The 288,358-nt window shown below is 48.0% G+C and overlaps 1 protein-coding gene across 1 annotated transcript; it reads right to left on the minus strand.

Moving 5' to 3' along the window:
- Positions 1 to 10,847: 10,847 nt before the first annotated feature.
- On the minus strand, positions 10,848 to 192,557 carry FAM219B (family with sequence similarity 219 member B). Its single transcript, XM_069624516.1, has 6 exons — positions 192,404 to 192,557; positions 150,887 to 150,986; positions 67,044 to 67,140; positions 66,178 to 66,255; positions 47,506 to 47,554; positions 10,848 to 16,330 (listed from the first exon to the last, which is right to left on the minus strand). Exons 1-6 carry the CDS (start codon positions 192,464 to 192,466, stop codon positions 16,172 to 16,174), a joined length of 546 nt encoding a protein of 181 aa, XP_069480617.1. The 5' UTR covers positions 192,467 to 192,557; the 3' UTR covers positions 10,848 to 16,171.
- Between the last annotated feature and the right edge of the window lie 95,801 nt (positions 192,558 to 288,358).

A 288,358-nucleotide genomic window follows, 5' to 3' on the forward strand; every position in this document is an offset into this window, starting at 1 on the left:
TAGTCGGAGCTGTACTCCTCCCCCTGCCTCCATACAACCCTTTCCTCCCCACTCTGCTAAACTTGGACCTCTTCCCCCAAACCCAACCCTGTCCACCCTCTCATCCTCTCCCCTTGGTCTCCCTCTCCTTCTTACCCCACACAGGCCCCCCAGCTGCACCTGCAGAATCTCCCTCCTTACCCCCACCCCCTGTTCAGGACATTGCTCGCTCATCCCCTCTCTTGCATCCTCATCCAACGCCAGTTCAGTCGCCAGAACAAGCACATGATTTTTGACTATCTCAGGCGAAAACCGTGGCATACTTTTCCATCACTGAAACCTGGTTCCTCGACAACTTCCTCCCCTCTGCACATGAGGCCTCCCCCCCAGGCTACTCCCTGATCACCCACAACAGAGCCAGCAGAGCAGGTGGTATAGCCATCCTCCACAAACTTCACCTCACACCCTTACAGGTCAAGAAATAACCCTGCAATGATGGCTGCAAATCCCTGCTAGTTAAATTCCAATCCGCTCATCTTTTCTCCCTCAGCTTCCTCCTCCTTTACAGATGCCCGGGATATAACAGAATCTTCGCAGGCTCCCTGAGTGACTCTGTAATGGCCATACTGCTCCCTCATCCGACTCTCACTGTTCTTGATCTAAACATCTGGTTCAACACCCCCTCCAGCCCCACGACCTGTCATCTCAATGATAACATGGATGCCCTCAATCTGACCCTAATATCAGGACAACCCAGATTGCAGTGTTCAGCTCGTCCAACCGGATATCCTCCCCACCTCACCCACACCCTCATCTGGACTGATCAGTCAGCTATCCTCTTGTCAGCCCTGGCTCCCACACCCCTTTCCCTCCCGGACCCCTCCCCCAGGATCCCACTTTGGAACAAGGTAACCTCTGCTCTGATCTTTCCTCTGCCCTACTCTCCTACCTTCCCAATCTCCCCCTCCAGGGAGGAACCCCCTCCCAGGATCTTTTTGACCAATGGCTCTCAGATGATCTGTGCCCCTTAACCCCCACAAAACCGCATCTCACCGCACAGGTAATTCCCACCGGTGGCTCAGCACTCACCTAAAATTCCTCAAAAACCTCAATCATCACCTGGAACGAAACTGGCGTACCAACCCATCCGCCCAAAACAAAGCCACTCTGGCTAGACAGACAAGAACATACAGATTCAAAACACGAAAAAGCCAAAACATGCTTTCTACACCTCCCACAATGCCAATGCAAACAACCCATGCAAAGAACTCCACAAGATCATCTCCGAGTTCAAGACTCTCCTCTGTTCTTCCTCTTGGCCACGGTCTCCCAAGTACTGAACGACACGCTTTCCAACCATTACTTCAACAAATCCACTGAAAGGCACCTCGCCATCCACGCTAAATTACCAACCTTTTCCGCCTCTATACAAAGAGCCCCCTTCCGCTGCCCCCACTTCATGCCTCAATCTCCCATCCCGAGTTCTCAAGACTTCTCTCCAATAACCGCCCTTCAGGTTCCCCGGGAGACCTCTGCCCTCAAAGCACTCCTCAAAAACATTCTCTCTTCCACCTATCCAGGCTCCCTCACCAGATCTATAATCAACCACTCATTAACAGGCATCTTCCCACCAGCTTACAAAACCTCTTACGTCACACCACTACTAAAAACGCTCTTTCTTGACCCCCTCCTTCTCTTCATTTACTGCCAAACCTCCAACAACCGCTTCATAGCCAAATTACTAGATTACACAGTATATTCCCAGCTCAGCCTCTTCATTCAAGCCCACAGCCTTCTTGACCCGGCCCTGTCCGAATCCGCAGCAACACAGGTTTGATCCCCGGGTCCGCACTTAGAAACCACTGGGTATTAAGCGCGTTATAAATAACCTATCATATCATAATCCCCCCCGAGCACTTCATCCCAGAACATCCAGACCTTCACACATCCCACCACATATGCCATTAGTCCACCCTGGCCACACACTCATGCCAGCAGAGAGGGCTCACCCCGGGAACATTTTAGAAAGTCTGACCGGATCGTACTGCCCCCTGTGGAACAGTTTTAAGGCATGCAATTTAAATTGAGCTGAAAAGGAAACCTTATATGCTTTACGACACATTTTCCCACACAGTTATTCATCCATCTCCGTCCCCAAATTCATTTGCCATTTCTTCTGGCAGCCCCTTCTGTGATCCCCTTTCCCTCCTCCACCAGCCCCCCATAGAGGGAGGAGATCAGCCCCTTCATTTCTACTTGTGAATCCAGAATGTTCTCCACTGGTGTGAGGGCCCTCTGTATTTTATCCTTCCAAACCTCCTGTGCAAGTACTCCCTTCAGTTGCAGGTAGGAGAACACTGATAGATCCCTCACCCCCAGTGCTTCCTCCAATTCCACAATTGTAATGAAGTCAGTGGGCCTGCCTTTACAGCTGCCCTATGCATGCTAGGCCTGCCTCAAACTAACTGTGGAACCTATCAAGGTTCAAAATGTGGTCCGTCCTCCCTGGGGCCAACAAGTGACTGAGCGGCGATGGCCACGCCGGTACCCCCCACCATTTCCGGGCAACCTCACAAAATCTGATACGACCCCTAGAATGGGATGTTCTCCAATCCTCCTCGGGATCTGGTTCCTCAAGAGCCCAGAGCCATTACCCCACTGATGTCAGTTGGAGATGGAAATGATCTAATACCACCCACTGGCGGCCCCCCTGCTCTCTGAGGTACGGGATTAAGATCCGGAGCTGAGCAGCTCGAAAGCAAAGTCGCAAGTCAGGGAAACCTACCCCTCCCCACCCCCCACACCCCTGTTCTCCTTAGGCAGCACCAGGACCTCATTTGCGATCCTGGTCTTCTTTCCCTGCCATAGAAACTTGAAAAGGCGCCCCTTTATTTCCCGAAAGGTTGACTCTGGGACTGATATAGGGAGCATCTGAAAGAGATACAACTTTCTCGGGAGAAAATTCATTTTGATAGCGTTAACTCGTCCAAATCATCGGATAGTCAGCTTCCCCCATTCTTCCATATCCAAGTAGAGTTTCCAGATCAGCGCTGGGACATTTGCCTCATAATTCCTTTAGGTCCCTGGGGATAGATATTCCCAGATATTGTAATTGGTCCTCCTTGATCACCATTCCAAGAGATGCATGCTGTTGCTGCCTCCGCTCCTCCATCGGTTGCAAAGGGAACAAACTGGACTTGGCCCCATTAATCTTGAAGCCCCAGAATGACCCATAATCCTCGATCAACTCCACCACCGCAGGTTGACGCCAAGGGTTGTGCAGGTGAAGCAGTATATCATCCACTTATAATCCTACCTTGTACTCTGTTTTACCCACTATGATTCCCGCCACCCACGGGTCATCCCTCAGCCTCTGGGCCCGGGGTTCCATGGATAGGGCGAACAGGGGTGGGGAGAGAGGGCACCCCTGTCCCTGTCCCAGCTTGAACCACTTAGATAGCCCACTGCCCACTGTTCCCATCACCTGTGCCTCTGGACCCGAATATAGAACCATGACCCCTCTCAAGAATCCATCCCCCAGTCCGAACTTGCGCAGAACCCCCCTCATGAAGGCCCAGTCCACCCTGTCGAATAGGATTCTCATCTTTTCCTCGGCCCTGATCAATGAGATGCAGGGTTTTCCCTCATCACATCTGCTCCCTGCCGTCCCCGTATAAATCCCACCTGGTCAGGTGGCCCAGTTGTGGCATGAATTCTTCCAGTCTTGTAGCCAGTACCCTGGTGAAGATTTTTGCATCCACATTGAGGAACAAGATTGGTCGATAGGATCCACAAGCTTGGGGGTCCTTACCCTCCTTCAGTATTACCGTTATAAGGGCCCTCCCAAACGAATCCGGCACCCCGCAGGTCTTGAAGATGTGGGTAAAAAAACTTCCCCTTGTGTGGATCCAGTAGATTTGCGAATGTTTTGTAAAATCCCGGTGTATACCCATCGTCCCCCAGGGCCTTACCAGTCCGCAACCTCCCGATTTCTTCTAGGATCTCCTCGTTGGTAATGGGAGCGTCCAAGCCTGCGGCCTCCTAAGTTGTCAACATCGTAAGGGGAGTTTCCCCCAAAGGCAAGCCCCCAATTCCTCCTCTCTGCGGGGCATCCCACGTTCATACAACTGTTCATAGAAGGAGGCAAAGGTCTTGACTATCCCCTCCACTGTTCCCTCCATTATCCCCTCCGGGGCCCTCACTTCCGTGATCCATCTTTCTGCTCGTTGTCCCCTAAAGCGGACGGCCAACCGTGCCTCTGCCTTGCCTTATGCCCTTTCTCATAATATTTAGTTTTAGAAACTGGAGCTTGTGAACTATCTTCCCCTCATCCAGGAGCCACAACTCCAGCCACTTCCCCGCACTTCCATTACCCATTCTTTCGCCCCACCCTACGAGTTGCGTATTTATCTTTCAAGAGTCCCTATCTCGGTTTGTAATTTATTCTCCAAGAGTATCTCTTCCTCCGAGCCCCTTTTCTAATTAGGAGTCCGTTCCACGCTGCCTTTGCTGCATCTCACACTGTGCCCTGGTCCACCTCCCCAGTATCATTCAGGGTGCAGTATTCCCCGATTGCCCCCTCAGTTTCTTCCCTGAACACCCTATCCCTCCATAAATACACATTGCACCTACATGTAGAGTTACCTGCCTGCAGACCCCACCATGATAGGTCCACAGAAACCAGTTTGTGATCTGACCAGCTAATAGGGTGAATCCTGGAGCCCCTGGTCGAATCGCAGAGATCCCTTGTTATGCACAGTCAATACAAGTGTATGTCCCGTGTGGTGGAGAATAGAAGGTAAAGTGGAAATCCAACACCTCCTGGAGCCCCTCGCCACTCTCTCCCGAGGCTTCCGCCCCCAACTGGTTCAGCCCCCCCCTCCACAATCATGCGCCCCGTGCCCTGCTTCAGCATTTTCGCTAGCATTGGGCACACAAATTTCAACTGTCCCTGGTTCGGGACATTGTTGCAAAGGAAATTTGCACCCCCTTGATAAACCATGATACAAGCAGCGCTCTCCCGTTCACACTCCTCCACACCTTCTCCTCAATCATCCCGAGTCATTGTGTATAAGGAATCCTACCCCACCTTTCCTAGTGTCTATAGAGGACCAATAGGTCAGTCCAAGAAGCCCACAGGGCATCATCCTTTCTTCCCATCAGGAGAACGTTGTCTCTTGTATGCAAAGCACATCCATTCCCCCTTCTATACTCTCTGGCCACCAGGAATCATTTTGTGGGCGAGTTGAGCCCCTTAATGTTAAGCGCGCAGACCCTCAGGTGACCTGCCTCCTCACTCCTACTCTGATCTGCCATTTCCATGATCTACTTTGCACCACCTGCACCAGTTCGCCATCATACCCATCCAACTGCACCTGGGTCTCTTCCTCAGACCTTGATTTGTTCCCTATGCCAGCTTCTCTCAACTCCCAACCTTCCTCATCCTCCCCCAACTGTACCCCTCCCCCCGCCATTTAATAAACCCCCTCACCTTGAAGCGTCCAGTCCCAGCCATTACTACAGTAGAGTACAGTACAGTACAGAACCAGCAGTAAGAACCGAACCCCTCGGGTTCCCACCAAACACCTCACTAGCTCAAGAGCCCCCTTTTAGCTCAAGATATCACCAAACTCCCTTTTCCTTCCCCTCTTCTTTCAATCTCCCCCGAGCACGGCTGAAACAAGACCAAAAAGAACAATACAGCCTCAAGCTTTTCCAACGGTTTGTCATGCCCAGGGTAGTGACAGGTGCCCTGTCAGTAATACACTTCTCAGCCCAGGGCTCCTCTCCGGTATCTCCCCCGGCGGGGTATTTAGTTTCATGAACTTTCAGAAGACAGGCACTTTATGTCTGGTGGGCCCCTTTAGGCGTCATCGCTTGTCCACCTTTGCAGCTTCGCCATCCTCCGGTGTGGCTCCGCCTCCGCAGTTAATTCTCCAGTTACTTTCCGGATATCCTCTTCGATGACTAGTCTGTAGTTATATCCGACTACTTCAAAGGCGATGGAAAAAAGGAATCCCCATCTGTACCCGATTCCTTTTTCGTTTCACCACCTTGTGAGGGGGCGCACAACCGCCTCTTCGCCAGGGTTAGGGTGGACAGGTCCTGGAAGACTGATTTTGGCATTACCCTCAGTCACTGTGCCCACTGATCTCGCCTGCTCTAGGATCTTCACCTTATCAGGGTAGTTGTGAAAGTGAGCCAACAAAGACCTCGGGCCCCCCGGATGCTCCTCCTGCTCTGTGCACCCTATCCACTTTCAGCTCGTCAATGGTCTCCACCCCAAAGGAGAGCTTCGCAACCCCATGGATGGCCCTCTGCAGGTCTCTTGGTTTCCCCCTCCTTCTCGGGCAGGCCAAAAATGTTTAGATTGTTCCTCCTTTCCAGATTTTCAAAATCGTCCATTTTGAGGGTGATTTCAGTTTCTCTCCTCTCCAGCTCTGCTTTCCAAATGTTCATGTGGGTTTCCATTGTGTCGAGGGAGATCTGGTTGTTCTCCACCGTCTGTAGCCTCTCGTCCATCTTATCCATTTTCACATTGATCTTGTCCAGCTTCCCCATGTCAGCTTTCATCCCCCATATCTCTTCAAGTATAGAGGGGATGACTTTTTTGATGGACCCTGGGTCCACCCTCCCCCGTGCCATATTTTGCGTGTGGGCCGGGCTCAGGTTCTCAGGTTCCTGGCTTTGTTGATATTCAAATTGCCCCAGTGTGGTTCTCCAATCCATTGGGGACAGCAGGGGGATCCCTTGCTGTCCAAATCAGGTGCCCCCCCTCTCGCTCAGTGTTGCAGTCCCTCTGGTAAGTCTACCACCACTATATCATCCCTCCGCAGTCTTCCAGGGGGAATCAAGGTCTACCCCCTGCCCCCCACTGTATTATCTCAGCTGGGATCCTGTCCCAGGGAGAGCCTTCAAGACTCTGGGGTGCTCACCTTTGGACCTCTGGTTGGGTCCCGACACTCTCTCCCATCTATTCCGACTGGCCACCTACATACAGGCCCAGCTCACCACCAGTTCACTAGCACACTGCAGCAGCGACTCCGAAGGGGGTCGATGGTCTTCTGCGTGTGGGTTCTGGGCCTCAGCGTTCCTCACCGGGTCCACTATATTGGGCAGGCACACGCCCCTAGCTGGTGCCAGGGGGCCCAACACCCCTGCTGTTGGTCCACTTCACCAGTCTCTGCGGTCCTCTGTTGGCATGAACTGCACTCTATTTCTCTGTAACCGGGTTAATTGGGGGCAGCACCGCGGCACTCAGAATCACCATCCCAATATCCACAGGGTCTGGCATTGCCCCCGGGGGTCTGGGCCTCAGCGCTCCTTTGGCTCAATCCCCACCAGGTCTGCTCCTCTGGGAAGGCACATGCCCCTAGCCGGTGCCAGGGGGGCCTCACACCCCTGCCATTGCTCTGCTTCTCCAGTCCCTGCAGTCCTCGAACACAAGTGTCCACTAGTCGAGTTCCTCAAGGTCCGGGGGTCCATCCCCACCCACCAGTCCGGCCTCAAGCCGGGGACGCCCCAGGGGAAGTCTACCCCCACTCTGTCTTCACTCAGCAATCCTCCAAATGTCAAGGGGGGGGGGGGTCCTGGCCCGAGACTCCACGGGCACAGTGTTATCACGGCCCAACCCTGTCCCAAGAACCTCCAAGCCACCATGTTCTGGGGTGCTCAAGATCAGGCCTCTGGTTAGGCCATAATGCTCTCCACCCATGAGTCCCGACTAACCTCCTTCGTCCGAGTTCTGTTCACCGCCAATTCTCAGGTACCCTACGCAGGCACTCCCAGGGAAGGCACTGTCCTTCTGCTTGTGGATTCTGGGCTTTAGCACTCTTCCAGCCCACTCCTCACATCCCTGCTGTTGGGCCGCAGGGGGGGGGGGTGTTGGGGGTGCTATGGTACCCAGCCCACTCTCCACCTTTTCAATCGTCACAGATTGCGTTGCTCTCCCTGCGGGGTCCGAGTCCTCATTGCAAGTTGTTCCCCTGTGCAGTGTGATAGGGGGAGGGAGGCGACTCACAGGCGCACAGCCACCGCTCCTGGATTCTCCTGGTCTGTACTCCGTGTGAGGCAGAGGGCCCCAGCTATCTCACCTTCTCGGCTCGGAGGCCATCCTTGCTGTGTGGGCTCTTTTTTTTATGCCTTGTCCAATTTTGGCTGTAGTGCGCCAATTTGGATTTCGTCCCAATATGCCCAGGGGGTTAGGGCCCCCTCCGATCTTTACTCCAACTGCCGGGGGGTTGGATTAGGTCAGAAGTGGGGGCTCAATCCACTTTGAGACCCCATGTCTCAGGAGCAGCGCATCTTGGCTTCAGACATCCGTCACCCCCTGGTGGCCTCTTCCACAACATGGTCAATAAAAATGTCCCCATTTTCCCTGTCTAAATCCTGAATGTAATCAATTTGATCATAAATACTACTTTCTATTTCATTAATTATTAAGTCATGCTCTCCAAATGTTATAACCATGTAACTCTTCTTCTACTCTACCAATTGTATCCCATTTAAACATTGGTACAAAGCCCTAATTAATTGGAAAGGCAGTGATGACGATAACAGATTCCATAATGTAGGTCCCATATTCAGACTAACCTCACTTATGTATTTCCCAAAACAAGTGGCGCTGGTCTATCACGGCCTCACACTTGAGTAAATGATGCAACGTTTCACTTTCTTTCAGACAGGATCTCCTCTTTCTGCTCTGACCGCTCCCAAATAATCTCTCACTTCATCCTTTATACTCGACCCCCCTGCCCAGTTTCCCGGGGAGCCTCCGTCTCCCCCTCCTCTTCAACCTCTACTTTTCACCCCTCCCCAAGCTTATCCGTTCCCACAATCTCACCTGTTACAGCTACGCTGATGACAACCAGATCATCCTCAAGATCTCCAACTCCCCCTCCTCACCCCACCCAGAACCGGCATCCTGTCTCTCAGATATACACCTCTGGATGACAAACTATCACCTGCTCTTCAAACCCGGAAACACTGAAATCCTAATCTGTAGCAAAACCGCTCTCCTTCCCCAAACTATACCTTGGCCGCATTCATTAGGAACCGTGCACACTGCATCCCCCTCGGTCAAAGACCTAGGATGTACTTTTAGCTCAGACCGAACCACCTCCCGTCACATCAATGCAGTCTCCAGATCGTGCACCTTCCACATCCGCATCCTCAAGCGGATCTTTCCCTATCTCGCCTAACCACATAGGAGTTTCCTCATTCATGGCCATCATCGTCTCACGCCTAAACTACTCTAACTCGCTCTACCTAGGCACGCCTACCCATCAACTGAGAAAGCTCCAATGGATTCAAAACTTCTCAGTAAGGCTCCTCCTCGCACTCTCACCCAGGGAACGCATCTTCCCTGCACTCAGGAGACTCAACTGGCTGTACATCAGCCGACAGGCCTCCCAAACCCATGTGCATTACCCATTGTTCAATTCACAAGAAAGGCCCTGAAATTCCTCCAAAACAAAAACACTAACTACCGCTTCACCAGAATCATCAGATCAGGCTCTGCACACCTCCCGGTAGTCCATCCCTTCAAGATCGCCAGACTAGGAGGTGCCCGTTTCTCTGTCCTCAACCACTTTCTGGAACTCACTCCCCCTCACGGCATGCCTTCGAGGATTACCTGGCCTTCAGGAAAACCCTCAAAACCATTCTGTCACCCCCCCAACCTCCTGATCCCCCGCCCACTCCTTGCCTTTCACACACAGATTTTATCCTGCAGTCCCCCCCAACACAAGCCCCCCACCTGCCCTTTGGTCAGTGACTAGCCTCTTCTATACTTTCAACCACTTTGCTCTGCCACCCAACCTTCCTTGTGGGATGCCAAGCACATATGGAGGCCACTGGTAGTGCCTCCAGCAACTTGCACCTGGAACGAATCTGACAGTGGGCCAGGCATCGCACTGATATGGGCTTGGAGAGTGGGCAATGCATCACACTTAAAATGCACCTTGGGAAAAAAAGAAATCACACTGATCATCCCATAGGAGGGCATTCAGGCACCTGATCCCATGCTTGTGGTTGGCACTGCATGTAAATCTAAAGCACAGGCGGGTGGGCCATGCCGCCGTATGTAATCATGAAATGGGGACCTTGTTTTCACACTAGAGGGAACCAGGGATGGCAATCTCTCACTCTGAGAACCTCTCAGAGGGTAATATCCATTAATCTAGTACTTAGACCGACTGTGAAACATACTGCTCCTGGTACATGGATGGAACCCAGGAAGTAGACAATGTTGTTTGCACAGCTAAACCATTTCTCCTCTTGCACACTGCGCCTTCAAAACTTAGCGGAAGGCACAGTCTCACTCCACACACCCTGCAATCACATATAACAAAAACTATTGCACATAACCTCTGCCATAAGGAAGAAGCTACTTTTAATGACAACATTCTGAACGGTAGCTTGCCACATCATATATATATATATATCGCCACAATCCCTCCCTCCTTTAGTACATAGCATACATCTGCTGCGGCCTTACAAACTCCATTTAGATATGGTGACTTGCAGGGTCTTGGCCATCCTGACAATTTCAATGGCTGAAATGCACACACGTATAACAGCACCTCCGAAATTCTCCCACATTTTTGGACTCCGATCCCTCCACGGGCGTTCAACCAAAAGCGCGTTGAGACCATAATTATGGTGAAAGGCGCTATAACAAAAGACAAAATGAATGAATGAATCAGGCGGTCCCTGAATTGGTTTTCTTTAGACCCTTCTTGTCTTTGAATAATGACCACAAAAAAGAGGATTATGGATTAAATTGACATTAAAGAAGGGCTGAAGACAGACGGATGAATGATACTCAAAAGACTGAAGGTTTTTGATAAAGAAACAAGCTGCACCCATTATTAGATTATATGTTTTTATTGAAAAACACGACACACTAACAGTTGTGTTCCCTATGCAAACTAGAAAAGATTTAATTGACAAGACCTATACATACAATTTTCAAAAACAACTTTACCATACATTTTAAATATTGTGATTGTTATCCGCAGAGTGCAATATGTCTGCTTGGCTTCCATCTGCCTATGATTATTCACACTGTAGGCATGTGCCACAGGCTACTGAAAGGGCACTGTAGGCCATCATGAAGACAATGAAGACAATGTTTAACAATCCCACAAAATACAACAGATATTAGCTAGCGAATTTACTCAGCCGATTACATTTAGCAGATACATCAAGGTATAGAGGCAACAACTTTTTGAAGGTTTCCGTATCAAAACAATACATAACAATCCATTAAGCAGCAACGTGTGCAGAAAGTTAAACCAACCAAGAGGACATCACAGTGCTATGTACTTGCTGCACTTGAATTCTTTATTCAAGTAAGGCGCACAAAGATTAAGCGACGTTACCAATGCACAGTACATGGAAAGAACGCACTACGTGGAGGTTGAACTCGCATCGACTGGTATCCCTGGAGCGGCAGAATGTGCCCCTTACATGTAGTTGTTTATCTGCCGATGGTAAACTGAACTATATTTTATCATCAGTGTCCTTGTCCTACATTAGGAAAGAATAGACAAGTTGCTTCATCTATTTTCCCTAATCTATTCAGCTTCATACACACACCAAACCTGCCTCCTTACGCTTTCAGCTTAGCTATCAATTTGTGAAGGTTTGTAATATAGAATTAAATGTTTATCATCTCTAAATATTATAGGGCAAAGTCCACAGTAATGTGAAACACAGAAAGTCTATGTTAATACTTAGTCCTCCATGTGTCCCTTTACTAAGTGGATTGGGTATGCAAGTTTCCATGTCCGGGTCCATATTTGTAAGCAGGCGCACAGGATGCAGGCGTAACATAACAGCACCACTTATAACGAGGTCTATATTCAGAAGAGCAGCACCATTTACAGAGACAGGCTGTGAACAAGGTCTTACACAAACGCCTCAACACACAGCAAAACAGGCATTGAGTTATGAAGAGAGCGCCAAGTAAGGTAACAGTCACTGTAAATGTAGGATCAAATAAAGCCCAAATAAAAGCAGTTTGCCGCCATATTTTATATCCAAATGGTACTCTTCTGAGAAAGCTTGGAATAAAGACTAGTATACACTTCCAGTAAGCAAGGCAGAAATTCCCATTTTGGATTGCCTGGAGTATTATGGTCTCTAGGAACACAGTTGACCTGTGGTTAAGACATCTCGTTTTGTCTAACCAAACAATGACCAACAGTACACTATACACATTTAACAGATCAATGAAAGCTAGTAGAATCTGAAGAGGAAACCCCTTAGAATGATCACAAAGTTGACACCCTTCCTTTGTAACATTGGAATGTAATAGATGCCCTGCGCATGAAGGAAGGAAACATTACCAACAGGACTATCTTTCCCAACCCTGCATTATCCCAGGCCTTTATAAACGTATCTAGTCACAATACAAAGTGCATGGATTGATCTGTTTCAATGGCAAAGTCAAGACGTCAATGTATCATGTCCAATATCGAGATCTGGAGTACTTGTAGAGAACAAACCTACAGTAAGGACTTTCTTAAATTCCAATTGTCAACCTACTTGGGATAAAGGAATGAAGTCCTTGCAGGATGCGCTCATGCTACTTAGCTGAACAATGTTTTCTGTGGGACTGTATGTAGAGTATACCATACACTTACTCAGCTTTACTAACTCATAATTTCTTCATTGCACTGGCTTACTCAGTCCAGGAACCAAAATAAACCAGAGGCTGAACTTGCCACTTAGTCATGGAACACAATGTTGAGACTCCTCCATAACTAGCCCATTGTCATTCCTCTTATTAGGAAAGGCAGTTAGGAATTATATGCATCACTCACCTCAGTCTACCGATTTCAACTAGCTTAGGCCTCTACAAATGCCCTCAGCCAGTATTGTTGGCCAGCTTGACTAAATCAAGAAGCTATGCATGTAAAAAGGTTCAAACAGAACCGACAACAACAACAAAAAGTGAATACCCAATGGTACCTTCCAGTGCATCACCCCTGCTATCCCTGCAAAGATGTCAGAGAAGCTTACAATGAAGAACAAGTGACCGTCTAGCTACGCACTACTCTCACACATAGGCTGGGCAGGCCCACTCCTGTACCTTCCATCTAAAATACAGTGTTTCAACAAGTGGACATTTCCAGAATATCGGGTTACAGCTTCTGTAAGCCACTCTAGAAGATCTACAGATGGACTGCTCTATGATGCAGTGCCCGATGAGCAGCAGACCTCAGATCAGGGATCAGACCCGTTTAATGAACTTGGCTCCAAGACACAATGGTCCTGGAAATTGTGGAGACCTGGTGTAGCAGATAAGTATTCATAAGGAGGGCAGTTGGGTGGGGATGGGTGGATGGCAGAAATCAGCAGCCGAGTAAGTGAAGCAGCACAAGTAAATATTGCCTGTACAGAAGATGATCACCATCAGTATCCAAAACACTACTTGAAATAGAAGGATAAGAGTGCAAGACCTTAGTAAACCAGAATACCTGCTTCCTTCTGAGAAGTTTCAGTACTCTCCCACTGAAAACATGTGACCGCTGCAGAGACATATTAGTGATCAACCTGTGGAATTAATGAAGTCAAGATACAGATTCCTTAAAGGGAGGGGCGGGGGTTTGTAATAAACTCTTACCACCTAAATCCAAATACATACAACCCAAAACAAGGTGAGTGTGGAAAGAGAGCCAAGCGGTTTTCAAAGCCAGTATTTATCCTTTTATCAGCATTAAGAGAATACATTGTTTTTGTACTGTGGGTTTGTTCTATTTTTGTGAGAGGCCCTCAATTGCACTGATGTGTGTATTGCTGGCCGTACCACCTACATGCACTTAATGTACAATGTTGGTTGTCCTTAATCTATGCATGCCCACTTGTCCCGGGTGACTATTCCATTTACTCCCCTTCACAACCTGCCTAGAATGTCCCTCAAACTCACAACATTGTATGAAGCTCACTGCTTCCTGTCAAATCTGATTTCTTATTTATTGTACGTTCTTTTATGATCAAAAGAGCATTGTTCCTCCTGCATGCAAATAAATAAACATTGTATTCTTCACATCAGCGGTTTAAGTCTAGCAAGCTCATCCTCTGGCCTCTTATAACCCACAACCCGGATTCCATCTGTGCCAAACACACTTTATTTTAGTAGGTGTTATTCTGGTGGTGTTCATGTGTTACATGTTAAGTTTAAGGGATCTCTACTTGGTCCATTTACTCACCTGCTGCCTAGGATGAGATTTAGCATAAATTGGGGGCAATTTGAGGTAATGAGGTCCAGTCTAGGAATTATGATAGGCCAGATGAGAAACCATTACACTACTATTTTTGAGAAAACATTTCACACAGTTGTGTGACCGATGGCCTCTCACAAGATTAGAACAATCCCAGAGTAAAATAATATTCTATTAATTCTTGCAGGCGATAAGGTCTCAATATAAGGCTACATACTTATTCTTTGAAAAGATTGTGGCTATTGCCCCACACAGAGTATGTTCTGTGTAAGATGCATACACAGTGGTTGTGTCCGTCTACTTCCAGCATGGATCCAAACATAAGCAGTGTACTAATTCCCAGTATACATCGGACCCAAGCCCACTCCCAAAAAATGCAAATTTATCACAGCTCCTTTTTTATGCACTCCAGCAAAATCCACTAACTTCTTTGTTACATGTAACAATAAAAAAAAAAAATCCTGCACACACACAAAAAAAAAGATTTCAGAAATGCGAGACATAATGACCAGTAGAGAGAGAAACCTGTAACACTTATGAAGAACAGTGGCTAGCACATTATTTCAGGTGCTGTAACGTGAACTTACTGCTGAGTAACACATTCTCCATGAGATGTGTGAAAATGTGACCCTTTTGTTGTGCATTTACAAATTAACAATATTCCAGATGCCACTACACAAAACAGCATTAGATGAAGCTGGGACACTGAAGTCTCCCAGTTGAAGGTGAAAGACAGGCTTGCTTTTCCCAAAGTTACACTGTTCACAGGATTTGGTCCAGTCGGTCTGATGACCGGTGGGGTTTCAGTGCCTCAGGGGCACGATACATGTATTGCTTTTCAACTTCTTTTGTCCAAAGTCCCCAATAACAAGGTCCTTGAAATAGTCACTTCCACATCTGAAAATAAGCGTCAAGCAGCATTATCTGCAGTGCAACATGAAAATGAACTGTTCATGCAGTAGTGGATGGGGTGATGCCCATGGAGGCACTTCAAGAATCCATTTGTGCAAATCTCCAAAACGAGTGCTGTGCCTTTTGATTTCAGCACAGCATAGCTTGTAGTGTGCAGGCATCCTCACGGTATGCAAGTAAAAAAGACTTGTGTGAATATTTCAGAAGCTGAACCTTTAGTATAACTTGCCTCCATGTCAAATTGTTAATTTATTTCATTCTTGCAGTAATGGAAACAACCTCCATTCATGATAAAATCCAAACAATTGCCAGTAAACAGAATATAGTATTCCCCATGTTAGGTATAGTAATAACTTCTTTGATGGGAGCAGTACACTCTGTCTTTTACATGCCACACCCTTTGGCCAGTGGTAGGGCACAATAGCCAACAATGGCGCGCACACACACACACGTCTGAAGGCACTTGCTGTTTTCTGCCCAGGGTGATTTACTACTTACTACTCCTTGGCAGACGTTACCGCCCAATCTTCTAATGTTTTTCTGATTCTTTATTAGTGCTTTTACTTACCCGTAAATCCATTGCATAAACAGAGACATTGGTCACTCTGTCAACAATGCTCCTTAAGCAGTCTGATATACCAAATCTTGTTGACTTCCAACACAGAGGCTCAAACTCACCAGCACAATACTTTTGAGGTGGTTCAATGCGTGGAGTTGTCCCGGTGCACTCAAATGAAACAACTCTGTTTTGGGGTCCTTCAGCAGCACCTCTACGAAAATAATATGAATTAAGAAACAGGAGCAAGGGCTAGTTCCAAAGTCTTGACCATTCTCTTGGCAAGTTTTAAAGTCGCAACTCAATCCTGGGGTCTTACTGCGTAACCTTTTCGGCATCGAAATTAAGATCTTACTCTTTGGTTTACAGCTTAGACCCCAACCTAGGAAAGCTTGGCCATTGCAGGGGTGTCTACTTGGTGAAACAAGCAGTCCCATCTGTTGAAGTTGCAAACACATAGCAGCCATGCCCTCAGAATTCAGCCACGTAGTCCCTACTGCAAAGTGCAAGAGCCGTTCTCCCCATAGCAACAAGAGCAAGATAGAGTGGATGCCGGTTTGGGAGGGATAAGATCAAGATCTTCATCATCTGGGATCTCGTCGAGGTGATACCCATCCTGCAGCAGCTGTCGATTCACATCCTGGCTCACCTGCTGTTAAGAGAGATTGTGACATCAGGCCAGATTGAAAGAAAGGCATGTCTTACAAGAAAAATAAACACAACGTGCTACATTGCTCAGATAAGAACAGGAAAGATCGTGGGTTAGGGGTGGTGGCCTCGTGGAACTCTGTACAAAGGTACTCGCATAAGGAAATAGGCATATTATCATGAGGGTGTGAGTGCTTACAGGTATTTACCATGGACACGTTGAAATAATATTATACTTGCTATTGAAATGCTTGTATACTTTTAAAACATTCACACCATTTATCTTTTAAAGGAGTGTACTCTAGGTACATGCAAAACAAATGCACATGTTTGGCCTAGGGCCACATGCCTCAGCTAACACAGGAAGTATGTGATCTATCGGCATGTCTTCTTGCTCCCCCTACAACTCCAAAGTCCTTGAACAGGTCATGTTTAACCCGATGATATGCATTACTCACCGTAATAGCATTTTTGATGATTGTATCTGCTTAGATTCACATGCTGTGCAAATAGTCCGACATCAAGTGGTAACCGCGGAGTATTGCATCTCGTCTTTCGAGAATCGAAAAGGGACGTCGACATGGGCGTGCCTGTAACACTATCTCTAACGTGACAGGTAGTGTACTCAAAATCCCTCATGCGTCGGGGTCCCTCCGATTGTATTTTCTCTGCCATGAGGGAGCCCAATGACTATCATGAGTGAGTACATAAAAGAGAGAAAGTAGTAAGACGTCTATGTTCCTTCCATCTGAGCGGGGAGGAAGGGTGGGCGCAAGTGAAGCCAAGCAGAAATAATCATCAGAAATGCTTTTACGGTGAGTAATGCTTGTTAATCTGGTTAGAATCAAATCCGAGTAATTTGCCCACGGCTGAAAGTACCGCAGGCAAATCGTTTGCATGAGAAAGGTGCGAACTACCAAAAGTTTGCACCTTTCTCATGCGAACACACATACATTCTCACACCCACAACACCCCCCCCACCCACACACCCCCCCACCCACACCATCAGCACACCCCCAACCCCAACATAAACAAACCCCACTTACCTTCATCTTCACGCTGGTTCCCTGCAGCGCCAGTTCCCTTTCACTTCTGTGATCGGGAACCGGCGCTGCAGGGTCCTTTTCTTTTTTTTGTAACGGAAGGCTGCGGGGTGTCCCCTGCAGACCCTGCTCACTATACCATAAAGTAGTGTCCCCCAGCAGCCCCCATTTTTTTTTCAATGCTACCACCAAAGGTTCGAACTTTTGGTGTTCGAACCTTTGGTGGTAGCATTTTCAGAACTTTTGGTCAATGTGACTTTTTTTTTTTAAGGTAATTTCGACCTAAACCCCTAGAATCACATGCTGTGCATAGACTAGCAAGCAGTACCCAGAGTTGGAGGCGAGTTGTGAGAAGGAAAAGTAGTGAAAAGATGCCTTAATACTACCTGTCCCACCTGAGAATCAGACCTAGAATGAGTCTCTAGGCAATAGTGTTTTGTAAAGGTGTATACAGAACTCCAGGTTGCCGCTTTGCAAATGGACTCTAAGGGAACATTTTGAATGAAAGGTATGGAAGCCCCAGTGCCCCAAGTAGAATGTGCTCTAGGCTTGAAGGCCAGTTCTCTCTTAGCAAGAGTCTAACAAAGTGTGATGCATTTGACAATCCACCTTGAGATGGCCGATTTAGATACAGGATCCCCTTCTCTACCAGCTGCCACTGAAACGAAAAATTGGTTTGTTTTTCTCAGTGGTTTAGTTCTTTCCAGGTAAAACCTGACTGCCCTGCGCACATCTAATGTGTGTAGGCTTCTTTCGGCCACTTTAGTTGGATTCTGGAAGAAAGTAGGCAGTTCTATTGATTGGTTCACATGGAACTTGGAAATAAATCTCTGTACTGTAACAAAGGGGTCTAGAACTGAAAGGGCATGTAGTTCATGAACTCTCCTTATAGAAGTGATAGCTACTACGAAGGCTGTCTTGTAGGTAAGATCTTTGACACTTGCCTTATGCATAGGCTCAAAAGGAGACCCCATAAGTCTAGTCAAAACCACATTTAGATCTCATCAGGGAACCAGGTTAGAAATGGGGGGATGAATCCTTTTAACCCCTTCCATGAAAGCCTTAAAAACTGGTATTTTCCACCACAACACCTTCTGTTGCGACGTAGTGTAGGCAGAGAAAGCAGCTAAGTGAACCTTCAGGGAATTAAAAACCAGGCCTGACTCTAGTAGGTGAGTCAGGTACAATACAATGCGAGTAGGAGAGCAGTCAATGAGATGGACGCCCTTGGAATTGCACCACATAACAAATCGCTTCCACTTATTGGAGTAGCACCATCTGGTGTTAGGTTTTCTCGCCTCCCTAAGTATGTCCATGCATCTCTAAGGGAGTCGTAGGTGCCCAAACTCTATGACCTCAGGAGCTAAGCCGCTAAGTTCAGGGTTTGCGGGCATGGGTGAAGAGTCTCCCCCCTGTCTTGAGATAACATGTTGTACGGGCAAGGGAGTTTCATTAAAGGAGATAGGGACATCTCCGTCAGAAGGGAGAACCAAGGTTGGCGGGCCCACATGGGGGCCACCAATATCATGGTGACTGGTTCCTGGTGCATCTTGTGCACTATCTTGTTGAGTAGGGGAGTCAGGGGAAAAGCGTAAACACATTTCCCTGACCATGTTATCCAGAGACTGTTCCCCTTTGATCGGTACTGGGGGTACCTGGAGGCGTAATCTTGGCATCGAGCCTTCTCCAGAGTTGCAAACAAGTCAATCTCTGGGAAACCCCATTGTGTGAAAACGTTGGAGACAATGTCTTCGTGTAGCCGCCATTCGTACTCTACGGGCAGTGGGAAGTCTCTGCTGAGCATGTCCGCTAGAAGATTGAGTTCCCCTGGAATGTGTTTAGATAACAGGAACCTCCTGCGTTTGAGAACCCATCTCCAAATGTTCCGGGACAGCTTGGATAGCCGTGGAGTGTGTGTGCCCCCTTGCTTGTTCAAGTAATACATGGCTGTGGTGCTGTATGTGAGAATCAGGACTGTCTTCTCCTGTAACTGTGTCTGAAAGGCTTTCAGTGCTTTGAATATGGCTAACAGCTCCAACAGATTTATGTGGTTGGATGCTACTTTTGGTGACCACACGCAGTGCGCCGTCTGCTGAAGCAGGCGAACCCCTCCATCACGCGAGAGATGAGTCTGTTGTGAGAGTGGCTTCTACTGCAGGGGTGGTGAAGGTTTTCCCCTTCAAGAGGTTTTCCCTCGACCACCACTGCAGAGAGAGAACAGGGCTGGCCAGACAACCACCAGATCTTCCCATTGTACGCTGGCCTGACACCACTGGCTGTTGAGCCACTCTTGCATAGGACGCATGCGCAGACGCGCGTGAGGAACTAAGTAAATGCAGAACGCCATAATTCCTAACAGTCGCATGGCTTTGCGTACAGTCACCTCTCGACCGGCTACATATGGAGTGATCTGAAACAGCATGTTTTGAACCCTCTCGTTGGAGGGGAAGATAAGGCTGTCTTCTGTTCAAATTAGAGCCCCTAGGAACTGTTTAACCTGACTGGGGTCTAGGTTGGACTTCTTCTCGTTGATGGAGAATCCCAGGCTGAAAAAGAGGTCTATCGTCTTTTGGGTGTTCAACAGGAATGTTCTGTAGAAATCCCCAGTTATGAGCTAGTCGTTGAGGGAGGGGTAAACCGGAACAGAATCTCTGCGCAGGTGCGCTGCTGCCACTGCCAGTACCTTCGTAAACACCCTTGGCGCTGAGGCAATGCCGAAGCAGAGTACTCTGAACTGATAGTGCTTGTCCTCTATCATGAACCTTACATTTTCTGTGTAACGGCAACATTGAAATATGAAAGTATGCTTCTGTCATATCCAGTGTTGCCATGTAATCCCCCTGTTTGTTTCAGCAGAGGGATATCCTCCAGCAACGTGACCATACAAAACTTTTGAGGTTTGACAAATGTGTTCACTGGACACAAGTCTAGCACAGGGCGCATGGTAAGATCCTTTTGGGGTACAAGGAAGTACACTGAATAAATACCCTTGTTTACCTGTAGAAGAGGGACGACTTCTATGGCGCCCTTTTCCTGCAGGATCTCAACGTCTTGCAGCAGGATACGTAGGTGTTCCGGTGTCAGGCGTCTTGATTTTGGTGGTCTGAATTGAGGAGGTCGGCAAAAACTCTATGCAGTCGACTTGGGCGACGGTCTTGAGCACCCACTGGTCTTTTGTTATCCCCTCCCATGGATGAAGGAATGTTGTTAGACGTCCCCCGAGCGGTGAGGCATGGAAGGGGACCTGGATCTGAGGGTCATTTCTGACCGGAGGCTGGGGAGCCTGTGGGAGTGGAATTCCAGTCTCTACCCTTTCCACATCGTTGTCCTCTAGGTGGATACGTGGTGGTGGTGTTGGATCCTTGTCCTGAAGACCTGTTTTCTGAACCATACTGGTTTTGAGGGGAGCGAGATTGCCCGCGAAAGGAACGACGAGAACCGCCCCCTCTTTGTTGTGAATGCCTTTGGGTAATTTGGTTTAAGGTTTTGAGAGTCTCATGCTCCTTAGCTGTTTCAAGCGCTTCGCCCATGGCCTTGCCAAACAAGTTGGTCTCCTCAACCGGCTTGTTTATCAAGGCTGCTTGGGTTTCAGGCTTAAAACCAGAGTTCCCCAACCAGGCGTGCCGTTTATGTAGTGTACCCTGGGCCAAGGTCCTTCCCGTTGTTTCAGCAGTGACCAAAGAGAATGTTGCGGTTGATTTGCTTGCCTTCCGATACAATCGCGAGCAGTTTAGCCCACATTGGTTCAGGGACCTCTTGAAGGCCCTCTTGCAACAAATTCCACTGAACATCTGAGTAGCTAGCCAACAGAGGGATGGTGTTGGCTATTTGGGTGGAGAATGCAGCAGAAGTCGTGATACTTTTTCCCAGTCCATACAACTTTTTGCCTTCTTTATAAGGTGGTGCCTCCCCTGTAGACAGGGGGACACTTGCCCTCTTTCTCGTAGTCGTAACTACCAGGGAATCTGGAGTGGCATGCCCTTTAATGTAAAGGGGGTCGGTAGGAGACGGGCGAAACAACTTCTCTACCCTGGGATTAACTGCCCTGGTCTGGGCTGGAGTTAACAATGAAGGCGCTAGGCGTCTCTTGATAGAGTTCAGTAAGGTAATGGCCTGACTGGCAGGAGGCTTTTCCTTCAGGATGTCCTCTACAAAATCCGAATCCTGCACAGCCTCCCGTGTGGCGATTTGAAAATGTTCAGCCGCCTTCTTTAAGATGGCATTTAACGCCATTTGATCATTCATAGGTGAGGCTTGACGGACTGGAGTGATAGGAGGGGAATCCATACACAGAGCGCCAGGGTCCGGGGTAGGAGTAGGGGATGCCCAAGGTTGATTATCAACTGGATGGCTGTCTTCCCAATTGTCCACAGGATCAACAGGTTCATCCATAGGGTCCCCAAAGGTATCATCATCCTGTATGTAGGTATTGATAGGCACCTCGTCATCTGTAATGTCAAAAACATTCTGTTCATGAGAATCCTCAAAGGTCCTCTGAAACTTAGCCATAGGCGTAAAAAAGGAAGTTCCTCAGAAGGCATCTTGGGAGCAAACCTCTCTGAAAATTCAACAAACTTCTCCAGTCTGTTCATGCACCCCTCAAACTTCTCCCTGGTCCATGATGATGAAGCAGAGGAGTCCAGGGGAGGAAAGGAATCTTCTTGACTAATTTCCTCTTCAGAAAGTCGAGATTTTCCTTCTAAAGTCTTGGATAAAGACAACGCTCTCCCCCCTTTTCGAGGCTCTGGGCATTGTGACGGGTCTTTAGACGAGTCTTTAGGCCATTCTTTCTGTTTCTACGTCTGTTTCAACAGTTCCTTTTGTTTAACCGCCGAAGCGATCCTCGCGATACTATCGCTGATGCTCTGGGCTTCAGGGAGGTGTGGCGGTTGAGCCGGTGGCTGCGCAGTGGATTTCAGTGCCATTGGGGCCTTAAGCGGTGTTAGAGCCTTCTTCTGAAGTTTCTCGACAGCTGTGTGTGATTTGGTGCTAGCACCCTTACTTTTCGATTGCCCGGACACATGCCACTGACGCGGTTACGGGGAGGGCTGCCGATCATGAGGTTCAGTGGGCACCGCCGAAGTGTCCGACGTGCCCGTTGGCGCTTTAGAGCGCTTCGACTGGACCGCTGAAGCAGAACCGTGGGTTGTATGCTTAGTGTGGGAATCGGATATGTCCCTGTCGCGAGGATGTATCGTCCCCATAGCAGGACTCACGTTGTGCCCATCGGGGACGGACGCTGCAGAATGAGAACTTTCCGGGGTAAGGTCAATGGCCTCCGAAGTGGAGCCTTGGTCATCGCTAATCCCTTTGTCACACACGGCGGCTGTGGCGGCAGGGGAGTTACTTACGGCCTGCGACATACCGTAGGCTGCCCACCACTTCACACGGCGCTCCTTAAGAGTTTTAGGCCATAGGAGTTTACAGGCCGTACAGGCCGCCTCATTGTGGTCGAGGGGAAGACAATTGTTGCACCGACAGTGCTCGTCTTTCTATGGGTATTTCGCCTTACAGCAAGACAAAATCTAAATGGAGTCCTGTCCATAGCACAGGATCGTGCTAGCAACGACAAACTCAAGGAGAGAAAAAGAGAGGGGAAAAGGAAAGGCATTCTTGAAAAGAATATGACCACCCTGACCCCACTCTCCCTACTGTAAAGGCCGGCCATAGGGATTTTGGGTACACTAAACATCAAGTTAGGGATAGTGTTACAGGCACACCCATGTCAATGTCCTCTATCGATTCTCGAAAGGCAAGATGTAATACTCTGCGGATACCACTGGATGTCGGACTATATGCACAGCATGCGATTCTAAGCAGATTAACAAGCATCAGCACACAAATTACTTGAAACCGGAAAAATCCATGGCCCCCTTTAGGCCAGCTTCCAAAGCCACCACTTCACGAACACAGCACAGACCCACTTTCGAACCACTTCAAACACTCCCCGGTCCAGATCCTTGTTGGCTTAGCAGCCTTAAATACTGCTGATCACTAAACCCTGCTTCATGCCCTTGCTCATCTTGGCGCCTTGGGTATCACACTTGCCTGAAAAGCCTCCTACCTTTGATCATTCTCCATCTTTTGAAACATGGACACTTCTGATCAGATCATCCTCCCTGTGGAAGTTCCTCAAGCTCTTTCCTGGACCCACAAATCCACACACTCTATTCAGTGGCGGTTCCTAAATTTGGGTGCCTGGGTGCAGCCCCGCCAAAAATAGAGGTGTGGAATTGATGCGAGACTCCCACATAAGTAGGGAGACTCTGTGTCCCAGGCCTGCAGCAAAAACGGAAATACTGAGGACTCAAGTCATTCAAAGTCATGATGATTTTACTTGTTCGTAAGTCGCATTGTACCGGTTGTCCGATTGAGGCAGAGCCATGTGTGTATGAGACAATGATTAACGCGCACAGTCAGTTGTTTATAGCATTGAGCAGAGGCAGACTTAGCACTCCGATGACGGACAAAAGGCGACCTGGCCCTGCTGTTTTCTGGTCCGACACCTTCCTATCTCATCACACAAGCCACAACACACACGCCCTGCTCTCTCATGGTTGTCAGTCAGGCACATTGGAATAATAAAGATCAGCTTTAGCACTCGCTCAAAGGGCCTGCCTAAACATTTGCCAGGGTGGGGTCCCCCCCGCCCCTTGCCTACAATTAGGAGTGGTGAGTCTGTGGCACCCTTGGGTTGCCTAAATAAGAATGGATAAAAAGGATGCCATTTAATCTCACAGCGCAGGCAGCCAGAGGCGAGCTGAAACACTAAACTGCTACTGAAGTTAGTAATTGCTCTGTCAGCAAGGTGGGAACACAGATGAAACCAGAGTAAAAGGCAACCTGTATTCTGCTGCAAAGCACACATTTACAGCCTTCAGGTAAGGCAGTGGTCTTCAAACTAGGGGGCCCGAACTATGTCCAGGGGGGGCCCCAGACTCATTAAACTAAGATTAAGAAGACTGCTTTTAATATAAAAAATGATTAAGGCGACTGCTTTGAATAGAAAATATAAGCAGTTGAAAATCTGCTTATATTTTAAAAGAGCCACCCTCCCATCCTTTGGGCCCTCCTTGGGGGGACCAATGCCTAGGTATGGGAGCTCAAACATTTTGTTTTTACATTTAATGTGATAGTTTTATGACAGATGCCAGAAAAATAACCCAATACATTTCGGACCATGATGATCCATCGTCAGTGCCCAAAGTCTATTCACAGTATACCAAACAACAGTAGTAATAAGAAATCCAAAGTCAAATATCAACATAATGGTAAAACATTGTATCGAAAAGAATCACCATGCATGCAATTGAGTTGTACGTGAGTAATACCACAACATAAATGGCATTCGAGTTTTGTAGAAATTGCATCATCGTACTTTATGGAAGGCATGGCATCAAAGTGAGAGAGACACAAGTGATCACAGTTCAAGGGTGTTTATTAAACTGTAAAGTGGGTGAGATAAACGCTTAATCTAAACCTAAATCTAAGATGGGAGCAAGCTACGACCATCAAATAATAATAATACAGTCTTAGGGGAGTCTAGTCAAATAAAAAGGTCCTAAACTAAAAAGAAACATTGCCAATCCTTACCACAATGCTACAAAAGGGTGTGGGATAATGTTCACATGAAAAGAAAGAAGTGTTCTCAAAATAAGTCAGGATGTTATGGCCGGGGTCTCCCTTCCCCACGTTTTCAGCACGGAACAAGGCGGGACTCTCGAGCACAGCGCACACACACCCCTGGGCTTCTCTGGCACCAGCTTACAGTTCCTTTTCTCTGTATCAGGGCCTTCTGTGCCCAAGTCTCTTCTCATGCAAAGTCTCCTGCTTCAGAGGGCCTGATGCTTCAAAACAAAAGTTTCTTCCATCATCTTTTGCGTCAGGTGATTACCCTTCACCCTTGGATCCCTCCTCAGCCAGGCTCCGATCCTTCTCTCAGAAGTTAGTCTCCCTCATTTGGACTCAGACCAAGCAGAGCACTTGCCAATCCAAACAGAGACTTCCGAAGGGCGATCTCGTCTTGCTGGATCACGGTTTGCTTACGTCAAGCGCGGTTTTGATACATTCACAGTTCGCACAACGTTTCCCTCAGCCAGGCGCAAACGCTTGTTTCACAATGTCAAAACTACAGCAATGGGTTAAGGACTTTCGATTGTACAAGGGATTTGGCTCGACCCTTGTATGACCAGCTTAACCATCTATACCAGCCATCCCTATAGCATCATGGTACATGTAGTTTTCTTCCTTCCCAATGTTCAGTCTCATTGTTCAAAAGAAGGGTATCAGCCAGAGACTTGACTGGGCACCCACGTGTCACCGGACCACTCTATCTCTGGTACCAATATCTCACAAAAGACCTTGTCTAAGGATCTTCTTTGTGTAAAACAACTTCAAGTCATCTCGAGTCACCTTAACAAACTACTACCTATTATTTCACAAGCAAAGATAATGGCGGTGCTGCAAATGACCCGTCATTCTTGGAAGTAGTAGGGAACACTTCTGTGGTCCAAAGTTCCCAAAAATGGCACTCTTAAAAACCCACTTCTGCATATGTGCAGATTGTAGTAGTGAAAACTGGCCACTCACTTCTAAAACTAAGCAATCATACTATGCCAAAGGCAATAAAGCGAACAAATACCTGGTGAGGAAATTGAAGGCGATAAGAAACAATTATAAAATAGGTGGACTGAAAGACCCAACAGGGACGATACAATATGCAGGAGAGACAAAAGTGCAGATTTTGGAGAAATATTTTGTGGAGACCATGACGGGCATAGACTGCATGCCCTTAGAACAAACACAATATATTAAAGAAGCTAGGTTCCCCCAGCTCTCAGAAGCCCACATAGCACATTTGGATCACCTCTTCAGTATGTAAGTAGAAGAGGTGATCAAACCCATGAAAGAGAGAACCCGGGTCCAGACGGATATACCCACTATTTTATATGAGATTTAGGGCCCAATTACTTAAACCCGTCACTAAACGCTAACTCCTCCCTCCAAGCAGAACGGGTGACCACCACAATGGAGGAATCGTCCACAGTGCTGATTCTCAAACAAGGAAAATACCCAGAGGATCGTGCCTCTTATAGGCCTCTCACTATTAAATATAGATCCCAATATTTACTCAAAAATCCTGGCGACTAGACTATCAAAGGTCATGCCAGCATTGGTGGAACCCTATCAAACTGGCTTTATCAGACGCAGGACTACCTTTGACAATATACGCCGTGCACTGGATCTAATGGAAATGGCTAAAGAGAAGAAACTGAAATTGGCCCCATTTGCCCTAGATGCCACTAAAGCGCTTGATGGGGTGGACGGCACCTTAATGCGCTCCGTTCTTTAAGCATTCAACGATGGCACTACATTTCACCAGATGATACTAGCGAACTATAAAACCCCAGTCACAAAGATATGGGTAAATCATAAGCAGACCAGCTCCATACCTATTACCTGAGGAACAAGACAGAGCTGACCCGCTTCCCCCATTAATCTATGCACTGATTATGGAACCTTTCACTAAACGAATTAGGGACAACCGCAGTACTGAGGGGATCAATGCGTGGGGCGTACAATATAAGGTTACGATTTATGCAGATGACGTCATGTTGACACGAACTAAACTGCACACTTCAATCAAAGAGACCATGACAGAATTTGAATTATTCCATAAGATAGTGGGATTTGACATCAATTATAAATCAAGAGCATTGGGAATTGCAACGATGGAACCCGACATATGCACTCTGCGCCAATTATGTTCACTGGCCTGGGGGGGTTGATGCAGTGGAATACTTGGGGGTTTGCATCCACTCATGTCACCGGAACATCTATCTGAAAAATGTTCCCAAGCCTTTTAAGATGTTGGAGGATGACTTGAAATGGTGGGGAAAACAGCAAACCTCCCTGATGTGCAGAATTATGGCAGTTAAAATGACCTGTTACCTATATTCCTCTACTGCTGTCCGGCACTCCCGGGCAAATCTCTTAAACGGCCCCACAGCGACTTCAGAAAGTGGTGTCCCAATTTATATGGAGGGGTAAAAGGCCTTGGATTTCCAGGTCAGTCATGATGGGAGATGCCTGCCTGGGAGGGATAGGAGTACTGGATTTGGCCAAAAACAATACAGCTGCAGGGATATCACATTTGGCTTAACTGAAAAATTCAGACCCCCCAAAACGTGTAGGCTTAGAACAGACCAGGACGAAATTGCCGCTAGGTGCCTTACCATATAGAACAACAGCGACTGTCAAATTGGTCCCCGCTATTGTAGGCCACCAACGTTACATTTGTACTACTGGGAAAGGGCATTGCATACCAAAGGAATCACACCGGGCTTAGGCCCATTGTCCCACGTATTTAACAATCCATACTTCACACGAGGGCTTAGACCAAGGGACTTTAATAACTGGATACAAGTGGGACTGCAATTGTATAAAGACTCATTGTCCCTAACCTTTCTAGAGCGTTGTTAGGCAAGATTGTATAGAGTAACCCTGTGGGAGACTACACCAGCCTTGTCCTCTTGGCAATAGGTAACCCAACCTTTGGTATAAGCCTGTACTACACAAGTGGGTAGAGGGACTGAGCAGCCAGGCTTATTTAAAGAGGGGTCAATCTGAGCTGTAGAGTTGTAACAGAGATTCATGACAGGTATTAAAAATAACACTTACACTGGAGGTTTCATGATTGAAATAATGATTTATTAATTTAACAGTCAGTTTTAAAATAAGCCTTCTTTAGAAGGGAGCAATATGCAACACTTAAATACACTTCAAAAATACACTCCTTCAGTTAAGTAAGTAGATACACTTTTGGGATGGCACACAGATATTCCTACACCCTAAGGGGCCTTCAAAAGTTAGGACACTGTGGACATTAATATATCACTTTTCACACTTAAAATGTAATACTGAAGTTACAGCTAAAAGGAAAAGGTTAGGCAAGGAAATGATGGTTAACACGTTTCTCAAACCGTTAAGCACTTTAGAATCCCCCAATGAAATCTAGGTGAACCCTTTCCCAGCTATACAAGTAAGGTATTTATGACTTTTTGGAGGGACAGTTAAACACAAAGTCAGAGGGCAAGAAGAGTCTGCAGAGAGCCAGGACAGCCAATGTCAATTGAGAAAAGTCTAGGGGAGCTGAGGCACTTCTTGAAGATAGCACAAACGTTTTGCGCAATGTTATGGAGAGTTTTGTTGTAAAAAGAATAACTGTTGGGCCACACGCTGGGAGGCTTGTGAAGGGCAAAGCTGCAAGCAACTCTGCAAAGGGCAGCAAATGCATGTCTCCAGTAAGAGCAAGCAAGCTACACACAAGAGGTAAGTACCCCTAGTTACACAGTACCTCGAGTCTGAAGAAAAGGTTCCAGCTGGCTTTTGTTCCTGTTGTAGTCCTGCAGATCCTGTTGTTCCTGGGCCTCAGTCGTGGGACCAAGAGGGAGGACGTCTGGGGACTCCTGCACTACGGTTTGAAGGTCGGCGGCAACAACTGGCACAATTCAGATCAGCGGCACTTTGCGGTTTCAGCTACTCGCAAATTGCAACACTGCGGTTCTTGGACACCTTGTGGACTTTCCCTGCTTCTGGGGTCCATCACTCTGTTGCGGTGGCTCAGGCTTGGTTAATCCTGCTTCGAGGGAGTCTCGAAGATCTTCCTGGAGCTCGGGTCCGGCTTAAAGGCGATGCACTAGATTCTGGTGTTCCAGTCCCCTGTCACTGGGTTCCTGCAGCAGCAAAGAAGTACAGCCAGCAGAGAGAGAGGTTCCAGTCGAGTTCGACTTGGGGCCGATTGGTGCCACCAACCTAAGGGGAGAAGTCGTCCTTTCCAAGCTTCTCTAGTCAATTAGAAATTCTGAGCTTCAGCACTGCAGCAGGGCTTCACTGGGCAAACCAACGGTCCAGCAGGGTGCAGCAAGCTTCTCTTCCAGTTTTCTTTTTCAGTTCCTTCGTCCAGTGATCGACTTTGCCTTCCTTGCAAAAGACCTCGCCTTTTATGCAAGTCTCTCCCATTAATTTGCAGCCTAGCTGTCACTCACACAGCAGGGTGGCTGTCCCTCAAGGACAGCCAGCCAGCCAATCACCTTTGGGTGCATTCCTGTAACCAAGGAGACTAAGCACAGGGAGTTTCGGGAACCTCCCTCGCTTCCTGCAAAGGACCAAACCTGGTTTGGCGCGCAGTGTAAATCTCAAGAATGACCTTTCCACCAACAAATGGCGAAAAAAGAAGACCGGGGCCATTTTGACAAAATGGACACCCATGGGTGCAATACTGCAGCTGCGAATGCTGCATGTGGTAAAAACGCACAATGGAATGAAAAAGTAAACCACTGCCACAAGCCATTAACTGTAGAAAGGGTAACAAAAAAATGTTACAAGAAAAGGTAGACAAAGGGGATACTAAGAAACCCCTCCAGCACTCTATGTAAGATAGCGTGTGCTGGGTCTACAAAGAGAAAAAGGTAAGTAAAGTCAATTTCACTTCACTGCTCTTGGAAAAAGTAGTTTATCCAAGAGAAGGTATTTAAACCTTAGAGCAATCCAAAGAACTTCTCTGTGACACTGCACTGAGGGTGCTCTGTGTCGTCACAATACAAGATGTATTAATTTATTTCGAAGCTTATATAGCACGCCAAGCCTGAAGGCATCAGGGCGCTTTCTTACAGGCTATGAATGTTACATTTGTTACACAGGCAGGTAAAAGACAGAAAGTAATCAAATGAAAGTACATATAGATAACAAGAGGAGGATATGGACATTACATTTGTTATACGAGTGGGCAAAAGACTGACAAAGTATTCAATGACAGTACATAAAGACAGTACATATAGAAAACGTTGAGATACCGCAAGTGCAGAAGCAAGGGCAGGTCAGATGGGAGAACTTTGTTAATAGGGCTTTGCGTGAAGAGATGCATTTTGAGCCGTTTCCAAAAGATCCAGAATGATTGGTGAGCTCTAAGCGGGAGCGGAAGTGAGTTCCATAGTCTACTGGCAATAGTGGGGAAGCTTCTGCCTCCTGCATTTTGTAGCTTGAACCTGGGAGTGGCGAGGCGGTGCTGATAAGCTGCTCTAGTTGGTCTAGAACGTTTTGTCAATGTGATGATGTTGGATAGGTAGGGGCGGGCCACCCGGTGAAGACATTTGTGGGTTAAAGTGAGTGATTTCATGTACTGAGCGCCAATGTAGTCGGAGTCTGAATGCTGTTTTGTGAGCCAATCTGGGGATGCTGAGGGCGGATCTGAGGGCATTGTTTTGGAGTACCTGTAGTTTCCAGATGTTCTGTTACTTGGTACCGGCATATAGAGCGTTGCAGTAGTCAAGGCGCCCGAGGACTAGGGCTCTGGCTAAAGTAAGACAGCTGTCCTGTGAAAGGAATTGTCTACATGCAGCAATGAGCTTGCATGTGTATGAGGTGGCGTTAACTTGTTTATTGAGAGTGAGGAGTTTTAAGCCTAGCGTTTTTACCTCTTTAGAAACTGTGATGGTGTGTCCATCTATGTTGAAGGACTTGAAAAGGTTGTTAAGTTTGGCGATTCTGTGTTGAGAGCCAACATTAAGCAACTCAGTTTTATCGTCATTTAAGCATAACCCATGCAGCGCCATCCAGTCTTGGATAGATAGGTATATAGCGTTGAGGGTTGTTGTGTCTGAATAGTGGTCTCCGGTTATAGGAATGAGGACCTGGGTGTCGTCTGCGTAGTTAGTATATGTGACACCCAGGCCGTTGAGGCGGTCGATGAGGGGCTTTGTGAAAATACTGTACAGAGTGGGGGCCACACAGGAGCCTTGAGGCACACTGCAGGCGACAGGGTTGGAGGGTGCTTCGGCTTTGGGGGAGAAGACTTTCATAGTTCTGTCACTAAGAAAGGATTTTATCCATAGTGAGGCGTTGGACGAGAAGTTTGCTGCTGATGTTAAATGTTTACACAAAATATTATGGTCCACCAGATCAAATGCAACAGAGGTCTAGAAGAAGCACAGCTAATTTCCCATTGTCCCTCAGGTTGTCCATTTGGATTTTTAAATCCAGTAGTGCTGTTTCCATCCCGTGTCTTTGGCGGATACCAGACTGGCATAGTCCTAGAAAGATATTGATTTCCAAGTATTTTTGTATTTGCAGGGAGAGTTAGGGTCAAGGGTGTTTTTTTGAAAAAATTTTTTTTTAAGAAGGCTAATTACCAGTTTTTAGGTCAGTTGGGACGCAGTTGTTTTTGAATGAGGCATTAATAAGATTGGTGATTAAAAGGGGTTTGTTGGGGAGCACAGTCTTTGAGAACTGTAGGTGGGCAGGGGTCACCTTGGCACCTTGAGGGTTTTAAACTAAGGATGATTTTCAGGACTTCTGGGATGGCGACTTCCGTGAATTCGAATATGGGGAGCTCCTTGAAATTGTTGGTGGTAGCGGGGGGGGTTGAGGTGGTTTATGAATTTTGGTGAGGCCAATCTTTTTGTCTTCAATAGCTACTTGGAGGAGACCAATATTGTTTTGAAGAGCATTTTGAATGTTCTCACACTAGTTGGCATCTTTGTTGCAGCTTTCAGGAGGGAAGAATGGGGGTTTCTAGCTCTCTGAGGATTTGGAATAGTTCCTTAGTATTGGAGCTAGCTTTGGATATGGCGTCATTGTATAATTTGCCTTTGGTGAGAAGTACTTTTTGTTTGTAATTCCCGGAGGCAATGCAAAATACATTTTTGTTGGTTGGTGTGGGACGTTTTCCCCCCAGAGTGATTCTGCTTTTCTTTTGGTCGCTCTTAGATCTTTTAATTCGGGGGTGAACCAGCCATTGAGATGGGCTGGTTGTTTGGCTTTGCGTTGTGCGAGAGGAGCCATTTTATTTATGGCTGCTAGAATAGTGTTGAAGTACAGACTGGTCATTGAGATGGGGTCGGCAGTGTCATCGGTAGGTGAAGCCAGGACAGGTTGCATAAGTGGGAGCAAGTTGTTGGCTGTAATATTCATTTTGTTTCTCGAGGGAGCCTCTGGGGCTACAATGGGATGGTTAGTTGAGCTGAGTCTGGTATTGATGTTGAACGTGTTAAGGTGGTGATCAGACAATGGACAGGGAGAGTTGGACAAGATGTTGGAGGTGCAGTTTATATCTTCAAGCCAGTCAACTATGCAACCTTTCACATGAGTGGGGTTCTGGATCTTGTGCTGACATGGTGTTAGCCAAGGAAAGGGCATTGATATTGAGTGGGTCATTCATGCCAAGGTTGAAATCACCCAAAATCATGGATTGGGATTTGGGCTTGGATGATGCCTATGGAGTTTGTCAGACTCCAAAGCCAAAAGAAACACAGGGTTCAAATCAAAGAAAAATACACGAGAGTGGGGAAAAAGGTCTCACTCTCTCCAGGCTAAAAATTAAAAAGTTCTTAAGTCCAGCAAAAAAGCTGGGGGTATCTTAGGCAAAAGGGAATTAACACAGAATTGAGAATTCTCCCCAACAAGCGCTAGCAGTAATTCGCAATTTCAGAGGCCGCATGATTTCACTTCTCACAAGTTAGACACTGGGTTGTCCATCCGCAGGTTAAACCAACAGTACTGTGAACCCCCAGTGCCCTGGAGCTTGCCATTGGGGAGGAACCTCCCGGAGATGTATTTCCAGATTGTACAAGATCCCGAGAACCGAGATGCTGGTGATTAAGCCAAACTATAGGAGTAATTGGCAAACTGATTTGAACCACCCAATTGAAAACAGATCTATGTGATCACTGCGCTGCCAGATATGCTGAATCCGAAAATTCTGAATTCCAAAACGGCAGCATGTAGTGATCCCATAGATCAAAGTTAGCACGTCTGCGTGGTCCTAAATCTTTTCTTGCCTGCAGATGCACCAAAGATGCCCTCAGCGAGACATCTGCTACCGCTCCCCCCCTCTATGTCTTACCTCGCAACCTCTTTGTAGGCTGACTGGCCGGCTTTGCTAAAGTTTCCTCATCCCTTACGGCATGTGTTTAAACTCCTGCGAGAGTCTTTTTTCCCCCTAACTTTATTGGTGTCTTCATGGACACCCCCTGCAACCCTCTGAACCTGTTGGCAGTGTGTACAATGCATTAAAGGAAGCGGGAGGACACCCCTGGAACGCCCGGACGCACTGTGCACAGTTTTGTACAACTATAACGAATCAAATACTGCAACATTTTCATTTATCTGTATTTTAATTGGAGATAATAAGTTTGGTTCACTGCTTTTGCATGTTAGAATCTTGATATTGAAGCCTTATACTGGTTTCCTCTTCTTGAATTCATTTTGGGCATTTTTGTATGTGTATTTTTTGTATTCGTGACCTTTTATCGCAATTTCTGAAATAAAGTTAATTTAAGACAGGGTATGTTGTATGGTTACACAGCTGACTGGTCTAAATACTGTGTGGCTGCCGGTTGAATGTGTATGAAAGCTTGTGTTCAAGTGCTCCAGGGAGTGGGTCTCTGATTTGGAGGATAGGAAGACAGTCTGGATATATTTTCCAACTGTGGCATGGCATTTATTTTTTGTAACTTACATTTTTTATTCGCATTTTACAATGAAACAAAAATTCTGAACAATCCCAAACCCCCGCCACCCCCCTAGCCCAACATAGATACCCACCCCCCCCAACCCTGTGTCCAGTCCAAATCTGTAGTCTCGGGAAACGTATAACTTTCTCTTCGTCTCCTGTGCGTAGGATGTGATGCGGCCAGTGGCCATGACTCCGGTAGGCTTGAAGCCGCCATGCCCCAAGTCGTGGGTCCCCTAGTCGGTTGCCACTCTTCTAGCCTGACCTGCCCCTCCCTGGACAGTGCCCCCCCCAGCATTCAATGAACCTCCCATCCCCAGGATTGTTGCACACCATACCAATTCGTGAGGAATGCGCCAGTATCATTGTTTACCATGGAAGGCAGTTTGTCCATCAGAAACATGTTTTTCACCTTCTTCATCCAATCTGTCTTGGAAGGGGGCTCCAGGCTTTTCCATTTCTGTGCGAGGGCTACTCTACCTGCCCGCAGCATTGTCTCCCACATCCTCGGGTATCGATGAACTTCCATTTCCTCTGGGGGTAGGCCCAGTAACATCGTCAAAGGGTTTAGAGGGATGAGTTCCTCTATCACTTCCGCCATCCAGCCCCTCACTGACTCCCAGAATTCTTGGGCTTTTGGGCAATGCCACCACATATGGCTCCGCGAACCGACCTGCCCACACCCCCTCGGGCACATAGGGGACACACCCAGGAACATCTTAGACAATTTGACCGGGTCTCTATGCCACCCCTGCAAGTTATGTTCCATGTCCGCGGTGAATAGGTTCCCGTGAAAGGCAATTTTGAATATTCTTGACCAGGAGTCTTCTGAAATCTCTCCCGCCAGAACGTTCCAGAACCCACGGAAGCTCCTCCTACCCTGGAGGTCATATGTGTTGAGGATGCTGTACATGCTGGAAACTGCTCCCTTCCTCGAGGTTGCCATGTCTATGAATTTCTCAAATGGAGTTAACTGTCTACTCGGATTAGAGCCCCATGATTGGTCGCATAAGATACCCTTTAGGCAGAGATATTAAAAAATGGATAGGGAGCCCTGGCCGAGAGCGTCCCTTAGTTCCTCATATGGTAGAAATTCGCCCTCCTTGAACATCTGCCCTGCCCAATCCAATCCCTTGTCGACCAGGTTTGGGAGTGCCGGAACCCTTTACTGCCCACATTAAGGGGATGGCCCCAGAGGGATGTCATCGGAGACGGCCATGTAGTGAGGTGCGCCGTCTAGGTCTCTTCTTTCCAAATATCCCAGAGGACCCCCAGTGTCGGGTGGGTTTTCAGATGACTCGGGATTACTTTACGTGGAGCCCACAGGAGGTTGCGGACCTTCAGAGAGTGAGCGTCCATATCCTCCAAGTACGACCAATACGTCCCTAGTCCTTCTTTCATGTGTTCCAGGAGGACACGTAGTTGGGCGGCGCAGAAATACAAGTGAAAGTCTGGCAACCCAAATCCTCCCATGGCAACGTCAGGGTGGCCCTCCCAGTCCTCGGGGTTTTCCCCTGCCATATAAAATCCCGAGTTGCGTTCCGTAGAACTCTGAAAGTCTGGTCCGGGATGCTGGTTGGGAGTGCCGTAAAAAGGTATAGAAGCCGGGGCAGAATGTTCATCTTAACCGCAGTCATCCTGCCATACCATGAAAGGATCATTTTACCCCACCTTCTCAAATCCGATGTAATCCCTGTCACCATGGGGTCATAGTTGGTGGTGGCCAGTTTTGTTATATCCCTTGTGAGGAGAACACCCAAATATCGTATTTCAACCTTACCTATTTCAATCCCATGAAATCTATCTAGGGGATCTAGTACCGGGTCACAGGACCTCATCGGGAGCAGGACTGACTTTGAAGCGTTGACTTTCAGGCCCGAAAAGCGCCCAAACTCAGCCATCAGGCCCAGCAAAGGGGGGAGTGAACTGCCAGGGTCTACCAGGTAGGCTAGGATGTCATCTGCAAATAGGGAGAGCTTAAACTCCACCTCCCCTCTTCTGATCCCCTTAATTTCAGGATTTGCTCTGATCGCTATGGCTAATGCCTCTATCGTGAGAACGTATATCAAAGGGGAGAGTGGGCACCCCTGCCTAGTCCCTCGGGAGAGGGGGAATGTGTCGGTCAGCTTCCCATTCACCTGTATCCTTGCCGTAGATGCTCTATAGAGGGCAGTTACCCAGCTCATAATATGGTCCCCAAAGCCCATCTTTTTGAGGAGGAGTACCATATATCTCCATTCAACCCAGTCGAAGGCTTTCTCCGAATCCAAGGAGAGGACACACGCGTCGCGCTCTGTCCGCTGAGCGAAGTGGAACAGGTCTATAGTTTTACGAATGTTATCCGACCCCTGCCTCCCCCTGATGAAGCCCACCTGGTCCACGTGGACTAGCTTCGGCATTATCCCCTCCATCTATTTCCCCACCACCTTGGCCAGGATCTTAACATCAATGTTTAGCAACGATATGGGGCGGTAGGAGGAACATTCCGAGGGATCTTTCCCTTCTTTAGGTAGCACTGCAATTATGGCCCCCATCATGGATTCAGGGAGAGTGCCCCCCTCCAACACGGAGTTGAAAACCCTCACTAGGTATGGGATTAGAGGGGAGCGGAATCTCTTACTCTTCTATCGGGGCATCTCCCCCTTCGTATTCGGACGAGTATAATGACTCGTAGTATTGGCGGAAAGCCTCCCCAATATGGGAGGAGTCATAGCCAAGGGCCCCCTGAGCGGCCCTCGGTTCCCTAACCATCCTTCTCCTCTGGAACTCCCTCAGCTTCCAGGCTAGTAACCCATCTTCTTTGTCCCCTTTATCATAATATTTTTGCTTGACCATCTGGAGATTCCTCTCCGTTTTGTGGAGGAGTAAATCTTTCATCTGGAGCCTGTAGTCCTCCAGGGCGGCCACCCGGTCCAAGGCCCTATCCGGAGAGCCCCCAGGCTGGAGACGGGCTATTTTGTCTCGCAGGGTTTTCTCCTGTGCCTCTCTCTCCCTTTTCTTCTGAGCCCCTTTTTGGATGAGGACTCCCCGCAAGGTTGCTTTAAAAGCATCCCAAAGCGTGTGTGTGCCACTTCCCCCATTGTCGTTAAGCTCAAAGAACTCTGTTATGGCGTCTACAACTTCTTGAGCGAGTACCTCATCCTTTAATAAGGCATCACTGCATTTCCAGCGGCCTCTCCGTTCTTTACACCATCCCCCGATATAGTGACCCCCACCATATCATGGTCCGGCCAGGGGACCGGATCAACTCTATAGCCTGAGACGTACGGGCAGAGGGCTTCGTCCACCAGAATGTAATCAATCCTCGAGTACGATGCGTGGATGGCCGAGTAGTATGAGAACGAGGGCCGAGTAGTATGAGAACAAGGGGACACCCACTCTGGAGGACGGGATTGTGTCCACCAGGCCCAGGTCGACATTCACCCTCTGGAAGGCTCCCGCCATAGCATCGTCTGCAGGTCTGGAGCTCTGGGGACCTGCCCACCTCCTGTCTACAGATGGGTCCAGTACCATGTTAAAATCTCCTCCTACCACCACCGTGCCTTGAACAAATAATTTGAGCCTCTCCCCCACCTCCTCCCAGAACTGGGCCTGGCCTTCATTCGGGCCGTACACTACTGCCAGGGTCAGGGGGGAGCCTTGTAAGGAGCCCCTCACTAACAAGTAACGGCCCTCGGGGTCCTGCAGAGTGGCTTCGCTATTGAAGCAGACGCCCCTTCCAACCAGGATAGCTACCCCTCTTTTCTTCGCCTTATGGGAGGCATGGAAAACCTCTCCAATTCCACCCGTTCTCATTTTGGGTTCCTTCCCCCTGCGCCCAGTGTGTCTCTTGCAAGAAAAGGAGATCCAGCTTCGCCCTCCTGAACTCCCTACAGACCAGGGACCTCTTGGTGGGCGTATTCAAACCCTGTACGTTCAGGGTCCCCACTCCCAAGGCCGGCTGGCAGTCAGCCATAATCTAGTTGACGCGTTCTATCGGTCACCAGTTTCGCCTCACTATTCCCATCTCGCTCCCCTTGTCTTACCGCCTGGACACATTTTAGACCATACCCCAACTTTGCCCCAAACCCCTTCCCCAACAAGAAACCCCCCCAACTAACTTGGAACCCCCCACCCCCGTACCCGGCGTCCAGCCAATTAGTTCCGCCATTCCTGGCCGGACCACCAGACTGCCCTCCTCAGCCGGGCAAACATTTCAAAGCTCGATGTTGTTAGCCCCCCCCCCCTCAGTCGCCCCACCGCACTTGCTGTTCAGAGGGAATCATTTTTCAGCAAAATCTTCCTTGCTGCAGGTCCCAACACGCAAGTGGTTGGAACACCCCGATCGTCAATCCTCCGAATCGTTGCACTCTCCTTCTCTCACAGACGGAGGGGTGTTCAACTTCCTGTATTTCCTCGAACTGGTTTTCCTTCTTCCGGCCCCTGGCAGGCCCGAGGTCCCCTCTCTGATCGCCGCCGGGCCCACTGGGCCTCTCCTGGGGGTTGGCTCTGACACATAGTCCTGAATGGCCCCCTTGATATCCTCTTCTGTAATAAGCATAGCCCGTCGCCCCATATATTCGAAAGACAAGGAGAATGGGTACCCCCCATCTGTAACGCACACCTTTCTCTTTCAGTAGTTGCGTCAAGGGGCGACACAATCTGCGTTTCGCCAAGGTGTAAGCGGAAAGATCTTGGAAGATTGAGATCTCCGCGTTATTATAAGTGATTACTCCCGCCTTCCTCGCCTCCTCCAGGACCTTTGCCTTTTCCGTGTAATAGTGAAATCGGGTGAGGACCAACCGGGGGCCCCCCACCCCCCCGACTTTCCACCCGCCCTGTGCACCCGATCAAATGTGAGCTCCGTGGTCATTTCTTTGGCGAACAGGAGGGTAATTATGTCTCTTACCACACGGATTAAGTCTCTCTCTGTTTCCCCCTCCACTTCAGGGATCCCGAAAATTCGAAGGTTGTTCCTTCTCTCCCTATTTTCATAGTAGTCCATCTGTCTGGCCCTCTCCTCTTCCCTCTTTTCCAGGGCAGCCAGACGCATATCTGTTTGTACCTCCTGGGTGGCAGAGGACGACTGATTGGCCTCCACTTGCAGAAGCCTGTCTTCCACCCTATCCACCCTGTGGTCAATTTTTTCAAGTTTCTGCGCTATATCAGATCGCATGTCCCGGATCTCCTGAAGGATGGAGGCAAAGCCCCTCTCCATTGCTGTTGTAGATTGTGTCGGAGTTTCAGGGTGGGCCATGGTCCCTGCGTGGTCAGATGCCTCTGTATTGCTTCCGGCCCCCTCGTAACGAAAGGCCTGCAGGGCCTCCCACCAGATCATTCAGGTGTGTCGTACCGCCTCCACACTGGCCACCTCTGGCCCAGGGCCCAAGGAATTGCCACCAGGGGTCAAGTGGCGGCGGTCGGGATGGGGATCCGCTGGTGAAACTACAGGCCAAAGGAGACCCCCAGGAGGGGGGGGACCCCCGGGCGGGCACACGCCCCACCAAGCCCAGGTGGGGGCCATGCACCCGGGACTGTCACCTTGGTCCGCCGAGCCCAGACTGGCTGTAGGCGGGCACACGCCCTGCGAGTTGTCACAGGGGCCTCCACCTACCACAATCGGGCAACTGTGTTGGCGGGGTGACGTGGCACCTCAGTTTGTTGGGAGGGGGTTCCGCGGGTACAGGTCCTGGTATGGAAGCCCACTGGATCCCTGTGGGGAGTAGCCGTTACCTGCCGCCCTACAGGCGGCGGGCCGCTGCAGTCCCGAAGGCCCCCCACAGGGATTGCTGCGTCGCGGGCCCGGCAGGGCTGAAAAGGCTCTGGACGAGCTCTCCATGGCGTTCGCTGGATCCACTCAGGACGTGGGGGCCGTGATCGTGGAGTCGTTGCCACCCTGGGCCCGCTGCCAGTGCTTGGCGTGGGAGGACTCCGCTCCAAACGTGCCCCGCCTCCGCCGAAGTCGACTCTCCAGGCCCCCTAGGGTGTGGGGAGCCAGTGCCCGTGTCTCCTCAATCCGGGAACCCGGGCCAAGCACTGCGCCAGGGTCCCGTCCTCCTGCACACCTCTGATGGGGGCGGGGCGGCCAGAGCCCGCGCCCCGCACCGAAGACAACGTTCCCCATACTCGTCCCCCGCCGCGGGGGTACATAAAGGACCTTCCGCGGGGACTCGACAATCCAGCGGGAGACCCCCCCACCACACCGGACGTCTCCTCCTCAGATGCCGCGGCCGAGGGATCTTCCCTCTAGGCCTCCTCCTCGCTCCGCTCCGCCTCCTCGGACCGCGAGGCCCGCACTCGGGCACTTCCCCGCCCCCGAAGTCCGCTCCTTCTGTCAAAGAAGGCACGGGGGGGGTCCGACAGCCAATCCTGCTCTGCGTAGTCGCCGGGGGAGCCCTGGGGGGGGGCTCATTCCCCTTCGGTGGCCCAGCTTTGGCAGGAGAGCTGCGTTCAGGCTGCCATAACCTGCACGCCCCCTGGTGGCCTCCATGGCATTTATTTTAATGGCATTAATGGTAAAGCCAGCACGAGGAGCATTATTGTGTGGCTAGACTGGCCTACATTGGTGCAGCTTGTCTGCTTAAATTATCTTACTGTGGCCTGGCATTTCTGACTAGCAAAGGCACCCTGAGTATGTCCTTGTATGGCAATAATGGCACATATTGGTGCAGTCTGCATGCACATGCATGGGCATAGATTGTGGGCAAAGGCATCATAAAAAATGAGTTGGAAAACACTCCTGCGCACGGTTTGTGACTTGCACCTACTGGATTTTTTCATGTGGTCCATACAAAAGTGACCAAACTGGTGGCTTTTTACCAATGTTTCTGTTTGCGGCCTATAAACGGCTAAGAGGATGCATGACGTACTAAAGCGGGCCGGAAAAAAGATAGACGCCAACAGTGCGATGAGCTTCCCTTAACTTTCTGCGACGGCATGCAGCGCTGAGGAGACAGGAGCAGGTCATTTCTGTCATGGGGGATTTGGAGGGGGGCAGGCAAACACCACCGAAGTAGACAGGAGGTGGAGCGGAAGAGGCAGGAAGGAACAAGTTACTTACCTGTAACTGTTGTGTTGTTCTCCAGCATGGGTCTGGCATGGATTCACATGCTCATGAATATTCCCAGTCGTCAGGCTGGGAATCCTCGGTAAAGAAAAAATCAGTATCAGTTTCGTTTCTGATCTGTCTTTCGTAGTAGTAACCAATCACTGATCTCTGCGTCATACTGACCACAGCCAATGACTGCCCTCTACCTCAGCCCCGCCTCTGGCAGCCATCTTCAGATTTGGTAGCACGTGAAGTGGCAGTATGACCAAGTGAAGAGCCGCAGAGGGGTAGGCGGGAGGGTTCGCATGTGAATCCATGCCAGACCCATGCTGGAGAACAACAGTTACAGGTAAGTAACTTGTTCCTTCTCCAGCATGGGGTCTGGCATGGATTCACATGGTCATGAATAAAGAATACATAGCAGTACACACATGCACAACCACGGGAGGTGGCAAAGGCTCAACATTAAGCATTATATCAAACTCAACATTAAGCAATTCTTACCTCCTCACCCGGCTCACCTTAGGCGAACAGATTGCGCAGCACTGCTTGGCCGACCCTGGACTCCTCCCTGGAATCCTGATCGACGCAGTAGAATTTCGTGAAGGTGTGCGTCGACCTCCACGTAGCAGCCCTGCAGATGTCCAGCAAGGGCACACCAGATAGGAACGCCGTGGTAGCTGCGATCGCTCTGGTGGAATGGGCTCTCGGACGGCCAGGCAGCGGTCGGTTTGCCAACCGATGACAGTACATGATACAGCCGGAGAGCCATCTGGAAATGGAGGCCTTTGAGAGAGCCTTCCCCTGAATGACAGGTCCAAAGTTCACAAAAAGTTGTGACGTCTTCCGAAAACACTTTGTGCGGTCCACGTAAAACTTCAGCGCTCTAGCCACATCCAGCGAGTGCAAAGTCCTTTCGGCCGGCGACGAAGGCGACGGGAAGAAAACGGGCAACACCAAGGGTTCGTTGAGGTGGAAGTCCGACGGCACCTTGGGCATGAAGGAGGGGTGCGTCCTGAGCACTACCCTTGTGTCGTGAAAAGTCAAGTACGGGGGCTTGCAGGAAAGGGCCTGGATCTCTCCCACTCTTCGTGCGGAGGTGATGGCCACAAGAAACGCTGTTTTCCACGACAAGAACTTCAACGGAGCCGAGTGCAGAGGCTCGAACGGAGGTCTCATGAGCTTGGTCAGCACCACGTTGAGCTCCCACGCCGGGGCCGGAGCCTTCACTGGCGGAAATGATCTGAACAGTCCCTTCATGAATTCTTTCACCAGACAATGAGACCACAAGGACATCCACCCCGTGGTTCTGGTGTATCGGGAGATCGCAGCAAGATGAATCTTGATGGACGCGTGCGCCAGGCCAGCGTCAGAAGGTACGGCAGTACCTGGGGAGCCGTAATCCGTAGAGGGTTAATCTTCTGTGCGTGGCACCAGACAGAGAACCTCTTCCATTTGTGTCCATAGCATTTAAGAGTTGAGGACGCCCTGGCCTTTGCAAGAACCTCTCTGCAGTCGGCCGGTATGTCGTATCCTCCAACCTCTAACGCTGCAGGAGCCAGGGCTGCAAGTTCAGCGACTTCGGGTCGTGATGGAGGATGGCGCCTCCTTCCCTGGAGAGAAGATCTGTGTCCACTGGCAGCTTGATTGACGGGGACGCTGACAAGTCCAGAAGGTCCGGGAACCATATCTGCCTCGGCCACGCAGGTGCGACGAGGATCATCCTGCACCGTGACCTCTTGAGCTGGTTGATGAGCCGGATCAGCAATGGCAATGGAGGGAACGCGTATAGAAACAGGCCCTCCCAGGGGAACGAGAAAGCATCGCCCATGCTCCTCGGCTGGGGAAACCTGCTGGCGAACCTCCGGCACTTGGAGTTCGTCGCTGTCGCGAACAGATCGATCTGGGGTGTGCCCCACCGTCAGAAGAGGCGGTCCACTAGATCCTGTCGTAGTTCCCACTCGTGGCACGAGCGCAGCTCTCTGCTGAGCGAGTCGGCAATGGTGTTTTTTATCCCTGCCAGATGAAACGGCACCAGAAACATCCCTTGAGCGACGGCCCAATGCCACAGATCCTGCGCCTCCTTGGACAGGGCTGGGGATCTGGTACCGCCCTGCTTCCTGATGTAGAACATGGTGGTGGTGTTGTCGGTGAAGATCCTCACCACCTTGCCCTTGAGGGACGGAAGAAAGGACCTGAGGTCCCAAAACACTGCACGGAGCTCTAGGACGTTGATATGGAGGGACTTCTCCGTCGAAAGCCAAAGGCCTCTCGCGTGCAGATTTTCGGTGTGCGCTCCCCACCCTTCCAGGGAGGCATCCGTGGTCACTGTCTCCTGGTGGCCGGGGGTCTGGAAGTCCATGCCCGCCGTCAGATGCGCGCGGGTGCCCCACTACCGGATCGCTCATGGGAAACTCTCGTCGAATGTGATCCTCTCCTCGAAGCTGCCCGTCGTCTGGATCCAGCGCGCGTCCAGGAACTCCTGCAACGGGCGCATCCGGAGCCTGCACAGGCGGATGAGATAAATGCAAGAAGACATCATTCCGAGGAGGGACTTGATGGACCTCACCCTGGCCGCGTCCGCAACCAGCATACGCTGCACCTTGCCCAAGATGGCCCTCGTCCTTTCCTCCGACGGAGAGGCCAGAAGCGACACTGTGTCGAGCTTCGCTCCCAGAAACAGTGCATCTTGCGCGGGCACCAGGTGGGACTTGGCGTAGTTTATGGAGAATCCCAGGTCCGTGAGTAGTTGGATGGTCCTTGCTGTGTGCTCCACGGCGAGCTCCTTCGTCTTTGCTCGGATGAGCCAGTCGTCCAGGTAGGGGTAGACGTGGATCCCCTCTCGGCGCAGCTGCGCCGCCACCGGTGCGAGGCACTTGGTGAACACCCTGGGTGCCGACCTCAATCCGAAGGGAAGGGCTTTGAACTGGTAGTGACGCCCTTGGACCACGAACCTGAGAAACTTTCGGTGTCCCTTTAGGATGGGAATATGGAAGTAGGCATCCTCCAAATCCAACGACGACAGGAAATCGCCCTCCTCCAGTTGACCCAGGACGTGTTGGAGGGTGACCATCCGGAACTTCTGTGCCTTGATGAATTTGTTCAGTCGTCGTAGGTCCAGGATGGGACGCCATCCTCCCGTCTTCTTCTTCACGAGGAAGTATCTTGAGTAAACTCCGGAGCCCCGAAGCCTCTTTGGGACGAGCTCGATGGCGCCCTTCTTGAGCATCGCCTTTACCTCCAAGAGAAGTTGAGGGACGTGATATTCTTTCCTGGCCACAGGGGGGACACGCGGGCACCTCTTTAGAAACTCGAGCGCGTGACCCTGAGCTAGGGCGTCCAGCACCCAACGGTTGGTGGAGATGGACTCCCACACGCTGACGAAGCTCGCCAGCCGGCCTCCCACCGGGGTGCTTCGGTGGTGGCCCGACCCCACGGCCGGTTCAGTCCTGCTTCGACGAGGCATTGCCGCCTTGTCCTCCTTGGCGACGACGGCGGGGTCCGCCTGACTTTCCTCGTCCCCTGTAAGCTTCCTGTGACGACGAACGGGCCGCTTGACGGTAGGTGGAAAATCTGCCGCTGGAACCTTTGGAGGCACCCTGTTTGCCTCCGTCGCTCCGAAAGGGCAGCCGCCGTTGCTGGAGAACCCCAAGAGCCCGGGCCGTCTCCGTGTCCGCCTTGATGGCTTGAAGGGAATCGTCCACCGTTTTCCCAAACAGGTTGTTTCCGTCGAACGGCATGTCCAAGACTCTGGTCTGCACGTCCTGACGGAAGTCAGTAGCCTTGAGCCATCCACGCCGCCTAAAGCACACGCCGTTGCCCAACTGGCGAAATCCAGTGTCAGCGATGTCCGCCGCGATCGTAATGGCGTGGTCCGACGCCACCTCTCCTTCCTGCAAGATCGCTAGGGCTTCCGCCCTCTTGTCGTCTGGTAGGAAGTCCAGCAGGGGGGCCAGTTTGTACCACAACTCCCTGTCGTAGCGGGCTACGATAGCCAAGGCGTTGGCCGCCTTAATCGTCGTCGCTGCCGACGAGATGACTCTGCGTCCCATCGTGTCTAATTGCTTTCCCTCGCCGTCCGGCGGGGAGGTCGACGTAGAGGCCGCGCCCCCCCCGCTTTCTTCCTGGCCACCGCGGAGACGACCGAGTCCGGGGTCGGCTGTGCCTGAAGGCACAAGGGGGCCGCGTCCGGGACCCGGTACTTCTTCTCGTACCGATCCCTTCTAGCCGGCGTCGTGGATGGGTTCTTTAGGAGGGCGAGGCCCTCATCCCAAATATCGTCTAGTAGAGGTATAGCGAAGACCGTCTTCCTCTTGGTCTCGCGCCGTTGATAAAGGAAACCTTCCTTCTTCTCTTCCGGGCAGAGCTGGAAAAGCTCGGATGCCCTGGCGATCATGGAGTGAAATGATCCAATCTCGTCGGGCGGGGTAGCCCGGGTGGGAGGCGACTACGGGAGATCCTTGTCGTAAACCTCGTCGTCTGTACCCGTCGCGGCCGTGTCAGTCCCCATATCATCCCCACGTGTCGTGGACGGGGAGGAGGGCTGAACAGGGCGCGATGGCTGAAAAGGAGGTGGAGGATGAATCCTTCTTCTCTTAGGGGGAGGGCTCCCAGAAGGGCCTGGCTCCGGGTCCCCAGTCGGGAGCGGTTCCTCCGTTGGTGGTAACGGCAGTCTCGTCCTTATCTCCGAGCATAAGGACTGTATAGCCAACAAAATGGCCGCCGAGTTGTCTTGCGGCACTGGTTGAGGGGAGTACGACGGGCGGTCAGGAGCCCCGTCGGCACCCTCGACGTTCTCGTCGTCTCCTACGTCGGGGTCCCTCCCGACGGGCTGGTCTTCTTCCACGCCAACGCCGTGGCTTAAGACTTCGATCAGCTCCTCCTCAGAGGTTGAGGCCGAATCCACGACGACCTCCTGCCCCCTTTTTCTTCTCCGTCGGAGGTTTCACGGGGGTCCTGTCGATGGGCATGAAAGAGGACTCCCTCCGCGGTGGCAGGGAGACTCTGGGCCCCGAGGTCGCCACCACTGGTGTAGCCTCCACAGGCTGAGCCAGGGCCGCCGCGACTGTCTCGATAGGATTAAGGCTTTCACCACCTTAGGTGCGCTCACTGCCTTCTCCTTGGGGGGAGGGTCACCGCCTCGCTCCCCCTCCGATGGGGCCTTCGAGCTCGACCGGGGTCTCTCCAGGAGCTTTGCCGGGTGCTCGGCCTTCCTCTTACCCGAGCCAGAGCGTTGGCTCGTGGTTGATGGCGCCGGGGAGGATGCGCCCTGCCTGGCGCCCGTAGAGCCCGACCGTTCGGCGCTCCCGGTGCCAGCGGACTCGCGGTGCTTGGCCTTCTGTTGGACCCCCGTCGCCGGGGCGCCCTCAAAGGTCTTAGAAGACCGCTCGGACTTCTTCTTCTTCTTCTCGCTTGACGGGCTCTTTCCTTCCAGCCAGTTGGCGAGACGTTGATGGCGGTCCTTCATGGTCCGCTCCGACATATTGCCGCAAAACGCACAGTCCTTCTCCACGTGCGTCTTGTCCTCATGTAGGCAGTAAAGGCAAAGGGAGTGTTCGTCCTCCTTAAAGACATTCTGAAGCTGGCATCCAGGGCAGACCCTGAACAGCTTTCCGGGCGTCGAGCTTCCCTTCTCCTGGGCCATGTCCGAGATGGGCCTGAGAAACTTCTGGAGTCCTCCAAAAGCGTGGCTCGACGAAATCTTCACCCTTGAGGGGCGTAGACGAATCCGACACGGGTCCCCGTTGATCGGATGAAGAAACGGTGGAGCTTGAGGCTCTTTTGACCAAAAAAAGAGAAATTTTTATGAGAAAAAACGTGAAAAAAGCACTAACGCTCGAGAGCAAAAGCACAAGGATCCCAACACTTGAACGTGCGGTAAAAATCTGAAGATGGCTGCCAGAGGCGGGGCTTAGGTAGAGGGCAGTCATTGGCTGTGGTCAGTATGACGCAGAGATCAGTGATTGGTTACTACTACGAAAGACAGATCAGAAACGAAACTGATACTGATTTTTTCTTTACCAAGGATTCCCAGCCTGACGACGGGGAATATTCATGAGCATGTGAATCCATGCCAGACCCCATGCTGGAGAAACAGCTTTACAGTGGGTGGCCTTCAGGAAGCAGCCCTCTGCAAAATAGGACTTTAGTGAGTGGCATATGGACATGGATCCAATTTGTCTCAGAAAGTGTGCTACAAATTGAACCACTTTAAAGCATTGTTTTTAACATATGTTCGGTCACTGCAGCATATTTGAAGGGAAAACATCTACTCTCCAGTTAAAAAAAAAAAAAAAAGAAAAAAAAAATCAACAGCCACCACACCACTGTGCAATGACTTAAACCTGAGGTTCATCAGCTAAAAAGTAAGTTTATTTTTTTTTTTTAAAATGAATGTAGGTTAGTGTGGGATGCTGTTCGGGAACTGTCACACAACACACAAAATGACCTTGGAATCCCAAAAGATGATCTAGGAGTTACTTAAATGAATACATCATTTAGTCAGTGTATGTATCAAAAGCGCAATGGCTGTTGTGCCACTGAATTTAAAAAGCAGTGTTGAAAACTAAACACAGAATCAGAGCAAGTTCTTGACTTACTTCAGCCGAAGAATAACCAGAGGAACATCTTGATTCCAGCTCTGCATCACTATAAAAAAGGAAAACAATGAAAAAAGTCAACATGTGCCTGGAAACACATCACAGGATGTAAGCGAGCCGGGCATACACAGTGGATGCACTGTACACAAAGGCGAAACAATATAATTGATGTGCTGTGCAATCGTATTAATATCTAGCAGCCTAATTAACCATGTGTAAGTGAGATAAGCATGGATGCGGACTACTGTCATTAAGACTTCCACCGTTCTCATATCATTATTTCCCAGGTTAAAATCAACCCATTTCCTCTGGATCAGATACGCCATCAAGGAAAAAAAAAACACAAAGAAGAAGTGTATTTGGCGGAGTTGTTTCCATTTCTAAAATGAAAGTTCAAAGACTGATGTACCTTAATAAAGTAAAAAAGATAGACTGCCTACGTTGTTTGATGTTTCTTAATTTTATTGGCATAACCTTGAAGTAGAAGCACTACATCCAGAAAATGGCAAATAATCAGCAAAGATATCTAATTACATTTGAACAAAATGTTAAATGTAATTTTCTTAAGTAAAGTTTCTTTAATCTTATTCTATATTCGACAAATGCCAACTTTAAATATTAGCCTTCGGCTAAAGAAACAAAGAAAGGCCCACAGAAGAATATCTGGATTTTGATTAAACTTAGTCTGAATATCAGTTCGAATCTGAACTTCAGTAAATCATAATTGCAAAGAGATGTCCTAGAAAAGAAGAAGCCAACACAAGAGTCAAATCAACCCCACAAACATGCAACACAACAGAAAACATCTCTGCATTTGATGCAAGTTCACTAAAGGATAATCTCTTGGCTGAATAGCAGAATAGAGTATAAACATGTGCAGTGGTAATGTGATACTAGATATTCATCCATCAGGTATGTCCGAGACAAGTGACGTTAGAGTGGTAGAGTTATGTTTTGCAGACCCCATTATGCCACAGTTAAGGGAGGGATGGAGAAAGCAGCTGAGAGAGCAGTAAGATTCTTTCAACCAATAAAAGAGCAGTATAAACACTCCTGAAAAGCTGCAGAGGAATTGTACAGTTGTGGTTTTGACCAAAAGGTAGCTCTAAAAGGAGGTTCTAGAAGAACTATAGGAAGAGCACTGAAACTATTTGGAGCTGTGGGCGGAGCAGGGTTTAACTTAGAAAGGCTGCTGTGAGAGCTGATGGTAGTTTAGATCGATGGTGCAGAGTCTGGCCAACAGGAGGGGAGATTAATGATTTAAATTACAGGTACTATCAGTTTACATGTAGTTTCATGGAGTCTCTGTACCAGAGTCGTTTTTAGTAGAAAAAATAAATAAATGTATGCCTATTAAAGTATTATGAGAATAAACCCTCAGGTTCTTGCTGCATGCACAGTTAACCATAGGAATACCCACCACAAAGGTTAAAAATGAATAGAGAATCTCTATGCGCTTTCTTGGTCAAAGTTACATTGTTCAATTACTCTCCAACCAAATCAAATTACATTAAAAACAACACTTTCGTTCAGCAATACAATCTTTCGTAAAACGTCATCCTTTCAGACGATAAACAATATCCCCCAGTTCCATCACTAGTAAATAATAAAAAGCAGAATGGCCTAATCAGGTTTCACAATACTTAAGATAAAATTAACTGGCTCAGGGTTCATGCTTCTTCGGGGCAGCAAAACCTTTAGAATAATTGTCTCTGGTAAACAGTGGGAAATAGCGGAAGAAAAATAAAAACCTACAACCAATGGTTACAATTGTGCCAGACAGCAATAGCAATAGATTTAATAAGAAACACATTATATTGTATTTCAGATTTATTAACAGGGTGACTTACATTTGGCGTCTTACTCCCTCATACTGTGGTGGTACCACCAGGAAGTTTTTAAGCCATACAATTAAAACTCTTTGGGCTCGAGTCACAAACATGTTCTATAATGGCACAATCCCATTGAAAAAGGATTTGTGATTCAGGTCCTCCATCACATTTCCTGGTCGCATCATATTCCTATGTTTTTACTCATATTTCTTGGGATATGCCTAGATCCTGATAGTAAATTGGAAACATACTTTGTTGCAGGTTCATTTCTATTATTTTCATTTTTAAATTGCTAAAACTATATCTGATCAGTCAGTTGGAGGAAGTCAAATGTGTAAGATGGAAACATAATTGGAATCCCTACTGAAAACAGATATAATCTATAGGAAAAACAAATATTGCATAATAAGTTCCATCCCAACAGAAGTTGAACTAGTAACTCCAAGCTTTTGTGGGCTATTTTGACTCAATTACGTTATGCTCATCAATAGCAGGTTACCACATGACGTTTGGCATTTATCTGCAAGTGGGCGCCATATTGGAATCTAATTTATAAACCAATCGGTGCTATGTCAAAGGTAAATGCGGACTAGCGTATACATTGGCGAGTACCTTATTGGAATAGTATCTTCAATCAAGATGAAGCATATTATATGCTTCTGTGAACATCAGATTGAGTTATGTGAAATACCTGGTCTTGGTCCAAATCTCGGTATCCAGTCATATATATTCACTAACTTAAATGGACAGAACCACAGATGTACTTGCCCAATTACCTTATATAATTTATTGATATTGCTGAAGGTCACACTTTTTTGTTTTTCTGTTTCTTCCATTTTTTACTGTTGAATTCACTTCAAACAGTTATCCAAAAATTGTCTAAGGCCTAAAGGGCGCAAATAATGTTGGCTTAAGCCTTGTCAAAAACATGCGTAGGCCATTCCCTTGTTTTATTATTTACTAGTAAAAGTAACCACAAGATACCTTTTATCCTAATGAAGGATAAGGTTTTATGAAAGACTATCACTCGACAACATTTTTTTAGTAGAAAATGATTTTACTTGAGAATAGTTCAAAACTTACATTTTGAGAAACAAAGAGCATAGGGTGTTACCAAAGGTTTGAGTTTCTCAACGGGAATCGGCATAGTAAACAGATACAGTGGGTGTGATATATGCGTTATGACAATAGAGGGAGCAACGCTTTAGGAAGGCAGCAGGAAGGGCAAAGGGGATTACTGTGCCCGTTAGAGGATCCGTTTTACTAGAAGATCTATAATAAACAAGGCAATTAACCAAATGCATTAATTGAAGCTTTCCAAACAGGAAGGCTTTATGTCTCCACGTGTCATAAAATGGCACACAAGTACTGCATCTCCCCAGAGAAAGCCAGAAAACGTCCTTTAGGATGAGGGATAGCCTAGTCCTCTCTGAACTTCAAAACAACTTGTAGGGATCTCAAGACCCAGTGTGGTCACATTGGTCCTTTTAAGTCTACACAAGCCCCCTTGTAAAATTCTGATGTTTGCAATGCCTTTCCAAATGGAAGAAGCTGCAACACACATGTTCTCCTTTGAAAAACACATTATTGCCCAATGGGACATCCCAGCATAGCTGGTAAAAAACTATATTAAGGAATATACTACACCCTTCACCAAACCCAGGCCTAAAGGTTCAACATCAAATTGGCCTCAATCATGTGGAAGTATCATCTAAAAACTTAAACACTTCTTCAGCTATCAAGTGAACTCGGTTGCAGAGCAGTCACCACAAGCTCCATCGACCCAAGATTTAAGGGCTCACATAGATTTGGTTGAATTCTAGTTTCAGACAACCACCACTGCGAAAGTATGTATTCTGGCCTCTGTGATGAATCCAATGGAGTCATCACAGATTCCCTGGCGGTAACCTCCTCCCATGTGGCCAGGGGACGGTAGCCGCTACCCGATCCCGACCCTTGGGGCAGCTACATGAAGGAGGATCACATGGGAGGAGATCGCCTCTGGGGAGATCTCACGACTTCATTGGATAAGGCATGGTATCCCTCATTTGCCCATGAAGAAGACCCCTTGATGCCCAATAACCTAATGGCCTATTGCCACGCATCTATACCTCCTTTTAGGAAAAATAGAGAAACCTTTTCCCAAAGCCCCTTAGGTCTAACTTCCATCTCTATACTAAAAGATAAAGATAAATGTTCTAGGACTATCTTTTGAAGTTCTAATTGTCATCCATGTAGAACTGGCTCATCATTTGAAATCATTGCAAGTCATTCCCCAAGTAATCTGCATCAGTTTACATCAGTGAACTACATCTCTCACAATTTCTTCAATACTGGGACGAGGAGGAAGGGAATGATACAGAGCGGATAAAGGCTCACGCTCAATTAACCTGCTAGTTGTTTTCTGTGTGCGTGACCTTTAAAAGAACTAAGAGTAAATGCAAGAGGCTGCTGCATGGGAGAAGACATTGCGCCTCTCCGCAAGAATTGGAAGCATGAACCAGTGTGGTGTAGCCTAGGGGCTTGCTGACAGGGGGACAGAGGAACGCTGCACAAGCAGGACATGCCGCAGACATACCAGGAGCCAAGGGAAACTCCTGTGGGCTCAGCAACAGGAGAAGGCAGAGTTTCACCTACTGGGACCTGAAGGAAGACAGGCATGCTGGAACAGAGCTGCGAGAGAAGCTGGAAAGAGGTGAAAGCAGTTGAGAGTGGAAACCAGGAGGCAAAACCTGGCCAGGTAAGCACGAAGAGGGCCGGAGACGCCACACAGAGCCGGTGAGTCAACCTGAGCAAATTAGGGAGCCTGTGCGTTTCGGCGACTGCGCCAAATACAAACTGAACATTGAAGCTACAAAGAAAGATGCATTAAAGAGAGTGATTGGAAATCAAAGAAACAGACTACAAATACAGTCCCCAGCCATAATGTATGGAATACAAATATGGTGGTAACCAAGAACGAGTGTTGAATCAATCAAATGTACAATATCCGAGAATATGATTGTGGAAGTGAAAGAGGAACATAAGAAGTGAATATAAGAAGTCGTGGCAGGGCAGTACACCAGGCAGTTGCAAACCTACAGGAAGTCCCAAGAACAGATATAAACTGTTTGCTGAATGAGAAGGAACTTTTGAAATGATAAGGAACTTTTGAAAGAAGGAACTAGAAAATATGGAGTATCTTTTCAACTAACAGGATTGTTGTGAATTACGACAAAGAACTGTTAGATCAAGAATTGTTGGAAGTTAAAAAGAATCCAGGGGGAAGAGAATCACCCTCTGGAACCAAGGAATGTTTTACCTTGGAGAACTTTTATGTTGGCGTTGTTCTATTTTTCTTTATGTACTATTTTGCAATCACCAGGTTAAAGACATTTCCCCTTTTCACCGTATAGTTTGATTTGTAGTGTGAGGGTCCGGTTAGAATGTTTGTAGACAAGGACGTTTTGATTTTGACATCCTGGCACAGATGGATCCTTAGCATTTGGTTTTAGGTAGGGAAATCCTCGCCAGACAGAGAGGCCTTTTCCAACCTTCTTTGTGTTAATAAAAGTCTTTAACCAAAAACATGACAGCTGTGAGTCCGACCTTCATTTCTGACCCTTCACACTTCCCAAAGAGATTAAGGAAACAACCACCGTCTGCACTAATCTTGCAGCATGGTTTTGTACCAATGACATCTAGACCCATGATGCCTCCTCTTATGCCCTGCCCTCATCTCATCTATGAACTTTTGTTACTGTGTGACTGTGCCTGTAAAGTTCCTCTGTACCGGTCTATACCTGTATGTAATGAATGTATATAATATATATCTATCGTATATAATGCATGTAACTAGCAAACTGTAACTAAGCAAACTGTAACCACGCTTTAAGTATTCTTGATATGTTGTGCACCCAGCTACCTAAGGGTTTCGAGCGCCTTATAAATAATAAACAAACAAAAAGACAAGATCTTACCACTCCAGCACTGGACCACTTTTCTTGACTTCCCACTGAAGAAAATGTTCTTTGTAATCCAAAAAGCCTACTGATTAACGGACCAAAAATACCCTCAACATTGTACCCACTCCAGAAATCAGAGTTTTTCAAACAAAAGAGGTTTATGATGGCCAATCCAAAAAAGAAAAGACACTGGCAAAAAGACCATGAGCTCCATCAACACAAAACTAGGAAACCCTCTGAAACTGGACCCAATAGCAAAAGCAATACCTAAAGTTAATTGAGACAGTGAAGACTACCTAATACTAACATTTATATATTACTTGGCCTGCGGTAGCGGCCATGTAGTTATGGTTAAGTTGCTAAACCCATAGGAAGAGCACTTTTTGGGCGTCTTATAACTTTGCTCTCCCTGCACGAATCCTCACCAGACTTTGCTAAAGAAGTATATGTCCCACTATGAATTTTATTGCAAAGTTTGGTGAGGTTTGGGGTCCCAAAATTTCTTTTTTTCCCCATAGACATAACGGGAAAAAACTTTGCTCACGCCTACAACCCAAACCGCTGGACGGATTTTCACCAAATTTGCGGCAGGAGCAGCGGCTTGGTCCCGAAAGCGTGCTTTTGTTAATTTGGTGTAAATCCGTCCAGTAGTTTTTTAAACGACCAAAACGTAAGGCAAAGATAATTAGTGATATCTGTGTCCGCTCAGCGTACAGGACACCGATTGGCTAATAGACTTGCGTCATGTCCGCCGACACATGTGTTCGCTGATTGGTTGGCTTGAAGCGTGAGGTGCGCCAGATTTTTGGAAATGCCTGACATCTTGGATTCGCAGACACCAGCCGATGTCCGCGGACATCGCGGTAAAAACAGATTAAAAAACACAACATTACACTTGTCAAACTTATCAAATCATTTCTGGAGGTGCGGGGTGATGAGGATAAGATGGAATATGGCTGCAAGAAGCAAAAAAAACAGGCTGTTTTTGCCACAAAAGTCAGCGAACAGTTCGGATGTTCGCAAACAGTCCTGAGAAGTTCGGGACACTTCAGATGTTTGGGATGTCATATAACTTGGCGCCACTCAATGAAACCGCATGCAATTTTGCAATTATATTCCCGTCCCGATTCCGAATGTGTTTGCAAAGTTTGGTGGGATGCTGTCAAGAGGGGGCAAAATTAGAGTGGGGTTCCAATATAATGTAAAGGTTTATAAATGAGGTGCAATTTGACGAATCTACACTTATTTTGGCAGACTGATAATAGATCTAGATATAAATGTTTTTGCGAAGTTTGGTGGGATTTTGTCAAGAGGGGGCAAAATTAGAGGATGGTCCCAAAATATTGTAAAGGCTTATAAATGTGGTGCCATTTGACAAATCTACACAAAAGGTTTGCAAAAAGATCATAGATCTAGATATAAATGTTTTCGTAAAGTCTGAATGGATTTTGTTTTTTTTACAAGTGTCATAATGTAGGTACAAAAAAAAAATAGTGATTTACCTTTGGTGACTGAGGTGTAGCCTGTGGCCATGGGCAGTGGCCAGATTGTCCGGGTCATGGAATAAGGTCATGATCCGGACAATCCGGCTACTGGCCATGACCACGAGGGACAACACACAGGGTTAAAGTGGCCATGTCCACCTGGGACTGGCTTTGAAGTAAAGTTCATCGAAATTGGGATAGGTTTGAAAATGAAGAAAAACATGCCCGTGGTAATATGGTTATAGGGTTCGCTTTTCGCCTTCTGCAGGCTGCCATGGAAAGCGAAGAGGGGCCCTGTACAGAACCAGTCTTCCCTTTCCATGGTGGCCATCTTTTCCTTACTACACCGGGACGCCGCAGGTGTCCCGGTGTAGAAAGAAAAATCCTTTTTTTTAGCACCCTGGGTTCCCACTTTGGGAACCTAGGATGCTAATGGCCTTCATCCCCCATTACAGGGGCTGGAATGGGGAGGTGATAATGGTCCGGAGACCTCTTTATCCACCCTCGCTTTGCTTGGGCTGATTAACTTGGGCTGCCAGGTCGATATCCACCGTTCCATCCCTGGAACGGGGGATAAACGCCACAATATCACCATTAGCATAACACAAAAAGCAAAAGGAAATGTTGGAAAATCTTATTGAGAAATATAAAAGTAGATGGAGTCTAAGTTTCTTTTTTAGTTCTATATTTTAACTGTGAAAGGTGGTTCCTAAAGGAATATTTCTTTTATTGTTTTTGAATGCATTTTTTTTTTTGGCAGGAGAGCTTAGAACGAAAGGTGGGGAGGGAAATGAGGGAAGAGGCACCAAACACTAATATGGAGGGGCAGGTGGACAGGGGAAAATGTTGCGCGTGTGCTATTTCTAAGCTTGGGGAGGAGGGATGGTATTAGCTGATACCATTTTAAGATAAATAGCAGTTTTGCTAAAAGTATGTACTGTGTACTAGATTGTTAATGGATGAGTAGGAATAGGTGTTGGAGCTGTGCAAGAGAAATTGAAGTTGAAAGTTCCTAGATCAGTAGAAAATGCAGTTCCGAACTGTCCGCGAAGCACGGATCTTATCGTGAAGTGCGGATGGGTTCTCGGACATGTCATCATGCCGCGTGCCAGCATATTGTCAAGTGGCACTGTCCGGAAGGTCCGCAACGAAGTCAGATGTTCACAGACGTTATGGTTAAGATGCACTAATAAAAACCTATGAAATTCAATGAAAAAAAACTTTGTTAAGGGGACGTTATGGTTACAAGTAAAACCGAAAAACCCCTGAAATTCACAAGTTATGCTAAGCTAAGCAACCATAACTTGCGCCACCACCGTGCACTGCTAAGAATAACACTTATGAAATCAAAGATGACATCACAAATATGGGGTGGGCGGCTTCGGAGGGGCCACCCTATTGTTGAACGTGGTTTTAACACTTAAGTATAGTCAAACTCTATCTAGGTAGTGTGGACTGAGCAGTAGGCCGACTTCAAATGCTATGTGGGTGGTGTAGTAGTACAGTTACTCAGCAAAAGCATTCAAATAACTCGGGCAACATACGAGTACAAACGTACTATTTGATTAGGCCTTTATATCTCAAAGTCTGTACAACTCAATCCCTAAATCACCATGTATGTACGTACGTACGTACGTACGTACGTACGTGTGTGTACACACACACACACACACACACACACCCCCCCCCCGGAATTGGTGATTTCAAAGTGAGTTCACCTGCACTTTACTTACTAACAAAAGTTCAAAGCATCATCTGAAACCAGTTGGCAATAAATGGAAGCTACTGCTGGAGAAGCTGGCCTTGCCCCAACTCAACTTGCACACCAAACATGTTGGTGGTCTCCACGACCCTCAATCTGGATTCCGAGCATCGGAAATTGCTCTTCTGAAGACCTGTGAGGAACTGCTCACATCTCTTGGCTCCAACTCCCCAGCTGTACTCATCCTACTCGATCTCTCCTATGCCTTTGACATGGTCCACCATTCCATCCTTATACAAAGGCACCACGATACCCTTGGTATCTCGGATCGGGCACTGGACTGGTTGACAGCCTTCCTAACTGACAGATTGTCCAACGTTATCCTGGGCTACTTCTCTCCTACTTCCTTCACCACCTGTGGTGTCCCCCAGGGCTCTATCCTCTCCCATTGGCTCTTTAACATCTACATTGCTCAGCTTGCACGCCTCATCTCTTCTCACCCCTCACCCACCTCCAGTGTTATGCTGATGACAAACAACTCTTTTTCAAACTTCCTGCTGACCCTCTTGCACCTTCCATCATCCCAGACTGCCTATCTGCCATCCAGTACTGGTGCACTTCCAATGATCTCTGCCTCAATGACTGTAAAACGGAGATCCTTCCCATTGGGGCCCCTGCTCCCTCCTTCCCCCTCACTCTGGCCTTCCTGCATGGGCTCTCTCCCTGCTCCTTCCTCTGAAACCAGAAACCTTGGAGTCATCTTCGACTCCTCTCTCTCTCTCTCTCTCTCTCTCTCTCTCTCTCTCCTTCCTCCCTCAAACTCAGGACATTGCCAAGCAGTCCCACTTTCAGCTCTGCCTTCTCAAAGGAATTCTCCCTTTTCTCACTTTTCCCCAGACGCTCAATGTTATCTGAGCCCTGGTTCTCTCTAGGCTTGACTATTGCAATAGCCTTCTTCTGAATCTACCTTGTTTCACTCTGCACCCCTCCAGCTAATCCAGAATAGGGGAACAAGACTTATCCTTGGCCTTAACCATAGGGACCACATTTCCCCTGCTCAAAAAAAGTCTTCACTGGCTACCAGTTGTTGCAGATTAAATTAAAATCCCTCTGCATCATCCACAAGGCTGTCTGGGCCAGGGGATCACACCATCTTCAACTCTTATCTTACTAAATACTCTCCCTCTAGACCTCTATGTTCCTCTGGCATCAACTCTGTGTGTAAAGCGTTTCGCTAAACAGAGGGTAGGTGGCCGATGGTTCTCCACCGCTGGCTCCCTCCTACCGAACAGCCCCTCCCCCCTCACTCCCTGCGCCTTCAGCAGAACTTTCTTAAATTCTGGAGGCTCCGCAAGACTTTCCTCGTTACCTCCTTCTTCCCTTCTTCTCTCCTCTGCTAATTTCACAGTTGCTGCGATTGATGTCTTGGGCCCTCATGCATCCTCAGGGCCCCTGACCTCGCACACCCAATCGTCCCAGCTCCTGTCTGCCCTCAGCACTTGCCCTGTCACTCCTTCCACCTTCGAGGTTCCCAATTATACCCATCGCTGTTTCCGGCTGTGTGGCACTCGCCACACCATGCACTTCTACCATGCATTGATCTGTGGGTCACCCAAGAGCGCGAACACTCCAGCACTCCTCCCTCTTCCCTATTCCTTGCTGCACTTGCATGTTCTGAATACACACAAGGCATAGCCCTACCATTGCCCCGTGGAGACACATTTTTATTAGCATTTCGTTAAACATGACAATTAGGTGACAAACAGTATCTTGAATGAAGCAAATCTTTGTTTCAACCCTGTGGACACTGATACTTGCTGTATAGGTGCCTAACAAGTGAACAATAAATAAATAAAATAAATAAACTGTACAAATACAATTAAAACATACCGTGCAATTAAAACATACCCTGCCTTATTATTAAAAGGCACCCATTACTTAAGAAGTATTTCATACTAGGTAGGTAAACCTAGTACCTCTGAAAGAATCAATGCCCCAGTAAAGTATCATTGTGGGTTGTTGGAACCTACAACAAGTAGTGGCAGGTGAGCAATAGTTCAAGAAGAAATGCACTTAAAATGAAAATAGGTACAACTAGGTAAGGGGTGCTTTCCCAACCTCATCACACTAGGGGTTGCAGTGGTGGGCGATTCTTGGCCAAAACTCTCCCAATCTCGACCACCAAAGGGAGAGTTAGGGAGTCTACTTTATGGTGGGTTGGTGGGTGTTAACGGGTATACAAGCTCCTGCCAGGATTCTGAATATTTGAGGGACTCCCCTGAGAAATGCTGAGCACACTTACTTCCGTCATTGGTCCAGTTGCAGGTTGTCCAGGGACCATGGGTGCAGTGGTCGCTTTGGCTGCGGGATTGGGTCCAGCTAGAGAGTGGTTTCGTGCTCCAGGCTCTAGAGGCCTTCAAGCAGGACAATATGCACCTCAGGAAAGAAGGTCCCATGACGGGAGGAGGGCCCGTCTGCCCAGGACATAACTGACAGGCAGCAGCGAAGATCACCCCGATCAGGGTGGGGCAGGCAACACTTATGGCAGTAAAGTAGACAGGTCCAGAAATGTCCATCTTCATAAAGTGTAGCAGCAGCTGTAGGAGGACTCGTTTTATGCCACAAGTCAACATGTGGAGTCCCAAGTTGCAACTCTGTATGGTGATCGATTTACAGGGATGCCTTGGACGAAGCGAGTTAGTCAACTTCCAAAGGCTTCTCGTGCATGTGTCTGGACTGGTTGGACCCACCAGCAAGGGTCTTCTGTGGATTGTTGCAGAGCCACAGGACATGGAACAAGTTACTTACCTGTAACTGTTGTTCTCCAGCATGGGTCTGGCATGGATTCACATGCTCATGAATATTACCCGTCGTCAGGCCGGGAATCCTCGGTATAGAAAAAAATCAGTATCAGTTTCGTTTCTGATCTGTCTTTCTTAGTAGTAACCAATCACTGGTCTCTGGGTCATACTGGTCTCTGGGTCATACTGCCCCCAGCCAATGTCTGCCCTCTCCCTAAGCCCCTCCTCTGGCAGCCATCCTCAGATTTGGTAGCAAGTAAAGTGGCAGTATGACCAAGTGAAGAGCCGCAGAGGGGTAGGCGGGAGGGTTCGCATCTGAATCCATGCCAGACCCATGCTGGAGAACAACAGTTACAGGTAAGTAACTTGTTCCTTCTCCAGCATGGGGTCTGGCATGGATTCACATGCTCATGAATAAGAGAATACATAGCAGTACACACATGCACAACCACAGGAGGTGGCAACAGGCTCAACATTAAGCAATACAACAACTCAACATTAAGCAACTCTTACCTCCTCACCAGGCTCACCTTAGGTGAACAGGTTGCGCAGCACTGCTTGGCCGACCCTGGACTCCTCCCTGGAGTCCCGATCGACACAGTAGAATCTTGTGAAGGTGTGCGTCGACCTCCACGTCGCAGCCCTACAGATGTCCAGCAGGGGCACACCAGACAGGAACGCCGTGGTAGCAGCGATCGCTCTGGTCGAATGGGCTCTCGGACGGCCGGGCAGCGGTCGGTGTGCCAACCGGTGACAGTGCATGATGCAGCCGGAGAGCCATCTGGAAATGGAAGTCTTCGAGAGAGCCTTCCCTTGATTCACAGTCCCAAAGTTCATAAACAGCTGTGACGTCTTCCGAAAACTCTTTGTGCGGTCCACGTAGAACTTCAGCGCTCTAGCTACATCCAGCGAGTGCAAAGTCCTCTCGGCCGGCGACGAAGACGATGGGAAGAAAACTGGCAACACCAAGGGCTCGTTGAGGTGGAAGTCCGACGGCACCTTGGGCATAAAGGAGGGGTGTGTCCTCAGCACCACCCTCGTGTCATGAAAAGTCAAGTATGGAGGCTTGCAAAATAGGGCCTGGATCTCTCTCACTCGTCGTGCGGAGGTGATGGCCACGAGGAAAGCTGTCTTCCATGACAGGAATTTCAAAGGCGCCGAATGCATAGGCTCGAATGGGGCCCCCATGAGCCTGGTCAGCACCACATTAAGCTCCCACGCCGGGGCAGGAGCCTTCATCGGCGGTAATGATTGGAATAGTCCCTTCATGAATTCTTTCACCAGGCGATGAGACCACAAGGACGCCCGTCCCGTAGTCCTGGTATATCGGGAGATTGCAGCCAGATGTATTTTGATGGAGGCGTGAGCCAGTCGAGCTTTGGCCAGCGACAGTAGGTACGGCAGTACTTGAGGGGCCGTAATCCGCAGAGGGTTAATCTTCTGTGCACGGCACCAGATAGAGCACCTCTTCCATTTATGTCCGTAGCACTTGAGAGTTGAGGACGCCCTGGCCTTTGCAAGAACCTCTCTGCAGTCGGCCAGGATGTCGTACCCTCCAAACTCTAGTGCTGCAGGAGCCAGGCCTGCAAGTTCAGCGACTCCGGGTTGTGGTGAAGAATGGCGCCCCCTTCTCTGGAGAGAAGGTCTGCGTCCGTCGGTAGCTTGACTGGTGGGGACGTTGACAAGTCCAGAAGGTCCGGGAACCGGATCATCCTGCACCGGGACCTCTTGAGCTGGTTGATGAGCCGGAGCAGCAACGGCAGCGGAGGGAACGCATAAAGAAATAGGCCGTCCCAGGGGAACGAGAAAGCATCGCCCATGCTCCTCGGCTGGGGGAACCTGCTGGCGAACCTCCGGCACTTGGAATTCGTCGCCGTCGCGAAGAGATCGATTTGGGGTTCGCCCCATCGTCAGAAGAGTCGATCCACTTGATCCTGGCATAGTTCCCACTCGTGGCACGAGCGCAGTTCCCTGCTGAGTGAGTCAGCGATCGTGTTTTTTATTCCTGCCAGATGAAGAGGCACCAGAAACATCCCCTGGGCGACGGCCCAATGCCACAGATCCTGGGCTTCCTTGGATAGGGCAGGGGACCTGGTTCCGCCCTGCTTCCGGATGTAGAACATCGTGGTGGTGTTGTCGGTGAAGATCCTCACCACCTTGCCCTTGAGGGACAGAAGAAAGGACCTGAGGGCCCAGAACACTGCGCAGAGCTCCAAGATGTTGATGTGGAGAGACTTCTCCTCCGGGAGCCAAAGGCCGCTCGCGTGAATATCTCCGGAGTGCGCTCCCCAACCTTCCAGGGAGGCGTCCGTCGTCACCGTCACCTGGTGAGCTAGGGTCTGATAGTCCGTGCCCGCTGACAGATGGGAGCGGGTACCCCACCACCGGATCGCCTGACGGAACGTCTCGTTGAGAGGGATCCTGTCCTCGAAGCTGCCCGTCGACTGGACCCAGCGGGCGTCGAGGAACTCTTGTAAGGGGCGCATCCAAAGCCTGCAAAGGCGCACCAGATAAATGCAGGAGGACATCATCCCGAGGAGGGATTTGATAGATCTTACCCTGGCCATGTCCGTGGCCAGCAGACGCTGCACCTTGCCCAGAATGGTCCTGGTCCTTTCCTCCGACGGCGAGGCCAGCCACACCACTGTGTCGAGCTTGGCTCCCAGAAACAGGGCGACTTGCGACGGAACCCGGTGGGATTTTGGAAAGTTGATGGAGAATCCCAGGTCCCTGAGCAGCTGGACGGTCTTCGCAGTGTGCTCCACGGTGAGCTCCCTTGTCCTTGCCCGGATGAGCCAGTCGTCCAGGTAGGGGTAGACGTGGATCCCCTGTAGGCGCAGCCGTGCCGCCACCGGTGCGAGGCACTTGGTGAACACCCTGGGTGCCGACTTCAATCCGAACGGGAGGGCTTTGAACTGCTAGTGCCGCCATTGGACCACGAACCTGAGGTACTTTTGGTGTCTTTTTAGAATTCGGATGTGGAAGTACGCATCCTCCAAGTCCAACGACGACAGGAAATCGCCCTCCTCCAGCTGTCCCAGCACGTGCTGGAGGGTGACCATACGGAACTTGTGTGCCTTGATGTACCTGTTCAGTCGTCGTAGGTCCAGGATGGGGCGACATCCTCCTGTCTTCTTTTTTACGAGGAAGTACCTTGAGTAAACTCCGGAGCCCCGAAGCCTCTTTGGGACGAGCTCGATGGCACGCTTCTTGAGCATCGCCCTTACTTCCAACAGTAGTTGAGGGACGGGATTTTCCTTCCTGGCCACGGGTGGAATGCGAGGGCACTTCTTCTGAAACTCGAGGGCGTACCCTTGGGCCAGGGCATCCAGCACCCAACGGTCGGTGGAGATGGACTCCCACACGCTGACGAACCTCGCCAGCCGGCCTCCCACCGGGGTGCTTCGGCGGGGGCCCGACCCCACGGTCGGTTCAATCTTGTTTGCAGGGCCGCCTTGCCTCCTTGACCTCCCTGTCGAAGCCGACGGGCACCACCTGATTTGCCGCGTCCCCTGTAGGCTTCCTGGGACGAAGATCTTGCCGCTTGGCGGTACGTGGAGGAGCCACTGCCGGATCCCTTGGAGGCACCTTGTCTGCCTCCGGAGCTCCGAAAGGACGGCCGTCGTTGTTGGAGCACTCCCAGTGCCCGGGCAGTCTCTGTGTCTGTCTTGATGGCCTGAAGGGACTCATCAACCGCCTTCCCAAACAGGTTGTTCCCGTCGAAGGGCATGTCCAAAACCTTGGTTTGTATGTCCTGGTGGAAATCCGTGGCCTTGAGCCATCCTCGTCGTCTCAAGCAAACGCTGTTGCCCAACTGACGGAAACCGGTGTCGGCGATGTCCGTTGCCACTGTGATGGCGTGGTCCGAAGCAATCTCACCCTCCTGTAGGATTTCAAGGGCCTCATCCCTTTTGGCGTCCGGAAGGAAGTCCAACAGAGGGGCGATTTTGAACCACAACTCCCTGTCATAGCGGGCTACGATAGCCAGGGCGTTGGCCGCCTTGATAGTCGTCGCTGCGGATGAGATGATCCGCCGTCCCATCGTGTCCAACTTCCTGCCCTCGCCGTCCGGCGGGGAAGTTGATGTCGAGGCCGATGCCCCCCAGCTTTCTTCTTTGCCGAGACGACCGAATCCGGGGTAGGTTGCGCCCGAAGGTACAAGGGGGCAGCGTCGGGTACCCGGTACTTCTTCTCGTACCGGTCCCTCTTTGCCGGCGCCGTGGCAGGGTTCTTGAGGAGGGCGAGCCCCTCATCCCAGATGTCATTAAGAAGTGGTACGGCGAGGACCGTCTTCCTTTTAGCCTTGCGCCGTTGGTAAAGGAACCCATCCTTCTTCTTCTCTTCTGGGCAGAGCTGGAATTGCTTGGATGCCCTGGAAATCATGGCATGAAAGGATCCAATTTCGTCGGGCGGGGACGCCCGAGCAGGGGGCGACAGGTCCCGTCGTCGCCTCCGTCGTCATCTGTACCTGTCGTAGCCGTGTCCGTGCCTGTATCATCCCCGTGGGTAGTAGACCGGGAGGAAGGCAGAGCAGGCCGCAGAGGTGGGAGAGGTGGCATAGGATGCGTCGTCCTCCTCTTATGCGGTGGACTTTCCGAAGGTCCTGGCTCCGGTTCCCCCTTCGGGTCTGGCTCAGGTACCTCCGTCGGGGGGAGGGGCAACCTTGTCCTTATCTCCGAACATAAGGACTGAATCGTTACAAAATGGCCGCCGAAGTGTCCTGCGGCTCCGGAAACGACAGGCGCGAGGGCTCTTGAGGAGCCTTGTCGGCGACCCCGTCGCTCTCGTCGTCGCCCTCGTCGGGATCCCTCCCGATGGGCTGGGCCTCTCCCACAACTTCGATGAGCTCTTCTTCAGAGGTCGTGTCCGTATCCACAATGGCCACCAGCCCCTACCCCACCTTTTCAAACGAGGACTTCGTGGGGGTCTTCTCAATGGGTCTGAAAGACTACTCCCTCTGCGGTGGCAGGGAGACTCTGGGTCCTGAGGGCGCCTCCACTGGTGTACCCTCCACAGGCTGAGCCAGGGCCGCAGCGACATCCTCAATCGAGGTCTTAGCAGGGTGAATTAAGGCCATCGTCACCTTCTGGACGCCTGGGGCCTTCACCTTGGGGGGAGGGTCCTCAGCCTCGCTCCCCCTCTGCCGGAATCTTCGAGATCGACTGGGGCCTCTCCAGAAGCTTCGCCGGGTTCTCGGACTTCCTCTTACCCGAGCCAGAGCGTTGGCTCGTGGTTGATGGTGCCGGGGAGGATGCGCCCTGCCTGGCAGCCAAGGAGCCCGACCGTTCGGCGCTCCCGGTGCCCGCGGACTCGCGCTGCTTAGCCTTTTGTTGGGCCCCCTGTCGCCGAGGCGCCCTCACAGGACTTAGAAGACCGCTCGGACTTCTTTTTCTTCTTCTCGCCTGACGGGGTCTTCCCTTCCAGCCAGTTGGCGAGACGGTGGTGGCGATCCTTTATGGTCCGCTCCGACATGTTCCCACAAAACGCGCAGTCCTTCTCCGTGTGCGTCTTGTCCTCATGGAGACAGTAGAGACATAACGAATGCTCGTCCTCCTTGAAAACATTCTGAAGCTGGCATCCAGGGCAGGGCCTGAACAGCTTCCCGGGCGTCAAGCTTCCTTTCTCCTGGGCCATGTCCGGGGTAGGCCTCGGAACTTCTGGAATCCTCCAAAAGCGTAACTCGACGAAATCTTCACCCTTGAGGGGCGTAGAAAACTCCGAAACGGATCCCCGTTGATCGGATGTAGAAACGGTGGAGCTTGAGACTCTATTTAACTGAAAAAAGAGAAAAATCTCCTGAAAAAAGCGCGAAAACGCAGCAAAAGCTCGAGAGCTGCAGCACGAGGACTCCCAACACTTGAACGTGCAATAAAAATCTGAGGATGGCTGCCAGAGGCGAGGCTTAGGGAGAGGGCAGTCATTGGCTGGGGGCAGTATGACCCAGAGACCAGTGATTGGTTACTACTAAGAAAGACAGATTAGAAATGAAACTGATACTGATTTTTTTCTATACCGAGGATTCCCGGCCTGACGACGGGGAATATTCATGAGCATGTGAATCCATGCCAGACCCCATGCTGGAGAACACCAGAATTTAGATAAAGCCAATGCTGGTCATCTTCAGCAGCAGAATTCGGCTCTTCATAATGTTGCTCTTCTTTTTCAGTGTCTTGGAACCAGTTGGCCATCTGGGAATACGGATGCAGAGCTACTCCTTTTATCCCATATTCAGACTGGGGGCTGCCCCAGCCCACCAATGGTATTATTAGCATTATTCAAAATGGAAAGTCTGTCCAATCAATGACATCCTCCTTCCCCACATTTGGCCAATGACAGATAACCCCTGGCTGGAGCGTGGATTGGGACAAGACAGGTTTAACCCCCATATCCATCCAGGATGCACACACCACAGCCTTGCCTACGAACTCTGAGTTGGAGTCTGGGAAAGGTCTTCCCATATCTGGAGCCCGGGAAAGGGCTTCCCATATCCGGAACTTCCTGAGCGGAGAAGGCAAGAAGAAGGTCAAAGGACAGGATGCAAATTGTGTGGCATGTCCATTTTGAGTGTACAGTACTGAAAACGGCATTATGCATTAAAGCATTAAAGTGCACCTGGGAAAAACAAAAAAGGTAGAATAGTCTCTGCTGCCACAGCCCACCCAGAACACATCTTAAAAGTAACCACAAATGTTAAAAGAAAAAAAGGGGATACTCAGTACTGCAGCTCAGGGCACATAAAAGAGAGTTGTGCAAGGAAAGGAAAGGAGAAACATTTTACTTGCCTAAAAAAATAAAAACAGAACCGGATTTAACCAATAGCAAGAGTTGTTCCGTAGAGGTTCATGGAGGGAAAGCTGCAAAAACAGTGACTTAAGGCAACACAAATACTGCCAAAAATGCAGTCCTCACCTGTCTGAATCGAGCGATACCAATGTTTCATCCACTGATTGACTCAGAGCCGCATAGCCTTTATTAAACTTCAAAGACCTAGAAGCAAGAAGCAAACATCAGGACCTCGCATATCTTATAGTTAGTTCAATGGCAAGAGCTTACTTAAGAGATTGCATATACTAAACAGCCCAACTGATGTGTCAGGGAAGAATAGCAAGAGGGCAGAGAGTAAAATACTCTCTCTGGTCAATGCACGCACGTATGCAACTCTGCCTGGTTTCTGGAAAGGACCCCTTTTGTTCCAGTTCAGTTCTGATGCAGGATAGTCAGCCAAGGTCTAATGATGCTCTCCAGAAGTCTTTTATTTTGCATGTGGACACTGCCCATGGTAATTGTTCTAATCTCAAATGTTGGTTACTGCCTGCAGAGTAGATGGCCACTGGCGGACTTCCAACAAATTGAGGCACACTTCTACTTCATTGTTACTCTCTTGCGATTCAGAGATCCGAAAAATATGCTTCTTGTGAAACTACTAACTTGTCCAGAAACCAAGGATCCTCACAGGAGGTCAACGCAGTACTGGCTAGAGAACAAACAAGTTACTAACTGTAATTTTATCAGACATCTATGTTTCTAAGGACAATAGCGGTGAACAAGAGCTCAAAGTCATGCATATTTTTATTTACTCATGAACCCTGGCTTAATTACTATCGTGCCTCTGTCACTTAACAGGACACCAAACCTTTATTTCAGTGCAATCGCCCAATTATGAGGTCTCTCACTAGGATTCCCTGGAGCGCTGAGTGGAGTTACAACTTGTGTGAGTGATGCAAATGCATAGAATTGGTTAAGAAGAAAGTGAGTGAAGCCATAGGAGGTAGAACCTTTTTGATGCTAGTTGTGGCTGTGGTTGATGCAGAACTGCTCCTCCCAGCATTCCCTTTTTCCTCAGTGCAGCTTTTGCCAAATCGCGGTGGCGTTCTGAAACAAACACAAGATCATATTATACCAGATCTGGTTAAAAAATTAAGCACAGGTTGTGACACCGATTTGATTTCTTGAAATCCAGGAAGCACGATTTGGCCACACCGCCATATCCAGTTCCTTTCTTTGCCCATACAAACCTCTCTCCCAGTCAGTGCCGAATTTTTATTTTTATTAGAGGGGCGTTAATGTTTCACACAAAAATGCAGAAGCGAGGGAGCTCAAACCAACCAAGAGGGGTTCGGGAGGAGGGAAGGGTTCTCCCCATGAGAACATTTTAAAAACAGGCCAACAGTTTGCATTTTACATCATACTTTCTGGAGAAAACAGTTTGCATTTGGTTTTGTAGGGTAACATGAAATAATCCCATAAACGCAGGTTACAAACAGTGCACAGAAGCATTTTCCAACTAATTTTCATAATAACTTTGCCCAAAATATATGCCAGTATAAAAAAAGATTTTCATGCTGCATGCCCATGCAGGCTACACCAATGCATGCTAGTATTACCACATAAGAAGATCCTTTTGGCTTTGCCAGTAAGGGAGTAGTTTCTTACCTGTAACTCCATTTTTCTAGCGCTGGTATCTTTCATGGATTCCCATGCTTAGAATATTCCCCGTCGTCAGGCTGGGAACCCTCGTTATATTTATAAAGACGTTTCCTATAGGAAAAATGTTGACACTTCTGTGTCCTATCTATGTCGTTTTCGGGCTGCGTACGCCTGACCCAATCGGACGTAGGGGTATAAATAGCCCCGCCCCCACGGCTCCCTTCATATTTTAATCCCCAAAGTTGAGGGGACATATAGAGTTTGCATTCAGGGGAGGCCGACGGGCGCATGTGAATCCATGAAAGATACCAACGCTGGAGAAATGGAGTTACAGGTAAGAAACTACTCCCTTCTCCAGCATTGGATCTTTCATGGATTCACATGCTTAGAATAGATTATACAGCAGTACCCATAACATGGAGGTGTGCAATGCAAACCAAGACTATCCAAGCCACATATGCATTTGGGTATACGAAAATAAAAAACATCACGGTACATTGACAACTAAACATATGGCATATTGAGAAGAGTATACACCCCTTTGTGGGGCTTACCTTACTGAAACAGATGCCGAAGGACCGCCAGTCCCATCTGCATGTCCGCCGCATGCTGTTGCTGTAGGCAATAATGCTGAGTAAATGTGTGCGGCACCGACCATGATGCCGCTTGACAGATGTCCAACAATGGAATTCCAGACCATAACGCCACTGATGACGAGGTGGATCTTTTTCAATGAGGTTTTGGGCGCCTTTCCAAAGGCTTTCCTGCTTTAGAGTGACAAAAAGCAATAGTCGACGACACCCAGCGGGCCAGTCCTTGTTTCGAGATCTGTTTTCCCTTCACCGAAGGTCTATAAACTACAAACAGTTGCCTTGAACGTCTAAAACCTCGAGTACGACTGAGATAGAACTTCAAAGCTCTTTTTACATCCAACGTGTGGAGAGTTTTCTCTGCTACAGAAGAAGCCGTTGCGAAGAATGTTGGTAGAACAATAGAAGAATGTTTGTGAAATGTCGTCGGGACTTTTGGAATGAAGTGACGATTGGTTGCTAATACTACCTTGTCTTTGAAAAACCGCAAGTATGGCGGATTAATGACCAATGCCTGTAAATCCGAAAGCCTTCTTGCTGATGTAATGGCTACTAAAAAGGCCATTTTCCATGACAAAAACTTCAACGACGACGATGCCATTGGCTCAAACAGAGCCTTCATTAGTGCCTAACAGTACTAGATTGAGCCACCTGTTTGGTGGAAACTTTTTAGCTGGCGGAAAAGTCCGAAACAGTCCTTTGAGGAAATGTTTTACCAGTCGATCGCTGAAAAGAGGCGTTGAATGTCTTTTTCGAGTAAATCTCGAGATGGCCACAAAATGGACTTTAATGGAGGAAAAAGCCAATCCTTGCTCCGCCAAGTGTAACAAATATGGAAGAATCTGTCCTGCTCCGACGTTTAAGGGGTCTATCCCCTGATGATCCCTGCACCACACACAGAGCCTTTTCCATTTACTTGCATGTGAAGCGTTCGAATTTTACAGGCGGCACAAGCTCTGTCCACGTCGACACTCTGAGGGAATGTTCAAATCCCCGAACTCAGAGAAGTCAGGAGCCAAGCAATCAGGTTGAGGGAGTCTGGATCGTGATGCCAAACTGCTCCTTTGTCTTGAGATAGAAGGTTCGGAATCTTCTGGAACCTCAGTGGCTCCGCTATCGACAGTTGTAGTAGGTCTGAGAACCACAACTGTCTCGCCCAGTAAGAAGCCACCACAATTACCCGACATGGGTACTTGTGAATCCATTGGAGTGTCCGCCGGATGAGTGGAAATGGCGGAAACGCGTAAGAGAACTAGTTCGTCCACGGGAAGGAGAATGCCTCCCCCATCGATATGGGCTGTGGCCACCTGCTCGCGAACCGTGCACACTTCTTGTTCTTTTGGGTTGCAAACAGATCCAGGGATGGATGACCCCATTTTCTGAAGACATTTGCTAGTTGACGATCATCCAGCTCCTATTCGTGCAGTTGATTCATTTCCCTGCTAAGTGAGTCTGCTTGTATATCCTTTACCCCTGGAAGATGGTAAGCCATTATGCTCACATTGTGTTCGAGGTCCCAATGCCATATTTCTTGAGCTTCGTTCGAGCGCACCCTGGAGCATGTGCCCCCTTGCTTTCTGAGATAGAACATTGTTGTTGTATTGTCTGTTAGTATTCTGACGACCGATGCTCGTATGCGCGGCAGAAAGGACTTCAGAGCCCAACGTACCGAACTTAACTCCAGCACGTTGATGTGAAGAGTAGACTCCAAAGGGGACCATTGACCTTGAACTTGCAGGGACCCTAGATGGGCTCCCCATCCTTTCAACGATGCATCCGTCACCACCGTCGCCTGAAAATTCAATTCCTGCAGGGGCGTTTCCCTCGTCAGATTGCCCGAGAGCTGCCACAGCTGAAGTGCCCGCAAAAGTTTGTTGTTGATGCTTAACTTGTCGGACCATAAACCTCGACTCTGGGACCATCGGTCTGCCAGAAACTCCTGTACCGGTCTCAAGAAGAGACGGCAATTGTTCACCAATGGAATACAGTACGCCAAGGCTCCTAGCAGTGACATGTTTTTTCTGACTGACACCCTGCCGCCCACTTTCAATTCTTTTGCCTTGTGAGTTAGTTACTGAATTCTTTCCACTGAGGGCTTCGCTAACCCTGATTGAGCTTGAAACTCCGCGCCCAGAAACACTAAGTTCCTTGAGGGCGATAACGAGGATTTCTCGAAGTTGATCGCAAACCCCAAGTGTTTCAAAAGTTGCATGGTGGCCTTTAGGCTTGCCTGTGTTATGCTCGGCGACGAGCCCCTTATCAGCCAATTGTCCAGGTAAGGGTAAACATGGTGACCTTTTCTTCGCAGCCACGCTTCCACTGGAGCCAAACACTTTGTGAACGTCCTGGGAGACGACTTTAGTCCGAAAGGAAGTACTTAGAACTGGTAATGGCTCCGACCAACTACGAACCTCAGAAACTTTGTGTCATCGATGCACCGGTATATGAAAATATGCGTCCTGTAGGTCTAACAACGCCAGAAAATCTCCCGGCTGTATGGATCGGATGACCTCCTGAAGCATAAGCATTTTGAACTTTTTAGGGTCTTGTTGAGAGCCCGAAGGTCCAGAATGGGTCACCACTTGCCGTTGGGTTTTTTGACCATGAAGTAACAAGAGTAAACTCCCTGGCTCTTCTCGGCCGCCGGGACGAATTCTATAGCCCCTTTTTGTAGCATAAGCTCCACCTCCTGTTGTAATATGCGAAGATGGGGATGTGCCGAGTACACAGGTGGAATTTGTGACAGCGTTTCCTTGAACTGCAGAGAGTGGCCTAGTTTTATTGTGTCCAATACCCATCGGTCTGTTATACTTTCCCACTCGTGGACGCGACGGGCCACCCTTCCTCCCAGGACGTCCTGAAACTTGTCATTGTTGCGACTTTGACTGCCTGTCTTTTGCTGACGAGGAATATCCCCTTCTCCTTGAAGCCTGGTAGTTTCGGCCTCTTCGCGTTGCCTGGACCGCACGCCTATAAATATGGGAGGATTATGAAGGCCTGCTGAACTTTTCGATCTCTAGATGCGGTAAAGCTGGAATTTCCTAATGCTCCACGGAAGGGACGAATGGATTGAAAAACTCTTCCAGTTTGCAGGGCTCCTAACGACCTGACCGTGTCCGTATCCTCTTTCATACCTTTCAAAGCCTCGTCCACCTTCTCTCCGAACAGGTGTTCTCCCTCACACGGCATATCGAGCACCTTATACTGGACCTCCGGTCTGAAGTTAGTACATTTCAGCCAGGCTTGCCTTCTTAAAACCACTCCGTTGTTAATTTGCTTGAACCCGGATTCCGCCAAGTCCACGGCGATGTTAATCGAGTGGTACGATGCCTCTTCTCCCTCACGGACCAGCAATATGGCCGACTTTCTATGCTACTCAAGAAGGTGTTCTAGGCTAGTGGCCAAACGATGCCACATCTCTGTCGTACCTTGCCATAATTGCCAGCAAGTTGGCTGCTTTAACCCTCGTCGCTCCTACGGATAGAACCTTCTTGCCAAACGCGTCCTGTCTTCTAGCCTCATTATCCGGAGGGGTAGAACACTTGTGTTGCGATCTGGACGTCCTAGTTGCTGCCGCCGACACTACCGACTCTGGAGACGGTTGAGAGGTCAAGCATTTAGGCGTAGAGTCTGGAGCTTTGAATTTCTTCTCCAACCTGCCCTTTATTGCTGGTTCTGAAAATGGATGGCGCATGGTCCTCAACCCTTCTTGCCAAACGTGGTCTAGAATGGGAACTGAAGAGACTGACCTTCTTTTCCCCATATGATTGAACAAGAAGCACTCCTTTTCTTCTTCAGGGCTGAGACCAAACCCAATCCAGACTTTGCCCATCATTGTGTGAAAAGCGCCAATGTCGTTCGGCGGTGACGGTTGAGCCGGGCTTCTAGGTGCTTCCATTTCCGCTTCTGACTCCCATGTTGGATCCCTTGAAGGGGATGAGGAAACCTCTGAAAAAGAGGCTGTAAGCTCTGACTCTGAATCTTGTAACTCTCCTTCCTCCGGGTATGAGCGTGGTGGTTCTTCACTCACCAGACGGGAGGTTGGATTCTCCGTGACCCACGTAGAAGGACCCGGTTCGTCCTCGGCAGGTCTCGCCGCGATCCCCAAAGGTGCGCCTAAGAGGGGTAACCTCTCATCCAACTGCTTCAGAAGAGACTGTAGCGTGGACAACACTTGCAAGGATAATACAGATTGAGGGTTCAATAACGACGATGATGAAACATGGATACTTTGCCCCCCCCCCCCGCAATCGTCGACGAACCAATCGCTTGCAATCCCAGATCTGCTGGACCCACAATCTGCTCTCGATCCTCCTCCATGGATGATAACGAGAAGGCCGTCTCCGGCTGTAAGGTCTTTGGCAGAACCGCATCGTACACCTCCGGCTGCCACGCCCTTGAAGGCTCCACTGTCGACGATGTCAATGTGGCGACGTCTATCTTCGCTGTCGTATTCACCGGGGGAACCGATCTCGTCAACGACTGAGTCTCAGTCGACGATGGTGTAGGCTGTGACGCAGCTTCCTTCGGCGATCCCGCCTTTTTTGAGCCAGATTTATGCCTCGTCGAGTCTTTACTCGAGGACGACCTGTGATGATCTCCTGAAGAGGAGGTCTTCAAAGGATCTTTTCCTTTTTTCGACGAAGATGAAGAAGAAGACTTTCCGTTGATGGCGATCCTGCCCATGGTTCGACAAGGACTTTCGCCTGGTGTTTTTCAGAGGGGCGTTTTTCCACAGATCGCTGTTTCTTCTGCGGAGGCTCTGCGGACACCGACCGGCGATGGGATTCTGCCTTGGATGATTTAGGCCTGGATGCTAGGCTGCACGCCGGTCCTACCTCCGATGAAGGATACCTTCCTTCATTTAGCCACGTCACCAGATGTATGTTCCAATCCTTTAGCATTTTCTGTGAGAAACCTTTGCAAATCTCACAACTGTTCGAGTGATGTGGGTGTAGACAGTACAAGAAATCCATGTGCCCATCTCCTTCATAGACTTTTTTCAGTCTGCACGTGGCACACGGGCGGAACAACGCCTTTCCAGACATTTTTACGAACAAACCTCTCAAAAGGTAGAATTCAACCTTGTACCGAAGTAGAAACAAACACGAGGTGCTCCCGCTACTTTGGAGACGGTTGAAATCTGAAGGGAGCCGCGGGGGCGTGGCTATTTATACCCTAACGCCCTATTGGGTCAGGCATACGCAGCCCGAAAATGACGTAGATAGGACACAGAAGTGTCAACATTTTTCCTATAGGAAACGTCTTTATAAATATACCGAGGGTTCCCAGCCTGACAACAGGGAATATTCTAAGCATGTGAATCCATGAAAGATCCAATGCTGGAGAAAAATAATTTCAGGGCGCATTTAGAAAATGTATCCATACTAGCTGCACCAAAGTAGGCCAGTCTAGCCACATAACACTCATGTTTGCTTTAACCTTGATGCCCAGTAGAAAAATGCCCCATCGCACACTCCAAATCAGTGCCCCCCAGCACACACAAACAATCATACGCTTTCATACACATTACCTCATGCACCCATGGTTAGGGAAATAATGTGTATGCTTCATCCCCTCTACTAGCGAGACCCCCAGAACTTTTTGTTGGACTTCTGAAACTTTCTTTAATCCTGAATCAGTGGAGCCTTTTTCCACTCATTCATGCTTATGGGCTCTGGCTTTTTGAACTATTTCCTTTGTATTTTACTGTTCTATGGGGTCTACTTTCTGCTGTATCTCGTTTAAGACATATGTATTTTTACTGTTGCAGCACAATGCTCCTTATGGGCAGTGTTGATGGGGACCCTTTGGGTCATCTTTGAGATTCTTTTCCATATCTTAGAGCAACTATCGTTCTTACTTACTATCTCTCCTAGAAATGTATAGCCTGAGAGATTGGCACACACCACCTTCTGTGGAGTGCCAAAGGGATACTTAGTATCCCCCTTCTCTCTGCTCCTGTGACTTTTATGTCACATAGACAATCTCCTAGTTATGACTGGTCGCACTGGACTTGTTCTACCAACTAATATGTGTATTTTCTAGTGCAGGCTATGTCCATAGCCTTGGTTATGTACAATAGGGTCACCCAAGTATTAACCTGGTGGGTCCTATTTCCCCCGCCATTACTAGTGTGGTTGTTCTTTGTCAGCCCTTCTAGCGTCCAGGGAGGGAGAGGACTGTGTGTGTGTGTGTGCCTAGGCTCCAGTGTGTCTGGGCAGGCAGGAAGTGGGGGAGGAGTTTTTCACTCCCCTGCGCCTTATCTGCCCGAGTGCCTGAATGGAATCGGCTCCCAATGGGGGTCTGGCTGTCCTGACTGGACCGCCACACTCCCCTTTCTGTAAATTGCTGAAAGTGATTGCAGAGGAGTGTGTGCTGGAACTGTATAAAAAGTGTATAAAAAGTGAGGCTCCTGAAGAGATAGGCAAGTCGACCACTCGAAACTGAAGTAAACGAAGAAGAAGCCGACCGACAGAGATGCCCGCGGACCTTTTGCAACGCTGAAGCGACCACTGCTGTCCTGATGCTGTTTTCTGTGCGACTGAGGAACTCTGAAGAGGACTCCTCCTTCCCTTTGACTGGTGGGAACAACAGTCCCAAGATGAACTTTGATTTAAGCCAACTCCCGAGGTCCTGTGAATTTCCAGAGCTGCAAAACCCCAATACCAGCACTGCCCATTTTGAGTGCACCAGAACAGAAATGTCGCTGAAAGCCGTGCCAGAGGTCCTCCCTCGAGACTGCTGCAGAGAGATCCATTGTCCTGCTTTTTGTCATCAGACCAAGGAATCCAGGTTGGGACCAGCACCGCCACATCGAGGAGAATCCAACCACAATCTTTTCTTCTAACTTGCGCTACTGTGAGGCGAAAGGTATTGCTTAGCCTGATCCGTGAAGTCGCTCCAGAGCGTTACAGTGCACATAGAAGTGTCCATGGTACCCCCCTCTTACCTCCAAGTCAAGCCGCTACTTGCATCCTAGAGACTAGAGACTGTAAAGTATCCACTGGAACTTTCGCATTCTGCTCCTTGTCAAGACTTTAAGCCCACTATGAACTGCTTTTAGCTCGGGTTGCGTTTTGGACCTTAAAAGACTTGCTGTGCAAAGAAACTGCCTCTATAACCTTAGGAACTGCCAGTGTTACGTAAACCAACGATTTTCCTTCCCAAAAGTCACTATCTTGTATGTGTAAGCAAAGTAAATGCCTTTACCGTATTTCTGCTCAGATTTGCAAGTGCGCGTTATTACCAATAATACAATAAACTGTCATTACTGTCAAAAGCTTAACAAATGTAATCACGAGCAACTACAAACTAATCAGGGGCATTTGAAAAGTATTTCTTAAGTATTCCTAAGTGTTTTAGTTTATTGTGCTAAGTATTGTAAAGTGATACTTGTGCAAGGATTATAAATCTATATTTTAATATACATTCATGTTTAAGTGTTTCTTTGATGTGCATTACTAAGTAGGTTCAGTGTACTTACCTATAATTCACATCTTTATGATAAGCCTGACTGCTCTGCCACTCTGCCAAGGTTCTAGCAGGCAGAGTGGCAGAGCAGTAGTACAGACTGATATTAAGAGTTGGGGATCTACAAACCACTGGGATAGCTTACTGAAGTATTACTCCCCTAAAACCCATACACATTCACAGCATTCATAACTCTTTCATAGGTGCACTCATAACATACACTCTCTCATTCGCGCGCGCACCCACACCCTCATTCCTACACACGCAGCCACAGACCCTCACTTTCCTCCCCCGCTTACCTGCAGCCCCAGTCCAGAATTTAACCTGCCGCCATCAGCACAGGCTCCCATACAATATTAAGAGGAAGCAGGTAGAATTCCTGGTTTCTGCACATGTGGGAGGAGCCAGAGCACTCCCTGCTCAACGCACCCAGGTGCTCAATGTGCAAGGAGACACAGGAGCACCCCATACGCACATTCAGAGCTGCAGCATCTGAGCCTGCACCCCCAATCCGCCATTCAATGCTGGGGAAGCAAAAAAGATACCTGGCCCTGCATGCCCAATTGAACATGCTCACTGGTGTACATGAACTGCAGTTTAAACAAACCCAGGAGCGCTGCTTCAGCTTCTTGCTGCAGCTGAAGAAGAGCTTGAAGTTTTCAAATGGGAATGGCTTAGCCGCTCGTCCAAAATGCATGGGTCGACACCTAATCAGCCATTTGGACTAGCTGCCCCTGCTCCCAGTCACTGGTCGACCTTCTAACACACTACTCAAATGCCACACCTGTAACCTAGCAAATTTTTTATATCCCTAAAACACCAATATCTTCTACACATCAATACACTATGGAACCGTGCATGGACAGACAATTCAATTGCACCTACAAAGGACATATCTCAAAATGCCTTTTCTTTCATTTAAGAAAGAGTTTGTTAATTAAATGAACGGTAACAGTGACAGGTCTCACCCTGAAAGTGATAGGGGACAGAGGGTAATTGCAATGATTTGTTTTAATTTTTCATAAACTTGCTTGCTATCACACTACTTTGAATCACTGTCAACAGAGGTTACGGTTTGCCAATTCAAGTTTACACAAATTATCAGTCAGAGTCAGACTTGCTGCAAATTGAATTACCTGAAGGTAGATGCAGGTGCCAGAATTGAACAACTCACACGGGTCATGGTCAACGATAAACAATATCAGAGTATGGACAATTCTGGTCTCATGTGGGGGTGAAGCACGACTCGGACTGGCAGGGAGGTGGGGATGTCATCTTTATGGGGAGATGGGTCAATTGGTGCTCACTAAATTGTATTTGATTTCTTTGAATAAATGCATTTTAATTTTTTTAAAAAACATTGAACCACTTACTGAGCTATCTTAGTTAGACTAGAGATTCATGGTTACAACAGCAATTCTATCTGCAGTCATTACTTCAGTCTCAAGCAACAGAGGCAACACCATCTACTACAGCAGAACTATACGATGGGATGGAGGGCCAAGAAGAGCTTCTAGAATGGTGACAGGTTGCACAAAGCCTTCTTGCTACACTGTGCTGCTAAAACAGAATTCTTGCTGCCAGGTGGATGCACAATAGGCTTTAGCAATTGTGTGCACAGAAGACCATATGTAGGAAAGGAACAAGTTACTTACCTGTAACTGTTGTTCTCCAGCATGGGTCTGGCATGGATTCACATGCTCATGAATATTCCCTGTCATCAGGCCGGGAATCCTCGGTATAGAAAAAAAATCAGTATCAGTTTCGTTTCTGATCTGTCTTTCTTAGTAGTAACCAATCACTGGTCTCTGGGTCATACTGCCCCCAGCCAATGACTGCCCTCTCCCTAAGCCCCGCCTCTGGCAGCCATCCTCAGATTTGGTAGCACGTAAAGTGGCAGTATGACCAAGTGAAAAGCCGCAGAGGGGTAGGCGGAGGGTTCGCATGTGAATCCATGCCAGACCCATGCTGGAGAACAACAGTTAGAAGTAAGTAACTTGTTCCTTCTCCAGCATGGGGTCTGGCATGGATTCACATGCTCATGAATATAAGAATACACAGCAGTATACACATGCACAACCACGGGAGGTGGCAACAGGCTCAACATTAAGCAATACAAAAAACTCAACATTAAGCATCTCTTACCTCCTCACCAGGCTCACCTTAAGCGAACAGGTTGCGCAGCACTGCTTGGCCGACCCTGGAATCCTCCCTGGAGTCCCGATCGACGCAGTAGAATCTCGTGATGGTGTGTGTCGACCTCCACGTAGCAGCCCTGCAGATGTCGAGCAGGGGCACACCAGACAGGAACGCCGTGGTAGCAGCGATCGCTCTGGTCGAGTGGGCTCTCGGACGGCCGGCCAGCGGTCGGTTTGCCAACCGGTGACAGTGCATGATGCAGCCGGAGAACCATCTGGAAATGGAAGCCTTCGAGAGAGCCTTCCCTTGATTCACAGGTCCAAAGTTTACAAACAGCTGTGATGTCTTCCGAAAACTCTTTGTGCGGTCCACGTAGAACTTCAGCACTCTAGCTACGTCCAGCGAGTGCAGAGTCCTCTCAGCCTGCGACGAAGGCGACGGGAAGAAAACTGGCAACACCAAGGGTTCGTTGAGGTGGAAGTCCGACAGCACCTTGGGCATGAAGGAGGGATGCGTCCTCAGCACCACCCTTGTGTCGTGAAAAGTCAAGTATGGTGGCTTGCAAGATAGGGCCTGGATCTCTCCCACTCGTTGTGCGGAGGTGATGGCCACGAGAAATGCTGTCTTCCACGACAGAAACTTCAACGGTGCCGAATGCATAGGCTCAAATGGGCCCCCCATGAGCCTGGTCAGCACCACGTTGAGCTCCCACGCCGGGGCAGGGGCCTTCACCGCCGGGAACGATCGGAACAATCCTTTCATAAATTCCTTCACCAGCCGATGAGACCACAAGGACGCCCGTCCTGTAGTTCTGGTGTATCGTGAGATGGCGGCCAGATGCATCTTGATGGAAGCGTGAGCTAGTCCAGCCTTGGCCAATGACAGTAGGTACGGCAATACTTGAGGGGCCGTAATCCGCAGAGGGTTAATTTTCTGTGCGCGGCACCAGATAGAGAACCTCTTCCATTTATGTCCGTAGCACTTGAGAGTTGAGGACGCCCTGGCCTTTACAAGAACCTCTCTGCAGTCGGCTGGGATGTCGTACCCTCCAAACTCTAGTGCTGCAGGAGCCAGGCCTGCAAGTTCAGCGACTCTGGGTTGTGATGAAGAATGGCTCCTCCTTCTTTGTAGAGAAGATCCTTGTCCGTCGGCAGCTTGACTGGTGTGGACGCTGACAAGTCCAGAAGGTCCGGGAACCAGATCTGTCTCGGCCACGCTGGTGCGACGAGGATCATCCTGCACCAGGACCTCTTGAGCTGGTTGATGAGCCGGAGCAGCAACGGCAACGGAGGGAATGCATAAAGAAATAGGCCGTCCCAGGGGAACGAGAAAGCATCGCCCATGCTCCTCGGCTGGGGGAACCTGCTGGCGAACCTCCGGCACTTGGAGTTTGTCGCCGTCGCGAAGAGATCGATCTGGGGTTCGCCCCATCGTCGGAAGAGTCGATCCACTTGATCCTGGCGTAGTTCCCACTCGTGGAACGAGCGCAGCTCTCTGCTGAGTGAGTCGGCGATGGTGTTTTTTATTCCTGCCAGATGAAAAAGGCACCAGAAACGTCCGTTGGGCGACGGCCCAATGCCACCGATCCTGGGCTTCCTTGGATAGGGCAGGGGATCTGGTTCCGCCCTGCTTCCGGATGTAGAACATCGTGGTGATGTTGTCAGTGAAGATCCTCACCACCTTGCCCTTGAGGGACGGAAGAAAAGACCTGAGGGCCCAGAACACTGCACAGAGCTCCACGATGTTGATGTGGAGTGGCTTCTCCTCTGGGAGCCAAAGGCCTCTCGCGTGAAGATCTCCGGAGTGCGCTCCCCAACCTTCCAGGGAGGCATCCGTCATCACCGTCACCTGGTGAGCTGGGGTCTGAAAGTCCGTGCCCGCCGACAGATGAGAGCGGGTACCCCACCACCGGATCGCCTGACGGAACGTCTCGTTGAGTGGGATCCTGTCCTCGAAGCTGCCCGTTGACTGGACCCAGCCGGCGTCGAGGAGCTCCTGTAAGGGGCGCATCCGAAGTCTGCAAAGGCGCACCAGATAAATGCAGGAGGACATCATCCCGTGGAGGGACTTGATAGATCTTACCCTGGCCATGTCCGTGGCCAGCAGACGCTGCACCTTGCCCAGGATGGTCCTGGTCCTTTCCTCCGACGGTGATGCCAGCCGCGTCACTGTGTCGAGCTTGGCTCACAGAAAAAGGGCGACTTGCGACGGGACCAGGTGGGATTTTGGAAAGTTGATGGAGAACCCCAGGTCTGTGAGCAGCTGGACGGTCTTCGCAGTGTGCTCCACGGCGAGCTCCCTTGTCCTTGCCCGGATGAGCCAGTCGTTCAGGTAGGGGTAGACGTGGATCCCCTGCAGGCGAAGCCGCGCTGCCACCGGTGCAAGGCACTTGGTGAACACCCTGGCTGCCGACTTCAATCCAAACGGGAGGGCCTTGAACTGGTAGTGCCGCCCTTGGACCACGAACCTGAGGAACTTCGGTGTCTTTTTAGAATGGGGATGGGGAAGTACGCATCCTCCAAGTCCAACTATGACAGGAAATCGCCCTCCTCCAGCTGTCCCAGCACGTGCTGGAGGGTGACCATCTGGAACTTCTGTGCCTTGATGTACTTGTTCAGTCGTCGCAGGTCCAGGATGGGACGCCATCCTCCTGTTTTCTTCTTTACGAGGAAGTACCTTGAGTAAACTCCGGAGCCCCGAAGCCTCTTTGGGACGAGCTCGATGGCACCTTTCTTGAGCATCGCCTTTACTTCCAACAGTAGTTGAGGGATGTGATTTTCCTTCCTGGCCACGGGTGGAACGCGATGGCACTTCTTCTGGAACTCGAGGGCGTGCCCTTGGGCCAGGGCGTCCAGCACCCAACGGTCGGTCGAGATGGACTCCCACACGCTGACGAACCTCGTCAGCCGGTCTCCCACCGGGGTGCTTCGGCGGGGGCCCGACCCCACGGTCGGTTCAATCTTGTTTGGAGGCCGCCTTGCCTCCTTGTCGACGACGACGGGCTCCACCTGACTTGCTGTGTCCCCTGTAGGCCTCCTGAGATGAAGATCTTGCCGCTTGGCGGTACCTCGAGGAGCCACTGCCGGATCCCTTGGAGGCACCTTGTCTGCCTCCAGAGCTCCGAAAGGACGGCCGTCATTGTTGGAGCACTCCCAGTGCCCGGGCAGTCGACGTGTCTGCTTGATAGCCTGAAGGGACTCATCAACCGCCTTCCCAAACAGGTTGTTCCCATCGAAAGGCATGAACTTTGGTTTGTACGCCCTGGCGGAAATTCGTCGCCTTGAGCCATCCTCGTCGTCTCAGGCAAACGCTGTTGCCCAACTGACGGAAACCGGTGTCGGCGATGTCCGTTGCCACCGTGATGGCGTGGTCCGAAGCAATCTCACCTTCCTGTAAGATTTCAAGGGCCTCAGCCCTTTTGGCGTCCGGAAGGAAGTCCAATAGAGGGGCGATTACGAACCACAACTCCCTGTCGTAGCGAGCTACGATAGCCAGGGCGTTGGCCGCCTTGATAGTCGTCGCTGCGGATGAGATGACCCGTCGTCCCATCGCGTCCAGCTTTCTGCCCTCGCCAACCGGCGGGGAAGTTGATGTCGAGGCCGATGCCCCCCCAGCTTTCTTCTTGGCCGCCGCGACGACCGAATCCGGGGTAGGTTGCGCCCAAAGGCACAAGGGGACAGCGTCGGGGACCCGGTGTTTCTTCTCGTACCAGTCCCTCTTTGCAGGTACCATGGGAGGGTTCTTGAGGAGGGAGAGCCCCTCATCCCAGATGTCGTCAAGAAGTGGTACGGCGAGGACCGTCTTCCTTTTAGCCTTGCGCCGTTGGTAAAGGAACCCTTCCTTCTTCTATTCGGGGCAGAGCTGCAAGAGCTTGGATGCCCTGGAAATCAGGGCATGGAAGGATCCGCTCTCGTCGGGCGGGGACGCCCGAGCAGGGGGCGACGGGGGAACCGTCCCGTCATCGCCTCCGTCGTCATCTGTACCTGTCGTAGCCGTGTCCGTGCCCGTATCATCCCCGTGGGTAGTTGACTGGGGGGGGGAAAGGCAGAGCAGGCCGCAGAGGTGGAAGAGGTGGCGGAGGATGCGTCGTCCTCTTCTTATGCGGTGGACTTTCCGAAGGTCCCGACTCCGGTTCCCCCGTCGGGTCTGGCTCAGGTACCTCCGTCGGGGGGAGGGGCAATCTTGTCCTTATCTCCGAGCATAAGGACTGAATCGCTGACAAAATGGCCGCCGAAGTGTCCTGCGGCACCGGAAACAACGGGCACGAGGGCTCTTCAGGAACCTCGTCGGCGCCACCGTCGCTCTCGTCGTCGACCTCGTCGGGATCCCTCCCGATGGGCTGGGCTTCCTCCACGACTTCGATGAGGTCTTCTTCAGAGGTCGTGTCCATATCCACGAAGGCCACCTGCCCCTCCCCCTCCTTTTCCAACGGGGACTTCGTGGGGGTCTTCTCGATGGGCCTGAAAGACGACTCCCTCCGTGGTGGCAGGGAGACTCTGGATCCTGGGGTCGCCTCCACTGGCGTAGCCTCCACAGGCTGAGCCAGGGCCACTGCAACATCCTCAATCGAGGTCTTAGCAGGGTGAATTAAGACTATCATCACCTTCTGTACGCCTGGGGCCTTCAACTTGGGGGGGAGGGTCCGAGCCTCGCTCCCCCTCTGCCGTAATCTTCAAGATCGACCGGGGCCTCTCCAGAAGCTTGGCTGGGTTCTCGGACTTCCTCTTACCCGAGCCAGAGCGTTGGCTCGTGGTTGATGGCGCCGGGGAGGATGCGCCCTGCCTGGCAGCCAAGGAGCCAGACCGTTCGGCGCTCCCAGTGCCCGCGGACTTGCGGTGCTTGGCCTTTTGTTGGGCCCCCGTCGCCGGGGTGCCCTCACAGGACTTAGAAGACCGCTCTGACTTCTTCTTCTTGCCTGACGGGCTCTTCCCTTCCAGCCAGTTGGCGAGACGGAGGTGGCAATCCTTCATGGTCCGCTCCGACATGTTCCCACAAAACGCACAATACTTCTCCATGTGCATCTTGTCCTCATGGAGACAGTAGAGACATAACGAATGCTCGTCCTCCTTGAACACATTCTGAAGCTGGCGTCCAGGGCAGGTCCTGAACAGCTTCCCGGGCGTCGAGCTTCCTTTCTCCAGGGCCATGTCCGGGGTAGGCCTCGGAACTTCTGGAATCCTCCAAAAGCGTAACTCGACGAAATCTTCACCCTTGAGGGGCGTAGAAAACTCCGAAACGGGTCCCCGTTGATCAGATGTAGAAACGGTGAAGCTTGAGGCTCTATTTACTGAAAAACGAGAGAAATCTCCTGAAAAAGCGCGAAAACGCAGCAAAAGCTCGAGAGCTACAGCACGAGGACTCCCAACACTTGAACGTGCGGTAAAAATCTGAGGATGGCTGCCAGAGGCGGGGCTTAGGGAGAGGGCAGTCATTGGCTGGGGGCAGTATGACCCAGAGACCAGTGACAGATCAGAAACGAAACTGATACTGATTTTTTCTATACCGAGGATTCCCGGCCTGACGATGGGGAATATTCATGAGCATGTGAATCCATGCCAGACCCCATGCTGGAGAAGTACATCCTCCAGAGAACAATTATACTAACAGAAGTTATATCATGTTCCCTGGTGCAGTCTGACTTATAGGTGTACACACACAATTCGATTTGCCAATGAGAAGGGATTTTTAGGCTTTTTGTAATCCATGTTGGGATGGATTACATCGCCATTGCCTTTACCATTAGCTTTTCGTATAAAAGATCTCAAACAACCTGTATAGATTGTAACCGGTTAAGTTCCCTCTAGATAGAAATACAGTATTCCTTGGACATGAAGTCTTCTCCAAAATCGGAGCCAGATGGTTTCAGATTACAGTACAACACAATTGTTGGTAAACTATGTGAATTCATTAATAAAACCCAACAATTCAAAAAAGAAACGGCGGTTCAAAGCAAAATGTGAAACCAGCATTATAGCTAATATGCACCAATTTCTGGACCCAACTGCTCCCCCACAGGACATTTTGCAATGGGGTCCTGGGGTGATGAGAAACTCCTAAGAAATTGAAATCGTACATGAAAGTGTTTGCATCTGAAAGTTGCTATTACTTGCAGCCCGGGTCCGTTTCTCTGGCAAAGACTACTTTCCAAACATGAAATATGTTTGTGAACAAGCTAAGAGGACTTCCTCTGTGCAGGAAATAGAGACTTGCTTTAGCGTCCATGCATTATAGGTCCTTAATTAGAGTAGTTCTAGTCTTTTTATAAATTGATTTTTTATATACAAGTAATAATAACTTTCTGCACATATACAAACTTTCTACAAATGTACAGAAAGAAAACAAGTCCACAAACATATACATCCCTTTAGGCAAAATTAATGAATATATACCAGTCACTACCTTAATTATTTCCTTCCAGAAATTCATAAATGCCACTGTAAGAAAGGGACTCTCCCCCACAGACAGCAAATCCAGAAAGCGTCTGATCTTATATGCTCACAGTGATGCATGAATGTATGTAGATACGGCAGTCTTCGCCCTTTAGAGCTTCACGTTCAACCAAAAGATGTATATCTCCAGCACCACAAGCTCTGTAATACCGTTCTTTTCTCTTCCATTTTTCATCTGGTGCCATTCACAGCAAGGCAAGGGAGTCGGTCCAATCTCAACAGCATAAATAACCTAGCAGATAAGGCGCTCTATAAAAAATAATAAAATACAAAACTTCCTGTTCCAAGGACAGGGAATTCCAATATATATATATTTTTTTTTTTTTTTTTATTGGTTTAAATTCAAACCTTTAAAATGTTTTGCAACACATATGAAATTTTTAAAAATTACATTGGGTATTTCAAGTCTCTCCCAAGTGACCTCTTCTTTATAGTCTCGTGTTCAAGCGTTACTCCGCTTTTCTTTAATGCCTGGTATACAGTGGGAATAGTGCCGACCTTTAATCACTCATTATTGTCTTTTAGTCTCTCTTCTATCACTGCCAGGAAGGAGGTCAAAGGTATAATTAATTTCATATCTTGCCCGTTCCACATGGTCTGCCACCACTCGTCCGCGCATGCTGATAAGTTATTATCATTCCATCGTCCCAGGTGAATTGATCTTACGTCTTTCAAGGCAGCGCAGAACAAGACTAGATGTTTAAGAGATTCTAGCTCGTTTTTGCACAACCGACAGGTTGGGGTCATATGTGTATTACACGCCCAATGACCAATTCTGTCTTTAGTTTTCATTGCATTTAATCTAAAGAGCATAAATGATCTTCTTGCTTTTGGATTAGGAAATCGGGTTAGATATTTTTGGAGGATGTCGTATCCTCTTGCTTCAGCGGGGCAATCTTTCATCGCTTTGACGTTGTTACGTTCGCTGCATGTATTTATCCATTCCCCACGCCATACTTTCTTTTTGGCTGCTGTGGGGTTTGTGAGTAAGTTTTCCAGGGTGATGTTATACATTGTTAACAACTCTTCGCAACGTCTTACCCATTGTGACAAAATACCTGGCCCTTCACGCGAGGCATGATGGAAAATTTGAAATTGGAGGATTCCTTCTTCTACTCTCGTTTTCCGAAACAATGAGAGTTGGTTCCAACATATCTTGGCGTGCAATGATGTTAAGGCTAATTCATAACGTAAGCAGACTGTAGCAATTCCCGGCGGAAGACTTAGTGCCTTGGTCCAGAACATGTGTTCTAACACGGCCCAGTGAGTTGACGGACAGCCAAATGCGTTTTCGGCTCCGTATGCCAGAATTGGAGACACTTTCTGTATATAGAAATTCCGCAGTGGTTGCAGTGAGAAGCGTCCATATTTTTTATGTATCACAAGGCCTTGGCAGGCCAACTGGCCACACTTTCGCTTGGAATCTGTTACCCATGGTTCATCGCAGATGCTGGAATTCAAGATCATGCCCAGATATTTCACGCTTTTAGACAGTTGCAGTGTCTCGTGATTTAGATGCCATATCTGTCTTGAGCCCTTTTGTTGCCAGCTTGTTTTTAGATTCTCAAAGATCAATATTTCAGTTTTTGTAGTATTGATCTTTAGCTTGTTCTGACATACATAGTTGTGAACTGCTTCCAACTTTCGTTGGAGCCCTATTGGGGTTAGATCTAATATTACCAAATCATCGGCGTATAGTAACCACTCTATCTTTGAAGAATTTAGTTTTGGTGAGAATGATCTCACAGATTGGATTGTAGCTCCTATATCGGAGATAAAGAGACTGAAGATAGCTGCTGCTAAGGGACATCCCTGCTTGACCCCTTTGTGCGTCATAATTTGGGTTGACAGGGTCCCAAGTCGGTCAAGTCTAATGGAAATTGAGGTATCCTTGTGGAGTTCTTTTATGGCAGCGAGTAAGCCTGGAGGACAGGCCCACATTTCTAGCTTTTGCCACAAGATTTCTCTGTCGACCATATCAAAGGCCGTAGAGAAGTCAACAAAAGCCAAATACACTTTCGTGTTTGTTCTAAGGGCCTCCATTTTCAACAGGTTTAGTACAAGCAGGTTCAGTGAACAGCCAACTGATTTTACAAACCCTGCCTGTCGTGAGTCCACTCTGTTTGTTGTTTTTGCCCAAGCAGTCAGTTTCTTGTGTAACAATGAAGAGAAAATCTTGCCCAAAACATCGAGTAAGGCCACTGGTCTGTAGTTCTTTGGTAATAATCTATTGCCTTTCTTAAATATTGGTATGATTATTCCAGTCTTCCACGAGGCTGGTACTTGCTTTTGAGTATTAATTCTCGCGAATAATTCGCAGCAAAAATCAGCCCACAAGTCCGGAAATTGTTTAATCATACTGTTCGACAGCCCGTCAGGGCCAGGTGCCCGGGAGTTTTTTGCTCTCACGATTGTCTCGTAGATATCATCTTTTGAGAACTGTAGGTTCCATGTTGTTGCATCAGAGGGAACATTATTTGGCTCAAGATCTTTATAGTACAAGGCTGTGAAGTGATTCACCCATTCTTTTTCTGACACTGGGCAAGCTTGCAAGATGAATTGTGGCGCTTCCAAGCTGTTGATTGTGCGCCAGAATTCTCCACTATCTTTTTTCCTTAGTGTCGTCATCATCGCTTCTGCGTCATTTTGATGTATAATCGCTCGATGGCTTTTAATCCAGTTCTTATAGGCTTGTCTCACTACTTTGTTTTTCTTCGATATTTCATCAGTTGGACCTTGGTTGTTTTTGCGAATTTCAGCTCTCATCCTTCTCTTGCGTTGTTTTATCATGATGTCAAAGGTGTGTTTATTTTGGAAGGACCAATTTTTCATTCCAATGTTTTTTGTCTTAAATTGTGACAACATTGGGACGTAGTCGATCTCCTTCCGTAATGACTTGTATTGGGTACATATCATAGATACTTCCTCTTCCTTCAACCTTAATCGCCGACGGTTTGGTTCCACCAAAATTTTTGTGCACCATGTTTCCCTCTCCATGCCGCCAGAGTCTTGGAATTTTAGTTCCAACATATCATGGTCACTATTGTCCATTGTTTGAATTTTCAATGATTTGGTTTTCTCGTGTATGGTATTCGACACAAATATGTAATCAATGATGGAACTTTGACCCTCTCGCTTCCACGTTGGCTTCGGCGGAATGTCCCCTTGTGTGCAGCCATTTAACATAGAGAGACCCCTCACTTCCAATTCGTCGTTCCATGATCTGGCCAGCTGACGTTTAAGGGAGCTCTGTGGGTTGAAGAAGTCGATGTTCAAGTCTCCACAAACAATAACATCACTTCCAGAGTTAAATTCTAGCAAATTATCAAGGATTGTGGTGACCTGATCTATAAATAGCTGGGTCCCAGTTCGTTTATGGTTCCAATATAGGTTAATGATATGGATCACATCACAAGCCTTTGTAGGAGCAACAGATTTTCCTATCTCACAGACCTGTATGTATGAGGTGTAATTAGTTGCTTTTAACAACCGGTATCCCGAGGACCGGTTAATCATTGTCAGTAGTCCCGCTAATGGACGGCCTTTTTCAGCTTTAATGGCTGGATTTAAGGCACATTCAAAGTCTGTGATGGTCGGTAATTCACACATCCAAGTTTCCTGCAGGCAGATCAGGTGTAAGTCGTTAATCCATTTGTTGTTTCGGAGATGTGTGAAACCTCGTGTGTTCCATGAAGCAAAACTACATTCCTTAATCACGTTAAGCATTGGGCGTTAACTGTTGGATTTCGTGTTTAAAGCAGATGCCATCCAATTCCAATCTTCTCCTTGACTGACCCCTGTTTGTGCGTTTAGTAATGGCAAGTTTAATTTTGCGGATGGTTTCTCGTTATCTATAGTGATTTTAATTTTTTCCATGGGCTCAGTTCTCATATTTAGATTCTGCTTTCCCATCACCAGTCTATGCAGGGTTACCCCTGTAAGGTTCGTCTTTCGTACCAATTCTCCCTTGTCGCAGTGTGGTTGCCGTCTTGGAGCCGTTTGATCACTGTTTCTCAGAGTCTCTGCTGTCATAGATAAGTTTTTGCCACAGCGCAGAGACTCCCCTTCTTGGTGTTCTTTCTCATCTTCTTTGTCACAACGTTCGGGGTCCAACACCCTGTAGGTGTCAAATCCCAATGACAACAGTTCTTCATCTGCATCAAGAATTACATTTGCAATTAGATTCGAGTTTAGATGGATTATGACCCTGTCAGTACACAATTCGTCTGGGAATTCAATAATTTTTATATCTTTTGATTCAAGCGCACGGAGTCGCGGGACATGATGTAATAGCCTTAGTACGTTCATTCGATTCAGTATGAGATTGTCGTCAGTACCCTCAAGCCGTTCTAGCATTAGTTTAACCGTATATGATGGTTTCACAGGACATGCTAGTGGACGTTGAGTCCTGCGTTTCTGACTTTCCTTTGATGATTCTGCACGGTTGCATTTAAGAGTCAAAAGTTTCGGTACTTTAGTTTTTTGCTGTGGACTTGCCTTCAACGCAATATTTTCCTCCGGATTTATCTCGTTTGGAGTGCAATTTTGTGAGCCAACAGCAAATGGGGAGTCTGCCAACTTTTTAATCAGTTGTCTTTCTCTTTTTTCTTGAAGTGTGATGAATTCAGGGCTCTTAGGTTCTCTCATCGCATCCAACGGCTTAACCTCACAGGAAATTATCTCGCACGTTCTCCCTTTGACTTCCTGTCTTTTGTTATCTGCTAAGGCTTGCTGCTTTTGGGCCTCGTCCGAGGTCTGGTTACATTGGCTGAGTTTTTGTTCCATTGGGGTTTTGTTGACGCTTTGAGTATCTCTTTGTTCGACGCTGGCTTTCACTGCTTCATCATCTTCCACAGCCGTGTCTTCGTAGACTGACAGTTCCATTAGATCGTCCTGTGTTGCCAGGTCTTCTGCGTTTTGCACATTCTCTTTAGGTTTTTTAGTTATCTTCTCTTGTTCAGGCTCGATAATTTCCGTCTCTTTGATTGTTTCAGCTAGTTTTAAGCTTGAAGAAATAGCTTTATCAACCAAATTAAACATATTCAAATTTCGCAGGAATTTTCGAGCCCCTTTTTGATTTGATTTTTTTCGGGCAGGCATATTTTTCAGTTTTTTTGTATGCACAAAATTTGACTTTGTGTGCGTCATTTTTATGGTTTGGATTTCTGCCTCCGAATTACCAAAGATCGGGAATAATCCTGCTGATTTCGGTATTATACGTGGTATAGTTTGTTGAGCATCAGCCAAGTCAACAGTCTTCTGTCTAGCAGAAGAGCTCGCTGGAGATTGTAAGTCCACCAAGGCTGGGTTTAATGCGTTTTGGGTCTGTAAGAAGGCCGAGTTAAACGAGATTTCAAGCAAATTAATTTGATTGTCGCTTTTCTCATTTAAGTTGTTAACCATCGTCGAGTTTCTCATCTCCGGCACTGTTCCTGTAGCCACTGAACTGGTTCCTTCGGTAACCAGATCAATCACTTCTGTTTGAGGAGTTTCCGATGGCGTGCTAACTTTGGCAGTAAGGTTGTTAGCTTGAGTCGTCTGTGTTTGAGAGTCGGACATCCTTGTCCCTTTTGCGGATTTTCCTGTGATTATAAGGTTTGAGCTCACTACTTTATTGCCTAAGTCTTTCTGCTTTCCATCAGGATTCCTCACTTCACAATTGTGCATTCCATATGATTTGTGAAACAAGGATAACGCTTCTTTGGCTACTTCTGCAAATAGTTTTTTATCAATCGTGTCATTCTGTTTATCCTCCCTCAGTGCTTGCATACCCAAAACTATTTGTTTATTCACTTCATTTTGTTTATGGCCATCCATCCCTTGGTTTGTCTCTAGGTGAACCAGTTTTGAGTTCATCAATGCTAATAGTGTTGTGACGTCCTTCAAATTATCATTCAGTGTTTCATATAATTTAGTAAATGGAGTGAGAGAAATTGCCATTGCAGAGGTTAATGCTGTTAGTAAATCGTTCGTGGGCACATGGACACATGGGGCAGTGTGTTTACTTTGCGTTAGCTGTTGTGTCTCATGTGTGTTTTGTCTGGCCTTTGCACCCCCTCTCCTTATTTTAGGGAATGGACGTTCACCAATTGAAGAGTCTGTTGAATCAGACTCTCTTGATGAATCATCACTGCGGGAGGTCAAACTTCTGCTTATCGACATCTTTTTGCGTTGAGGTGAACCAAAATGATGATAAATAGGTATCCTTTTTTGGGAATCAGCCACAAGTTCCCCCTGTGAGTGAACTGAACTGCCAGGGGATACATTCACTCTTGCTTTATGTCTTTTATAATTTGCAGAACCCCAAATATCTTGGTTGGTGTCTGTAACTTGTGCACAGGGTCTTTTCTGAGCATTTTTCCGAGTCAAAGCAGTTGTTGACGTAGAAACTACCGATTGATCAAAGGCTCTAGATTTATTCAGGGATATCAAGTTTTGTAACACAGCTGAAACCACTTCAAGTGAGTTTCTTTTATCAGTGGTCACGGAAGAGGATGACGTTTCCGTCTCATGCTGTGTGAATCGCAGCTGTCCTGTTTTATTTGGTTGAGAACAAGTTTTTAACGTATCTGGGCTGGGCGCCTTGTGGCTCTCGCTTACAACACAATTGGTATCAGATATAATGTCATGCAACTTATCATGTAAATTGTGTTTTGTGGCGGATTCCGCCAGAGTCGGTGAAACATAAAGTGCACTCACCCTTGGGACTGCATCACTCTCAAGCGTCCGAGTAGGAAAGGCACTGTAAGGCTCGACGCGAGGGGACACACCGGCGCCTCTGCTCACATCCAGAGCGGCTACCTGAAGCCGTACGACTTCATCACCACTCGCCGCGCTGTCTTGCGCGTCCTCCGGGCACTCCCCCCGCTCGCGCACGTCATCACCTGTTGCCGCGTCCAACACATCCTGTGCAGGCGCGACGTCCTCCACCGTCGCGTCGTCTCTCGCCGTGGCCGTGTCAGCGTCGTCCACCACGGCCACAAGTCTGCTGGATCCACGCGCGGCGCCGACATCCGGCAGGCCACCATCTCCACCACACGCCAAGGCAGACCCCCCCCCCCCCCTCAACGCACCCCGCAACGAGTGCGCCGGGAACAAGCTCCGGCCGCCTCCATCCGCTGTGTCAGACATGGTGTCGCAGCGACCTGAGAGGTGAATATTGCTTGTGTATGATTGGGAACAAGGAAGCGTTTCTTTACCGCTTCACACTCCTCTTCCTTTTCTAGGGGATCAAACACATCTTCCGAAAGTTCTATCATAGAGCGATCTATGAGCTGTGTTTTATCACTTGTTGAACCACATGAAAAATATTCGCTTTGTTGTTTGGTCTTTGCATGCGTAACGTCAACCTTCGCCGCCCTTTTCACTTGGGCTCTTGTCCTCGAGATTGATTGTTGACAAGAGGACCTTGGGATGAATGGGTCCATTTTTCTGCAAAGGAGCAGAGGGGTGATCTAATATGGCGCCTCCCGCCGCTCGCCAAACAGCAAACAGCAGTGTCCTCAGCCCTTTGCACTCAGGGCTTAGCGCCGCAAGGGTGGAAGAGGCGGCCTCAAGTACCCAATCGCCTGGGTCAGGTGACACCAGCAGGCAGGCAGTTAAAGGTACGGCACACGCACCTCTCCTTCCTTTCCTCTCCTTCTCCTTCCTTCAGTCAATATAGACGCTCGCCACAGCAAACAGCAGTGTCCTCAGCCCTTTGCACTCAGGGCTTAGCGCCGCAAGGGTGGAAGAGGCGGCCTCAAGTACCCAATCGCCTGGGTCAGGTGACACCAGCAGGCAGGCAGTTAAAGGTACGGCACACGCACCTCTCCTTCTTCCTTTCCTCTCCTTCTCCTTCCTTCAGTCAATATAGACGCTCGCCACAGCAAACAGCAGTGTCCTCAGCCCTTTGCACTCAGGGCTTAGTTTTATGTGGAAGATCCTTTGTGTATGCATATGTAACAGGCCTTTGGATGCTCTTATACTGCATCCACCCCAATGATAAGCTTTCACTTTCAGATGTTTCTTTAATGAACCAAAGTGCCAGGATCAGCCAGGCCTCCACTTTATCATGCTAGCAAAGTTTTTAAAGCATATCTCCAAACACGGCATCAATCAATTGTCATTCAAGTTCAATTCCTAGCTAATAAGGTTGCATATGCATTTCATTACACTTCCAGAGCTTTAGGTACAAAGTGCACCGTTTTATATTTAATATCGATTTAATGCCACTGTGCCTAGTTCTAATCGAAGATTACATAAAGGCACACAGTTGGGCAGCCGTGGATGCCCCTCAAGATCTTTGCATTAAGGAGGTCGAGTCATTTCATTTCAACAAAGTAAAGGCATTCAAGTCCGTATATAATACCAGGGACCAGACTTTGCTTATAAACCAGGTGAAGTCCTTGCAGGCTATATCCACTGCTATTTTTAATGAACGACATAATCACCCCTAGTTTCCTCATTGCTTTCTAGGTAAAAATTCCAGATATCACCTTCAGATTTGTTGCGTTATAAAAGCACCCAGATATACATAATCAGAGACTTTCTCCACAGGGATATTATAGGCCTTCCAATGTGCAACGGTCTGCTTTCTCTCATTAGTAAAGGTCATGGGTCAGACCATTAGCCTCCAACTAGTTAGCCACCTCGATTAGTACTCTTTGCAATGCTATTGGGGTGCGATCCATTCATATTATGTCATCTGCGCACGCTATTAAGCTTATACAATGCTTTCCCCATTTGAGGAAATAATCGAATTCGCATTAGTATCTAAAAGTAGTTCTCTAATTTGTGTAATTACGATATTTGGAAAAAGATTCTGTGGAGGCTGCAAAAGGTTAAGGAACCGATTGATAATGCTTAAAGGGTTAACATTTGAGGAGAGCTGGGAGCCATTTACCTCCTGCTTGTAGCCTAGAAGAGCCTGGTTAGCTTGACACCAACAGCTACCAGGAGCTACTTTTAGCTCCCCAGGCCAAATGACAGTGAACAAACCCACCAATGCAAATGTAACTTTGTGCGTTTGGGATAATCTATAACATTTAAAACATAAGCAGTCATAAATAATGGGCAAGATGATGTGTTTCCATCTTATGTGGTAGTTAGAGGTAGCTCCTGGTCACTAGTAGATGCTGCACACCCAGGAGCTGCTTTTAGCTCCCGTTTATTCAATCTTAATTGTTAACCCGTCCACCTTCTAATCACTGTACTTAACATTCTGAAGACGTCCCGTATTCTACTCAGCCTCTCCTTATTTCTCATCCTGATATTCCTTAGCCACCCTGTTTATTTGGGCATAAGGTGCTCCCAGAAAAACATCCTGTGCCATACCCACTATACACTGATCAATCCAGTATCTAGGAGATGGCCAGTAGGTGTTAGCACTGTGACAAGGAAAAGAAAGACATGGGGTAATGAAAATTACCACCAAGTAACATAAGCACACCCCCGCCCCTCTTCCTTTCTCCAGTATTTATCATACTGATGCATAACAAGGAAATGATCGATCCACCTACTCTTAAAACAGACACAGATTCATATGCAAACCAATGCTGTGTAATTTACCCGATACCAACAAATCCCTCAGCAGTCCGTGAACTGCCGTCAGCACTGCCAGTCCAAATGCCTGATCTGCATAACCAAGAAGATGTAGTCTGTAGTGAATAAAATGTTGAGGGGAACCCCCAGGTTTGCCGCTCTACAGATATCATGAACAGGGGCAATCTCTGTCTCAGTCTATTATGTAGCTAACTTGGAGCCATGAAGAACCCTCAAGACGATCTTACTGAACATAGTTCTCGTATGAGAAGGGAATTAAAGATGGAAGAGGGACTAACCATGGTGTCAGTCCCTCCCAGGAGGCACCATGAGTGAAGGTACCACAGGTGGAGAAGCTGATCCTGCAGTTGCTGATTGGGACATAGCCAGAGAAGTTGCGGCGTCCCTACCTGCTCCAGAGAAGACAAACGCCAAAGCCGGCAGAGGCTGAGGCTCCCGGCGCAGAAGAGCGTTGCGAGAGACGGTCAAGCAGGTATGCAAAGCCCAGTTCCCAGGAAGTGCTGGGGAGTCACGTATGGCAGCACGCAAACAAGAAACAATTTAGAAGAACCATCATAAGACACATAGAAGCCCACGGCCGAGGTGAGCAACCAGGAACCCATACAAAAAGTACACTGGTGGCCGGGAACCTCAAGGGGGCAAGAGAAGCCAATGTGAAGGGGTTTGGGATCCGAGAACGAAAAGCCATAGTGAATGGGTCAAGGACCATTAAGTGGAGAACCGGTACACCTGGCAGGGGAGTGTACCAGGGATACTGTAGGAAAACCAGTTGGACAAATACAGGGTCAAGGACCCGACTGTGACTAAGGAGGAGTTCCTCGGACATACATCTTCTTTGTGACAGTACCTGGCAGGAGAGTATACCAGGTCTGCCCAACTGAGACACTGGAGAGGCTCCTCAAGTGCCAGAGAAAACCCAGGGGAAGGGAGACAATCCCCCTACTTTGTGGAACTGTAAAAACCAGCCTGAGAAAAGCCAGGGGAAGGGAGATATGCACCCTACTTTGCGGAACTGTAAATACCAGCTTGAGCAAGGCCAGGGAAGGGAGACATTCCCCATATTTTGTGAACTATAGTCCAGAAGAAGGGAGTCATTCTTCAGCACCAGGGCAGATACAAATCTCGTACCTTCAGAGGTCAATAAAAAGGCATACCATTAAATTGCCTGATATGAACAGCTTTTAACACAGCAAACAGAAACTAAAGGAATCAGGAATTAAAGACTAAATAATACCCAGATATCAAAAAAGGGAAGGTTGACAGAAGGGGCTACGAGAGACATCTGCCACAAACGTGACTAATTAGATCATTGAGGATTACTGTGCCCAGTAATGTCCAATACCACAGATGATATTGTGCATTAGAGGCACAAGAACAGACAGACTGTGCCCCTCCCCCGCATATAACCAGATTCCTAGATCAGTACATGTTCATAAACTCACTTGTGTCAACTTATGCAAAACCTTCATCCAGCTTATTTAGAAGATGTAGACCTTGAATGTGGTTACTAGCCAACGATGCTCCACCAACTGTTCAGTTCATACGTCGCCAGTCGGTTTAACAACCTCAGTGGGATCCTTGTTCCCGCTTCTCCCCATCCACACCTGCTCACCTAGAGGCTCCCCTCCCGTCCCCATCCGCAGAGTGAAAGAACACTTTGGATCCCCACATCGCATTGCAGATTGGCAGCATGGAGAGCATAAAAGTTGTATAAGAATAGCATTAAAGTTCTTCAAATTGCTGACAGCATATATCTTAAGGCAGCAGCCACAGTAGAAACCGTTTGTTGTTATGGAAGAAATGGAGCTAGAATTTCTTTCCTATATGGCTGCATGTGTGCATAAATAAATGCATTTTTTATTAGAATAAATTCAGAAAAATACTTGTCGCGAAATATCTTTTTATATGACAAAAAATAAATGTGGATAAATACAGAAAAAAAATGCCAAAACATAAATATGGATAAATACAGACGGAAATGGTAGAAAGATTACCATAAAACCGGGAGCCTTAGTTAGAAGCATAAGGGATAGAAGTAGGGTTTTGAAATGGGGCTGTGGGCTTTAGTTACAGACATTCTGACATTTGCTTAGTATTTTGTTGGTGAGGAAACCCCTCGTACAGTTAGGTATAAGTAGGTTTTCCTTGCCCAAAAAGCATGCCACCTGTGCGGCAATCTCCTCCTTCCACACCCTTACAGTACATAAAAAAGGACATATGGTGCCGGCATATTGCAAAATATATGGAATCCTACAAACTTACGAACCTTAGCCTCAAAGCAAACAAACGTCAGTTACAAAGGAGCTTGATTGTCAACCCTATTAACTACTTTGCCAGTAGTGCACCACATAAATCCCCTCACTTGTTTGCCCAAACTAAAAGGTATGATGCCTTGATTAGAGAGACCCACGACTTTTGCCAGAAATAAAAAAACAGTAGCCCACAGTTCCCAAGTTCGGAGATGCTGCTCTAGGGCTAAAGTTCCCTTGCCTGCATTCGAAAAAGTCCACCTCTGAACTGTAGGATGTCTAGCTCACGGGTCCAGGCACGCAGCCAGCCTGCCCAAGATTGAATCCTCACAGGGCCAATCCAAATCTTGATCCTTCAGAGGTCGATAAAAGGGTTATATGTGATCTTGCCGACGGAAAAATCAGTCGTACGTTTCATCGTGATCATAATACAGAAAAACAGATTATTTTTTTTTAAAAATGTGCCCCCCAAACCTCCCGATTTCCTATCCTTATAACGCCACCCCAACCCATATACACACCACTCTGAATTGTTTTTGGTAAATTGACTGGATACCGATAAAAGGAGTACTATTAAATTGTGTAATATGAACATCTTTTAACACAGCAACTGAAACTAAAGGAATCGAGAATTGAAGGCTAAATAATATCCTGATTTTTAAAAAAGGGAAGGCCGACAGAAGGGGTTACGAGAGACATCTGTAGGTGATCCACAAACGTAACTAATTAGATCATGAAGGATTACTGTGCCCAGTAATCTGCAATAATCCAGACGATATTGTGCATTAGAGGCACAAGAACAGACAGACTGTGTGTGCCCCCCCACGTAAAACCAAAGATTCCTAAATAAATCCACTATCCAGTACATGCTCATGAACTCACTAGTGTCCACTTATGCAAGAACTTAAAACGCTTTCGTTCATGCAGCTTATTTAGAAGATGCAGACCTTGAATGCAGTCACTACCCAACGATGCTCCACCGACTGTTCAGTTCATACGTCCCAGTCGGTTTAACAACCTCGGTGGAATCCTTCTCCCCGCTACCCATCCACACCTGCTTACCTAGAGCCCCTCCCATCCACAGAGTGAAGCAGCAGCTTGGACCCCCAAATCATCCGATATATAAGGCTATTGTAGCAAAATAACAGTGTGAGATAACACAGTTGTGCCTAGAAGATCTATCTTGCCAATGGACGAGCAGCGCGTATCCACATACACAAGCTTCACAACAAACCACAACTACCACCTGTAAAATAGGTAAAATGGCTTTTCATTTGCAATTTCGCCCATTCTTTTTCTTAGCATTAAACTGCATTTCCTGCAATGCTTTTTTGAGAACCACTGAAGTCAGAATGGTTTACACAGAGGGAAAACAAGAGTATGACTTCTGTCACTGCTTTCTACACCTTATTACACGGTCAGCACCCACTATAGAGTCTTCATAGGACACAATAGGTTCTACCGACCACAGAGAAAGGAGCAGACTGGCCAGAAGCAGTCTCCTTCTGCTGAACACCCCAAATCATAAAATGATGGTAGTTGGGGCAGCCATAAATGGGGCCATGTACTTGAAGCCAAGAAAACCCTCCATAGGCTGCCCATGCCATTAAGGGTACGTAAATGCTTCGGTTCTGGTGTTTAAATGCTAAACATCGCCCAAGGATACAAGTCGGCCAAAGTGATGCTTTCTTTGCAGGCCACTTAAAAGTGCTCCTGGCAGTTTAGACCTGTCAGAGCAGACTTCACAGGGAGTAGAAGCTGGTCACTCCATATGGCTAAAAAGTAAAACGTGCTGCTCTTGGATATCTGAACCACCACTTCCTTCTAGCCCTTTAGATTCTGCTTTTTCTTTTAAGTGCAGCACCGGAATAACATCAGTGCTTAGGGCCCACTTACAAGTGTGCAACACAATGTAGGTTATATGAAAAAAGGTCACTTCCCCTCATTCCTTTTGTCCCTTCCTCACTATCCGAGGTGCAGATATACTGCCCTGCAGGAGCGCATCATGTTATATTCAAACAACAACAGAGTTCACCATGCCAGGCAAACAATTACCCGACTGCTCACAACGTGCCAGGTGACAGTAGTTTAGGTGCCAGGTTTAGAGTAACACTCCCCTGCCACAGTGTACTCTCCTAGGTGATGTGGTATTTTACTTCAAGACTCCAGCTTGCTACGTGCAGACAGTGAGCGACAAAAGAACCTGGGTACACCATGCTCAGCGCCGAGGGCTTCGGTTCTGCCAGACAGGGACAGACTAGGTGCAAAGGGTTTCAGACCTCCTCCAGAACAGCACGCGTTTGCTCCCTTAAAGATCTTGGGAGAATACATTCCTGTACTCGGATTCCAACATGAACCACACCCAGTCCCATCCCTATTGTTAAAGCAGGTACATGCCTGATGGGACCCACCCATCAAGTCTCGGAACAAGTTTGACAGGATCAACTGCTGAGGATGGAAGAGGAGAAAAGGGGGAATTATAGACAAACGCTTTCCTAATTTCTGGAAACATGGCTGATGGACAGCATAGAAGGAGGTAGATTTAGAGCAGACAAAATAAAATTTCAAAAAAATGGGATGTGATGTAATAACCAAGTTGAGCAATGTGGAACCAGTAGACTTGGGTTTTAAGCTGTGATATCTACTTAAACAAAAAGTGCAATCTTGGGCACATCCCTAACTCCGAGTTTGCAGACCATCGGTATGAAGCACTAAAACCATTTGTTTCGGTCTAGAGGCTCAGTTTGAAGCATGGTACTAAAAGTGTGACCACACACTAAGGGGCAAAATGTAGTGGGATAGGAGTGTGTCCGGTGCAAAGAGCGGAGGTCTATGGAACTCTGCTGAGCAGCCACAATGGAGGTTTGTGGCGGTCAGATTAGAACAACAACAATGGCTAAAATCAATACTTGAAATTACAGCATGCACACCTTATATTGTTATATGGGGTTTGCAAGACTTAATCAGGCAAACAAATCCAACAAGTACTGGCAAAGTCAACAGTTTGGGGTTGCTAAAGAAAAAAAATGATGCGCAGGTCGCCTTCCAAGTTCCAGGGAGAGCGCCACACGGCTGAATGAGCACTAACCTAGCAGAGGAGTGCAGCATCCCCACGCTCTAGAGGCCCTGCCCACCTGTCCATTCCTAAATCTATAACAAGCATTCCTTCTTCAGTTTGATGCTAAACCACCAGCCAGTAGCCAAACCAATGCAACTTAAGGCATATGCCCACCAAGTCTTCTCTCACCAGTTCCCAAAAGTACCCGGTACACATGGGGGGGCATATCACAGTCACACAACCTCATTCATCAAAGGCTTGCAGTTGAATTTTCTTTGACTAGATAAGCCCCCCCCTCCTTTTACAAATATTGGTCTCTACTTTGGACAGGGTTCTAAATTGAGGGGATCTGGGGGCTATTTATCTGTTGCTTCCATCCTAGGAGAGTCTGGTTATCTTGAAAAGAGGAGCTACTTTTGGCTCCCCAGGCCAATTTATGCCATACAAACATGCATATGTGAAATTAACTTAAGAGTATTTGAGAATGCTAATGAAGAATTAGGACACAGATTTAAACTAATCACACATAACGGACACAAAGTTCAAGCTAGATATTCAGTGTGCTGGGTACTCGCTCCTGGTTACCCAGCGGTAGCTCCTGCTTACTGGGTGATGCCCGACACCCAGCAGCTGGATTTAGCTGCTGCACATTGAATCTTAATTTAGAATCCCGTTGGACATTTAGATTCTAGGCTCTGGTCAGTACCAGCTTCTCTTTTTTTTTAATAAGTCCACATCTCTGGTCCTTCAAGATTTTGTAGGTCAGTAGCATAAAATGCAAAGGGTTCAGGAGTGTACATCGCAGTTTTCGCAGTAATGTGACTTGTCCTAGAAAATTGGTGTTGTGGGGGGTACTCACTCAGCCCTGCTCTGACCCGCAGCATATCCTCCACTTGTGCCATGGGCAACAGAGGTGTGCCCAGAGTTGCAATCAAGGTCCAAAATGACAGATTCTCTACCAGAGGTGCTCTCCAAGCCTACACCAGGATTAGGTTAGGCTTGACTAAAGAGCCTAGGGCTTACCTAGAGGTGCTGAAAAAGCCTGGTAAGGAGCATAACTCCTATAGACATGGAGTCATAAAAAGGGGAGTGCGAGTTACGCACAGCAGTGCATGGTTTAGTCTTCCAAGGTCAAGCACACCACTGTGTGCCCAAAATGTGGGATTTAAGATGACTGAGCCACTATAGCTGCCCACATTACCAGCAGCTCCTGTTGATACTAAAAAGTTGGTGGCTAAGAAAATAATCTCAAACCCCTTCATTCAGTCTACCATGGCCATGAACAGGGATAGGTGGATTGCCCCTGCCACACACTGTTGTAAAAGACCATGTATTCTACCCTGTCCAAGGAGGCGAGTGGAATTTGTGAACCATCATTTGACAGTTTTTTTGGCACTGGCATTCTCCGAGAATCAGTTTGATACTGCACTGCATGTCTCCCAATAGGGTTTTGCTCTATGAATCAGTAGACACTGGGGACTCTTGCCTTCCTGTTTGTTTCTGGGTGTCCAATATGTCATTGTAGGGCATTGCCCTCCTTGGTGCCCAAACCAATCACAGACTTTGAGACGGAGTGTGCATCTAAATTGTTTTTCCGAATATCTAAAGGTCATGAATGGATCCTGGGTATCACGGTCACCATCAGAGACCCAGACATTTAGGATAAGATATATTAGCTGCTTCAACAACAGCTGGTTAAAGGCCACCAATGGAAATTACAGAAACTGGCACAGGCATTGATCTGGACCCATAACTTGTGGTATTCCTGATGAACTAGGGAATGGCACTTCTTCCAACACTGCATTTGCACCTCGACAAGGATTATTCACCCAGTTGTCCCCTCTCTTGGTTCTGAGAGGACTCCTTCACCCCTCCACTTTGCAAATAGATGCAATGGCACAGGTAAAGGAGATTCTGATAAAACTGCATTTCTCCTCAGTCTGCAGGAAGAAAATGGGCTCTTCCACAGAAGACCTTTCGCAACTACTCATTGACTCCTGTGTATCCTTCATGGACCTCTCTGTTAAAAAAGCCAATTTTGACTCCCTCCCTCCCCCGAGTAATTTTCTGCCCATTTCCCATGCACCTTGGTTAGCAAGGAGGTGGAAAAATTGGTCACGATGCAACACCAAGATTTTGTGGAGCAAAATGGTATCCGGGATGTATGCAACGGTTACCAGTCAGTTGGTCGGAAAAAAAAGGTCGACAGGACAAATGGTCGATTTTTTTTTTTTGTATTTTCACTTTTTTTTGGGGTCACTTTTTTTTGGGGGAGGGTCCCACCCACCCAACCCCTTTTTTTCTCTAAAAAACCCTTTTTTCCCTAAACTAAAACCTAAAATATATATATATAAATAAAAAAAAAAATTCAACCATTTGGCTTTCGACCAAATTCCGTCGACCATTTGTCTTTCGACCAAATGTCTTTCGACCAAATGACTGGACAGCGTATGCAACTAGGCTTCTGCCCTGGACATGGCTCCGAGTTTGCATTGGTCAGTGTGGGATGACCTTGTAGGGTTCCATGTGATAATGTCGCCTGTAAAAAGTTGCCAGGTAGGTGACTTTTTTGTCCTGTCTCCTAAAATACGTTCCCCAAATATTCTAGGAGGGTTATCGTTTTATACTATAAACTTCCATCGTAGAATATTTGGGGAAAGTGTCTGATTTTAATGAGGGTGTATTTTTTTTGCGAAATGTCGCCCCCTGACTTAATATTCATCTACAACCGCTTAGGACATTGGCTAAATTGTCTGGGCAGGGTTTGTCAATGGATGAGCCTTAATGGCCTCCAATTGAACCCGGCTAAAACGTACACTATGTGGTTAGGCCCGTCACATCTGCTAAATGGCCAGACTCATGCCCAGCCCCCTTCCTATCTGTAGTTTATGGGCATCTTATGCAAAAAAGGTAAGAAACTTGAGGTTAAGTTAGGAAGCGGACCCGACTCTCACAGCTCAAATGAATGAGCTTGCTAGAGCCTCTTTTCTAAAACTTCATCTCCTCCGAGGTCTCTTCAGCTGATCCCCAGAGAATTCTATCTCATGATGGTTGGTGCCCTAATACAATTCTCAATTGGACTAGGCCAATGCCCTTTATGCAGGCATCTCTAACAACCTGCTCCATAAATTACAAATGATTCAAAAGGATGCCATTCGCCTTATTTTCAATCTCCCCAAATTATCATGTGTCCACAAACTGGCTTCACCTTATTTATGCTTGAAAATCTCCCATCATCCACCAACAAGATTAATGTGCTCTGTGGATAATTACTGGCGATTCCCCACTCAGCATTTTGTTCGCGAGGTGACAGCCGTTTCTATGTGTTGGGCTATACATTCTGGAACCAGATCTCACTTCACAGCCCTAATTCCAACTCCCTTTGGTTGTTCCGGAAAAATGCAAATTGGATAATTAGGGAATATTCCAGGAATCCTTATTAAAGAAATTAAACAAATTTTTCATTTCTGCACCATCACCAAACTGATGTGAAGGCCATCTTTACTGTCTGCCACCATAAGACAGGACTGGCTTTAAGAATTTTCTTAGAATCCGCAAGATGATAGAAGAGTGGAATTCCAAGCTAGCATCAAGGAGGGTAAACGTGCTGTCCTCCTCAGTACTGCCAGACTTGAATTTGGGAGGAGTTGTGGAGCACTGGAAAAAAGTACACAACCTAGTACTTACCGGGTAAGATGGCTGAGCGGGTTTAGCGCTTGCTGCTGCGATCTGCAGGTTCAAATCCCAGCAAGGCCAACTCAGCCTTTCATCCTTCCGAGGTAGATGAAGGAGAACCAACTTCGGTTGGGTGATATTGTACGCATATACGTTCTATGTAAGGCACTTAACACTAAGCGCTATATAAATAACACATTAGTTAATGGGTTTGGTTGAGTATTCATGGATAATCAGCTTGCGATGTTTTTAAGCAGAGGCGTAGACAAAAAAGTCCCTGCCCATAATTATCAACTCCATCAATGTTTTAGTCACAAAATTAAGAAATCTATTAGCAAACAAAATGATATTTCATCTTTGCAGACTCTTTAAAAACACATACGAATCACAGGACACACAAGTACATTCTTAAATGACTATCAGGCCGATTCATGGAATAATTAGCGCGGCGCAAGTGGCCAAAAACGTGCGAATCGCAGTGGAATAGCGAAAATCGCAGTGCAAGTGCGAAAATCGCACGAAAAGCAGCGCACATCGATTCATGGAAGGGCGTGCGCGAGAAAACCATCGGATGTGCGCTAAAAAAGTGCGCGGCGCACGTTGGCGCACAGGCCATCTAGCGACGTGCGCCAGGTCACAGCGAAAATCGCACAGGCCACAGCGAAAATCGCACATAGCGCGGCGCACACAACAAAAGTAGGCGGAACACGGGGCGTAACACTCGGAATGGGGAACAACTTGCCAAAATGTGGGCGTCACGGGGGAAGTACAGGGTGCAAGTGCGCGGAACGCCCACACGCTCGCCTACAACACGTATTCATGGAATCGAATAGGGGAAAAAAGCGCACGGTCAAACCAGCGCCTGTAATAAATGTGCGCCAAAAGGTGCGCCAACAAATAGCACCTATATACAGCTATGATGAATGTCCTATACTGTGGCCCTCCAGGACAAATGACGTGCAAAGGGGTACCCACAAACACGGACACCCGCTGACTGAAAAATAACGTGTGCGTGTATTGCGGGGTGCGCAGGAACTTTCACACGCGATTTGGCAGGGTACGTGGATTTCAGGGGTGCGCGGGAAGTTCCACACGCGATTTGGCCGTGTACGTGCACGGGAATTTCCACACGCGACTTGGCTGGGTACGTGGATCTCAGGGATGCGCGGGAAGTCTCACACGCAATTTGGCAGGGTACGTGGATTTCAGGGGTGTGCGGGAAGTTCCACACGCGATTTGGCCGTGTACGTGCGCGGGAATTTCCACACGCGACTTGGCTGGGTACGTGGATCTCAGGGGTGCGCGGGAAGTCTCACACGCGATTTGGCAGAGTACGTGGATTTCAGGGGTGCGCAGGAAGTTCCACACGCGATTTGGCTAGGTACGTGCGCGGGAATTTCCACATGCGATTTGGCTGGGTACGTGGATCTCAGGGGTGCGCGGGAAGTCCCACACGCGATTTGACAGGGTACGTGGATCTCAGGGGTGCGCGGGAAGTTCCACACGCGATTTGGCCTGGTACGTGCGCAGGAATTTCCACATGCGATTTGGCTGGGTACGTGTATTTCAGGGGTACGCGGGAAATTCTACACGCGATTTGGCTGTGTGCTCCCAGGTATTCCCTGTACACCCTCCACGGCCCCTGCAGGCAGCCGACACCGCAGGGGACTACCCTGCACAGCTGCTCATGTCACCCAGCACCCCCACCCCCCAGCAGTGTGGGGCACCCTCCACCAGGCCCCCACTCATGTCCCCTATCACCCCCACCCCCCAGCATCCAGGGGCACCCTCCACCAGGCCCCCACTCATGGCCCCCTGCACCCCCACCCCCCAGCAGTGCAGGGCACCCTCCACCAGGCCCCCACTCATGTCTCAAACCACCCCCACCCCCCAGCATCCAGGGGCACCCTCCACCAGGCCCCCACTCATGTCTCCCACCACCCCCACCCCCCGGCCACCATGGGCAGCCCCCACCAGGCTCCCACTCATGTCTCCCACCACCCCCACCCCCCAGCCACCATGGGCAGCCCCCACCAGGCTCCCACCCATGTCCCCTATCACCCCCACCCCCCAGCCACCATGGGCAGCCCCCACCAGGCCCCATTCATGTCTCCCACCCACCCCCACCCCCCAGCCACCATGGGCAGCCTCCACCAGGCCCCCACTCATGTCTCCCATCACCCCCACCCCAGCCACCATGGGCAGCCCCCACTCATGTCCCCTATCCCCCCCACCCCCCAGCCACCATGGGCAGCCCCCACCAGGCCCCCACTCATGTCTCCCACCCACCCCACCCCCCAGCCACCATGGGCAGCCTCCACCAGGCCCCCACTCATGTCTCCCACCACCCCCACCCCCCAGCAGTGTGGGGCACCCTCCACCAGGCCCCCACCCATGTCTCCCACCACCCCCAGCCACAATGGGCAGCCCCCACCAGGCCCCCACTCATGTCTCCCACCACCCCCACCCCCCAGCCACCATGGGCAGCCCCCACCAGGCCCCCACTCATGTCTCCCACCACCCCCACCCCCCAGCCACCATGGGCAGCCCCCACCAGGCCCCCACTCATGTCTCCCACCACCCCCACCCCCCCAGCAGTGTGGGGCACCCTCCACCAGGCCCCCACTCATGTCTCCCACCCACCCCCACGCCACCATGGGCAGCCTCCACCAGGCCCACACTCATGTCTCCCACCACCCCCACCCCCGCAGCAGTATGGGGCACCCTCCACCAGGCCCCCACCCATGTCTCCCACCACCCCCACCCCCCAGCCACCATGGGCAGCCCCCACCAGGCCACCACTCATGTCTCCCACCACCCCCACAGCAGTGTGGGGCACCCTCCACCAGGCCCCCACCCATGTCTCCCACCACCCCCACCCCCCAGCAGTGCAGGGCACCCTCCACCAGGCACCCACTCATGTCCAACTCATGTCTCCCACCACCCCCACCTCTCAGCAGTGCAGGGGCACCCTCCACCAGGCCCCCACCCATGTCTCCCACCACCCCCACCCCCCAGCCACCATGGGCAGCCTCCACCAGGCCCACACTCATGTCTCCCACCCACCCCCACCCCCAGCCCCCACCAGGCACCCACTCATGTCTCCCACCACCCCCAACCCCCAGCAGTGCAGGGCACCCTCCACCAGGCCCCCACTCATGTCCAACTCATGTCTCCCACCACCCCCACCCCTCAGCAGTGCAGGGGCACCCTCCACCAGGCCCCCACCCATGTCTCCCACCCACCCCCACCCCCCAGCCACCATGGGCAGCCTCCACCAGGCCCCCACTCATGTCTCCCACCACCCCCACGCCCCCAGCAGTGTGGGGCACCCTCCACCAGGCCCCCACCCATGTCTCCCACCGCCCCCACCCCCAGCCACCATGGGCAGCCCCCACCAGGCCCCCACTCATGTCTCCCACCACCCCCACCCCCCAGCCACCATGGGCAGCCCCCACCAGGCCCCCACTCATGTCTCCCACCACCCCCACCCCCCAGCCACCATGAGCAGCCCCCACCAGGCCCCCACTCATGTCTCCCACCCCCCCCACCCCCGCAGCAGTGTGGGGCACCCTCCACCAGGCCCCCACTCATGTCTCCCACCCACCCCCACCACCCAGCCACCATGGGCAGCCTCCACCAGGCCCCCACTCATGTCTCCCACCACCCCCACCCCCCAGCCACCATGGGCAGCCCCCACTCATGTCTCCCACCACCCCCACCCCCCAGCAGTGCAGGGCACCCTCCACCAGGCCCCCACTCATGTCCAACTCATGTCTCCCACCACCCCCACCCCTCAGCAGTGCAGGGGCACCCTCCACCAGGCCCCCACCCATGTCTCCCACCACCCCCACCCCCCAGCCACCATGGGCAGCCTCCACCAGGCCCCCACTCATGTCCGCTACCACCCCCACCCCCCAGCCACCATGGGCAGCCCTCACCAGGCCCCCACCCATGTCTCCCACCACCCCCACCCCCCCAGCAGTGCGGGGCACCCTCCACCGAGGCCCCCACTCATGTCTCCCACCACCCCCACCCCCCAGCAGTGCAGGGCACCCTCCACCAGGCCCCCACTCATGTCCAACTCATGTCTCCCACCGCCCCCACCCCTCAGCAGTGCAGGGGCACCCTCCACCAGGCCCCAACCCATGTCTACCACCATCCCCACCCCCCAGCCACCATGGGCAGCCTCCACCAGGCCCACACTCATGTCTCCCACCCACCCCCACCTCCCAGCCACCATGGGCAGCCCCCACCAGGCCCCCACTCATGTCTCCCACCACCCCCAACCCCCAGCCACCATGGGCAGCCCCCACCAGGCCCCCACTCATGTCTCCCACCACCCCCACCCCCCAGCCACCATGGGCAGCCCCCACTCATGTCTCCCACCCCCCCAGCAGTGTGGGGCACCCTCCACCAGGCCCCCACTCATGTCTCCCACCACCCCCACCCCCCCAGCAGTGTGGGGCACCCTCCACCAGGCCCCCACCCATGTCTCCCACCACCCCCACCCCCCAGCCACCATGGGCAGCCCCCACCAGGCCCCCACTCATGTCTCCCACCACCCCCACCCCCCAGCCACCATGGGCAGCCCCCACCAGGCCCCCACTCATGTCTCCCACCACCCCCACCCCCCAGCCAACATGGGCAGCCCCCACCAGGCCCCCACTCATGTCTCCCACCACCCCACCCCCACCCCCACCCCCCCAGCAGTGTGGGGCATCCTCCACCAGGCCCCCACTCATGTCTCCCGCCCACCCCCAAGCCACCATGGGCAGCCTCCACCAGGCCCCCACTCATGTCTCCTACCACCCCCACAGCAGTGTGGGGCACCCTCCACCAGGCCCCCACTCATGTCTCCCACCCACCCCCACCCCCCAGCCACCATGGGCAGCCTCCACCAGGCCCCCACTCATGTCTCCCACCACCCCCACCCCCCAGCAGTGTGGGGCACCCTCCACCAGGCCCCCACCCATGTCTCCCACCACCCCCACCCCCCAGCCACCATGGGCAGCCCCCACCAGGCCCCCACTCATGTCTCCCACCACCCCCACCCCGCAGCCACCATGGGCAGCCCCCACCAGGCCCCCACTCATGTCTCCCACCCACCCCCACCCCCCAGCCACCATGGGCAGCCTCCACCAGGCCCCCACTCATGTCTCCCACCACCCCCACCCCCCAGCCACCATGGGCAGCCTCCACCAGGCCCACACTCATGTCTCCCACCACCCCCACCCCCCAGCAGTGCAGGGCACCCTCCACCAGGCCCCCACTCATGTCTCCCACCACCCCCACCCCTCAGCAGTGCAGGGGCACCCTCCACCAGGCCCCCACTCATGTCCCCCTGCACTCCCACCCCCCAGCATCCAGGGGCACCCTCCACCAGGCCCCCACTCATGTCTCCCACCACCCCCACCCCCCAGCAGTGCAGGGCACCCTCCACCAGGCCCCCACTCATGTCCCCCTGCACCCAGGTCCTCACAATCCCCAATCATGTGCGTTATGGTCAGCCTCCACAGCCAAAAGGCCCTACCAAGTAACCCATTCACCCACATGGAAATGGAAATTACATGTTACACCCCCAATGTTCATAAAGCAAATGAACCCATGTCCGTCACACACAATGGTTGCAATTGAATGGGAAAACACCCAACATGACATGCATGAAACCAATGAGATGATACCACACAGTGAAGTATGAAAACAAAATTGTATTAAAAAAAATTTAATGCAAATGAAATGAAACAAACTACAATGGCAATGAAAAAAAGATAAGCTGCATGTCCGTCCAAAAAAATCAAAACTACAAATCCAAATCCAAAAAAATGTTGTCCAAAGTCAAATTAAAAATAAAATCAATCCGAGAGAGAAAAATAAATGCAAAGACCATTGCTCCATGGTGAATAAATAAAAAAAAATAAAAATAAAACAATCCAATGAAGAACTATGTACAAAACATCCAAGGGTCCATGAGCCCAACTGAACAAAGGAAACCTACAAAAAACCCTAACTAAAATGCAACTATATACAAAAAGTGGAGCAGTGTCCGTCGACTCCAAATCATAAGAAGAAACAAAGGAAACCTAAAACTAAAGAACTATATACAAAGGCGGCGGGCAAGTCCAGCGGTTCACTCCGTGGTGTTCCGGGCCAGGGCATCATCAAACTCCTCGTCTATGTCCCGGAGGCGGTCCTGTTCCATGGCCCTGAGGGTCCGCAGGGACGACGCCATCTGCTCCTCCAACCCCCTGCGGATTGCCTCTAGGCACTCGGCCCGCCTCAGGGCCCTCCGCATGGAGTTCTCCGCCCTGACCATCGTGAGCTGCGCCTCTTCTGCCCGCCGCCGCTCCGCACCTATCTGCTGGCCCAACCGCAGCCACACGGAAGACACTTCCCGTCCTGGGTCCTCCTGCCCTCCGGCCGATGCCTGCCCCTCCGATGTCGATGGCCCCGAGCCATGATGCCTCCCACTTTGACTCTGCTGCTGCCTCCGACGCAACTGCCTCTGCCAGCACGACGGCATCCAGGCTGATGTAATCCACCGACGCCGTCGTGCACGTGCTCCGCCTGATGATGCCGGCACATCCTCCATCTGCTGGGGTACAGTTGCTGTGGTGTCCACCCCTGCTGGACCTCCGACTCCCGACGGTGGCAGGGATGGGATCCCCACCAAGTTGGGTGCATTGGTCAGGGCAGGTCCACAGGGGGCCCTGGTGGCATCTGGGCCGGAAGACGGCAAGGAGAACGACCGGCTTATAGCCTCCACAGAGGAGGAGAGGGCCGCCAGATTGGCCGACACATGCAGGAAACCCCCGAACATGGAAGATCCCAATTGGGCCACGTCGGCACGGTGCTCTTCGTGATGACGTGCGTGCTCCTCCCGGGAAGCATGCACGTCATCACGAATTGCACCCACGCGCATCGCGACCCCAATCAGGACCTTCTCCATACGGCCACGGGTCCCCTCGTCCACAGGTGGAGGGGAGTCAGGTGACATGGACATCCCCTCTACCTGCGGACGGGCCTGGGACGGGGCATCCCTGCTGGTGCATGGTGGTGCACTCACAGGGTCAGGGACAGCGACATGCACAGGCCCCTCCACGGTGACCTGTGCTGCCTCCTGCCCCTGCCCCTGGACTGCACCACTTGCACCAGCAGGGATGCCCCCACCAGGCCCCATGTGTGCCTCAGTGGCAGCCTCCTCCTCCTCTGTGGAAACCACCAACCTGGATGGCCCCTCACCCTCTTCCGCCGTAGCAGGCCCCTGTGGGGGCTCACCCACCCCTTCCGCTGCAGCCGTGGGGGCATCCCCGCCGCCTTGCTCCACAGCGCCGTCTCCGCCCTCTTCTTCACTAGCCGCTGCGTAGAGGGAGAGATAGAACACAAGCATCAGGGTACTGTACAATGGTCCCCTAGACAGGAAGCAATAGCAGATGAGTACCACTGTCAAAGTACACTTCCATCATGTCCCTCCACAACACATGGGTCAGTCCAGGCAAAACACACACAGTAACAGGCATGGTGCATGCCATGGACATTTCCATACATGTCCAATGGACTCTTGAAACATACAATGATATGGAACTCACATGCATCATGGGTCATGCCTATCACATGCACACACTTCACCTCAGTCACATCCATCTGGCCTCATACACCCCAAACACAGCGGATACAAGGATAACTAGGCTGCATCAGTGAATCTGTGCATTGTCACACACATGTGGCATGCATCCATGGCATTCACAAGTCACAGACACGCAGGTCAGGCACACAGACATGGCTACCATATATGTACCTGGCATCAGCACCCATCCCTCACCCCCACTAATGTCCAGGAACAGAGACTGGCATGCTCTCATGTGTAAAATCTGCATAGGGCTCCCCATGTCGCATTTAAACACATGCAACAACCATGTGGTTCACACATCACTGGTCGCACATGCATTACCATGATGTCCCTGCACACATACATACATGCATACATGGCCTATGTCACACATACAGGCAAGTATCAGACAACCAGCACACCGCAACATGCCCTGTCTCACACAGCAATGCTTGGCCACTTACCGCTCAACTCCAGACGGGTCTCCCTCTCAAGGATCTGGGCGTGGAGCGCTGGGCGTACGCGTTCCAGGACCCTCATCTGGATGGAACTCATGCGGCCCCGGCCCCCCTCCACGAGGCGCCGGGCCTTCACGAGGGTCCTGGACCTCAAGTCCTCCCAGCGCTTCTTGATCTTCTGGACATCGCGGGTTGCCACCCCCTCCGCGTTGATGGCAACCACACAGTCGGCCCAGATCCTCTCCCGTCCTTCCTTGCTGGCGCGGGACGATCCAAAGAGGGCATCATACTGCCCCAGGACATGCTCCACCTTGACACCAACTTCGGTGGCAGTGAAGCTGGTGCCCCTCTGCCCCTCTGGCCTGGGGTTGCCACTGGTGCCAGATGTTGAAGTGCCCGACATGGCAACCCCAGAGGCAGGAGTGGGTGGGCAACTGGGTCCTGGGGCTGGGCTGTGGAGCGATGTTATCCCAGTCGGGAGTCTTCTGTTCCAGCAGGGGTGGACACAGCAACTGGACCCCTGCAGATGGCTGATGTGCAGCCACCAAATGGCAGGGCACGGTGGCAGCAGGCAGGCAGCAGCAGATGGCACGTGGGAGGCTGCTCGGGGTACTGGGGGGCAGTAATTCGGCCTTCTGGGCAGGAGCGTGGTCTTCCGTGTGTTTTCGCGTGGCCAGCTGGATACGGAGTGATTTGGCATGTGAAAATCCTGCACGTCAGCGTGAAATTCGAGGAAAGGCCCTTAGCGCGTAAGCGCGTCAGCACGCATACGCGATTCTATTGGACCAAAGGCCCCCAGCGCGTAAGCGCGTCAGCACGCATACGCGATTCTATTGGACCAAAGGCCCTCAGCGCGTAAGCGCGTCTGTGACGTGACCCGCACAGGTGTTTCCCTCATAGCACGTGATGCTGGAGCACACGTGGAAAGACTGCACGTCAGAGTGTCATCGCGTGTAATTGGACAAAAGTGCGCGTACACACGATTGGCCTATGTACGTGTATTTCAGGGGTGCGCGGGCACTTACACACGTGAGTACATCAGCGCACGTGTATTCCGGGGTGCGCGGAAATATCCACACGCTATTGGCCTGGGTACTGGATTTCAGGGGTGCGCGGGAAGTTTCACACACTCGCCTACAACACGCGCAAAGAAACACGTACGCCAGTAGGAAGCAGGCATACGTCGACCCGCGACGCATAAATTTGCGCGCAAAAAACTAACAAGCTCAGACGCCAGGATGAATATACCGTTCCTAGCAGCAGAGGCCGTGGGCTACCAAAGGAGGAGGATAGTCAGGGCCAGAATTTTCACACCCAGAACCAGCCTTTTCGGGATGCCTGATGACCAGGTGTATGGGAGGTACAGGTTTCCACCACACATAATACTGGACCTGGTGAGTGAGTGGGAGGATGACCTCACATCACCCACCCTGTGCTCCCAAGCACTCAGCCCCCTGGAGAAGGTCCTCAATGTACTGCACTTCTTAGCCACTGGATCATTTCAGCAGACAAGTGCCATAGTGGGTGGGGTGTCACAGGCCACGCAGTCACGCTGCCTACACCAGGTCTTGAACATCATCACTGCACGCCCATCAGTCCGCAGGCACATATACCTGCCCAGAACACCTGCAGAAAGGCATGCTGCCGCCCTGGATTTTTACGTTGTGGCACGATTCCCCAAAGTGCTAGGTGCCATCGACTGCACCCATGTGGCTCTACGTCCCCCCAGGGCATCAGAGCACATCTATAGGAACCGCAAGCACTGGCATTCCATCAACGTGCAGGTAGTATGTAATGCCAAGGGAATCATCACCTCAGTATATGCCAACTATCCCGGGTCCACCCACGACAGCTTCATTTACCGAATGTCCACCCTAAGCCGGGACCTAGAAGCTGGGCGGCATGGCGATACATGGCTGCTTGGTGAGTATAAATGCCACTGCACATGCATGCATGTCAGATACTGAGCAAGGTCACAACCCCACCAATGATACCCATCACCACCTCCACAGGGGACAGTGCCTACCCTCTCAGCCCCCACATGATGACGCCAATTCGGAACCCCACCACGCCACCCGAGGTAAGATATAACACAGCCCACATTGCAACCCGGGGCATAGTGGAGCGCACATCCGGAGTGCTTAAGTCACGCTTTCGCTCCCTTGACCGTTCTGGCGGGCAGCTGTTATACGCTCCCCCAGTAGTGTGCAGGATCATAGTGGCAGCATGTGTCCTGCACAACGTTGCAACACGCCGGGGCCTGGCCGTGGACATGGTGGTGCCCCCACATCCCCAACCACATGCACGCCCGCTGCGCATGGGAGGGGAAAGGGCACGGGGGAGGCAGCCCGTACACAGCTAGTGGCCAATTACTTCACATAGAAATCACACCCCTGTGGAGTGCACACTGCCCTGGCACATACCATCTTACAATCAATGATGACTCAACCTGACACTGATCCTGAATGTCTGGAGAATCAACCGTCAAAACCATATCAGCCTGAGATTGTTTACCTGGAAGTGTCACAATGTGTGCATCCCTACCTACACAGACACCACCAATGCAGTTTCATGAAAAAACACATTCATGCAGCTAAAATGAATACCCACTTGCGAAATGCAACATGAGGACAGTGCCATGTCACCCAACCCATCCCCAGCACCGCCACATCGTGCCATGTCATGTTAAGTGCAGGTAAACAAAGTAATCCCCACAACATGACACAAGTGTCACAAAGTACAGTGTCCCTAATTGAAACTCGCTACACCTGAAATGCTCACAGTAATGCAGGACCAACAACACACTTGAGCAGGTATTTAGCAATAACACTTATCAGCTACTGACCCTCAAAACTACCATTAACATGACATTACGAATGTAAGGAATCAGTAGTCTCAACACCTGGAAATGCCTGCACTCCCACCACTTCCAACTGTACAGTGTTGCCGCCATGTAGAGTTGTCGGTGCACTGCTGCCAACATGGACCCCATCTCCAAAGTAGAGGGCCTTGTGTAGACATGAGAAAAAGACCTGCAAATTAGGAGGTAGACATGGATGAGGAATTACACATCATGCATTAAGCCGGTCAGATAGCACAGCGAGTAGAGCGCTCGCTTTGACATCCGTGCAGAGCCTGCTCATGCAGGTTCGAATCCCGGCAGGGCCAAACTCAGCCTTTCATCCTTCCGAGGTCGATAAATGAGCACCACACACTGTGGGAAATAAGCAGCGCTCAGATACCTGAGGGTTCGTAGCGCTATATAAATAAACAAACAAACATCAATGCAACATGCAGTGTACAACACAACAGCAATATGCACTAGGAATGTATACACAGTATTGACTAGACTACCCACACATGTAGTGGGAGTCCAATGTCACCATGTACGTCAAGGTCACTTGGGCACACCCTTTGCAAGCCTATGGAAACGGGAAGCAGGAGGGGTGTGTGTGACAAAAACCCAAGCATCTGAACCAAATACATGACAAGCCTGCATGTGCCCAGCCACAATGCAGCGTATGGGGAGCTCATGGCCCACACGGCTACCCTATTGTGGGAGTATCACTGCTGTCGCTATTATCACCCTGTGCAGCTGCATCCGGAGGTGGTGGCACTATGGGAGGCAGCCCACGCAAGGCCCTAGTCTGTTCCTCCATGGCTGCAAGCATGCGGGTGTGATAGGTCTCGTTCTGGAGGATGAGTGTGCAGAGGTCCCCAAGGAACAACTCACGGGATGCCCGGACCTCCGCCCTAGTTGCCTGCATCTCAGCTGAGAGCGTACGGGTGAGACGCTCCAGCTGCTGTTCTGTCCTTCGGTTTGTTGAAGCCTCAAGCTCAACAAGAGTCGTCCTGAGGTGAAGGAGTTCCAGCCTCAGGGCTTCCCTGTGGCCCTGGGACTCTATGGAGATGGCTTCCTGCAGAGTCGCCAGTGCCGCCCGCCTGTCCCTGTTGGACGCCAACATGTCCTCCCTGTGTGACTGGCAGATGGAGTCGGTTGCCTGCTGTAGTCGCTCCATCAGCCTTTCGGGGGGGACAATGGAAGTGGCCACCCTATCCATGGCGTGAGCCATCATCTCTGATGATGCTGCCTGTTGGGTTGCCATACCGTAAATGGATTGCTCCCATGCGGTATTGCCAGGTGGCGTACGGCCACCACGTCGGCGGGCACCACACCTGTCTGGGGCAAGGCGAACTGCGCCTTGCTGTGCCGGCACTGCCTGAGGCTGCAGGACTGCATTCCCCCTCTGATCTGCTGGCCCAGGAACAGGATCAGATGTCGCGGAGTGTGACCCTGCATCCGTAACCACCAAAGGCGTAGCTGCCAACACTGACATCCCCATTGAGGGTTCTGACCCTGGTCCAGGTGGGTGGGACAGAACAGTATCCCTCCCAGGAACACTCACCTGCGACGGCACGTAGGTCTCATCATCCGAATCAACACCGGAGTACAGCTCGGGGGAGGTGCAGCCAGAGACACCCCTTGAGAGCACGACCTGCAGCAGTTGTGGGTTCTCACCCACCACCACACCACGTCCCTCACTGGTGGTCGGTCGGCCCTCAGACCCCTCCAGGGTCTGCACCATCTCCACAACCCCAGCAGTATCAGGTGCGTCTTCCCCTGCAAAGACATAAAAGCAAACAAATGGAAACAGGCATTCGCACCATGGCACACAATGAGGGCTGAGAAGCAACAGAACCAGTACTTGATTGACACATGTCCCACATGACTAAAACCCTCCCATGCATGCACCCTCACTGCGTATGAAGGGTAGGCAAATGGCACACACTGATGACACCAAGATGGAAGATGAACACATTTTCTGCATGCTGCCTGGCAGTGGCATCACACATTGGCCTGTGATTGCCAGGTGAAATACACATGCCATCACACAGATGGCATGTACCATTGCTATTGAGTGAAGATGGAGAGGAGGGCAGCACTTATTCATTCAGTCCAGTTCCCTCATGTAATAGCTTTTCTAATTCAAACAGGTCTGATTTTTCACCTGGAGCTGCCAGTCCTAAATGGTCCGATTGCACAGGGACATGTCTGAACAAATGATATCCAGGTAACAAAGTCACTCCACTTTACCATAGCCATGTCAGACATGTGACTAGAGGACTGAGAAATGCCTAGTAAAAGTGGTGGAATGCAAACAATCTGCCTGAATGAACAGAGAAAAATAAGCAACAATGTTGTGGCAAGGTGACACTTCAAGGGCAACTGGCGTGCTGTTGGGCTAGATGTCTACTGTTGGCAGATGGGATACTGCTATGGCCAAATGCTGCTGCGCAGAATGTATTGCATGAAGCACATGGGTGACCCAAACGACTCAGGCGCACACACCCTCACCTGGCACACAAACAGAAGCCCTCACACACACACCATGCACATGGGTGACACACATGCATGTGCACTCACCGGACAATGCCTCATAATCAGGCAGATCTCCCACGCCTTGGATCTGTTCCTCCGTGACGTAGGTCCCAGCGACTGACTCATGTGGAGTGAGTTCCATGTCTTCTACTGGAGACCCACCTCCAGTCACTAGAGTTGCGGCATGACTTGAGGCCAGCTTATTCTTTGCCCTGCGCTTTAGGTCATTCCAGCGCTTATAGCAATCATTGGCTGTGCGCCTCACGATTCCAAGGGCACTTACGATGTCCGCAACGGTCTGCCAGTGTGCCTGGCGGTGTGCAGGTGTGGTCTTGGATCCTGCAACAATGACCATTTCGTTATCATGTGCGGACACATACTCGACAAGCGCATTCAGTTCGGCATCCGCGAAGCTGGGCTTCCTCGACGGGCCGGACTGTGTATCCGTGTCTGGGGCATCAGCCTGTGCCGGACGAGCACTCTTCCTCTTCCGCTTGGAAGGTGGTGGTGATCCTGAGTGTCCTACGCCGCTCTGGACACTAGGGGCAGGAGCCCTGGTGGACTCTGTATCAGGAGTGTGGGATTGCACACTCAGCATGGGAGTTGGTGCAGGCATTGGCTCAAGTGTGATGGTGTCAGGGGGAATGTCAGCAGGATGGACTAGGACCGACACGGTCCTGGCTGGGTGTGTGAGAGCTGGGGTGGATGGAGCCGCAGCTGCCCCTGCAGCCTCTCCACCCTGCCTACTTGGGGCAGCAGATGACCTTGCAGATGACATCAACGTGCATCAGCGCACGTGTCATAGGCCTGCTGACCTGGAAGTCAGCCATGGAGTCAGCCAGGTCTGGTGCCATAATGGGCTGGTCCAACAAGGGCTGAGCATGGATGGTGTCAGCCACATCAGCCTCAACCAGGGGGGGTGGTGGGGATTATGGGTGCCCTTGACTGGTCCTCCACACATGGGGGGACAGGGTCACCCTGCAAGTAACGACCACGTCCCCTACCGGATCCACCACGGCCACCACTTGTGGCTCGTCCACCTTTGCCACCCTTACGGATTCCTCGCCTCCCAACCATGGCACTGATGTTAATGTGCGTATGGGAGTGTCTGTAAACTATTGTCCTGGACAATTGGGGGTCAAAGGGGTTGGGTACTAGATGGTAATTGTACCCTAGTGCTCTAGCAAGGCTGAATGTGACCCCTGGGGAAAGATGACGGGTCACGCAACGCACAGGAAGCCCAAAAAAGGGAGATGACGTGCACGCAACCCCTCCTAGACCACGTGTGCGGAAAAAAAAACCTGCACTACGCTGTGGCACCCAGTAACACAAGAATGAACGTATGCGTGTCACACGCAGCCTAGATTGACCTCTGAAGGGGTAGGCTACACACGGGGCAAGCACAGATGTTAGATATGTGCGTGACTCACCGTCTGCCAGGAAAAAGAGCGTGAAAAAGAAGCGCGTGTGCGCGTTGGCAACACCCCCGCCAAAAGAAGAATTGTACTCTGTCTGAGGAGACAGGACAACAGTAGAAGGGAACGCTGTTTGAGGGAACAGGGCCAGGAAAAACAGAAAAAGAGAAGAATGAGAAAAAGCTGTCAGAGGTAACAGGGAGTACGAACTTGAAACGCTGTGAAGTAAATCGCGTGTGAAACGACAATAAGTACGGATTTCACCCACTCGCTCTCCACGAAAAGCACGTACAAGGAAATGGTGTTCTACACGTACCTTTTATGCAGGCCCACACATCCAGCGTCACTTCCGCGTGTACGCGCTAGGGCCATTTCCACCAATTACACGCTTTGTCACTTCCGCGTGTACGCGCTATGGCCATTTCCACCAATAACACGCTTTGTCACTTCCGCGTGTACGCGCTAAAGGCCATTTCCACCAATTACACGCTTTGACACTCGGACGGGTCTTTCATTTTTTTTACACGCAACATTTCAAACGTGTGCCATATTCAACGTGCACGTGACTTCATAGACGCGCATACGCTGGTGGCCTTTGGGCCAATGAATGTACAGACGTGTGCTGATGCGCTTACGCGCTAAGGGCCTTTCCTCGATTTACACGCAGACGTGCTGGATTTTCACGTGCAAAATCACTCCGTATCAAGCTGGCCACGCGTTCACACACGGAAGACCACGCTCCTGCCCAGAAGGCCGACTTACTGCCCCCCAGAGCCCTGAACACGCTGCCACCTGCCATCAGCTGCTGCCTGACTGCCTGCTGCCCACGTGCCCTGCCATTTGCTGCCTGCACATCAGCCAGGGGTGCTGTTGCTGTGACCACCCCTGCTGGAACCGAAGACTCCCGACTGCTTTTCCATCGCCCCACAGCCCAGCCCCAGGACCCAGTTGCCCACCCACTCCTGCCTCTGGGGTTGCCATGTCGGGCACTGCAACATCTGGCACCAGTGGCAACCCCCGGCCAAGGAGGCAGAGGGGCACCAGCTTCACTGCCACCGAAGTTGGTGTCCTGGTGGAGCATGTCCTGGGGCAGTATGATGCCCTCTTCGGAAGGTTGCGCGCCGACAGGGAAGGACGGACTCAGATCTGGATGGACATCGTGACTGCCATCAACGCGGATGAGGTGGCAGTCCGCGACTACGAATGTGTCAGGAAGCGCTGGGAGGACTTCAGGTCCAGGACCCTCAACAAGTCCCGGCGCCTCCTGAAGGCAGCGGATGCTAAGGGGCGCCGGGGCCACTTGTCGGAAGATCAGATGAGGGTCCTGAAACGCATATCCCCAGCGCTCCACGTCCAGGTCCTTGAGAGGCAGACCCGTCTGGAGTCGAGCGGTAAGTGTACATGCATACTGATTGTAAGCTGTGCGTGTGGTGTGCCAGGAGTGTGCAGGTTGAACATGTATTTTTATGTGGGCAAGTAGGGGGGGTGTACAGGGCCGTGAGGGTGACACATGTGAGGGGTCTCATGTGTGACACATGGATGGTGCTTGTGTGTGTGGGCTTGCATGGCACAGGATGTGGAGGAATGATTGTCAGGTGTGACATGGATGTCGATCGGAACACTGCGATAGTTGGCGGAGGTGTACACATGCATGCAAGTTTGGTGGTGTGTGTGCATGTGTAGTGTACTCCCTATGTTGCATGTGATGTGTGGATGACCTTTGACTGCTCATGCTGTTGTATGTGAATGGATGGTGCTGGCTGTTGCAATATGGCTGTGGTATGGCTCATGTGTGCAAGTTGAAATGACGTGTGTTGGGGATTGTGATGCCATGTCTGAGGTTTACCAATGCCACTCATGTATGACTGTCATGTGTGTATGAGTCCATTGGACAGTGCCCTGATGCCTGTGTTTTCTTTCTCCCTGTCTGCAGCGTCAACTGATGAAGAGGGCGGAGAAGGTGCTGTGGAGCACAGCGGCAGGGGTCGCACCACCAGCCGGAGACGCAAGGCCCGGATCCCCTCCCAGGTTCTGATCTCGTCGGGGAGTGAGGAGTCTGGTGCCGTGTCCCAGGCCGCAGCTGCCGAGGGGAGGTCCAAGAGGCGGAGGTTGGAGTTGGACTCCTCGGCACCAGAAGGGGCAGCTGGGACCCCACAGGGCCCAACGGAGGAAGATGGCACGGAGTCATCCAGGTTGGTGGGGGGTTTGGAGGAGGAGGAGGCCGTGCAAGCGACAGAGGCGGGGTCTGGAGGTGGGGATTCCACTTATGCTAGTGGTACAGTGCAGGATCTGGGACAAGAGGCAGCACAGGCCGCCGCGGAGGTGCCGGTGTGCAATCCTGTCCCTGCTCCTGTCACTGCATCATCTTGCACCAGCGGGGATGCCTACCTCCAGACCCGTTCTCAGGGAGGGGATTGGCTTACAACACCTGGCCTTCCTCTCCCTGCGGATGTGGCTATCCTGCACCAGGTTGAGCCTGTCCAGGGTGGGGTGGCGTTGCGTCAACGGGCCATGCGAGCTGACCTGCAGTCTTTTCATGATGAGTCTGCACGTCTTCTCGCATGGCTCGTTGACTGCGTTGACCCACTGGGACAGCTCACCAGGGCTGGATTCCTCCGTTTCCTGGACCTTGTTCCGACCCCCTCCTCCACGGAACCCCCTATGCCCCAGTCGTCCTCCATGCCATCTTCCCACCCATGTGTCACCTGGGTGCCCTGTGGAGCTGTCTCTGACCGTGCGGCCAGGCTGGTGGACAACAGATCCCTGCCACAGTCGGGAGTCGGACGTCCAGCAGGGGTGGCCACATCAACGACTGCACCCCAGCTGGAGGAGGATGTGCAGGCACCATCGGACAGGGCACATGGACAGCAGCAGCTGCAGCAGCAGGAGGCTGTAGGTGGGAGCCACAATAGCTCGGGGCCTTCAACATCGGAGGGGCAGGCATCGGCCGGAGGGCAGGAGGACCCTGGACGGGAAGTGTCTTCCGTGTGGCAGCGGTTGGGCCGCGCCATAGATGCGGAGCGGCGGCGGGCGGAAGAGGCGCGGCTCACGATGGTCAGGGCGGAGAACTCCATGCGGCGGGCCCTGAGGCGGGCCGAGTGCCTCGAGGCAATCCGCAGGGAGTTGGAGGTGAACATGTCGGCGTCCCTGCGGAACCTCGGGGCCATGGAACAGGACCGCCTCCGAGACATAGACGAGGAGTTCGATGATGCCCTGGCCCGGAACACCACTAAGTGAGCCGCTGGACTGGCCCGCCGCCATTGTATATAGGTATTTAGTGATAGGTTTCCTTTATAGTTTATTTTTATTTGGAGTCGACAGACACTGCTCCACCTTTTGTATATAGTCCCATTTTAGATAGGTTTTTTGGTAGGTTTTTTGGTAGGTTTCATTTCTTCTGTTGGGATGATGGACCCTGAATATTTTGTACATAGTTGGACTTTGGATTTGGAATTGGAATTTTTTTTTACTATGAATATTTTTTCCCATGGAGCAAGGGTTTTCTATTTCTTTTTTCCCTTCATTTCCTTTTTGTGGAGTTGAACTTTGGAAGACATTTTTTTGGATTATCATTTATTGATTTTAATTTGAAAAGGGACAGCCAGCTTAATTTTTTTTTTTTTTTTACTTGTGTATTTTGTTTAATTTTGTTTGCCATTACTGTTGTTATTAATACATTATTTGGATTTTTTAATTCTTCGATGTGTGGTTTCATCTCATTGTTTTCATGCATGTCATGATATGGGTTTTCAGGTTCACTTGCAACCATTGTGTGTGTGTGACACATGTGTTGATTTACATTGCTTCCATTGGAGTAGTATCATGGGCGCATGTAATACTTGGTTGTGTCTTTGGGCTGTGGTGGCTGGCCATGAGGCCCATGCTTGAGGATTGTCAGGGCCTGTGGGCAGGGGGGACGTTATTGGGGGCATGGTGGAGGCTGCCCCTGCACTGCTGGGGGGTGGGGGTGGGTGGGAGACATGAGTGGGGGCCTGGTGGGGGCTGCCCATGGTGGCTGGGGGGTGGGTGTAACGCTCACCTGATTCCCACGGAGGCGCTGATCCCGGCTGGGCTGCTATCGTTTCTTCAATGGAGAAGCGGAGAGCTCGGACGACTCTCAGGACTGGGCTTCCTCTTATCGAATGTTTGACTTGCAGGGTAAGTTTTCTGCAGGTGGAAGAAAAAGGGTTAATCACCGTTTGATGGGATTCCTTCTCCCACCAATCGCCAGTTTCTCCCACAGCCTAGCTTTCTGCTTGTCTCGGCGAGCTCTCACCTTAGGCGTATAAATGCTGAGCTCTCCATCCTGCGTCTGGTGCAGGGGTGCGTGGATTCCAGTTACGTTACTGGATGAGTTCAGTGTTGAGGCTCAAGTCTTTTGCGGCCTTAGTTGTGGCACTGGTGCTGGGATGCCGAAGAGCGATGCCGCCGTTACTGCACGAGCGGATGCCTGTAAGTATACTGTAGTCTTTAGGCTTTAAAAGATGGGCACCTCAATAATGTCCCTTTTCCTTTGTTTCAGGCTTCGGGATGCTGCGGGCTTTATATCCGTTGCCACTGCACGTGCCGATGCACGTAAGTATAATGATCGTTGGCCGCTTTTAATGGCACCTCTAATAATGTCCTTTTTCTAGTTTTCAGGTGCCGGGATGCTGCGGTTGATGCGGCCGCTTCTGCGCGTGCAAAAACTGATAAGTTAAGATGAATGCGACTGCCTTCACCCAAACCCCTTTTTAATTATGTCCTTTGCCTTTCAGGTGCAGAGAAGCTGCCGAAGAGAAGGCCGCGGTTAGCTCCGTTGCAATCACGGATGGATCAGGTAAGCGGGCGCGGCTGCGAGCGAGTTGCACTTTTCTACCCTTATGTTTATTCTTTGCAGGTTTTGCCGGTGACTGGATTCCGGGATCTGGTAAGTATTGTTCTGTGTCTTTCTTCATCCACAGGTTGCTGCGCGGAAGCTGAAGATGACTCTGGACCTGGAATGCAGGAGCCGACTCGGTGAGCGTCCTGCTGCTGCTGCAGAATAACGCGAAGCACGTGTTTTCCATCGGGCGTGGTTTAAATAGCAGAGAAGTGCTTCCAGTGTGTGTTCTTCCACCGGTTCCACCCAGGTAAGAAAAGAGTTCCTGAATGGAGGGAATAGTTCCTCCCAGCCCTGATGGCTGGGGACTTCAACCAGACTGGATTGTTCTGGGTAAATATGCAGCATGGTCTGCCTCAGGTAAGTCCACCCAAGCATTATTACACTGTTTATCAATATGAGCCCGGCGCCTATGGCGCCGGGACTGAAACCCTTCATGAGCCTGGCGCCAAAGGCCCCAGGACACGGTCCAAAGGGCCCCTGTAGGGGTCTGCTGGGTTCGGAGGAGTGGAAGACGGGTCTGCTTCTGAGGGCGCTGGGCCAGTCCTGGCCCCTCGGGAGTAGCGCCCATGACAGCACCCCCCCTCAAGGCCCCTCCCAAACTTGTCCTCCCCGGGGGTTTTGGTTTATCGGGAAAGGTTCGGTGAAATTTCTGGACTAGACGAGGAGCATGGACGTGGTCATAGGGTTCCCATGACCTTTCCTGAGGTCCGTAGCCTTTCCAGTCGATTAGGTAGAATAGCTTCGATCTGATGATTTTAGAGTCCAAAATGTCTTTTACTTCAAATTCGGGCTCCCCATTCACTTGAATGGGCTCTGGAGGATTGGTCAATCTGGTTCCAGGTTGCATGGGTTTCAAAAGAGATACGTGAAATACAGGATGTATTCTCATATGGGTTGGCAATTCTAATTTAACGGCCACTGGATTAATTATGGCCGTAATTGGATATGGTCCCAGGTATTTGGGGTTGAAGGTGCGAGGCCCTTTAAGCGATAAATGTTTGGTGGACAGCCAGACTTGATCACCAACCTGGTATTGAGGGGCATTGCTTCGGTGTTGATCTGCTCCTTTTTTGTAACTCTCTTTAGCTTGTTGTAGATGTGCAGTCGCTTCCTAAAAAGCTTGGGTAATAACGGTGTGCAATTGATCCACGGCGGGTGTTCCAAGATCTTGAGGTGGATAAAGGTTGGAGGTTCGAGGATGAATCCCATACAAGATGTAGAAGGGACTCTTCCCGGTACCCGAATGAACTGAATTGTTGTAAGCATATTCAGCTATCCAAAGGATGTCCTTCCAGTTACTCTCCGACTGTTGTAGCATGCATCGTAAATATTGCTCGAGAGTCTGGTTTGTTCTCTCGGTTTGCCCGTCGGTCTGGGGATGATGGCTGGTCGAAAGTCTTACATCGATTTGAGCTAATTGACAACAGCTACGCCAAAAGTGGGAAATAAACTGGCTCCCCCTATCTGAGATTAGTACTGACGGGAAGCCGTGTAGCCGGACGATGTTTTCAAGAAATACTTTGGCTAGGACTGATGCTGAAGGTAAGCCTTTTAGCGGAATGAAGTGGGCCATTTTAGAAAACAGGTCCACAATAACAAGAATGGTGTTGTACCCGGAACAGGACGGTAAGTCTGTGATGAAGTCCATGGAAAGGGTATGCCAGGGACACGGTGGGATGTCTAATGGTTGTAGAAGACCAGCCGGCCTCTTCTTCTGACCCTTGTTTTGAGCGCACACACCGCAGGACATCACGAATTCCTTTATGTCTTTTCTCCACGAAGGCCACCAGAAGTGTCTCTTCACCTTTTCTGTGGTTTTGGCAATGCCAGGGTGACCCTCAATTAATGAATCATGATAGCAGGAGATTACCTGTCTTTGTAAATCGGCGTGTGGTAGGAACAATCGTCCTTGGAAATAAGGCAAGTCATTGCTTACGGTGAAATCTTTTCCTTTTTGTAACCAGTTCAGTAAGTCTGGTGAGGTTACAAGTTGTTTAGTTTTTTCTTCAATATCCTCAATGGATTGTGAAGAAATCAGACCCACGATCCTTTGTTCAGGAATTATTGGTACAGGTTCTGGATTGGCAACGTTATCTCCCATTCCAATTCGGGAAAGAGCATCCGCTTTGCCATTCTTGTTGCCGGGGCGATAAGTGATCACGAAGTCAAATTCAGCAAAGAATAGAGCCCAGCGAAGCTGTCTGGAGGATTGAGCCTTGGCGGTTTTCAGATACTGCAGATTTCGATGATCGGTGATCACTGTGACGGTGTGTCTGGCCCCGAGGAGATAATGCCGCCATGCCTTAAAGGCTGATTTAATCGCTAGAAGCTCTTTGTCTGTGATGGTGTAGTTGATCTCAGGCGCCGAGAACTTCCGAGACCAGAATGCCACAGGATGCAGTTGGTTAGTCTCCGGATCTCTTTGTGATAGGACTGCTCCCATTGCTAAGCTGGAGGCGTCGGTTTCAATGATGTAAGGGAGGTCCGGGCGTGGGTGTTTCAGTATTGGCGCCGAGGTGAATTTAGCCTTTAGCTCTTGGAAGGCTTGTTCTGCTTCTGCGGACCATTCAAAGCGTTTATTTTTTCTTAAGAGGGCGGTGATGGGTTGTACCACTCGTGAAAACTCTGGAATAAATCTACGGTAAAAATTGGCAAAGCCTAGCATGCTTTGAACGCCTTTCACGGAAGTAGGAGACGGCCATTTGAGGATAGCGTCTACTTTTCTCGAGTCCATGTGGACTCCTTTGGGTGTCAGAATAAATCCCAAAAATTCGACCTCAGTGACATGAAAAAAACATTTTTCAAGCTTGGCAAAAAGTTTATGTTGGCGAAGTTTTTCAAGGACCGCCCTAACATGATTTCGATGGTCAGCTTCTGAAGATGAGTACACAAGAATGTCATCTATGTAGACGACAACGCAGACATCAATGAGCTCTCTGAGGACATCATTCATAAAATATTGGAAGGCGGCCGGTGCATTGCATAGTCCAAAGGGCATCACTTGGTATTCAAATAGCCCATACTTAGTGCGAAAGGCCGTCTTCTATTCATCTCCTTCCTTGACCCGTACCAAGTGATAAGCTCCCCGGAGATCAAGCTTAGTATAAATACAGGCGTTTTTTACCTGGTCAAGGAGTTCCGGGATCAGAGGTAAGGGGTACCGGTTTTTTACTGTTATCTGGTTCAGAGCACGATAATCTATACAGGTTCTGAGGTCACCTTCTTTTTTTGGTACGAAGAACAGAGCCTAGGATGCAGGGGACTTCGACGGACGGATAAAGCCATTGGCCAGGTACTGGTCTAAATACTGTCGCAGATGAAGGTTCTCAGGCTCGGTAAGGGCGTAAATCCTACTGCAAGGGGGAGTTGCACCGGGTAGCAAATCTATCTGACAATCGTATGATCTGTGGGGTGGCAAGGTGTTAGCCTGTTCCTTTTGAATAACATCTTGGAACTCTCGATACTCTAGAGGTAATTGTGGACCGTCAGCCGTTACTGACGCTAGGCCAATGTTGGGTCGTGGATAACAAGTTGGTGTGCACTCTGGGAACTTTATCGTCTTTGCTCACCAATCAATCTGAGGATTGTTTTTCTCCAACCAAGGAATCCCTAGAATTACTTGGAATTGAGGAGCCTTGATCACGTCGAACACAATTACCTCCTGATGCCCGTCTTGGCCTAGTATCGTCACTTCAGTAGTGGTATGGGTCACTGGTCCGGAGGCGATTTCCGTCCCATCCACCGTGGTAATGACGTCTTTAACCACCTTTGGACAAAGAGGTAAGTTCATCCTGGAAGCCAATTCGCGGTCCACATAATTTCCAACTGCTCCGCTATCAATGTATGCCTTAATTGCATGCAAACGATCCGGTTGCTCTGGGTTTACGAGGACCATTGGCATTATGAAGTGCGAGGTCAAAGAACTGGTTTTTACGCTCGGCAAGCGGACCTCTACACTTGTCGGGCGAGGTCGTTTCCCGGCTCAGGCTTTTCAGAACTCTTATCAGAAGCTCCCACTGTCTTCTTAGGTGGTTTCACCAGGCAATCTCGAAGAAAATGTCCTGAATTTCCACAATAGAGACATAGTTGCATTTGTCATCTCCTGTCGCGTTCTATCTGGGTTAGGGGACCCTTTACAACCCCAATTTGCATAGGTTCGACGGCTTCAACTCCTTTGGTGTGACTTTGAGGCTTAGGGAACACTCGTGTTTCAAACCTGGATCGATCCGCCTTTCTGTTTTGTAGTCTGTGATCCAATTGGACCACCAAATCAATGTACTCTGAACAATCCTGAGGAGGATTCACTACCTGTGCAAGGACGTCTTTGAGTTCGCCACGCAAACCCCCGTGAAAAAGCGTGATTCTTTTGTCCTCAGGCCATCTGGTTTCCACGATTAGCCTATTAAATGATGCAATGTAGGCCAAAAGATCTTAATTGCCCTGTCGTAGGGAAAGGAGTTCGTTGTCCAGGGCCTGCCCCTGGGAATGCCTTGCAAAAAGTCTTTCCATATTTGCCTGGAAGGTCGGGAAATCACGAAGGATCGGGTCATCCTGTGTAACCAGAGGGATCGACCAATCAGCGGCACTGCCGCTAAGATACGAAAGCACAAAGGCTACCTTAGTCTGGTCAGTCGGAAAGGCTGTAGGTCTACAAAGAAAGTGCAATCGGCATTGATTTATAAACACTGCAAACCTTTTAGGGTCACCAGAGAAGCGTTCAGGCGGTGCCAATGGCACATTTCCGGGTAGGTTGATTTGAACAGGATTGGCTGAAGCCGCTGGGATAAAGCTCCCTCCTGAATTAGGCAGCGGGGTTTGCCCCGCTTGTGTCTGTAATAACTGTCTGGCGAGATCATCAGTTCGTTCTTTTGATATTATCAATTCCCTCCTAAGGGCATTCGTTTCCTGGCGGGCAGCATGAACTTCAGCTCTTAATTCCCCTAATAACTGGGCCAGTTGGTCTGTGTCGGAAATTTCCATAGCACCTGGGTAGGAGGTTATTGGTGGGCTTCGCGTTCTGTAACGCTCACCTGATTCCCACGGAGGCGCTGATCCCGGCTGGGCTGCTATCGTTTCTTCAATGGAGAAGCGTAGAGCTCGGACGACTCTCAGGACTGGGCTTCCTCTTATCGAATGTCTGACTTGCAGAGTAAGTTTTCTGCAGGTGGAAGAAAAAGGGTTAATCACTGTTTGATGGGATTCCTTCTCCCACCAATCGCCAGTTTCTCCCACAGCCTAGCTTTCTACTTGTCTCGGCGAGCTCTCACCTTAGGCGTATAAATGCTGAGCTCTCCATCCTGCGTCTGGTGCAGGGGTGCGTGGATTCCAGTTACGTCACTGGATGAGTTCAGTGTTGAGGCTCAAGTCTTTTGCGGCCTTAGTTGTGGCACTGGTGCTGGGATGCCGAAGAGCAATGCCGCCGTTACTGCACGAGCGGATGCCTGTAAATATACTGTAGTCTTTAGGCTTTAAAAGATGGGCACCTCAATAATGTCCCTTTTCCTTTGTTTCAGGCCTCGGGATGCTGTGGGCGTAGTTTTCCGTTGCCGCTGCACGTGCCGATGCACGTAAGTATAATGTTCGTTGGCCGCTTTTAATGGCACCTCTAATAATGTCCTTTTTCTAGTTTTCAGGTGCCGGGATGCTGCGGGCTTTATATCCGTTGCCACTGCACGTGCCGATGCACGTAAGTATAATGATCGTTGGCCGCTTTTAATGGCACCTCTAATAATGTCCTTTTTCTAGTTTTCAGGTGCCGGGATGCTGCGGTTGATGCGGCCGCTTCTGCGCGTGCAAAAACTGGCAAGTTAAGATGAATGCGACTGCCTTCACCCAAACCCCTTTTTAATTATGTCCTTTGCCTTTCAGGTGCAGAGAAGCTGCCGAAGAGAAGGCCGCGGTTAGCTCCGTTGCAATCACGGATGGATCAGGTAAGCGGGCGCGGCTGCGAGCGAGTTGCACTTTTCTAACCTTATTTTTATTCTTTGCAGGTTTTGCCGGGGACTGGATTCCGGGATCTGGTAAGTATTGTTCTGTGTCTTTCTTCATCCACAGGTTGCTGCGCGGAAGCTGAAGATGACTCTGGACCTGGAATGCAGGAGCCGACTCGGTGAGCGCCCTGCTGCTGCTGCAGAATAACGCGAAGCACGTGTTTTCCATCGGGCGTGGTTTAAATAGCAGAGAAGTGCTTCCAGTGTGTGTTCTTCCACCGGTTCCACCCAGGTAAGAAAAGAGTTCCTGAATGGAGGGAATAGTTCCTCCCAGCCCTGATGGCTGGGGACTTCAACCAGACTGGATTGTTCTGGGTAAATATGCAGCATGGTCTGCCTCAGGTAAGTCCACCCAAGCATTATTACACTGTTTATCAATATGAGCCCGGCGCCTATGGCGCCGGGACTGAAACCCTTCATGAGCCTGGCGCCAAAAGCGCCAGGACACGGTCCAAAGGGCCTGTGTAGGGGTCTGCTGGGTCCGGAGTACTGGAAGACGGGTCTGCTTCCGAGGGCGCTGGGCCAGTCCTGGCCCCTCGGGAGTAGCGCCCATGACAGTGGGGGTGATAGGGGACATGAGTGGGGGCCTGGTGGAGGCTGCCCCTGCACTGCTGGGGGGTGGGGGTGGGTGGGAGATATGAGTGGGGGCCTGGTGGGGGCTGCCCATGGTGGCTGGGGGGTGGGGATGGGTGGGAGACATGAGTGGGGGCCTGGTGGGGGCTGCCCATGGTGGCTGGGGGGTGGGGGTGATAGGGGACATGAGTGGGGGCCTGGTGGAGGCTGCCCATGGTGGCTGGGGGGTGGGGGTGGTGGGAGACATGAGTGGGGGCCTGGTGGAGGCTACCCCTGCACTGCTGGGGGGTGGGGGTGATAGGGGACATGGGTGGGGGCCTGCCCCTGCACTGCTGGGGGGTGGGGGTGATAGGGGACATGAGTGGGGGCCTGGTGGGGGCTGCCCATGGTGGCAGGGGGGTGGGGGTGGTGGGAGACATGGGTGGGGGCCTGGTGGAGGCTGCCCCTGCACTGCTGGGGGGTGGGGGTGGGTGGGAGACATGAGTGGGGGCCTGGTGGGGGCTGCCCATGGTGGCTGGGGGGTGGGGGTGATAGGGGACATGAGTGGGGGCCTGGTGGAGGCTGCCCATGGTGGCTGGGGGGGTGGGGGTGGTGGGAGACATGAGTGGGGGCCTGGTGGAGGCTGCCCCTGCACTGCTGGGGGGTGGGGGTGGGAGACATGAGTGGGGGCATGATGGGGGCTGCCCATGGTGGCTGGGGGGTGGGGGTGGTGGGAGACATGGGTGGGGGCCTGATGGAGGCTGCCCCTGAACTGCTGGGGGGTGGGGGTGGGTGGGAGACATGAGTGGGGGCCTGGTGGGGGCTGCCCCTGCACTGCTGGGGGGTGGGGGTGGGTGGGAGACATGAGTGGGGGCATGGTGGGGGCTGCCCATGGTGGCTGGGGGGTGGTGGGCGACATGGGTGGGGGCCTGGTGGGGGCTGCCCCTGCACTGCTTGTAGACATGAGTGGGGGCCTGGTGGGGGCTGCCCATGGTGGCTGGGGGTGATAGGGGACATGAGTGGGGGCCTGGTGGAGGCTGCTCATGGTGGCTGGGGGGTGGGGGTGGTGGGAGACATGAGTGGGGGCCTGGTGGAGGCTGCCCCTGCACTGCTGGGGGGTGGGGGTGGGTGGGAGACATGAGTGGGGGCCTGGTGGGGGCTGCCCATGGTGGCTGGGGGGTGGGGGTGGGTGGGAGACATGAGTGGGGGCCTGGTGGGGGCTGCCCATGGTGGCTGGGGGGGGTGGGGGTGGGAGACGAGTGGGGGCTGCCCATGGTGGCTGGGGGGTGGGGGTGATAGGGGACATAAGGGGAGGCCTGGTGGAGGCTGCCCATGGTGGCTGGGGGGTGGGGGTGATAGGGGACATGGGTGGGAGCCTGGTGGGGGCTGCCCATGGTGGCTGGGGGGTGGGGTGGGTGGGAGACATGAGTGGGGGCCTGGTGGAGGCTGCCCCTGCACTGCTGGGGGGTGGGGGTGATAGGGGACATGAGTGGGGGCCTGGTGGGGGCTGCCCCTGCACTGCTGGGGGGTGGGGTGATAGGGGACATGAGTGGGGGCCTGGTGGAGGCTGCCCATGGTGGCTGGGGAGTGGGGGTGGTGGGAGACATGAGTGGGGGCCTGGTGGAGGCTGCCCCTGCACTGCTGGGGGGTGGGGGTGATAGGGGACATGAGTGGGGGCCTGGTGGGGGCTGCCCCTGCACTGCTGGGGGGTGGGGGTGGGTGGGAAACATGAGTGGGGGCCTGGGGGGGGCTGCCCATGGTGGCTGGGGGGTGGGGGTGGGTGGGAGACATGAGTGGGGGCCTGGTGGGGGCTGCCCATGGTGGCGGGGGGGTGGGGGTGGGTGGGAGACATGGGTGGGGGCCTGGTGGAGGCTGCCCCTGCACTGCTGGGGGGTGGGGGTGGATGGGAGACATGAGTGGGGGCCTGGTGGGGGCTGCTCATGGTGGCTGGGGGGTGGGGGTGGTGGGAGACATGAGTGGAGGCCTGGTGGAGGCTGCCCCTGCACTGCTGGGGGGTGGGGGTGGGTGGGAAACATGAGTGGGGGCCTGGTGGGGGCTGCCCATGGTGGCTGGGGGGTGGGAGACATGAGTGGGGGCCTGGTGGGGGCTGCGGGGGTGGTGGGAGACATGGGTGGGGGCCTGGTGGAGGGTGCCCCACACTGCTGGGGGGGTGGGGGTGGGTGGGAGACATGAGTGGGGGCCTGGTGGGGGCTGCCCATGGTGGCTGGGGGGTGGGGGTGGTGGGAGACATGAGTGGGGGCCTGGTGGAGGCTGCCCCTGCACTGCTGGGGGGTGGGGGTGGTGGGAGACATGGGTGGGGGCCTGGTGGAGGGTGCCCCACACTGCTGGGGGGGTGGAGGGTGGGAGACATGAGCAGGTGTGCAGGGTAGTCCCCTGTTTTGTGGGCTGCCTGCAGGGGCTGTGGAGGGTGTACAGGGAACACCTGTGAGAACCCACCCAGCCTAATCGCGTGTGATTATTCCCGCGCACCCCTGTAATACACGTACCCTGGCTAATCGCGTGTAAAACTTCCCGCGTACCCCTGATATGTACGTTACCCGCTTTGCGTTCCTTGTTTGGCAGCCCTGTAAACTGGTCCAGGGTTAGAGCAGCCCTTTGCGATGATTTGGCGATGTTGATGGCTTTTCCTTGCGCGACGGCGTTCTTGGGGGCGTTACTGGCGCTGCTGCAGGGTCGCTGCGATACTCTGCGCCACGGCTGGTTTGGGAGCCTAAAATCCATGAATACGCTGTGCGCGGAAATCGGTTTTGGCGCACGCGCCTGGCGCAGACAATCGCACGCGGACACTCTGCGCCAGCCGCTTGCGACACTTTTCTGTGAAATTCTATGAATTACCCTGTAAATGTTGGAGTGCAGATTGTCTTATATAGTACTGCATTAGATACAGCAGCACTAACATAAGCAGCTAGGAAGAGCAAATGTGCAAAGTTCAGTACACCAAAAACCACTATTAATTACCAAACATATTTCTTGTCCAAAGTGTTTTTACATATTTTCCTAAAACCTCATAATCTACCCCAATCACTTCACCAGGCTGATGTAAACATTTTGACAAATACAATACCAAGATAGCAGGGTGCATTGCGCCTTCCTAAACAGTTCTATTCTTACATCAAGTCTCCTTAAATCCAGGTTATGCAGTCTCTTCAATCAAGGATGAATTACAGGTGACTTGTTCTATAAACCAGGCGTTTTGATCAAAGCTTCAAGTCCCGTGTAAGAAATGCTGCAAACCTACTAAGATCTTCCTAGGCCTCCAAGGTAAGCAGGTATCTTATAGTCTCCCTGGAGTTGACACATTCCCCTTAAGAGGGGAAGCCATCACCTCCTTTGATATAGCTAGAACAAGGAAGAAAAATAAATAAGAAATCAAAAAATGGCTGTTCGGTCCGGTTTAATCTCCAATCCACATTTACATGCACACTATCTTCTGTAGTCCTGAAGGCCCTATTAACCTAGAACTTTATCTAGTCCTAATGTGGTAAGGAGAAGTAAGAGTGTGAGTGCGTGTTTTAGATATAAAAGCTGAGAGTTCCAAGTGCTTATTTCTAGATATCAAATTGCTGAGACTTTAAGCTCAGCCCATATCTACTTTTCCTCACCTTTATCCTCTATTGCTTTTAGATATTGTTTTGGATCCATCTACTTCGAGTAGCGTGTTTTTTTGTGGGATATCCTGGTGGGGACCGGGTGAAGACCTATAAATGGCCGATTTGATTCAGAGACAGATTTCATAGCTTTATGGATTTTATTTTGACCGCCATAAAATGGTGGAGTTGTGTGAAGGGCTTCAACATTATTGCCAGGTGTGAAAGTAATCATTTCCCGCTTTCATTCACTTGGGGCAGGGGCAGACTGGATACGATTTGCCCTGGGGAGGTTTATGCCTAGCCCATGGCGAAAGCATCTCAAGGCCATGTTCTTCGTCTTTTTGTGGAAACAAACCCCTATACTGGGAATGCGCACGCCTTGTATATATTGAATCTAAAGTGCAAAGTAATTTGAGAAGGGCTGCAGCCGTGTGGTAAGTTTGGTGATCTTCCACTATCACCTATGATGCATACATAAACTGGGAGGTACTGACCTCACAGACTGCGCACAAACAAACTTCTAAAAACATTATTTCATCGTGCTGGTAATTAATAGATGTTTTATTCAGTAATTTAAGAAAAGAAAAAAGATCATAAGGAAACACAAATAGGTATATTCCTTTTTAGTAATCAAACAGATATGATTAGATACACATTTGAGGTTTTGTACCCACATATAATTCAATCATGAAACAAGAGAATAGTTCTAATCACATCCGTATACAACAGGCGTGTCGTTGCTACAAATAAAGACTCTTATTCACAAATTATACGAAGTATGAATTAACACTGTTGTATACGGATGTATGCAACAGATTTCTCCTATTTGAGGGTCCGGTTCAACTACAGACTGACGTGGAAGGGGATGTAGAAGTACAGAGGTCCAGGATGAACCAGGTCATTGGAGGGCTCTTTAGAGTTGCAAAAAATATGGGGCAACTTTCAGTAGAGAACCTGCTGGAGGTTTATAGAGGGAAAGCTCTGGCGACAGGGGCATATGGCAATGAACTCAGAGTGTGCAAATATGAAGTCTTTACAGAGTGCTGAGAACACTTTTTGTGCACTCCTCCTAGGGGTATCCGCTTCAAGGCCATCACACATTTTGCACTCAGCAATGGGTATGGAAAATTCGATGTACTTGCTCTCCGTGCGGTCAATCCTGTTTTGGCTTTCCGTGTGGGCAAACTAAGAAGGGTCATTAACTAGATTGCACCTTAGGAATGTTCTTACGCTGGGGAACTATCACAACATTGAATGGCTTGTCTAGATTAAAAATACCCTGAGTCTTTTGGGGCTTGGACGACTGCTTCAGGAATCCAGAGAGAATTGCTAGTTTTCCTACTAGGCTGATAAAGGAGAGATTTTAGGACATTAAGGCCTCCATGAAAGAGGATGCAAACTTGTGCAAGGCATCTGTTAGGTACTACCTTCCACTCTCTCCAGTAAGGGGCTCAGCTGACTATTTGGTTAAGGCTCCCATTACTTTTCACCGATTCTTGTTAACCAGTGCCCGGTTAAACGGTTTCCACCTAAAGTTAGTGGTCCAGAAAACACAATGGGGATGTGCAATGTTCTGGTTTTGCAGAGAGTGGCAATCGCTTGAACATTTTGTTCTCTTTTGCCCACTCTACATCCGCTAACTTATCTTAAAATTTCCTCCATGAATCTGGCTATTCTGAGGCCGTTGGCCCTTCCCGATGTTGGAATTGCCTTTGCCCTAGCGAGCTATTTGAAAGGAGCCTGGGCTCGCAGATCCAAGCTTCTTCGTTTATAGCCCTCTTATCCTTTATGTGCTGCTGATTAGTTGTGTTGTTATCATGATGATTTTAAATCTAGTGTATGTTACCTGTTTGTCTCAGCATTTATCCTATGAAATGGGCAAAGTTTTCAATTTTTTTTCTCTATATGGCCTGTTTTATTGTTTGTGTATTTTGACTAGTGGTGGTGCCTTATGTTTTTTACACACTATGGTTTTATATATTCCGACTGTTTTAAACTGTTCTTGATGAACATGCTTTTATAACTCACGATGTACTGGTGTTTGTATATTTGCGATTTAATGGATTGTTACAATCCAAATAAACTTTAACTTATTTATATCGAGTCTTCCACAATACATACAAAAATGGTGGGCTTGTACTTAAGCAAAGAGGGGCACTACCGGGCCAGCTAATCGCAAGGGCCTTCACAAAGCCCTGGTGCATTACAATGCCCGGTAATGGCGCCCCTTCCTGTGTAATATTGCTATTAGTACCCTGCCACAATATACCGGCATACTAATAGTATTTTTTCTCGAGTTGGGAAACCGTTTCACAACTCGAGAAAAGAAAGGAATACAATTTTATAAATGTTTTTAAATGTCCGATATGGACTGCAGAGAAGGGACAACACATAGTCCTTTCTCCTTTTACATGGCGGCCATGAAAAAGAAAGAAAACGAAAATAAACAATGAAAATGGCCACCAGGGAAAGGAGCGAAGACACTAAACGTAGTCTCTGCTCTCTTTCCATGGTGACCAGTCAGAGAAAACAAAGGAATTTCGCAGGACGCAGCGTACATCAGGTGCATGCAAGTCATTGTGGGGCTGGTAACGAAACGGCGAGCGCCAATGTGCTTGCTTGTTACAAGCTCATTGTCCTTTGCCGGGCACTAATAAGCTATACATCACTGGTGAGTTCTATCTGGTGCCTAATCTGGAGGAAACTTAACAAGAAGAATTAATTAAAAAAAAAAAGAAATAAAAAAATAAAAAAAAAAGGAGTGTCGACAGTCATGAAACGGGTCATCCATCCAAACAGTCAATGATTTAGTACTAGGAAGAAACGATCAACAATTTAAGTATGTATACACTGTAGAAAAGGAGGGACAGGGGCATGTACCCAAGACGCACTCCTGACGGGAACAATCAGTATGGAATGAAAACACTAGAAGCAAGAAGCTTTTATACGTTGGTTATCCATAATAGTCTTTTGCAGATTTTATCAGTTTTAGGGTCACATGTTAAACATTGTCCACCATCGAGTGGCTGGTCTCTAGTATTAATTTCACTAAACTGAACAATACCTGCTAGCCACAAGGCTTCTTCCAGTCAACTGCTTCAGCAGATTTCTTTTATTTTTTGCCTCTCTATACAATTCTGAGTTGTATAGTCTTCTTTTAATATCACTTTATTCTTTTATTAACAAACTAATTTAAGATCAGGATATTGGGTTTGTTTAAAAATAAAACAGGTACATAGGACAAAGGACACCAAAAACGCAACTATAATAGTGAAAGCCACACTCGGATACTTAGTTTCTGGTTGGATATGAAGCAAGGAAAAAAGACAGCTAGGCAACTGCGATTTTGGAAAGATAAAAAGTCAAGGAAGTAGAGGTCCTATAACCTTGCAAGCTGGTGTAATATACAGTAATCTGCACTGTAAGATCATAGCACAAGGGTAATCTGCCCACGCCTTTCTCAGTAGCTATACGTATCCCTAGATCTATCTATAAGACTATTTCTGGTCAGGAATGTTGATCCCTTTCAGCTTGTAAATCTGTTCTGGTGTTGCGTACTAGGCAGAGGTTAGCAAGCAGTATAACACTGATGTAGGGCATGTGGCATTTAGAGAGTTTAAAAGGTTTCTTAGTATTGCTTGGCCCACCTGCGAGCATGCCTTTTTTTGCGTTTTTATGCAGTAGTCTTTAACAGATATGATATTTGTACCAGACTCCAGACACGTGGTTTGGCCTAATTGTGCCTCCTCAGTGAGTTGGCCTTTTAAGTCGGGCCTTTGTAACTTTGTAAAACTTGGAGTTTCACCCTGGGTAACCCGTGGTAATCCAGACGTGAACCCCTTGCTCACTGCGTTTTAGAGAGGCTCAGCTTCACCTCACTGATGAGGCCAGAATAGGCCGAAACACGCGCCTGGGGTTGCTGATGGCACTCTTGTTCAGAGGAGATTTGCCTAGCATTTCAGTGCTGGACTGCCCTTGTGGGTGGGACAAAGACCGATATGGAAATGGATATTTCTCCTCTGTAAAGGGTGCATTGAGCTAAAACGTGGTCATAGACTCTCCCGAGTGGAAGAAATACCATAGAACAGGGTATTTGACCCACGTTCTTTCTCAGTAGAGGGGCTCCCACACTCCTTTGTAACTATTACTTGGGAGTCCAAATGCCTGCCGAACTTTGACGAATACCTGGATAAGATAGAACCTTTTACTATGAAGCAGTATACCTAATTTCAGTTTCATGCATGCTACCACTGTCAGCCGAAGCCTGCAAATGAAACATCTGATAATGCTCCCATTGCCTAACTTGGAAGGCAGATCAACATTTCCTCCTTTATCCATTATATTCCACCTTAAGAAGAGAATGGCTAAAAGGGTGCGGTTAGTATTTTTCCATTAGGCCTGCCAAAAAGTGCTTCATCTCTGTAGGTCCTGTGAGAAACCTGAAGGTGTCTCACTTACTAGTCCCCAGGGATTGGTCATCCAGGTGGCCAGGAGACGGCCATCGCTATTGGATCCAGTTCCTGGGGGTGGACCAGTGCAGGAGGATCACCTGGATGGGGGTCCTCATGGAGTGGGACACAGACGGTTGAGACGCGGTACCCCTTCCTTATAACACCTTTTCCCCATCCTACCCCGTAAAATATGTAAAAACTCGTACCCCCCCCTTTCCTACACAAACACTTTCTCACACCACGAAAGACAACGGAATAACACCAGAGCCCCTGACATGTCCCAACACAAGGGTCCGGCAGAGTCTGCCAATTGCCGATAAGGAACAAGTTACTTACCTGTAACTGTTGTTCTCCAGCATGGGTCTGGCATGGATTCACATGCTCATGAATATTCCCCGTCGTCAGGCTGGGAATCCTCGGTAAAGAAAAAACCAGTATCAGTTTCGTTTCTGATCTGTCTTTCGTAGTAATAACCAATCACTGGTCTCTGCGTCATACTGACCACAGCCAATGACTGCCCTCTACCTAAGCACCGCCTCTGGCAGCCATCTTCAGATTTGGAAGCACGTGAAGTGGCAGTATGACCAAGTGAAGAGCCGCAGAGGGGTAGGCGGGAGGGTTCGCATGTGAATCCATGCCAGACCCATGCTGGAGAACAACAGTTACAGGTAAGTAACTTGTTCCTTCTCCAGCATGGGGTCTGGCATGGATTCACATGCTCATGAATAAAGAATACATAGCAGTACACACATGCACAACCACGGGAGGTGGCAAAGGCTCAACATTAAGCATCACATCAACTCAACATTAAGCATCTTACCTCCTCACCAGGCTCACCTCAGGCGAACAGGTTGCGCAGCACTGCTTGGCCGACCCTGGACTCCTCCCTGGAATCCCGGTCGACGCAGTAGAATTTCGTGAAGGTGTGCGTCGACCTCCACGTAGCAGCCCTGCATATGTCCAGCAGGGGCACACCAGATAGGAACGCCGTGGTAGCTGCGATCGCTCTGGTGGAATGGGCTCTCGGACGGCCAGGCAGCGGTCGGTTTGCCAACCGGTGACAGTACATGATACAGCCGGAGAGCCATCTGGAGATGGAAGCCTTCGAGAGAGCCTTCCCCTGATTGACAGGTCCAAAGTTCACAAAGAGTTGTGACGTCTTCCGAAAACCTTTCGTGCGGTCCACGTAGAACTTCAGCGCTCTAGCCACATCCAGCGAGTGCAAAGTCCTCTCAGCCGGCGACGAAGGCGACGGGAAGAACACAGGTAACACCAAGGGTTCGTTGAGATGAAAGTCCGACGGTACCTTGGGCATGAAGGAGGGGTGCGTCCTGAGCACTACCCTCGTGTCGTGGAAAGTCAAGTACGGGGCCTTGCAGGAAAGGGCCTGGATCTCTCCCACTCGTCGTGCGGAGGTGATGGCCACGAGAAAAGCTGTTTTCCACGATAGAAACTTCAACGGGGCCGAGTGCAGAGGCTCGAACGGAGGTCCCATGAGTTTGGTCAGCACCACGTTGAGCTCCCACGCCGGGGCCGGAGCCTTCACCGGCGGGAACGATCTGAACAGTCCCTTCATGAACTCTTTCACCAGACGATGAGACCACAAGGACGTCCGGCCCGTGGTTCTGGTGTAACGGGAGATCGCAGCAAGATGAATCTTGATGGACGCGTGTGCCAGACCAGCTTTGGCCAGCGTCAGCAGGTACGGCAGCACTTGGGGAGCCGTAATCCGTAGAGGGTTAATCTTCTGTGCGTGGCACCAGACAGAGAACCTCTTCCATTTGTGTCCGTAGCATTTAAGAGTCGAGGACGCCCTGGCCTTTGCAAGAACCTCTCTGCAATCGGCCGGTATGTCGTATCCTCCAAACTCTAGCGCTGCAGGAGCCAGGCCTGCAAGTTCAGCGACTTCGGGTCGTGGTGGAGGATGGCGCCTCCTTCCCTGGAGAGTAGATCCGCGTCCGCCGGCAGCTTGATTGGCGGGGACGCCGACAAGTCCAGAAGGTCCGGGAACCATATCTGCCTCGGCCACGCAGGTGCGACGAGGATCATCCTGCACCGTGACCTCTTGAGCTGGTTGACGAGCCGGATTAGCAGAGGCAAGGGAGGGAACGCGTAGAGGAACAGGCCCTCCCAGGGGAACGAGAAAGCATCGCCCATGCTCCTCGTCTGGGGAAACCTGCTGGCGAACCTCCGGCACTTGGTGTTCGTCGCCGTCGCGAACAGGTCGATCTGGGGTGTGCCCCACCGTCGGAAGAGGCGATCCACCAGATCCTGCCGTAGTTCCCACTCGTGGCACGAGCGCAGCTCCCTGCTGAGTGAGTCGGCGATGGTGTTTTTTATCCCTGCCAGATGAAACGGCACCAGAAGAATCCCTTGGGCGACGGCCCAATGCCACAGGTCCTGCGCCTCCTTGGACAGCGCTGGGGACCTGGTTCCGCCCTGTTTCCTGATGTAAAACATGGTGGTGGTGTTGTCGGTGAAGATCCTCACCACCTTGCCCTTGAGGGACGGAAGGAAGGACCTGAGGGCCCAAAACACTGCACGGAGCTCCAGGACGTTGATATGCAGGGACTTCTCCGTCGGGAGCCAGAGTCCCCTTGCGTGCAGATTTTCGGTGTGCGCTCCCCACCCTTCTAGGGAGGCATCCGTGGTCACAGTCACCTGGTGGGCTGGGGTCTGGAAGCCCATGCCCGCCGTCAGATGCGCGCGGGTGCCCCACCACCGTATCGCTCGTCGGAAACTCTCGTCGAGCTTGATCCTTTCCTCGAAGCTGCCCGTCGTCTGGATCCAGCGCGCATCCAGGAACTCTTGCAACGGGCGCATCCGGAGCCTGCACATGGGAATGAGGTAGATGCAGGAAGACATCATCCCGAGGAGGGACTTGATGGACCTCACTTTGGCCGCGTCGGCCACCAACATCCGTTGCACCTTGCCCAAGATGGTCCTGGTCCTCTCCTCCGACGGAGAGGCCAGAAGGGACACTGTGTCGAGCCTCGCTCCCAGAAACAGTGCGACTTGCGCGGGCACCAGGTGGGATTTGGCGTAGTTCACGGAGAATCCCAGGTCCGTGAGGAGTTGGACGGTCCTTGCCGTGTGGACCACGGCGAGCTCCCTCGTCTTGGCGCGGATGAGCCAGTCGTCCAGGTAGGGGTAGACGTGAATCCCCTCGCGGCGCAGCTGCGCCGCCACCGGTGCGAGGCACTTGGTGAAAACCCTGGGTGCCGACCGTAGTCCGAAGGGAAGGGCTTTGAACTGGTAATGACGCCCTTGGACCACGAATCTGAGGAATTTTCGGTGCCCCTTTAGGATGGGAATGTGGAAGTAGGCATCCTCCAAATCCAACGACGATAGGAAGTCTCCTTCCTCCAGCTGACCCAGGACGTGCTGGAGGGTGACCATCCGGAACTTCTGCGCCTTGATGAACTTGTTCAGGCGTCGCAGGTCCAGGATGGGGCGCCATCCTCCCGTCTTCTTCTTCACGAGGAAGTAACGCGAGTAGACTCCGGAGCCCCGAAGCCTCTTTGGGACGAGTTCGATGGCGCCCTTTCTGAGCATCGCCTTTACCTCCAGGAGAAGTTGAGGGACGTGAAGTTCTTTCCTGGCCACGGGGGGGACGCGCGGGCACCTTCTTTGAAACTCGAGCGCGTGGCCCCGGGCCAGGGCGTCCAGCACCCAACGGTCGGTGGAGATGGACTCCCACACGCTGACGAAGCCCGCCAGCCGGCCTCCCACCGGGGTGCTTCGGTGGGGGCCCGACCCCACGGCCGGTTCAATCCTGCTTGGACGCGGCCTTGCCGCCTTGGCCTCCTTGGCGACGACGGCGGGGTCCGCCAGACTTGCCTCGTCCTCTGTAGGCCTCTTGCGACGACGAGCGGGCCGCTTGACGGTAGGAAGCGAAACCGCCGCCGGAACCTTTGGAGGCGCCCTTGCCTCCACCGCTCCGAAAGGGCGTCCGCCGTTGCTGCAGTACTCCAAGGGCCCGGGCCGTCTCAGTATCCGCCTTGATGGCCTGAAGGGAATCGTCCCTGTCTTCCCAAACAGGTTGTTCCCGTCGAAGGGCATGTCCAGGACCCTGGTCTGGACGTCCTGCCGAAAGTCCGTAGCCTTGAGCCATCCGCGACGTCGAAGGCAAACGCCGTTGCCCATCTGGCGGAACCCAGTGTCGGCGATGTCCGTCGCCACGGTGATGGCGTGGTCCGAGGCCACCTCACCTTCCTGCAGGATCTCAAGGGCCTCCGCCCTCTTGTCGTCCGGCAGAAAATCCAGCAGGGGAGCTATCTTGTACCAGAGTTCCCTGTCGTAGCGGGCCACGATAGCCAAGGCGTTGGCCGCTTTAATCGTCGTCGCCGCCGACGAGATGACTCTGCGTCCCATGGCATCCAATTTCTTTCCCTCGCCGTCCGGCGGGGAAGTCGACGTGGAGGCCGCACCCCCCCCCCGCTTTCTTCCTGGCTGCCGCGGAGACGACGGAGTCCGGGGTAGGCTGCGCCCGGAGGCATAGGGGGGCCGAGTCCGGGACCCGGTACTTTTTCTCGTACCGGTCTCTTTTCGCTGGCGTCGTGGAAGGGTTCTTGAGGAGGGAAAGGCCCTCATCCCAAATGTCGTCCAACAGAGGCACTGCGAGGACCGTCTTCCTCTTGGCCTCGCGCCGTTGGTAAAGGAAGCCTTCCTTTTTCTTCTCCTCAGGGCAGAGTTGGAAAAGCTCGGATGCCCTGGCGATCATTGAGTGGAACGACCCAATCTCGTCGGGCGGAGAAGCCCTGGTGGGAGGCGACGACGGAAAATCCTCGTCGTATGCCTCGTCGTCCGTACCCGTCGCTGCCGTGTCAGTCCCCGTATCATCCCCTCGGGTGGACGGGGAGGAGGGCTGGACGGGGCGCGACGGTTGAAAAGGAGGCGGTGGATGGATCCTTCTTTTCTTGGTAGGGGGAACACCAGAAGGTCCCGGTTCTGGATCCCCCGACGGGAGAGGTTCCTCCGTCGGTAACGGTAGTCTCGTCCTTATCTCGGAGCATAAGGACTGTATAGCCAACAAAATGGCCGCTGAGTTGTCTTGCGGCGCTGGCAGAGGGGAATCCGACGGGCGAGCAGGGGCCCCGTCGGTATCCTCGACGATGTCGTCGTCGTCACCTGCGTCGGGGCCCATTCCGACGGGCTGGTCTTGTTCCACGCCTAGGCCGTGGCTTAAGACCTCGATCAGTTCCTCTTCTGAGGTTGAGGCCGAATCTACGACGACGCCCTGCCCCCCCTTCTTCCCCACGGAGGGTTTCACGGGGGTCCTATCGATGGGCACGAAAGAAGACTCCCTCCGAGGAGGCAGGGAGATTCTGGGCCCCGAGGCCGCCACCACTGGTGCAGCCTCCACAGGCTGGGCCAGGGCCGCCGCGACCGTTTCGATAGAGGGCTTGGTCGAATGGATCAAGGCCTTCACCACCTTAGGTGCGTTCACCGCCTTATCCTTGAGGGAGGGGGCACTGCCACGCTCCTCCTCTGCCTTAGAGCTCGACCGGGGTCTCTCCAGGAGTTTCGCCGGGTGCTCGGCCTTCCTCTTACCCGACCCAGAGCGTTGGCTCGTGGTTGATGGTGCCGGGGAGGGTGCGCCCTGCCTGGCGCCCGTAGAGCCCGACCGTTCGGCGCTCCCGGTGCCAGCGGACTCGCGGTGCTTGGCCTTATGTTGGGCCCCCGTCGCCGGGGCGCCCTCAAAGGTCTTAGAAGACCGCTCAGATTTCTTCTTCTTCTCGCCAGACGGGCTCTTACCCTCCAGCCAGCTGGCGAGACGTTGATGGCGGTCCTTCATGGTCCGTTCCGACATGTTGCCGCAAAACGCACAGTCCTTCTCCACGTGCGTCTTGTCCCCATGAAGGCAGTAAAGGCAGAAAGAGTGTTCGTCCTCCTTGAAGACGTTCTGCAGCTGGCATCCAGGGCAGGCCCTGAACAGCTTTCCGGGCGTCGAGCTTCCCTTCTCCTGGGCCATCTCCGAGACCGGGCCTGAGAAGCTTCTGGAGTCCTCCGAAGTGTAGCTCGACGAAATCTTCACCCTTGAGGGGCACAGATGAATCCGACACGGGTCCCCGTTGATCGGATGTAGGATCGGTGGAGCTTGAGGCTCTTTTGACCGAAAGAATCGAAGTTTTTGTGAAAAAGCGCGAAAAAATAGCACTAACGCTCGAGAGCAATAGCACGAGGATCCCAACACATGAACGTGCGGTAAAAATCTGAAGATGGCTGCCAGAGGCGGTGCTTAGGTAGAGGGCAGTCATTGGCTGTGGTCAGTATGACGCAGAGACCAGTGATTGGTTATTACTACGAAAGACAGATCAGAAACGAAACTGATACTGGTTTTTTCTTTACCGAGGATTCCCAGCCTGACGACGGGGAATATTCATGAGCATGTGAATCCATGCCAGACCCCATGCTGGAGAACTATGCACACCCAACGGTCCTTTCCCTTCCCAACAGGGATAAAAGGCGGAGCACACTTTGAGCAAGGCTGAATGCACCAGTAAGCAGCGATTCTGAGACTGCAGTTTAAACGAAGGAGAAAGGCGGAGGAAACCGAAAGAACAAGGGGGAATTGTCCTTGCCCTTTTCAACCGTGACCCGCAATGCCTTCGAATACAGAACTATAAAACCGGGAAACGCAGCTGGCAATTGGTGTGACAGATGTCAACGGTACACAGGGCCTTCCCGCACTGATAGCCTGGGGAGGGGGGGGGGGCAGGGTTGGGGGGTGATATGTTGCCGCTGTGGTACCATCCTTGACTCCATCAGAAGAAAAGCCAACGAGTTCAACACAGCTGGTGAGTGGAAGGAAACGGATATGAAACCAGACTGCGTTAAACTCATGGTTGCAGTGGCAACATTTGCATGGATAAAAGAAGATAGACAAAAGGTCTTTTTGTGAACTAACGAGGTATCAGGGTTAGAGTGGTTCGGCGCCACGTGTGCGCTCATTCGAAAAACTCTAACAAAGGCCCGCTCCAAACCAAGGAGAATCTGATAAACTGGAAAAGTAGACCCCAAATAGTGTTTGTGCCCAGAAGAGGGGAACGCCATGTGATCGTATGAAACCAGCGAGATGTCAATTGACAAGTACTTTGAGAAACCGTAAAGAGGAAAGAATAAGCTGCCCAATTGTTTAACATTAAGATTCCTCAATACTACAAGATCCAAGAGGCCCAGGTACGGCCCGGGAGAAATGTCAAAGTGGTCATACAAGGGTCGAGTGAAACCCCTTGTACAGTAGAAAGTCTTTGACACGTTGTGAATTGAAACGCTAAAGGAAACTGCATTGTGGTAAAGAATGTGAACCCGACTGAGTGACATTGGTCTGAGCCTGGTTGAGGGAGGCTAACATTGTGAAAAGGATCGGAGCCTGGCTGAGGGGGGTCCCCAGGTGAAGAGTCACCCGATCTGAAGATCTACAGAAGGAACTGTTTGTTTGTTGTTCATCAGGCCATCTGAAGCAAGAGACTTGGGCCCAGAAGGTCCCGATATTGGAATAGGAACTGTAAACTCTGGCCGTAGAAGGCCCAGAAATGAGCTGTGCTTGAGAGTCCCGCCTTGTCCCTTGCTTCAAACGTGGGGAAGGAAGACCCCGGCTATAACACCCTGACTTATCCTTTTGAGAAAACCTTTTTCTTTCTTTGTGAACATTATCCCACACTATTTTGTATTTAGTGGTAAGAACTAGCAATAGGCTTTTCTTAGTATAGGCCCTTTTTTAAAATTGGACTAGACTCCACTAGGACTGTATTATTCATTATTATTATTATTATTAGATGGTCGTAGCTTGCTCCATCTTAGATTTAGATAAGGCGTTTATCTCACCCATTCTTACAGTTTAATAAACACCGGTGAACTGTGATCACGTGTGTGTCTTGTTTTGATACCATGTCTTCCTTACATATGGTGTCAGTGTTGGGATGTGATTCAACAATTGAAGGTGGTCTGAATTATGTTTATCTGAACATTAGCACTATTTTCTAGTTTTAAAGCGATGGATGCGACGTTTCAACTCATTATCTAAGATCATTGATCAGTGTCTTATCATGCCAGATTTTTAATATCCGAGTATGTTTACCACAAAAATGTTTATATTGTAAAGTAAAAAATATTGATCTGTAATGTATGCACTGAAATTATTTTTTGTATCCTAGTTCTTTAAGGAAGGAAGCCCAAATTAGACCAAATAAAAGAGGGAGTATGAAAAGTGTCACCAATTATTACAGTGCTCCAGACATGAACTGTAAATTATCATCATTAAGCAGGTGCCCGTTTGCTAGTGTAGCATTCATGGAGACTTTGAACCATTCATCATACAGTGACTATTTTACCGATTGGGTATCCTCTATGGATCAGTCCATAGGCTACAAAGAAAATAAAAAAAAGATTTTTCCTTATGAGATGGTTTCTCCCAACGTGGAACAATTAGGTCCTTTCTTCAAGATTGTGCGTTCTTGAAAACATGACTTGACATTTGGTGGCAATCTTGAATGTGTTCTAACCCCCACCTTGTCCTTGCCCTGGCAGAGCCTGCTAGCACTAAGATTTTCCTGATGGACATTATTGCTACTTGAAGAGCAACCTTCAATGTAAGAAGGTGCATGACAGTATATTTATCAATGGGGGTCAAAAGGCGGGCGCATTAGCCAATATAGAACCACATGTAAACTCCAACTATACACCAGTTTGAAGATTGGGGAATGTAGCCACTTGATCTCTTTTGTGAAGGTTCCAACTGCTGGCAACATGGACAATGTTACCTGGTTATCTTGAGTTGTGCATCCTGCGATGGGTGGCAAATTGATCTTTAGTGAATTGTCTGCTAGTCATGCTCTAAAAGATGTAGCAGTTCTGTAACTATGTCTTATTCTGTAGATCTAAAAATGGTGTATTGATTACCCTGTACACTAGAAAATGTATCTATCCCATCTGTTAGCAGCCTCTTTTAGCATGTTCATACATAGTTTTGCAGATAGAAGTATCCTAATCCTATTATCGGAGGAGCCAAGCCACTAAGTTTACATTTTGATGTGTATGCAGCATTATAGGGTTACGACAGGTCCCAGAAAGTCAGATGGCTGTTACGAATGTGCACTTTAAAATCCCATGCTGCTGGTGAATTCTGTGCATCCCATCCCAATTTTAATTCTCTGGGGCTGTGGAATGCTCCAAGGGGCAGGGGCTGGGGCCGGTTTCCTTTCCAATTCCAGGAGCTAGCGAGGACTTCAGCAGTTCTTCACAAGGGCCCCGAAAATCTTTTTATGGACACCCTTCTCTTTCTCCCATTTGTAATGGCCTCCTTACTCTGAGGTTAAGTTGGTCCATCTAGACCGGTTAGGATGCCATTTCAGCCTAACAAATGGGCACCTATTTATGTATTGAAAATCTCTTATTGATTATAATCAAAATAAAATACTGAGAATGACGAGCAATCCCTTTGAACTGCAGGAACTTCTTTCCTTCTGATGAGTTAACATATGGTAGTATGCATCTTTAATGTCTAGCGGGGTCATGAAATGTCCCTGTTGTAGGAATGTGATGCCTTCCTAAAGTACCATCATTTCAAATCTTTAAGCTCTGACCAACTTGTTGAGCAGTCTCAAATGTTTGGCCTTAATGTTCAGCCTTTCTTTGGAAAAAGGAAGTGCATGGAACAGATACCACAATTGCATTCCTTTCTTGCTAGTTCCTTTGTCATTCTTTGTAAAGGAGCCTTCAACGCAGCTAGTAGCACAGGTTGATTCTTTCTGCTTGCTGTCTGGCTCTGGTGGTCTGTTGCATGGCTTCCTTTTTCAACTATATGTATTAGCCCTGTAGGATAGTTTGTCTCACCCACTCGTGGGAGGGGATTAATTCCCATTTAGGTCAGTCTTCCCACAACAGGGGAAAGCACCTCAATGTTTCAAGTACTGCTTTGGACTGTCGTCTCCATCTACCCATTTCTCTGTTTTAATAGATCTAAAACAGAGAAATGTGTAGATGGAGACGACTGTGGGGGTGCTGCTGAGTTTGCCGGGCTGAGGCAGGAGTGTGGTCAAGTAGAAGATGCTTGCCCCTTAAAATGTTCTCTGCCCATCCTTTTTCTCTCTGCACTGGCGTATCCAAAATAGTTCTCAGGGGCACTGTGGTTTCATTTTCGTTTTTACACTTCCTAGCTGCCACGTTTAGTTGTGTTCCAAATAATTGTTCATTATCAAAGGGAATATTGATGCAACCGATTTGCATTTTGGGTTGAAATCCCGCAGCTCTGAACCACAAGTATCTCTAGATTATCAATGCTGTATATTATAATTTGCAGTGTTTCTGTGGCATGAAAAGGTTTTAAATAACGCAATGGTCCTCATCTGCTCCTCTTGCAGGATGGCCTGAGCTTGGGCTCTAGCTTATTCTAGCAGCATCCTGATGAATGGTACCATGTCATCCCATCAAAGCCCGACATTGCACGTTAAAGGTTGTGTCTAAAATGTGCATGCCACATGCTGGTATTGTGGGCATCTCTCACATAAGGCACGAATGCACCTACTCTCCCATATGTCAGTGCCTCCAATGTGGAGGCTGGAGTACCACACAATCTTCTGGCTGTATTAACTCTCATCGAATCATCTCTTGGGTGTACCTGAGAAAAACAGCAAGGCTCATGTTGCTTCCTTATATATTTTTGATTCGGAAACAGAGATGCCTTGCGAATGCTGGGGCTTGCAGCCAGTGATACAGTCGGTGTAAAGACTTGATGAACGTTCTTAAAATTATCGATTTAATTTCTCATTTGCCTCTTCACATGGTTTTTCTTTTTTTAATATCCTTATGTCCCTTTACAGCCACTTATACTGCAGGTTGCATTTCCCAATGAGTGGTAGATTACATTTTCATTTTTTGCAGGTATAGCGGATTCTTGAGCGAGCATGAAAGGAGCAGTGCACACAGTTGGCAGGGAACATGCCCAAACCTGCGCCTCCTTTAAATTTTATATTATGAGGAATTGGGCGATGTTGCCTGGCAATTTAATTTTCCAAGTTTGTTCTCCTTTCCTTGTGGGTACAAATATTTACAATACCCAACCATAGGGTATTATTTTCTATCCCTTTTGCTTCAGTAACAGTGGAGATGGTCAATACTGGCTTTCTACTTTAGCCCTTCCATCTTTACTCCATTTAGCTAGTTTTACTTCATTATAGCTAGATATCTACTAGAGGAAACTATTACTAGATTAGCTCTACAATCAAGCTATTGTTACCCACTATATTATTTCATAAATAGGGTTCCAATGTATGGTTACAAGTGGGATATTATATAAAGGGGGTCCTTTCCATGAAGACCCAACTCACTTCAAAAACTCAAAACTCAAAATCTAACATTTTCCAAAATGTATTCAATCATTTTCATAAGGCCTGCTACTGGCACCAGAAATCATTCTTCACAATCAGTGTGTCAAAGGCCTTGAATGCTAGTCTCCTTTCTCGACTCTCATGTCACCAGCGAACGAGTAGCAGAAAAACAAAATGTGGGGGCATCGACTTGAAGGATCATTGAAGGCAGCACCTGCATATCTTGGAACTCCCCAATCTCAGCCTTTTATGTTTTAGTAAATAAGCTGCAACCATCTGGATCAAACTGTACAGGTCAGGCTATACTTAGCATGTACTTTTGCAACAGATATGCAAGCTGAAAAATATGGTGCATCATGTGTTGATGTAAGTTTATTTTAATGTTTAGGCTGAGCTTACTTAGAGAATTAACATGGCATAAAGTCCAAAGCTAGGGCCAATGATGTATCCTACATAAAGCCAACCGTGTATTTGTCGCACAGGTCTTCTTGTTCTGCCCTGTACACTGGAACTGAAGAATAATAGATTTTAAGGGGTGTTAAAAGGAACAAGATGATCAATCTAGAATGGAGCTGTACTAGAACAGAGGAGAGATACAGATGTTCAGTAGTAGACAATGTCCTTTCTGAGGAGTTTTGTAAGTTTAAATTACACATTTCTTCGAATAGGACTGAAAGAACATCTTTGAAATGTACTTATATGTGGAGGCCAGAATATGTAGGTTTTTTTCTTTTATTCATTTGAAAGTATGCCTTTAATTAGCCTGAGGGGATTCAACTGAAGAAGTCATGATATGAGTTTTTGGGGTGTGGCAGCCTTAAGAGCCAACATTTATTTTCGTAGAAATGGTAGTGAACATACAATGGTAGTGAATGTACAGAACAACGTCTCTGTAAAAGTGGGCGAGTCAAAATGTGAAAACGGTCTGAAATTAAGATTCAATGAGCAGGAGCCTAAACCGGCTCCTGGGTGTCGGCATCACCACTGGGCACACAACAGGCAGAACGTTTAAGTGTGTCTCTCCTGCAGAAGTTATATTTGCGCTGTTTTGTGTACCTGCAAAACACTGCAAATATAACTTCAACGGGAGACACCTTAACTGTTTGCCCGTTATCTATGATCCATTATGTTTAAATGTGTCCCGATTCTTCTTTATTATCATTCTCAAATACTCAGTTAATTTGACATATGCATGTTTGTGAGGTATCAGTTGGCTTGGCAAGTCAAACATAGCTCTAGGTAGCTGCCACTTCAAGCTAACCAGGCTCTCCTAGGCTAGAAGTGGAAGCTAAATAACGTCCAGCAGTTTTGAACTATGGAAAATGAATCAAAGTGATTGGGTGGAAACAGGTGATCATTGGAAGGCAGAATAGCAAGGTAATGAACTGTCGAAGTCGATCGGTTCGTATTTTACATCAAATTATTGGTCTGTGTCTTATTACTCCATCCCTTTGTGGGTACAGTTGCTGTGCCGTGAAACAAAGGAAAGGGCAAGGAGAGGATATATGCAGCTCTGAAGGGGAAGCATTTCAGTGCATAGCGACAAGGAATAATTGTGGCGTTAAGCACCCATATGATACTCTCTAGAACTCCCCCCATCCTACCCCACTTGCTGCTAGATAAGAGACAACACAGACCTAGCCCCCCTTCCAGAGTGGGGGATGAGTGTGTGAGGAGGCGAGTGAGGGATGTTGTAAAACAGACCTCAAAATCAAAAGGACTCTCTGGCAACGAGGACTTCATCTTTTCTCCTTTGCGTTTCAGTTTATGCCTCTTAGCAAAACTGTACATCCGTTCGCACAGCAGAAGCCGGTACTAGAGTGGTTACAATTTCTTGGATTAGTAGGGTCGATGGTCAACAAACACCCTTTGAGTTTGCAGAATGAACAAATGTAAAATATCCTGCACTACCTTTGCCTGTTCAGAGTTTCACCACTGGTAAAATAGAAAAGATCAGTAGTCTGGCAGCGGGCACCTTCTACCTTCAGCACCAAGAAGAAGCTCCTATCAAAGCAGTCAGGTGCACCAAGAACACAATAAGAATTACTGTGCATCAAGTGCCTGAATGAGGGGTGTGGAGGGAGAGACAAAGAACAAAAACCACAAAGGGTGAGAACCAGCAGGAGAATAGCATGTGGGCTGCATTAAACAAGTGAGTTGTAGTGTGGTACTTGCATAGCCGCCATCCGTGATTCCTCCAAGCAATGAAAACAAGAGAATGTTTTGCTAGGTTGATGGAGGGCAACCAATCGAGGTGAGGAGAGGGGAATGGCAAGCAAGTACAAGGGCAGGTATGGGTGATGCAAGGGTGGAAACAGAGTCAGACTATGTGTACTATAGAGATCGTTCACTCACGTAGCTTGGCATGGATGGAAGGAGTTTTGGTCATGAGATAAGGCCCTCTTTTCTCCACTCGATCAAAAGAAAGCCCAAACTTCCTGGTGTCTCCAGCTGCCTGTTTAAGAAAATAAATAGATCATGGCGTGTGTGCACATAAAAGAACCTGTAACTGCAGCAGGACCCTGCAAATATTAACCAATAGACACAACTTGGAACTGTTAAGCAATGCCTGGAGATTAAACTTGCATAATATACAATATGGTAAGAATTGGCTCCAGGACACAAGATGGGTACAGTGTCAAATTGAAAGAAGCTTGTATTACGAACGTACTTTAAAGCACGGGTACACATAAGGGGCAAGTTGCACACTGCAGTAGGAATTGCAAACTACACAGAGAAATTATACATCAACATTGAACTCGTATGCTAAAATGTACAATAAAAGATGCATCAGCACAGCAAACAGATACCTTAGACATACAATAGCAGTAGTCTACACAGGCAAAACATGCCCAGCAGCACACAGAATCAAAGCAGTAGTATTGCATATTTGCCTAACACACAGGTCACCCCAAACCTTAACAACATAAGCGAAAAACAGCGCAGGTTGCCACTTCCTTTACATCACAAGCATATTCCCTACACTACCTCTATTCTGCCACTGGATAATTTTAGTTCAGGTACCTTGTCAATCCCCGAATAGTAGATAACTATAGTCGTCCCTCTTTATTAAGAGTATAATCAAAGTCTGGCTGTCCAGACATGATCTCCTCGCCATGCATAGGCAAACAAAACTGCCCTCCGACCTAACCCAGGAGAAGACCTCGACTGCTACAGAAACCTAGAGATCTTCAAGGTTCTCAAACTAAACAGATCGCAAATTAGGGCTAGGATTCTGGGTTTTAAGACCAAAGCAAATTCATGTAATTCCAGATTCAACCCCACCCCAAATAGTCAGTCTTTTGAATATTAAAGGTATTGGTCATGGAAGGAACATGGATACAGAAAAGCACACAAGAGCTATATCCACTGTCACCCAGAAGGAATGTCATTACTATTCTCATGGAGAAACCCTCAGGATCTGCATATTCAACTTTGAAGTCTTAGCTTGTTTAAGTCAAATCTGTACCAGAATAAACTCTTGTTATACTCATCTACCAACACCACTTTAGTAAGTATAAATGGAAATAGTTAGGTATTTAAATATGAACGTTGCCCCCTTGCCCTGTATCTGCTCATCTACTGGCCTTGAGAAGAACCAACACTTCCAAACACATTCGTTCTGCCTGAGACAGAGATTAAAGCAAAATATAGAATCTACAGAATGTATAGAATGAAATGGGGAATATTGCCACCGGATCATATTTGCTGACCAAGCCCAGAGGTGCGTTGTAAAGAATTTTAATCTCACGTTCAACTCATTTTAAGACTAAGAAAATACATGACACCAAAACACTTTGGGCCTCATTTCCGAAGTCCCCAGAGTGTAAACAGAAGTGTTCAAACTTGGCATATAAGCGTTTTAAATGCTTTTAGTCAAGCTCTGGGGAATTCATTTTTGGAGGGAAAGTGGGATCACAGAATAGAATTAACTAACCCGGTTGGCCTTAGTTAGTACAAACCACTTGGTTTAGACCAGCATTACATTTGAATGTTGGCATAAACTCCATGGATTCTTATGAAATTCATCTGTTTCTTGTACCTGCTAAAAGCAGACGGTTTCCTTAGGAATTCATTGTAAATGCCTCGCACAATCATTAATTAGCATTTACACTCCTTTCAAAATGTAGTAGGAAAGAAAAGGGGGATGTAAGGCACATTATCCCTGTTTTATCACCCCCCTGACCCCTCCCCCAGCTATGTGCTGTGAATGAGGAAAACTGCAAGGATGGGGAGCCAATTGTAAGTATGCATAAAGGTTGGCAGTCCCCTGTATGCAATGAAAACATTTTTTAAATTAAGACCCTTGCCATTCAACTTCCCTAACTGAATTAAGAGATCTGTCAATCGCTAGAATGCACCAAGATCTATGAAGGTGTGGTTTTGAAGGTAGTAATGAGGCTGCGAGTGTTCAGCTAGAACATTACTTGGAATTGTAGCCTTATCACAGCATTTGTGTAAGGGATCAAAGCAGGGCTTTTTTCAGCCCAACAATAACTGTAATTGTTTCACATGAGATCCCATCTCCTTGTTCATACCCCATGGTATATCTCTTCTTTTATACGTGTGATGAATGGTGACTTGTTGGGTTTTTCACACACATTCAACAGACTGCAAACTCACCAGGGAGCAATGACTCCCTGGATAGATTCTTTTAGTTAGCCAACCAACAAATGTTCTTAAAATGAATAAGGTCAGTTCTGGTGCGGGATGGTTGCTATACTGGTCCCTTTACCCTTAAGCACCCAACAGGTTTATTGTTGGCTTACTGCTGGAACATTCGAGAAACTAGCACTTTTTAAACTTGGCCTAAGGATATTAGATGTCAGCACACTTTTCTACACAGTTCTATCACTAAAATAACAAGCATTTACACCTGTAATGTAGGGCATCTTTACATTCATAAAATTATAAGAATACATTCAGAATGCGCTCACATGTCTTTAGTATTTCTGTATATTTATTTTCCCATGGTGAGAATAGGAGCTTTAAAAATAGTTTAGTCAAATAACTCCCAACACTAGCAATAATGTACTTTTAATACTAGCACCCCAATTGTCTCGTATTCACTTACAGGAATCTAAAGCAGACAGACAATGACCAATGTGTATAGCTATCTAAAATATGGCACAGTGAAACTAAAGATACACCAACAGTAGTGTTGCCATGATAGGCTGCAAGCAGGCATGTGATGTTATTTCAGTCACTACAAACCCCTCCAACCAGTGATCTTCAAACTGTGGGGCTTGCCCCATTAGGGGGGCCCAAAGCATGTCCAGGCGGGTGCCGTGGCTGGTAAAAAGGGATTCTAGTGACAGCTTTTAATAGAAAATGTAAACAGATATGCATCGGAGAGTGCCTGGCAACAATATTTGTACACAGGCAGTGGGGGAGTGGGGGGGGCATCCATTTAATGTTTTTACTTAATGGGTGGGGTCAGCACAAAAAACAGAAACCTGATCATCAAATTGCCATGGCTACTAAAAGGTGAAATCCTAAAAGCAGTCAAAAGCCAAAGACAGTTGAAAATCAATAACTCCCCCCATTGGATTCCCCTCTCCCATCCACCAATGCATGTATGAGATCACTTATCCTGGCCAGAACAAGTAAAAGGCAGAGCAAAGGTTTTGAAATTCACAATGCCCAAACTTGTATTTATTTATATACAGGAACAACAATGCTCTTTTGAACACAAAAGAAAATACAATAGATAAGAAACAATAGATAAGAAATCAGATTTGACTGTAAACAGTGAGCTTGAGGGACATTCTGACCAGGTTGTCGAGGGGAGTAAATGGAACAGTCACCGGGGGACAATACATAAGTGGACATATATAGATTAAGGACAACTAACATTGGACATTTTGAAGTGTAGGTAGGCGGTATGGCCAGCTGTGCTTGGGATATGACCATGATGGGTGAAGTGCTAGAGTGGAGGCAGAGAAAGTGAGCGACAGAGTCAGGTGACAGGCGAGGGATAAATGTTAGCTAGCAGGGAGATGAGAGAGAGGTTAAGAGGGTAACTCAGGCGAGCAGGTAGGCATTTAGTTTTGTTTTGAACAAATCCATGTGGACTGTTTCTCAGATGTCCATGGGAAGAGAATTATGTGCAAGTGGAGCAAAAAGAGAGAAAGAGGAAAAGCGAGACGAAGCACTGGGAGGGCGAGGAGCCACAAGGGTAGTTGAAGAGGCAGAGCAGGGATTACAAGAAGGCTTGTGGAGGAGGATAGATAAGTGGTGCCTTACCGTGGATAGTTTTGTGAACCAGGAGAAGAAATGTAGGCGTGAAGTGAGGGAGTTAAAGAGAGACCGAGTAGCAAAGTTAATGATCTTGTCGAGAGAACAGAAAGCATAATTGGGGAGACCAAAGAGGATACTCGGACAGTAGTCCAGTTTAGAGAAAACAAGTGAACAAGATATGCTTGGCAGTGTTGAAAGGAAGGAGGTGCCTGATATGCCTAACATTGAGGAGGTTGAGGCGAGCTTCTGTTCTAGTTTTGGAGATGAAAGTAGAGAAGGTGTGAGAAGGGTCATTGATGACGCTGAGGTTTCTAGCTGAAGAAGAGTAGGGGAGAGTTTCAGGTGGGAACTGGATAGGCACAGGAAGAGGAGATGAGAGGGAGCTTTTGGCCAGGAAGAAGAGCACCGCTGTTTTGGTAGAGTTTTACATCAGAGAGTGCGAAGCCATTCAATATTTAATGGCAGAGAAACAGTTGGACATTTTAATAGAGAGATCAGATGAGAGTTCAGGAAAAGAGAAGATTTGGGTGTCATCCGCAAAACAGTTGTTACAAGAACCCAAAGGAGGAGATTATTAGTGCCCCAAGAGCAAAGGTGTAGGGTGGAAAGGGCAGCGGACCCAAGACACAGTCTTGTGGAACACCCAACAGTTAAGAGGAGTGAGTTGAGAGGTGTTGCTGCTCCAGGAGACAGAATTGGTAAGGTAGGATTCAATCCAGGAAAGGGCAAGGGCTTGTCCGCGAATCCCAAAAATAAATGTCTGTCTTTTCTCCCCCCGCACCCCCACCGCCCTCCTTACCTTGCGTCAGTACTCTTTGCTGTGTCCCGCCGACTTGCTGTGTCCCTGCAACGCCTGTTCCCCTTCACTTACGTGATCAGGAACCGGCGCTGCAGGGTCCTTTCCTTTTTTAAAAAACTTTTTGGGGAATCGGCTGCGGGGGACACCCCCGCAATCCTGCTCACAATATAGTGCACAAGGGTGTGGGCGACACCCCCGCAGCCCTTGGCACCAAATGGTGGATTTGGTCAAACTTTTCAGCCGTTCGGAATTTTCGAACGGCCGAAATTCGGTCAAATCTCACATTCAGGCTTTTATTTACAGGCTTTTTTGACGTGTCCAAAATAAAGATACGTCCACTGTTGCATCAAAAAACCCAACCCTAGCCATCACACTGACAACTAACAACTCAATATAAAGTGCAGTGTTGGGAGCTCCGTTTTGCTGCCCGACTACCTCGTTGTGGAAGGAAGTTGCTTTTCCCTTCATAGACCCAGCACAGGTCGCGGAGCGACGCGGAGCGACGCTGAGTGTTGGCAGTGTTGGGAGCTCTGTTTTGCTGCCCGACTACCTCGTTGTGGAAGGAAGTTGCTTTTCCGTTCATAGACCCAGCACAAGTCGCGGAGCAACGCGGAGTGACGCTGAGTGTTGGGAGCTCTGTTTTGCTGCCCGACTACCTCGTTGTGGAAGGAAGTTGCTTTTCCCTTCATAGACCCAGCACAGGTCGCAGAGCGACGCGGAGTGACGCTGAGTGTTGGCAGTGTTGGGAGCTCTGTTTTGCTGCCCGACTACCTCGTTGTGGAAGGAAGTTGCTTTTCCCTTCATAGACCCAGCACAGGACGCTGAGTGTTGGCAGTGTTGGGAGCTCTGTTTTGCTGCCCGACTACCTCGTTGTGGAAGGAAGTTGCTTTTCCCCTTCATAGACCCAGCACAGGTCGCGGAGCGACGCGGAGTGACGCTGAGTGTTGGCAGTGTTGCCTGGGGTGCCTGGGGCGCCTGGGGAGCTGGGAGCCTCCACGGCCCCCGCCCTCGCATCTGTGCCGAACTCCGCTCGCTTCTCCTCGGATCAGCTCCAATCGTGTTTTACGCCTGAACGCGCCCCTCAGTGTATTTATTTTTAACTTTTTTTTTTCTCTCCGTGATCCCTATGACTTCTGTGGAGTACACCTTAGACCCTGGCCCCTCGGGGATCAACATGGAAGATGCTGTGGTGTATCAAGGAGAAGAAGGTGCCACTCACCCGCTCACACGGCGGCAACGACGCTTCCTGGTTGCAGGCGGCTGCGCTCCCACTGACCCGCGCTTGGACCTAACAGTAAGCCGTTTTAAGTTCCGTAAAAAGAATTGTGCTTCTTCTACTTCTATAGACTCTGAGAACTATTTTGATTGTCAGGACAGCACTTTAGCCACGTGCAGTACTGACTTATATCCACTAGCATCGCCAACTCCACCGCATCCGACTACATCAAAAACATTACAAACAGAGCCCAACATAACCTATGCGGCGAAGGAGGGAGAGTCCGCTGTGGTTGAAGATGCTCTTGCGGCATCTTTGGACTCTGCAATCGATAGTTGTGCATGTACAAACACCCGGTTGGATAACACAATAGTTAATGTCGAGAAAGGTAATGAATTGCTGATCACTAAGACTCTTTCATGCACGGCCGGAACGGTAATTGACCTTGACAAAGCCGCACAAGAGATGAGTATTGCTGTCGGCGATACCACTAGCGGAGACATGACCAACTGCATAGACCCTACAGACAGTGCTAGTGGTATGGCCAGTGATGTTTGTGAACCTAGCGATAAATGGCTTGTCGGATCTCAGCATAGCCCCAATAAAGTCCTCAAGTTTGCTGAACGAAAAACTGGCGAGATCGTGGCCCACAGTGAGCACTTTAGAAAAGCACCATTAATGGATGTTGCACTCGGGGAAATAGCTCTGATGACATGGCCTCGTCCTGGATCAGCTTCGGACCGCTCGCCCTGCGTCAGGATGAGTTGTGACCGACGCAGCCCGCTGGCCCTAGTAGACATGAGCCGCGTAGATCTCAGAACGGAAATATCATCGACTGGATCCCGCAACCCCTCGGAACAAGTGAAGCCGATGGAGGTATTCTCGCCCTGTGAGGAGAACGTCTGCAGTCTCCCAGCTGGCCCGCTAAGCCCAAATGAACTTCCTAAACCTTGGTTAAAACCAGTGACGAAAAGGAAACGTCTAGAATCCATCAATGATGATTATAGTGACCTACTTATTACATCACAAAAAAGGCTCGCCGAGGAAAAGGAGCTAGCTGGCTCTCTTTTCACTGGACTTGAAACCTATTGTCCATCATCTGTGGTAGATATACAGCCAGATGCTCCTTCCAAGAAAAGATCGAATTTACGTAAGAAAAAATCTAGATTCTCTCGAATAAGATCTCAGAAAAGTAACAAACAGAATAGCCAAACGCTAAACATGGCAGAACTTCTGGCTAAAGAAATCACGAGAGAACTAAACACACTCATAATGGCTGCTCATACAATTTCCATGTCGCCATATATCAAACTATACGAACAGCTGAATGAGAATATTAAAGATCAAACAACTCTCATAGCTCTGTTGAACTCGAAAATTATCAATGTGGATCAAGATTTAAATTGGATGAAACAAACTTGGACTGATGACCATCTAAGAGCTGATGCATATATTAAGACCATTGTGGAACAAACCAAAAATAGTGCGATGGACAAACGACTGTTCGCCGAAGTAGCTCGAGAAGCCATAACACTACTGCAACAACATAAATTAAATCCCACTCTTAAATCAATGATACCTAAAGAGATCATAGTGCAGAATGATGATAAAGCAAAGGAACCTGCTGTGATTAATACAATAGACTATGAGACCCAAATCATGGTCCCAGATACTAGTTTAAATGCAGAGATAATCACGCAAGAGACGAGGTGTGAAAAAAGAAGTGCTAATGTTCCCCCGAGGAAATGTACACAAAAATCAAAACGATCACGAGAAGCCGTCATCTGCATAAATGAGAGCAACAGAATCTGTAGTAGCGAAAAAACGATTACGCTCACCAGACAGCTAAAAGATGTTCCACAAAGGTGCGAAGTAAATAAGAAATCATACCTACGTCAAACGCAGGACACTCCCTCGGACAGAGATGAGGACTTAACGTCAGCAAATTCTGCAAGCAAGTGTATAATGGACGTTGCTGTTTCAGCTTCTCAATCAGAACAAGGCGTCAATGAGCCTGAGAACCAGGATCCCATGAACTCTATACTTGTGACTGAGGGACCTGGTGTGACAGTCTCTCCTGTCAAGCCAAATTCAATACAAAAAGAGATGTTCCCAATATTTGAATGAAAAAAAAAAATAGATGCAGCACTAAATAATAAAGTCAGAGACACGATGATTGAGAAAAAATCCAAAAATAAGAAAAAAAGAAAAAATCCATGTAGATCGAGTGTACAATCATTTTTAAGGAACATCAAAGGGCTTTGTTCTACTATAAACATCAAGCAAGTGGATGAAACTGGCGCTAAGGCTAATCTATGCACAGTGAAGAATTCCATACCAGCTGAGCAACTAAACCCAAAAGAAGCACCAAACGACCAACCTTTTGGAATTGTGAGCATTTCTGAAGAGCTTTTAGATCTCTCAACATATGAGCTTCGTGAAAGTGATCAAGATGATTGGATTGAGATTCCTGAATCGGCCATGTCTGAGGATCGGCTCCCCTCAGACGCCATAATCAACATTGACCTCAATATGGGAAAAAAAGATCAAGCACTCCCTAAATCGAAGATTCTTGCAAAGCAGCCAGCTAGTAGAACCATTCCATCCTCCAAACCTGGTTGCTCAGATCTTGAGACATATGCACATCAACAAAGAGACACTAACAGCGATTCTCCCAAACACTATGGCATAATCTTACCTGCCTTAGAGGATGTCTCCTCTGAATGTATGACAATTGAGGCTAAAAGAGCGCTAACTTTAGCCACCAAGAAACCCGCACAGTCTGAGGTAAACCATAACTCGAGTAACTCGGACTTGTGGAAATATGAGCGAAACCTTGAGATCTTGGAGGCCAAAATGGCGCTAATGGATAAAGGATTAACTGAACCTAATCCGATAAGAGAAGTTGATCCTAAAGTAGGATCTCCCCATAATCTTAAACTTCCTTTGGAACAGTCTTCAAAAGCCCCATCATCGTTACAAAAGAGTCAATGGATTCTGCAAAAACCGACATACCCGAAAGTACAGCATAATGCACGAGCAAGCGACGCTGATGGCTCTGAATATAGCCTACAAGCTCGAAGATCTAAGAAAATGGGGAAATATCTGTTGCGCCTAGAACGCATAGTGAGAGAAAAAGATGGCCTTCTCTTAAACAGGAATAATGTGATGAAGCTACTACATCATATTACACAACTAAGAACTGTGGCTTCTGATGACATCCTAATAGTAGAATTTGAGGACGAGAAAAATAATGACTGCGTGATCCTACATATAGCTTCTAAAATTATCTGTGATTCACTATTAGACACTGGAACCATTCTTAACTCTATGGGGTTTGATATACATGAAATACAAAATTCACAGAAGGCAGATCAACCGATGAACAAGGGACTGGTACTAGCTTATAATCCTGAAACTGACAATAAAAGTGTGCAATGTGTCGAAGAACAATACTCAAGAAACAAAAATGTCCCTTCAAAGAGCCACATCATTAACAAAACACACATTTCAGAAACAGAGCTAGCCGGAGTATCGACTGAGCAGATGTACTCCAAAATGAAGAAAACCATCAATCCACAAAGGGAAGACATGGATTGGTCATGGGTTGCTAAAACTATCAACAACACAAAACATAGCTAATGCCCAAAGATCAAGGAGACTGGCAATATATGCATCGCTTCATGGAACACACGTGGGCATTCACATCTCTTTGAAAATACATCCAATGAATTGATGGACATAGACTTGCTCTGTTTGTAAGAGACTTGGCTACTGGAACCACCAGTAGCAGACGGCTTTGAGATAGCCTTCAACAGAGCAATTAAAGGGAAAAAAGGCCGACCCATGTCAGGAATGGTAACGCTCGCAAAAGTAAAAAGTGGTATACGTATCTTATCTCATACTATTGTGTCACCATATATACAAGTGTGCAAAGTGAAACTTCCAGAGAGATACGTGAACATAGATAATTTACTAATACTGATTAATATATATTGGCAACATGCAGCAATATTATTAGACAACTTCATGGAAACCATTTCAGAACTAATTTGTAATATCAAAAAGAATGAAAAGGATACAAACATCTTAGTATGTGGAGACCTAAACATAAATTGTCTGTCTATTATAAATGACTCCCTTGAAGAAAAAATAACCAATGGTGAACAGGCAGCTAGGCGATGGATGCAAGAAATGAAAGTTTGGAACTTACAGTTGTTGAATGGTAACACGCCAGGGGACATTCCCGCCCATTCAACCTGGCGAAGACTTTGGCAAAGTTCGACAATTGACTACATGTTTGTAGACGGAATCCTAAGAAGCGAGGTCTTGTCTCTCAAAATCATTGAAATGAAGGTCAGCGATCACTGCTTAGTAAAACTGTATTTGAAATTAAACAAACCTAGAAGACCAGCTGTCAATGAAGCACCGACAATTGAAGTAGGTCCTGGTCGTAACAGGCTAAGATTGAGTGAGAATAATATCATCTCACTAAGGAAATACAACAGAAATGGAACAAATTGAGTGCACCACTCTATTAGAGATATATCGGGAGAAAAAACGTACTAAGGCAAGACCGGATTTCACACAGCTCCATGCATGGGATGCAGAAGTTAATGAAAAGAAAAGAAACCTGAAAAAAGCACTGAGAATACTCAAAAACAAGTCCAATACAAATAACCAAAGCATGATAAGACATCTGAAACAAACTTATAAGAACTGGCTAATTAGCCATAAACACATCATGTTACAAAGAGATGCTGAAATTATGATGGAAGTACTTGCTAAAAGAAAGACTAGAGATTTTTGGGCCTTGCTGAATAACATCTCAACACCCCAAGAAGCCATTATGAAATCTATGATTCCGGAAGTTCAATGGGTCAGACATTCCGCAGAAACATTCAACAACAATCAACCCAATATAAGAATTTTACCATCCTCAGAGCATGAGTGGTCAATTGAAATAAAAAAAGAGGACATCTACAGAAACATTCTAAAATTAAGTACATCTAGAGCACCGGGACCAGATGGTCTAACAAATCAACACCTAAAACAACACCCAGAATTATGGGCAGATTTCTGCTACTCATTATTTCGGACCATTCTCCAGATGAAACAGATACCATCTTCCTGGCGGTGTTCCATTGTAGTACCAATTTTTAAAAAAGGTGCTCGAACTGACCCCAAGAATTACCGGCCGATAGCTCTGCTCGATGTGGTCGGCAAAATTTTTGCCTCCCAGCTCCAAATCCAACTACTACAATGGATCCAAGATTCCAAAAGATACGACCTTCGACAAACTGGATTTGTGAAAGGGGTAGGTTGCGGGCTGAATTTAACAATTCTGAACTTTCTGAAAATGGAAGCAATCCGACAAAACAGAAAGATCTATGTAGCATTTGTTGATCTATCTAGCGCTTTTGATACCATCGACCGAGAGATGCTCTGGGAAAAGATGAAGAAATGGAAGTGCCCAGATAATCGGTTTATTTATGTCTGATATTGGCGATAGTCTCGCAGATGTAAATTCCTTCCCACCGAAAATAAATGGGCAGGCAATAAGTTGGATGCTATATGCAGATGACATTGTATTACTGGACCTAACACCGATTGGACTAACTCGAGAACTAGCGGCTCTAGAGAGATATGTAGAACAAAACAAACTAAAAATCAATCCTGCAAAATCTGAAATAATAATCCTGCAAGATTTAACACGAAATAACAAACGGAATACAAAAAGCATCCCAAAGTGGAGATTGAGAAATGACATCTTAAGATGTGTGAAAAAGACAAAGTACCTTGGTGTCTGGATCAACAGTAACATAAATGACGCACCCTGGACAGAGAATGCTAAACAAAAATGTAGACAACTAGCAAGTCAAGGAGTAGTAATAAATAAAAAGTTTGGGAAATTCTCGCTACAACCAGTAATAGCCCACTATAACCAAAAAGTGATCCCATCGCTGATCTATGGGGCAGAAAGTGCCTTGGGAGTGTCTGCCACTCTATGGCCAGAACTAGAAAATCAATATTGGAGGAGAGTCTTGCATTTACAGAAAGGAATCTCGAGTGCATGTGTGAGATATGAACTTAATTTAAAGGAGAGTTCCGGGACTTTTTTTTTATTGTCCCTACGGGTCGGCCATGTGTTTGTAAGCATAAATCGGTAGATCGTAGGAAACTTTCCTATGGACCTTACCCGACTTTTCGCCCCTTATCGCACTCGAAATCAGCCTCCATTTTGTGATAATCCTATCATTCCGCCGCATCGACCTGGCTCACCTGCCTTTGCGGCACTAAATCAAATCCCCCGCCCCTGAGCCTGACATCAGCAGACGCGTACTGCCCATTTCAAGCACGTCTCGTGTCAACAATCGCTGCGCCTCAGCTATTGACGTGTTGCCATGGAAATGGCAGGACGCCTCTTTCCCCAATAAGTATAAACAGACCGTTTCACAACATACAGCAGCAGATTTTCGATTCCATTCCTCTCTCTGTGTTACTTTGAGTATTCTGTGACTCGTTTCAGTGCTCTGGTCAGCTACCTTCGCCGCTTGTAGCCCGTGTGAACAGATACCAGTACCACCGCTATAAATTATTTTACTATCTTTACCGCACAATGGCCACAATAATGCCGTATATGTACGAGCCCGAGTACACCGAGGAAGAACTACTGGAAAGGCAAGCACGCGAAAACGATGGGGATTCGGACGGCAGTTGGGAGGACCAGTCAACGGATGAAGAGCCTGGACCATGTCGCATGGACGGCGTCTCCACCTGGTGCACGTGCAATCGGTGCGAGCTAATGCCAACTGAGGAGGAGAACTGCTGCTGCCGTGAAAATTCCGGGTGCTTGGCCTACATTTCGGAAAGCGAGCAAAGTCAGCAGGAAGGCGAGCAAAGTCCGCAATGCATCACCGAGCTGCCAGAGTTCAGGGAAGCCTGCCTCTCACGGACAGTGTTGAGGATGATGATGGTGCTTATGCACGAACTTCGTGGCACTGTTCGTCCGCGTAATCCGAGTAACGAGTAAGTATACTCTGTTTGTGATGTCAGTGATGCCACCACTATTTCATGGTCGTCTCCCACATATAAAATTACATTTACATATCATTGGAACGCATGTAAATTGGTTCCATATAGTGCATTTTCTAGATATAATTTTTTTCTAAGAAAAATGACATGTGTTACCTGAATCGACATTGATAAGAAAGTTTGGTCAGTTTAATACAGTTTGCATCTTTTTTTTTCACAGGTGGTACAGGCTGGTGGCCTATCGTTGCTTCACTTGGTGGCTTCACGGGAGGCTCGGACACCGCGTTCGGAGAGTAATACCTGCCTGTGCGGTACTTGCCATTAGACAACATTTCCCCAGTGACAGTGGACAATACCGCGGATTTTCCCTCGATGTGCTGCAACCTCAACTTTACAATGTGTAATGTTTATTATTTATGTTTAATTAAAATCTAAAATAAAGCCCAACATATATTTTAACAATGGTTGTTTTGATTTTTTAAATGAATCTAGTGTATATTCTCCTGGGAGGGTGAGGTATTTATAAACTCACCCCCCTGCCTTCCATGTAGTAGATCCTGCAGCCATCCTCTTACATTCAGTTAGATGGCCTCTCCTTGGTGAGGCCCTGCGGCAAACGGGTCTTGTCTGCACGACCACCGCCCCGATCCACCCCCCGCCCTATCAAAGGCAGTTCGCACCGGGGTACTTGAGCTGCTGGCAAGTGGAGCTGTCAGGGAGCGATAAAGGCCAAGAGGTGCCAAAGACCATGTACACTTCAAAGTGGTCTATAGAGCATGGGTTTGTTGTTCCCATGTCTACCTCCAGACCCCGTGTCTCCTGCCAAGCATCCCCCTCACGCTGGACGGCCCCCTGCAATCCACATAAGTGTGTCTCCATTCACGAGTCTTCCTGTGTCTTGTCTGCACGACCACCGCCCCGATCCACCCCCCGCCCTATCAAAGGCAGTTCGCACCGGGGTACTTGAGCTGCTGGCAAGTGGAGCTGTCAGGGAGCGATAAAGGCCAAGAGGTGCCAAAGACCATGTACACTTCAAAGTGGTCTATAGAGCATGGGTTTGTTGTTCCCATGTCTACCTCCAGACCCCGTGTCTCCTGCCAAGCATCCCCCTCACGCTGGACGGCCCCCTGCAATCCACATAAGTGTGTCTCCATTCACGAGTCTTCCTGTGTCTTGTCTGCACGACCACCGCCCCGATCCACCCCCCGCCCTATCAAAGGCAGTTCGCACCGGGGTACTTGAGCTGCTGGCAAGTGGAGCTGTCAGGGAGCGATAAAGGCCAAGAGGTGCCAAAGACCATGTACACTTCAAAGTGGTCTATAGAGCATGGGTTTGTTGTTCCCATGTCTACCTCCAGACCCCGTGTCTCCTGCCAAGCATCCCCCTCACGCTGGACGGCCCCCTGCAATCCACATAAGTGTGTCTCCATTCACGAGTCTTCCTGTGTCTTGTCTGCACGACCACCGCCCCGATCCACCCCCCGCCCTATCAAAGGCAGTTCGCACCGGGGTACTTGAGCTGCTGGCAAGTGGAGCTGTCAGGGAGCGATAAAGGCCAAGAGGTGCCAAAGACCATGTACACTTCAAAGTGGTCTATAGAGCATGGGTTTGTTGTTCCCATGTCTACCTCCAGACCCCGTGTCTCCTGCCAAGCATCCCCCTCACGCTGGACGGCCCCCTGCAATCCACATAATGCCACGACATATACACGTCATTCATTCACAAACACACCCCTGGTTCGAATTCTTTATAACCCACCTCATATTTCTAATGAGAACTTCTTTGCGCTTTGCTAGTCAACCCGTGAAGGTGCTGGTTATCTGCTCTTCGTCTCTGTGAACTTCCGTGACCACTTTGAGCAAACTCGTCAGTTTGCAACCTGTGAACTGCTCCCTGTTCTACGACAAGAAACTACTCTGATCCCTGCATCTAACTGTTTGTTCGTCAAGGTAAGTCCATGTACCATAATCATTTTGCGTCCAATTTTTTAATTTATATCTATTTGCTAGTAGTCATCAAATTGCATCCATGTTTTCTTTTCGTTCACGACAGTACATGCAAGGAACTAGTCACATGTTCTGAGTTTAGTCAAATTACTTTTTCTATTTTTTGAAAGTTATTGAAATACTTATCCGCATGTGAATAACGTGTATAGTTCCAAGAACCAAAACGGACCTTGCATTGAACCTTTTATGTGTCATTTACTGTTTTAACACATTGGTATTCATAGAGAATTGTTGATCTTTACTTTTCAGAACTTTCCATAATGCCTGCCTGTTCCATTGGCGGTTGCCCTTCGAAGACCCATAACAAATCTGAAGGTACTATAATGCATGTTTTCCCTAAGACAATAGATCAGATAAGAGGATGGGTCCGATATTGCGGATATCCAGCCTCTGAGCTAGAAAGTAGAGTCCTAGAAGTCTTTGCGGACAAGAGGGGTGATCGATACCGCATCTGCAGCAGGCACTTTAGCCCAGACATGTACTCCACATCATTGCTAATAAAGAAGAAAACACCGCGAGCGAGGCGAAAATTGCTCTCAACCGCTATTCCCACTCTATTCGTCCACATGCCTCCACTGGTGAGTCAAGTTTACGGATCTAGTTCTCGGCCTTGCGGTAGTGTGTAGCAGTAGCTAACAATAATTTCCCCATTTATGTATCCACTCAATATGAAGGCGGAAGATTCTCCATCCGTGTCGTTATTGCAGTCATCAGCCACTTCAAGCGCCTATCGGGTAATCTTACTTAGCTATTCTGACACTGACTTGTTTTAGGCATGTAAATCAATAGTTTTAATTGATCGTGTAATTATTTTACCTAATGGTACACCCTTGTACTCGTCCTCTAGTCTTTGTTTTCAGTTATAATTATTGTTATCCAAAATAATGCAAGTACTGTCTTTCAGGGAGATGCTGAGGAGTCCAACGCATTGACGACAACCGTAGATGTCACTCAGATGCTCGAGGTACGTTTCTTTCGTTTTTAGCCATTGATATGTCCTTCTGTCGTCGCCCTCCTATTTGTCTTCTTTTTTCAATATTGTGTTCATTACTAATGAAAGTCCTATGTTTCAGGGAGTCGATGGAGCATTAGTCCAAGTAGAAGGGGGAGCATGCAGTTACGGGTCGGCGCAACAGCTTGCAGAAGTGTGCACCGCAGTTACATCGTCCCTTGATGTTCTTATGCATTTCGAGGTATGGATACTGACAGTTCGATCAAGCGAAATCATATGACGTGATTACATCCGCTATACTTCCTTCTTTATTAACGCAAGTACTATGTTTCAGGGAGATGACGGAGCTTCTTCTACAAGAACATCACCCCTAGTAGTTGATGCAGATCTCTGGGTGGTGACACTTCCAACGATCGAGCAAATCGAATCATATTTACATATCCATTATTTATTTTAGACAACTGATCATTTGTGCAGGTCTATTTAGATGAGCCGTTGACGCCTGCTCAAAGTTTATGTTCTTTTTAACAAAATAGAAAAGCATACTAATGCAATTACTGTGTTTCAGGGAGTTGCTGAAGCGTCATCTTCAATAATATCATCAATGGAAGTCTATGCGGAGCCCGAGGTATGGATCTTGACAGTTCAATCTAACTAGATCAACAATGCGTGAACTATTGTCGTTTGAATGTTCTACACAATGCGTTCATTCGTGTTTTGCTATTGAGATGTACGTATGGGTATTGGTCCCCAAGTACATTTTGTGTTTTCAATATTATTATACATACTAATGAAAGTTCTATGTTTCAGGGAGTCGATGGAGCCTCAGTGAGTGATGGATGTGCTTATCATGAAAATATAGTCGTTGCAGCGCGAGAGGAAGTGGAGACATGCACACACGAGTCGGAGCAACAGCGTCCAGATGTTGAAGTTCGAGGCAAGAAAGTTTCAAAGAAAAGAAAGCAAAAGAAGGTTAGTGTCCTGTTCACTATATTATGTTGTCTTTCACTGTCAATAGTTCAATACTGTAAGTTGTGTTTAAACTGAACATCCCTTTTCTAATCTGTCCTCTAGTTGCGAGTGGGTGTAAGAACTAAATCTACACAGACAGTGAAGCGAACGAGAGATGTTGCTTGTCAAACCTTTTGGCAGGGACTTGAGACTGGAGATGCATCGTGCCAATGGGAAGAATATGAAGTGATTGACAACGGAGCTATACCACCACCAGCCATTGATAGTGAATGTCCTCCTGGTAGTTTGGATGCAGTCGGAGATCAATTCACAGAATCCACACCCGCAAAAAATAAGAGCGCGCGAAAGTTGAAGACATTGTTTTTTTCTCCCATCTCCGGACAAGGAACAGATGTTGCAATGGAAGAGAATGACGTGGACGACAATGAAACACCATCAATATCACTCAGCATAGCGGAAGACGATATCAGAGATTGTACCTTTCATGCGAGTGACATGTCCTCAACGTTACAGGCCGAACCAGCTGGGATGCAGAGTGAAAGTATAAGGAAAGAGGCCAAATTCATTGTATTCGATAGCTGTTTGATGGATATTATTATGATGATGAAATGTGGGCATTCGGTTGGTGGGGAAGTATGTGGGGAGCCATTGATTAATGTGACTCGTGCAATTCGAGGCACTAACCTTAAAATACATGCCACCTGTACACAATATCATCCGTTCGCATGGTCTGCACAACCCATGCTGGGGCAACTGCCAGCAGGCAATCTACTTTGTGCAGCGGCCGCACTTTTTAGTGGTTCAAGTTTTAAAAAGTTACAGTATTTCTTTCAGTTTGTGGGAATCCATTTCATTGCGAAAAGTCAGTTCTACAAATACCAAACCGATTATCTATTTCCAGCCATCAGCGAAGCTTGGAGAATGGAAAAAATGTCAATGGAAAGTACATTCGCGGGCAAACGCTTCAGGCTAGCCGGTGATGGACAGTGCGACAGCCCAGGATTTTCAGCCAAGTACTGCACCTACCACTTTCAGGACATGGAAAGTAAGAAAATTGTGAGTTCGGTGGTCGTGCAGGTGTCACAAAGTACATCCTCAGTGGCCATGGAGAAAGTTGGCTTTGTAGCATCATTGCAAGAACTACAATCGCGGGGAATGGTGATCGACCTGATAGCCACGGACAGACACGTTTCAATTGCCAAGACAATGAGAGAACAGTACAAAAATATAAATCACCAATTTGACGTTTGGCATCTTGCAAAATCAATCAATAAAAAATTGTCTGCTGCAGGTAAAAAAAAAGAATTGCAAGGTATTTCACAGTGGTCCAAGTCAATCAGCAACCATCTTTGGTGGAGCTCAAAAACATGTGAAGGGTCGTTGGAAATTCTACTGGAAAAATGGCGGTCAGTAATGTTGCACTGTAGCAACGTACATCGATGGTCGACAAATGAGCATTTCCACAAATGTGAACATGGCCATTTGTCCACAGAGGAGGCACGGAAGAAGAAGTGGTTGATTCCTTCATCACCCACTCACAAAGCCATTGAAAAGATTGTATTTGATAAAACTATAACAAAAGCTTTGAGGGGACTCACGGAATTCTGCCACACAGGAGATTTGGAGGTGTTCCACAATATGTGCCTCAAGTACAGGCCCAAAAGATTGCATTTTGGCATGGAAGGCATGATAAATCGGACTCTTTTAGCGGTCTTGGCACATAACCATAATGTTGGCCGTCAACAAAGTAGGACGACCGGAACTTTAGGGACGCTTCGCTACAATAAGGCCTTCACTAAAAGAAGTAAACAATGGGTGATCAAACCAGTGTTTGAGGATATGCAATATGAGTTTATTGAGAGACTTATCGTAGATGTCCTCGATAGGCACATACATGGAGTGGTGAACGAACCTATGCAGGGGACAACTGCATTGCCACCCAACATTGCCTCTGTTCCATGTCCACCTAAAGCAGAGCTCATTGAGAAATACACATCACGGTTTAAATGATTGTAATTTGATTGTCTGTTCTCTCGAGTCTCCTCATGTTGCAGGCCCATTGCAATTAAACCAAACAGTAATATAAATCATTTTTACAAAAATTATAGAATGTTTCCGTATTGCAAAAACATGGCCGACCCATAGGGACAATAAAAAAAAAAGGCACGCAGACAAGATGTCCCTAAAACTAACTGCAGCTAACTAGAAATGTGTGCTCGCTCAAAGTGAAGGTCAGCTGCTTTGATGTTTTGCTCGGGTGGCGGAACGGCCCACGACCCAATATAAGGTTCTATTGTGATTTGACCTTGACAGGCCGGGACCATCCTGAAAGACTAAGAAAAGATAATGAATAAAATTTCAGAAACGAAACGATGAGCCACGTTCATTAGAAGAAGTAACGTCGGCAAAGAAGGAGTGGTGTTTCGGGTCTGCCCTACACAGAGACACAATGGAAAATGCAAATATAATGTAAGTAACTTTTGATGAGTTTATACCGCAATTTCATTACTATACAGTGGCTTTAAAGACGGGTTCAGTTGTACTTGTTCGTTCTATGTGGCATATTGTTTTCTACCGCGCACTATCTTGAGGAGAAACATCTGCTTTTACTGAAGCACCTCAAAACCTTCCTCTTTGCTTCTGCTTTCTCTCTCCCTCTCCCCTGCTACAACTGGTCCACTGTCTGCGACCTCAGTCCTGGGCCCTTCCACTCTCCACCTGCACTCCCCCCCCCCTCCATGCCTCGCCACGCCTTTAAACACTTGTGTACACCCAGTAGCGCTGTCCTCGCTATGAAATGAATAATTTTAATAAGGATCTGATGGTGAGACTAATTTCATTTTTTATGTTTTTAGGTACATCATTCACTACTGTCTGTGTCACGAGTACCAGACACCGGCGGACGGCTTCTACAGCCGCCAGTTGCTTCTCCGCGTGAACAACGTTACCACCCTGACCATTTTATGGGACGATCGCCAAGTACAAGTATGCCCTTACGCGGTACTAACGGTTAGATGCAACATACCTACCATTGTGGTGGCCTAGCGCCTCGTTGTTGGAACAGCCATGCGATTATCAGTGCGACAGAAGAGCTTATTTTTATCGTAAACCAACACCCTGTGTACTGCACACGAACATCGCTTCCCTCAAGACGAACTAATTTGGATCGAGAGCAAAGAAAAATGCAAATCGCTGAATATTCTCTAAACATTTGATGTCCAATAAACGTACTTTGCCAAATGTACAATCTTGCCGTTTGCTTTTAAACCACGGTTTCACATTCCGAATTGTGGTGCTGTATTGTGAGATGCTCTAAGACCCTGTGTACAGCAAAGGACCATCGCGTTCCTCAATACGAACTTTTTGGAACATGAGCAAATAAAAATGCAAATCGCTGAATATTCTCTAAACATTTGATGTCAAATAAATGTACTTTACCACATTTACAATCTTGCGGTTTGATTTCAAAGTACAGTTTCATATTCCGAATTGTGGTGCGCTGTATTGTGAGCTGATCTGTGTTGATTTCCGGGGTCTGTGTGGAGTCGCGTAGAAGACGCCTGGGCGCGTTTGCCTACGCAGCACAGTCACGTCACGGATAGAGGCGGGGAATATGAATGTTTTGATAAAGTCTGTTTCAGGGGCGGGGGATTTGATTTAGTGCCGCAAAGGCAGGTGAGCCAGGTCGATGCGGCGGAATGATAGGATTATCACAAAATGGAGGCTGATTTCGAGTGCGATAAGGGGCGAAAAGTCGGGTAAGGTCCATAGGAAAGTTTCCTACGATCTACCGATTTATGCTTACAAACACATGGCCGACCCGTAGGGACAATAAAAAAAAAGTCCCGGAACTCTCCTTTAATATGCATGCATGCCCGAGTGTTATGGAACATGCTATCCATATATCGGAAAATCATCACAGAGAATGTCTTCCTCAGTTCAAGATCTTACAAAATGCCATGAAGGGCAACAAAGAAAACCTACTATGTAAATGGGCAGTCGGGTGTAAAAAGCAATTAGAGCTACTGGGAACTGATCAAGATACCCTGAGAAACAACCCGAATCATGTGAAGAAAAAGCTATGGGAACAGGATTGGTGCTCGACAGTTGATGATCGCAATCGCCACAAACTTATGGAAGATGCAGCTATTGAGGCAAAAATTCGAAAGAAACTGCCTCAATACTTGATGAGATCTGCTAATGCAAGACATCGAGCAATCTACATGAAATTTCGTATGAACTTAATAAACACCAGAGTAAGCCAAGCAATAAGAACGCGGAATTTGAAAGCATTACTCAGGTGTCGTCTTTGTAATAAACACCAAGAAACCCTTAAACATCTCACACTGTATTGTGAGGCCCTGAAAGACGAGAGATCTGTACATTTAGGACATCTAGTGCGGAAATACGCCACCTTAAGCGGAGAGGATCTATGGCGAAAATTTCATAACCCATGTGAAAAAGACATTTTCGGGTTGACATATTTCTTGGAAATACTCGAAAGTTTGCTAAAAGAGAACTAAATTGGAGAAAGAATCTAAAAAGTAATGGGTGCTTCAAAAATGTTGAGATGAGGTGAAGAGGTGAAGCAAAGCCAGACAAAGGATTGGTAATGGAGCAATGAATCATCTGTAGCGAACAGAGTTAATGAAAAGTGGGATCAACCGAGTCGGGGGGAAGCAATAAGGCATGGAATGCAACACTCTGTTATGAAATAATGCTCCGTAATGACTCATTTCTGAAGCACCCCATAGATAGATAGGGGAAGAATTGTGTGTGTAATTTTGTTTTTTCAAAAAGTTTGTGCAAACTAAATGAAAAATAAAAAAAATATATATAAAGTGCAAAGGGGTTGTCTTCTTAGCAGCTTCTCCATAGTTTTTTTCAAAGTTCAAAACACAAAGTTCCAAATTGTGCAAAAACAAGGTTCCACAGGGTTCAAGAGAATGTCTCCCTTCTCTTAACTTCTCACAGTGTTTACAAGTCCCAGGGGGAATGACTTCTTTCCCTTAGTTCCTTCGTCACTTCCTTGAAGAGCTAAGAGAATGTCTCCCCTCCTCTTAGCATTGCCACAATGTTCACAATCCCAGGAGCTGTCTCCCTTGCCGAGGTTTCTCTTCCTTTTGCACAGCGAACTGGGTTCACTCTTCTTCCCGGGACTTCGACTATTAACAACTGTCCTTTTCATGTGGTTCCGAGTCCCAGACTCACCTGGTTTCAACAATTTTCTTTCTAGGTAGACTTAGTGCACTCTCCTGCCAAGTACTACCTATTGCACAGCCAACCTGGTTCACCTTCCTCCCAGGTACGGAGACTATGAAGATGAGCAACTGATGTTTTTCTCGTATGAGTGCAAGTCCCAGACTTGCCCGTCTTCAGCACTTCTCTTACTTGGTAGCTTGGTTTGCTCCCTTGACAAGACCTACCATATATGATCATAGATGTAAAGGTTTCTTCAATATTACTTTCAGAGCCCCAGACCCTCAACTGTGAGTATTCCTCCCACTTCTCTTGGGAAGGCTTTGTTTGGTCTGCGCCGACTACGCAGCACCAACCGTCCTTCATGAAGCTCGTGTGCTTCCAAGCCCTCAGGACCGCCTGTCGCCTACGTCGGGCAGCCTGCCGTCTCTTCCTGCATCTCAGGACTGGCTCCAGAGCACTCCGCTTCTTCTTGTGCATACTGGCTTTCTCCCAGTGTACAGCAGACACGGTTCCTTTCCTTGCGGATTCTCCAGGGAGGACTGCTTTTCATCAGAAGTCCTTCTTTCCTTTTTATTCTATAGCTGGGTTCGGCTAGATTGAAGAGACAGATCTGCTCATTTTGGTGCCGCGGGGTGCTCTTCTGCACTCCGTGCATCATCTTCGTCTCAGTACATTTCTCTAAGCTGTCATGACTGTTCTATCTCAGTACTATTTAGGGGAGGACACACTTCTACTTTACCCACCTACAGAGAGGTATGAGGGATTCCAGTACTCTGCAGAGGATAAGAGGATGAAGGAGTTGGGACAGTGGTTTAAATATACCACATCTCTCCTAGGGTGTCATCCCTCATTCATGCAGGTTTTCCCTCCCCTGTGATCCACCCACAGTGCACCACCCCCATGGGGGATTACTGGACTGTGGCTGCACTGCCCTGGCCACAGGAGAAGGTTTCTCCCCTATGGGAGAAGGGACGACATCCAAGGATTCTTCACAACAGTCAAGAGCTAACCACACAAACCACATCATGACCCGTCTTGGTTTCAAAGACAAGTATATGAAAATGGTTGTAAGAGGTGAATTCAGACTCACAAATAATACAACAATACATTTATAAACCCAATAAATTAGAACCAAAGTGAAGATTTACTCTGCCCTGAAAATTCTATTTGGAAAGGGTGCAGATCCCATCTTACTCAAGTTAGTCCCATCAGCACTGCCCCGCGTGGAATCTGCTCACCATAAGTTCATAAAGCTCAGAGAAACCAGACCCCCTTCAGAGCATACTATATAAAAGTTCAATTAAGCCTGATGTAATCTACATGACCACTACCAGCAATCTTCGAAAGCAGTGTTATTGTAGAATGTTTCCATTGCATTCCTGGCTAGTATTTCCTTGGGAATTGGACGTATAGGGAGTAAAATACTCTCATATCTGGAGCAATGCCTAAACATGATCGAAAATGGATTCCTTTAAAAAAAGAAAAAAGAAGAAAAGTGTAGATCTCCCAAATAGTACGCCTACGGTGTTGATCCATGAGGAAACTGGTTTACCTTACATGACAAGTATTATTGCCCTTAGACTGTTACTTTACTGGATCAGATTATGGTCCAGACCAGAAATGCAAGAGTTCAGAGAAGCAATTAAAGATGTTTTTGGCCAAGAGTATAGGTTGTCCGTATATATCTCGACTTTATGAAACCCAGATTCCTGCGTACCTATACATTACATTTAGGTTTCATCTATTACCTGTTGCCCACAGAATGAATAATTGGGACACTAATACATGAAATATGTGTATGAACTGTATTAATAAGATTGAAACTGAATACTCCTTTGCCCATTATATAAGCATTTGAAAGTACCCAAGGCCAATGTTTCTGTCTGTTGGAATTACAACTATAAGGAAAGCAATGTGTCTTTGCAGAAGATCTAAAGATCTAATGATACAGCAAACATCTTTGCCGTATACACATTTGTATACAGACTGTGGCTGAAAAGGGCAGCACTATCGAAACTAGGAGAGATGTAATGCATACAACCCTTAACCCTGTATAGTTATGAGGTGTGTCTATACATATGCTCTTCTTGCTCCCAAGATCCTGGTATGCACTGGCATCTTACGCTCTCGAGCTTTTGTTGCTGTTGCCTGTACTAGTAGTAGCATGCTTGAAGGATGATGATGTTGTTCTTATCTTATTTTTATCTTACACTTTAAATGCATTTGTACTATTAATAATTATTATGGGTCTTGCACTTTACTCCAAGCCTATGTCACCACGGTACAAACGTTATTAATTTTGCATTAATATGTATTACTGGGAAATTGTTTTACGTTGTAAACTTTTATGGCGCAAAGCTGAAATAAAGTGTTTCCACGGACTGAAAATACATACACTGTATATTTTCAATCCTCTATGCCTAGTTTATTTTCAAAATGAGTTTATATGCACACTTTGGGGAGTAGAACATTAGAGGCATTAAGTTTGCTTTTGCATGTAGCAAATTAGCAGTATCAAAGACTTTTTGTTGGGCAGGAATAGTTGGAATTGTCGGTCCTTACTGATCACAGTATTACATTGTTTCTGTTAATAGCTTGTTTCTCTGGGACAGGCAGTTAAATGTTGTCAACAACATAGCCTTACAGGCCACCTAATTGTACGTCCAATAGGTGACCCAGCACATCTTCAATCCTTTTTTGCACTGGGCATTCCCAAAAGTGAGCAGTTAACTCATTTGGTAGGGTAGGGGACAAAGTTCACACTCGCCACTGGGTAGTGAGAACTGACTCTTGGCAAGTAAGAAATAGCGTACTGCCTCTATGTATGTATAGAACTGAGGTGGTGAGTGACTACACTGCTGGCTAGTTACTTGCAGTTTTTGCACCTTCGGTAGAGTGCCGGAGTTCCAACCTTAGGGTGGCAGGTCCAATTGCCAGGTCACTCTAATTTAGTGTGAACTAGGGAAAAAAGCTGCACTCTGGGCAAATGTAGTTGCTTGAAACAATGAGTGAGCTGCATTGTAAGAAGAAATAGTGAGATTTTTCTGACAATATGTTAGTTTTGCCACTGTTCCAGGTTATAACGTATATACATTATTGCCCACTTGTGCTTTCGTTGCAATGTACTGGTGGATTAAAAAAAAAATAGAACAGGTGAAAATAAGTACATAGAAGACTCCACTCTACTTCCTGGTTACTGATGTTATGAGCCTTGTGGGTAAAAATTATATTTGACTATTTGACTTTCCAATTGGTACCTTTGACTGGCAACTAGCCAAGCTGTTCACTCAAAGGCAGCATGCTTGTTTTGGGTATTGGACGAGGGTGCGTCATAGGTCCAATACCCTGTAGAGGTCGAAATTGAGATTTGATGAACAGGAGCTAAAAGCAGCTCCTGGGTATTGGGCATCACCAGTAGGCAGGAGGTACCTCGGTAGAACCAGGAGCTAGCAAACAGCGCACCACACAACTAACTTGCCTGTGAGATTACAACACTATATTTCTGTCCATGGTGTATGTTGCATTCTGCTTTAAATGTCCATTAGATGTGTCCTTTATTCAAATGACCAAACATGCAGAGTTAATATCACATATGTATGTTTATAAGGTGCCAGTGGCACGGCAGAGTCAAAAGTAGCTCTGGTAGCTGTTGGTTTCAAGCTAACCAGGCTCTCCTTGAGTAGAAGCTGGAACTAAATAGCTTCTAACTACTGGCAATTTCGATCTCTGTCCCTGGTCGTAATTATTATACTCCCCCTACACGTACCCAGGGCAGCAAGTTTGGGGTCAGCGTTCTTGCAGTATTGATGGGGGCGCAGAATGTTGCAGTACTTGGAGGATGGAGAGGTCTGGCATGGACCACTATCTCGCTCATGGCTTTGTGTGTTATTATCAATTGCAGAACTGTAAATGTGCAGCCACTAATTTTACAGACTGGAGGTCAGTTAGTGTGTTTTTCCATGTTTAACAAAAGGTAGTAGAACACATTCATGCTGCTGTACATATTGAGCAGAGTTCCCTGCCAGGGATGGGTTTCTGCCTAATGCATCTTAAATTACAAATCGCTTCCCTCTCCAGCCTATGCTCCCAGAGTTCTAAGAGTACGTTTGGGTATTGTCCAACGATGTTGCTGGTGATCTTGTAACATAATTCCCCACATTCGGTGGATACCTGTTTATGTTTAGGAGTGTGGTCAAAGGGATTTATTAAGGAGGACAAATTGGAGTAGCAATAAGTTGGTATATCATTTGACAACAGCATCTTACACAATGCCAATCCAAGCCCGAAGGTTCCCATCACCTATTGTTGTTGTTGGTGTCTAACAATTGTACCTTGGGGGTTCACAACCTGTAATGTTTTTATATGAAAGATGTATTATCCTCGTCTTCATTAAGGGGGATGATGGGTGCCAGTGAACATACCTGTCAATTGTGGGTTGTTGCTGCACAATCATACATTGGGGACTACTGAGTTGTGTTTGTAAGATGTGTATTTCAGACAATGTTCATTGCATTGGTTGATTTACTTGCATTAGGACAATTTCTGGTTTCTTAAAATGACAATGGCCTGCATGCTTTCACCAGCAACGGGCTGGCCTACAGTGGTCTGGCGATTTTCAGATGGGCCTGCTTTTCCAAATGGTCCCCTTTTCTGCTAACACTCTGAATTTTGTATATTGCTACATGGCGGACACACAACTAAGGTGCTATTTTTGCTTGCATGTTATGTTATGGGGCTCTTCTGGAAAATAAAAACCATGACCTCTTAGGTACTGGTTCACTCTTGCCTTTAATACACTTCTTTTGGATTTAGTCTTCATAAATTGCTCCCTGGTCCGATCAGGTCTATGTCCAATTGACAAGAATGCAAACTATGGCTGCAAGTTTAAGTAGGAAGGCATGCAATGACAGTAAAAGTAAGAGTTCTGCTAACGCTGGCGCAATTCTTTATTTCAATATACGTCTAGGAACTGTAATATACAGCCTAGGTGGATACTTCTCAATCGCAAGAGGAATTGACCTTGCAGGGTATAGCCATCTATCTGGTCTTGCATATGAATGTCATCGTAAAAGTTTTGGGGTTCTGACTGGTCCCATTATTACATGTTTCCTTGTAATTTGCCCCAAGTGCACCCAGATACCCCTCTAGTATCAGAAAGTTATATGATGTGACAACCATCCCTACCCCAACCACCAACACGTTTATGCAGTATATAGGAACTAAGATGCATGATAATCATATAACTCACTTTAATAATGGCCGACTCGGTTTCTGACCCACACTTTATTCAGTATTCATGGAAAACGTCAGAAAGGGCCTGCTAGAGGAACGTCATTGGAGGAATCAATCAGGAGAGTCTGAGCCAAGCCCGTGGAGTTCAAGTGCACTGCAGCACACAGAGGAGGTGTGGTCGGTAAGCGAGAGAGAGTCTGCGACGTAGGGTCTTGGCCGAGGCAGGCACCTGGAGGGTGCAACCCGGTCCCATGGACGAGCAGCCGTAACTGTCCAATGTTGGAATCCAAACCAGACCAAACTACTTCAGAGGCTCGAGGCCAAACCCCAAGGAGGAACCTCCAAGAGATCATCACACAGTGCGAGTGGGGTAAAGAGACGCCAGCCGACGCAGGGTCCAGTTGTTGAGCCTCATAAGCAGCTCTGCATGGAGAGAAGGGCAGGAAAAACTGAAGAACTCTCCCAGGGTGCTTCGCCAGACGGTTTGGGTATGTTTGACCTTGTGCAAATTGCCCTCTGCAATTTGACCTAAAAACATTTGACCTTTTGACCAAACTGACCTCCATTGCTAAGGATGCGGGAAACACCCCTGCAACCCTTTTTTGACCTACTTACATGAACATGAGGAGCAGGGGACACCCCTGCAAGCTCCCGAACCTCATGTTCAGGTAAGTAGGTATTAACCTATTTGACCGAAAACAAAAAGGTCAATTTGGACCGGATGCAAAAAAAAAATTTTTTTTTTAAAAAAAAAAGTCAATTTGGACCACTCAGAAAAGGTCAAATAGGCTAATACCCTGCCAGACACATGCAGGTAAGCACCAGAGGCAGGCGATGGGGCGAGAGAGACAGAAACAAGTCCTTGTGTGAGTGAAAGAGCAAAAAAAAAGACAGATTGGTGGGGCTTGTCTGTCTCTTTCCCCAGAGTAAAGTGACCCCACAAGCCCGGAGTGGGGGGGGCATAGGGGGGTGGGGAGAAAGAAGGACTGGAGCTCCAGAATGAGAGAGGAGTGAGAAGGAATGGAGCCCCAGAGAGGGGAAGAAGAGAATAAAAAGGACCCTGATTAGGGGAGCAAGAAAGATGAGAGAAATACTGGGACTTATAACTGGAATGAGAAGCAGCAGTATAAGAACTATGTATTTGGAACCGTCAACCTAGGCCAGGTCCTATGGTAAAGAGACAGGAGTGGGGGTCAAAAGCCAGCAATCACTGCTTTCATTGGGCAATTCCCCCAAAGTATGTCTTGGTTTTGTTTCTTTATTTATTTCTATAGCGCTTCAAATCCGCAGGTATCTGGGCGCATTATGCAGGTATTGTTTTGGCGTTTCTTTTTTGTAATAGGGAAAGAAGCTAGGTTAGAGTAGAACTACGGACAGAGGACTGCATTTATGTTGTCTAAGGTTTACGTAGGCAGCAAGATTATGCAGAGGAGTTGCTTCTTTGTTTGAAGTAACAACCAGTTGATTCAAAACCAATGTTCGAGAGGCTGGGAGCGGTGCGGGTGGACTGGCACAAGTAATATCCCCTTCAAAATGTCTATTCTGTCCATATAGGTTTTTTCCTACCTAGTCCGTGAGTGTTGGGCTGTTCTACTTTATCCCTAAAAAACACATCGTAAACGTTTTTCTTCAATGATTGAAATGACAGGCACTTCAAAAATCATACTCTGCACCCTCTGTGTGCACTTCCGCAAAGCGGCCTGGAAAGGGACGTAGGAGGCAGCAGGGGCAGGTACCTTTAAGTGGGTAGAGGTAAGGCGGTGCAGCGGAGCCCCCCCACCTCCTGAAATGGACAGGGAGAAGGGCATGGGGCATAAGACCTACCTTGCAGGAGTGCAACTTTCACAGGCTGCCTTCCGCAACGTTAGTTTACTATGCAGTCTTTGTACATACAACCATAAAACTAAGCACATTCTCCACAAAGGCATTTCACTCGACTCAACCACTGCTGGGGAGCACTACTTCAGCATCCAGAACCTCTGTATTGTTCCAATTCCATTTATCTGCCAAACTCAGTTTTCACTGATCGACACTACCAAAACTGCCACGCCTGAATATCTGCTGGAAGATTACTTATTTTATTGGCATTTTATAACGGGCTACATTGAAAGCAAGCTACTTCAAAGGGCAAGTGCAGTGGGGTTGAGAACAAGGGGTGCATAGAACCAATCATGGATCACTCAGAGGGGATCCGAGGGATATCACACACAGTAATGCCAGCAAAAACTATTCTGGTGAGGGGAATTCCTTAGTTGAGGCTATCCCGAGTGGATGTTTACCCAGGTAGGGAGCTTAATTTGGTTAGTTGCCAAAGCTTAAGGTCTTTCTTCGAACTTTCTACCTCTGAATCATTACTGTTCAGCTTCCCCACTTTTGACTTTTTGCAGTCACCACCTCTCTAAAACATGTCCACATTCTTGCGCATGGAGAGGCAGCTAACTCTTGTCCTACATTCCATGGGGCCTACACCCCTCACAAACGCTCCACTGAAGTACCCTAGCTCCCTCAATAAGCATCCTCACATTCAGCTGGTGTGCTTCTCCATCCTCGATGATCTTTTTGAGCTGCATCCTATTTGAATTTAACTAACTCAACATATCCACCTCCTGTACCTCGACAAACATTATGGACACACACTTGGCAACGATTTCTCATCACCAGACCATGAAAAAAAGTTTCGGTCAAATCCAGATAACCATTCTCATCAGACTCCAACATAGCCAGCTTCTGACTCTAACCCGCCTTAACTGTGGAACAACCTCAACCATATGCACCCAAAAAACAGTTCACCGCAGAGATCCTCAAATGCAAAGTGCAACTTTACTCTCTTGAATGAAACTGGCACCACTCTTACGATACAGCTGCCAACACCACATAGCTCTCCCATCACAGATGTCATAACAAAACGAATCAGGAACTCGAAAAGGTTCACTTCCCCTCAAAGATCTGAAAAGCCTATAACACATCCAAATAAACCTTTAAAGTTGTTGGTGAACTCTCCAACCCTCAGAAAATTGCATCTACGTATCCCAATTTCAAACCCATGTTAACAACACTCCACAAATTATTTATACACAAAGCTAACACCATTAGTGATTCCATTGCTTCTGATGATCCCCCACCACCTAGCAAGGACCCACTTGGGCAGCCTATGCTTCACTCCCGCCCCCTCTCCTTGCTTGCTAAAATCAGACACTTAGCTTCTCCTTTGGACTCTTTTGCCTGGTCTTTTCAAAGACCTGTGCCCCCTTTTTTTCAAGCACCTTTTCCATCTCAACATCCCAATCTGTCACTTCGGGAATTATACCACTAGATACCAAAAAGGTCTCCCTAACAACTAGATTTTATTGCTGCCCATCACTTTCACTCTAACTGAAACGCCATGGCCTAGAAGCCAGTGATCAGGCTTGCTGCACTCTACGCCCTAGACTGCACTGAATCTGTATTAAATTCATTTTTATAATATTTGCAAATGCTTGCAGACGATGGTGGAAGAGGTGCTGTGCATCTATCTGCTACGGCCAAGGCATCAAATAAACTGTATTGCATCACAATTTGCAATGCCATTAATTAAGTTTGCCAATTACTTTGACACGTGTAATACAGCTGGCGATTTAAATGACATTGTACAAGGAAAACACCCTGCATTCTTCGCTTTCCCTCAGGGCTCTCCCCACACTCCCTCCTTTGTTCATTACTATCACTACTATTTCACTAATAACACCTTGGCCTATAACACACACAGGCAACAATGGACCACCAACAGAATAGATAGCAAGGAGTGGGTGATTGCTAATTTACAGCACCAATACCTGAGTGGGAGACAAGACACGCCCCTACCTATTACACTAAGCTCAAAACACAGCTGGGAACGTGCCACCCCATCACTCATAAGAATTAGACGGACGGTAAAGGGAAAAGTGGAAAATATGCCTACCTATAGGACAACTGGATACATAGAACAAGAAATATAAGGACTAAGAGACATAACCCACTAACCCTATGCTCAAATCTCTGCATACCAAACTCGCATGAAAATCCACACAACCATCTTCTCGCTCAGCAAACTGCACACGCTTCACCACACCGCAAAAACCAAACAAACAAAAACCGCACCAATAGCACACGAGGTCTCGCATGGGTCCAATATTCACACCAAAGTTCAGCACACAATGAAACCTGAACTGAAGCTGTCAACAGCACACCACTTTTCTTACTTTCCTATTCCCTCTTCACCCTACTAACCCCTCCCCGCCTTCTTGTTTGCAGATCCGCCTGAGCACCTGGCAACCAATTCCGTTGGTGACGGTGCACGGTACAAATACCTTTAACATGAGCTACTAGTTCAAAGGGGGTAATGGAGTGCAACAGTAATTTCCTCCTCCACTATTAAAAGTGGCAAGGACCTGTGTGGGAGTGTTTGCCAGGAAAAGTTGTTCCTTTTTCAAAAAGTTGCAAACCAGCAGTTATCAGGATACTTTTATTTAACAATAGTCTGTTTTGCAAAGGTTATCCTAAATTTCATTCCTAAAAAGTTAGTTACCAAATGTATATCAACATTATGGCTATTATGAAACACTGCATTGTCCTCATGTTCAGTTTAGGTTAATGCATCTAAATCTCAGAGCGAACTATATTTAAATGTTTAGGGGAAATGGCATCATGTTGTCAAGTTCAAGAGAACATTTTTGAAAATGTCCATTACCACACAGCCAAATGCTTTTGATGGAAAACCGTCATCTGTGACCTACTGGTTACATACATCTGTGCAGCTGCTGCTTAACTCATCAGTGGATCCCAAACTCCTCCATATTTTATCTCATCAGCCTAGCACTTTAACCCAGCTACCCTGAAAAGGGACAGTCTGCAAACCATCAGTGCCAATTACCGGGAGGGAAAGGGGCAACTGACCCCTTATTTCTCTACCAAAGGGGCAGGAACCACACTTTGCCACCCCGGAGATGTTACTTTTCAGCTGCTGACCGTACTTCCCAAATGAGACTGCACACATTGTCAATGCTGCACGAGATGAAACAATTGGCTTTTAAGCCATATACAGTGACTGCAATATCATGGATCAACCTGCAATGCTGAATTCTTTAAAATTGTGCGACAGTCACCCAAAACAGAAAGCTGCATGGTAGCATATCAGTTAGGTCCTACAGGATTTCTACGAATTTCTTCTGTAAAATGTGCTCTAAAATGCACCCTTTCCACTAGGGAAGACTTTGAGCTTGGTGCTTGCTCATATTCACGGGGAGCCTGGAGGGAGCAGGGTGGGGATGTTTTGACACTGTAGTAAAAATTGAAAGTGGGCACTCATGCTGTGAACTACACTTTTTGACCTAGTTTGCCCAGTTCTGTGCCTACTACAATGCCATCCACTCTGCTTAATCTCTAACTTTGTCATTCCCCTTACATAATAACAACAACATTTTATCTACATGTTTACACAAAGAAATAGTTCCATCCAGTCTCTATAGCCACAGACCTACCATAACACAATACAATAAACGTAATCACCCTTTGCTTTTCGAATACGATTATATTATATATCAGCAATCAGGGGAGAAGAACAGGCCTTTCGGAAGGCTGGCACCTCCGGTGGAATCTGCAAGTAACCAATTGGGTTCTATGCCAGCGCCCTGCATCACACCACTGGCCGCTATCAGGGTACCAGTGCCCCAGGTGGCGTCTCCCCATCGCCCCCACTGGAGGCTTTAACCCTGAGCCTCCCTGCTCTCACCAGAGTCCCTGAGCACTGCTCCCTCTCCCCACTCACCTACAAATCTCCTGGGCCTCCTTGTGCTGGAAATTGTTATTTACAATCACAGACATATTTCTTTGTAATTTGTTTTTATGGGAAGCAGAGGCGTGTGAATCGAACAAACCCTGCTTCATATAAAAAAGAAAATACATGCATCAGCACCCATGATGGCAGCCCAGTACTAATAGCAATAAATACTGTGTTAAATGCAGGGTGGCAATACTTGACTCAAGCCTAATTGGCTCGGGCTGGTGTGCAAATACTGGTGCTGCACGCCCCCTAAAGTGACATTAATCGCTTTAAAAAAAAAAGAAAAAAGAAAATCCGTTTATAACAGGGAAGGGCCATCTTGTGCATCTGAAGTTGCCAATTACCGTGCCTGCTGTAACACCATACTCTGTACTTGGTGTCCAGCTATGACTTTCATCTAACACTGAACTTTCTGATGCATGAAATGTCTAAACTAACACATTAGGAGGCGGGCATAGCTTATACAGACATACGTATAACAAATACTACTTAACAGCAATGAGGACACCAGATCACTCCCCCTTCCCTCCTCCCTTCCCCTCCCCCTATCTCAAATTCTACACCGTAAATCCCTTCACCTACCCCCTCCTCTACCCTTCCCCCATCCCCCCCCTTGTAAATAGTTCAACTTATTGTTCAAATGACCTGTTCATGTTTGTAAATATGCTTCTCTCACTTTTGTACCTGCTGTTATATTGTAAAGCGCTTTGGCATAAAGCTCTATATAAATTTAATAAATATAACCATACATTTAATAAACATACAACATGTACTGCTCCAAACTGCACAGAGCTTTGCACCAAAAACAGTTTTCAGTAATCATATTTTGTATATTTCGTGTCCTTTGATGAGGCTAAACGTTACATTTGGTAGCAATCTATCTTACTGGTGCAGAAGTGCCCACAAATGCTGTGCTTTGGTTTGAACAACGTTTATTGACATTAAAAATAACTGAACAAAATTGCTAATCAAATACATTGGTTTGCTAATCAAGGACATTCTCATTAGCAATCTCTGCTAATCATTTTTCCCTTGTACGTTGATCACCAAATCCTTCTTGCATATCTTTCGGATTTAGGGATCCAAGCATCATGCCTATCCTAGCAAACATCCTTACTCACTGGCAGAAGCCAAACCTTCTCTCTTTGCCTCATCAATGTAAGTCTGAAGTCCTTTGATGTGCAGTCCCCTATGGCCCTCCCTTTCCCAGTTCCTAAACTCTTACACACCTTTGGATTCATTCTATTCTGGGACATTCGTATTTTCAAGAGACTGGACAACACTGATTCCACAGCTGACAACGTCCAAAGATGCCTGGTAGACATACACTGCTGAGTGCACAGCTGGCTGAAACTAAACAAGTGACAAAATTGAGGTTCTCATTGTTGCGTTGCCCCTTTAGGAATACGTATTTCCCTTTTAAAAAGATAGTAATAAAAGGAGCCTCTGCGCACAGGTGCCTCAGAATGGCGGCAGACTCCATGAGTGGCACTGTGTCTCTGTATCTCATTTGCTGGGCCTGCAGGCTGACACCGTGTGACCATGGTCCTGTGCCCCAGATCAGCATGTGTAACATGGGTGCCCCGAGCCACTTTCCCTCTGTGTGAACACAGAGAGCGTGATCCCTGCAACTATGTGTGTCGGTCCTTTGGGCTTGCCCGTGCGCCAGCATGCAACTGTCATAACTGAAGAGCGTGCTGGGTGCCCCAGCACTGGTCTGACTCGCCTGTGTGACCACAGGTCCAGTCACAAAACTCCTCAAAAACCATCACCCCCAACTCTGGCTTTCCTCAACCCTTTTTTCTTTTTTTAAACGGATTGTTTTACACAAAAAAACAGAAATAAAAAACAGTCCAACATATAAGAAGGAAAATGAATACAACACGACTGGATAACATTGTCATGTTCAAGCACACAACAGACCATGGGAAGAACGTTCAGAAAAAAACCATCCTGAGGCAATGTAAAGGGGTTCCCATTTAAGAAGGCCAGTTCCTCCCTCCCTAGCCACCCCCATCCGACTCCCCCCCCCCCAAATCTTCTCAAATTTCTTAGGGCAGCCCCTTGCTTATATGTCCTCTTCTCCAGGGCCATACAACAGTCCATTGCAGGGACCCACTTTGCCAACCATGGGCGATGTGTGGCAACAGTTAGTTTCATCAGTCCAACGACCGTAGACACAGTTTCTCAAATCTGGTGAAGCCCGTTTCTCCCTACACCCTCAAAAGCAATAGGTGTGGGTCCCCAGGTATTACCAGTCCTGAAACAGAGTGGATCTTATCCAAGTATTTCTGCCAGAAACAGTGCACCCGTGGGCACTCCCAGAGAATATGAAAAAAGGTTCCCTCTGCCCACCCAAATCTGAGACATACAGCGCAATCTGCCATACCCCATTTAAATACATCAGTGCAGGAGTTGTAAATCCTAAGCAATATCTTCCGTTGTATCAAAAGTTTCATCAGTCCAACGACCGTAGACACAGTTTCTCAAATCTGGTGAAGCCTGTTTCTCCCTACACCCTCAAAAGTAATAGGTGTGGGTCCCCAGATATTACCAGTCCTGAAACAGAGTGGATCTTATCCAAGTATTTCTGCCAGAAACAGTGCACCCGTGGGCACTCCCAGAGAATATGAAAAAAGGTTCCCTCTGCCCACCCAAATCTGAGACATACAGCGCAATCTGCCATACCCCATTTAAATACATCAGTGCAGGAGTTGTAAATCCTAAGCAATATCTTCCGTTGTATCAACCTTATACGAGCCGAGATACCAATTTCCCTGGGGAACATTAGGGACTAAACCCAATCCTCTGATTCCAGCGGGCCCAGATCCCTTAGCCGCCGCGCCTGGAGGGTAAGTAAATCTTTCATGGCAAAGGCAGTGAGGACCTGAAAAAGGGTAGAGATAATCTTCGAACCTATGCGCCCCGGGAGAAGGTTCATCTCTATCGGGAAGCTGGCAGGCAACTCCTGAAGTGACAAACTGGGCTTCTAGGGGATGTGACGACTGTAAATAATGGTATTTTTCGGTCTTGAAATGGGAAAGTGCCCCCTCTCTCACCACATCCCCAACTCACCTCACCTCACTTCTTTCCTATACCAGGAATCTATCAATCTTCCCCACTTCCGGGATATAGGTGTTATCCCACAGAGGCTGGGCAAGGGTGGCCCTGAGGATGGGAGTCCCTCTATACCCGTCTAGTATGTTGCATCATAGGCGGGAGCAGTCGCCTTTTCCGACCGCTATATAGAACCTGTGGGAGAGGGAGTCCCATTATACACCCTTGCTCTACCACAACACGTGGCAGCGACCCCTCCCCCAATGTAGCCAATCATTTACGACCGCTAATTGAGTGGCCCAGAAATAACTGCGCAAGTAAGGGAGCCCGATACCCCCTTCCCAAACTGAGCGCTGCAGTGTAGCCAAAGCAATACAGGCCAGGTATTTGAAGCCCTCGGTAGAGACCAGGTATGGACAGTCCTGGGGGAGATCACCCTGCGTCCCCTGGAGGGGGAGGAGGGTGGGAAGATTGACTTATCCCAGTTCACCCTCAGCCCAATGGCCCCTTGAAACTCTTGCAGGGTCTGTGTGATCCGGTTGCAGGCACCTTACATTTTACTGAAATAGACCAAAAGATCATCTGCGTATAGTGGGACTTTATTCTCACCCCCATGTCTCCAGCAGAAGGCAGCCCAAGTGCGGTCGGTTCTCAAACGAACGGCCAACGGCTCAATAGCTAGTGTGAATAAAAGAGGGAGAGAGGGCAGCCCTGCTGTGTCCCCCGCTCCAGGGAGAAAGCCCAAGAGGTCACCCTGTTGAGCCAGAACTCCGCCCCTGGACATGCCTAAAATAAACGCCCCCCCCCCCCAGGAAACCATCCCCAAACCCCAATGTGTGATACAACTTCCCACAAGAACCTCCACTCCACTGAGTCGAAGGTCTTTTCCAGGTCCACAGAGAAAAGCGCCAACGGCTCTTCCAGCGTGTGCGCTTGAGATACAGCCATAAACAACCTGCGAATATTCATCCTGGTGGATTTGTCAGGCATAAATCCATATTGCTCCGGATGGACCAGGGAAGTAATTACTCTAGTGAGGCATTCCGCCAGCACCTATGCCAAATTCTTAACCTCTCCATTAATAAGGGAGATAGGCCTGTATGAGGCACATGACTCCGGGGATCTACCTGCCTTGGGAATTACCACTATGCAGGACCTTCTAAGGTCAGAAGGAAGCATTCCTGTGGTCTTTTCGAGTGGTTAAATAAATTGCGCACAAGGGGTAACGTCATTTAGCCAAGCTTTTTCAATACTTCGACTGGAAACTTTGTGTGTAAGAGTTTTGGTTCCTGGTGCTTTCCCTGACTGAAGATGCAATACAGCTGCCGCCACCTCCTCCCCTGTAATATCTGCCTCCAAATCATCTCTCTGAGCAGGGGTCAGCCACGGCAATGTAACACTCGCCAGGAAGAGGAAGTCCTCTGTCTGTTCCCCAGGAGTCGGGAGCGGTGGAGCTCCTTAGAATATGCGGCAAATGCTTCCGCGATCCCAGAGCCTTCCATGATTCGCAACCCGCCCAGACCCATCACCTCCCTCACATTCCTGTGCCCTTCCTCCCTCTTTTACAACCAGGCCAGCATGGTCCCCCAATTCGTAGATCTGGCTTCTTGAGCTAATGCGCTTGCTTGGCATTGTCCAGGGCAGTATTCCTAAGTCACTCCTGCGTTCTACAAAGTTCCTTCCTCCTGTCCGGAGTGCCTTGCTCCAAGTATGCTTCCTCCACCGCCCTCACCTGTTCCTCTGCCTGCCTCACTGCCTGTTTATCTGTTTATGGACATTCTGTGAGCTGTAACTAGGGAAATCATCTCACCTCATAGGACAGCCTTATAACCTTTCCATAACACCTGCAGACTGTGGACCGACCCTGTGTTAATGTCAACATATTCTTTCATCCTAGAGGCCATCCCTTCCATAAATTCAGGAAACCCCAGATAGTAGCTGTTCATACAGCATGCAGCCCCCCCCCCCCCACTTTACCTATATCCAGCTCCAAGACCTAAATAAGAATGGTCGGAAATAACCCTAGACAGGAAATTAATCATCCTAAGTCTGTGCACATCCCCCATCTGGACAAAAAAGTTATCTAAACTATATAATGAGCCATGCACTCCCGATAAAAAGGAGAACCTTTAGCCAAAGGGTGCACTGCTCTCCATTCAACCACCAATCCCAAATGTGTTCAATGTTGTGGGAGAACTAGCCGGTCTAGCTCTAGCGTGCATACGATCTTGTGCTGGGTCTATGACGTCATTAAAGTCCCTTCCCAGGACCCACCTATCCACCCGACTGCGCCAGAGCATTGCCCGAATTTCATTCAGTAGGTCCGGCGCCAGGGGTGGAGGGGTGTACACACACACACACACACAACTCCCCAAACCTCTCCTTACAGTTCCACAGTCACCAGACCAAAACACCCCCTCAAGTCTTGCGTCATCTCCAGGTGTTGGAAAGGAAATTTGCTTATGGATTAGTATCAAGGCGCCCCCCCACCCCATGGAGAAGCCAGCGTGCATCGCTGTGCAGTAAAGTGGTCCTAGGTCTATCCTCCCCCGCCATACAATTGAGACAAGCACATCACTTTAGCAGAAGGCATCCCCTCCCCACCCTAGTCAGGACAAACAACCAATAAACCTCCCACATGCTTATCGACACCAATGCTTCAATCGTCGAACAAAACCTCCCCCTCCCAACTTCCCTTAGCACAAACGAGAACACCACCCCTGTACTCCCCCCCCCACCCAACTAGAAGCACCAGTCGTCTGAACCTTTGACAACCAAAACCTGACAACCCTAGCAAACATATTCACAATCACCTATGAGAGCCGTCTGTGTATCACTTTAAACCCTCGCCCGGGACCACCATATTCAGGATATTCACATGTAAAAACTGGACACAATAATGATCATAAACCTGCTTCTTTCACTCGGCATAGAAGAAACCAACCAGTCTCCCCTCCTAGCAGTCAGCCAGTGTCTTCATGATCTTGTCCGCCACCAGAAGGCCCGGCCGGCATAGACCCCTGTGTGTCGAACAAGGCCAGGGACGTTTCACTGTTGAAGTCCCGATTAGCCTGGTCGCTCAACGATCCAGATAACAATCCTGACAGTTACTGTAGCGAAGGGCTTGGAATCTTCTGGGGACCTCTGATCCATACTCACTGTGTGTCCCTCTGGTTGGAGTAATCAGGGAACAGATGGATATTGTCAAACTACTTAGGAGACATTGGGAAAATAAGGGGCTGCTGCAGGATGGCTGACTTACCTTCCCTCATTAGCCAGTTTGACATCCGTTTCTATTGTATCTGGGCATGGTTAGGATAGAAGGAAGATGGCCGGGCTTTCAGGAGGGCATAGATGCTAACCCAGTGCTAGATACTATGTATGATATCTCAGAGGGAGGCCACCTGGTTTGCAGGTTGTATGATCTAATCCTGAGCAGCATGTGCGAAAAGACGCCGACAGTGTGTACGAGATGGGAGGTGTCATGGGGAGAGTCTTCACGGACATGGACTGGAAACGAGTGCTGTCAATTACGAGAGTTTCTAGCAACTCTAGGCTCAAGCTTACCCAATTGTATGTTACGCATAGGGTGTACCTGACCACACACTGACTGTCGCGATTTGGTAAAGGGGGTGGTCAGATCTGTCCGAGGTGTGGCCATGAGGTAACGGATATAATGCATAAATTCTGGACATGCCAGTGATTGGGGGGTTTTGGCGGGGGTGGTTGAGATTGCCGATCAAGGAGGGATCCAAATACATTCGTGGCCCCCGGAGTTCTATCTGTTGGGACTGTTCCCGAGCGGAGGTAAACACACTGCCCATATCTCCAGAACGAAGAATCTGATTGAGTTTTGGCAAAGCCCTGAATTGTGATGGCCTGGAAATCGGCTGAGGGACCCAAAAGCGAGGCCTGGTGGGTCGGATTCAAAGTGCTGGTCACTGGCTGAGACCACTACATGGCACAGGGCACTACAGCAAGTGATGCGTGAGGGGAACACAGAGGTGGCAGCGTGGAACTCGCTGACGCAGACAATGTTTACCCCTTGGGAAGGGGAGCCCATGTGATTGTGTAGATTTGGGAGGTGGAGGGAGCGGACCCGAGTTTGCTGGAAGGTGGCAACCCCAAAGAAACTTGTGGATGGGGAGTGACTGACGTATGGAACACTTGTCATTGTCGTAGCAAGCTTGGGCAGAAGGACCAGGGGTATTGGTCACGAAATGCATAAGAACACATAGCTCTCAACTCACACGCTTTTTGGCGGGTGTCACCCGCCTTGTAAAGGGATGAATCACCCGCCAAGCCTCCTGCACGCCCATTCATTCCAATGGGCGTCTCACCCGCCAAAAACAGAAACGGGTGATTTCACCCGCCTTTGCAGCACAAATGGTTGAGAGCTATGAGAACATGTCTATTCAAAGTGATTGCATCAACACAGTGGAAACCTGTCTGTTTGTTAATAAAAAATTGTTCAATAAAATAACAAATGAGGCTCTATATCGAAGGAAGTCAGCGGCCCAGCTGCTAGGGCTCACGTCCTCATGAGCCGGCAACTCAACAGCGTCCCATCTTCCTCAACGCTAAACAAATCTGAAGTTGCATTAAGACCCCATATTCTCACTATCCACCAAAATTAACTTATCTCACGCCTTTTCACCTCAGTGTCCTTAAGAACGTCCTGTGCCAACCAAAATATATTAATATCTATTAAAATATATCTGCACTAATACTTTTCTACTGTGTTTACAGGAACTGTCCACCACCTTACTACTTTTAAAGTTCCTCACTGGTTACTTTTGTGGGCTACGTATGCCTGATGCTTCGGCTGTGACACACAGTTCTTCTATCCCCATTTAAGGTTGTGCTTGTGCCAACATCTGCAGCCTGCTCGTTTAATCCCCCAACCTCTGCTGCCCATCAATTTACTCCCATTTCCCAATATTCATAAACATGTGTTTTCCCCTCATTTATCCACACTATCACCTTCCTCTCGTGCATCTTTCAGAACATGCGGGTCTCTTAAACTACCACTCCCACCTGACAGACCCCTCATTTCCCCCTGCGACTATTTTTATCCGCCTCCTACTCGTTTAATTCAACAATTTCCTGCCCCTATAATTAGTCCCACCTTATTTTTTCCTTTAGAGTCGCCACTAACGTGTCGCTCTTGTTTTACCCGTTTACCTCCCACATCTCCTGACTCTACTACTTCCCTCAGTCAACCCTCTCATTAAGTACCCTCTCAAGCACGTTTGCTCATGCTTCTTACCCATGTTGTGCCCCATCTAACCCTGTTGCTACAACCTTTCCGGTTCCTGCTAGTCTTGTCTCTACTGACCGTCCCTAGTCCCCGTCTCGTTCATACCTCAGCTCCCGGGGTCTTGTGGCCTCTCTCCCCTGTCAATCCGAGGCTCTGCTTCGGCTCCATGCTCTTAGATCCGCAGCGCTTAATTGCCTAATCTTCACGACCTCTCTGTAACTGTCAAGTTTTTCCGGTCACGCCCTCTCATTAGCATAACATATGTCAGTTTGTAAAAGTCAACAATAACGAAAAAACGACTGGCCAATCGGTATCCACGATCCTCGCCTCTTGACATACGCTCCTCTCATTGGCTCGTTGCACTCCGGTTTCGCCATGTTTAGAGAGGAAGTGTAGGCGTATCAGGAAGCCAGAACGATCAACCATAATAAGTTGACTATCCACAAGTAAGATGGCCGATGGCCGATGCGATGGCCGATGGCCGAAAGTATTCCACCTTCCCGTTCGAATTCCACGACTGAACCGCACTGCAGTTCATTTTAGAATTCCCCCAAATGCTACCGTGTTCTTGGGTACTGTCTGCTATCACTTTCGTAGTCTTCCGTGGCACTTTTGATGAGTTACTTCACTATGCGTAAAATAGTTTTCAACAGTGTTGCTGAGTAAATATTCTTTAAAGTTCACAATTTGCATTCCATTTTATTTTTTTTAAAAAACGTCCCTTTGGGTACTATTCAAACACGGTGATTTCTGTTCCCCATAAGCAACGTTTTCCTTTACTTGAACCAGACACAGCACCGCTCCTGCAGCTCCCCTCTGAAAGCAGTTGGGTGGCTGCATCATGTGTGATGTTAATAGGGATATTTATTCATACAATGTTGTCGGATATCTTTTTTTTATTTATTTATGCAATGTTTGTCGGATACGGGTACAAACATCTGTTGTGTACTACGTACACGTAGTGCGCATGCGCGAGGCTCTAGGGGCTCGCGCATGCGCGGTTAACAAATAAAGGCGGTGCTCGGCAGTTGCAGCCGGAGACCGGAGCCATCGCACGTCTCCGGCGTGCGTTCTTGGTGTGCATGTGTGTACGAGTGCACGCGTGGGTTGCCTGACTTGCGGATCGCCGCGAGTATCTAAAACTGGCGACGAGGAGGAGACACGACCCGCGACCTCGTTCCAAAGTCACTGCAGGAACGAACGGAGCGCGATGCAGTCGCGGACCGCTCGAAAACAGCCGGCGGCCATTTTGAGCGCTTGAGTGAAGTCGTCACTCGCGGTGGTAGCGGCCCGTTCCGGGTGCTCGTGCGCCATCTGTGAGTCATCAGCCATCACACTAGATAATTTTTGGACACTTCACAGCCCAGCAGGAGCAGGGCTGTGATAAAAGAAGGGACAAAGGTCAACACAGGAGATCTTCGCCACAGCCTGGAGTCGGATCACCAGTCTTCTGTCAAGACCCAACTGTGAGTACCCAGGGAGATGGGTGATGAAGAGGGTGCCGCCGCCCCGGAAACACGCAGGGTGCGCACCACCCTAGCGCCCATGCCCGAGTTCGACACTACAGGCCCACCATCTAAACTCGGCCCCAAATGGCTCACATGGGTTAAAAGACTGGAAATGATGTTCAGGGCCTCAGGGGAAACAGAGGATGAGGCAAAAATTGCCATCATGATGTACTCGGCAGGCACGGAGGTCCAGAAAATATACGACTCCCTCGACATTCCGGTGGCAACTTACGACGCAGTTAAGCAAGCGCTAAGGGATCACTTCCTACCACTTGCGAATGTCGATTTCGACAGATTCGTTATGGGGGCTGAAAGACAACGCAGCGAAGAATCGTTAGACCAATTCTGTGCCCGTCTGAGGCGTCTGGCGAGCTCCTGCAGGTGGGCAGATGAAGAGGAAATGGTCAGAAACCAACTACTGCAAGGATGCTGCTCTGGAAAACTCAGGAGGCAAGTCCTCAGAGAACCTGGACTCACCCTCCGGCAGATCCTAGACATGGGAAGGGCGCACGAACTGGCGGAGGCCAGAGGATCAAAGATGGACGCAGCCAGCATACCCAAAGGGGAGGAGGAAGCGCTCGCTGTCAGGCGTTTCATGCCGGGGAAGGTCAAATGGACACCAAAGACGGAGGAAAGGACCACGAGATCGAACTTGTCTCAATCTTGCTCGGACTGTGGGTACGATCTCCCTCACAGGGGTGAGTGCCCAGCCAAGTCGAGGACATGTGGCAGATGTGGGGCCCCCGGACACTATGCCAGAATGTGTAGGGCCACTGTGCCCGTAGCAGCCAACAGGGGACCAGAGAGGTTCATGAGGTATGGGGCCCGCAATGTGAAGGGCGTATCCTCTTTGGAACAAGAGATACAGAACATGAACATCGCCGAAGAAGAGGAAGAGGAAGAAGAAGGTGAAATCTTCTGTATCTCCAGCATTGCAAGTGGCCCCGGAACTAGACGAAAACCCACATGCACCGTGAATATTGGGGAAGTCCCCACCCCAGTCCTCATCGACACGGGGGCGTCGGTGTGCGTGCTCGCGGACAGACACTACAAGGCCCTCGCGGGCCCACCGAAACTTTCTCAATCAAGAGCACAAATATATGCGTTTGGTGAGGAGGAACCCCTACCTATACAAGGAGTGTTCATAGCCCCAGTGTCCCACGGCGGGAACAGCATCAAGGCGAGATTTTTCGTCACAAGTGTGAGCCCGCATTCTTTGCTGAGCTGTGCGGCATCGGAAGCACTTAACTTGGTGCACTTCACATTTGCCGTATATCTGTCGGACCTGAATGGCCTGCTGGCACGCTTTCAGGAACTCTTCAGTGGGATAGGAAAACTCAAGGCGGATCCTGTGCGGCTGCACATCGACAAGTCGGTCAGGCCAACGGCGCTAAAGCATCGCCGTATCCCTTTTCACCTGAGGGCCCAGGTGGAAAAGGAACTTCAACTCCTAATAGAACGAGACATTATAGAGAAGGTTGAAGGGCCGACGCCCTGGGTTTCCCCGATCGTTGTTGCCCCAAAGCCAAAGCAACCGGAAGCGGTGCGAATCTGCGTCGACATGCGACTGCCCAACTTGGCTATAAAAAGGGAGCGTCACATTACGCCAACTCTGGACGACATTGTGGGCGAACTCCAAGGAGCTAGAATCTTCTCCAAGCTGGACTTGAGAGCAGGGTACCACCAGCTGGAACTCCACCCGGAGTCCAGGTATATAACGACCTTCACAACCCATGAAGGACTATACCAATACAAGAGACTCAGTTTTGGGATATCCTCCGCGGCGGAGGTATTCCAAAACTCCATCAGAGGAGCCCTGTCGGGGCTAAAAGGGGTTATAAACATGTCGGATGACATTCTTGTATTCGCCAGGTCAGAGGCGGAACACATCAAGCGCCTGGAGGACACTTTTCGCAGATTGCAAGACCTTGGCCTTACGCTGCACCAGGAGAAGTGCGAGTTTATGAGGGACAGCCTGGAATTCTTCGGATTCATTTTTCACGCTGGAGGCATTTCCCCTGACCCGAAGAAGGTGAAGGACATCAGAGAGGCTTCGTCACCCACGTCCCCGGCGGAAGTTCGCAGTTTTTTAGGCATGGTGACGTATTGCGGACGGTTCATCCGGGACTTGGCCTCTATTTCCGAACCGTTGCGTGCCCTCACCAGGAAGGACGTGGCTTGGGCATGGACGGGCAAAGAACAAAGGGCGTTCACAGCCATCAAAGAAGCCCTGTCCGAACTTGACACCATGGCTTACTTTAACCCAACCCGGGAATCGGAGATAGTGGTGGATGCCAGTCCCGTGGGACTGGGGGCTGTTCTCCTACAGGCAGATCAACAGGGAGCGATGAGACCCATCGCATATGCCAGCAAGGCATTGACCAGCACCGAGCGGAGGTATTCCCAAATTGAACGTGAGGCCCTCGCGATATTATGGGGCTGCAAGCATTTTCGTTTGTACATCTTGGGGAAGCCAGTTGTCGTGGTGACAGACCACAAGCCATTACTGCCCATCCTGGCGGGAGCATCGTCCAAGCCACCACCGAGGATCGAAAGATGGATGCTGTCCCTCATGGAGTATGGGGTCAGACTGATCTACCGCCCAGGAACCAACAACCCCGCTGACTACCTGTCCCGTCACCCCTGTTCAGGGCAGTCAGGGGCGACCACAGAAGTCGCGAGTTGTGCGGACTCCATTCATCTGGTTGTTGAATCGGCACTGCCTGTGGCACTTTCAAGGGAGGCAATCGCCAACGAGTCTAACTCTGACGAGGCGTTTCTGAGGGCAAAAGAAGCAGTAACATCAGGCGCCTGGAAGGACCTCCTCTTGAACAACGCCAGGAGGAACGTGGAAGTGCAAAAGGACCTACAGGCCTTGTGGAGCGCACGTCATGATTTGTCCGTGACGACCGACGGACTGCTCCTGAGAGGACACAGGATTGTGATCCCCAGATCTCTCGTTGGGAAGGTCCTTCACCTCGCTCACAATGGACACCAAGGAATGACCAGGATGAAGGCACGTCTCCGACTGAAGGTTTGGTTCCCGGACCTAGAGAAAAGAGTCGAAGAGTTTGTGAGAGCGTGCATCCCATGCCAGGCCACCAGCCCAGCTGACAGAGGACCGCCAATACAGTCCATGGCGAGAAGTGAACTGCCCTGGGGGACGGTCCATGCCGACTTCGGCTCCACCGGTCGAGGACTGCACTTCCTGGTTGTGACCGACCAGTGGTCGCGGTACCCGGAGGTGGAACTCGTAGAATCCACGGCCAGCGATCACACCGTTGCAGCACTGGACAAGATCTTTGCAACCCATGGTTTTCCGGTGGAGTTGTGTTCAGACAACGGGTCACCCTTCCAGGGGCAAGTTTTTGCAAGATACTGCGAAGAAAAAGGGATAAAGCATCGGAAAGTCACCCCGTTATGGCCAAGGGCCAACGGCGAGGTAGAGCGTTTCATGCGCACCCTAAACAAGGTCTTTCGAATTTCCGAAAATGGAGGGGAAGACCTCCGGAGGAACTTGTTTGAATTTCTCCGGGAGTATCGGACAACCCCGCACCGATCCACGGGAGTTGCCCCGGCGGAGGCACTCTTCAGAAGAATACCGCGAGGGCTCATACCAGAGACCGAAGGGCGAGACCCGGGTGTAATAAACAACGAGCAGGTGCAGCTGGATAGAGTGGCCAGAAACGAGAGAGAAACGGCACGGAGACGGCTACCCGAGAAGCAAATAGCAGTAGGGGACACTGTCTTAGTACGAAACCGAAGGTCGGAAGGAAAACTATCGACAACATACGAGACCCAACCGCTAGGTGTAACTCATGTAAAGGGCACCATGATCACTGCAGCCAATGCCAGAGGCACGATTACACGGAATGTGTCGTTCTTCAAGCGCATCCAGACAGCAGAGGATGACGCGGCAGCGGAGAGTGCTCCGGCACAGGAAAGTGTGCCAGGACCGGCAGAGGGTCCTCCAGTAGCCGACATGCCGGCGCCAGAAGTTCCGGAGGAGGCGTCGCCACGGTACCCGAGCAGGGTAGGGCGGAGACCACCTCAGAGGTTCAGGGACTTCATCATGGACCCGGCTCCCTAGCAGAGACGGCTAAGACATATCCTGTTCATGATGACAAGCAAGTTTTTGTGTTAATGTTGCGTTCATGTTGAACTGTTCTGTTTCTGGGGGAAAAGGAGGAGTGTTGTGTACTACGTACACGTAGTGCGCATGCGCGAGGCTCTAGGGGCTCGCGCATGCGCGGTTAACAAATAAAGGCGGTGCTCGGCAGTTGCAGCCGGAGACCGGAGCCATCGCACGTCTCCGGCGTGCGTTCTTGGTGTGCATGTGTGTACGAGTGCACGCGTGGGTTGCCTGACTTGCGGATCGCCGCGAGTATCTAAAAACATCGGATAAATAAATAATCCGGATCCATGTATCTGACAAATATTGCATAAATAAATATACAAACCTGGTCGTGGCTGAGGACTGCAACTTCCTCTTGTGACCTCTTGCATGGGGTCACCAGAGGAAGTTACAGTTTGCTCCTGTGTACTTTTTTTTTTATCCCAGTGCGAGCAGGGGTTTGGGGCGGCTGACTCTGGCCGGATCTGAGATCCGGCTACACATCTGGTGCCGGATCTCAGATCCGCATAGAGCTGGCCCAATGACCAGCCCTGAATACCATGTACCCAGGAAGATCATTTCAAAGCATACTTGCCAACCCTCCTTATTTAGGCCGGAGATTCCTGATTTTTCGTGAAAAATAATGCTATTTTTTACGGTTCTCCCACCTAAAATAAATCTCCCTCCCAGGTGAGTCGTAATGTTTGCATGCACATCAAAGATATATAGTTTAAATTACAGAGAGCCCCCTTTTAATATCCTAGGCTTTTATTAAAAGTCATGTACTCTGAGCGGCGCCGGACCTAGAGTATGGTGCAAACAATATTTTGGTCCCATAGATGCAAGCTTATCACAGTGGGCTCGAGGGTCACTGTGCATTGCACCAGTGACACTCCCATGGCCCAGACTCCAAAAATTGGTATAGCTCCACCCACCTCACTAAAAGGACAAAATGCACTGTGAACCCACCATATTGAAGACAATTTCATTAGAATGCGAAACAAACATATTTTACTTATATGTACCCATTTATAATAGTATATATACACGTTTATTTGCTGACCCACCCCAAGGCACGTAAATCGCTTGTTTATTTGAAGATGAGGCAGCAAGCTCTACTTATTTTTAATTCTGGGCTGCAAATTCTACAACTTTAAGCGGTCACACTAGGTGAAAGCTCTGTGATTGTGTAACATGGAGCCTCTGCCAAAATGTAATTCCAGCGAACAAAAAGTAAGCCAAAAGCAGGACCTACACCATCCAAGAAGTAACACAATTTTATTGGACCCAAACAGCTGGGAAGTATGGTTCAGACAGTCCTGTGGAACTGAACCGAATGAAATGAGCTGTCAACGCCGTCCAATGCGGCTAAACATTTTATACCCAAATTACAAAATGTGCATACAACATTTTTGTTACATTTTTAGGCAGGTCACAGGAGCTGATTGGTGGAACTATGATAAATCCCCTATAAGAATGTATATGTTAAGTGACCCTGATTGGGTAAACCATTACTTGGACACAAATCACATTATCACCCTGTGTCACGTCAGAAACCTTCCCACACCAGAATTATGTGATTGTGCTGATCTGTCAAAAACACTTGTTTGCCATTGGTTGGCAATGCCCAATATACAAATAGATAAACTGTAGCATACAGATTGGACAGAACATCATGAGACGGCAAGGGGCAAGACATTCACACAGAGTCTGACCAAAGATATGGCCTACGGACATCATCAAGTAGAATGTACAATGTTGCACCCTAAGGACACCGAAACCTCTCTCCGCTAATTGGATCCCTGTTGTGCACCCCATAACCTTTGCCCCAGCGCTCTGCCCCACCAGCTCCCTTCTCACGCCTTGCTGCTAAGTGTAGTGTGAAAAACCCATACCTCACCGTGGCTGGATTTTAATCAACTGCATTTGATTTCTATTTCTCTGCCAAATCTTCTTGTGCACCCAGGTGCCTAGCACATTGGCCTCATAAGTATCTTTTAGAGCGACTTCAATCGGAAAGCGTTCTCCTGGGAAACTTCAGTCTTGCAACATATCCCCTCAGGCACCTTGGACCCCCACTGTGTGCCCACGCTGTGCACACTACCCCATCACTACAACACCTCGCCCACCCCCATTGCGTTCCCCTGTGGGACTTCTCGCACTGCACCTGCTTCTCTGTCCCCTATGCAAACTGCGCTGCATTCAATGACGTTCCCGATGTCACACAGCATGTCACTCTCGCCGGCACCACATTACTTGCGCAACTGATACGTGTGTTCTCCTTGACAGAGTTGGACCTGGACCTTTAAAACATTCCTTCCTTCGATTGATTTATCGATCACCATATCTCTTGCCAACACCTGTGTACGAGCGCGATATAAATAAAATATCATATCATAACAGCTCCATGCTGTTTTCTTTTGGTATCCATATCCTAGTTACCCTGCACAGGTTCCCCCTTTGTGTTCATACTCTTATATGCAACATCAAACAGGCCTCCTCCTATGCTAAGCAATTTACCAAAAAGGCCTCATAGTTATCTATATCCAGGGGTGGCATTGTAAACATTCCTGGGGTACCATATTCAGACATATCTGTTTGTGTGTGATGTACGCAGGGTGTCATTTCCCTTGCCGCGTCAACATTCGGGGGAAACATATATGTTCCCCTCGCCTTCTTCCCTTACAAATTCTTAACCCTTATTGACATGCACAAAAGGTGATGAGTAACAGAATGAAGATTGGGGCAGTTATCTTGAAAATGTTGGCCAACCACATGGGGACCCAGGCGAATATGCTATTGAGATAGTTGTCAGATGTTACTCGGCTCGTTTCTTTTGTCATTGTCTCATGGAGTGTGTGCAGCTCCTTAATAGCCTCAGACAAAGTTCCATTGGCTACATCGTTTGTAGGCACAAAGGTGCAGCCGCTGCTGCCACTGATCTTTTTGCAGAAAGCACCCTCCCTCAAAGCCTTCAACTCTTTTTTCATTGAATTCGCCAACTGTAATACTTCATATCTTGTGATTTGAACCCACTTTGAATTAGCTGATGCCTGGAAGCAACAGTGATGCGGAGAAGGTAGATACCTTACAAAAAAGGCGAAATTCTGGTGGAACGGTGGCCAGTCTGTTGGATGATTTCTGGGACCAGTAATTACTGTCCCTGTGAATTCTGTTCAAAGGCAGAGGTCAAGCTGATCGTGTATGTCCCCCCCCGCTCAATGCTTTATTAGTGTGTAAATGGGATGCTAAAGGATTATTCCCAAGAATGGGCGTCCAATTTCCATCAAATCTTTAAACACATATTTGCAGTAGGACAAATACAAAAATCCTGGAAGCAGTGGGTTATACTTCCAATCTTCAAGAAAGGCAATAGGGCTGATCCAAAAGCCTATCGCCCCATTGCCCTGCTGGACTGCCCAGGCAAAATATTTGCTCGCCTGATCCTGAAACAGTTCAATCTATGGCTGAACACAAGTGGCCTTCATGATCAATTTCAAACATGATTTCTACCAGGACTAGGCACAGTAATAAACATCATTACTTTAAACAGCGTTATCCATTATGCACGCCAGCGCAAACAGGTTCTTTATACCGCCTTTATTGATTTCCGTATGGCGTTTGACGCCATACCACGAGAGTTGTTGTACAACATGTTGATGGACAAGGGGTGTCCATGGTTCATACTGAAATGGATCATCGACTTGCATACTGGTACCACCATTCAAGTTAGGCTAGATAACAATGGTCTGCTCTCAGAATCCATTGAGACAGCTCGAGGCTTAAAACAGGGGTGTCTGTTAGCATCCGCAATGTTCAATTTCTTCATCTCTGATATAGGTTCCCAATGCGAACCTGCAATCGCAGACTCACCAAAAATCAATGGTTTGCAAATTAAATATCGACTATACGCGGATGGTATGGTATTATTTTCAAAGACCCCAAACGGCCTACATGCACTATTGAATGCTTTGGATATATACTCCAGGAGCAATTGTATAACAACATAGCGAAAACTAAAGTGATCCAATTTGGCACCCCCAAACAGCGGGCTGAGGCTCATCGGTGGCCATTGCAGTCGACGACCCTGAATTCAGTCTCATCGTATATTTACCTAGGCACATACATAACTCATCAGGTGGGTCACAATGCTAATGATCATCATCTGAAACAAGAAGTACTAACAGTTGTGTCCCAAGCACGCCTAATTAAAGTTAAATACTGTACATTTTCATTGATACCCTTCATTACGTATTATAAACAAAAATTCATTCCGGTTATCATGTATGGCGCAGAGGCATTTACGATTAAATCATATGACTACTGGGCAACCATAGAGGGGTGCTATTGGAAGCGGATTCTGAATTTACCATTATCCGAACTCATATGCATACTTAGGCACGAATTGGGCCTGTTATCCCTTTATGCTTCCTATAAGTGGAAAATCTGTTCACTTCATCATAAATGTGCGATGGCTTCTAACAGCACTGGTTTACTAGGCACTGTTGCAAATTACTTGTTAACTTCAACAGATGTTTTTCCAACAGCCCGGAGGAAAAAAGCGCAAACAATTATCAGTGACATAGAAATATCAGTAACCCTGTTGCTTGAAAATCCAGACAAAGCCAAAAAACACTTATGTGAACACGATTGGATACAAACAAGGCGTGCATGCTCCAGATATCGTACATGTGTCGATAATCCCTTTGTCCTGAAACGGTACGGCCTAACCGAAACTTATCTAACAATGTTTCCTAATTCACATCAGAGAGATGATTTTTTGCACTTTCGCTTAAACATTTGGCCAACACATGAAGTTCTGTTTAGAAGAAGAATGTTATCAGCAAATTAATTACCAAGTCGATTTTGCAAGATCACCGCCGAAACATTGAAACACCTATGTACTGAATGTACAATATTGCTCCCTCAGAGAATCATGATTTTCAAGCCTTTGTTTCAGGGTCCCTGTAATGTAACCAATGTAAAATTGTCGGAGCTATTATTTCACTCTACAAGGAAGTCAATCAGATATGCCATTTTAAACTTCTTATATGGCTTAAGATTGTCAGAAAAGATAACAATTCAGAGCATATTATGATCCTCGAAGGAAAAGTCAAATCGCCAAGTAAAAAAAACATATCAGATGTACCAGTGATCATTTGTACTTCAGCATGACATATGACGATTTATATCTGAATAGTATTTTATATGAATTGTACATAATTTGGTTTATGTTTTATTTTTATGTTTTAATGAATTGTAACAAATTATGTGACATTGTTTTATATTGTATTTTATATTGTGTTCTATAATTTGAAAAATCAAGTTTCATTAAAGTTTGATTAAAACAACCAAATAAATTATAAAAAAAAAATAATGAGTGTGTAAATCCTTATTTGATAGTGCAGGATGATCGGCAAATGGAATGAGTTCTGAGCGTGGCACCACCAGGGCAGGGCTGTGCATAGTGACGAGGGAGCAAGTGCCTCCCCAGTGTGGAGGAAGCTGGGTGTATTCCTGGATCACACATGCCCAACCTGTGTCCATAATAACTGCAGTCCCGCTTCTTAGCAATGATAATCTCATCACATTTGCGCAGCCGGGTGTTGGTCCCCAAATATATCGAGCCTTTGGATCTAAAACACAAGGAAAACCGTGTAAGTTCCATTATGTGTAAAGGTTCTCTCACCTATCCACGTTCGAGCGTGAACATGCTTGTTCCAAATTATACAGCAGGTGTCATTCACCTTTTTGTTACTACATTTTCTTCAAACGCTACCAGTCCTTCCATCCTACATTGTAACATTCCCCTCTTTCATTCCCATCATGGAAAACGGACCCCTCAATGCGCATTAATGGTCTGTTATGGCACCACGGAATACTGTGCCCTCTGGCATTGCAACACTGTAATCTGATGTGGGTTGTAAACAGTTCCTTCCACTTCTCTCCCCCTCTGTCACATATTGTAAAATTATTTGTTTTGTGGCCTCTTTGTTCGGCATTTTTGTAAGTTTCATATAATTGTCGGCACATACTTCCTCCCCCTCATCTATCCATTGGACAGTAACTGAATGTCCCTGAAACAAACCCCTTGTTTTACATAACGCTAAATGCATCAAATACCCCCTCTACTCAACTGACACCTCTTGATGAAGAAAGAGCTTGGGCATCCCTGTAACATGTGGAATGAGAGAGCACACATAACATGTGTCATTGGCCCTCTCTCGCCCCACCCGTCTCATCGTCATACCATATGTAATCAGACGCAGTGCCATGACTGCCCCTAATGCTATTTTCAAACAATTCAGAATTAAACACTTCCATTTTGCTGCATACTCCTGCATTAGTGATCCGACTAGCGGCAAACTGTCCCCTTTCAACTTAAAACCAAATAAACATAAAAACAAAAACACTATACTACAACAACATAGTTTATACAATGTCCTTCCTCCTCCTGCTCCTTCATCTTGCTGCAACTCCTTCTGACCGCTAACTGCCCGTCTGTAGAGGCAGAAGGAAGATAAAATGTACACAGGTCCTCTGATCCCACCATATAAAATCGTAATCCAAAAGGGAGCAAACTGGGCAAGAATCAACACTGTTTATTACAGCTGGGCAAGCACAAATCAAACTGAACAGTGGACTGGAACTGGTTGATGAGAACTGACATCTGGGCATGCAGCAAACATTACTTTTATACTTCAAATACAATGGTCAAGGCATTAGAAACAATTGCAGCTCAAATGTTCATATTTTCCAACGTTCCCATGGAACTCATTGGCTAAACTACGTCAAATCCTTAGCGCTAAGCTATGTTAGTGGAACGTGATTGGAACAAACAGGTCAACAGTATCCCAAAACATTTGCTGCGGATGTGGGGCCACATCTCTTCTCACACCTCCTGGGAACAAATTGCAATTAGTAAAATAACATTTGTGCTCACTGTTGGGACTATATTATTCTGCCATTGGTCAGCACCATTGCAGAAGAAACATGTGATACCCTGCTTCTGGTGGCAAGGGAGACATTCACACAGCACCTGCCGGATAATGGCCTTTGCAGACCTTGTGCTGGATACTCTGAAGGCTGGCCACCTCCAAGGAACACTGAAACATACCATCTGATTGGTTTTCCTAAGCATGGCACTCGGTTCAGCTTCCCTATGCCCATATCCACCAGCCAAAAGGCACTCGTAGCTATGTGAATGGTTCTCTGGCTCACGTTACACTTCCTCTCTACCCCCAAGTGCCCATGGGATTGGCTTGCTACCCGTCATTACATCACCCAGTGCTGTCTCAGCCTTTGGTCTGCCTGTGACACGCAGCCTGAGCTTTGTCTCCCTCCCCCCTAATCCATGGTGTGTTGATCATGCGTCCAGACCAGGTTTCCCAGATGAGGCCCAATCCGGGGGCATCCCTGCTAAGTGTGTTTACCTGGGATTTTTTCCTATCTCGTAGTAATATACATAAGCTCCCAGGCTCAATGGCATACACAGTGCAACCCTACCTCTGCATTTCCCCGCAAGGCCTTCATTCATGGCGTTACTACAGTTCATTTGTGTGCCCGTATTTTACCACCTAGGAGGTACTCCATCCCCTCTTGCTTACTCCCGTAGGTGGTAGGTGCGTCCCCATCTGGTGCTGAAGTAGCACCTTTAACACAGTTAACTTGTCCGTTGGCTTAGAGCTGGTACGCACAGAACATTTTGTGGCTGATGCCCATTAAGGAGTGTACCTCCTTGAAAAGATCATTGGCTAAGTGTTGTCTGTTGTCGGACTTCAACTTGTCACATATCCCCCACCTAGGAAATACTTCATATACTAAACATTTGACGGCAGATTTTGCATCGTTATGAGCACATGGGCCAGCCTCAAGCCAACGTGAAAAAATACATGCAACCACGATCATGTACCTGTAAGAGCTATGTCGATCTGGCATATTGATATAGTCAATATGCAAATGCTGGAAGACCCCCTCTGGGTGTGGTAATGTTGCTTTAACGGTTTTGAGTGTGTGCCCTGCTGTACACCTCTGTCATGTTAAGTTACCAGTTCTTGTAAATTAGGCACAGACCATTGTCCGTTAACTATGCAGGAGCATGCTCTTTTGACACATGCTGGGTAATGTAGCGGATCCAGGGTGGGTTTGAGCAGCCCCGAGGCATCACTGGTTTCCCTGTACTGTTCTGTCTCCACACCAGATCTGTGGGTGACAGTGAGCATCCCCTCTAATCCCTGCTGCTGTTGGGGTGCACCCACAGTAACTCTATCACTTGGACCATGAGTAATCCATTGAATGGCTCCGCGAGTGTGGGGTGCAGCCTTTGCTGTAATGCAGGGTTCAGAATTGCCAAGAACTGGGAGCTAATTAGCTCCTGGTTTTATCCAAACAGAGCCTGTTTCGCTTGAAACCAGCAACTACCAGGAGCTATTTTTGAACGCTCAAGCAAGGTGTGCTTTACAAACAGAACTATGTGATATTAACTGTGAGGGTTAGGCGATGTGTATGGACAAGAATAAATGACTCACCTAAGGGACATTTGAAGCATATTCCATAATATATAATAGAAAAAAAGGTAATTTGCATTTTGTGCACAAGTTAGATTTGCAGGGCAATATGTACTAGTTCCTGGTTCCCCAGAGGTAGCGCCTGACTAACGAGTGATGCCCGATACCCAGGAGCTGCTTTTTGCTCCTGGTCAACAAATCCTAATTTCGACCCCTGCAATGCCATCAAAGAGGTTTGATCCTTTTTAAAAGGCATCAACAGTGTTGTATGTAGTGGCAAATATGCTGCTTCTTTTGCTGCAGAATCAGCCTTGTCATTGCCTTTTAAAATTATATGTGTGCCTTTGGTATCGGCAGCCCATTTTATTATCACCAGTTCTGCTTGGAGGGACAGTACATCTATTAGCCAGACAATAACTCAGCATGTTGTATGGGGGAGCCATCGTTCCTCTGGAAACCCCTCCTTCCTGGAGTGATCCTCCTGCCGTCTACTGATATTATATGCCCTAGCTAGACTACTTCTTTTTGGCAGTAAATCAATTTCTCCTTGTCTACCTTGTATCCCTTCTCTACCAATAATGTCAGGAGTGTCACTGAGTCTTCCCTGCACTGGTGCTCCGTTGTGCTGCACACAGGAGGTCATCCTGGGATGTCCTCATGGCTTCTTTCGACTCCTCCAGAGTCATCCTTAATGTCTACCTAAATGGCACTGTCATGGTCCAAGGTCCTCAGGCCAATATCCTCCTCTTAGATAGGCATTTCCCTCGCCTCATCAACTTCCTCTCATCTCCAGCTGTCCCCTCCTCTCACTCCCTGTCTACGTTACCCACTTCTTCCTCCTCCTCTGCCACTCTTCAGGCTACCTCCACAACTCCGCAGAGCGTACCTCTGATTTGTACCCCTCCCCGGAAGGTTTTTAAGGCTGACAACCTTCTTCATCTTGCCACTCTCAACTCTCGCTCTGCTGTCAAACACTCCTCTGACATCTGCCACCTCCTTGAAGAACTGGACCTTGATGTCCTCGGTCTTACGGAGACATGGTTCACGGCTAGCTCTGTCACAAGCTTTGACACTCTACTCCTTGAGGGCTACAAGATCCTCTCCGCACCCAGATCCACTTGATCTTTCCTGAGTGGAATCCTGCCACTATCATTCCCATTCAGATTTACTCCTCTTTTGAATGCCTTGTCTGCAGACTCTCAATCTCTCCTAGCCACTCTCTTACTGTTGCTACTCCCTACCGCCCCCCCCTCCCCCCCGGGCAAATCACCTCTTTTCCCTCTGAGTGGGCCGACCGCTCCTCCTCCCTCCTGGCTTCAACCACTCAACTCCTCCTCCTTGGTGACCTCAACATTCACCTCGATTCTCACTATCCCTCATCGCTGCTCTTTCGCAACCTCTGTGATACCCTCTCCCTTTCTATCCTCCCCTCTGGCCCGACACACTCTGCAGGACACACACTTGATGTCTTGATCTCCCCTGGCCTCCCCCTCTCTATTCCTCTGACCACTCCTCTCTCCTGGAGTGACCACTGCCTCCTCTCCTCCCATCTCTCACTCTCTTCCCCCCAAGCCAACCACACCCCAACACTTCCACTTACCTTCTCGGACATCCGACCTATGAAGCATGTGTCAGCTGAGGCTTTCGCTGCCATCTTCTCTCCCCCTCCTCCTCCTCTGGCTGACTCACACCCCAACACAACCCTGTCCCTTCTCTACTCTTCTATCTCTGATACTCTTGATGCTCTTGCCCCTGTCATGAGGATCCACTTGAAGTCCAAAGCCAAGTGCAATTCCTGATATGATTCTGACCTAGCTACACTTAAACGTACGTGTAGGGCGGCTGAGAGGAAATGGAGGTCTTCTTGCTCATCCTCTGACAAACTGGCCCGTCGCCTGCTCCAAAGGCAATACCGACTCTCTGTCCGCACTAAGAAGAGAGCCCACATTCAAGCCTGTGTCTCTGCGGCATCCAACAACTCGGCCAAACTCTTTAAAATCTGCAAGGAGCTTGCCAAACCTGCAGCAGTCTCCTCCCCTCCTCTTGCCTCCCATGCTCTCTGCAATGCCCTTGCCTCGCACTTTATCTCTAAAACCCAGGACATCCTGTCCACCCTCGCCTCCCCTCCTCCTCCTATTCCCTCTCAGTCTGTGCTTGCAGACCCCCCTTTAACTACCCCCCACCATCCTTCTCTTCCTTTCCTATTTTCTCCCCTGATGAGGTCATTAGACAAGTCCAATCTATGAAAGTCTCGTCAAAACAGGTTCATCCCTGTTCCTCCAAAACCATCAAGGACCACATTGACACCCTCGCTCCTGTCCTTGCTGATTTTTGCAACCACTCGTTTGCCTCAGGATCCTTCCCCTCCTCTCTGAAGCACTCCCTTGTGCATCCTCTTCTCAAATAACCCACAGATGATCCTTCCCGTCCAGCAAACTATCGCCCAATTTCATTACCCCCTTTCTGGGCAAACTCCTGTAAAAGCTGGCCATCTCTCAGCTTAACCTTCATTCAGATTCTGTTGGTTGTCTCCATGACCACCAGTCTGGCTTCAGAGCGGCCAGAAGCACAGTAACTGCTCTCCTCAATATCCATGAAGATCTGCTCTCCAACCTTGATTCTAACATTCCCTCTGTCCTCATCCTTCTTGATCTCTCTTCTGCCTTCGACATGGTCAACCACACCATCCTGCTCAACCGTCTCTGTGATAATCTGAGTATCACTGATCAGGCTCTGGCCTGGCTGACCTCTTTCCTCTCTGATCGACCTTCCCAGGTCCAACTGGGGTCTTTCCTATCATCTATCTTCCTCTCCACCTGTGGGGTTCCCCAGGGGTCTAGCCTCTCACCCTGGCTTTTAAACCAATACCTGGCAACTCTCGCTCACTGCATTGCCATTTTCTGCTCAAATTTCCAGTGCTACGCTGATGACACTCAACTCATTTTCCGGCTGCCTTCGGCCACCTCCTCTCCCTCTCTCATCTCTGACTGCCTAACTGCCATTCAAGATTGGTGTGCCACCAATGATCTTTGTCTGAATGTCAGCAAGACGGAGATCCTCCTCATTGGCACACCATCTCCATCCTTTTCCCACACTCTCTGGCCGGCCTCCTTTGGCCCTCCCTCCTACCCCTACCTGCGAGGCTAAGAACCTTGGGCTCATCTTTGACTCCACACTTTCCTTCTCGGCCCATATCTCTGAGGTCTCTAAAAAGTCAAACTTCCTACTGCACCTCCTCAGAGGTATTGTTCCTTTCCTCAGAAGCTCACTGTCTCCCAAGCTCTGGTTCTCTCTCGGTTGGACCTTTGTAACAGCCTCTTTCTAAATCTGCCTGCCTCTACTCTCCGCCCTCTACAACTTATCCAGAACAGGACTGCAAGACTTGTCCTTGGCCTCAAGCCCTGGGATCGTATCTCTCCAGCTCTGAAATCTCTCCACTGGCTCCCAGTGGATGCAAGGATTAAATTCAAAACCCTCTGCATTGTCCACAAGGCATTCTGGGGCCTGGGTCCAAAATATCTTCAGCTATCCCTCCGCAAATACCTCCCCTCTCGAGCTCTTCGCTCCTCTACCTCTAACTCCCTCCGGGTCAATTGTTTTTCAAAGAAACGAGCTGGGGGTAGATTTCTATCTTCGGCTGGGGCCTCCCTCTGGAACAACCTCCCTGCCACTCTAAAACTTGAGAAGAACCATCTCCGGTTCCGGAAGCACCTCAAAACCTTCCTCTTTGCTTCTGCCTTCGCTCCCCTTCTCCCCCGCGGATCTGCTCCCTTGGCACTGTGCACCTGGCCACCCTCTGTCCCCTGGGCCCAGGCACCTGCTCACCCTGCCACCTTCCTGCACTGCCTCCTGGCCACCCCTTGCACTGGGGACTGTATCTGCACCCATACAGCCCCCCCATTTTTCTTCTTTTTCTGCACTTATTCAGACTTACCCAGTCTGCTGCCTTAAACACAGCACTTGCCACTTGCTGGCTGCACTAACACAGTTTGCCTCCATTTTCTATTTATTTTTATTTATTTTATTTATCTGTGCTCCTCGGCTCTGCACTTTCCACTCTCCCCCTTCCATGCACTTTTTCCCGTTTCCCTTCCTTATGCACTTGCGCGTTCTCAATGTCACTGGGCCTAGTAAGATCGTTTTTATGTTGTGCTGTGTTCTCCCTTGCCTAGTCGCGCTCTGAAACACTTATGTACGAGCGCGATACAAATAAAATATCATATTATATCATATCCACATATTGTCCATGAGTCTATAAATTCTATTCTGACCCTCACACTATAAACTAAACCAGAAGGCGAAAAGGGAAATGTCTTTAACCTTAGGTGTTTCAAAAGAATTTGAAAATGAAGAATTAACAGCTCCAACACAAACGTTCTCCAAGGACAAAGAGTCCCATCCCCTGGCTGTCGTCCTAAACACAAATGATTATTTATCTAACAGTTCCTTGTGTCTTTGTTGGCCCACAATGGTGCTGTCTCGCACAATGTAGAATGCCATTCTAATTATATCTGTCTTTCACGGTTCTTGGTATCCCTTCGTTCCCTGAAATCACTCCTTGCCCTGAATTTCCTTCTCACGACTTCTGATACCCATACTATTGCAATTGCCTGTAATGCTTTCCTATCAGGGATTTTATACTCATACATTTGAGTTTGCCTGGTGTACTCTCCTGCCAGTGCTTTTTTGTAATTACACACTTGAAATGTTCTGGTATATACAATACAAATGATTCTTTGTCTAACAGTTCTTGATGTTTTTCTTGGCCCTCAAGAATACTGTTATTTACAAGGCTGTTTAGCCTTGTAGTTCCACTTCTTTTACACGCCCCTTCTTGTCTGGTAAACTCAATTCTATATTTCTCCTTATTACTTCTTGTATACTTGCAACTGCCTGTCCCGTGCCAGGACTTCCTATGCACTTGTGATTGCCTGGTATAATCTTCTGCGAGGGTTTCTTGTATTTACACTTGTAATTGCCTAGTATACTCTCCTACCAGGGCTTCTTGTATTCACACACACTTGTAATTGCCTGGTTTACTCTCTTGCCAGGACTTGTTCTCACACACACTTGTAATTGCCTGGTTTACTCTACTGCCAGAGCTTCTTATATTCACATACCATTTCTCTTTACTTCCACAGTTGTACATATCCTTTTTGGTATAGTATATGTTCTTGATACATTGTTTGCTTTGTATTCCTCATGTATTTGCATTCCATGCATTCACATACTGATAGGGGTCTTACTCACAATACACTTTCTTGTTTTTCAATCAGTCTTTTTGCTTTCTCTTATTCTGTGGCTTTAATTATTATTGTATTTGGTGTGGTCACCAAAAAGCCCTGCGACCCCCACTGTGCTTGGGCTGACTCTGTCCCATTCGTTTGTTTGTTTGTTTATTTTATTTATATTGCGCACCTGACCCAAAGGTATCTGGGCGCATTTGTAAGAAGATATAAGACTTAGGTTACATACATAGTCATCAGGATACAGTATAGTGTTGGTACAATAAATAAGTGCATAGTAAGAAGCAGAAATACATAGAGTTAGGACAACATAAGTAGTATTCAAATGGCTAGACATAGTAACGAGGCAGTCATTGGTCATTTGACACTTTTCAACTTTTGAGGTTAGTTCTGAAGTTCATGAAGGATTGGTTCATTCACAGGTGTGTCGGGAGAGCATTCCAACATTGGGCAGCATGCACAGGAAAACTATCCCCCAGCCTTTTCTAAGTTAAATCTGGGGACTATGATACAGTTTGAATTAACTGATCTAGTAGGTCGTATTCGACATTTTCTGGTGATGTTGTCTTTTAGGTAAGGTGGGGCAGCGTTATTCAGGCATTTATGTGTGATAGATGCAATTTTAAGCTGGATTCTATCCTTGATAGATAGCCATTTTGTACTTCTCACTTCGGAGATGTGGTGGCTTTTGGGGATAATTAATGCTGATCTTAGTGCATTATTTTGCAGGATCTGCAATTTCTTCAACACCTGTTTATTTGCGCCAGCAAATAGAGGATTTGCAATAATCTAGTTTGGACAAGATTAAAGCCCTGGCTAGAGTGATACAACTATTGTTGGAGAGGACCGGTTTGCAGGCTCGGATCAATTTGCACGTATATGCTGTAGCGGAAGCAGTAGCATTGATTTGTTTTGATAGATTCAAGGTTGAGTCCAGGTAGAAGCCTAATGTTTTTGTCTCTGTGGCAACTTTGATATCAGTGCCGTCTATATTAAAGGAGTTGTATTGCTCAAGCAGCAAAGGTGTACTGCCTGCTTTCTTCTCTGGACTGCTCTCTCTCTTAGCTCTGGTGTCTCCTGTGGCTTCGCCCCAGCACGCCAATCTTGGTGCAGGTTCTGGTAGGTAAAACGCTGCTTTCTGCAGTCAGCAAATGCCCAGAAGTCTTCCACTGGCTCCTGGCGTGTCTGCGGCACATCTCGTCCTCGCAGTGTTTCTCTTCTCCTTTGCTGATGAGCCACTTGGCACCGCCACACCGGTTCAGCAGCCTCGCCGAGAGGTCAGATGTCTTCTCCCAAACAGCAGCAGCCTCTAAGACTTTGCTTTCATTATTTACGTCTGCCCGGCAAAGGTGTTTTCTCCAAAATACTAGCGTGCTCATTGAGCTTGTGGCTCTTTCCGCTCTGTATTGCTCTTTCCCTCTTCCCCGTCCCAGTATTCAAGCGATTGTGGGAAAAGGAGTCCATTGTTGTCGGTTGATGTACATTGCTTGGAAAACCCCTCTCATTAAATCTAAATGGTAAATCAGTTCTACATGATGAATAAGTAGAACTGGAAAAGGTGGTCTTGGTGTCACTTGGGTAGTCTTCGTCCTCAGTTTCTACCAGATCTCCCTCCTACTCACCTGAGCTGGTGGCGTCTTGCGATGTCTTCTTCTTCTTTTTCCAGAGACTCCCTTTTTTTGTGGAGATATGGCCTGCCACGAGAGGAAGCCACTGTGGTCGCTTAAAGAAACAGCGCCCCGCTGGCCCCGCTCCCGAGACAACCCAGGGGGAGGAGAAAAAGCCGGAAGGCAAAAAAACAAACAAATATGGATACAGGTACTCCGCGTATCCAGGATGTCATAAGTCCACGGGAGTAGTCTGTGGGCGTAGCAATGGTAGGTATTGGTAAGACAACAATCAGTCCCTGTCCAGTGGAATATGGGTTACGGGACCGCAGTAGCCACATGAAAGGTGTCCAGGAAGAAATGACAGGAGGGAGAGCCATGGAGAGGCCGAGCAGATGACTGGACTCCAAAGGAGCAACGCTGGAGAGAGGAGTGGCAAAAAGGAGAAGAACGAGAAACAGGAGAGGGAGACCAGAGAGAGAGAGCGAGCCGGGGGAAAAGGACCGGCAAGTGAGGAGAAAGTAGACCCCGGGGAGCGCACACCAGAGCAGGGGGGGGGGGAGGACAGAGTGACAAGGGTGCGTGAGAGAGGGTAAGGCAAAGCACTGTGTCGGGATGCGGCTGGAGGGACAGTAGCAGCGCCGTGGGAGAGAGACAGAGAAGAGAAAGCAAGCCATGCGGTAAGCACGGAGAGTAAGAAAACTAGCGCTTAGACCCAAAGAATGCTACCTTGGTAGTGGGTTGCAACGCACCAACCGCCGGGAGGAGGGGCAAGATAAACCTCCCGGCGGCCATGTTCAAAACCACTAGACCACTGCACCAGGCGTAAAGGAAATATGGTGGAACACTCAATGGCTGCGAGTGCACCAGTGGTCCCACATGCTCCAGCTCACGCGGCGCATGACAGTGCCCCCGTCTGGTGCGGGTGCCACCAGGTTTACCCAGGTGCGCCCAGTGAAACATTTGGACCAACCTAGGCACATGGACATAAGACCAGGGCTCGCACAAATCTTCCGAAGAGGGAAACCCCTTCCAGCTCACCAGGTATTCCAGACGTCCCCTTCTGTAACGAGAGTCATGAATAAGGTAGACCTTGTATTCTTCCGGTATGGTTATGGAAGGGCAGTGTAGTCTACGGCTCAGTGAGGCAGTAGTGCCCTGCTCCACCAGACATAAAAGAGAGGCGTGGAATACCGGATGGATGCGAGCAAGACTCTTAGGGAGCCTGAGGTGGAAGGCCACCGGGTTGATCCTGGAGACAATTTCATAGGGACCAATATAACAGAGAGATAGTTTAGATGGGTGAACTCAGCGGGGCAGGTATCGTGTGGATAGCCATACCTTGGAACCCACATTCCACTCAGCACATGACATGCAGAGGCGATCCGCTTGTGTCTTGTACTGGTTGCACTCTTCCAGCAGGCTTCTTTTTGCGGTGTTGTGTGCAGTAGCAATATCTGCCAAAGTGGATTTGATAGAAGTTATGTTGGTGAGATGAAGACTGATTGGAAAGATACTGCGAGGGTGCAGTCCATATGTGCAAAAGAAGGGGCTTGTGCCAATTGCTGAATGAACAGTGTTGTTTTAGGCATATTTAGCCGTGGGTAGGAGGGAAACCCAGTTATCTTGATGTTGGTTGATGTAACATCTGAGGTACTATTCCAACATGGCTTTAAGACGCACTGTTTGTCCATTCGTCTGCAGATGAAACCCAGATGACAAAGCCCTTTCAATACCTAGTCAATGGCACAGCGCTTTCCAACACTTGGACGTATATTGGCACCCTCTGTTGGAGATGATCTTGTCCGGCAATCCATGCAGGCGAAATATGTCCCGGATAAACACCACGGCCATCCCTGATGCTGAAGGAACACCTGACAGAGGAGAGAAATGAGCCAACTTGGAGTATGAGTCGATGGTTACCATAATGCATGAGCAACCTTGCAACACAGGGAGATCAACAATGAAATCCGTGGAGATCACAGACCAGGGTTTGGTGGGTACCAGGGTTTGCTCCAGGAGACCAATGGGCCTTTCGGTACGGGATTTACTTCTAGCACAGACCCAAGGCATAAAATAAGCAGTGTCGCATAGCAATTTGCTATGCAATTCTGTAGGTTTGCTAATCAAATGAACGCGTGTGTAGCAAAGTTAGCTATTTAAGTTGCCATCTTCAATGAAAGCACAGCTTGCCCTGCATTCCTCTCTTGCCCTCTGTGCTCTCTTTGCCCTCTTTTCTCTGTTCACTTCAAGTTCTAATGGAGGGAATGTGCAGCAGTAATCATCTCCTCCTCTTCTAAGTGCCAAAGGTATGTGTAGGAGTACTAGGCAAGAACTTCTTTTTAAAAAAAATTGCAAACCAGAAGTAATCGGGATGATACTTTTAATAAGCTTTCTATATCCTGTATGGCAAAGACCAGTATATGTCAACTTTATATCTTTTAAAAAGACAGACATGCAATTCCATTCCTAAAATGGAAGCTGTTACATAATGTATAGTTACAGTGTTGATACTGTAAAACACAGCATCGGTTCCATGTGATAATAACTAATGAAATAATAACTAAACACATTTTTAAACAAATTATAAATAATGAAAAAATATATACTTTTTTCTCTTTTCAAATATGGGGGCCCCCAAACCTGTTGCTTCCCAAGCTTTATTACCCTCCCTAAACCCCCGACCCGTTTAATCCCTTACCCCACCCCCATATATACTTTAAACAAAATATTTGATATTTCTTTGTTATTTATTATTCGCTATAAATGTTTTTTGTTATTTTAATTTCGTTATAATCACGGTATACCACTGTATCATCTCCATGCTTTACAGTAAAGTTTAGGTTACTGTATCTTAATTTCATAGTGTCAACTATATTTCATTTTGTTGGGTAGGATGCATCATGGTGACTAGTGAACTTTTGAAAATGTGCATGATCACATGATCAAATGCTTTTGATGGCAAACCTAGTTTTGTAATCTGCAGGTTGCATACATCTTGCAACTGGTGCTCAACACACAACTGAACTTGTACTCCTTCATATACTATATTATCACCCCGTTGCTTGAAACCAGGTACTGTTGAAAGTGAGATGACCACAAAGTACAATATTCCTCTTAGTTTGGCCAGTTCCCTGCCTACTACGTAATCCACTCTGCATAGCCTTTCGTTCCTCTTACATAATGAATACACAAAGCGAACTAAATACTTATGCAAAGTAGTGATCAATAGTTCCATCTAGTCTGTACATCTACAGATCTACAGCAATACCAAGCACTGTAGTTAGCATCTAGGGCTCGCTTTGCTTTAGGATTGTATTATATATTACCACCCGCAGGAGACAGCTGGCCAAACTGTTTAAAGAGCCTTTTTTTATCGTATCTATTTATTTGTGTCCATTCATGCAGCTAACCTTTTGCGTTTTACAGACACTCATCTGTGGCTTGCAAAGTCTTTCCGCCCACTCGCACAGTCGAGTAGATTTTATGAAGGGCGAGTAGCATTTACAAGAGATGTTTGAAACTTTTATTTAACATTTACTTTGTTTGCAGTAAATGTCAAATCAAAGTTTTACTGTGCATGGCTGGCCTTTGGGTGGCAGCAGTGTGCCAAACATAAAGCGTGTTTGCAGTGACATGCACCATTTTACAGAAATCTAATTTTAAATTTGTTGTCTTCCGTTGTTATGGGTAGAGTGGATTTCTCATAGGTTGAATAGGTAAACTAAGTTACCCGACCTGCAGGTCTAGCCTCAGTTTGAAGAATTTGCAAGACCTGATTCCTCTCACTAATGTCTTATTTCAGCTGCACGCAAAAACGCTGTATTGTTGCTCATTTCATGTCTTTGGTACAAGTAACTTCTGGTGACATTAACAAAATTAGTACAACATTGCTAATCAAATGGGTCTGTTTGCTAATCAAAAACATTTTAATTAGCAAACTCTGCTAATCAATTTTTTAAAACAAATGTATGCCTTGCAGATCTGACAGGCCTTGCAGTACTTCTCCTCATCTGAGGACAGAGTCGGCCAAAAGAATGTACGAGAAACCAATTCCAACGTGTCCTTGATACCGCGATGTCCAGCTGATATATTATCATGACACCACCCCAGGACCTTCTGTTGCAGAGACTGAGTGGGTACATACAACTTCCGATTCAAACAGTAACCTGTCCTTATGTTCCACCTGGAAGTGTGGGGTATGGGGCCATGTGGCTGTGAGTGCCCGGGTGCCTTCTTGACATACTGCAGAAACGAGATCAGCTGACAGACGATTCTGTTCCTTGGAAAGATGGTTTCGGGGTGGTGGCCAGAGAGCAGTACTGTAGAATTCTGATGAGACAGCGCATCTGCCAATACATTCTGACTGCCTGGTATATATGTGATGGAAAAATCATACTGATAGAAGAAATTTGCCCACCTTGCTTGTGGGACACTCCATACTTTGAAGTACTTTCAAATTCTTGTGATCCGTGCAGATGGTAAACGGAAGACAACCACCTTGCAACAGATGCCTACACTCTTCACAAGCTACTTTAATAGCCAGCACTTCTTTCTCTATAACCAAATTGTTCCGGTGGCTTGGGGTTAGAGTTTTTGATAGATAAGCTATTGGGTGTTCCAGGCCATCCCTTTCCTGTAACAACACTGCACCCATTGCTCCTGCTGAAGCATCGCCTTCGATGATAAACATTCTGGACTGGTCTGGTTAACAGAGAATTGGGGAGGAACAAAACAGGTCCTTAAGGCACTTAGCGCTATGTTAGCTTCTTCCGTCCACTTGAAGGGTTTGGCATCCTTTCTGAGTAGCACCGTGATGGGCAATACCACCTTGGAAAAATTGACAATGAATTTGCAATAAAAGTTTGCCAAATCTAGAAACCTCTGGATTTCTTTCACCGTAGACTGGGTCGGCCACTCCAGGATACCCGAGACTTTCTTGGGGTCCATCATGATGCCCTGTTTAGACAGTATGAATCCCAAGAAGGGTACAGTAGCAACACCAAAGAGAAATTGTTCGGGCTTGACCAGCAATCAATGAGTCTATAATCGGTGGAGTACTGCTCGAAGATGCTCTGTGTGTTCTTGTGGGCTACATGAGAACACCAAGCAGTCGTCCAGGTAAACTATTGCGTTCAGAAATAGAATGTCAGAGAACAAATGGTCCATAAATCTCTGAAACACAGCGGGGGCGTTAACAAGCCCGAATGGCATGACCGCAAATTCAAACAGCCAGTAGGGAGTTCTAAAGGCCGTCTTCCATTTGTCACGACTTTGGATGCAGAGCAGATGATAAGCACTCTAAAAGGTCTAGTTTGGAGAATACAAAGGCCCCCTGGACAGCCTCAAGGATATCTGAGATGAGGGGCATAGGGTATCTATCCCTAATGGTGACCTTATTCAGACCTATGTAATCTATACAAGGCCTTAGGTCAGTGAAATCCCATTTGGGGATGAAGAATAATGACGCCCCGGCCGGGGATCTGGAAGGTTGAATAAGGCTGTTCTCCAAATGAGCATCCAAGTAAGCTCTCAAGGCTTTCTTTTCTGTAAGAGACAGGGCAAACGTCCGTCCAAACGGAACTAGGGTGTTGGGTACCAAATCAATGGCACAGTCCTCCGGGCAATGGGGAGGTAAATCCAGGACGGCCTTGTTAACAAAAACGTCCTCGTACTCCCCGAGGTCTGGCAGAATACAACAAACCCCTTTGGATTCGGTCTGCCTGGCTGGTAGGATATTAACTGTCTCCTTAGTGGTGTCCATGAGACAATTCTGTCGCCAGAAGTTGGAGTTGAAGGCCATTATGTTCTTAGCCCAGTCTATGGTAGGAATGTGCCTTCTAAGCCATGAAATACATAGGATCACTGGAAAATGCACGGCCCTTATGATGTCAAACGTTAATCTTTCTGAGTGTTGGAGAACGTTGTCCAAGAGAGTCTCAGTAGAGTGAGTGATGGGTCCAGAAGTGAAAGGTGTACAATCCACTCCCTCCACTTTTTGGTCTTCTTCTCGTCATAGGCGACACAGACCGACCTTGTTGGCCCAAAGGGTGTCAATAAAGTTTCCTGCTGCCCCGCAGTCGATGAGCGCCAAGGTGTCGATGGTTTGGTGATTTGTGAGAATCTGCAATGCAATCACCATGAGGCGGGAGTCTTCACTGCCAGAAGTAGGAGCCACTGTGAGAGATACATAGAGACTACATGATAGATCTCGGATACCCGCCCCTGCTAGGTCCGAGGTCAGCTGTTTCCCAATCGCCTTGGAGGGACTTCTGGACAATTGCGGAGAAGGTGGCTATCAGAGTCTGTGTTTTCTCTCTTCAGGGGTCAGTGGAGCTCTTGCTGAACCAATTTGCATGGGTTCGGACGTGGTTTGTCGCGCTGCTGTGGGAGGAGGAGGGTACGCCGCTGTGGGTTGAGCAAAAGCGGCCTTGCTCTTCCTTCTCTCAGATCTTTGTTCCCCTAGGAGTTACTCAATCTGTAGAACCTTGCAGAGGAGGTCGAAAAATGTAGCAGGTCGAGAGGTCTGGGCTAATTCATCCTTTAGTTCTTCCTTAAGCCCCCGCCGGAATATAGCATACTGTGCCTGTTCCGGCCAACCTGCTTCCGTAGCGAGTCGCTTGAAGGAGGTGATGTACAAAAGCAAGTCATTGGACCCCTGATGAATGTCTAAGAGCTCTTCACAAGCTACAAACGTAGTTTCCGGGAGTTCAAATTTCTGTTTAAGTAAGGTTAGAAAGCCAAAGTAGTCCCAGAGGACCAAGTTGTTGCCCGTAACCAACTGTGTAGCCCACGCCAGGGCATTTCCTGTCATGTTTGGAACAATGAAACCCACTCAGGAGTGTTCTGCCCCGTAGTTGTGGGGTCGGAGGGCAAAGTGGACCATACATGCTTCAATGAACTCCTTCAGCCTTTTAGGTGCTCCATTGAACTTGCCCGAGGAGAGAGCCATGGGAGGCAGATCAGCAGGATGTGGTTCCTGACCAGAGACCAACTGACGTACGACAGAGTTTTCTGCATTTAAATTCTGAACTTCCAACATCAGACCTTGCACGGCCGCCACTAACTCCTGTACCTGTTCTGCAGTGGCCATAGTTACTGCTGGGCTTTGTAATCTGTCACTTGGGTAGTCTTCGTCCTCAGTTTCTACCAGATCCCCCTCCTCCTCACCTGAACTTGTGGCGTCTTGCAGTGTCTTCTTCTTCTTTTTCCAGAGACTCCCTTTTTTTGTGGAGATATGGCCTGCCACAAGAGGAAGCCACCGTGGTCGCTTAGACTAACAGCGGCCCGCTGGCCCCACTCCCGAGACAACCCAGGGAGAGGGGAAAAAGCCAGAAGGCACAAAAAACCTAATATGGATACAGGTACTCAGCGTATCCAGGATGTCACAAGTCCACGGGAGTAGCCGGTGAGCGTAGCAACGGTAGGTATTGGTAACACAACATTCAGTCCCTGTCCGGTGGAATGTGGGTTCCGGGACTGCAGTAGCCATGTGGAAGGTGTCCAGGAAGAAATTACAAGAGGGAGAGCCACGGAGAAGCCGAGCGGATGACTGGACTCCAAAGGAGCAATGCTGGAGAGAGGAGTGCGGAAAAGGAGAAGAATGAGAAACTGGAGGGAGAGACCAGCGAGAGAGAGAGCCCGAGCCGGGGGAAAAGGACCGGCAAGCGAAGATAAAGTGGACACAGGGGAGCGCACACCAGAGCAGGAGGGGGGGGAGAGGACAGAGCAGCAAGGGTGCGCGAGAGAAGGTAAGGCACAGCACCGTGGCAAGACGTGGCTGGAGGGACAGAAGCAAGCAAGTGGTCCTAGCAAGTGGTCCCACATGCACCAGCTCACGCGACGCATGACATTTGGAGCTACCACGTTTTAGACCAGAGATTGATGCTTGGTGTATAGGGTTTGGGAAAGGTTTTCTCTGTTCTCCTTAGAAGGTGGTGTGGATGTATGGCAATAGGCCAGGAGGGATCATCTTCAAGTGAAAACGGGGCATACCATGTCAAAATGAAGCCCTGACATCTCCCCAGAGGCTGTCTCCTCCCATGTGATCCTCCCTCATATAGCCGTCCCCAGTGTCAGGTTCAAATAGCGGCTGTTGTGCCCTGGTCACATGGGAGGAGGTTACTGAAGGGAGATCAGTGATGACTCCATTGAATTCATCCATTGTATTTTGCATGCAAATGACATGGCTGATGTGTCTGGGTACATAGTCCTCAATACTTTCCACACGTGTGCGCGGCAGTTATTGAAAGGGGTACCACCATGAATGTTACTACTTAATTTAACCCCGTCATATCCTGCCTGTTCCAATATTTTGTCCCCTTGTTTGCCCAATAGAGCTGCAAATAGGCTTTTCATATCGCCAATCGCCAGGGTAATCTCTGCTGTCTCTTTCTCGAGAGTATACAAGGGATGGCAAGCTATACATCAAATTGTTATATGTACAACAAATTGTCTCTATCCATACTCTGCCATGGTATGTATTGTTCTCCTACCCTGCCTTTCTGTAACTGGGGCAACTGTGTTTGTGGCGCGGGGGCAGCCCTGCCCTTTGCTGCACTGGCTACCACCATTCTCCCTGTCCTGTTTCGAAGGGTCTCTAACCAGTCCCACTGCTCCCCTAATCTATCCCCCTTTCCTTCTCCTTCTCTTTTTCTCTCTTTCTCTCTTCGCCTTCTCTCCTCTTCCCTTCCCTTCCCTTCCCTTCCCTTTCCTTCCCTTCCCTTCCCTTCCCTTCCCTCTGTCTTCGTCCCATTCCCCTTTGTGCCACATTACCCCTCTGTCCGGCCATGCCCCTCTGTCCTTGTCGGGTCCTCTGGGTCCACTTTCGAACCCCACAAGCCCTCCTCCTCCTCCTCCTTCGGAGTCTTTTTTATCTAATTCAAACATTATTTTCCCAAACGTTCCGCAACCTGGTGTCCCCGCCGCCCCTTGCTCACCTCCCTTTTCCAGACTGCCTTCTCTATTTTATCTTCGACTGTTTGAACACATTTTATAACTGCCGCTGCACACTTTTTTTCTATGTTTGACTTGCTGCTTTTCTCTCAGTAGTAGTGATTCAAGCCTCTGGCTTTCCCTTCCCTATTTCTGCCATGTCCCTACTTGGGGACACCCGTTGTGGGTTTGTGTACCCGCTGCAGGCTTCAGTGTAGGATATAGTCCATAGGGAGGGGGCGTTGCGGACGGTGGCACTGCTGCGTCACTACCCTTCCCGACCTCTTCGGCAGGTACCACTTTTTCCTCCTCATATAGATTCCATAAGCCTAAAATATTTTGGCTGCTCTTCAATTTGGCACCTTTATATGTCTCCAACAAATATGAAAACATGTTCTCTATTATGTTACTATCGAACATTCCTTCTCCTAGCCATTCTCGAAAGCACTGCCCAGCAGTGTACTGCATCCACTGGAAGTGGTATTTTAAAATGTTATCTCGATATTGGGGCAATTTGCTACACAGGTGATCCAAAGGTGTGTCCATAATTCCACTAAACCCCATCTTCCCTCTGCTTGTTCACTCCTATTCACTTACCACAGTCAAGAGTTCCTCCCTTCTGCTCTTGTACAATTTAACTTCCCTTCCAATTTAGATACAAAAAGCCATAACAATGTTTTCATTTGTACAAGGCTCCAATTTATTAACAAAAAAATAAACATTTCACACAACCATATCTTCTCAATCAACACTCCACTTCCCTCACCCACACTATACCTCCCAATTACCTCACACCCACTTCATCTCTCTTTACATTCACACCTTCAATTCAACATCAAAAATGCCAAAACAACACTCACTGGCCCTCTTCACAGGCCCACACAGTTATTATTATGATACTTAATGGCCCTGTTCACAGGCCCACACAAGTCTAGCTACCAATGAGTCTATTTTAATTGTGAAGGCATCATCAAGCAAGAAACAGACAACAGATTCAATCTTCTAAATAAAATACTTGTATTTACTTAAATGTCAGGATTATGTAAGGCCTAACTTGCCTTATGCTAAGGTGGGATTTCCCTACCTAAAGAAACTAATGATAGTCCGAGTCAGTAAGTAGAACGTAAAAGTCGGTCTGTGTCCAAAACCTCTACCTGCCCTCACAACTAAAGCTAAACAATGTATAGGGATATCAGCAACAAAAGAAATAGCGTTCCAAATTAATTTCTGAGCTTCTTCCAGCTATTGGCTTACTTTCCAGCTCCCCTTCCCCAAGTTCAAAACAGTTCCAAAAAGTTCTTGAGGTTCCCTTCTCCAAGAGAACAGCACAGTTCACCAAGTCTTGGGGTTCCCTTCCCCAAGACGTCAGCTCTTTCAGCTTGTGAACTTCCAATCAGTTCAAGTCCCTTAGTTTTCAAAACCAGTTCCAGGCCAACTTTACAATCCTTCAGGCTCTTCAATAGTTCATACAGATTGCTCTCTTTTTCATTCACTTCGGCAATCATATTCACATTCACAAGTGTAGATTCTTTAGCTTTACTTTCCTTGGCTTTTTCCAAGCAGGGTATCCTCGGTCTAGGCACAGTTGTTGGACCACACGGTCCACCCATTACAGGTCACGCAACTGATAATCCTTGGCACTCTGTTAGCTTTCAGTATTCTTTAGGTTTTCTTGCTCTCTCTCACTGCACCTGTGTTTTGGTTTACATTCACTTTTAGTTCTCCTTGGCAGTTTCTTGGCTTTGCCACAATGTGTTCTTCTACACAACTAACTCTGTGTGTGGTGCTCACTTTCTTCCACCACCTTGCTTTCATAGTATTCATAAGTGCTCATCATTTGCTTTTTACTTTATTCATAAAGATTAATCGTTTGCTTTTAAGTATTCATCACTTGCTTTTTCACATTGTACAAAAAGGTGCACTTCATAAATGTTCATTACTTGTTTTCACCTCACTTGTAGGCTCATTAGACCTTTCCTTTAATTCAGTATTTAATAATACTTGCTTCACACTCAAGTTAATTAATTTGAAATTCTCACTTGAGTTCACCATTAATTGCTGCATGTTTCAGTTCATTCGGCATACCCATATTCCCAGCTGTAGACCCAAGAGCGCCCTGGTACGAGTGTTCCCTCTGTTCCACTCACCGATACTTGGCCGCTCCTCCTGGCGCCCTCTCCCTTCTTTCTGCTGGCGTCCTTCAGCTCTGCGTACTCTTCTCGGGAGCCCTGCAAGCAGTGCTCACCTTCTTCGAACCTCGCTGCGTGTTGCTGGTAGCTTTGCTCTTCACTGATGGACACTACCGGTGGCCTACAGTACTTGGAAGTCTTCCGTCAAGGGAGAGTCCAGCGGCCCAGCGGTCTCAACCCTCTCATGGCCCGCTCGGGCCCCGGCTTCACAGTCTCTCCTTTGGAGTAGCCGGTGTCCTGTCCTCCAGGCAGGACGCTACTCGGCAGTTCCCTCCTGGGCTAGATTCATCTTTTCTCCTGCTGGTTCCTCTACTGCTGGTCTCGCCCAGGCCAATTTCGCTCCTGCCTGGTTCTCTCCTGCCGGGTTCTCTCCTGCTGGCTGCTCCACCTTTTATGCACCTGTGACCTGTTAACAGATTGCTGGTGCAAGTCCTTGATTTCAGTTTCCTGACCACAATTACTTCTATTCTCTGGCCATGCCTGACCCTTGCAATAGTCTTTAAGCCTCTTCCTTATCTCAGTACCAGAGTGGTGAAAATTAATGTTAGTGTGTACAACTCCTAGTCACCTCTTCCTCACCCAGTACTAATGTGGTGTGACTGAGTGGAAGTAAGAGAAAATGACTGGAAATAACCTATGAAGGCAGTGGGGAGGGTTTATTCATATAAGGGAAAGGGGCATACCATGTCTCACCCAAAGACATCCTTTTCACCCAGGTGATCCTCCCTCGCATCTCCACCCCCAGGGTCGGGATCCAAGAGTGATGGCCTTTCCCTGGCCACTTGAGAAGAGGTTCCAAGGGGAGTAGATGTGAGGATGCCCTCAGGTTCCTCACATAATTTACAACAAACTTGTAAGCCCTACCATATACAGCAACACTCTTGTCCCAGCCCTTCCACCGTAGCCAACACAATATACCACAAGATTTCTAATCTAGTGCACGCGCTCCTCAACAATAGATCAGCGCTTACCTCAATACATTCTTCTCTCAATCTCCATAAAGAATGATGCAACTATGCAATTGCCTGTACTATGCACCACTCTATCTAATGAAAGTCTGGCACCATCTACACAATCATCTATTCTACTATAGATGTGCCCTCCACGCACCCTCTCCTTATCAGAGGGGTGGAACTAATATCTACGACTACTGTGTCCTCCCCCCTGTAGGATGCATCCTATGCACCATAAAAAAAATGCTGCATGCGCGCATGCTGGACACTGCATGTTCATGCAAGGGTACACTCACATGCTCTAGAGATCCTCGAGTCCTCTCAACGCTGAGTCTTCCCTCACGGCCTAGTGAGGGGTCAGAAATGTGAGGCGGACAACTTTGTGAAGGTTTTTCAACAGATGCCATTTTAGTAACTCAAAAGGTTGGATAACTGCCTTGCTATCCCTACCTTGCTGAGGATTTCCCTGCCTAAAGTAAACAAAAGGAAACACTCTAACAAAAGATTTCTGTCCCTCACACTTGTACATACAACAACTCAACAAGGTAATATATGGCAGTTCAAAAGCAACAAATATAACAGTTAAATTCACAATATAACTGTCTCTCCTTATAATCTGGGTGAATTTCCCTTCCGCAGATTCAAGCAGGATTCTTTTCAACAGTTCCAAAAGAATAAGGAAATCCTGTCATGTAACAAAGTTTGAATGCAGTTATTTTCATTTCAATTTAGCAACAAAAAGTCCCAACATTTCAGGATTATTCAACAATGTTTCTTTCTCTTCCACTTGGGATATTAAGAAGAATAACCTTCTTTGCATAAACCATGAATATTTTGTTAGTTCAATAGAAGTAATATAAATTGTCTTTTTCAGGATTATTCTGCAACCACATATTTGTTTAGAAACAATTATACACGTCTGCAGCACTTCATACAACAGTTGCATCAGCAATGAAAGTTTGTCAGGATGATTCAGCAATATTTATTAAAACATATCAGTGGTTCTACCACTGCTTCCTTATGACTTGTCAACACCACTTCATAGCACTTCATCAACATCAACCTGATTCACTTGCATGCCAGGCCTACTACTGCTCCTTTATGATTTGTCAACACTGCTTCACAGTATTTCATCAACTTCCACCTGATTTAGTCCCATGCCAGGCCTACTACTTCAAAGGTCTCTGTTTGGTGTACTCCCCTGCCAGAACAGAATAAATGTTACCACAACCTATGACCTGGTGTACTCTTTTTCCAGGCCAGACAACTATGAACTACAAGAGCTTCTGGGGTTAAGATCAGCTTACAACAACTGAGCAATATCTCTTGCTTCACAACACCATGTCTAAGAATTTCTTCAGGGAAGACCAGATTCACATTGGTGCTCTTTATTACACTTTTCTGATTTCCGCACCCTCTGCAAGTTGTGCTCCACTCCTTCTGAATATCCTTTACCGGGAAGGGCAGCTTTCTTGTCACTTTTGTTCCCCACTTCTTCATTAACTAAACACTGACAATACTTTGGTTGAACACTGACTATTCTTTGGCAATGTGGGATTACACCAGTTTCTTTTATGAACTTCTTCAAACATGGGCAATAACTTTACAAACATTTGGACTCTTCCCCCTCTTGACATTGGCAATGATTTTTAATTTTAATTTGCCTTGAGATAACTTTCTTTTGACTTTGGCATGGTAGTTTGTAGTAGGTTCTTGAATTATTGCCCCATCTTGTTGCTGGCTTGCAAATAAACCTGCATGCTTATAATCATAGTCATTTGGTTTGATAATCAAGATGTTATCATTCCATTTGCTCCTTTCAAAGTCAGTTTAAAAAAAATGCTTTCTCTGCTTTCTGACCGGTTTTCAAAATTGCTTTCCTTCTTGTATTTCCCTGTACGCTTTTGGTTTCTGGTGTTAAAGTACCTGGTCTGAGCATGCGAGCAGTTACAGAGCGCTGCGGTGTCACATTATTTTAGTGAATTCATCGGGTCTGGCGTGCACGTCTGTTTCCCTCGCTGCTTCTAGCTTGGTCCTCTGCCTCAGCTGCTTCTCGTGGTCTGGCAGCCTACTACTTCCAGTCTTCTGCAGCAAGCGCCACTCGCACACAGAGCTTTTTCTGCTCTAAAGGCTCTCCGGTGCTCGCCTCACACCGGAGACAGCTTTGTTGTGGCGAAAGCTTTTCAAACTTTCGCTTCCCGCTGCACAGCCTCTGCAATTTAGGTCTCCACGGGGAATGCTTCCCTCTCCGATGCTTCCTGCTGCACAACCTCTGCAATTAAGGCTTCTGGAGGTGAAGACCCTCTCAGGACTGGCTACTACTTGACACTCGATAGTGGTCCTGGCGTCTTCTTCCTCCTCCAGTCTCTGCTTCTGTTCACAACTCCTCCACCTATGACTACTGCTCTGCTCCTTCTTCTTACTAATGGCCTGCACCTGAGGGAGCCTTTTAAGCCTCCCAGGTCTCACTCAAGTGTGGTCATTTCTATTACCAAGCTGAACCTTGCAGTTTTGTTCCTCTTCACCCCTCTTCTTCGTCCCAGTACTTTGGGGATTATGGGACTTGGAGTCCACAATGTAAAAATCAGCCTTCTTCTTTAGAATTTTAATCTCATGCTAATTTCCTTTCCTAATTATATTCCCTACATGAATATCATAAGGATCAATTACATGATTTGGCTTTACAGAGAAATAAAGATCTTCAGAGCCTAAATTGGTATTATTTACAGACTCATCTTCGCTGTTCCTTTGGGAGTCAGGGGAGCTTCCAGCTCTATTAATCTCCATGGTTTTAAAAGGGGTTTCATTTCTCCTAATGCATAAGTGGTGATGAATGTTTTCACCCACGTTAAGATATTCAACTTGGGGAGTTAAAAGGTATTTCTGCCAGCAAGCTATTACATACTTTGGCATTGCTCACATTTCTTCCTTAGAGGAAGACAAATACTGCGTCTCACCCAACAGAGTCTTCCCTCTCCCTTGGGCCCTTCTCCTCCCACACGATCCTCCCGGCTAATACCACCACAGGGTTAGGATCCTGAAGCGTCCGCCTTTCCCTGGCCACCTGAGAGGAGCCTTTAGGTAAGGTCTTTGTGAGGACTCTGCAGGATTCATCACAGCCTGCACCTCCCTTTGAGCGCGGGCGGGGCTCCGGATCAGGCAGACCGTTAGGAACTAGGAGACTTGTGGGCTTCCTCGGTAGTGCACTTCGAACTAGTCTCCGCCTGCCTGCCCCGTGCTACCAGGAGTGCGCCAAGAATACTGTGAAAAACCAGAGGGTGTTTCACTGTCTGGACCCCAGGGATCCCTTACTCTGGTGGCCAGGGCACGACCATCGCCTTTGGATCCACACCCTGTGGGTGGACAAGTGCGGGAGGATCATGGGTCCTTAGGGAGTGGGGGAGGAACACCCGACAGCGAGACAAGGTATTCCCCCTTTCCCTGTACTTGTGTCCGATCCTATTTCATAGAACATTCCAACTTCCCAACTCCCCCAGCCCCTTTTCTACACAAACACTTAGCCGAGGAAGAGGACGTCTGAGACTGAAAGGAGTATCACCCATGCAATACCTTGGACATGTCCCACTAACAAGATCAGGCAGGGTCAGGCACTCAACCTTAATTACGTACAGCTGGTACCTATTAGCCCTCCACACATGGTTAAAAGGTGGAACACTGAGAAACACTGTGAGACAGGCTGCATGAGAGGAGGAGCAGTTCTTCCCAGAGAAAGGCGAACCCAGCTGCAGGAATCGGAGGACCAAGAGGCCATGCGAATACTGTTTCAAAGAGAGCGAGAAAGCCAAGGAAATAACGCCTTGGTTCATGAACCCTCACGGTCCGAGCAGGCCGTGAGGGTTCGTGAACCAAGGGAAGAAAGGAATTCCCTCTTTGAAGTGCTCCTATGTAACCAGCCACCCTCCCGGGTGAAAGAGCAGAGTTAGGGAGGAGTAGAGACAGCTGTGATACCGGCCTTGACTCCCGCGATCAAAGCGAAGCAGAAGGGAACCACCATATCACAACCAGTGAGTTGGATGCAGCAAAAGTCTGGTTTGTGAAACGAAGGAGTGAAACTATATCTAATGTTGAAAGCGGCGCGTTTGCCGACAAACGCGAGCTGAATGGAATAATCGTTTGGAAGCATATAATTTAAATGCAAATTAACAGATTGGTCCTGCGAAGATGTGAATGCTCAATCGAAAGTCTCTGTGCTCTGCGAACTGTACGACACTATAACCAAGCCAGAACTGATCGAAAGAAGATAAAAGTGTAATACATGAAATTTATAGTTTGATCCCGGCGGAGGGAAACTTGATTTGTGAAACAAAGTTTGTTGTGTGGAAACAACAAGTACCAAGAGACATTGCAAAATGGAAGAATCAATTTGAAAGTGTTGAACTGTGATTAGTGGTCATGCAGAGGTGAAGTCAAATCCTTGCAGTCTAAAAAGTCTTTGACAGTGCAACCCAGTTAAAGGTAACTGGAGCCCGGCAAAGGGAGGTCTTGAAAGCGATGTGAAGTAAAAGTTGGTTTGATCCCGGCAGAAGGGAACCAGGGTGAGATAAAGAGTGAACTGCAATATTAAAATTGGTTTCATCCTGGCGGAGGGAAACCTGTGTGAAGCTGAAATTGAGAAGGCTGGAGCCCAGCAGAGGGGAGCCTTTTTTGTGGAATGATTAAGAAAGTGAAAGACTTGGACCTGGCTGAGGGAGGTCCGAGGGGTCATAAAACAAGTGACTCTGTTTGGAAGGACAAAAAGGCCCTGGTTCACGAAAAGAAATGCATCCTCGTGGCCGAAGGCAGAGTGTGTCTCCAAGTCAAAGCGTGCTACAAAACGTGGGGAAGGGAGTTTTGCTCAGCCATATTGACATTTCTTTTGAACACTGATTTTTCTTTGTACATTATTCTTTCCCTCTACACATTTTTGTGTTATTGTTGTTACTGTAAGGCCAGGCATTAGGTTTATTAGTACAGGCCATTTTTAGTTGACTGAAGACTGACTAGGAGTGTATTATCTTTTGTTTGATGGTCGAGAACACCCCCATCTTAGTTATAGGGCAAGATAGGATTTTTCCAACCCCCATTTGAAACATTAATAAAGGTTTTAAAACGTACAGCTCTTGTATCAGTGTCTACTTGTGATACCATGCCTCCTTTACAATACCCTCAGCTTGCCAAGCGAACCGAGGATCTTGCTGGGGTCTCCGCAATGTACCATGGGACCTCTGCCAAAAAGTAATTCTAGTGAAGAAAAAGTAATCCGAAAACAAAGCATACACCAAACAAGAAGTAACACAAATTAATTGGACACAAACAGCTGGGAAGCACGGTTCATATAGTCCTGTGGATCTGACCTGAATTAAATGATCTGTCAACGCAGCCCACTGTGGCTAGACATTTTATACCCAAATTACAAAATTATAATGCAACATTTTAGTTACATTTTTAGGGCATGTCACAGGAGCTGATTGGTGGAAATATGCCACTCCCCTGAAGAGAATTTATATGTTAAGTGACCCTGATTGGGCAAACCATTTCTTGGACAAAAATCAGATTAACACCTGTGACGAGTCAGAAATGAGAGGCAGACACAAAGTGGCAGTGTTTTTCAACATCAGAAATCTTTATTAAAAGAAAGGTTCTGTATACAGACCTCTCTGTCCTTATCCTGAAGAGAACTAAACTAAAACTAAAGATCAGTCTGTGCCTTGTCGTCAAAATTATATAAACTGTCCTTGAGTCCAAAACATATCTGACCTCACTTTAGAAATGAACAACTAAGAAGTGTAAGGAAACGTGTCTTTGATTTAGGTTTAGCCAAAAAGTGTTCAAATGTAAAGCAAATAGAGAAAAGTCTAACAAAAACGGTTTCTTCCAAGGAAACGTCCTTGGGCCCAGAGCATTATTTCCTTTTTCTGGATTATTTCAAGAAAGATGATGAAAATTACTTTTCCCAAACAATGTTTCCTTAAGGAGGGCAAGAATGACTCTTCCATACAACAATTTCTCAAGGCTTGCAAAAGTATTCCTTTTATCACAACTGTTGTATCAAGGATGTCAATGTGTCTCTTTTATACAACTGCTTCAAGGATGGCTCCCTAGTATACTCCTCTGCCTGGAATTCCTCAATTGATTCTTTAGATCTCCTGGTATACTCTCCTGCTAGGTATCTCTTCACAATGTTTTTATCTTTCATATACTTTAAGTGGATTCCCTGGTGTGATCTCTTGCCAGGAATCCTATTCTAGGTTTTATAGATCCTTGGTGTACTCTCCTGCCAGGTATCCTTCTCCTCACAAGGCTCACTGTGTGATATATCTCATTTATCAGGGCTTCTTTCAATGCTCTCTTTGTTTTACAGTATAGCACAGTTATACTCTTGCACTATCTATACTTAATTGACTTTATATACTACTTGTCCCAAGCTTCCCCCTATGGGCATCCCACATATGAAGACTTGTTCAAGTTATGTCTTTTAACTTCGTTATCAGTGTTTATGACAATACTTGCTCCAACCTTCCCCATATGAACCTCTTATATATGGAGACTTGGCTTTCAGCTTCTTCATTAACATTCATCTGCTTGTAGGCAAATTTGCTCCAACTTTCTCCATAATCATATTTCAGGCATGAGGAGTTGTGCAAATTCTGTCTTTCTACTTTACTGGGTCGATATTCAAAGTGCACTCTTAATTGTTCATGTGCTTGTCGATACGCCCCAGAGTTCCCACCGTCACTGGGCCAACTCACTGGTGTCTAAGTGCGCTTCTGACTTATGGCACAATGCAGCATTGAAGTCTTAGTTCGGGAATGGAGTCTCCTGCTTGGCGGAATCTCTTTCAGCTCCGCGCCAGCCGCACACTCATTTGCCGGTAAAGTTGCTGCTGTTTGGTTGGACCGCATCCTTGACATCCTTGTTGCTGTCACCGGTTCCTTTACAGCTCCTTCCTGGAGCCTGCCACGCTCCTCTGGGCATCCCACATCTCCGTTAAGGTGTGCTGACAAACAGCAGCTTGAAAGCACCTGCCTCTTTCAGCACGGCTTGTTCTCGAGCATCTGCCATCACCTGTGGTTCTATTTCCCGCTTCGCATGCTTTGCTTCACTTCACTCTGCCTCTCGTTTGGAAGTGAAAACCACGCAGCTGATCCACATTGCAACAACTAGTCTGCATGTTTAGCTGAGGGCTTCCTGTAATCCATGTCGACTAATTCCTCTTCCTCGTCTCAGTACTTGAGGTATCACGGGAGTTTGAGTCCATAGAATTGTTACTTAGAACACCAACATCGGAGACAAAAGATGTTAAATGTTAGTTATGTGTATTTGAGGAATTGATGGCTTTTTATCAGAATGGCAACATGCCATCATCGTTATAGGTGTCCTAGTGCGATCTTCAAAAGGGGGGATATCACGTCTCTCCTAAAGTTGTCATCAACTCCTGCTAGCGATCATCCCCTCCCATGATCCTCCCTCATAATAACATAATCAGGTAGCATCTGACCGTCCCCTGGCCATGTTGGAGGAGTCCATCACCTGGGAATCAGTGATGAATCTGCAGTATTCAATACAACCCTTGTGATGTCACAACCCTTCCCACATCACCCCACAATTACGTGATTCTGCTGATCAGTCAAAAACACTTGTTTGACATTGGTTGGCAGTGCCCAATATACAAATGGATAAACTGCTGCATACAGATTTTACAGAACATCTTGAGATTGCAAGGGGCGAGACATTCACACTGAGTCTGACCAATGATGTGCCCTGCGGAGATCAGCAAGGATACTGTACGATGTTGCACCCTAGGGACACCAAAACCTCTCTCCGCTGATTGGCTCCCTGTTGCACACCCCATAACCCTGACCACAGTGCTTGGCATCCCAGCTCCCTTCTCACGCCTTGCGAAAGTCTGAAAAAATTATGCCACACCATGGCTGGATTTTTATTAACTGCATTTGATTTCTATTTCTCTGCCAATTGTTCTCGTGCACCAGAGTGCCTAGCTCATTGGCCTCGAAAGTATCTTTTAGAGCGACATCGCTGGGAAAGCATTCTCCTGGAAAACGTCAGTCTTCCATCATTTCTGTAGGTATACGTTTTGTGTTCTATGTTATCCTGTGCGCTTGGTTTGGTGTTTTTATTAAGATTGCTTATTAAGTAAACTAATGAAAGTTTTTGTTTGTTCAGAATATTTTATAATTTATTCAAATTTACAATAAGTATTCATAAATTGTTCAAAACATCAGTGTTTATACAGTAGTGACTTGTTTATACAGTAGTGCCAACAAACTCTGCTAGGAGGCACGTGCATGCATTTTGCCCTTTCTCTGGCTTTTTCAAGGCACAAGTATCAGAGCTCATTCAACAGTTAGATATTGTTTTCTAACATTTGTCTATTGACATAATGTCCGCCTTATCTAAACAGCATTCATATTAGGTATACATTTTTCTCTCTGTTTTTGTAGTCTATGATGCTGATTGGACAAGGTAAGAATGTGTCGGTCGGAGGATATTGGTTTGGCAGCTTACTATTCCCTATTAGGTTTCTTGATGTCCACGGTTCTCTGTGGTTGCTCATGCTGAAGACCCTTGTTGTGTCTCCATTCAGCAGTGTTCCGGGCCTTGTCTGCACATCTCAGGCCCATCCATCCCCCTCCATTATCAAAGTCAGTTAGCACCAGTGGATGTGCGCTGCTAGTGGGTTGCTGTCGGGGGTGGGAAAGGCCAAGGTGCCAAACACCATGTACACTTCAAAGGTATCTTCCGCGCAGGGGCCATTGTACACATGGCCTCCACAGACCCAGTGTCTCCAGGCACGCTCCCCTGAAGCAGGCCGCGCCCCTGCTATGCACATAAAACCAGGACATATACACGTCATTCATTCATATACACACCCTCTTTTCTAATTCTTTATAAACCACTTGATATTTATCATGAGAACATCTTTGAGCAGTGCAAGTCAACTCGTGAACGTGATACCTGAGAACTTCTGTGACCACTGCGAGTCGGGTCCTCATCGTGCTACCTGTGAACATCTCCCTGTTCTCCTGCTACTAACTACCCTGCTTGCAGAATCTAACTGTTTGTTGGTCAAGGTAAGGGCAGGCCACCTAATCATATCTCCTTGATCTCTAAATTTCTATATATTTCAAACGAACGTACCCAGTAGTGTTCTGTTCATTCATCTCATTGCCATTGGCTTGATTTAAATTTGTTACGTTATCGATATAAAACTGTCATAAGTGTCAATTGGGGTCGAATTGCATCCTTCGCGTACCGTGTCTATAAGCATGTTTCCTTTTGATGCACGATAATACATTCAAGGTACCATTGTCTGCGTCACACTGTGTGTGTTCAATGTCAATTTTTTCATCCATACTAAAACAAGTACTGTGTTACAGGGAGATGCTGAAGCTTCAACAACAATTACATTTTCCATCATAGTTGATGCAGAGCCAGAGGTATGCTTACTGACACAGTTCCCTCGAATGAAAGAAAGTCAGTCCTAGATCTGATACTATTAGACAGTGACAATATTAAAAACAAGCAGTTTTAAAAAATTGCTTGAGTGCAACATTTCAATCAGTGTGCTTCGCACAGTCAACTTTGATCGAGTAAACTAGCAGGTGAAATTCTAAATTTATATCTGGACTAAATGAAGTACACAATGTACGAGTTTATCTGTGTAAGCCATGTGTGCGAAGGTTTAATTTGATTTCTAATAAAAAATGACTTATTTTTAATGGATTCTCTTTTCTAGTGATGTATACAAGATCGGGATATAGAAGAGGAGGCACGTGGATCCGAGTCGGTGGACCAGCTTGCTGTTCCTGATGTTACAGTAAAGAAGAAGGTTTCACAGAAATGCAAGAAAGATAAGGTAATTTACAAACAGTGTCATTTGTAACCAGTGTTCTGTGCTGGGGCCTTCATAACATGCTTTTTTTAATGTAAATTGTCCAATACTGTATGTTGGATTTGCATTGAACATCTTTTTCCAACCTTTCTTCTAGTTGTCCGATGGTGTACTAACTATGCAGACACAGACAGCTACAGAAATGAGAGATGCTGCTTGCCAAACTCATTTCACCATGGAGCCACTATTATTTGAGGCGCAGCGTGTTCAAATCAATAAGCAGACACGAGATGCTTCTGCCCAATGGCCAGAAAATGAATTTAATGTGTCCGGCGAAGCCAGCAAAGTGTTGTTGGACCATTGCTACAATGCGACTGCTCCACCAGATGAGGATGAAACTGAATGTATTGAAGATGCTTTTGAATTAGTCGCAGACCACTTGACACAATCGACACCCTCCAAAAAAGGGCCACCCAAAAACCAGTCGACATTGATGTTTTCTTCGATTAATGTTCAAGTAACAGACGCTGAAATCACAGAGACTGAAGCTTCAATACAAATGACCCAGGAACTAGACAAAGATCTCGACTACAGTATGTCCAGTATGGCTGATATGTCAAAGTTCAGTCAGAATCAACTTTAATGCCGGATGATAGTCTAATAAAGGAGGCCAATTACATAGTATTCAACAGCAGCTTGTTGGAGATTATAATCATGCTGAAATGTGTGCATTCAGTGAGAGGGGAATTATGTGGGAAGTCACTGGTGAATGTGACTTGTCTATCACAAGGCAGTAACCTCAAAATACATGCCACCTGTGAAATGCTCCATGAAACATTTTCATGGTCCGCTCAACCGATGCTGGGGAAACTGCCAGCTGGCAATATACTGTGTGCTGCAGCTTTACTTTTCAGTGGCTCTAGTTTCATTCAGTTGTCCAGTTTCTGTCAATTTGTGGGACTCCATTTAATTTCTAAAACGCAGTACTACAAATATCAACGTCAATATCTATTCCCTGCCATTAGTGAAGCTTGGAAAATTGAACAATTGTCTATTCAAAGTACATTCTCTGACAAACGGTTAAGGCTAGCTGGCGATGGACAGTGTGACAGCCCCGGATTTTCAGCAAAGTACTGCACATACCACTTTCAGGACATGGAAAGTAAAAAATTGTGAGTTTATTGTTCGTGCAGGTGTCCGAATGTAAATCCTCAGTGGCCATGGAGAAACTTGGTTTTATAAAATCACTGCAAGATCTCCAATCGAGGCGAATGCAAATCAACCTCATAGCCACGGACAGAAACGTTTCAATAGCCAAGACAATGAGAGAGCAGTTTCCAAATATTCGCCATCAATTTGATGTACGGCACGTTGCCAAATCCATTAATAAAAAAATCTCAGCTGCAGGGAAAAAAAAAGGTTCAGAAAATATTTCACAGTGGTCCCAGTCTTTAAGCAACCATCTTTGGTGGAGTTCCAAAACTTGTGATGGGTCTGTGGAAATTCTACTAGAAAAATGGCGGGCACTAATGCACCACTGTTCCAACGTTCACTCTTTGACAGAAAACCAACATTGCCACCAGTGTGATCATGGCCCTTTGTCGCCGGAGCAGGAACGGAAGAAGAAGTGGTTGATTCCATCTTCACCTCCACACAAAGCCCTTGAGAAGATTGTGTTTGATAAAACTCTATCAAGAGATTTGAAGAGACTCACAGAGTTCTGTCACACGGGAGATTTGGAGGTGTTCCACAATTTGTGGCCAAAGTACAGGCCAAAGAGATTGCATTTCGGCATAGAAGAGATGAAATATAGGACATTACTAGTGTTATTAGCGCATAACACGAATGTAGGATGTGAACAATCGAGGACTGCAGGAAATTTAGGGAAGCTTTGCTCCACTTTGGCCTTTACGAAAAGAAACAAAAAATGGGTGGTCAAGCCAGTTTATGAGGAAATGGAATTTGATTTTGTCAAATATCTTATTATTAATGTCTTGGAGATGCATACTCACGGAATTGCGTGCGATTTTGTTCAGAGTACACATACATTGCCACAAAACATTGCCAACGTGCCCTGTCCACCTAAAGCAGAGCTCGTGCAACAGTTCACTTCCCGGTTCTAATGATTTCCATCTGTTTTATTGATCAACAATGTTTTCATGAAGTGTCCAAATAAAGCATTCAATTTGTCTTTTGAAATCTATCCTCTTTGTCAATTCTTTTGCAACAATTACCATTTTTACGCATGCTATACAATGTAACGCTGTGCTTTCACAGTTCACAGTTTCGTCGAGCTACTGTGGAAACTTCACTGATCGTGGGAGGGCCAGATGAATAACAGTGTGGAAGCAACTTTGGGGTTCGGCAGTTGCCTTACCACACAGATGCCCAAATAGCCCAATAACTACTCGTCCCACAAAAGGGATGAGACCTACGCTAAACAAGATATTCGGCACGCAAGAACTACTGACTGTGAACAAAACAGCCCATCAAAGTGGGTTGTTGCTGAGAAATAGAAGCACTCTGACCAATATATTCTTGGGGGCATATGTTGGGGGTTTTTGCTAATGTAAAGAAAGTGTGGGTCGGTTGAGCCCCCGGCAAACATACATTATACGTGAAAGTGACATCCTGATCTTGCACTCGTGGGAGCCGCCTCCCTTGCCCATCTGCTGCCACGGGGAAGAAGGCCCTGACATAAGCCGAGGTGGGGCTATTGCTAGACACACTTTGACTCCATTTTGTGTACCCTCGACTCCAATTTTGGACTAGGGTGCATTCTGTCATTGCAAAGTTTCCCCTATCCCTCAGCAACGCCGCAAACAGTTCACAAGTCCAGTTCTCATGGATGCGGTGAGACAAGATGTTGCAAACTAAGAATGTATCTTCATTCTGAGTGAAGGTCACCAGCTGTGAATTTTTGCTTGCAAGCTGAGGAAGCCCACTCATCGCACACAGTATAAGGTTCAATTGTTTTTCGACCTTGAGAGAAAAGGACCATTCCGAAAGGAATTGAATTAAAGGAGGGTTGTAATAACTTAAGATATGATAAGGTTCACCACTCCTAAACTGGACTAAGGAACATGTAAGTTCAGTTTATGAAAAATCATTGATCCAAACAGAGTCTGCGTTACGCCAAGAGAATGGAAATGCTGAATATAATGTAAGGTTTACTTTTGACGATTTTATACCCGAACATGCCAATTTATCATTAGCTGACTGGCTGACTGTTATTGCTGAGTTACATTGTACTCGTTTGATCTGTGCGGCATATTGCAATGAAATGCAAGTACAACCATTGTGTGTATTGGTCTTTCTACCGGGCACATAGGCAGTCCAGCATCGAGATGCATGTAGACCACCACTCGGTTCCCCCAGGTTCAACGCTAGTATTTCTTTAAAATGCCATCTATGTGTTGCTCGAATGGTAGCACTAACCTCCGAAGCAAACTGTGTACTACTTTCCATGTTAAAATGTTAAATTGTAATAAAGATCGGATACTGAGACACATTTCTGTTATGTTTTCCAAACAGGTACATACTGCCATTCTGCGATTGTCATCGATTCCAGATACCAACTGACAGCTTCTTCAACTGGCAGCTGCAGATACACGTCAATAGCTGGATATCGATCAATATTTTTTGGGACGATCGCCAAGGGCCGATATGCCCTTACGCGGTACCAGCGATTAGGAGCAACATAACATTGTTTACGCTGGTCTAGCGCCAAGTTGATGCACAAGCCTTGCGATTCACCGTGAGACCAAAGCACTTCTTTTACCCAAAAGGAAGACCTTGTGTACCCAAAAGGAACACAGCGTGACTCACGATAAACATTTGTGGACCGAGAAAAACAAAAAAAATTACACATTTGATTGAATATGCCAATCGCCGGATGTTCTCGGAGCGTTTATTGTGAAATAAAAGTACTTTACAAATTGTACAGTCTTGCTATTCCATTTTAAAGTACAGTTTTTTATCCCCAATTTTGACGCGCTGTGTTGTGAGACGATGTGTGTTGATTTCCGGGTTCTGCGTCACCTCACGTAGGTGATGACTGGTCCCGTTTGGCTACGCTGGCCAGTAACGTCATGGAGATAGGCAGAGAATATAACTAGGTTTGGTGATGTCAGCCTCAGGGGCGGGGGATATCTATTAGTGCCGCCAGGGCAGTCCCGCTTGGGCGATGCAGCAACTGATCAGATTATCACAAAATTCCTGCGCCCTGCTGCCTGATTTCGCATGTGTACAAAAGTGGAAAACTATGGTAGGGCACATAGGAAATGTTTGTACGATCGATCAACGTATGCTTAAAAACACATGCCCAAACCCTTGGGACAATAACATTTCTGAGCGCACTATTCCTTTAAGGAGCAGGCAGTCCGATACAGGTGGGGATACCTGTTCAACCTCTCTTTCGAGTTCAAAGGAGAAGACTACAGGATCACCACACTCGAGGAAGCAGAGCAGGTCCTTAAAAGTCTGGAGGAGCAGAGCAATGCCACAGGTCCCTCTGGCCCTCAAGGAACACAACCCTCCCAACCATTGGGAAAGGGAGAAACAACGCACAAACAGAGAAGGAGCAAAGTAGGGAAAAAATAATTCAAGCCAAACCCAATCTCGCCGACAAAGCCACCCTGAAAAGGTATAGGGGGGGGACTGCACAGGACACCATAATGTAAATTGCAAGGATAATACATAACTACAAAATGTGAGAGATGTGAGAGTAAAAGGCAAGGAAAATGGGACAACATAATATCCCTGACGAGGGGAGAGTCTAAACCCTGGTGGCCCTCAGTTCTAAGACAGAGTCTCAAAACTAAGGACCTGAGCCATTGATGTTGGCTCCGGTTCAGTTGAAATGTTTAGTTGAAGTTACTGTTAAGGGGGTGGAGAAAGGGGGAGACAAACGGTCAAGCAAAATCAGGTGGGTGGTGCACACAAAACTGAGACAAGAGTGGCTAAGGGGACAAAAGAGACTGAACAAGCTATAAGAATGGTACTCAGCGTAGACAGGACGGGGCTGCCCTTGCCAGGCTCGGGGAGAGCAATGCTAAGAATGGGCACACTGAATGTTAAAGGGCTCAATTCCCCGACCAAGACATCCTTAATAGTAAGGGAATTCGATAGAGCAGAGCTTGATGTCATTTTCGTTCAGGAAACCAGACTCAAATCAGGGGAGCAAAGGCAGTTGAGGGGAAGGGGTGTGGGGCAGACATGTTGGGCCTCAGGGGAATGGAAAAAAGGGGGAATGGGCATCATCCTAGGAAAACAAATTAAGCTGGGTAACCAATAGTGGAAGCATCGATGGATGGCAGACTCTTAGTGGTCTGAGGCGACTGGGAGGCCACTCGGCTCACCTTGGTGGGGGTATATGCACCCAATCAGGGTCAGGGTCCATCTATTGAAGCAGCCCTTTCCTCTGTAAGGGGAAGGGGGGAGGGATTGGTAATGATGGGGAGGGGATTTCAACACCTGGGCTCACCCACACATGGACAGACAGCAAACGAGAACCATGCCCAAAAGTGTCCCCAAAGAGGAGATCAGTAGGTTCAACACCATACTCGATAGGGAAGGCCTAGTGGATATTCGGAAATCCTGTAACCCAGAGAAAAAGGGACATACTTTCAAATCGGGAGCTCACAGGACGTTTACTAGGATCGACGATATGTTGATCAACAAGGAAGATAGATTCAGGATCCAGGATAGTGTAATCCGCCCAGTAGGCTGGTCACACCAGGACATTGTCACGGCAACCCTAAAAATGGAGGGCGTGCAGCTGCCGAGATACTAGGTGGCGTTGCAACGATTCCCTGTGGAAAGATAAACTCTATGACCAGGAATTGAGAATGACCATAGAAGGGTATTTCCAACTGAATAGCAAAGGGGAAGTGGGGATTGGTACGGTGTGGGACGCTGGGAAGGTGATATGGAGGGGTCACCTAATGCTGGAAGGGGCCAGGCGTAAACTGGAGCGTAAACTGGAGGAGGAAAAGGTGAGGGAGGAAATCACAAGGCTTGAGGGGAAACACCATGCCCAAGGATCATATCACAAAGAACACCTAGCTGCCCTTAAAGGGAAAAGGGAAGAGCTAAAAGCGCTAGGGGAGGGGGATGTAATAAGAAAGTTATTGTTTTTAAGGCAAAAATTCTATGAAAAAGGAGACAAGGCGGACAAAATGTTAGCCTCCAGACTACGATAATGAACAGAGATCAAGTCAGCGGGAAATATACAAGTTCACCTTAAAGACCTAGTCCTTTCATTGTGGAAATGGACACAGTACTGCCGGTCATAGAGCAGATCACCATACAGCAATTAATATATACTAAAAAATGACATATTTATTGAATTTCATTTGAATGTATTTCAATGTGTTAAAACACAGAATTAAATAGCTTACAAAAACCTGTGCAATGCATAAGGTTATATCATATAATTTAAGAAAATAAAGTGCATACTGTGGTAAAGTGCTAATGCCAATTGTAAATCTCAGAAAAATATACATATATATTGACAGGAAATAAATCAATCTGAATAAATTCCCACAAATGAAAAGAACATGAGTGACTGGGGGGTATCCATGGGTGAATGAAGGGGATCACTCAACCAGGGGAGCCCGCAAGACTCAGGGATGATTCAAATGTGCAAACTGCAAATGGATGTTAATGGCACATTCTTAAGCAATACAAAGAAATCAAAATAAACTCAATTATAATGATAATCAAAATAAACTCAATTATAATGATAATCAAACAAGAGGACCAATTGAACAAAAACTCAAAACCAGAGTAAAAACACATCTAAAAGACATATACATAAAAGTACAAGAAAATGTATATACAAATTATGGATGCTGTGTGTCAACTACTGCGATGTCATCCAAAAAAACAACAATAATCAAACGAGCATGGCATCATGAAAGATAAAGTAGTTTCGATGGAAGAAGTGCATTTTGCAGGATGGTGCAGATGGAATCCATCTTCATCAGGACAAAGCATTCCCATAAATTCAATCTTTTCTGAGTCGTTAAACTGCATCATAATGAACGTACTCAGGTTAAGAAAAACATTTGCATCTGTAATAAAACATATTAGGTTAATACTACCTACATTGAGAATGTTGCAAAATACAACAGCAAAGGAAACAAAATAACATCATAGGTGACAAAGTCTGTCTAGTGTTACAGCTTCGTTTTGATTATATACTGGTTCCATGTGAACCAATCATCTGTTGAACTTCTGGCCAGATTGACTTTCTCCGGACCAGTGGATCTGTTTGTTTTCATTGTCTTTCTCTTCCCTTTTCTGGAATTATGTTTCAGCCGTCGAAGACTCTAGGCAATCCTTAATTTGAGTTGTGTTGTGACACTTTGTTTTACAGATCTGATTTTTATGAGATCTTATTGTGGCGTGACTGAGCTGTTATTTCCTGGACTCTTCGACAGGATCCTGAGACCAGCCCCAGATACGGTAGAGATCATGTTAATTACCTTTTCTCCCCACCAGTTCACATGACGTGCCTTAACCTGGGTATTTGGACATAGCCCTGTCCGTTCATTTCTGTGGATGACCATACTTTTTAACTATTTGTTTTACAAAGGTAGCGGGCGCCCCTCTCTCGCAAGAACAGACATGATAACCTGTTCAGTGGTTATTAACCACTTGAGAGTTCGCAGCCACTGCTTTTACTCACTGTGCCTTTCACAGATGGGAAATATCTATTTGCATATCAGTCTTTGTCCTGCCCAGGGGCAGTCCAGCACCGAAATACAATGGCAATTCCAATCTGAACGAGAGTACCACCAGCAACCCCATACACGTGTTTCACCCTTGTTGGGGATCATCAGTGAGGTGAAGCTGATGCCTCTCTAAGCACAGTGAGAGGGAGACCACGTCTGGTTGCCCCCAGGAGACCTAGGGTTACCAATCCCAGGTTCCTTAACAAATAGTTTTACAAAGGTAGCGGGCGCCCCTCTCTCGCAAGAACAGACATGATAACCTGTTCAGTGGTTATTAACCACTTGAGAGTTCGCAGCCACTGCTTTTACTCACTGTGCCTTTCACAGATGGGAAATATCCATTTGCATATCAGTCTTTGTCCTGCCCAGGGGCAGTCCAGCACCGAAATACAATGGCAATTCCAATCTGAACGAGAGTACCACCAGCAACCCCATACACGTGTTTCACCCTTGTTGGGGATCATCAGTGAGGTGAAGCTGATGCCTCTCTAAGCACAGTGAGAGGGAGACCACGTCTGGTTGCCCCCAGGAGACCTAGGGTTACCAATCCCAGGTTCCTTAACAAATAGTTTTACAAAGGTAGCGGGCGCCCCTCTCTCGCAAGAACAGACATGATAACCTGTTCAGTGGTTATTAACCACTTGAGAGTTCGCAGCCACTGCTTTTACTCACTGTGCCTTTCACAGATGGGAAATATCCATTTGCATATCAGTCTTTGTCCTGCCCAGGGGCAGTCCAGCACCGAAATACAATGGCAATTCCAATCTGAACGACAGTACCACCAGCAACCCCATACACGTGTTTCACCCTTGTTGGGGATCATCAGTGAGGTGAAGCTGATGCCTCTCTAAGCACAGTGAGAGGGAGACCACGTCTGGTTGCCCCCAGGAGACCTAGGGTTACCAATCCCAGGTTCCTTAACAAATAGTTTTACAAAGGTAGCGGGCGCCCCTCTCTCGCAAGAACAGACATGATAACCTGTTCAGTGGTTATTAACCACTTGAGAGTTCGCAGCCACTGCTTTTACTCACTGTGCCTTTCACAGATGGGAAATATCCATTTGCATATCAGTCTTTGTCCTGCCCAGGGGCAGTCCAGCACCGAAATACAATGGCAATTCCAATCTGAACGAGAGTACCACCAGCAACCCCATACACGTGTTTCACCCTTGTTGGGGATCATCAGTGAGGTGAAGCTGATGCCTCTCTAAGCACAGTGAGAGGGAGACCACGTCTGGTTGCCCCCAGGAGACCTAGGGTTACCAATCCCAGGTTCCTTAACAAATAGTTTTACAAAGGTAGCGGGCGCCCCTCTCTCGCAAGAACAGACATGATAACCTGTTCAGTGGTTATTAACCACTTGAGAGTTCGCAGCCACTGCTTTTACTCACTGTGCCTTTCACAGATGGGAAATATCCATTTGCATATCAGTCTTTGTCCTGCCCAGGGGCAGTCCAGCACCGAAATACAATGGCAATTCCAATCTGAACGAGAGTACCACCAGCAACCCCATACACGTGTTTCACCCTTGTTGGGGATCATCAGTGAGGTGAAGCTGATGCCTCTCTAAGCACAGTGAGAGGGAGACCACGTCTGGTTGCCCCCAGGAGACCTAGGGTTACCAATCCCAGGTTCCTTAACAAATAGTTTTACAAAGGTAGCGGGCGCCCCTCTCTCGCAAGAACAGACATGATAACCTGTTCAGTGGTTATTAACCACTTGAGAGTTCGCAGCCACTGCTTTTACTCACTGTGCCTTTCACAGATGGGAAATATCCATTTGCATATCAGTCTTTGTCCTGCCCAGGGGCAGTCCAGCACCGAAATACAATGGCAATTCCAATCTGAACGAGAGTACCACCAGCAACCCCATACACGTGTTTCACCCTTGTTGGGGATCATCAGTGAGGTGAAGCTGATGCCTCTCTAAGCACAGTGAGAGGGAGACCACGTCTGGTTGCCCCCAGGAGACCTAGGGTTACCAATCCCAGGTTCCTTAACAAATAGTTTTACAAAGGTAGCGGGCGCCCCTCTCTCGCAAGAACAGACATGATAACCTGTTCAGTGGTTATTAACCACTTGAGAGTTCGCAGCCACTGCTTTTACTCACTGTGCCTTTCACAGATGGGAAATATCCATTTGCATATCAGTCTTTGTCCTGCCCAGGGGCAGTCCAGCACCGAAATACAATGGCAATTCCAATCTGAACGAGAGTACCACCAGCAACCCCATACACGTGTTTCACCCTTGTTGGGGATCATCAGTGAGGTGAAGCTGATGCCTCTCTAAGCACAGTGAGAGGGAGACCACGTCTGGTTGCCCCCAGGAGACCTAGGGTTACCAATCCCAGGTTCCTTAACAAATAGTTTTACAAAGGTAGCGGGCGCCCCTCTCTCGCAAGAACAGACATGATAACCTGTTCAGTGGTTATTAACCACTTGAGAGTTCGCAGCCACTGCTTTTACTCACTGTGCCTTTCACAGATGGGAAATATCCATTTGCATATCAGTCTTTGTCCTGCCCAGGGGCAGTCCAGCACCGAAATACAATGGCAATTCCAATCTGAACGAGAGTACCACCAGCAACCCCATACACGTGTTTCACCCTTGTTGGGGATCATCATTGAGGTGAAGCTGATGCCTCTCTAAGCACAGTGAGAGGGAGACCACGTCTGGTTGCCCCCAGGAGACCTAGGGTTACCAATCCCAGGTTCCTTAACAAATAGTTTTACAAAGGTAGCGGGCGCCCCTCTCTCGCAAGAACAGACATGATAACCTGTTCAGTGGTTATTAACCACTTGAGAGTTCGCAGCCACTGCTTTTACTCACTGTGCCTTTCACAGATGGGAAATATCCATTTGCATATCAGTCTTTGTCCTGCCCAGGGGCAGTCCAGCACCGAAATACAATGGCAATTCCAATCTGAACGAGAGTACCACCAGCAACCCCATACACGTGTTTCACCCTTGTTGGGGATCATCAGTGAGGTGAAGCTGATGCCTCTCTAAGCTGATGATCCCCAACAAGGGTGAAACACGTGTATGGGGTTGCTGGTGGTACTCTCGTTCAGATTGGAATTGCCATTGTATTTCGGTGCTGGACTGCCCCTGGGCAGGACAAAGACTGATATGCAAATGGATATTTCCCATCTGTGAAAGGCACAGTGGGTAAAAGCAGTGGCTGCGAACTCTCAAGTGGTTAATAACCACTGAACAGGTTATCATGTCTGTTCTTGCGAGAGAGGGGCGCCCGCTACCTTTGTTAAACTATTTTTTAAGGAACCTGGGATTGGTAACCCTAGGTTTCCTGGGGGCAACCAGACGTGGTCTCCCTCTCACTGTGCTTAGAGAGGCATCAGCTTCACCTCACTGATGATCCCCAACAAGGGTGAAACACATGTATGGGGTTGCTGGTGGTACTCTCGTTCAGATTGGAATTGCCATTGTATTTCGGTGCTGGACTGCCCCTGGGCAGGACAAAGACTGATATGCAAATGGATATTTCCCATCTGTGAAAGGCACAGTGGGTAAAAGCAGTGGCTGCGAACTCTCAAGTGGTTAATAACCACTGAACAGGTTATCATGTCTGTTCTTGCGAGAGAGGGGCGCCCGCTACCTTTGTTAAACTATTTTTTAAGGAACCTGGGATTGGTAACCCTAGGTTTCCTGGGGGCAACCAGACGTGGTCTCCCTCTCACTGTGCTTAGAGAGGCATCAGCTTCACCTCACTGATGATCCCCAACAAGGGTGAAACACGTGTATGGGGTTGCTGGTGGTACTCTCGTTCAGATTGGAATTGCCATTGTATTTCGGTGCTGGACTGCCCCTGGGCAGGACAAAGACTGATATGCAAATATATATTTCCCATCTGTGAAAGGCACAGTGGGTAAAAGCAGTGGCTGCGAACTCTCAAGTGGTTAATAACCACTGAACAGGTTATCATGTCTGTTCTTGCGAGAGAGGGGCGCCCGCTACCTTTGTTAAACTATTTTTTAAGGAACCTGGGATTGGTAACCCTAGGTTTCCTGGGGGCAACCAGACGTGGTCTCCCTCTCACTGTGCTTAGAGAGGCATCAGCTTCACCTCACTGATGATCCCCAACAAGGGTGAAACACGTGTATGGGGTTGCTGGTGGTACTCTCGTTCAGATTGGAATTGCCATTGTATTTCGGTGCTGGACTGCCCCTGGGCAGGACAAAGACTGATATGCAAATGGATATTTCCCATCTGTGAAAGGCACAGTGGGTAAAAGCAGTGGCTGCGAACTCTCAAGTGGTTAATAACCACTGAACAGGTTATCATGTCTGTTCTTGCGAGAGAGGGGCGCCCGCTACCTTTGTTAAACTATTTTTTAAGGAACCTGGGATTGGTAACCCTAGGTTTCCTGGGGGCAACCAGACGTGGTCTCCCTCTCACTGTGCTTAGAGAGGCATCAGCTTCACCTCACTGATGATCCCCAACAAGGGTGAAACACGTGTATGGGGTTGCTGGTGGTACTCTCGTTCAGATTGGAATTGCCATTGTATTTCGGTGCTGGACTGCCCCTGGGCAGGACAAAGACTGATATGCAAATGGATATTTCCCATCTGTGAAAGGCACAGTGGGTAAAAGCAGTGGCTGCGAACTCTCAAGTGGTTAATAACCACTGAACAGGTTATCATGTCTGTTCTTGCGAGAGAGGGGCGCCCGCTACCTTTGTTAAACTATTTTTTAAGGAACCTGGGATTGGTAACCCTAGGTTTCCTGGGGGCAACCAGACGTGGTCTCCCTCTCACTGTGCTTAGAGAGGCATCAGCTTCACCTCACTGATGATCCCCAACAAGGGTGAAACACGTGTATGGGGTTGCTGGTGGTACTCTCGTTCAGATTGGAATTGCCATTGTATTTCGGTGCTGGACTGCCCCTGGGCAGGACAAAGACTGATATGCAAATGGATATTTCCCATCTGTGAAAGGCACAGTGGGTAAAAGCAGTGGCTGCGAACTCTCAAGTGGTTAATAACCACTGAACAGGTTATCATGTCTGTTCTTGCGAGAGAGGGGCGCCCGCTACCTTTGTTAAACTATTTTTTAAGGAACCTGGGATTGGTAACCCTAGGTTTCCTGGGGGCAACCAGACGTGGTCTCCCTCTCACTGTGCTTAGAGAGGCATCAGCTTCACCTCACTGATGATCCCCAACAAGGGTGAAACACGTGTATGGGGTTGCTGGTGGTACTCTCGTTCAGATTGGAATTGCCATTGTATTTCGGTGCTGGACTGCCCCTGGGCAGGACAAAGACTGATATGCAAATGGATATTTCCCATCTGTGAAAGGCACAGTGGGTAAAAGCAGTGTCTGCGAACTCTCAAGTGGTTAATAACCACTGAACAGGTTATCATGTCTGTTCTTGCGAGAGAGGGGCGCCCGCTACCTTTGTTAAACTATTTTTTAAGGAACCTGGGATTGGTAACCCTAGGTTTCCTGGGGGCAACCAGACGTGGTCTCCCTCTCACTGTGCTTAGAGAGGCATCAGATTCACCTCACTGATGATCCCCAACAAGGGTGAAACACGTGTATGGGGTTGCTGGTGGTACTCTCGTTCAGATTGGAATTGCCATTGTATTTCGGTGCTGGACTGCCCCTGGGCAGGACAAAGACTGATATGCAAATGGATATTTCCCATCTGTGAAAGGCACAGTGGGTAAAAGCAGTGGCTGCGAACTCTCAAGTGGTTAATAACCACTGAACAGGTTATCATGTCTGTTCTTGCGAGAGAGGGGCGCCCGCTACCTTTGTTAAACAATTAAAATACTTTTTAACTATTTTTAACTTTGTCCCCTATGATGTTATTTTGTTTCCTTTGCTGTTGTATTTTGCAACATTCTCAATGTAGGTAGTATTAACCTAATATGTTTTATTACAGATGCAAATGTTTTTCTTAACCTGAGTACGTTCATTATGATGCAGTTTAACGACTCAGAAAAGATTGAATTTATGGGAATGCTTTGTCCTGATGAAGATGGATTCCATCTGCACCTTCCTGCAAGATGCACTTCTTCCATCGAAACTACTTTATCTTTCATGATGCCATGCTCGTTTGATTATTGTTGTTTTTTTGCATGACATCGCAGTATTTGACACACAGCATCCATAATTTGTATATAAATTTTCTTGTACTTTTATGTATATGTCTTTTAGATGTGTTTTTACTCTGGTTTTGAGTTTTTGTTCAATTGGTCCTCTTGTTTGATTATCATTATAATTGAGTTTATTTTGATTATCATTATAATTGAGTTTATTTTGATTTCTTTGTATTGCTTAAGAATGTGCCATTAACATCCATTTGTAGTTTGCACATTTGAATCATCCCTGAGTCTCTGCGGGCTTCCCTGGTTGAGTGATCCCCTTCATTCACCCATGGATACCCCCCAGTCACTCCTGTTCTTTTCATTTGTGGGAAATTATTCAGATTGATTTATTTCCTGTCGATATATATGTATATTTTTCTGAGGTTTACAATTGGCATTAGCACTTTACCACAGTATGCACTTTATTTTCTTAAATTATATGATATAACCTTATGCATTGCACAGGTTTTTGTAAGCTATTTAATTCTGTGTTTTAACACATTGAAATAAATTCAAATGAAATGCAATAAATATGTCATTTTTTTGTGTATATTAATTGCTGTATGGTGATCTGCTCTATGACCGGCAGTACTGTGTCCATTTCCACAATGGTAGGACTAGGTCTTTAAGGTGAATTTATATATTTCCCGCTGACTTGATCTCTGTTCATTATGATTGTGCTTCCTCACAGTCAGCGAAGTAGGGGATACCCATCCATTGTTTTTAGCCTCCAGACTACGGCACAAAAAGCGGAGAGGTGGGTGGAAGCGCTACAAACAGAGGGGTGGGGGGTGGGATGGGCACGATCACCAGAAGAGATAGTGGACCAATTTGCAAAATACTACAAGAGCCTTTACACCTCTGAGGGTAGCCCTGAGGGAGAAGAGATGAGAGGTTATATCGAATCAGCCGGGCTAACGCACCTGAAAGAGACTGAACTGATTCTCCTACATTCAGCCATAACACCGGAAGAAGTGGAGACAGCCATAAAAAGGCTCCCTCCAGCAGGGGCCCCGGGAGAGGAAGGCTTTGGGATGGGGTTCTATAAGCATTTTGCGGACGTCCTATCTCGCCACCTAGCCAATCTCTTTAACCATATATGAGATACCAGCCAGGCTCCCCCGTCATTTTCCGCAGCACACATAGTAGTAATACCCAAGGCAGGAAGAGACCCCTGTCCTGTAAATCATACCGGCCAATCTCTCTGTTAAATACAGACGCTAACGTATACAATAGAGTCCTAGCCACACAAATGGAGGATATTCTCCCCGCCTGGTCCACCCGGATCAGGTGGGCTTCATAAAAGGCAGACAAGGGGCGGATGCCATGGGAAGAACTCTGGACATTATGGAGCACACTAGGAAACTTGACGGGAACCCTGCGCTCCTCAGCATGGACTCAGAGAAGGCCTTCGACAGGGTGGGATGGGACTTCTTATGGGCTGTGCTGGAGAACATGGGATTTGGGGAAGTGTTCATACAGGGGATACAAGCCTTGTACAGGGAACCAAGAGGAAGAGTGGCAGTGAACAGTAAGCTCTCAGGGGAGATTGAGATATCCAGGGGGACCAGGCAGGGGTACCTGCTATCGCCACTTCTATATGCCCTATCCATAGAGCCACTGGATAATAACATCAGGAATGATTGTACAATAAAAGGAGTAAAGGTGGGGGAAACGGAACACAAGCTGGCAATGTTTGCCGATGATAGTCTCCTGTAGCTAATAGACCCCCAGAACGACATGCCAAAAGTGCTCCAAGTAATTCATGAGTTGAAATGTGCCAGGCTCAAGGTTAACGTCGATAAATCTTTGCTCTTCCTGTACAGGGCGCCAGACCCTCGAGGTCATACTACCACGAATACCAACCATGCATTGAAGTCTAAGATACCTAGGAATTAACATTACTAGAACAACAGAGAAATTGTATGAAGCAAATCTACCTCCCCTGCTAATAGAAGTAGCCAGTGACCTAAAAAGATGGGCCAAGCTAACAATATCATGGCTGGGCCGATTGAATGCCATAAAAATGGTAGTGCTCCCCAAAATCTTATACCAATATCAGATGCTTCCAAACGCTATCCCGACATCTCACTTCCTGGAAGTAAAAGCAATGATCCTCAGATTCCTGTGGAATGGGAAAAAACGGCGAATAGCTTAGGATGCCCTTATCCAGCCAGAGGAGGGACGGGCTTGCCCGTTATGTACATACACATACTACCGGACAGCCCAGCTCAGGGCTATAGTGCCACACCTGAGAAGGGACAGGCAAAAACAATGGGTGGCCATTGAAAACTACCGTATGAGGTCAGTGACATTAGGAGAATGGCTGTGGGCCCCAAAGAAGTCCTTCCCCAACAGTGTTATCAATCACTTTGCAATGGGGACTCTCCTGCGACTATGGTGGTACAAGGGGGAAATGAAAGGACTTACGACCTGGCCATCCCCCATGAGTTGCATATTGGCGCCTCCGCTTAGAGATAGCATTGATGGGCCCCAGCATTACCAGAAATGGTATGAGGCAGGACTGATAAAGTCGAATGGATGCATAACAATCCAAGACCTTGAGTCAGGCCTGCAAATTGGAACTCTAGAGGTGTTCACATTCATACAACTAAAGGGAACATTGTTGGCAACTAAATGGAAAGATAAGCTCATGAGAGAGCTCACCCCCATGGAAAGAATTCTGAGTGAATCAGTCCATTCCAAAGGCCTCATCTCAAGGTTGTATGTGACCCTGCTGGCTGTGAGAGGAAACAAAATAGAAGGCCTTAGAAAAAGGTGGGAGAAGGAGATGGGCCCGATGAAGACAGACACCCTATGGACTCAAATGTGCAGATCGGCGCATAAGACCTCAATCTTAGCTCAATATAAATTGCATGGAATAAAACTGTTACACAGGTGGCAATTTGATCCCAAAAGGCTCTCCAAAATGTATGAACGAACAAGCCCAAGGTGCTGGAGGGGATGTGGAGCCCAAGCCGATTACTGGCATATGTGGTGGGCCTGCCCGAAATCCCAGGCATATGGGAAAGAGGTGCTAGCCTGGATCAGGAGGCTGGAAGGCATCCCACAGCAGTGTGTCCCCAGGCTGGTGCTATTCCGTCTGGAACAACAAGAAGAACGATGGCAAAGGATACCACATATGACACACTTCCTATTGCTAGCAGCGAGGGCTTGCATCACTATAAACTGGAAATTAGAGGTCCTGCCATCGGAGTCAGCATGGGCCCGGAAAGCTAAAGACCTCTAAGAAATGGAGAATATAACTGAGGTCCTCCATGAAATCACACCGAGTAGGGAAATGGAGTGGGCCCCCTTTCTCGAGGCCTATGAAAGCGACGACCTCCGTCTGGTGCGCACTTCAAAGGAAAGGAACTTAGCCAATCTGATCACTGATACTTGCTATCCATTTGAATCAAAGGGGGCAGGGAGGGGAAGTTTTAGTTCAACCTGTTTGCAAACTACAACATTGTGTGTATATGATTGCAATGATGAATTCATGTGCTTAATGGAAATAAAATGAAATTTTTTAAAAAAAGTGCATATATACATGTCACATTTGTTGACGTAATGCACGGGATGCATTTTCCACCGAGTAGCCAAAAATGAGATGCAACTCGTGCTTCGAATGTCTTTTTATGACTGCAGGGGTCTTTGGTATGTCCCACAGAAACCTTACTAACTTACTTCCTCAGTAAATAAGAACTGCGTCACTGCTATCAGATTTCACAGTTCTAGCACTGTTCCAAGGAAGTAGGGAGGCAAACACAGCCAGGTTATCAGATCGGTTTAGTTGATTTTGTTAAGAGTCCTCAGAGTAACTTTTAAAAAAATGTTGGCTGTCTCGCATTGCCCTACCTTGCATTGGAAAGTCCCGTTGTGATTTGCATACAATGGATAATGCATTTAGCTGCGTCTCGTGTGTGGGGGCGGGGAAGGCGGGAGTGGGGTAGATTACCGTAGATATGTTTCTCATTGAGACTTTTATCAGAGGCCTGCAGACTTTCTCACAAAGCAGGTGAGAGTATTAGAGCAAATGAACACCACTCAGAGCAAAGCCAGTCAGTGCAGGCCACAGAGGGGGGAAAGGGCAGTTTTTACAAAATATTTGCTTGAGCTCTTCAAGTATAAAAGACCTTGGCCCTCATTACGACCCTTGCGGAAAGCGACTGACCGGAGCGCCACAGCGTAAATAGCGTTTCCGCCATTGTACGAAGGAGCAAAGTGCGGCCCATTCCGACCCATCGGGCACGAGCACCACGCCACGGCGGAAGTGCAAAGTCCGCGATGGCGGAAATGACCCCAAAACGGCCCACACCGCCGCCGTACGGCGCCCTAGGTGCAATACCGCCACCCCTCTTAGCGGTCACCGCAGTGTGCGCCTACCGGAAAGTACGGTGCCCGGAAATATACGGAAACGGAAGTTAAAACATGGGCCCGGAACGGGAAACATCCCGGCGTACACCTATAAAAACACTAAAACCACACAACCACTAAAATCACTACCCTGAAACACACCCCAACCCGTCAACCACCCTAGCGAAACCAAGAAAAATGGGAAAAGTAGCGAAGAAAGCGTGCGACCGCAAGCGGCAGGTCCACTTCTCCCGTGAGGAACTCACCGTGCTAACAGAGACCCTCCAGGAGAATGCTGCCGTCGTCTTCTCCACGCAAATGACCAGGACGGCACTTGCAAACAAGAAGGCCATATGGGCTCTGGTGGCACAGCGGGTAAGTGCGGTGGGGACCGCACCCCGCACCCCACAGCAATGCCGCAAGCGATGGGACGACCTGCGGATACGCGTCCGCAGCATACTCTCTGCCAACCGCAACATTGCCACAGCCACCGGGGGAGGTCCTGAATCACCCATCAAGTTGACCCCCTGGGAAGAAATCTGTGCCTCCACCATCGGAATGGAGAGCATAGAGGGAGTCGGAGGGATGGAGAAAGGAGTGCAGACATCCGAAGACTCAGGTAGGTGGGCCAGATAAAACAATGCCAAATCCACACAGTCCATCCATGTGAAGTACCATGCGTCCACATAGTGCAACAGAAACACATGTCCAGGAGAACGTCCACACACATCGGCCTGAAAGCGCACGTCAAAACCCACAATAAATACATAAATAATTAAAAACCCCTAATACACGCACTACACGTGCAGCAGGCACACCCTAACTGCAGGCTGCCAAACAACTGCACCCTCACTCCACACACAAATCAAAGCACCTCCAAGACCCCGACCCAAATCACCCTCAGGTACCACCCCAATGCATGTGATACAATGCCATTCCAATTCCCACTGACCCATCAATAACCCTCGCCCTCCTTTACTCCACCACAGGGTCCGATCCAAACGACGAGCTACAGGACACCCCTACCAGCACACCTGCAAAGAGGGCCAAGACCAACGGCCAGAGACCCTCCACCTCAGCTGCACGCATCAAGACACGGCAGCAGCACAAATCAGGTGGCAGCACAGAGGAGGGAACATAAACAGGCACCCCAGCAGCCAGCATGCCCACAACACCACCACCACAGGTCCCCCCAATGGATGCCACAGAAGGCACTGCCTCTGGTGGCAGCAGCACCATAGGTGACACCCCATTGATGGCAGCATGCTCGGACACAGAAAACGGGGATGCCGAAGTCAGATCCATCCATGACCTGTCCCAATCCCCCTGTCTGTCCCATCCCGTACAACATGAGGATACCACGCAGGGGCACCCACAAGACGACGACTGGCCATCCCCCACAAGCCCTGTGGCAAGGCAACATGAGGACAACAGTCCCTCTGTGACACCCCCGCAAATGGCCATGGCCCAGCAGAGGCAACAGTCCCTCGACCAGTTGATCGAACAACAGCAGCAACTGGCCACACTCCTCAAGGACCATGCCGATGAATGTGGGGGCACTAAGGCAGACATAGAAACATCAACTGAGACACTTAGGGCAGAAATGGAGAGAGGTACAGAGACGCTAAGGGCACAAATTGAGAGAAGCACCGAGAGCCTGAGGGGGGAACTGCATGCGACGTCCAAAGACGTATGTGCCGAACTTGCCGCAGTGCGCCGTGTGCTCACTGAGCTCTCGCAAACCCTTAGGGACATGCATGGACGTGAGCAGGCAGACACATCATCCGTTGCAAGTTCCGTCCAGGGCAGCCCCCAACGTAGATCTGGAAGGAACCTGCGCTCCACAGGCAGGGGTGCCCCTGATACCCGCAGAGGGGGCATGCAATAGCGACAGCCCACTGACAATGAGCATCTTTGGACACTGGTGTTCGGGGGGGAGGTAGGAGGGTGGAGGGGGTGTGTTGGGCTCACTTGGGTGGCGGGTCGATAGGGTGTTCAACATGATATCACATATGCCATAAAAAGTGCACGATCAACCAATGAGAAGTGTGGACATTGATCTTTGTGTACTAGGCCATCATAGGCGTACAGTCCATATTGTGCATGTCCCAGACACACGCAGTGCCACGAGTCCCGTGTCCATGTATCAGCCACCAGGCGTGAGTGCTAGAAGCATACATCAATGAGATGCTGACGAATGTCACGGGCCTCCGGTGCCTCGCAGACTCCATGAGGTGCTGCCACATCCCCACCCTCATCATGACCATCATCAGGTGCTTGCAGTTCAGCGTCAGGGGGCATGGGCACATTTCTACGTACGCACATGTTGTGGAGCATGACACATGCCATCACCATCTTTGCAACCTTCTCATGGCGGTACAGGAGTGCACCGCCAGACCTGCTGAGGCAGCGGAAACGGGTCTTTAGTAGGCCGAATGCCTGTTCAATGACTACACGGGTACGTGAGTGGGCATGGTTGTAGTCCTCCTCATGCTGGTCCCGTGGGTTCCGGACTGGTGTGAGGAGCCATCTCTTCAGTGGATATCCAGCATCACCTGTATGTGGACGAGAAACGTATGATGTGGAATGCCATTGATACGTACGCACACCCCCCCCCCCTTCCTGGCAGGTCATTGACAATTCACATACCCCACTTCATCATGCATGTAATGAGACTCACCGAGTAGCCAGGATCTGTTCCCTGCGTGTCGCTCCATGTAGCGTGGTATTGTAGAGTTCCTCAAAACCATAGAATCATGGGTTGATCCAGGGAATCGGGCACAACAATGTGTAATGATCCTGTTGGAGTCACACACCATCTGTACATTCAGGGAATGAAATTGTTTTCGGTTGCGGTACTGGGCCTCCATGGCATGTGGGACGACCAATTCAACATGGGTGCAGTCGATGGCACCAATGCAACCCGGTATGCCGGCAAGTGCATGGAATCCCACTTTTGTGTTGGTTATTTCCTGCTCCGAGCGTGGTAGAGAGATGTAGTCGTCTGCGTGCTTCAGGAGGGCATCGAGCACTTGCAATAGTGTCCGTGAGAACAGTGGCTGAGAAATGCCATGCAACTGTCCGACTGTGTGCTGGTAGGTGCCTGTGGCCAGGAAGTGGAGTACAGACACCACCTTCAGTAGGGGTGGGATGGCGGTTGGGCTATCTATCATGCTGACAAGGTCAGCCTGTGTCATGTCCACAATGGCGGCTATGGTGTCCCGGTCCAGACGGTAGAGGGTGTGGATCTGCTCATCAGTGAGGTTGAACGGATGTGCTCGGAGGCGTGGAATTGCGGGCTGCCTGCGTTGTGGTAGTGGCTGTGCTGGTGGGCCTTGCTGGCCCTGCCTTAGCCTCCTCCTCCTCCTGCGTCTCCTCCGTGCGGCTGGTTGTAGTTGGTGTTCGTCTACTTCTTGGAGTCGGAGCACTTGCAGTGCTATCAGGTCCCCCAGGGCCAACATCGCGAGTCCTGCCGGTAGCATTTCGGTGTGGTTGTGGGAGGAGACTGGCTGTGCAATTTATGTGTTTTCAGGCTGTATGGCCTCCACCTGTGGTGATTGATTCCACCTGTGCAAACTGCTCTCCCCTTTGGCCGAGCACGTCCCGCGCACAACGCTGCAATTCGGGGAATTGTATCTTGCTATTGCAATCATGTATTTGTACCCGATGGCCGTGTAAGATTGGTTGATATGTTCATTCTGCTGTGGTCCCATTGTTTCACATACTATCTGTGCAGTCGCGAACAGACTTGTGAGGGGTCAGTGGGACGTAGTACTCGAGTAACGGTGGGCCCTCATGCATCACTGTACCGAGTTGCAACGACGGGCGGGGCGTCCCATTCGTGGGTGAAGGCAGTTGCCATTTTCACACACAGCCGCACTCGATGGAATAATTAGTGATTTCAAACGGCCACAGATGCCTTTTCGACGTGATGTTGCAAATGAGGAATTCGAAGGGCGGCGCTTTCGGTTTCCAGCTAGCGGCGAGGAGATGCCCACAGGTCTGACTGCAAATGTAACGTTCTATTGTTCTATGTCCTTGAGACAGGGCCCATGGCGAGGGAGCAATGATTGATATGAATAGTTTGGGATGCGCAATAGCTACGTGGGCGATGAGGCCGTCCGTTCCCAAATACATGTTACTTCACAACACTGGAATTACGGGCTGGGGCACTGTGGATTTAGCAGGCTGCATAACGCACAGACTCAATGGATGTTTCTAATGTTATGTGAGTAATTATTCAGGCATTTTGATCCCGGGATGAGGGAATGATGGATGGATGCATGGGCAGGTGATTTGATACAGAGTTTGCCATGTACAGGGCTTCTTGGGATCTATCCGCCTCCCCTACGCTATGTGATGCAGGGCTGCCATAGTGGGACCATCGTCCATCTGGCCTTGTTGAGCCCTCCCTGTCTCGAGGCGCCCTCAGACACTCGTTTGTGATGGTGTTTGCACCTCGATATAGATGGTTATGAGTCGCAAGTGGTTTTGGGGTGGTGATGTTCCTTTGGAGTGGGCTAGCATGCATATGGCTGTGGATTTCGTGTGATCATTGAAGTGAGTTGTTGGTATGTAGTTCTGATGGCCATTCTGTTCTTTTTCTTTTCTTTTGGTTGACAGGTATCTCCTCCCCTTTTGCCACTGCCATCTGTATGTCACTCCTGCAGATGGAATTTACTCCCGACACCTGCTGCTTCGTGTTAATCAGTGGAGCAGCATTACGATCTTATGGGACGATCGCCAATGGGCCACATGCCCTTACGCAGTACTGGTGGCTCGGAGCAACATTTCGGCCTTTCAGCTGGACTAGTGCCTCCCCATTGGGACGGCCCTGCGGTTCTGTGCGCTTCCATGTTGCCTTTTCGTACGTGAATGTGGCTCTGTGTACCATGGGGGAACAGGGCGACACACAGGTAGTGGCTGGTCATTTCTTGCGGAAGCAGCCCACAATGGTGATTTGTGTTTTGGAGTTCATGGCCTGATGGCTGTATGGGCTTGGTGATTTTGATGTGCATAAAATTTCTATTCTGATTTGGCCCGTGTAGCGTTTTTCTTTGCAAGTGATGTGGCATATGCCTATTTGGGGGGCGATGTATTGTGAGGAGATCTGCATTGGGTTCCAGCTTCGGGGTTTAGTTGCGTGGTACTGTGCTGTGCGCGTTTGCCTACGAAGCCCAGTGAGGTCAGGGATGGGGGCTGCCAATATGCCAGTTTGAATGTTGTCATGCTCAGGGGCGGGGGATTGGGTTTTGTGTAACAGATGCCGGTCAGCCAGGTGGACTGGTGGAATGATGTGGTTTTCGGAATATTGCTGGTCACAGGTGCCTGTGTTTGCGTGCGTTTCTTGGTGGGGGACTGTGGTCATGTCCATTGGGATGGCTTCTGTATTCGTGCCATCTGTGCCCTGCAGCTCCCATTGGCCCCTCTTGTGTTTCTTTTGTTCGTTGGCATGCATGGGTGACTTGTACATTTCAATGGTTGCATTGTGGCTTCATTGCACCTACGGGGAGTTGTACTTTGTGGGCAGGGAGCGGTGTACAGGCACTCAGTGGGGCCGTTTACGGTTGATTCGCGATGCCGTACTTCTCGCCATGGCGGAATGGTACATTACGCCGTGCCTGATGGCGTTAGGTACATGTCCGCTAGGGTCGGAATTGGCGTACCGTTGCACCATGGTGGTGTTTGCGGTTTGGCATGGCGCGCGCGCGCGTGCTTGGTGCAGTTAGCGTTGGCGTTCACTACGGTGTCGCTAATGGCTTCGTACTTTGCGGTGACGGGTCATAGTCGCACCGAGCGCTATTCGATGGCGGTATTGCATTTCCGCCATCGTTTTTCGATTTCCGCCAGGGTCGTAATGAGGGCCCTTGTAATCTACGGCACATACACACACACACACACTCTGCTGTGATATCTGGCATGCCTAGTCAGCGTGTCCAGCCTTTGATCAAACAATCTCCAGGGGTGGAGTTGGAACCAAAAGAGGCCCTAGAAATGTTCTCCAAGTGGCCCAGAGCAAGCCCAACCTCTTTCACAGAAAGAAATTCAGAAAGAAATAAAATAGAATCACACAAAAGGAGCCCATGATGCAGAACTCTACTGGGAAATCTCCTGAGTCCCTCCCTCTCCTTGTCAGGAACGGCAACCGGGAAAGGAAAAAACGTACACCTCGATGCATGCAATCTTATAAGATGTGGAGGAGCATTTGGCTATACAAAAATCCCATATAAACAAAGGCACCAGAGACCAAATATATATTTTTTGTGGCAAAATGTACCGTCTGTTGCATGTCACCCCCTGTAGGGAGACATGGTATCTCCCAGTGTGTGTGTGTGTGTGAGTGTGTGAGTGTGTGTGTGAGTGTGTCTTGGTCACATGGTTCCCCATGTGACCAAGTTAATAAAAAGTACAAGCTGTTTCCGGCTCGTCAGTCTGACCAGCAAAATGGTGATGAAGGGGAGGGGCCCCGCGTGCCCCGAAGAAGAAATGGTGAGGCGGGCCCAACTCCAACTGGGCCCGCAAAGGAAACAAGGATGGCGAGCTGCCCGCCCCATCCCCTGCGGGAGACGGAACTAGTCGACGGTTGCGCCACAATGAAGAAAGGATGTGGCCCCGGGAGGAGGAGCTGCTGCCCTCCCCCCGTTTGAAGGAGGATCTGCGGCGTCGGCCGCGTGAGCTGCTGCCCCTCTCCCATCCGAGAAGGAGGAATGATCGGCGGCGTCGGCCGCAGAGACTGGTCGGGTGGGGCGTCAGCCGCAATAGCCGCAATGAGGGGGAGGTGAACCCCCAGCCGTGCAAGATTAAGCAGCGTGTGTGCGCCCCCGGCCCTGCGGCCTTGGCCGCAACACATGGAGGCGGCATCCACCGCATGGAGGGGAGCGGCGTGTGTAGGGAGCTGCCCACCCCCTCCGCGAGGAGGGGCATTGCTCTGCGGCCTCAGCCGCAACAACAAAAAAAGGAGGAAGGAAGAGGCGCTGCTTTCCCCCACCGGGAGATGCCCGGCGGCTACCAGCCACAACAAGAGGAACACAGGTCGGGGCCCGCGATGCGGAGGGTAGGTGCGCCTGCCCAAGAAGATATGAAGCGGTGACGGCCGCAATGAAGAGGTGGGCCGCAGAGAGGAGAAAATTAGGCGGGCCCAACTCAAATTGGGCCCACAAGAAAAAAAAAGATTGAAAACTGGAGAAAATGGTCCGCGGCGGCCCTAGAACAAAGGTGTGGGTGCACCAAACATACCTGCACCAAACAAAGCGGGCCGCGGCAGTGAAAAAAGAAATTTGTTATCATGGAGTGGGGGGCTCTCCAAATACGCTGGGCCCGCTGCAGGTGGTGAAGGACTGCTCAGTGCTGGAGCATGATGGAAGGAGATGCCCAGCCGCGGTCCCACAACCGCAACGAAAAGAATGCGGGGCGTCTCCGGCTCGTCAGTCAGACAGGAAAAGGCTCCGGTGTCATTCTTTTAGCACCATGCTGGTGCCACACTTCATGCGCTGGGCCCAACTCGAGGACGGTGCCCCTGCTTGGCAACGCCGTCCCAGGGTGATTCCAAGGCCATGTGACCATGGCTACTGGTGCAACCCCGGCCTTGGTGCCCCAAGAGCCAGGGCCGTTGTGAGCTGGGTGCCCCCAGCTACGTGTGTGCCTCCAGTGATCTGGGTCTAGTGGGGTGACCCCCACTACATTGTCTGCGGCGTGATCGCCGCCTTGATGGCCCATGTCGGGTGTGCCCGACAGGTGTACGGGTCCCGCCCGGTGGTCCGGGGTTGGCCCCCAACACTGGCCATAGACTTTATTGAGATATAACATATAATAACTTTGAACAAACACAGGTGGGTGCTTTTGGGAGGCCTCAGGATCAGGACATAAAGATGCAATTTTTTCGACAGTGTTCACAAAGAAAACAACACATTGCTCTCAGGTCCATGAGGGGTGGGACCTGCCATTCTTTTATTCTCAGATCTGTGAAAGTGAGACCTGCCATCTTTGTGACTGGCGCTGGAACTCGTGTTTGTGGACAGCCTTCTGCCTGACCCCTGCCGCCTGTCTCCATTCGTGAAAATCTGTTCCTTGCAAGATTTTGCAAACGTGCTTCATTCAGAGCGCGAATGCAGGAGGACTGTTCCTGTTCCTTATCTTGCTGACAGTTTTGATCTGTCAGTGGCGTTGTTGCATACCGAGGATGTGCCTCATTGCTCCAATTTCTCTTGTTGAAAGTGTGGTCATTGTTATGTAGTACCCCTCCTGGGAGCATGCTATCTCCCAGGAGCTTGTGGTAGTAGCCACGTGACAATGTTAATAAAAGGAAGTGAGCGGCTTCCCGCTCAAGTAGTCCTGAGTATGCAGCCCTGGTGTCCTGAGTCATTATTTAGCAGCACCAGAGGGCCTGGCTCCACCAGGCCCTCCACCATGACGGTGCCCCTGCTGGGCAACTCCGTATGCCCTAACTGACTGCCATGCCAGTGGAGCCCCTGCTGGGCAACTCCACCTGGCACTAGCTGGTGCCCCTGATGGGCAACACCAGTGTCTGCTGCAACGGTCTGCCTGGGTGCCCCCAGGCCACGTGTGAGCCTGTGTTCTCATGGGCTGACTGGGTGCCCCCAGTCTTGTAGCGGTTGGCTGGGTACCCCCAGCCTAGATGTCACGTTGGGTGCCCCCGACGTATGCAAGGTGATCCCTGCCATGGAAGACCGCTGCGTGACGGCAGCATGTGTGTCGCTGGGTGGTCCCAGCTAAGGATTGACCTGGTCTGAGTGCCCCCAGACCAGGACATAACAGTTGTGGTTTGAAATACTTCTTGATGCATACTGAGGCTGTGTCTCATTTCTCCAATTCCTCTTGTTGAAAGTGTGGTTGTGCTTATAAATACTTCTTGATCTGCATTATCTTGTCACAGTAGCAATGGTTTCACAGGGCCGGCGCTGTGACGGGCCACGGTTTGCGGTCAAAGGGATTTGCAGTAATCGTAGCAAGTTTCTTGATCAGAGGTTTTGCGCTCTGATCCAGTCCTTTGCAGAAATCCCTGTTTAGCTTCGCTAGGTGTTCATCCAACATCTCGATTCCCAGCTCCCTGTGTAGGTCAGGTGTTCTTGTAAAAATTGGGTCTCCCGCCGCTTTCCTTAGGGCTTTGTTTTGCACCTTTTAAAGAGTCCTCTGGTGTGTTTCTCCACAGGTGCTCTGTGCCAGAGAGGCATAAATCAGTGTGGGTCTAATAATCATCTTGTAGGTGTTGACTCTACTCCAGATAGGCATGGACCTTGACTTCAAGGGTGGATACAGTGTTGAAAACTTGCCGGAAGCTTTCTGATGGTTGTTTTCAATGTGGTTCCTTCAGGTGAGCCTGCTGTCCAGGGTCACTCCCAGGTAACGGCTGCTGCTCCTCCACTTGATGTTCTCTCTGTTGAGACTGATAGGCCTGTGCTCCCTGATGATATTTTTCGTGAACAGTTTAGCAGTTGTCTTGCTGGTGTTCAGTGCAATCTTCCAGTCGCTGTGCTATGTTGACATCTTGTCCAAGGATTTTTGTAGATTCTTCGCCACCTCCTTTCCCCTAAAAGACTGTGAGAGGACTGCAATGTCATCTGCATACAATGCCAGGTCCGTTTTGTGAAGCTCCGTAGGGATGTCGTTGGTGAAGATGTTGAACAGGAATGGTTCAAGGATTGATCACTGCTGTTGAGAGCTCTTCCCGCAGGGCCACATGGAAGCAGCAATCGGCCAAGTAACTTGCAATTTTGTTCACCAAATAGTTTGGAAATCCGAGGTGAAACATCTTCTGCAGAAGTCCTTTGTAGCATACTTGATCAAAGACTTTGGACACATCCAAGAAGACAATTCCAGTACATTTGTGGATGTTGAGTCCATGGGTAATTTTGTCCACCACTCTCAGTAGCTGATAGTTCATCACATGATCTTTACAAAATCCAAATTGTCCGTTGAGGATAACTTTCCTTCAGAGGCAAAATAGCTGAGACTGGTGAGGAGGGTCCTTTCCAAGATCTTAGACAGTCCAGAGAGCAGGCTAATACAGTGGTAGTTTGCAGAATCTCTCAGTGGTTTCCCAGACTTTGGGAACACAATGTCTCTGGCTTCTTTCCAGGATTTGGGGAAGTGCTGAAGTCATGTGCATGCTTTGAAGATTTCCGCAAGGCGTCCTGATGGCCAAGTTGGTTATTCCATCACTGCCTGGTGCTTTTCCACCTGCTCTGTTATCCTGCTGACTTTGTTTGGCATAAACAAAGCCTCTAGTGTATCCGCTAGCACCTCTGCCTTGTCTCTGTTGCTGCATGCAAGGTGGGTCCGGCCCTGGATAGGGTGGCTTGGTTCCTTCTTTGCTGTCAAGTGATGAGTCATCCTTCAAATTGAGTTATCTGCTTCTTTCAAATTGGATGTAGCAGCTTCCCATTTTTTCGCCCCAGTGCTCCCTGATTTGCTCTCGTTGAAGCCTTGTGAGCTGGTTGTATTTCTGTAGTAGTTCAGGGGTGCAGTGTTTCTGCCATTGCCGCCAAGCCCAGTTTTTCTCAGCAATTGCTTGCTTGATGCCTCTTGGTAAGTCGTAGAAGAGCAGTATTTCTGTTTCTGTTTCAGGACACTGTATTCAATTGTCTCTTGAACCACGGCTGTAAAGGTGTCCATAGCCCTGTCAATGTCACCCTTGGTGCACAAGGGGCCCGGTGTCATGAGGTTGCTTGGCTCTTCCTTGTAACAGCTCCAGTCTGCTCTACAAAAGGCATACTTCACAGTCTGCTGGTAGGTTTCCATCTCATCTCCCAAAGTGATCAATACCGGGTTGTGGTCTGAGGTCCGCTCAGCCAGAGTTTCCAGTTCAACCGATTGTCTCACATTCTTCAGCAGTGCAATGTTCAGCACGTCCGGGTTGTGGCTGGGTTGTGTGTGGGGTCTATAGAACCTGCTACCACCAAATCGTTGTCCCTGGAGTATGCCAGCAGCCTGTGTCACCTAGAGTTGGCGTTCCTTGAGTTCCAGCATCAGTGCTTCGCATTCAGGCCCTCTCCAGTAATGGTTGGCATAGTCGAGTCGAGCAAGGTGTCCAGGTCGCCAAAAATTCAGCTTTGCTCTAGGAGGGCAGTACATTGCAATCAATCGAAGCAGTCCTGCTGCAGTCTTGACCTGTACTCTGGATGGCTTTGATGCTTTTGAGAGATGGTAGTGCCAGCTCATGATGTTTGATCCTTGTGCTCAATATCACAGCAGTCCCTCGTCCTTTGGTTCCTGTGTACCGGTCCGTCCGGTACACCATGTGATTTGCCAGCTTCAGCTTGGGTCATTCTTGCAGATGGATCTCAGAAAGAAGAATCACACACACTTTCCTCGATTCCATGAGGTGAAGACGTTCATCCATTTTCTTTTGAATACCATTGGTATTCCACATCACGTTGGAGCAACCGTGTTTAGACGCTCTCATGTTGGTTGGTGTTTGCTCCTCGGAGTAAGATTGGGATGAGCTTTGCCATCACTCTGCTATGGGGTGAATATCCATCTCTGCAACTGTGTTTGAAATATTCACAATGATGTCCATCCAGTTGATGTAACTGCTCAGTTCACCTAGGGGCACCGGGTTGGTTGCCAGTAGGGTGTCCATGACTGATGACCTCAGGACATATGCAAAGTCGTGTCCGCTTGCGACTGCTGTCTTAGGGGTCCCTGCTAGGTCCGTAGTCAGGTTCGGTGCTGCTGTACTTTGCATTGCCTGGGTGGGATCCTGGCATTGGGTAGTCAGTGCCTCCTTTTGTGTCGCCTGTTGAGTGTGGGTGCTGCTCCTTCTTTGCCTTAGCAAGGTAAGGACACCCAGGATAACTTGCTGGGTGCAGGCTTTTGCATTTTGCACAGGTTGCTGAGTCCTTCTTTTTGTTGTGAGGGCAGTGCTTTGAGGTGTGGTGACTGAAGGCTTAGGTATGTCCAAGGCAAATGCAACATGGTGGGTCCTCTTCTGCCCTTGGGAGCTTTGGTGGGCACTACACAGTTGCAGAGACTGGTAATCGTAGTGAAGTTTGGTGGCCGTCCTTCGCGGGTTGCCACCATTGTGGCAACAAACAGCACACATTTCCTGGCTTTGTCCACTGGAGATGTCAGCTGGACAACACTCTTGATGGGTAGTCCATATTTGAGCTTTGGGATCTACTCAGCCGCCGAGGTGTTCCAGAACGCCATCAGGGGCGCCCTTGTTGGCCTGGAGAGCGTAATCAACCTAAGTGACGACATCCTGGTGTACGCGACATCCGAAACAGAACACATAGTCAGGCTGGAGAAGGCGTTAGAAAGAATCTGAGATCTTGGTCTGACGTTGCATCGTGAAAAATGTTCCTGAAGGAGAGTATTGAATTTTTTGGGTTCATTTTCCACTCCGGCGGGATATTACCCGACCCACAGAAGGTGAAGGATATACGGGGTGCAGAGTTTCCTAGGGATGGTAAACTATTGTGGGAGGTTCATCAAAAACCTGGCATCCCTCTTGGAACCTCTCCGGGCCCTCACGAAGAAGGATACCGCCTGGACCTGGTCGACTGTGGAGCAAGCAGCCTTTGACACCATTAAATCTGCACTCACGGGGGGGGGGGGGGGTGAGACTATGGCTTTCTTCAACCCGAAGAAATAATCAGAGCTGGTCGTAGATGCCAGCCCAGTGGGGCTTGGTGCCGTGCTGCTTCAACCCGATCTGCAAGGACAAATGAAGCCCATCGTATATGCCAGCAAGGCACTAACAGACACAGAGTAAAGATACTCCCAAATCGAAAGAGAAGCGCTGGCCATACTGAGGGGCTGTAGACATTTTCGCATTTACATCTTGGGCAAACCCGTCTCTGTCATCACTGACCACAAGCCTCTGATCCCCATCCTGATGGGGTTGTCATCCAAACCACCACCGAGGACTGAAAGATGGATGCTCGCCCTCCTGGAGTACAGAGGGAAGCTCCAATACAGGCTGGGCACACACAACACGGCAGACTACCTATCCCGCCATCCCAGTGGCAGCAGCTCTCAAGCACGGCCGTCGGTGGGGGACTGTGAGGAGTATGTCCAACAAGTGATCGATGCGGCCATGCCAATAGCTCTTATACTGAGTGAACTGGCCGAGGCCTCACAAGCTGATGAATGCTTCAGACTTGTCCAAAACACCGTGGACAGCGGGGACTAGAAATCCGTGCTGGCGGACATATCCCAGAGGGACAAAGACACTCAGCATGATCTGCAGTCATTGTGGCGCACCCAACACGAGTCGTACGAAGGCCTGCTACTGTGGGGGGGATAAATCGTAATACCGAGAAAGCTACTGGAGAGAGTACTGGAACTTGCACACAGTGGCCATCAGGGCACCGCCAAGACCAAGGCAATACCGAGAACCAAGGTATGGTTCCCGGAACTCGAAGGAAGGGTAGACGAATATGTTCGCCAATGCATCTGGTGTCAAGCGGCCGCACCCGTGAATAAAGAACCGTGCATTGAATCAATGGAACAGAGCAGAAGCCCCTGGAGCACAGTGCATGCAGACTTTGGGTCCACGGGGAGGGGCATGTACTTTTTAGTACCAATCGACCAGTGGTCACGCTACCCACAGGTGGAGATAATCAAATCAACATCAAGTGACCAGACCATACAAGGGATGGAAAAGAACTTCAAGACCCATGGATTCCCCCAGGTCATATGTTCGGACAACGGACCCCGTTTCATGGCCGGCAGTTCACGACCTTCATGAACGACTGTGGTAGCATGCACAGGAAAGTGACTCCTGCCTGTCCAAGAGCCAATGGGGAGGTGGAGCGGTTCATGCGCACCCTAAAGAAGATATTTCGGATCACACAGAGCCAGGGAGGGGAACTGAAAAGAAACCTATATCAGTTCCTTCGAGAGTATCGATCGACGCCCCATCAATCTACAGGGGTGGCCCCAGCAGAGGCCCTGTTCAACCGATACCTGAGGGGGCTGCTACCTGAGACTGAGTGCCGACCGACAGGCGGGCGCACAATGAGCGAGAGAATGCCAGGCAGCAGTTAAAACCCTCCAACATTGAAGTATGCCATACTGTCCTAGTTACGAACCGGCACGGCAGCCAGAGGGGAAACTGTCCCTAAACTATGAGCCTACCCACATGGGGGTAACCCATGTCAATGGGTCCATGGTGACGGCGTCAGACCAATGGGGAACTGTCACAAGAAATTCCTGCTTCTTCAAGAAGATTGACATCCGAGATCCACGGGAAGAGCCTGCCGTAGGAGCGTCTCGGGCTCGAGCCTCGACGAGTGTGCTGATGCCTGAAGAGGACTCAGGAGACCCTGAACCAGGGGGACGTAGCCCTGACAGCAGACGTGAGGAAGGACTCTACCCCCGCCGCGAGGGCCGGAGATGTCCCGCCAGGTTCAAGGATTACATTGTAGACACAAGTTAACAATGAACAGAAGTGGACAGTACTTGCCCACGTTGGGCTGCAAGTTAGTTTGTTGTATTGTGTACCTGTTATATATGTCACGTTGACAGAAAGTTTATGGAAGTTATGCACATGCTGTTTTGTTATGAAAAAGCAGGGATGTGACGGATTCAGTGTGCACGTGCGTGCGTGACGGCAACATTGGCCATCGCGTATGTGCAGTGAATAAAGGGGCAGCCTGTGCGAAGCAGAAGCTGCCAGGAACCCGTAGCGAGCAGACCTGTGTCCGCATGCTTATTAAGGTACGGATGGGCTGGGCCTGTTCACGGAGGGGACCCGGGGCCACATTAACCCTTTAACAAAGATGTGCAAAAGCTCTTTGCGTGAGTGTAAAGCAGGCTCCAGGAGCTCTGCTTTGCCCGTAACCAGCAGTCCGTAAAAAGGGCGAGAAAGAAAGAAGCTGTTCACTGCTGGGAAAGCGGGTTTGTTGAGCACTGTCTGCCACCACTAGAGGGTGCAAGAGAACACCAAAAGGCCCATGCAGCTACGGCGAAGGAAGCGCTCTCTATGGTCAGCTGCAAATTTCACTGAGAGGTGGAAGAGAACAGGGACCGCAGAAAGGCGCATCTACGCCGGCGCAGCAGAGGGTCCTCTCCCTGGTACGATGTACTCCGCTCTGCTCTTGTCTTCTCTCTGGTCCAACAGTAATCAATGGAATCCCGACCATTCCCGTGTCCCCAGGCGCCTGACCATATGGGGCAAAGTTGCCCTAAGGCCATAGCCTTGGCGCCGGGTGGCCTGATCAAAGAAGCCAGTTTCCTCCCACCTGGCCCAGTTGGCTGTTCCTCTCCTCAGCCCAGTCACCCCTCCTTTCATTTTCACACCCTCGCCCTTTTGAAGGGAGGGGTGTGAGCATTCTCCCTTCCAGAAACAAAGGGTACCATTTGTGCCATGTACATCTCCTGCCTTCCACTATAGGGGAGGCGGTAGGCGCCTGGCCGACTCCGATTTTCCCACCCTCCCATCCCCTCACTGCCATTCCTTTGCCCCGCAGCCCCCCATCTTACAAGCTGTGCCCTTTAGCTCTGTGCCTCCGTCTTTCCGCAGCAGTGGACAGCAGATCCCCTGGCATCTGTTACCATGGGACAACCCATGCAAAAGAACTGCATATCCCCGAGAGCACTGTGAGGGGTCAGTAATGCAAGGCAGACAACTGCTTGTGGTTTTCTCAGTGTTAGATATTTTATTAATAACAAAAAGTGCAAAGAAAACTTTCCTAAACCTACTCTATGAGGGAGTTCCCTACCTAGTCTAGATTCTAAGGGAAATCCTCCCAGTAGACACACAACTGGCCCTCACACTAAACAACAACACATTAAAAGTAAATAATAAACAACATAAATTATTACCAAACAACCAGTGACTTGAATGACCTTCACCTGCCCTGAGTAGATCCCTTTCGCAGGATTGTCCAAAGTCAATTTCTCCAAGTATTCAAGTCTTGAATCTGTTCCTGAGAGTTCCAAAAGAAACAAAAGTTCACTCAAACAGTAATCCACTGGTAACAGTTTCTTCATATTTCTGTTGACAAGTCCCCCTTCCAATTCCAGCAAATAAAACCGCACAAATGGTAATCCTTGCTATCCTCCTTTCCGGATGGTATTGTTACAGTTCAAAGACAAAAGGACCTTGCTGCTTCAACAACTGTCCATAATGTTTATCACTTCTGCAAAATATAATTTGTCAGGATGCTTATTCTTAGGGTGTTGCGTTCCTCTTGACAACCCCCTTCTACTACTGTTACTGTGGAGGCAGGCTCCTTTGCTCCACGGTAGGCCACTGCTTCAACCACTTTTAATACAACATTCACTGACAGTATTATAGGCAACTACAGTTCTGATATTTCTGCTTCCACTTGGTACCTTAGGCAATTTAAAAGAAGACTCTTTGACCTCCACAGGTAGGCAAGGCACTCTTCTTTCCTATGTTATAAGAAAAGGGCAGCCTCTTTGCCTCTTCTGCCTGTCTTACTGCCACCAATAGAATCTGTCTTTGCTTCCGGACTGCTTCTCTTCTCTCTCAGCTTCAACAGTCTCAGCATTAGACTGTATCTGCTTACAAGCACCCAGCTCCCTTCCCCAATTGTATCCACACCGCCTTGGTTCCAGTAGCTAACCCGAAGCTGTATTGCCACTCTTTCCACTTTGGATAACATTGTCATACTTATATCAAAGGACACTGGACCTTTAACAAATTCAACAACTTCAAAATACATGTGGTTAGAATTTAATAGGGCTGGTTTCACTATAGAAAGGATTTGCCTTCTGGCTTGGATAATGCTTGTTCTTCTCTTTACATCAGGAACTTCTACATTTACAGAATACTTGTTCTGAATGTTATGAATGAAATGAATGAAAGGTTGAAGCTTCAGAAGAGAAACAGACTTAGGTACACGCGACCACTCTTTGATGGAGATTTTCAATGTTAAAGAATTGTAAAGACTTGGGTTCCCTTTTATTAGTACAGAGTGATACTTTGACTCTGGCCGGGAATCACAATTATCCACATGCAACCTCCCTTTGTTGTAATATTCCTTGTAACAGTTTGTGAAAGTCATTTTAAACACTCCTGAGTGATTTAACTAAGTGTTCCTCTTCTTAGTTGGAGACATGCAACCACTCCGGTAAGGTTATATAGTTCAATAGAAATTCATTTACGCGAGCACTCCAACTTGCATAAGTTATGCATGCGATACATTTCCTTTGCTAGCAGGACTTTTCCCAGCAACAAATAACTTCCAACAACTTCGACTCGCTTCTGCTATTACGCAACTTATAATTGAGCTGGTAACAGTTACCGGCAAGAGCTTTTCAGTGAATCTGAATACAGAGCTTCACTCATCGGCTCCATAATCACTGCAGTGCGGGCTGCTTCCACTTCCCGACTTTTCTGCCTTCTACAACTACTTTAGGCACTCTTGGGACCCACACACATCTGCAGCATGGGTGTCTTTGATCCTCCTCGACCCGGGGGGATTCTCCTTCACTCCTCAGTCCCTCGGCTTGCTTCTGCACACAGGCCTCGCGTTGCAGCACAATTTCGGCTCTGCAATTACAGCTACTAAGCGCACCTGGGAAGACCTTCAATCACGCCACGTCTCTCCCAACCACGGCCAGGCAGGGCTTGTGAACACAGAACAAACTCAGAACCTGCAGGTGAAATCTGCTATTCTCTCATCCCGGTGTCCCTTAAGTGATCACACTTCCTGTTGAACTACCAGCCTTGTGCTCTTCTTCTTTTGCTAGTATTGCCAGCCTACCAGTTTCTGCTCCAGTTCATTCTTTATGCTCCTTCCTGCTGCAGCCTTTTATGCCACTCAGGTGGGGCGATTAATTTCAGGTGCAGGCCCTTAATGTTAATTGCCTGACTTTTGCAAAGGCTGCTAGGCCTGCTTGCCTGTCCTTCACTTCAACATACATCAGTCTCTGTGGTATTCTGGTACATATAGTTCATTTTAGTGTACTTAGGTTTTCCCACTCCTTTTATACTTTTAAGGGTATGTGTAGTTTCCTTAGTAATTTTAGAAGAGGGATTGAGGTTTTCAATCTTATTAAAGACAGATGGTATAGAAAAGGCCACATTTCTGCCATTCCTTGTAGGATATCTTTAGTATTGAGAAAGATGTTTATTTTTAGGGATGCAAAAGATGTGTTCTTTTGACATAATATGTTGTGGGTTTACAACCTTAGCATTTACCACTTTAATTTTACTAGGAGGTTGAGATATGTTAAAATGACAATAAGCCTTAACCTCTTCTGACAGGATGGTAAGAGTATCCCTCTCAGTGGAAAAATACTGTGTCTCATTCCATAGAATCTCCTCATTACCCTGGGTTCTGTCATCACGCAGGTGATTCTTCCGCAGTACACCATCCTCAGGATTGGGATCAGGAAGCATCTGCCCTCTCCTGGGTACTTGGGAGGAGACTTTACTCAGGGTTTTGGGGAGGGATCCACAGGATTCCTCACAGGACACAGCACTTTTGTCCCGCACCGCTTCACGCTGCAGCTGCTGCAGTGGCCCGGAGCAGGGTGGCACACGGACATGGACACCTGTTTGCCATATGCCCCTGCTCGGACGGCACCCTCGTTGTCCTGGTAGAGGGACACCTCTTTTGTTCGGCACCCTCATTATCATGAGGTGTCCCGCTGCGAAATGTCCCGGCCTGACTCTTAAAAGAGCCGGGAGGCGGGGATGTCAAGCTGCCTCCCTCCGGCCCTTGGTACGCCACTGCGTGAGGCTGCACGTGCACAACGGCATATCTGTGACTTTATTGGGATTTATGCTGCATTGTCTCCCCTCTAGTGCGTCCTCAAGCCGCCTCAGATATTTTTTCTTTCATTTATGGTTTGGTTTTCTTTGAGCTCTGCTTTTCCGACACGTGGTTGCCTGACCTACGGCAGTATTGCTGCTGATACATGTGGACTCAGGCTTGCCATTCCTATACCTTCTGCTGCCATCCATTCCCTCTCAGCTAAAACCCCAGTTCCACTATTAGGAGGGGGGCTGTTCCTTCACTAGACAAGCCATAACCCTGTCTCCTTCTTTCTTTAAAGATGGATCCCGAGTTCTATCAAGCATTTGCTTTTTTACTCGAGCCTCTAGTACCTAGGTTGAAATTTATTTTCCAGTAGCAGTTCTCTCAGGAAAAAAGTCCTCCTCACGGGAGCCCTGTTGAGTGGGGTATAGTTAGGTTTGGATGCATCAAAGTCCACCTTTATTGTTCTCACCCGATCCTGACATCCTTGTAGGCCAGTCCAACACTGATGTGGTTAGCATTATTCCTAAAGGATAAAGTTGTAGAATTCTATAGTGACATTCCTTGTGGACCTCCTACGATACCTGCCCACACTTAAATCTTCTGCGCAGTGTCTACTTTCAGGACTGGCACTTGCACTTAGTTGTGAGGGAGTGTACTCTCTCTTTCTCTCTCCCTCTCTCATTTGCTAATTTCCGTTCTAGAGTTTTATTGGTTGTGCTGGAGATATGGCTCTGTCATAATCGTCATCATTGGCATCTCTCCGTCTGTGTTCACTGTATGTTCTTAGCACTCCACTATCATGTATTGGTTGCATGTCATTTCATCGCAGGATGTTTTTTGCGTTTTTTTTACAGCGATTTTTTTTTCTCGAAATCCAATTTTTTTTTTGTTTTTTTGGGTGGAGGGTCCGTTGGTTTGTCGGTCATTGTTGATGTACTCGGTTGCAATGGGTTCCAATGGACTGGTCACTGGTCCTAAACCGATTGACCAAACATTGTCCATCTTTCAACTGATAGAATGGGCCTCATTACAAGTTTGGTGGCAATTCAGCTGTGAATCCACTGAATAACAACCAAAATCGATTACTGTTGCCTCTTCTAGAAATATAGACATACATCAAGGACCCACAGATGTTTTGGCTGACATATCCTCTTTCACAAAATGTGCTACAGAAGCTGGCTGGCCAGAGACAGCCCAATATACGATATTCAGGAGGGGCTTATCAGATGACATTAAGGACGAGTTAGCCCGAGTTCCTCGTTCTGCTGCTTTTTCTGGTTTAGTGTCAGTGGTCCTACACATCGAGAATCACCTTATGGAACGAAAGGATGAACAAAGAAGAATAAGGGGATCCAGCAGAGTAGTCAGACAGCCCCTAACACATGTTTCCAGAGACGTTCCTTCAACATAAGAACCCATGCAAGTTGACACTGCTCGCGGTCCGTTTACAGCCGCTGAAAGGCTTAGAAGAATAGGATGTATTGTGGAAACAAGGGACATCTTCTCAGGGATTGTCCTGAAGTACCTCCATGGAGACAGGGAAATGAGAAACCTTGATTTTAGAAGGGACAATGACCCTCTGAAAGTCCCTCCCTTGTTATTGACCCAACTCAGTCTCAAGACACAAGATTGATGGTTCTTCGTATTCTTTTATCTTTCAAAGATAAGCCCCCTATTGAAGACCTGGCCCTACTAGATAGCGGGACAGCCAGTGTTTTCATGAATACCTTGTGGGCTTAGAAACAAAACATCCGTACCACCACCAAGGGAGATTCACAGCCTGTAGAAAGAGTTGATGTTAGACTGTTAAGTTCTGGATCTATAATCAAGAACAATAAATCTAATATTGGACCAACGGAACAGGGAATAGCTAATCACAACATTTATTTATTTATCTATATCAATAAATGTACTGTTTGTTGATTTCTAAAAACCTTTATTTTCATATCAAAATTTCATAAAATATAAAATCAAACATTTTATCAAAAACAACTGTCTGCATCATACATTCATACTGATTCACTCCTACCACTCTTTCAACTTCCTACTTAGTTATCACAACACATAGGTCTTGTTGTCTCATGGCCACCTTCCTGGATGGCCTCCAATTACTTATTTTTCACAGTGATCAACAAAAGTCCTCTATCAAATTCTGTGATGGTTCTCCCTGCGTGTTCTTAGTCACACAGACTTATGTCTACACGTGTTTCGGTTGTCTTTTCGGGACATCCCCATTCATGGCCCCTTGGATCTTGCAACCTTCTTCAGGACAGAGAATCGGGAGTTGCCTTATTCCCATAAACATCAAGTAGGGCGAGTATCACCACCTAAAATACAATACAGAATATCAACATATCTAGCTAAAATATCAATTCATCAGTCATCTATTCCAATTCCTTAACAAGCTATTCCCTCTTATTCAAATCTCAGTAAATGTGTAGAGAAAATGATTCTAATCAGTAATCATTGTATCAATATGTATGAATGATAAGCTTAGTGTCACCCATTTTATTGATAATCGGATAAATCCTATCTATATCGCAACATGATGGCCACTATACTTTGTCCACATTAAAGATGCAAATAAACCCGACCATTAACATGTTTATTTTCCTGTACTTACTCGAATTGGTTATGTTTCTATATTCACAAATCAGATGTATTCATGAATTCATGTACTTCATACGGGCTTATACACAAGGGGTTCTTCGTATTTGGATCCGGCAAGAGAGATACTCCTGTGTGGCAGGGAAACAGTGTAAATCTGACGGTGCCCTCAGGAATCATAGGGCTATTAATTACTAGATGTGCAAAGTACTTACAACTAGTGGAGCGTTGGGTGTGCAGCGAAATATTTCTATCTGCGGCCACCAGATATAGCTTTGAAACTAATCTTACAGCGGGATCTGCAAAATAAATTACGGAAAAAACTAAAAAAGACTAGAAATTGACCTTTTTGTTACGGCCTTTCACCATTTCGCTGTTTTAGTCCACTACCTCTCATTTTTCAAACGCCCTTCTATTAGCTTGCAGTTACAGTGTTTAAAAGCCAACGTCCAGTGCTTCAAGTTATCCAGTACAGGGCACCCTCCCTCTCTTTGTTATTTCCCTCGTTTCTATCTGGGCTGCTGTAAGGCCATTTCACTTACCTTTTCCCTTCTCTCTCGCAAGCCTGTCTGCAATGCCGTATCGCGTCTGTCTTCCAATGCTCATTTCTTGGATCTCACGCGCGTTTAAATACTCGTACATGTATCGAGCAAGAAAGAGGACTAACTCTCTACTGACCAGTGTGAACAATGAAAAAGGACTGTTTGCCGTTTGCAACGGATCACCCATTAGTGTGTGATAAGAGCTCCCCATTCAACTGAAATATTGAGGCCATTCCTTACCGTATCTAAACGGTATATCCAACGTTGTTCCATTTTGTGAAGCTCGGTGGATATATCTCCTCCTCTTTTTTGGATTTTTAAAGTTTGTAACACGAACCACCTCAGATCCGTGTCTTTATGTTGTTTGAGGTTAAAATGATCCACCAGAGGTTTTTCCGCTACCTTATTTCTAACGCAACTGCGGTGTTCTCCTATGCGCTGTCTGATCTCTCTTGTGGTTTTACCCACATAGAGAAGATTGCAAGGACATCTAATAATGTAAATCACATTTTTGGTGCGACAATTCGTATGTGTATTCATCTTCCATTTGATCGCCCCATGATTGAACTCCTCTCTTGTCTCTGATAAGGGGAAAGACACACAATTTCCACATTTATGGTGGCCTCTAACAGGGGGAAGACCCCATTGATTCAATATAGTTTGTTCCACACTTAAGTCTCTATATGTGTGTACCAATCGTCTCAGATTTTGATTCTTTTTAAAGGCAAAGATGGGTTTCTTTGAGAAACTTCCTGGTTGTTTTATTATATCCCAATTCCTATTCACAATTCTTTTAATCTCATTACTTACTGGATTAAACGTTGTGACACAGACTAGTCTCTCCTGTTTCTTTTTCTCTTTGGGAACCAGACATTCATCTCTGTTGCTATTCAGTGCTCTTTTCAAATTATCCTTCACTAGTTTTCTTGGATATCCTCTATTCAGTAACCTACCTTTTAGATCTTCTGCATGCTTCTTAAATTCAGTTATTTCGGTGCAGTTTCGCCGTATCCGTAGGAACTGCCCCTAGGGTAAGTTCTGACGGAGGCCTGCTGGGTGAAGACTAGAATAATGCAGGAGCGTATTCTTATCAGTATTTTTCCGGAAAAGAGTTGTCACCAACCGCTGGTCTACTTTTTTAATGAGTAGATCTAAAAAGCTTACCTGAGTAATATGCCATTCCATCGTGAATTTGATGTTATTGTCACATGTGTTTAGCCATTCGTGAAATTGATTTAATGTTTCACTTGTTCCCCTCCATATCATGAATACGTCATCAATGTATCTGTACCAGGCCCGAAGGCCCAGATACAGATTCCCTTGTTGTTTGAGCAGGCTCTGCTCGCCTAGACTATATTTATCTTCGTATTCGGCCATAAATAAATTCGCTATATCTGGGGCGAATGTTGCACCCACGCTGACTCTTAAAGTCTCTGCTTAAAGAGATTTTGTTTAAACAGAAAGAAATTTTCAGTCATAGCGATACGTGCACATTCTTGTATGAACTCTGTAGGTGGGGTATGTGGTTCTGTTCTTTTGTTCAGGATTGTACCCAACACCTCAAGACATTCTGTCTGAGGAATGGAGGTATAAAGGCGCTCTACGTCCATTGTGACCAGAATATCATTGGCCTTGAACTTTGAAAGAGAAAATCTCTTTAAGCAGAGAAAGGGAGTCAGCATGGGTGCAACATTCGCCCCAGATATAGCGAATTTATTTATGGCCGAATACGAAGATAAATATATTCTAGGCGAGCAGAGCCTGCTCAAACAACAAGGGAATCTGTATCTGGGCCTTCGGGCCTGGTACAGATACATTGATGACGTATTCATGATATGGAGGGGAACAAGTGAAACATTAAATCAATTTCACGAATGGCTAAACACATGTGACAATAACATCAAATTCACGATGGAATGGCATATTACTCAGGTAAGCTTTTTAGATCTACTCATTAAAAAAGTAGACCAGCGGTTGGTGACAACTCTTTTCCGGAAAAATACTGATAAGAATACGCTGCTGCATCATTCTAGTTTTCACCCAGCAGGCCTCCGTCAGAACTTACCCTACGGGCAGTTCCTACGGATACGGCGAAACTGCACCAAAATAACTGAATATAAGAAGCATGCAGAAGATCTAAAAGGTAGGTTACTGAATAGAGGATATCCAAGAAAACTAGTGAAGGATAACTTGAAAAGAGCACTGAATAGCAACAGAGATGAATGTCTGGTTCCCAAAGAGAAAAAGAAACAGGAGAGACTAGTCTGTGTCACAAAGTTTAATCCAGTAAGTAATGAGATTAAAAGAATTGTGAATAGGAATTGGGATATAATAAAACAACCAGGAAGTTTGTCAAAGAAACCCATCTTTGCCTTTAAAAAGAATCAAAATCTGAGACAACGATTGGTACACACATATAGAGACTTAAGTGTGGAACAAACTATATTGAATCAATGGGGTCTTCCCCCTGTTAGAGGCCACCATAAATGTGGAAATTGTGTGTCTTGCCCCTTATCAGAGACAAGAGAGGAGTTCAATCATGGGGCGATCAAATGGAAGATGAATACACATACGAATTGTCGCACCAAAAATGTGATTTACATTATTAGATGTCCTTGCAATCTTCTCTATGTGGGTAAAACCACAAGAGAGATCAGACAGCGCATAGGAGAACACCGCAGTTGCATTAGAAATAAGGTAGCGTAAAAACCTCTGGTGGATCATTTTAACCTCAAACAACATAAAGACACGGATCTGAGGTGGTTCGTGTTACAAACTTTAAAAATCCAAAAAAGAGGAGGAGATATATCCACCCAGCTTCACAAAATGGAACAACGTTGGATATACCGTTTAGATACGGTAAGGAATGGCCTCAATCTTTCAGTTGAATGGGGAGCTCTTATCACACACTAATGGGTGATCCGCTGCAAACGGCAAACAGTCCTTTTTCAGTGTTCACACTGGTCAGTAGAGAGTTAGTCCTCTTTCTTGCTCGATACATGTACAAGTATTTAAACGCACGCGAGATCCAAGAAATGAGCATTGGAAGACAGACGCGATACGGCATTGCAGACAGGCTTGCGAGAGAGAAGGGAAAAGGTAAGTGGAATGGCCTTACAGCAGCCCAGATAGAAACGAGGGAAATAACAAAGAGAGGGAGGGTGCCCTGTACTGGATAACTTGAAGCACTGGATGTTGGCTTTTAAACACTGTAACTGCAAGCTAATAGAAGGGCGTTTGAAAAATGAGAGGTAGTGGGCTAAAACAGCGAAATGGTGAAAGGGCGTAACAAAAAGGTCAATTTCTAGTCTTTTTAGTTTTTTCCGTAATTTATTTTGCAGATCCCGCTGTAAGATTAGTTTCAAAGCTATATCTGGTGGCCGTAGATAGAAATATTGCGCTGCACACTCAACGCTCCACTAGTTGTAAGTACTTTGCACATCTAGTAATTAATAGCCCTATGATTCCTGAAGGCACCGTCAGATTTACACTGTTTCCCTGCCACACAGGAGTATCTCTCTTGCCGGATCCAAATACGAAGAACCCCTCGTGTATAAGCCCGTATGAAGTACATGAATTCATGAATACATCTGATTTGTGAATATAGAAACATAACCAATTCGAGTAAGTACAGGAAAATAAACATGTTAATGGTCAGGTTTATTTGCATCTTTAATGTGGACAAAGTATAGTGGCCATCATGTTGAGATGTAGATAGGATTTATCCGATTATCAATAAAATGGGTGACACTAAGCTTATCATTCATATATATTGATACAATGATTACTGATTAGAATCATTTTCTCTACACATTTACTGAGATTTGAATAAGAGGGAATAGCTTGTTAATGAATTGGAATAGATGACTGATGAATTGATATTTTAGCTAGATATGTTGATATTCTGTATTGTATTTTAGGTGGTGATACTCACCCTACTTGATGTTTACGGGAATAAGGCAACACCCGATTCTCTGTCCTGAAGAAGGTTGCAAGATCCAAGGGGCCATGAATGGGGATGTCCCGAAAAGACAACCGAAACACGTGTAGACATAAGTCTGTGTGACTAAGAACACGTAGGCAGAACCATCACAGAATTTGATAGAGGACTTTTGTTGATCACTGTGAAAAATAAGTAATTGGAGGCCATCCAGGAAGGTGGCCATGAGACAACAAGACATATGTGTTGTGATAACAAAGTAGGAAGTTGAAAGAGTGGTAGGAGTGAATCAGTATGAATGTATGATGCAGACAGTTGTTTTTGATAAAATGTTTGATTTTATATTTTATGAAATTTTGATATGAAAATAAAGGTTTTTAGAAATCAACAAACAGTACATTTATTGATATAGATAAATAAATAAATGTTGTGATTAGCTATTCCCTGTTCCGGTGGTCCAATATTAGATTTATTGTTATATTACGCCTGGAGGACCAGGGACCTTAATCGGGCACCCCTTTTTGTATTTAATCTATAATCAAGAAGACAGTCCTATTAACCATGGATATCAACAACCATCAGGAAGAGCTTTCTTTTGACTTGACCCGTGCTGCTCATTTTCCTGTCATATTGGGTATAGCATGGCTTCGAAGGCATAATCCCAATATTAACTCGGCCGCTAACACTCTTCTACTTTCTTTCGATTTTTGTTACTCCAATTGTTTCACTGGCCACATGAAGGATCGGTTCAGTGTTTCTCTAGTACAAGAGACCTCCACCAGCCTTGGCATACATTGCATACCCTCTAGGTATTTGGAATTCAAGAAGGTCTTTGAAGACATGCTTCCTAAATCCTTGCCGCCCCATAGGCAGGAGGATTGTGCTATCGACTTTCTTACTAACTCCATTGTCGCTTTTAGGCATATGTATACACTCTCACTGCCAGAAAAGACAGCATTAAGGAAGTATCTGGATGGTAACCGTAAGAAATGTTTAATACAAAAGTCTAAATCTCCAGCTGGTGCATCTCTTTTTTGTACCAATGAAGGACACTAAAGAACAATGTATAGATTTCTGTGGACTTAACCATTAAGGATAGATACCCCATGACTCGTATCAAGGACATTTTGGAAGCAGTTCAGGCAGCCGTTATCTTTTTTTCTAAGCTCAATCTTCATGGGGCCTATCAGCTCCTCTGCATACGAGAAGGTGACAAATGGATGACAGTCTTTTGCATGCCTTTTGGACATTTTGAGGAACAGGTAATGCCCTTCAGCTTGGTGAATGCCCCTGCTGTGTTCCAACGCTTCATGGACAGAATATTCTCAGATGTATTGTTTCATAAGTCATTCTGGTGGTTTTTCCCACTAAAGAGTCACATCACCAACACTTTCGCCAAGTCCTGCTCAGGTTAAGACAACACAACCTTTTTGCCAAACTCGAAACATTTCTTTTTGAAGTCCTATCGGTCCCTTACCTTGGGTTTATATTCTCAGAGCAAGGTATAGAAATGGTTCCTCGTAAGACCTCAGCCATCATCAAGTGGCCTTCCCCTTCTTCGGTCAAGGACATCCAACGATTCTTATGGTTGGCCAACTTCTATCGTAGGTTTATTAAGAATTTTTCCAACATTGTCCCTCCCATCACTGCACTCCTAAAACCAAAATGTTACATTCCATTGGAATGAACACCCAGAACAAGCCTTTCTACAACTGAAAACAGCCTTCTGTTCTGCTCCCATCTTGGTACAACCCAACTAGACTCTTCCCTTCATTGTTGAGACTGATGCCTCCTATAATGCAATCATAGCTATGCTCAAACAAATCAGTACCCTGTAGCCTATTACTCTAGAACACTGACTACAAGAGAAGTAAACTATTCTGTACTGGGAAAAGAGCTACAGGCCATTAGACAGGCCTGCCAAGAATGGCGTCATCCTTGGGGCACTCAGTCCATTTTGAAGTGCGAACCGACCATCTTGTTACTTGCACTTTTTGGTGGCCTAGTGTAAAGAGAGACTTGCAATACTATGGGCCTTATTACGACCCAGGCGGTAAGTTACCGCCTGGGTCGTACCCTTACCACCATGGTGTAAACTATGTTTACACCATGGTGGATGGCGGATTTACCGCCCCATTCCAAGGTGAGTGGGGCGGTAAATCCCCATTTCCCATTTTACCCTTTCCCATTCCCATTTTTGCCCCATAGGGCATAATGGGAGTGGGGAAGGCGCTAATTACGCCACCGTAAATTACGGTGGCGTAATTAGCACCATGGTCCCTTAGCGCCATGGATTTTAACGCCTGCAAAAAGCAGGCGTTAATATCACCATGGCGCTAAGGGACCTTGTAATCAGGCGTTAAGGGTCGGCGCCGTTTACGGCGCCGTTAACCCCTTAACGCCTGATTCGTAATGAGGCCCTATGTGTTTAATTGTCCTATTTGTTGCCACAGTAAATACTCTACAGCCAAACCTTTGGGTAACCGTCATCAAGATACCACACACACACTGGACCTTGGTTACATTTATCGACAGATTTCGTGGTTCATCTCCCGCCGCTGTATGATGACCATAGACTATTTTACCAGGTGTACACTCTGCACCTCAGATGGTATCCATATTTATGAAAGAGATTTTTAGGTTACATGGATTTCCTTTATCTATAACATCAGACAAAGGTTCCCAGTACACTTTGAATTTCTGGGCAGTACTTTGTAAACAATTAGGAGTGGAAAGATCATTGTCATCAGGGTATCATCCTCAGTCTAACAGCCATACATAAAAGGTCAATCAGACATGCAATACTATGGGCCTTATTACGACCCAACGGTAAGTTACCGCCTGGGTCGTACCCTTACCACCATGGTGTAAACTACGTTTACACCATGGTGGATGGCGTATTTACCGCCCCATTCCAAGGTGAGTGGGGCGGTAAATCCCCATTTCCCATTTTACCCTTCCCCATTCCCATTTTTGCCCCATAGGGCATAATGGGAGTGGGGAAGGCGCTAATTACGCCACCGTAAATTACGGTGGCGTAATTAGCACCATGGTCCCTTAGCGCCATGGATTTTAATGCCTGCAAAAAGCAGGCGTTAATATCACCATGGCGCTAAGGGACCTTGTAATCAGGCGTTAAGGGTCGGCGCCGTTTATGGCGCCGTTAACCCCTTAACGCCTGATTCGTAATGAGGCCCTATGTGTTTAATTGTCCTATTTGTTGCCACAGTAAATACTCTACAGCCAAACCTTTGGGTAATCGTCATCAAGATACCACACACACACTGGACCTTGGTTACATTTATCGACAGATTTCGTGGTTGATCTCCCGCGGCTGTATGATGACCATAGACTATTTTACCAGGTGTACACTCTGCACCTCAGATGGTATCCATATTTATGAAAGAGATTTTAAGGTTACATGGATTTCCTTTATCTATAACATCAGACAGAGGTTCCCAGTACACTTTGAATTTCTGGGAAGTACTTTGTAAACAATTAGGAGTGGAAAGATCATTGTCATCAGGGTATCACCCTCAGTCTAACAGCCATACATAAAAGGTCAATCATACCATGGAGTAATACCTGCACTGTTTCACATCCACCAACCAAGATGATTGGGTCTCCTTGTTGCTCACGGTGGAATTTGCCTATAACAACACCACACACTCTGCCACCAAGATGTCTTCCTTCTTTTGCCCAACAGGTGTCCACTCTAGAAGTCTTCCAGTGTCTATACCACCTGCCACCTGTTCTCCTATGGTGGACCTGCTATCAGAAATCATACCTCGGAATCATAAGGAAGAATACGGTAACTTGGAACAAAGTAGAAGAAGAAATAAATTATACACTGACAGACAACAAAGAGACGACCCTGATTGGACAGTAGCGTCGGAAGTACGGTAGTCCACTAAATGCCTACCTCATTGGATCCATCCATCTAAGTTGTCCCCACTTTATGTGGGTTCTATCTTGATTACAGCCAAGATTAATCCTGTTGCATTTCGTCTATGTCTGCCGAATGGTTGGAAACGTATTAGTTCTATTTTCCATTCTTCTCTATTAAAGGCCTACATTCCGGATACATTTTCCAGAAAGAAGACCAAGCACAATGTGTCTTCCACTGAACAACAAGAAGAATACGAAGTTTCAAAAGTTTTTGACTCGCATTTCTATCAAGGCAGACTACAGAGATCTATGTGATTACTGCGTCCCCTAAAATGTTGACTCTTCTTATTTCGACCCCCTCTTCACCCGATAGATTGAAGGCGAGTCCCTTCCTTATACTGGAATCCGTGGGGTGTCACTTGAAGAGGTCACATGACCTGTTCAATCAAAAAGGTGGGAGCAGCCAGTCCAGGGCTTGCAGCAGTTAATGCAGAAAGAGGAGGGTCAGGACAGTGGGCGCCCACCTGCAGAGACATGACAGGAGGCAGGTAGTCTCTACTCAGGAGCGCATATGGAATGGACCCAGGAAGAATCACTTCCTTATACTGGATTCCGTGTGGTGTCACATGAAAAGGTAATGTGACTGGTTTGATCATGCAGGTGGCAGGGGCCATTCTGGGACCAGCAGCTAGATAACTTCAGAAGAGGAGGATTAGGACAACGGACACCCACTTACAAAGTCACTGCAGGAGGCAGGAGGTAAGCCTGTATCCAAGAGGGCAGATGTGTTTTAATCTGTTGCACCATCAGTAGAAAATTAAAGGGGCCCTCAAAAAATCTCAGATTTTTCAATTTTAGCCAATTCGTTGTGCTGGAAATGTTTAAGCTAGAGACCTTAAAGAAAATGCGGTCATCCATGCAGAAAAGGCCTGGTTCTTTTGACTACATTTGCAGGATACTTACTTTCAGGGATGCACCTGCCTCCCCTTGCCTGCTAATTCTGCATAGGAATGTAGCCCCTAACCTCTCTCTCAGTCCTTTCATCTATGGCTTTTCTTTTTTTCCCCTCATCTCCAATGAGGATCCAGTGGCCTTCGTGTTAAACTGTGAACATTCCCTACCTCGCTTCCTTCTTTGACCGATTTTCCTCCCTCCTTAACACCTGCGTATCTATCAGGATACTGATTGGGTCCTCCTGGCTTAGCTGTGAATTTTCCCAGACCTTGCCCGCCCAATGTCTTGATATATCTTTCTTCTCTACCCAACAGTTAGGATCCAGAATGTGTCCCTCAGGCTTAATTATGAATGGCCAGTGGTCTGCCTCTCTTTGCCCATCCCATCCATCCTTCTTTCTTGCCTCCGGCTATCACTCTGGATGTAGAATGAGACCTTCAGGCTTTGCTGTGATTACCTAACACTGACCACCTAACCACCCTTCCCCCACCATGCTTTGAGGGAATTTTATTGCAAGATACCCTGTTACAAAGCACCAATAAATAAATCTGGAAAGGGCGCAGGAAATTCCTACACTCTGTCATTGGTGGTAGTATTACCCTTCCATGTTGGCTGTGTGGCCAATTGGTATTTTCACTTGAGGGTTGCTACTCCTCCCTCCCCCGCCCTCAGGGATGGCAGTCTTTCCTTGTTTGGCCGATTGGCTCATCAAATCTCCTCAGACTATCTTCCTTTTTTTTAAAATTATTTATTTATAATATACACAATATATACAACATATCAGCAACAGTAATATTACAGAAACAGAAAGTACACAAAAAAGTACATAAATAAGTAAGAACCAACTTAAAAGAAGTCATTGAACTCATTCCAGATCTTCTCATATGTAGACAATTTACGTTTCAATTTGTAAATCAATTTCTCTGTCCATGACAGGCAATGCATTTCCTGAATCCACTCCTCATAGGAAGGAGAGACCCGTCCTTTCCACCCTCGGAGAATCAACCTCTTGGCCACAAGGAATGCACGGAAAATCCACTTCTTGTGGGCTGAGCTGACATCCCCCAACCCAGAATCATCACCCAGGATTACCGTCCTAAAATCAAGGACCGGCCCTCCTCCAGTAATCCTGACACACACATCACAGACATCACTCCAAAAATCTCTGACCCTCACACAATTCCACAACATGTGTTCCAATGACCCTACTGTCTGAACGCACCCCCAACAGTCCGAACTGTCAGACATGCCTCTTTTATGCAATGTTTCAGGGCACCAATAAACTCGATTCAGGATCTTGATCTGTCGAGACCGTTCACTTAGATTCAGAGAGCACAACGATACATTACTACACATATTCTGCCAATCATCCAAATCAATTTCTGATCCTATTTTCTCACTCCATACTCTCCGCAAATTGTCATTACACTGAAAATGTGACACCATTAGCTTGTAGAGCCTACTACCCAAACCACCACTCTTCCCACTGTTAGAGTCTGTCAGCAAAGCGCACACATCCAAGGAGTCAGACCAGTCAACCTCACCAACCGCCCTCTTTAGCCGTCTATATGCCGAGTCCGATAAACCATCAAAATTCCATCTCTCTCTCAGCTCTGCTGCGGTCAACCACCGATCATCATTCCCCAAATCAGAAACCTGTGTAATATCCATCAAAAACCATTCAGGCAAAAAAACTGTCCTCAAATTGTCCCTAATCCTAGGATTCAACCAGATAGAGGCACTCCTGCACTTGAATGCATCCCGACCAAGCAATGACAAAACTGCAATCCATGAATTGCGCAAAAATGACGTTGCCATCAAATTACCACCCTGAATCTTGGTATTTGTAGTCAACAAGGCTGTCGGGCCCAGCGGCCCATAGGCACTCGACTCCGCCACTGCCCAGCTGTCTAATTCACCTGTTAAAAATGGTACAAAAGAATGAGCAGAAAAGGCCAAATGGTAAGCCCGAAAATTCGGTACCCCCAGTCCACCTAAATGAACAGGAAGCTGCAACTTCCATAGACTAAGTCTTGGTGGCTTTTTGTCCCACAAAAATTCCTGAACTAGGCGGTCCAAATCATTCCAGTAGCAGCTCTTAATTTTCAAAGGAAGCATGCTAGATACAAAGTTGATCTTAGGAGTTGTATTCATCTTCAGGGCATTAACTTTACCCCATAAAGAAAGATTAAGCAATGACCACCGTTCTAGATCCGATTTACATTCCCGAATAACCACACTCATGTTCTCATCAACCATCTTGGAAAGAGGGTACGTCAGCCATACCCCCACATAACGCAAGCGTACATCACACCAAGTAAACCCCAGCCCTGTAACCAGAGCCTTATCACATCTAATCGACAGAGGCAACACTTCAGACTTCAAGCGGTTCATTTTATAGCCTGAACAATCATGAAACTCAGATAAAAGCCTCATCAACCTGGGCAAGGACACCTGCAAGTTCTCTAGTACCAATAGAAGGTCGTCCGCATAAAGCCAAGCTTTTTGTACCACACCCCAACAACTCACTCCTTGCAAATCTGGGTCATGTTTGATGCCAACAGCAAAAGGCTCAATTGCCAAAATGAACAACAGAGGGGAGAAAGGACAACCTTGACGCGTGCCGCGCTCCAAACTAAAGGGTTCTGAAATTACTCCATTAGTCTTAACAGCAGCAGTCGGTCTGGAATATAGTAGAGCAACCCAAGAGATAAACTCCTCACCCAAATTCATCCTCTTCAGTACAGAATACAAGTAATCCCAACTAACCCTGTCGAATGCTTTTTCTGCGTCAAGCGAAAGGACCGCAGCATCACAGTTCATCCTATCCGCCATTTCCATAGTAAGCAATAACCTCCTGATGTTACTAGAGGTACGTCTATTTTTCATGAAACCAGATTGTTCCTCGCCAATCAAAGTAAGCAATAATTGCACCAGGCGCATAGCTAGGACCTTTGCAAGAATCTTATTATCTGTATTGATTAGGCTAATTGGACGATAACTGGCCGGGAGATTACAATCTTTACCTTTTTTCAGAAATACCGAAATAGTCGCATGGTTAGTACTTTTAGGTAGTGTCCCGGTCTGCTTGCTAGAAACAAACATATCTCTCAAGAACTCTAAGGCTGAATTCGGAAGAATCCTATAAAACTCACAAGGGAGGCCATCAGGGCCCGGGGATTTGCCAACATTCAGCGCCGAAATTGCCTCTTTGATCTCATCCACCGTAATCACATCACCAAGTAGATCACGATCGTTATCCAAAACCTTTGGCATTGGCAACTTACCAAAGAAGTCCTCACCCCTACCATTAATACCAGCCTCATTGCTATACAGATTCTCATAGAAGTCACGAAATATCGAGTTAATTTTATTCGGATCAAATGTAATCCTACCATCCTTGTCAACCATAGACGCAATTGCAGACTCCGAAATCCTTTTCTTCAACCGATATGCCAACCATCTGTCACAGCGTTCCCCCTTCTCAAAATAGGTACATTTAGAATAGAACAAGCCACGTTCAGCCCTCATAGACAAAAAGTCTTCCATTTCCTTTTTAAGTTTTTTCAAAGCTGCCAAATGAACAAAGTTAGCCGGATCAAGCATCAGATCCTGCGAGACCTCACTAATACGTAGATCCAGATCACACCTCTTACTCTCTTCCTTTTTCCGTTTACCACATGACAGCCCTAAACCCCATTCCATTACCTATCTTATTATCTATCATCTACCAGGCCTTCTCTCCTCCTTCTGTGATGATCTTGATTCTCTTCTTTCCTTCCTGTTTTCATGAGCGCTCTGTTTTTTTTTACTTGGCATTTTCAATCTTCATCTCCTTACTAACCATACATCCTCTACGTTTCTCTGCTTGCTCCATTCCTATAACCTCATTCAGTACTACATTGCTCTTTCTCATACCTCTGGTTCTTCCTTGGATCAACTTTTCGCCTCACTCCCCTCTACTTCTACTGTCTCTGCTGCTCCATTCTTCAACCTCTGATAATTTTCTATTATCCTTTTCTACCGCTGCTCCCATTCCTTCTGATTCAACTATTCCCTCACCCAGATTTATCTGCTCTAATCTTAGATCTTTTTATGCTCCCATGTTTACCACTTCTCTTGCTTCCTCCCTCCCTGCTCTTCTGGGTTTTTCTCTCATCTCAGATAATTCCGCTCTATCAGATGTCAATTCCAGCCTTATAGTAACTATTCACTCCCTCCAACCTACTCGTCCCTTTCGTCCATCCCATAAACCATGCCAGCCTTGGCTTAGTCCTGAACTTCTTGTGCACAGATCCTCACGACGGTGTGCTGTTAA

The sequence above is a fragment of the Ambystoma mexicanum genome, chromosome 11 (genome assembly GCF_040938575.1).
Source record: "Ambystoma mexicanum isolate Mex_15411 chromosome 11, UKY_AmexF1_1, whole genome shotgun sequence".
Lineage (NCBI taxonomy): Eukaryota > Metazoa > Chordata > Amphibia > Caudata > Ambystomatidae > Ambystoma > Ambystoma mexicanum.

Coding starts and splice junctions, on each gene's coding strand:
- FAM219B (XM_069624516.1), bottom strand. CDS start 192,466: ATGGAGCCGAAGCAGAGCCTCGGATTGACAGGGGAGAGAGGCCACAAG. Junction 150,987..192,403: donor ACAAGACCCCGGGAGCTGAG/GTATGAACGAGA, acceptor TTTCTTAAACAG/GCAGCTGGAGACACCAGGAA. Junction 16,331..47,505: donor CTGGTTATTCTTCGGCTGAA/GTAAGTCAAGAA, acceptor CTCTCTTAACAG/CAGGTGAGCCAGGATGTGAA.